The sequence below is a fragment of the Zea mays genome, chromosome 2, assembly GCF_902167145.1.
Source record: "Zea mays cultivar B73 chromosome 2, Zm-B73-REFERENCE-NAM-5.0, whole genome shotgun sequence".
NCBI lineage: Eukaryota > Viridiplantae > Streptophyta > Magnoliopsida > Poales > Poaceae > Zea > Zea mays.
The window spans coordinates 70178923-70467280 of record NC_050097.1 but is presented as its reverse complement, the minus strand read 5'-3'; the positions used below and the strand labels follow the sequence as shown (position 1 = coordinate 70467280).

General features: G+C 46.1%; 3 protein-coding genes across 3 annotated transcripts; 2 read left to right on the top strand and 1 right to left on the bottom strand.

Moving 5' to 3' along the window:
• Nucleotides 1-14715: 14715 nt before the first annotated feature.
• On the bottom strand, nucleotides 14716-17566 carry LOC103648713 (long chain base biosynthesis protein 2a). The gene is given in 11 exon segments (XM_020548891.3): nucleotides 14716-15176; nucleotides 15179-15215; nucleotides 15304-15407; nucleotides 15601-15771; nucleotides 15934-16060; nucleotides 16151-16312; nucleotides 16467-16630; nucleotides 16718-16811; nucleotides 16935-17059; nucleotides 17145-17290; nucleotides 17499-17566. Coding segments are annotated over 11 exon segments (1251 nt in total). The 3' UTR covers nucleotides 14716-15123.
• A 131245-nt stretch (nucleotides 17567-148811) lies between these two features.
• LOC109944202 (uncharacterized) lies at nucleotides 148812-240492 on the top strand. The gene is made up of 3 exons (XM_020548890.1): nucleotides 148812-148926; nucleotides 239877-240183; nucleotides 240285-240492. Exons 1-3 carry the CDS (start codon nucleotides 148812-148814, stop codon nucleotides 240490-240492), a joined length of 630 nt encoding a protein of 209 aa, XP_020404479.1.
• Nucleotides 240493-261411: 20919 nt separating this feature from the next.
• Nucleotides 261412-263581, top strand: LOC100285772 (uncharacterized). Its single transcript, NM_001158662.1, is given in 4 exon segments — nucleotides 261412-261645; nucleotides 261940-262100; nucleotides 262191-262258; nucleotides 262336-263581. Coding segments are annotated over 4 exon segments (1356 nt in total). The 5' UTR covers nucleotides 261412-261571; the 3' UTR covers nucleotides 263389-263581.
• The last annotated feature ends 24777 nt before the right edge of the window (nucleotides 263582-288358 follow it).

The following is a 288358-nucleotide window of genomic DNA, read 5'->3' as shown; positions in this document are numbered from 1 at the left end:
AATGAAAGGCAAACATAGGCACACCACAATGGTATGGTGTAACTAACTTGTGAAACAAGTTGCCTTGGTTACATCATAATTATATCAAGTTATCAAGAAATTCCTGTGTAATATTTGTACATAACACACAAATTATATTTTGGATATGTGTACATTATTTAGTGAAACACTTCCTTTATTTTATATCATTCTACTGAACAAATTGTGCCTTATAAATTGTTTAGTGAAATATTTCATTTATTATTGTCTTTTAATCCCATACATAAATTTTCAATTGGTCAGTCAGCGAATCGAAACGTCAAATGGAATGTGTTTCTTTGGATTCTTGCTCCTCCATAGGTTCTGTGTGTCAACGCCGATACTCAACCAGACACTAAACTCATTCGTCTAACGTCGACCACGCGCACCTGCCCCCGAGCCATCGATTGTGCCACTCCTCTCCAGCGACCACATTAGTCATCGCACATCGGGATTAGGTAACCACCTGAATGTTAAATTAATTTGACTCAAGTTTTTAGTTCAAACTTTGTTCTTTTTAATTAACTTAAGCCGTTGGAACAAATCTACAGTCAGAATCATGTGGAAGCTCCCTGAACGGTTTAATAATGCTTTTGTTTTTATACAACAATATTACATACATATCTTGGAAAATTCCTGAAGCGTCTCCAATCCTCTAGGACTCAAATGTGATACAATTACTAGTCCCAGGAGGCTAGTAAACACATTTTTACATCAGATAGTTCCAGATCTGCTTAAACGAGACAAACCTATAAAGGTGGCGAACAACTTTAAGAGTTGGTCCATAACTCGGGACATATCATCAGAGTGGGGCTGAAGCAGCCCGATATACGCAGCGAAGCAAATCAGCGGTCCAACAGCCATAGGCAAGGTTGGGAACAGTCGTAACTCTTACCCGATCTCCTTTTCTGAAAAACAACAAATAAGCAAGGGTGAGTACAAACGTACTCAGCAGCCCACCTTCACCCGCGGAATGGGGAAATCAGATATAATGCATGGAATATGTGGAGCTCAGGATATTTTGCAGAAATAACAATATTTATGCAGGGTTGTTTTGTAAAACATTTTGTATTTTTTAAAGCGCATCCTCTCCCAAAGAAGCAGAAAGTTTTTCAATATTAGAATAAAATCCCCTGGACTAAACCATCCAGGTATCTCAGCAGTTTTCCACTGGTTTTCATTTTCAAAAACAGCTACTGGACTTCCCGTCCACCATAGCTCACGGCTCAACTACCAGACCTTTTAAAAACCACTTTTCTCAAAATCATCTCTTTTTTTAAAACAAAACACTAATTGCCATACCACACCAGACTCGTCCATAGCAGTGAACACAGACTATTCGAATAGGTTTTCAAACTCTGCGCAGAGGTGTACACTTTACCCACTAGTCCGGCTCTGCGATCTCATAGCTAGTGAGACCCGAAACCGAATCTCTTTCTTTCCTCACACGTTCTTACCTTAGCGGTTATACCGAAAGGAGTCAGGCCACCGCCATGTCCAAACCCGACAAAACATTCCCTCTCCTTATCCTCTCGGTGCTCCCCAGCCTTCATAACCCTGGGGTTTGGACCGTACGAGTTCAGATTGAGTGACTGCCCATACAGTCTTGAGTGGTTGTACTTATCATGAGTACAGGTAGTGAAGGATGACAAACCGGTCATTATGTGAGGGGACAATCCTTCTACTCACACCTAAACCAGCTGAGCCATCACCTTAGGCCCTCCCCTAAACCAGGGAGTCCCTGATCATCCCTACTCAAAGGTGATGAGGGTGAAAACCCTTCATCATACACATTTTGAAAAGCATTTTCTTTTGAAAACTTACACCTTTTCTCAAATCATTTGTAACAAATATATCAAGGATTGATTGCGGCAAGTGGCTGGGTGGCCATAATAACTTGTCTCAAAATCATATCATGCATAAAATAACAGGCTGAGGGCTGTGGTTGTAAAACATAGGTAATTTATGCATCAAAGGGATCCAGTGAGCTTGACGTGCTTATCCGGTGAAGGGGGAAGGGGAGCTCGCGGAACTGGCTTCTGGCTCCACTGCCTAGCGTAGACTTGCAGATCTGGCCTCCATGATACGACATAAACGCTCTGATAACTATGCAACATGAATAAGCAAACATACAAACTAGCAAGTATATCAACAGATATTTAGTATAGTGGTCAGAATAGCGATATATGGATGGGTAGAGTCTTGAGCAGAATCTGTGTCATGTGGTGTTGAGATATTACTGCTGGCAGAGCAGAGGTGCTTACCAGGAGGGTGGACTGGAGGCGAAGCGACACTATGCGTGTAGCCGCCAGAGCGGAGTAACTGAGTGGGTGGGGTGTTTGCCTTGGCTGAGGGTGTGGAGTGTGTGTGGAGAGGGAGAGGGTAGCTGGGTGTATTTATAGCTGGGTGTATGTGGTGTAGCACAGTGAAGTTCACTGTTGGTGAGAATAGTGACGAATGAATCGTCTGACTTAGTATGAACAGGAGAGTTATAGGCAGAATATGGGACAAGAGTATTTTGGGAGTTTTCTGGAATATGAACCATGCTTAAGGGATGACATGGTTGGATAGGGAATAGTTTGATAAGAATTTAGAAACAAGAATTATTGGAATCTGAGTTTGGAAGCCTGGTTCAAAGGAATCTCAAAGTTAAGCGTGCTCAACTTGGAGAAACCTAGGATGGGTGACCAGATGGGAAGTTCCCTACTGGAAGGAAAATCACAGTCACTGGAGTTCGTATGACTAGAATATGGGTCTTGCTGGTCTTAGGTGGACTGGACAACATGATGGATGAGTAGTTGAAATTTGGGGTGATCGGATGATCGATGAATAGTAACGATGAATAGTGACGACGAAAAAGCTACCATAGATATCATCGATGAATAGTAACGTTGGTGAATAGTGTCGGTAAATAGTAATGGTGAATAGTGATGGTGAATAGTCGTATGAACGAACGATGGACGATGAATAGTGATGATGAACGATGAATAGGAACTATGAACGAACGAACGAACGAACGATCGAATGATCATACGAACGAATGATCGGAATTTCGGCAGCATAACGGCAGGACAAAGATTATGTGGAAGAACAATGAATAGGGTCTATGAACGAACAATGAATGATGAATAGGAACTATGAACTAACGATGAACGATGAATAGGAACTATGAATGAATGATGAACGATCGAATGATCGAATGAACGATCGGAATTTCGGCAGCATAACGGCAGGACAAAGTTTATCTGGAAGAACGATGAATAAGGACTATGAACGAACGATGAACGATGAATAGGAACTATGAACGAATGATGAACGATCGAATGATCGAACGAACGAATGATCGGAATTTCGGCAGCATAACGACAGGAAAAAGGTTATTTGGACGAACGAACGGACGAACGAACCATGAACGATCGGACGAACGATCGGACGAACGAACGAACAAACTAAGAATAGGGGGACGAACGATCGAAGAACGACCAAACAATCCTTGTGCTAGTGTGTGCTTGTGTGGGAGGTGGAGTGGGTGTGTGGGGGGGAGTGGAGAGAGTTGCCATGAAATGGCTTGGGGTGGGATGAGAGGAGGCCATTGCCCCTCTATTTATAGCCATGGTGGGGGGATTAGGGGGAGGGATGAGAGGATTAGTGGGAGGATGAGAGGATTAGTGGGAGATTAGCATGGATTTGTCTTATATGAGTGTAATTAGCTTGTAGAGCTCAACGTATGACACCGGAGGCATACGTATACGTGTGAGCATGAGGAAAGTAATGAAGAAAATATTTGTGGGGACTTGAAAAATGATTCTGAAGGTATTTCTCAGGAGGAAAATACTTGGAGATATATCGGTGGAATATTTGGGCAGTACTTCTGGAAAGAATTTGAGGGGGATCACTAGAGAAATATTTGGGCAGTATTTTTGGAAAGAATTTGAGGGGGATCTATGGAGAAATATTTGTAGGATATTTTGAGGATTTTGGAGATAATATAGACCACTATATTTTATTTGTTGATATCAACTTGCAAACAAACATTTTGAAACGAAATTTAAAATTCATTTTGAATTTAGAGCAAGTTTGAGAAAATTTCAGGATTTGAATTTTTGGGATGCTACAAATCTACCCCACTTAAAAGGAATCTTGTCCTCGAGATTTGGCTTAGAAGGGTTATGGGTATAGCTTTACTTCAGCTACATATCTTCACTTTGCAGACTCTTCGAGGAGATGGAGCTTCAACAAAATCTGGCCTTTCAGGAGCATCCGGTTGCTGATTACAAACGCTGATTCTGGCTACTCAAAGATCATCTTCAGTCTTCTAGGTTTCGCTTGGCAGCTAGCTTATTGAGGAAGCATTGATGCCAACACGCAAACCTTTCTCTTGCAAACTCCCACATGGATTCCTTCCTTGATTAGTCTTCTAGTGCTTCATCAACGGAACTTGGGTGACCACTTCTCATCCAGAAACTTATAAGCTTCGATGATCTGGTCCTCCACAAGCTTGCTACATGCCTTCTTCTTTTTCTTCATAGCAGGAACCTTACTGGAATACTACCCCACTTAAAAAGAATGAGGGTAGAACTCTTGAATCTTGGGGTTTTGAACTCCTTGAAGTACCTCACAACAAGGGCGTTACAACACCTTCTTCTGCTGTTGCTGCTTGAACAGGTTGCAGAGAGATGACTGACACAGGGTTGATTCTGTGAGAACCTTCTTCTTATCTCCTCTTCACTATCTTCTTTTCTCTTCTCACTTTTCACTTTTCAGTGTCCCTTTCTTTCTCTTTGCTCTTCCCACTGGAGGATTCTATCAAAGAGTATTACCATCATACAGAGGAGGAAACCAAAGACTATGAACCATGTGCAACAGTCTTCAACTCAAGAATCACCAAGCATTGTGATCTTAGGGGCGAGGGGGTGAAAAAATGGAGTTGCTTGCGATTTGGCAGAGGGGATTTTATCAGTGTGTGCTTTGCTTTGAGAGAGATGGGAGTCGAGAGAGCTGGTGGGGGGGGGGGTTTATAGGCGAGCGAGGGTATTCGGGTGCGGAGCGGCGGTGATGGAGCAGGTGACACGAGGCAGCGGGTGTGATGGAGGGGAAGGGGGGATGGTGTTGGTGGCAGTAATGGCGACGGTGGGTGTGCTGCAAAGGGGGTGTGGGGCGGTGGTTGGAGGTGGGGCACGCGTGCGGGGGCACGGGTGAGTGGTGGGGTCAATGACCCTGATGTTTGTGGTCTCTAGTTCCAAGAATCTTTGCCTCTCTATATGGTAATGACTTCTTCTGTCCTCTTTTCCTGTTTACTTTGACTCAAGGGCAGTGCTTTGATTCTCACGGTCGGTTCTTTTGACTGAGCGGCTGGACTGGTTTCTTCTGTAGCTTGTTCCAGGCTTCAAGGGTAAGCTTCCCGATATCTTCTTGGGTAAGGTGCTTTTCTCTTGAGATGGGTTAAGATGAGAATGGAAGCATAAGGTGAGAATTAGCTCTAATTTGTGATCTATGTTTTTAGAGGAAACCTTTCTTAAAAAGGAAGAAAACACACAAGCTCAGCAATGATAAGCACAAACAAATCAAATGTTTCGAATAAGGGAAGAATAGAGTTTTTCCAAAGCACGTACTACTCAGATTAGGGGGCTAAGCATAACTACTATTGCTCGGCTCCTAAATTGAGAACTATGCTAACCAGGACTTATGAGCACTAACGTTAAAGCATCACATATGCACTCAAAAGGGGAGAAATCATCAAGCGAAATTCATCTTGAAATGCCCTAGGGGCCACACAATTAGAGTTTTGCAAAACACGAGTCTACACGATTACCTTTCATACATGCAGGGCTCTAGCTAAAGTGAAGAAAAACTTCACTACCCAATGCATGCAGAGGACTAGGCATAACTAACTTCAGACCAGGCAGCTTCTCTTTTGGCGAGGCTGGCGCACAACTTCAATCCGAGACATCTCCTAGATGGGTTAAGAGGGAGCTGATGTTGATGACTTCTTCTGGCGGTGATTGAGATGGCAAGACGGGGTCGAACTCTTCTTCAAGCGCGACTGGCTCTTGTAGCTCCTTAGAGGGCGGTGGTGCTGGAGGGGTGCTTGCGGCTTCTTCTTTGATCTCACGGGACGGTGCTGGAATCTTCTTCATAGTGAGGAGCTCAAACAACTTTGGCGGGGGATCTTGGGAGGACTCGGAGTGCTCTTGCTTATCCGTAGCCTGAGGGAAGACTGGGATTCCTTCTAAGACTATGGCTCCTTCTGGGAGTTCCCAAGCCTTCTTCTCTCCTCTGATAGAGACTGGGTGACCTTCAAGAATCTGGGGATCTTCAGCTCTCACAGATTGAACTAGGTTGGATGAAGCGGCCTCTTGGATCCGCAGGGCTCTACGTTGGTTATGGGTTACCAAGTAGGCCTCCATCAGCTTCTGGACATGCTCATCCTTGGCTTGCTTCAGGGCTTCAACAATAATGACTTCACGACTTTCCAAGGCAGCTACACGGGCTTTAGCTGAGGTGAGATCCACATGGAGCTTACGGTTGTGCTTCTCTGCATCTTCTGCTCGGGCAATCATCTGACGGTGGTGCCGAGCCAAGAAATCATAATGTGTATCCAGGGTGAGCAGGTATGCAGTGAGGTACACGACTGTGGGGTCGTCCTCAAGCAACTGCTGTCCTTCCAATGCACGCATCCTGGTCATCCAAACGAGACGGTTTCTCTGAATGGGCGGAAAGAATAAAAGCAGGGTGTCGGCCACTTCTTCTTCATAGATTTGACACAGGGCCCTCAATGCCTTGCGAGCGACGACTTGGCAGGTGTCTTTGAATCTGTGCCCAGCAGCAGTGACACTCCATTCCACATGGTGCGGACTGGATCCAATGTATACAATCACGACACACTTCTCTGTGCCATGCTCGACGAATTCACGACCATCATACTCTGGCTGGCTTCTGATTCCGAGGCGAACTGTGCATGCTCTCAGCAACTTGGGGAAACCATCTTCATTCTGGCAAAAACCGGTTTTGCAGCGAACCTCCATCTGACTTCTGAGAGAAGGAAAGGGGGAAAGCATTTTTGAAATGAAGGGATGAGAGCAAGAATTTTTTTAAGAAAATAGTTTTGACTCAAAAACTTTTGGATCAGGAAAAGGGTTACGTCCTGCGGCCAACCTAACAACTCTGATACCACCTGAAGCGTCCCCAATCCTCTGGGACTCAAATGTGATACAATTACTAGTCCCAGGAGGCTAGTAAACACATTTTTACATTAGATAGTTCCAGATCTGCTTAAATGAGACAAACCTATAAAGGTGGCGAACAACTTTAAGAGTTGGTCCACAACTCGGGACATATCATCAGAGTGGGGCTGAAGCAGCCCGATATACGCAGCGAAGCAAATCAGCGGTCCAACAGCCATAGGCAAGGTTGGGAACAGTCGTAACTCTTACCCGATCTCCTTTTCTGAAAAACAACAAATAAGCAAGGGTGAGTACAAACGTACTCAACAGCCCACCTTCACCCGCGGAATGGGGAAATCAGATATAATGCATGGAATATGTGGAGCTCAGGATATTTTGCAGAAACAACAATATTTTATGCACGGTTGTTTTGTAAAACATTTTGTATTTTTCAAAGCGCATCCTCTCCCAAAGGAGCAGGAAGTTTTTCAATATTAGAATAAAATCCCCTGGACTAAACCATCCAAGTATCTCAGCAGTTTCCCACTGGTTTTCATTTTCAAAAATAGCTACTGGACTTCCCGTCCACCATAGCTCACGACTCAACCGCCGGACCTTTTAAAAACCACTTTTCTCAAAATCATCTCTTTTTTTGAAAACAAAACACTAATTGCCATACCACACCAGACTCGTCCATACCAGTGGACACAGACTATTCGAATAGGTTTTCAAACTCTGCACAGAGGTGTACACTTTACCCACTAGTCCGGCTCTGCGATCTCATAGCTAGTGAGACACGAAATCGAATCTCTTTCTTTCCTCGCACGTCCTTACCTTAACGGTTATATCAGGAGTCAGGCCACTGCCATGTCCAAACCGGACAAAACATTCCCCCTCCTTATCCTCCCGGTGCTCCTCAGCCTTCATAACCCTGGGGTTTGGACCGTACGAGTTCAGATTGAGTGACTGCCCATACAGTCTCGAGTGGTTGTACTTATCATGAGTACATGTAGTGAAGGATGACAAACTGGTCCTTATGTGAGGGGACAATCCTTCTGCTCACACCTAAACCAGCTGAGCCATCACCTTAGGCCCTCCCCTAAACCAGGGAGTCCCTGATCATCCCTACTCAAAGGTGATGAGGGTGAAAACCCTTCATCATACACATTTTGAAAAGCATTTTCTTTTGAAAACTCACACCTTTTCTCAAATCATTTGTAACAAATATATCAAGGATTGATTGCGGCAAGTGGCTGGGTGGCCACAATAACTTGTCTCAAAATCATATCATGCATAAAATAACAGGCTGAGGGTTGTGGTTGTAAAACATAGGTAATTTATGCATCAAAGGGATCCAGTGAGCTTGTCGTGCTTATCCGGCGAAGGGGAAAGGGGAGCTCGTGGAACTGGCTTCTAGCTCCATTGCCTAGCGTAGACTTGCAGATCTGGCCTCCACGAGACGACACAAACGCTCCGATAACTATGCAACATGAATAAGCAAACATACAAACCAGCAAGTATATCAACAAATATTTAGTATAGTGGTCAGAATAGCAATATATGGATGGGTAGAGTCTTGAGCAGAATCTGTGTCATGTGGTGTTGAGATATTACTGGTGGCGGAGCGGAGGTGCTTACGAGGAGGGTGGACTGGAGGCGAAGCGATACTATGCGTGTAGCCGCCAGAGCGGAGTAACTGAGTGGGTGGGGTGTTTGCCTTGGCTGAGGGTGTGGAGTGTGTGTGGAGAGGGAGAGGGTAGCTGGGTGTATTTATAGCCGGATGTATGTGGTGTAGCACAGTGAAGTTCACTGTTGGTGAGAATAGTGACGAATGAATCGTCTGACTTAGTATGAACAGGAGAGTTATAGGCAGAATATGTGACAAGAGTATTTTGGGAGTTTTCTGGAATATGAACCATGCTTAAGGGATGACATGGTTGGATAGGGAATAGTTTGATAAGAATTTAGAAACAAGAATTATTAGAATCTGAGTTTGGAAGCCTGGTTCAAAGGAATCTCAAAGTTAAGCATGCTCAACTTGGAGAAACCTGGGATGGGTGACCAGATGGGAAGTTCCCTACTGGAAGGAAAATCACAGTCACCGGAGTTCGTATGACTGGAATATGGGTCTGGCTGGTCTTAGGTGGGCTGGACAATATGATGGATGAGTAGTTGAAATTTGGGGTGACCGGATGATGGATGAATAGTAACGATGAATAGTAATGATGAATAGTAACGATGAAAAAGTTACCATAGGTATCATCGATGAATAATAATGTTTGTGAATAGTGTCGGTGAATAGTGATGGTGAATAGTTGTATGAACGAACGATGGACGATGAATAGTGATGATGAACGAATGATGAATAGGAACTATGAACGAATGGACGAACGATCGAATGATCGGACGAACGAACGATCGAAATTTCGGTAGCATAACGGCAGGACAAAGATTATGTGGAAGAACGATGAATAGGGACTATGAACGAACGATGAATAGGAACTATGAACGAACGATGAATGATGAATAGGAACTATGAACGAACGATGAACGGTCGAATGATCGAACGAACGAACGATCGGAATTTCGACAGCATAACGATAGGACAAAGATTATCTGGTAGAATGATGAATAGGGACTTTGAACGAACGATGAATGATGAATAGGAACTATAAAAGAACGATGAATGATCGAATGATCGAACGAACGAACGATCGGAATTTCGGCAGCATAACGACAGGAAAAAGATTATTTGGACGAACGAACGATCGGACGAACGAACCATGAACGATCGAACGAACGGTCGGACGAACGAATGAACAAACTAAGAACAGGGGGACGAACGATCGAAGAACGACCGAACAATCCTTGTGCTAGTGTGTGCTTGTGTGGGAGGTGAAGTGGGCGTGTGGGGGGGAGTGGAGAGAGTTGTCATGAAATGGCTTGGGGTGGGATGAGAGGAGGCCCTTGCCCCTCTATTTATAGCCATGGTGGGGGGATTAGGGGGAGGGATGAGAGGATTAGTGGGAGGATGAGAGGATTAGTGGGGAGATTAGCATGGATTAGTGTAGAGCTCAACGTATGACACCGGAGGCATACGTATACGTGTGAGCATGAGGAAAGTTATGAAGAAAATATTTGTGGGGAATTGAAAATGATTCTGAAGGTATTTCTCAGGAGGAAAATACTTGGAGATATATCAGTGGAATATTTGGGCAGTACTTCTGGAAAGAATTTGAGGGGGATTAGTGGAGAAATATCTGGGCAGTATTTCTGGAAAGAATTTGAGGGGGATCACTGGAGAAATATTTGTAGGATATTTTGAGGAGGATTTTGGAGATAATATATACCACTATATTTTATTTGTTGATATCAACTTGCAAACAAACATTTTGAAACGAAATTTAAAATTCATTTTGAATTTAGAGCAAGTTTGAGAACATTTCAGGATTTGAATTTTTGGGATGCTACAATTCCTATATGAAGTATGTTTCTTTTCTTATGTGCAGTGAACTAATGTAGATGCAAAAGAAAATCTGTGTTGATCTCTATAATCAGAGTTTTTGTTGTGGAGTAGATGATTTGTGGAGAGCTACTGACATTCCTGTACTATAAATGGTTAAAATCATGTAGTTGGGCAGAAACGTTGACTCAAGATTAATTAAGGGGCTATATTGAGCAAATGGAAAAGAGAGTCAAAGATCATCTAGTAATAGTGGAATCCATATTATAATCTGAAAATTATTTTTTTCTTTGGACCTGTTACAATTGTCATTTTCAATGTAGGAAGGAAAGGAACAACTTACAGACAATGTGAGTACATGGCTAGATGTGTTCCGTTATGTCAAGCACGATGTTGTCCAAGAATCTCTGGTCGTCCCAACTGGTTCATCGATGAACACAAAGAGGTTGAAGATGCCCGATATACCTAGTAGTCCAACATGAAATCATGAATTGGTCAAATTTGCTAGGTTGCTCTAAGAAGACAACAAAATGGCATTTGATATTTGTAATGGTCTAATGAATATGGACAAGTGTACTAAAAACTTTTAGATCATGGTTTCACAGGCAAAATACTTCATGTTGCAATCAAAATATCGAAGGAAGATTGGGGAGTTCGTTAGATATTCAGGGCAATAGATAGTCATGAAGTTGTAACCTTTATTTGCAATTCCATTGACAATTATAGCTAGATGATGTTGTGTGGGTGTTGAATGGTGTGAACAATGTAGTGAATGTGAACTTTGAGTTTTGAACTATTAAGTGATTGTGTAACACCCCTGGTGTTACAAGAACTAAAATCTTGGCATGTCATCATATGCATAAGCATCATCTTGCTTGATACAACTAGAGTGCGTTTACTAGGTCTAAAATTTCAAAACAAATGTAGAGTGTTATGTTGTTGTGAGCCATAGAAGTTTGAGGACTAGTGGGAGATCAAGTGAAAGCAAACCACACTTAAGCTAAAAATGCTTTAGCCATGAGATCTATGTATCAAAGTTGGATCTTAGAGCAAAGAATAACTTTACTTTTAAAAGTGAGGGATCAAAGGTTGAGTGATTGTTGGAGAAAAACAATCCCAATGGAAACCCTAAATTAGCCCAAAAGAGGAATTTAAAATATAGTGAGAATTTAATAGAAGTCTATATACCAAAGTTGTATGGCTTGGAAAAGTAAACAACTTTCATGTGTAGAGACTTCCAAGTTGTATAGGAAAAATTGGAGTAATTTGGAAAAATTCAGTTTTGAACTCAGGGTTGGATTGCTGAAAATAATGTAAGATAGCCAACTTTGGGCTATTGTAACTTCTGATCTAAAGGTATTTCTATGGTGGTCACTGTAGCAAACTTGTAGAGCTACACTTGGGCTACAAGTTTACTTAAGCAGGTTGTTCCTAATTTAAAATTTTGTTTTGCTTTTTAAGGGATTTTACGATTCTTAATTTGCTGGGTGATTTTCTTTGTCGAGACATCCGAAAAGCCTGAAAAAACACTTGGCAAAGAGTCCTTTGCCCATAAAATGTTTGTCGAGTATTCTTTATCGAGTGTAACACTCGGCAAAGGCTTCGCCGAGCGTAAAAAGACCTTTACCGAGTGTTTGGACACTCAACAAAGAGCTGAAATCCAGTAGTGCATATAGCGCCTGGCCTTAATCCACCCCATAATATCTATAACTAGTACAATAACCATGAATTGCAATGGTACAAAAATTATTCTATAAAATATTAGAAAACCAGCGCTTTATAGTTGTATATCTTCCGCCCCAGTCGACCCTACCGACCCCTTCTCCATGTTCGTGCACGCATGGTGAAGGCTTTCTTCTGCCGTCTCCATCGCCACATAGCGCCTGAGCAGTCACCATCGGGCGCGCGTGTCTAGGCTGCCCACTGAATGCAGTGGCCAGGGTGCGCCACACTGCTATGGGTCAAGCCAAGTCATTCCTAGAACACTCCCAAGATCGAAGGTGCTCCACTGTGGCCACTTATGCCGAAGAGAGCCCTCACTGATCGTGAATCGGTCGGCCACCGACGTCCTCTGCTCAGGGCCGGTCCTGGTATTTTTGGGGCCCTGAGCGAAAGCTAATATAGAGACCCCCCCTTTTCTCTTTATGTGTGTATATGTATAATATGTACTTGTATATAGAAACTTATGAACACATAATTGTAGATCTCAAATAGTTTTTCAATAATTTAGTTTTGAAAAGCTTTTTTCTAACAAATGGAACAGTCACATACACAATAAATAAGATTTGATATGCAATAGAGACATTTGGATAACAATTCACCTCTTTGACATGCTCGAAAATTCCTATATTAGACAATACTCCATCCGAAAATCTCTTATCTTGGACTTTTAATCACTTGGTGCCAAGGTAAGATAAGAGTTTAGGACAAAAAAATCTAACTTTTGAACTCTATATAGAATAATCAATGATCAATCATTAATCTGTGAGATTTGAAAATATACACATATATAATACAAAGACTAGTACATTATTCAGTATGGGTATGTGCATTTAACAAACATGGACTCAGTGCACTATCGTGTCGTATTAGCAGTCTGCAACGATTTGTTTCCTCTTAAGACTCAGGCAGGCTCATCGATTCGTTTTTTAGATTTCTAACAAGTTGTAGCTAACGAACAGTTAACAAACAGACTACTAAATAGTGACTAAACTAAAACTAATTACTAAAAAATCATAGCATATAATATACTCAGTATATACTTCGGGGCCCTATAGCTTGAGGGGCCACGGCGGCCGCACACCCTGCCCCCCAGGACTGGCCCTACCTCTGCTTGATTTGGATGCGAGGGCCTTTGATCTAAATAGAACGATTTGGAAGGAGCCCAGCCGCACCATATCAACGGGAATTAAAAGGGAAATAAGGACGAATGGACGAAGTTAGAGACGAGGTCCGACTAGTGGGCAAAGAACTCGACGGCCATGAATGACTTTGGTTAGGCCTGGAGGCAAGCAATGAAGCTGGACATGTCGAGGTCCATAGTCACGTTCTCATTCGTCGCCTAGGCGCCCCCGACATCGAGTGAGCGAAGCATGTTGGCCCCGCACCGGCGAGAGTGAGGAGGAGCCGCACCGTCGTCGTGGCGGCCATGGATCACAGTGAGGCCAAATGTCTCGGTTGCGCCGGTAGGATTCTGTGATTTGTTTCGGACGCCTGCCTGCCTGCCTCTGCTTGATTTGGGTGCGGGGGCCTTCGATCTAAATAGAAGCTTTTTAGGGTCTATAGGTAGGTGCCCGTGCGATGCCACGGAACATAAATCTCGATTTATATATCAGCTATGCTTCCTGTGGAGCAAGGAAGCGAACACAAGCCAGCCTTTTGTATTAGTGCATTCTGTTCAGTTCTTACTTGATCATCCCGTGTTCTCGTGTGTGCCATGGCCGAGTGACAAGCTCAACACTGGTATTGTTGTCTTGTCTCAAATGAAGTTCGATTCCACAAGTTAACCGAAAATCTTCATGGGTGATAGCTGTGTCAGATTCTTTTGCGCATAGGGCAAGTAATGCAAGTGATAGCTGTGTTCGTTTACCCCTATTTTCTTGGGCATCACTTGTCTCAAATGAAGTCCATTGGAGGTTCGCAATTTATGTTTCGTGGCATCGCACGAGCACCTACCTAGTTTAAAATAGAGGATGATATAGAGCAGCTGCTGGAGACAACCTTATACTACTTGCATTCAACTGTTACAATCACAGTAGATGGACGGTGAGCGCTATCATATTAACTAATCATATTTTTGACAGGATCATATATGACTCTTACTGTCTTACTTCTACCCATAAACATTGTCAGTGGTCGCATATAACATTCACTGAATAAAAAATAATTCTTATCTTCATATAAAGTGTAGAGAGACATCTACTAATCCCATGTCAAAAGGTAAAAAAAATACATTAAAGCAAGAGACCAATAGTCGTCAGTGACTAATCATATTTTTGACAGGATCATATATGACTTTTACTGTCTTACTTCTACCCATAAACATTATCAGTGGTCGCATATAACATTCACTGAATAAAAAATAATTCTTATCTTCATATAAAGTGTAGAGAGACATCTACTAATCCCATGTCAAAAGGTAAAAAAATACATGAAAGCAAGAGACCAATAGTCGTCAGTGATCTGCAAGGGAAACTCAGTAATGTTCTACTCGAAGTTTATATTGCCTCTAATTGTATTACATATTGGGAATGGATTAACAACAGAACAACTGAATTTCAACCAGTTATACACAATTGGAAGAATAGTTGTACAATCAACAAACAGTAGTCCACTTAATATGATGGATCCTGGACTCTTGTGTATTGACAAGATCCAAATGAAATGACTCAATATGTGCTTCTTTCCATAATGATTTGTTGACAACTCCAGGGGATTCTAACAACTTCAATCACTCATGGGGCAACTAAGGGTTGATTCCTACTCCAACTTATCATGACCAGCTCCAGCAATCTTTGGTGGTTCTGCATGGAATATTTGATGCCCACAAGGTCGCCAACTCTGCTGATAACCTGAGAGTGGGTTGCACAGACAAGAAACACATCAGCTCGGCTTTATTTATGACTCCTAGAATAAAAATGAAGTATTTATAACACTCACATCAAGGGCTTTATTCAGGTCCTCCCTAGTATGTGAAGCAGAAATGCATATGCGTGCCCTAGCAAGAAGAGGTGTCACAGGAAACACAACAGTAACAACAGCAACTTGAACGATAAGTATCTTATAAGTACCATGACAGATAGGAAGAACGAAACCAGTGGGTGCAAATAATGATGGATATGGACTACATGCAGATTGCTATTAGCACCACAATTCTCAAACAAAGTATTTTTTTAAAAGTATACCAAAAGCATAGTGCTATTTGGATCTTCAGAATATTCTGACAAACTCTACTACTAACCTTTTGTCTAAGGCACTCCCTAGAGAATGCAGGAATCTTAGCTGGATTGTAGAGCATTATGGGCATGACAGGAGAGTCATTGTCACCAAGAACCTCAAAACCCATCTTCTTGAGCTCTGACCTGAAGAAATTACTATTCTCGCGGATGCGAGCAAGTTTTTGGGCACCTTCAGTACATCACAAGGAAAAAAGAATTATTTAATCGAACATCCGCGAGCAAGTTTTTGGGCACCTTCAGTACATCACAAGGAAAAAAGAATTATTTAATCGAACATTAACACAGCTGCAAATGAAAAGGGCAAAAAGTGTTAAAGAAACTGGTTTAGTACCTCTATTGGAGCCATCCTCCCCAAGGATAACTTTAATAGCAGAAATAACATGTTGGACTCCTGGTGGCGACATGGAAGTAGCATACAGATGGGGCGGACAACTATGTTTAAGGTGCTGAATTATCTCCTAAAAGTTATAGTGAAAAGAATCAGCAAATCTTCAATGCAATCTTACCAAGTGCTATAGTGTAATACAGTCACTTTCAGTAGTATGCACATTTGACGCGACAATATATCCACCACATGATCCAAAAGACTTGGTAAAAGTACCCATCATTATATCTACATCAGCTCGGTCAACCCCAAGGAGCTCACAAACACCGCGGCTAGACTGCCCAACAGCACCAATGCTATGGGCCTCATCCAGATATGTGTAGGCCTGTTTGACAGAACATGGAGTAAATGAATATGACTGTTATGGGTGGCCTGAGGGCCAGCCCTCTTTTTTGCACTCAGTTAAGGTTATCAATGGACTGAGAAGCAAAAAAGAATAATTTATGTGCCAAACTTAATTACAATAAAATTCTCAAGACCTTGTATTTCTTGGAGACAACTATAATCTCAGGGAGTTTACACAGCTCCCCTTCCATGCTATAGATACCCTCAACAATGACAATAATATTCTTCCATGGTCTGTGTGTCCATGGTTGACCACCAGCTATCTGCTCTCTCAGGACCTCTTCCAAATGAGCAGGGGCTGTAAGATTACATTTGCCATGGTAAGTCATTATGAACAGGAGAGATCAAATGCTGATCTGTATTATTGAAATTCACAACAACTTACAGTTATGTTGGAAAACCCTAACAGTTGCACCGGATCCTCTTACGCGATTGACAATTAAGTTATGATTCAGAGAGTCACTAATTATCAGTCCGCCCTCGAATGTTGCAAAAAGGTAAAATAAACAATCATTACCTCAATTTATATATAATAATGATTACTTCAGTTTAGCCACAATTTTAGTTAAATGTATACATAACATATAAGCAGTTGATCAAACCTTTCCAATTAGGCATGGAATGATGGCAGAGTTTGTAACATAACACATGCCAAATAGGATAGCAGCAGGCTTTCCAACAAAACGCGCAGGCAACTCCTCCAGCTCATTGTGAAGCTTGGTCGTACCTAATACGAGATGAAAGGGATCAATTTAGTAGTTTTTGTTCTTAAAAAGTTGTAAACATATAAGCATGTTGATAATGTATCCTACCGCCATCGACACGAACACTGCAGGTACTTGCTGAGTATTTCTTGAGAGACTCAATAACACGTGTTGTGCAGTACTCATCTGCTGCAGCAAAGCCAAGGTAGTTGTAGGAGCCTAGGTTGAGGCATCTGGTGTTATTCGAGGTACGCCTGCAACAATGAATCAATAATGTGTGTTAGCAACAGCTGAAACTTGCTTCATTCCATTACTTGCCATATTTTTTATGTCTGAATGATCATTCATGTACAAATTACACCTTGGAAAGTGAACGAAAGACATATACATATTTAGTCTATTGTCATATTGGCTAAGCTGAATTTATTTCCCATGAATTAGAACAATAGAATAAATACTTACTGTAGTGTCTTGTTATTGTCCTTTGAGGTCCGCTCAACAACATCAAACGTAGTAGATATCGCCAGCATTTTTTAAACCAAATGCGAAGGTAAACAACAATAATGTAGTGAAAACAGTTAGATTCAGAACTTAATGTAGTGAAAACAGTTAGATTCAGATCATCTAAAATCTCTATCTAGCCAATCTACAACAGTGTAACCCCATTTTATCTATGCATTTTATAGACACCGGTTTCTTCAGTTTGTGAGACAAGCAGTGGGGCTTCCATTGCAGTGGCTCTCGGAGTGGTGACCTATAGCCTCAGAATGGATGTGACCACCAAGGAGAGGACGGTGAAGTAGGAGGGGATCAGGCCCATCTCGTACCTGCTCACGGTGTCCCCTCGTCTCACTGCATCTCATTCATGTCTGCAGTGGAAGAAGGATGTGTTGCGCCCGCCCGATCAGTTGCAGCCTTCCCAATAGAAAAAACACAAAATTTCGAACATTTTTGTCGATCTCGAATCACTTACCTTCGTACAATTCCAAGACAAATAGGACAATTCCGCAAGAGATCTTGTCCAGAAAGCTAAGGAAGCCATAGACAAAGGCCCAACTGTCATGACCTGCTCATGCAATGTGAGATTGTGAGCACACGAAACTGGCAGGATTGGACATGTAGTGTGGCGTGCTAGCTAGGCACCTGCATTTTATACCATGACAAGCACGTTGGCGGCGCCGATGACTATGGCGAGATGGTACATCCGATCATGCATCTAGCTCGGGAGGACGAAGACGACGATGCCGAAGATGACCCAGAGCGTCGCGTAGACTGTGAGGTGGGACTTTGAGGCCTGGTTGTTCTACTTGATCTCCTGCATCACAGGCAGGCAGTTCCATATATGGGTGAGTGAAGGAAAGACTATGCAGTATGCCTTTGTAAATTGTTGGGTTTTGGACCTGCATGACAACGGAGAATTTTAACTATTTATGACTCGAAACAAATGGCTTCGATAAAATGACGCAGATAATATTGGCTTTGTTGAAGCCACTTGTGTCGAGTCCTAAATAATCAAAATTCTCTAGGACAACGGACACGAAGAAGCTGCAACAGAATATGATGGCTGGTATCTACAGACAGAGATCAAAGGGGTGAAGAAAATGGAGAGCAGTAGTAATTCTCATATTTGTCATCGGTGCCTCACTCAAAAAAATCTATATATAATAGAGAATAATTCAAGCATCAAGAGAATGGAAGAACTCATTGTTGTTTTCAAGTATGTATTCATTCTCAGACTGTGACATAGAAAGCGATAAGTGTTTGGAAAGGGAAAAACAAGCAAATGTAAGTTCTCAGACCGTGGCATAGAAAGCGATGAGCGACTGGAAAGGGGAAAATGAGCAAATGTAAGAGATCACATACCAGAGGTGACAAAATGGCAGATCTAATTCTGGTTCCTTGCACCCATGGACCAGTAAAAAAGGTCCCCTTCCAAAAAAACTCATGGGGCACAGGATAATGTGTTAACATGGTTTATTTCAACAATTGTTGGAAGAAAGTCTGTTGTGCACATGAGAAGGTAAAGCTATGCAGGCTAGTAGCGGCCCATGGGTATCAAAAATCACAAATGAGATGATATCATAGGTCAAATATCCAATGATGATAAGCACCCACGATTTCTTGCAAACAATAAAATATTTGTCTAGAGAGTATTAAAAGCCATTACAAGCATCATGGGTATAAAAAATCACAAATGAGATGATACCACAGGTGAAATATCCAATGATGGTAAGCACCCATGATTTCCTGCAAACAATTAAATATTTGTCTCAAAAAATGTCTTCAATGTGTTCCCAATATGAAAACTGCCAGGAGAAGCTGTAAACTTAGGAAGACAAAGAAATGTGTTGTAGTTATTCCCTGAATAAGAAGCTAGAGAGCAGACACAATGATGCCAACAACAACATTGGTCATCTGGTTCAACGTGTTTACTGCAGTTTTTGTATCATTAAGTGTAAGGGCAAGAGCTTTGTGCTGTCTAAATGCATTCACATACAGAAAATTCATATGGCCTTACAGTGAAATACAGTGATAAGATCATTACCACCCAGTTCTTGAGAGATCTCTTGCTCACCCTGTTGTGCTCCTGTGCTCCTTCAAAAAGATTCATTGCTTTAACAACCTCTTCTTGCCTCATGAACCTTATCAAGTTTGACACCTATATGTACAGCACTAAAAAAGGAGTTTTGAATTATGCATAAGTGTTTTCACACATATTGGACGCTGAACATCAAACAAAACAATAGGTGAAATCAAATTAATTTAAATAGAATATTTTACTAATATAAATAGTAAGAAGCAATGAATTTTAGTGTCAAAGCACGTATGTATATTCTTTTTAAAAGAACAATTATTTAAAAGAAAACTACTAATGTATATTATGTGGAGATGAACCAAACATTTCTGAATATGCACAAGTGAATGCAAGCAATTCTTGATGAAGCCAAGGCACATATCAACATCACCATGCAACAGTTGTACATTCTTACTTGAGGTATGGCAGAGCCTTATCTTCATCAAGGAAGGATTTATTGTAAAAACAATTCATAATGAAATGAAATAAAAGGATAAAAACTTATGATCAATATTTTCTTCCATTAGGATATTTGGGCGAAACACATTCAAAACTCAGTCAAAGTCACCAAAATCAATGACACCCCTTTTACAGACATCAAAAAGGTCAAATATCTTAGGCCAGTATCATGTAAATTTGACTGATGGAAATAGTTCTTAAAGCACAATATAATAGTGATGAAATTCAAATGAGTATAGTTGTTAGCAGATGTATACTCGATTAGTGAAAAGATTTCTTTCCTCTGATTCTTAAATAATGCTAACTGGAATGAATATGCACAAGTGAATGCAAGCAATTCTTGATGAAGCCAAGGCACATATCAACATCACCATGCAACAGTTTTACATTCTTACTTGAGGTATGGCAGAGCCATTATCTTCATCAAGGAAGGATTAGGGAGGATGCGATGGGAGGGGGTGTTACCCGTAGGTGCCCTCGTCGATCTGCTTTCTCAAAGCAGTAGACACTGTGGTGGTCCCATGTTGGGCCTCGTCGAGGCTTAGCTGGACAGGTGCTCCCACCACCACGTGCGCCGGAACCAGGGGAGGGCAGACGAGAACCCTCCTTCCAGATCGGCTTAGGTCGGGTTGGGCTCTCGAGTCTATACTGTCGAGGAGCCTGGTGTGGTGCGCTACGCCGCGATGACGGGTTTGGTTCGTGTAGGTCGCAGCGGTTGCCGGGTGGTGGGCTATGACGGAGTCGACGCCGCAGCGGTCTTTGGCTAAGCCGCCGTCGGCCTTGGTGGCGACGATGCCGTGCAAGAAGAGGAGCAGCGGGTGAAGAACAGAGTGGGGTTTGGCACATTACCATGGGGTGTGGAAGGAATGGACGGAGGGTGCAGAGACCGAAGAGGGAGCAGTTGTTGCGTGCCTGCGTCGCGTGAAGGGGACATAGAAGAGACGCGCGCTGACATAGGAGGCCCACCTATCGGTCAGAGAAGGCAGAACGAGGGAGTGGCAGAACGAGGGGAGGCAGAACAAGGGGAGGCAGACTACCCTTACCTTCTTAATAAGTAGTAGAGAAGATAGCCTACTCGCCTTCAGAAATATATACCAACTACAATGTTCTGAAAGTATACACTAACCTGAGTATCTAACTATTAGATAATTCGTATAAACAAATAACACAATTCATTCATGTCCCCAGAGATTGAACTCCAGCTGTAGTAAGCTTTAAATATCTACTTTTAAGTAGGTGAACAGATAGCTTGAACTACATGAGTAGTCTTGTTGATGGTTACAACTACATGAAAGTGTGCTTGACAAAGTGAAAATTTCAGACATGATATCACATGCCGACAAGTGAGGTTTAAATTTAGATTAATTAGGATACATATTTGTCAGCTTTTTAATTTTTTGGTTAATAAATAGAAAGGAAGATATAGCAAGAAAATAAACTATAAGCTCTGAAGGTCAAAAAGATCAACATTTAGCCATGAATCTGCTCCATGGTGGATTAAAAGAAAATAGTTCCTTTATAGCAGACTTGTTTTCCAAAGGATGAAACTAAATAGAAGACTTTTAAGAAATAGTTCCTGCAAAAGAGAGCAAATGTTTGTATGCCTGCCAAATTGCAGGGGAAAATTAATCATCGTAAATTATAGCAGAACACCCCAAATGTCTGTTTCAGAAGATTCATAATTCTTACCTTGTCTTAGTGACATCAACATGAACATTAGAGCTCCCATAACTAATGTGAAAGTAAGCAAGAAGGACTACAAAAGAAAAAATGTACAAGTTAGTCTACAATGTGATAGCTCAACGCGTAAAATGCAACTTCAAGCTATATCTAATTGTACCCATCGCATAACTCTACAGAAGTCCTGCTTTGCCTGGCACTGCTAGACATGGGGGGGAAGAAGTATGCACTGCAGCAGTAGGTGCAAAGGTGGAGCACATGGTAGCCACCGGCAGCGCCCACGGTCGGAGGGCCTCGGTGTGGGAGCAGCGTGGGTAGTGGGCTTCCGTTCAGATGCAACATGGCTCAGGCTCATCAGTAGAGGTTGTAGGCACCGATGTCATACTCATCCGCTAGCCCCATCCATAGCACCTAACCCACTCTACAATCTCACCTGAAATCGAATCAAAGCCTGCAACTGACATCGTTTGTGGGGACGGAGGGAAAGAGACGTGGAGACTAACCACAACGGACGGCGGGACCGAGAGGAGGGTGATGGCGGGCGTTGGAGAGAGAGTAAGGGAGAGGGAGCGAACCATGGCAAGTAGAACTCGACGAGGGTGTCATGGTGTAACACCCCGGAGTCCACAAACACCCCGGAATGCTACTGAACTACACATCTGACATCCATATATAAAATTTCGGCAGCATCTCCTTTGAAAGATTGCATAAACGAGGGGCAACAGTGTATAAACATATATCATGACAAAAAACATACTAAGCATTATTAATATGCTAGAAAAGGAAAGTTAAACATAACAACATGAACTGAATTAACCAGTGCACACGACTAGAAAAAAAACAAACATCATTTGACATCGAGTTTCTAATTAAATCATGGCTGCAACTGGGCAGCGTTATTATAATAGTGAAGGTGGACGTGCTGCTACTTCCCTCATTCCCAACATGAATCAAATACCTGCATTGAGTAATGCAAGAGTGAGATGATACATCTCAGCAAGCAAATTATTTTGACGAGATATTTAAACCACAAATTGAATTAAACAACATTTTAAAGGAATCCCAATTGAGATCAGAAATACTTGTAGATATAGAACTCAATAGTCCCAATATAACCAATACCATCTCATTTCCTCGAACAACCACAATAGGTTGTATAACCCTTCCCTGCGTCAACAATACCTGCAGATATCACTTCAATGTATGCATAGGAATGCAATGTGTAGGTCATCTGCCTTCATACCTCTGAGAGTATAAAACCACATCATCTGCTAATATCACTTCAATGAATGCATATAAATGCAATGCATATGTCCTCTGCCTTCATAACTCTAAGGGTATGAAGCCGCATCGTACCCCTCCTCGGGCAACGTACGATGCTAAGTTGTACCGGTACGGTCGGACCATAGGTCACGACCAAACTTCAGATGCAAATGAATAATGTAATGCATATGGCATGCTGCATTTATCAATATACTTCACTTCCTTCAGATACAAAACAAACCTCAAATAATACTTCATCTGCCTTCAGATACAATACAAACCTCAAATAATACTTTATCTGCCTTCAGGGGTGTAAATTAATCTCATGGGTCATACTCGAACCATAATCATCATCAATATATGATTGAGCATCAGTATAATACAAGCAAGTAAAGCATCACCATAGAGTTCAATTATGAAAGAATTCCATAATTCTGAATATTAGAGCGTAGGCGATAAAAAAACAACAAGTCAAAACGGTAGCAACCACTGCTACATTCACTTGCCTTCATCGAAGAAGAAAGATGTACTAGGCATGATCCGGAGTGTAGCCACCTGCTAGCGGGCATAAAAATTAGTACAAATATTTCACAAAAATTTGCTAACAATCAACAGATTGCTCATACACTTGAAACCAAATCCCGGTGGAAAGACTCCCACCCTGAACCACATGCCAAACAGCAGCAGCGCTGTTTGTTAATTTTGTATCTTTAAAATTATAACAGTGGTGATACTAAACAAATACTCTATGAGTGTCTACACAAAATATTCTATAACTTCGGTATTCAATGGATAATTAAATTCTGCCATCTATAAGTTCTAAAACATCTGATAAGATAAATGTCTGAATCTGTTTCAAACAGCAGCATAGTTAACTTCAAAATTCAATATCTACCAAACTACTCAACCAAAAATTATGAAATTCTGCTGGCAGTAAGAACTTTTATCCCTCTACAAATGTCTCCATAGTTGGAACAGCCAATTTGGCTATTTACTATATGAAACCCACCAGTGAACAGACCCGCTCATTTTTGTCAGGCAAACAGAAACAGCCACAGTAAAACAAACATAACTGGACTTTCATAATTCATATGAATGCGCTCTTTAACAATCTGGAAAGCTTATGAAATTGTCTACAACTTCTTTTACAATCCTAAAGTTTAATTCTGTTGATAAAATTGCCTAAATCTTAAGAGAACAGATTCTGTACAGAATTATGAGACTGAAAAACTGCTATAATCAAACTGCAATAACTTTCTGATCTGATATCCGATTGAGGTGTTCTTCGCGGCCACGGAAAGATCTACAAATTATCTACGACTCATAGATAGACTTATTATTTTTTTGAGGCCACTAAGACCACGGAAAACTGGAATGAACAGAAACTATTGAATCTGCCATTCTGCAGAAACTAATTTCGAGATTAAAATCTAATCTCCCATCCAATCTAACCAAAAAAACTAAATGCAGGGCCTAAAACTCATCCAAAACAAGGGAAAACATTCATCAAGTGGATAAAAGAGAGAGAGGAAAGGAAATCCAACCAATTCTTGGAGAGGAACGACGATTATGGGCGACGGTATGCCCTCATCTCCCCTCTCTTCTCTTCTTTTTTTCTTCCTCTCTTCTCTTGGGGCAAGGCACAAAAGGGTGACGGCTGCTAGGGGTGGGAGGACGTGGCTTCTAGGGTTAGGGAGGTATAAATAGAAGAAAACTTCCACAATCCTAATATCCAATGGCTCAGATCAACCGGCACTCAAAAAGACTCATCCGGACTCCAAACAAGGCAAACTAGTGATTGATCGGAATCATCTTGATGAGATCAATACATCTACGGCCTCCGATCATCCATAGGACATACCATATTTGGATTATAAAAATGGTTTATTTTTTAGGGTGTTACATTATACCCCCCCTTAAAAAGAATTCGTCCTCGAATTCGACCACTCCAAGCAAAACATCCAAGGTACCCCAAATAGCACCACCATTCAAAACATGAGTCCATTATTGGTATTAATCAACACAAGAACTTCTACCTCAGACTAATGGTCTAAGGAAGCTACACAACCTGACAACAAGCATGAAACAACCTGCAATGAAGCTCAAAGCAAGTCATAGATGCGATCAACACTATGATTTCACAACATCGAATTTGGATGCAACCATACATCAGCATCAATGTCTTAAAACGACACTCTTTTATGAAGGGGTAATATGCACTAAGCACAACCCTTACCAACTTCAACAATTCATTTTAATTCAATGGTAAAACATCCACACGAGATGAACGTATATGAAGATCAAACACCTCACTTCACAGCACCACAAAACAAGTAGTTCTATTGAAACAAAACTCCTAATCTTCCTAAACCCCGTTCTTGCCATCATGAAAAGATAATCATGTAATCTAACATTCTTTGCACCCCACAAAAGGGAGAAAGTCTACAGAACTAATGGAGCAATAAAGCTAACAAGAAGCCCATAACATTCTGCGCGACACATTTCATCGAAGAAATGCCAAAAACTCCACAAAGAGCATTGATAGCACAACAACAACACAATACTTGCTTAACCTATGTCGCTATACTTCATCCAACAACTCAACTAAGAAAAATAACCAAACTAGTAAGGTTAACCTACAAATAATATAAGTCTTCATCTACTGTAGTTCAGAAACTTACATTTCATTCTATCATATGATGCACTCAAAGTACCAGATATATGAGGTCAATAATAACCCCATAATCCTTCACACATTTGACAAACATCTCAAGTTGTTGTAAAAACCACATCATTTAGGAATAGGTGACTAACCACACACAACCAACTCTAGGCTAGGCAATGACTTGATTCAAACCAATATATAGGTGGTCCAACAATGGCTCCACCAGCATGCATCGGGGAGAGAACCATCTGATCCTCAACGTATTAATACATAATCAATGGATCAAGAAAAACAGAGATTTATTCTACAACTAGCATGACTAACATGCAACCACTTTAAACTACCTCTAGGCTTTGTGGCTACTAAAACACACAATAGAAGAGAGACATGTAAGCCATTCTGGCTATGTAAAGACTTCCCCAAAATTCATATAAAAGTATCAATATTCATTTCTTTCAGAACTGGTTTCTCGACATAAACAATCATTCTTTGCAAAAATAGTTGGAACTATCCACCAACCACTCAACAACTTAAATTCAAATTGATGGTTACCTTGTAACCCAAAACACGCAATTCACACTCCTCTTAGGAACATCCACAATCAAGCATATATAACAATATTATTGCAATAAAACTCAACCACGAAAAACATGATGAAAACAACATAGGCATACTTGTATATCACAAGCATAATAACAACTTCGATCTTACCACAGACCAGCGATATCAATCACATTAATAAAACAATATAAAGATTTAGAGATAAAACATATTAGGCATTAAGTCATAAACAACTTACCACATCACCGTAAAGGAATAGGGAGGGGTGAAATTATTGTCATCTGCACTTCAAAGACACTAATATATATCAAAGATATTTGAACCCATACCCTTCCTATATGTGCAAGTGTATCAAATTTATCTTCAAATTGCCAAGAATCTAAAGCCTATGCTTTGATACCAACTGTAACACCCCGGAGTCCACAAACACCCCGGAATGCTACTGAACTACACATCTGACATCCATATATAAAATTTCGGCAGCATCTCCTTTGAAAGATTGCATAAACGAGGGGCAACAGTGTATAAACATATATCATGACAAAAAACATACTAAGCATTATTAATATGCTAGAAAAGGAAAGTTAAACATAACAACATGAACTGAATTAACCAGTGCACACGACTAGAAAAAAACAAACATCATTTGACATCGAGTTTCTAATTAAATCATGGCTGCAACTGGGCAGCGTTATTATAATAGTGAAGGTGGACGTGCTGCTACTTCCCTCATTCCCAACATGAATCAAATACCTGCATTGAGTAATGCAAGAGTGAGATGATACATCTCAGCAAGCAAATTATTTTGACGAGATATTTAAACCACAAATTGAATTAAACAACATTTTAAAGGAATCCCAATTGAGATCAGAAATACTTGTAGATATAGAACTCAATAGTCCCAATATAACCAATACCATCTCATTTCCTCGAACAACCACAATAGGTTGTATAACCCTTCCCTGCGTCAACAATACCTGCAGATATCACTTCAATGTATGCATAGGAATGCAATGTGTAGGTCATCTGCCTTCATACCTCTGAGAGTATAAAACCACATCATCTGCTAATATCACTTCAATGAATGCATATAAATGCAATGCATATGTCCTCTGCCTTCATAACTCTAAGGGTATGAAGCCGCATCGTACCCCTCCTCGGGCAACGTACGATGCTAAGTTGTACCGGTACGGTCGGACCATAGGTCACGACCAAACTTCAGATGCAAATGAATAATGTAATGCATATGGCATGCTGCATTTATCAATATACTTCACTTCCTTCAGATACAAAACAAACCTCAAATAATACTTTATCTGCCTTCAGGGGTGTAAATTAATCTCATGGGTCATACTCGAACCATAATCATCATCAATATATGATTGAGCATCAGTATAATACAAGCAAGTAAAGCATCACCATAGAGTTCAATTATGAAAGAATTCCATAATTCTGAATATTAGAGCGTAGGCGATAAAAAAACAACAAGTCAAAACGGTAGCAACCACTGCTACATTCACTTGCCTTCATCGAAGAAGAAAGATGTACTAGGCATGATCCGGAGTGTAGCCACCTGCTAGCGGGCATAAAAATTAGTACAAATATTTCACAAAAATTTGCTAACAATCAACAGATTGCTCATACACTTGAAACCAAATCCCGGTGGAAAGACTCCCACCCTGAACCACATGCCAAACAGCAGCAGCGCTGTTTGTTAATTTTGTATCTTTAAAATTATAACAGTGGTGATACTAAACAAATACTCTATGAGTGTCTACACAAAATATTCTATAACTTCGGTATTCAATGGATAATTAAATTCTGTCATCTATAAGTTCTAAAACATCTGATAAGATAAATGTCTGAATCTGTTTCAAACAGCAGCATAGTTAACTTCAAAATTCAATATCTACCAAACTACTCAACCAAAAATTATGAAATTCTGCTGGCAGTAAGAACTTTTATCCCTCTACAAATGTCTCCATAGTTGGAACAGCCAATTTGGCTATTTACTATATGAAACCCACCAGTGAACAGACCCGCTCATTTTTGTCAGGCAAACAGAAACAGCCACAGTAAAACAAACATAACTGGACTTTCATAATTCATATGAATGCGCTCTTTAACAATCTGGAAAGCTTATGAAATTGTCTACAACTTCTTTTACAATCCTAAAGTTTAATTCTGTTGATAAAATTGCCTAAATCTTAAGAGAACAGATTCTGTACAGAATTATGAGACTGAAAAACTGCTATAATCAAACTGCAATAACTTTCTGATCTGATATCCGATTGAGGTGTTCGTCGCGGCCACGGAAAGATCTACAAATTATCTACGACTCATAGATAGACTTATTATTTTTTTGAGGCCACTAAGACCACGGAAAACTGGAATGAACAGAAACTATTGAATCTGCCATTCTGCAGAAACTAATTTCGAGATTAAAATCTAATCTCCCATCCAATCTAACCAAAAAAACTAAATGCAGGGCCTAAAACTCATCCAAAACAAGGGAAAACATTCATCAAGTGGATAAAAGAGAGAGAGGAAAGGAAATCCAACCAATTCTTGGAGAGGAACGACGATTATGGGCGACGGTATGCCCTCATCTCCCCTCTCTTCTCTTCTTTTTTTCTTCCTCTCTTCTCTTGGGGCAAGGCACAAAAGGGTGACGGCTGCTAGGGGTGGGAGGACGTGGCTTCTAGGGTTAGGGAGGTATAAATAGAAGAAAACTTCCACAATCCTAATATCCAATGGCTCAGATCAACCGGCACTCAAAAAGACTCATCCGGACTCCAAACAAGGCAAACTAGTGATTGATCGGAATCATCTTGATGAGATCAATACATCTACGGCCTCCAATCATCCATAGGACATACCATATTTGGATTATAAAAATGGTTTATTTTTTAGGGTGTTACACATGGTCCTGGCTGACCTCCTTCTGAAAATCGACTTTTGTCAAGGACATCACCTCGTCTTTGGTGGTTGGCAAGACGACCGCTGCTAAGGCGGAGAGGAGTAGGAAGCTGAGGGTTTTGTGGGAGATCTGAGGGGACACCATGATGCGACCCACAGGTGTCAAGGCAAGCTCCGCGTTAGCTGGGATCTCAGAGCGAAAGAAAACTATGGAGATTCATGAACCAGAAACATGAAACGGTGGGAGTTAGGCAAAGACCTGGGGAGGAGGGCTCCAACTCTTGTAGGGGCCTCGATGCCGATGGGGGGTTGGAAGGTCGGCCCTCACGGAGGTCGTGGGTGTTCCGGCGCTGGAGTCGGTCCATCGCGTTCGCCGCACCATCGTTTGGGCCGGCGTACGTGTGCAGCGGCCACACGCGAGCGGTGGTGGTGGAGGCCCCCATTCCACTTCCTTGAAGGGGAGGCCGCGCGGTTGCCGCATCGCGCTGGTGGATCTAGGGTGAACACGGATCTGGGAGACGGGGTCTGGGTGGTTTCCGACGTCGATGGCGAGGGAGGTGCTGAGGAAACGAGGTGAACGGGGCCACGGGGGGCGGAGCTGATGGAGCGGTTGAGGCCGTGGTCGTGGGGGAGGAGGTCGAGGTCGTGGGCAGCGCGCCGTCGCTGGAGTGGAGGCTCCTATTGCAATGCCTAGGCAACATCAGGGCGCCGTAGGCTGGGCTGTAGCGGCAGGCGCCGTAGGATGGGCTACAGAATGGGCCGCACCCACCGCTCGGACACAGGCACTGGTATGGTGTTATTTCATTATAGTACCGTACCGGCCACCGAGAGCGTCGAAATGTGACTTATAAGTGTTGGTGTGTGTTGTTCGTTGCTCAGATGTGTTGGTGTGTGTTGTTTGTTGCTCAGACGTTAGACTCAGAATGAGTCAGAGGCCACAGCAAAACGATTTTTTGGCGCGGGGGACTGTACGTCGGGGCAGAACGAGTCAGAGGCAGAACAGGTCAAAGGCAGAATAGGTCAATGGCAGACTACTATTGCTTACTTAATAAGTAGTAGAGATATGAATAGTGCGGAATAGTGTATGGCTTGGACTGTAGGTTGACGCACAACGGTGGTGAAAAGTGGTGCTTTATAATAATACACATACAGATTATTATCTTATCAGGAATAATTTTTTTTATCGATGGGTGCAACAAGAATCTGCTCATCGATATGACAAAAAACGGAACATAATTGTTTCTTACAATTGCCGATAAAAAACTCTTTTTCACATCTTATTAAGATAATAGAACAACAATAGTTCTGAGTCTAATTACTGAAAGAGAAATGTGCCCTTAGACCATTTCTATAGTGTTTTGGTGATTAGATGCACAACACATTATGTTTGAACTAACATGATGTTGAGCAAAAGTGTTTGAGGTAAAATGAGCTCGTAAGAGGACTTAGTGCAAAACTATATGGATCAAGCAAAAAGGTATGCTCTGGACACTGAGTCAATTGATTTGTGTGCTAATCATGTTTGTCTAAGTGCCAGGGACTTAGTAGAGTCAAGTCCAAAAGAAGCAAAAGAAAACAAAGGAAGAAACAAGAAAAAGATGCTGGACTGCGTAGCACCGGACGGTCCGGTGCCACCCACCAGACAGTCCGGTGCACGATCCGGCCAAACTCGCTGCTCTTAGGTTTTTCAGCCTACGTCGGCTAAAAATGACCGGACAGTCTGTGCGAGGTGCCAGACAGTACAGTGTACCAGCCGCGCAACGGCTAGCTGCCACGTCGGCCTTGGGCCAATGGTCACATGGCGCACCGGACTATCCAGTGCCCCACGCCGGACGGTCTGGTGCCCCATAGAAGAGGAAACCAACCAATCAGGTGATTCTTTGTCGTGTCCAGTGCGCGTACAGTTCATTGTCCGGTGCGCCAGCGGACAGTCCGGTGCGCCAGCGGACAGAAGGAAACAATGGCCTTCCAAATGGAGCTCCAACGCCTCCTAGCTACCTTAGAGCTATAAAAGGGACCCCTAGGCGCATGAAGCAGCACACTAAGCCTCCATCGAACATCCTAAGGCGCCTAGACTCTGCAATCACACATTTGGTTCATTGCATTTGAGATTTGAGCACTTCTTTGAGCTGTGACTCCACTGCGTTGTGTTGTGTGCTCAGTTCTTGACGTGTGTGCGTGTTATTGCTGCGATTCTAGTTCATGTGTGTGTTTCTATTTCCTCCCTTACTCTTGTGGTTTACTTGTGATCAACTTGTAAGGGTGAGAGGCTCTAACTTGTGGAGATTCCTCACCGTCGGAGGGTAAATCCTCCGGCCGGGTGGCGGAATGCACCCGCCCTAATCCTAAGATGAGGAGGGGGCCTAAGCGTTTGCCTGTTAGGTGAATTTCGGATGAACACAAGAGGACTCGAGGGATTATAGTGGTTCAGGCTGCTGGAGCATAATACCCTACCTCCACTGTGTGTAAGTTTTATTGAGTGTGTGATTGAGCGTGTCCCTTGTAACACTATGTGCCTTCCCTTTTATAGTTTAAGGGAGGCACATACAAGGATGCTGAGCCCCGACATGTGGGCCTAGGAGCATAATGGAAGAAATACATTATGTGAATAATTAATGCTGACAGCACACTGAGATCTTTACTGGACGCTGTATTGCTCCCTCTTTCTTAGTAACGCGTGAGTAATCAGCGGGAGTCATGATGACTGCAGTCCATGCAACATTGATAGGCAGTTACCCTTTTCTTAGTAACGCGCGAGTAATGGTGAGTCATTGCCCTTGCTATGGTAACGTATGAGTAACGGTACAGCCCACACAACGTGGACTGGGCGCGCTGTCTGTCACTAGAATAGACAGACACACGTCTTATCCGTAATAAATGCCAAGACGCGCGTAGCCCAGAGGCTTTATGTTAGGCTCCGCCCGTTAGCTTACGCCGCGCGCAGTAGGCCACGTGGCAGCATTGGGTCTCCGTCTGGGCGGGGAGCAGGAGTGTATGTGATAAGGTCCGGATCCCACTAGATCAGGTCTGGACACGTGTTGGCTCCGGACCCCCGCCTGGGTCCTGATTAAGGCTCGGGTATGTTCTGTCCTGGAACCCTGGGACCCCACTACGGGCGGCCCGGACCTCATACGGGGGGGGGGTCCAGATCCCATTCTAGGGGTCCGGTTTGCTGTCACACCCGGATTTTAGGGTCCAAAACCCAGGCACGAACATAATCACTAGGTGTGCTGGGACCAAGTCTCACACATATGATAAATCATGGCACAAGATCGAATGTCACATCTTTACTACATAACAGGAGTTCTGTACAAAATAAATAAATAATTACATTATAAGGAGACAACGGTCCAGCAACCCAAAGTTGACTGGGAGACGACGACCTAGACCACTCACGAACAGCATCCTCCATGCGCCTCATCCTGCGGTACCTGTTCTTGACCTGTGGGGGGGTGTGAGACAGAAAGAGTGAGCTCACATACGTTCATCGCTCAACAAGTTGTGGGGAATAATGTGCATGAACTCGCCAAAGGTGGGAGCTCACGTGAAGTGTAAGGCTTACCAAAGAGGATGGTTGGAGCTGAGCATTGCTTTTAAAGTTGGTCAAAATTTTATTAGCAATTACTAAGTATAGGTAAATACCAGCCCAATTAAGTAGTAGATCAAAAGTAACAACCTCACCTGCGATGCAATGCATATGACAAATTGAGTTTAGGTTCCATAATTTAATCATGTGAGTGTCCGAGCCGCTCATGACCGTGAGCACAGCTAGTATACCAGTTTTACACTCTGCAGAGGTTGCGCATCTTTACCCACAAGTCGTGTTACCCATTTGCCACAGAGTTGATCAGACTCCATACACCTCTACCAAGGAAGCGAGGCAGGGTACCACTACGAGGCCTTTACAAAGTTCCACTAGCTTCAGACTACCCGCTACAGTTTATAGGAAGCTCCAGTGCAGGGTTCTTGCCTGACCGCCATCGCAGCAAAATCAACCAATGACCTCCCTACACTGACCACTCCCCTACTGCCCTTGCCCCTTTCGGGTAAGGTAGTCCTCCACTAGCTTTCCTAATTAATCAGCCAAGGGCGTCCATAGACCCTTGTGGTAGCACTGTTTTCCCGGGTGGTTCTCCATGTTCCCATTAACATAATGATCTTATCATGAACATAAAATAATGAACAGATAATAGAAAGTGTAATCATGAGTCATAAATATCTTTATACCCAAATCCACATAAAGCAATAGCATGTACTACCCAAAAATTTAGTAGTAAAACCAGTGGTGAAACAAGGTATAAAGATAGTCAAATCTAGGGTAACCTATTGGGTCCCAGCAAAATTAACCTATGCAGATCATTATGATTAATAAGAACATGAATGGGTAAAAGAAGTGATCAAGGGCACAACTTGCCTTCAACGAGCTCCTGCTCAGCAGTCTCAACCAGCTGAACCCTAGAATCCTCTGTAGCTTGCTCGTCTACTCGCATCAACACAATACATACATAGTATAGCAAATATTAACATTACACCAAGCATGTAAATAAAATACACAGTAATATTCTAGACATTAAAATGAGATCATCGGAACTGGAATCATTAAATTTGGAGTTATGGATTTTCCAAGGTTTTATGTATTTAATACAGGATTAAGTACTTGATAAATTTTAATGTGTTTTTCATGCCAAAACAGTGGCACAAATGGATAGACAATAATATTATGAAAATTTAGGAACTGGAATGCATCAATTTGGATTAAAAATGACTTAGATATGAATTTTCCAAATTCCTAGAATTTATTTTGTACTAAAAACCCATTTCCATATTTATTTCTCGGTTTTTATTATCCTCAGGACTGGGCCTCAAATTCCAGAAAGGTCAGGGGGTCTAGCGCAAGATTTCCACAGACACAGACTACTATACATTAAACTGCGGGTTGATTCCTTTTTTTCCTGAGGACTCATTTGTAGTTTTACAGGGCCGAAGGGGTATCTAGGGTTTCTGACCGTTGGATCTGAGTTCAACGCTTAGGATTAGATCTAGCCTTTAATGAATCGGTACGTGATCTGGTTCGTTGGATCTGTAATCAAGGGCTGCGATCAATTATGCGCATGACCCGATCTCGCCCACACGTCGACCATCCAACGGTCGAGATTCTATTTTACGAAATGATACCCTTCGGTCTAATCTACGCCGTCCCCGATAGAATCAACGGCCAGCGGCCCTTCACCTCCAAGCTGCCACCAGACGCGGCGGTGCTCCAGCGTATGCGGTGGCGCCATGGTCGCAGTCCGCAATCCGGTGCCCAGGGACCCCCAAACCTTGCTCCGCTCTACTCTACACGTGGAGGAGGTGAAATAGAACTCGTTGGACGACTTCTTACCGGCATACGAGAGTTGATGTGCTCCATCCACGACGCACCCGGATCTGCGGATGGAGGAAACACCGAAGAGCGATTCGCCCATCCCCAGGTCGACCCCGAGCAGCGGAGTCCCGGAGATTCCCCATGCGAACTCCCCGCCGAGGCCCAGGGGGTAGCAATTGCGCGCCTGGCGGCGGCGGCACAGCGCGAATGGTGGCACTGTCACCACCCGGTTCTCTCCCTCCGTCAATTGCGACAAGAAATTTGGGCTATACAATGGTTGAGTCGCGAGGAGTGCGGCGGTATAGCCTTTTAAAGCCAGCGCAGCGCGCCACCCAGCTCACGGAAACCGTTACGCCAACAGAATTCACCGGATTCCGCGGCGGCGCCCAGTTCGTTAGCTGTGAGCTTTGCGTGGAAGACGGACCCGTCCGTGCGGACCCACCGGTCAATAGCACACGCGCCCGCTGGAGGCACTGATCCAGTGGGCCCCAGCAGTCAGACGGACATCACGATTGCGAGTGGGCGAAGCCATCCGGGGTGCCTGTGGTGCCGGTCCCGCAGTTCAGTGAAACAGAGCGCGAGCGAGAGAGTGACCGAGCGCGCGGTCCATGCGCGAGGGTGTCTGAGGAGGCGGGCCCACGCGTCAGCGCCGTGCGCGCGTCTGGGCCACGTGGAGGCAATTCCAGGCTGGGCCGAATCATTAGGGTTGGGCCCAAGCGCAGCTGGTAGGTCTTTTTTTTTATTTTCATTTCATGTTTCCTTTTATTCTTAATTCTTTTGATTCTAAATTTTGTACTCAACTTAAGTGCAAATTTGAATTCATATTAGCTATGCAATTGGTTATGCCGTCTTGTGGTGAGGTTATTTTAATTATAATATTATTTTATATTAGATATTATTTCCTTCTTTCCTCAAATCCTCTTCTCATTATCATTTTATTTAATTCATATTATTATTGCTTTTAATGCACAAACAAAAATCCAATATGATGCAATGGATTATTTGTGTCTTATTAAGGATCTACTCTTTTTTTACATGAGTGGTCACATGTAATGATAACTAGAGGCACACATACATATATAAAGGAAACAATTTCTCCTTTTATTCTTCCTTACAAAGTGGGTATTACAAATCCTACCCCCTTAAAAATAATCTCGTCCTCGAGATTTGTAAGAAAAATAAAGGATTATACCAAGATTGGTTTGTAAATTGAGGTTGTAGTTTCTAATTGATTAAAAAATTAAGAGTCTCTCTCTTTTTTTTAAATACAATTTAGCAAGTACTTAGAAATGCATGGGTATCTTCTAGTTTAGACACACAGTTAGGTAAGAAGAGAGATGGTCAAAGTGAGGTTAGCTGATGGTAAGAAGAACTTGGTAAGGGAAGACTCCATCGAAGGTGGTAAATCTTGAATCATCTCGAGATCTGATTTGACTCCTATTCTTCCATGTCGAGGTTGATCTCCTCCTTCTTGCTCTTTGGTGTCTCCATCCGGGTTTGGGACAAGAGGCTAAGATAGATCTGTTATGTAAGTCAAGTTGTTGGGTATGGCCTTATCTTTTGTACCAGCATTAAGTAACTTACTCTAGATTAGATCATAATAGATTAGATAAAAGCTACATTAGATTGGATATGACTAGATTAGACTAGTTAAAATCTAAATAATTTTTTTGGATTAGCTTATGGTTGTTATTCTAGAGTGGGATAAATATGCTGATTAGGGCAAGATGGATCCATAAGGATAAGGTAGAATCTTTTGAGGTTAGTTAGATCTATTAGGATAAGATAAATCTTTTCAAGATAAGATGAGAATCTATTTTTTTAGGATAAGATGGATCTATGAGTGTAGGATAGACTTTTTCAAGATAAGATGGATTTTGCTAGGCTAGATTCTTTGATGAGGGATAACCTAGTTCATTTAGATATTTTTATAACCGTTTTTTTCTATATGTATATGCAGATGTGATTGTGGACATTACTCCACAACTAATCACACTCAATCAAAGATCCAAATCAAACAAGTATCATAAGAACAAACATTCAAGCATACAAATACCTATAAAAATAGTTTTATTTTTGTTCCTAAGAGTAGGTCTCCTATTCCTAAAGTCACTTTAGGCACAGGATTTCAAAGTGTGAAATCCACATTTGTCTTTAGAATGAAAAGGTAAGAATAATCAGAGTAAAGCGGAAATAGATGAGAAAAGATCAAGATAAGTGTAGAAAAGAATCAGAGTAGCAAAGGTAAGTAAGTATTGGTTGTCCAGTTCTATCTAGGTTTCGTCCTACAGTCAACATTCCTCTGATACCACTTCTGTCATACCCAGATTTTAGGGTCCAAAACCCGGGCGCGAACATAATCACCAGGTGTGCTGGGACCAAGTCTCACACATATGATGAATCATGGCACATGATCGAATGTCACATCTTTACTACATAACAGGAGTTCTGTACAATATAAATAAATAATTACATTATAAGGAGACAACGGTCCAGCAACCCAAAGTTGACTGGGAGACGACGACCTAGACCACTCACGAACAGCATCCTCCATGCGCCTCATCCCGCGGTACCTGTTCTTGACCTGTGGGGGGGGGGGGGGTGTGAGACAGCAAGAGTGAGCTCACATACGTTCATCGCTCAATAAGTTGTGGGGAATAATGTGCATGAACTCGCCAAAGGTGGGAGCTCACGTGAAGTGTAAGGCTTACCAAAGAGGATGGTTGGAGCTGAGCATTGCTTTTAAAGTTGGTCAAAATTTTATTAGCAATTACTAAGTATAGGTAAATACCAGCCCAATTAAGTAGTAGATCAAAAGTAACAACCTCACCTGCGATGCAATGCATATGACAAATTGAGTTTAGGTTCCATAATTTAATCATGTGAGTGTCCGAGCCGCTCATGACCGTGAGCACGGCTAGTATACCAGTTTTACACTCTGCAGAGGTTGTGCATCTTTACCCACAAGTCGTGTTACCCATTTGCCACAGAGTTGATCAGACTCCATACACCTCTACCAAGGAAGCGAGGCAGGGTACCACTACGAGGCCTTTACAAAGTTCCACTAGCTTCAAACTACCCGCTACAGTTTATAGGAAGCTCCAGAGCAGGGTTCTTGCCTGACCGCCATCGCAGCAAAATCAACCAAGGACCTCCCTACACTGACCACTCCCCTACTGCCCTTGCCCCTTTCGGGTAAGGTAGTCCTCCACTAGCTTTCCTAATTAATCAGCCAAGGGCGTCCATAGACCCTTGTGGTAGCACTGTTTTCCCGGGTGGTTCTCCATGTTCCCATTAACATAATGATCTTATCATGAACATAAAATAATGAACAGATAATAGAAAGTGTAATCATGAGTCATAAATATCTTTATACCCAAATCCACATAAAGCAATAGCATGTACTACCCAAAAATTTAGTAGTAAAACCAGTGGTGAAACAAGGTATAAAGATAGTCAAATCTAGGGTAACCTATTGGGTCCCAGCAAAATTAACCTATGCAGATCATTATGATTAATAAGAACATGAATGGGTAAAAGAAGTGATCAAGGGCACAACTTGCCTTCAACGAGCTCCTGCTCAGCAGTCTCAACCAGCTGAACCCTAGAATCCTCTGTAGCTTGCTCGTCTACTCGCATCAACACAATACATACATAGTATAGCAAAAATTAACATTACACCAAGCATGTAAATAAAATACACAGTAATATTCTAGACATTAAAATGAGATCATCGGAACTGGAATCATTAAATTTGGAGTTATGGATTTTCCAAGGTTTTACGTATTTAATACAGGATTAAGTACTAAATAAATTTTAATGTGTTTTTCATGCCAAAACAGTGGCACAAATGGATAGACAATAATATTATGAAAATTTAGGAACTGGAATGCATCAATTTGGATTAAAAATGACTTAGATATGAATTTTCCAAATTCCTAGAATTTATTTTGTACTAAAAACCCATTTCCATATTTATTTCTTGGTTTTTATTATCCTCAGGACTGGGCCTCAAATTCCAGAAAGGTCAGGGGGTCTAGCGCAAGATTTCCACAGACACAGACTACTATACATTAGACTGCGGGTTGATTCCTTTTTTTCCTGAGGACTCATTTGTAGTTTTACAGGGCCGAAGGGGTATCTAGGGTTTCTGACCGTTGGATCTGAGCTCAACGCTTAGGATTAGATCTAGCCTTTAATGAATCGGTACGTGATCTGGTTCGTCGGATCTGTAATCAAGGGCTACGATCAATTATGCGCACGACCCGATCTCGCCCACACGTCGACCATCCAACGACCGAGATTCTATTTTACGAAATGATACCCTTCGGTCTAATCTACGCCGTCCCCGATCGAATCAACGGCCAGCGGCCCTTCACCTCCAAGCTGCCACCAGACGCGGCGGTGCTCCAGCGTATGCGGTGGTGCCATGGTCGCAGTCCGCAATCCGGTGCCCAGGGACCCCAAACCTTGCTCCGCTCTACTCTACATGTGGAGGAGGTGAAATAGAACTCGTTGGACGACTTCTTACCGGCATACGAGAGTTGATGTGCTCCATCCACGACGCACCCGGATCTGTGGATGGAGGAAACACCGAAGAGCGATTCGCCCATCCCCAGGTCGACCTCGAGCAGTGGAGTCCCGGAGATTCCCCATGCGAACTCCCCGCCGAGGCCCAGGGGGTAGCAATTGCGCGCCTGGCGGCGGCGGCACAGCGCGAATGGTGGCACTGTCACCACCCGGTTCTCTCTCTCCGTCAATGGCGACAAGAAATTTGGGCTATCCAATGGTTGAGTCGCGAGGAGTGCGGCGGTATAGCCTTTAAAAGCCAGCGCAGCGCGCCACCCAGCTCACGGAAACCGTTACGCCAACAGAATTCACCGGATTCCGCGGCGGCGCCCAGTTCGTTAGCTGTGAGCTTTGCGTGGAAGACAGACCCATCCGTGCGGACCCACCGGTCAATAGCACACGCGCCCGCTGGAGGCACTGATCCAGTGGGCCCCAGCAGTTAGACGGACATCACGATTGCGAGTGGGCGAAGCCATCCGGGGTGCCTGTGGTGCCGGTCCCGCAGTTCAGTGAAACAGAGCGCGAGCGAGAGAGTGACCAAGCGTGCGGTCCATGCGCGAGGACGTCTGAGGAGGCGGGCCCACGCGTCAGCGCCGTGCGCACGTCTGGGCCACGTGGAGGCAATTCCAGGCTGGGCCGAATCATTAGGGTTGGGCCCAAGCGCAGCTGGTAGGTCTTTTTTTTATTTTCATTTCATGTTTCCTTTTATTCTTAATTCTTTTGATTCTAAATTTTGTACTCAACTTAAGTGCAAATTTGAATTCATATTAGCTATGCAATTGGGTTATGCCATCTTGTGGTGAGGTTATTTTAATTATAATATTATTTTATATTAGATATTATTTCCTTCTTTCTTCAAATCCTCTTCTCATTATCATTTTATTTAATTCATATTATTATTGCTTTTAATGCACAAACAAAAATCCAATATGATGCAATGGATTATTTGTGTCTTATTAAGGATCTACTCTTTTTTTACATGAGTGGTCACATGTAATGATAACTAGAGGCACACATACATATATAAAGGAAACAATTTCTCCTTTTATTCTTCCTTACAAAGTGGGTATTACATTTGCACACGTGGAGGTCTTGGGCCAAACTTGGAGGCCTGGACCGAATATACAGGGGTCCGGCACTCTCCCATGGGGGTCCGGACTCACTGTTGATGTCTTGGAGTATATCACTTTCTCTGGACACGTGGCGGCCCCGGACACGCCCATGTGGTGGGTTCAGGCGCTGTTGCAACTCGCCCATGTGGTGGGGTCAGGCGCTGTTGCTGGCCCAGAGTAGTCGCTCGAGGCTGGGGCGAGTCATGGCCTCGTCCCACATACAACTCTTTTACCACGCGACTAAAGATAGCCGCGTGGGTACTACGTCTTTATACAATAGTAAGGGGTACCCTAGTTTTAGGGTACCGACAGTGGCCCCTGGGCCCACCTCAGGGGAGGATGCGAGCCTGCAGGTGGGGCCAAAGTTTGTACTTTGCCTCAACATGACCTGATCGGTGATTGGCACGCTGTTTTAGCGCGTCTGCTGACGCGCCCGCTAACAATCTACCTTCAGTCACGTTAACTACCATATCTGTTCCCGCGGCTGACTGACCCACGGCCCCCACGCCTGGTGGTTACGTCGGGCCACGCGTGGGGCGCCTTGTTGCCGCTGCCTTGGTTTAAAAAATAACCTTTTGTCTTCTGTAGCAGCCCCAAGGCGGCGTGCTATCGCGTGCGGCGGTTCGCTCTTTCCGCACCCGAAATCTGGCACACAAACCGTATGACTTGTGGACCCGGGCCCCCGTGTCATAGACTGGGTTGCCTTGATCCTTGGCGCCCGTCGAACGGGATTTCCTGCAGTGATTCAGGGGCGCACGAAAGGGTTTCCCTGAATAAGGATTCAGGTTTCCTTGAAAAAGGATTCACCCCGCGTGCAGCAGTTACCTTTTCGCATTTTCTCCCAATCGGCTACGCCCCTTTGCCTTCATGCTTCTCTGCTCCATGCCCACGCAGCCGCACCCGCCATGGCTTCGCTTGGTCATCCTGACCGCTTTCAGTCTGAGGAAGCGCTTAACCTGGTGTGTGGCCTGCTTGGGTGGAGCGTGCCAGGGCTCGCTGGAAGAATCTGTGCCGGCGCTGCCCCCCTTAGCGATCTCGCTGCCGAGGAGTTCATGTTGTTCACCTCCTACATCTCTTGCGGGTTGGCGTTGCCGATTTCGCCCTTCTTTCTGCTGCTGCTGGAGGAATTCGGGCTTCAGCTTCAACACCTCACGCCCCACTCCGTCCTCTAGGCAGCCATCTTCGTCCACCTCTGCGAGATGTTCGTAGGTGTGGCCCCCTACACTTCCCTCTTCCGCTACTTCGTGCTGGTCAAGTCCGGGAAGACTAGGGACCACATCGGTGCCTACTACTTCCAAACGAGGCCAGATCCGACCGTCGTCTACATCCCCACCTTTGGCGTTGCGAGGTGGGAAAACCGGCGCAACGACTGGGTGATTGCCAGCACCGAGGCCAACGACCGCCTCATCCTACCAAGCGTTGGGCCTGCGCTCGACCGCAAGCAATGGAGGACCAAGGCATCCCTCTCGCTAGAGTTCCTGCCCATACTGGACAGGATCAAGGTCTTGGCTACGAGCGGTCTGACATCAATGCACATGGTCGGCGATCTCCGGAAGCGCTGGATCACGCCGCTGCAGAGGAGGTCGTGCCTGTCTTGTTGGTTCACCGGCCCAAACGACATCGGTAGGATCCAGTGCGGGCCGGGTACCGATCTATCCTAGGACGAGCTGGAACTCCTGGTGGGAGGGATTACTAGGGAGACTTTTGTCCCTGAATCCCTGATACTCCCCCAGGACATCCCGGTGCTCTGCGACGACCCAGGCCTGAGGACAGCGATCTTAGCCACATTGCCGACCCTCGACGATAGCGGCGTGGCGGTTCGCCAGACTGGCAGCCGTGACCCCCACCGCGGGATCCGAATCTCCGATGCACCAGCTGGAGGTCCCCAGCCCACCGGTGTGGCTCGCAGCGCCAATCCTGCCGTGGCCCCAGCCCCTTGGACAAGGGCAAAGGGGCTGCAAGCGGTGCCCCCGCCCCAGGTAGCTCCGGGGGGTCGGAGGAGGAGAGGCGACGCAAGCTGCGTCGCCTGATGGGTCACTCGTTTCGGAGCCCCCCAGAAGCGCTAGAGGACTGCAGGTGGGGCCGAGGAGGCCAGCTCCCAGGCCCACGCCGCGTAGAGGCACGTCAGTCCTCCGGTCCCGCCGCCACCACCACCATCTCGGGGTGATCACCCCTAGGGGCACCAGCAGTAGCAATAGCAACAACAGCAGCAACCGCAACAGCAGCAGCAGGAGCGGCGACTGCCTCGCTTCCATGGTCACTGGAAGGACTAGGGCCCCAAGTAAGTGTAGTCCCCTTTTCTTTGAGACTAATCATCATGCCGACAAGTCTTAACCCATCATCTATTTTCCAGGGCTTCTTCCTCCACTGTTCCCAAGGCCATGCCTCCTCCGCTAGATACCAGGCCCACCGACGGGTCTAGCTCTTAGCAGCAGGAATCTGCTGAGGGTGGTGCCGGCAGTCCGCCCCCGGCTGCTGCCAAGACAGCGCCAGCGGCTTCCCATGCCCCAGTCGTGGATCCGGCAGTAGAGGCGCCAGCGTCGGGCGGCGTCGCAACGGCGGAGGAGGTCCTAGCTGGGGGATCCGCGCCCACTCCTGACACTGGGGGTGACGCAGGAGGTGCGTCCAGCTCCAACCCCCCGCCTGCTCTGGAGGAGATGGAGGTGGTGTTCGGGCGGCGACTCCGGTCGGGTGCCGAGCAAGAAGCGACACCATTCCCCTCCCTCGCATGTTGTCCCGTGCCCACCAGGTCCTTAGTGACACTAAGGCAGCAATCTTGCAGGAGTGGGAGGCGCTTGAGCCCGAGCACTAGTGCCTTAGCAACTAGCGCACCCAACTGGAGGAGTGCACCAAGACGGTGTCCCGACAGTTCGCCTCTGAGCGGTCCCAACTCGAGCGGGACCGCAAGGAGTACAAGAGAGACCTCTAGAAGGTGTGTGCCAGGGAGCTGGAGGCGGCCCAGAGGGAAAAGAAGGTGACCAGGAGGGAGGAGACCGTGACCCAGCAGGAGGCCCTCACGACAGAGTACTAGGACAAGTTGAGCGCCCTCGACTAGACTCCGGAAGCCCAGCGGTCCCAGCAGGTCAAGGCTGTGGAGAGGCTGCAAAAGTGGCAGCAAGAGCTCGAGGGCAAGCCCAGCGACGCCGCCCTCGCCGAGGAGAACCTTAAGGCGAAGGAGCAGTCCTTGGACAGGCGGGAGACGGACCTCGCCAGGCGAGAGACAGATCTCGCCTTCACGGAAGAAATGCTCACCCGACGCGGCGAGTTGCTGGCCGAGCATGAGCTCGAAGCCGAGGAGAAGGAGAGGAGGCTGGAGGAGCAGATCCGCCAGTTCAATGCAGCGCAGGCGGCGCCGGGTCCCCAGGCGATGGAGGCCACCAGAAAGGCCCTTGAAGATCTCCAGGCAGAGCACCGCGTCGGGGTCCAGCACATTGCCGAGTGGGCCGGCGAGGCAAGCACGACACTGGTGCCACTAGGGATGAGCCCCATCCCAGTGTCGGAGCTGCCAGCGTCAATCTCCGATGCCCTCCTAGTGCTGGACTCTGCCGCCGATCGTCTCCGGCGCCTGGACCAGATCCTCGGGGCCCACCTGGAGGTAGAGGGCGGCAAGCTCTGTCGGGCGGTGGTTGAATACGTCCTGATGTGCTTCCAGAGTCGCGACCTAGCCATATCCCTGGCGCTGGTGATCGATGGTCCGGTAGCCGCCACAGAAGATGCCGCCCGGGAGGGCATACAAGATGTCGTGGAGATGGTGGTCGCGCGCTTCCAGCGTGATCCTGTCGATGCCGAGTAGCTGAATCTGCAAAGACAAGGTGAGGTTTCCGCTGGGAGGCGGCTGTAATAACTTTTGGTCTTGTAACATATTTTAAGAACCGTTAATCAAGTAAAACTAGAACTTATCTTGTATGTTATTTGTCCTTGCTGTGTGTAGCATCATCAACTTCCCCCTAGTACTTGCCCCCCCTGGGAGGTAGGCTTGACGTGTCGAGGCTGGATACCAGTATACCAAAGAAAAAAACTCTGGTCCGGCCCCTAGGGAGGTAGTCTCTACAGTTTGAGACTACCTACCTCTGGACTGGGAACTGGACATGCACACAACTTCTGCTTTGAAGTTTTAGGAGCACACCCGTAGGACCCACCATCTGGTATCTTTCATCCTTTGATTCACGCAACAGGACCTGCAGGATTTAGCCTGGGAAGCCAAGCCGTATGTCCGGACCCACAGGATCACAGTTCCAAATACTAGGACACCCGTTGCAGAGCGGTGGAGCGTGCAGGCTTAGGGTACGGAACCATGCTAAGCAGCTACACGGCTCTGGACCACTCCAGGAGACGAGCGTCCATTCTCTAGAACTGGACCCCAGGTTGTCGGACCCCCTGCAGCAGTAGATGGGTCCTGAACTGCAGGCCTGGCTACTCAATTTGGATGTCATCGTACCAGCAAGGGTGGGAAACTGTATGGGTGGTTTAGATAAAAAATAATGCTCGTAAACTGAAGTAGAATAGAACCATCACAAAAGCACATCTGGGGGATAATTGTTTTCCTTATAACTTGATATACATGGGTGTAGACCACCAGACCGGGCTTACGAGGGAGGGCCTCACCGGATTGACATACACTTATGCGCAACCTAGTTACAAAGGAAGAAAACTCAACCCCCCAGTTTTGCTTCTATGGATAGAACTTACGGAGATGCTCTATATTCTAGGGATTGGGAAGAGGTACTCCTTCTGTTGTGACAAGGCGGACACACTCAGGTCGGCATATTTCCGTCACCTTGAAGGGTCCTTCCCAACTGGGGGAGAGTTTGTGGAGCCCTTCTCGGTTCAGTACTCGCCTTAGGACTAGGTCCTCGACCCTGAGCTCCCTACTATGCATAAACTGCTGGTGGTAGCGCCTGAGCGCTTGGTTGTACCATGCATTTCAGATCGCCGCTCGCCATCTATGTTCATCGATTAAGTCCACGTCCTCACGCCGTAGCTGCTCCTGCATAGATTCATCAAAAGACTGGACTCGTGGCGAGCCCATAATGATTTCCGGGGGAAGACAGGCTTCAGCCCCGTAGACCAGGAAGAACGGGGTCTCCCCGGTAGTTCGGCTGGGTGTAGTCCGGTTCCCCCATAGTACACACGGCATCTCGTTGACCCAATTTGCACCATGCTTTTTTAAGCAGTCATAGGTGTGTGTCTTGAGTCCCCTAAGGATTTCTGCGTTTGCCCTCACAGCTTGGCCGTTGCTCTTGGGATGAGCCACAGACGCAAAGGAGAGCTGGGTGTCGATGCCCTCGTAATACTCTTAGAAGAGCCGACTTTTGAACTGGGTCCCGTTGTCCGTAATGATATGGCTTGGGACCCCAAATCTACAGACAATCGACTTGAGGAAGGCAACAACAACACCTTGGGTGATACTGACCACAGGGGTAGCCTCTGGCCACTTTGTGAATTTGTCGATAGCGACGAAGAGGAAATGGTACCCGCCGACAGCCTTGGGGAATGGCCCCAGGATATCCACCCCCCATACGGCGAATGGCCAGGAGGGTGGAATCATTTGCAGAGCCTGAGCTGGTGTGTGTATCTAATTTGCATGGAACTGACATGCTTTGCAGGACTTTACCAACTCAGCTCCATCCTGGAGAGCAGTTGGCTAGTAGAAGCTGTGCCGGAAGGCCTTACCAACCAGTGTGCGGGATGATGAATGACTTTTGCACTCTCCTCCATGGATCTCTGTGAGTAGCTCACGGCCTTCCTCCTGGATGATGCACCGCATGAGAATGTCGTTGGCGCCACGACGGTATAGATCCCCTTCTACCACCGTGTATCGTTTAGCCAACCGCACTATGCGTTCTACAGACACATGATCTTCAGGAAGGATATTTTCTTTCACGTAGTCCCGGATCTCAAAGATCCATGCATCGGGACCACTCTGAGCTACTGGCTGTGGCGCTAAGAGGTTGGCAGGACCCTCTGTAGCACACACAATCCTTAGTGGGTTCTACAGGCGGAACGCCACCGGGACCGCTAGCTTCGAGGTGCTAGTCTCGCCCCCTTCGCCCGGTTCGGCAGGCTGGGCGGTAGGCCTCAGCAGCCATCTTTCGAAGACGCCCTCGGGCATGGGTGCCCAAGTTGACGCCCTCGTGGAGAGTTCATCTGCTGCTGAGTTGTTAGCCCGAGGAACATGTTGCAGTTCTAGGGCAATGAAATCCTTTTCTAGCTTCCTTACGTGGAGGAGGTAAGCTGCGAGCCTAGGCTCGTTGCAGCTACATTCTCCCTAGGAATAGGGCCACAGTCAAGCCGAAAATCAGTGCTTCATACTCTACCATGTTGTTGGTGGCCTTGAACTCAAGGTGCACCATGTACTTCACTTGATCTCCGCTTGGGTCGATGAGGACCACTCCAGCACCGCCACCCTGTTGGCGGGTGGATCCGTCGAAGAAGAGCGTCCAGTGGGGCTCGGTGAAGACCGGAGCCCTAGGCTCCGCAGGTATGGGGTCCGAATCGGGTTCCGGACCCCCAGGAGCGCTCGGGGAAGGGGTCCATTCCACGATGAAGTCAGCCAGGACCTGGCTCTTGATAGCGTGGCGAGGCTGGAAGTCTAGTTGGAACTCAGCAAGCTCCGCTGCTCACTTGGCGATGTTGCCCATGGCGTTAGAGTTGTGGAGAATGGCCTTTAACGGGAAGGAGGTCACCACCACAACTCTGTGTGCCTGAAAATAGTGGTGCAACTTCCTGGACGCAACAAGTATAGCATAGATAAGCTTGTGCGTCTCAAGGTACCTGGCCTTTGCCTCATGGAGGACTTAGCTGACGTAGTAGACTGGCTTCTAGATGGTTCAGACCCCTGCGGTTGGTCCCGAGTCCGCAAACTCTTGTCCTTCCGTCAACATCATGGTGGTCGGACCACCACCTTCTCCTAGGGGGACTTTTTTACCCCCTGGGGATGTTGTTTCGTCCTTTCGGCGACCAGCACCATGCTTACCACCTCTGTAGCCACTGCAATGTATAAGTACAACGGCTTCCCTGGCTCTAGAGCTACCAATATTGGTAGGGACACAAGGTGATGTTTCAACTCTTGAAAGGCTCATTCTGCCTCTTCGGTCCAAGAGAATGGGCCGGACTTCCGCAATAGCTTGAAGAAGGGTAGCACCCTCTCAGCCAATCTTGAGATGAAGCGGCTAAGGGCGGCCAGTGACCCTGTAAGCTTCTGGACGTCCTTGATGCGGGCCGGAGGCCTCATTGTCTCAATTGCTTTGATCTTCTCTGGGTTTGCTTCAATGCCCTGGTGCGAAACCAGGAATCCCAGCAACTTCCCTGCGGAGACACCAAAGACACACTTTTCTAGGTTCAGCTTCGTGCGTGTTGCCCGCAGCTTGTCAAAGACCAGGGTTAAGTCTTCCACTAGGGTCGACCCTCTCTTAGTCTTGACCATGATGTCATCAACGTATACCTCTACCATGTCCCTAATCAGGTCACCAAAAATCTTACTCATCGCCCGTACAAATGTTGGCAAGGCATTTTTCAGATCATAAGGCATTACAACATAACAGTAAAGCCCATCCACTGTTACAAAAGCGGTATGCTTCCTATCTTGCCTAGACATCTGGATCTGATGGAAACCAGAGTAAGCATCTAGGAAGGACAGGAGGTCGCACCCAGAGGTAGAATCCACGATTTGATCTATTCGTGGAAGTGGATGTGGGTCTTTGGGACATGCCTTATTGAGGTTGGTGTAGTCGATGCACATCCGAAGCTTCCCGTTAGCCTTGGGAACGATGACTAGATTGGCCAGCCATACTGGGTGATGGACCTCTTCGATGAAGCCAGCGCGCAGCAGCTTCCGGACCTCCTCACGGATGAAATCTTGTCGCTCAATGGACTGTCTCCGAGGCTTCTGACTCACCTGTTTGGCGTCAGGGTGGATCTTTAGATGGTGCTCGATCACCTCCCTGGGGATCCCAGGCATCTGCGACGGTTCCCATGCGAATACATCGTCATTTGCCTAGAGGAAGGCGACGAGCGCGATTTCCTATTTCTTCTACAGATTGCCCGCGATGTGAGTGGTCTAGGATGAATCCCCGCTGAGCCGAATGGTCTTGACGGGGACGCCGTCTGCTCCAAATGGTTGCACCTTAGGCACCTTGGCAGGCGTCTTGGTACAGGAAGTCGAGGGGTCCCTCCCTCCGTCATCCGGGCGAGCGGCTTCTGCCGCCAGGGCATGCAACTTCTCGACAGCTGCAAGCGCAGCGGGGAGGTCACCCCACACGGTGAGGACCCCAGCAGAGGACAACATCTTGAGGACCAAGTACCCGTAATGGGCAATGGCCATGAACCGGTACAGGGCCGGCCTGCCAATGATGGCATTGAAAGGGAGGTTAACCTCCGCAACGTTGAACTGAACGTTCTCAGTGCGGAAGTTTTCCTTAGTCCCGAATGTAACCGGGAGTGTGATGCTCCCAAGGGGATACACTGGTTGAGGGCCCACTCTGGAGAACGGGCGAGAGGGTCCCAGTCGGGATCCTGGGATCTACAGCTGCTTGAACGCAGCATGGCTGATGACGTTGAGCCCAGCCCCACCATCAGGACATGATGCAGCTTCATGTTGGCGATTATAGGGGCGGTGATGAGTGGTAGTACACCAGCCCCTGCCATGTTTTTGCGGCAGTCGGATGCCCCGAAGGAGATAGTGGTGCTCTGCCACTACTGATGTGGGGCTACCTTCGGGACCCCTGGGGTCGCCGAAAGGACCTCGTGGCGCAGGGACTTCACGTTCCTACGGGAGGTGAGCTCCCAGCTTCTGCCATACATTACGTACAACTTCTTGCGGCGGTCATTGTCATCGCCGGAGTCAGAGTCTCTAGTGAGGATATCCTTGAGGACTTGCTCGGGGGCCTAATACCCGAGGTCCCGTTCTCCCACAGCTGCGTCATCTTCGTCGACCTTCTCCTTGCCAGGTCGGTGCCGAGGCGGCGAGCCATCCTTGGAGGCCTGCTCGCGTCGCTCGCTGATGCGCTTCGCGAGCTTCAGGATCTCTCGGCATTCCGAGGCGCTATGGCGACTGTTGGGGTGGACAGGGCATGACCCACTATCACTTCCCTATTGCCGTGGGCGCTTGCCGCGCTCGTCCCAGCCCCCAGCCGCAGCTGCGGCGACCGGAGCACCAGACTGCGACTTATCATAAACGTGGTTCTTCTTCTTCTTCTTGCCACCACCCTGGGTGGCGACACCTGAGCCGCCCGTCTAGGTAACTCCGGTCTGCGGTGCCGAGTGCCATGCACGGCCCTCGGCAGCTCTGGCACATTTGTCGGCCAGAGTAAAGAGTGTAGTGACGGTTTCCACGTCATGCGTCGCCAATTTCTCCAACATCTTCTTATCACGCACCCCCTGTTGGAAAGCAGTGATAATGGAGGCATCGGAGATGCAAGGTATAGTCCCCCGTACCTTGGTGAAACAGAAGATGAAAGCCCGAAGAGTCTCCCCGGGTTCCAGCCTCACTGCATCGAGATAAGCCTCCACGCCATGCTGCTGATAAGCACTAGCGAAGTTCGCTGTGAACCGTGCACATAGCTCTTCCCAGGAGTAGACCGACCCCGGGGTGAGGTTCATGAGCCAGGTCTGGGCCGGCCCGGTCAAGGCTACATGGAAGTAGCTTGCCATTACAACAGTGTTTCAACCAGCTGCCGTAATGGCGGTGACGTAGACCTGCAAGAATTCCGACGGGTTCGATGTACCATCGTACTTCTCAGGCAGATGTGGTCGGAACTAGGATGGCCAAGTCACCGCTCGGAGATGATCCGCTAGTGCGGCATGTGGCGAAACCGCCCGAATTATTCCAACTTAAGTGCCTAGGTCCCGCCTTAGAGGCTAGACCACACTTAAATGGGAATAACACGTCAGTCCCTTGGATCTAGTCCGACGAGGCCACTAACAGGATCAAGTACCACGTACTCACTCGATGGTGAGGCACAGAGTAAATATAATAAAGCATAAAACCATACATTAAGGAGTATTAAATTCATTACATCATCATCGGAGTTTAGCAAAAGTAGTCATCATTGTTCGGAATGCAGCGGAATAAAACTAACGATAAATAAACAGAGAGATGGAGAAGCCTGTCTCATCACTCCTCATGCTCCTCCTCTGCCGAGGTAGGGTCCCACTCGACTGTCCAACCCGGTGGCAAGATGGACGGCCAAGTCACTCCAGCAACCATGTCCTCCAGAGATCCTGTAAAATTATGCCACAAGCAAGGCTGAGTATACTAATACTCAGCTAGACTTACCCGGTGTGAGGAGTCTACTCCTCTACCTCTAGACATGCAGTTGTTTGGCTGAGGGGTTTGGTTGCCAAAAGCACTAGCTGAGTCTATAAGTCAAGTTTTAGCTTTTTCAAGTTTTAGTGTCTCTCTTATGACTAAATGTATACCTATCTAATCATACATGGTATCAAACATTTAGCAATCAACAACTTTTGCCAAATCATCACATTTCCACTTGTTACTCAATGTAGTACAATGGATCAAGCAGTCTCATTAGCTGTGAGAAGCAGACGATTCGAATCGAGTTTTTATCCTTGCAAGGTAAACCTAAACACACGACGTGGCGAGGCACTCCATCCCCACACACATCAACCGTCCCCATCGATTCACTGGCAACAGATTAGGGCTCACCGCCTTGGCGTACAATGCCTCACTGACCCCGACTGCCGTCGTGCAGTGACCGCATTGTACCCACCATAACCGGAATGGGAGACCACGTCTCAGGTCGCGTGAGGAGTAAAGTCTACGGGCATGTTCACTCGGGTACTAGGCTTACCGATTTACCATATTTCTCGACATGTGCTTAGTACATTCAAACGCTTGACACAAGTATCCGCACGTTAATCCTTATTCCAATTTCATCTTGTAGACCATGCATCCCCATGGATCCGTGTCCACAAACCAACATCAGTATGATATGAAAGTGGATACAACCAATTTCCTGACCTCGCGTGAGTGCTAGAAAAATCACTCGACTTCTACCAAGATCCCTAATTAGCAAAGCAGCTACTCGACCTAGCATACTAGTATCCATCTCAAAGGAAATCCTGAGGTAATGCAACTAGGGTTTTAGGCAACTCCTACACTTAAGTGCAGAATACAAGCCTACAATCATTAAGTGCAGTAAAATAATATATATAGAACTGGTAAACCGGGGCTTGCCTTCCAAAGCTGGGGCAGGCAGATCCTCCGGGGCAGGCTCTGGTGCTAGGTCCGGGGCTACCTCTTGAGCAACTCCTTGCTCCGGCACGAGGATGCATTCTCCGTCAGCGAGGTTGCAATCTATCGAATGCAATGAGTAAGAAACATGCATGCTATGATTATGCAGGATTTAGAAATCATTATGCTAAGTGAAGAAAACTAAGTTAGTGAATAACTTAGGGTTTCCTGGTTATAAGAGGCTCTTAGTGGTTTATGCTTACCAATTTAGTTTTGAGATTTTGCCTAAGCATAATGGATTAAGACTTGGATTGCCTCTTAAATGTTTTAGTAGGAACTCAAGGGGTTTTGCTGGTTTGGTTAGGGTAACATTAGTCTCCACTATTAATTCCCCTTTTCGTTTTTCTATTTATGATTTTAGGGTGGGTTTGAACTACAATAGTGATTTAAAAGTTTTCCAAAAATTCTGTAAAAATTACAGTGGTTTACTATTGGTCACTGTAGTCTGTCCTATAAGTTTGGGGTCCAGAACAATTAAAATAATCCCTGGACAAAAATAACAAAAGTTGGGGCAAAGGGGTCACTTTGCACAACAACTCTTATATAGGGGTGGGTTCTGCACTAAGAGTCATTTTTGCTGGTATCTATAGGTAATAACATGCTTTTTTACCAAAAATCACAGAAGGCTACTTAGTGGTTATTTTTAGTTATGCTTTTCTAAAGTTTAATGCTAAAAAGACACTTACATTTAACTTGTTAGTTGAAAAATGTCAAACAACAGAACTCATAATTTTTCTATGTTTATAATAACAAAACATTAGTTATCCCAAGGTTTGGGGTGTTTTCTCCTCAGGATTATTTTTCTAGGGTTTTTCTAATTTTTCCTTGTTTTCTTAAATAAAAGGTATCTCATTCCTTTTGTACTAAACAAGGGTCTAACAAAATTTTCTAGTGAACTATACTGAATAAGAGAGCTAACAAAAATGTGGGTGCTCCCTGGTTCTTATTTTAAACTACCTTTTATAATTTCTTTAGCTTTAAGCTGAAAATGATTTAAAGGGCAAACCCTACCTTAATTGGGTGCACAGAGGGGTTTATTATTTTTAAACAGGTTAGGGAGTGATTAAGTATTTCTCTGAATTTTCTTAACCCCAGTCTAATAGTGTAGCTATTTTTCCCTATTTCATTTAGTTTTTGACCAGTTAATCATTTAAATCAAAACTTTGAAATTTTCTACAACACTTAGGAGTTTTATATTTTTCCTAAGTAGTTTACATTATTTAGGATCTGGCAAAATTGGTTTGACTCGATTTGGGTGAACAAAACTGAAGTTATGAATTTTTCAAATTATGTTTGTATTTAAATCAGAAATATTAAAAAGGTTTTCTGGAAATCCACTTTGCACCGAGGTCCCTGGGTTCTTTCTAAAACAATCCCCTTAGTTATACCTCTGCGCAACTATTCCCCTGAGTCACTGACAGTTCAAAAATCCCCCTGGCCTTTCCCTCTTCTCTCCCGAGGTCCCTCCCCCTATGTAAACAGTATCCGCGAAAGTAAATAGGGCGGCGCGGCTTACCGGCGGTGAGGGAGGTCCGGCGAAGGGCGGGTGTAACACCCGGTTTTAAGGAACAAAGCCGGGTGCATCTCATACATGCGCCAAGAAGACAACATATATAATAACAGAGTGTATAGAGATAAATGTCATAAAACATCAGAGTATTTATTACATAGCGGAAGACTTATTACAAAATAAAAGTGTAAACATAAAACGAACTAAGGATCGTCGGCGCCAATGTCGACTGGGAAACGCCACCTAGATCAGATCGAACTCCTCAGTGTTAGGCGGCTCCTCCTGAACCACCTGATCATCTCCTGTGGGGGGGGGGGGTGTGAGACAGCAAGGGTGAGCTCACACATGATCATCGCTCAACAAGTTGTGGGGAATAATGTGACACGAACTCACCAAAGGTGGGAGCTCATGTGAAGTGTAAGGCTGATCAATGATAGGGGTTAAAGCTGAGCATTGCTTTTAAGTAGTTGGTCAAAATTTTATTAGCAGTTACTAAGTGTAAGTAAATACCAAACCATAAGTAAAGTAATAGAACAAAATTAATAATAAACCCATGCAATGCAAATGACAAAATTGAATTTAAGTTCCATAATTTAAACATCAGAGAGTCCTGAGCTGCTCATGACCGTGAGCTCGGCTAGTATACCAGTTTTACACTCTGCAGAGGTTGTACCCTTTACCCACAAGTCATGTTACCCATCTGCCAAGGGGTCATGAATCCCATACACCTCTACCTAGGAAGCGCGGCAGGGCAACACTACGAGGCCTTTACAAAGTTCCACTAGCTTCCAAAAACCCGCTACAGTTTATGGGAAGATCCAGTACAGGGTTCCTGGCTGACCGCCATCGCAGCAAAATCAACCAGGGACCTCCCCGCACTGACCTCTCCCCTACTGCCCTTGCCCCTTTCGGGTAAGGTAGTCTTCCACTAGCTTTCCTAGTTAATCAGCCAAGGGCGTCCCATTAAACCCTTGTGGTGGCACGTGGTTCTCAAGTTAAGCTCTATGTTCCAATTAACATTAATGATAACAACATGAACATAAACAGAATAACAACAAGAATTGGAACATAGAGGTAATAAATGATTATCCCAAAACCATGTAAAGCAATAGCAAACTACCCAAGTGATTCAGGGGTAAACAAGGTAATGAGATAAGCAAATCTAGGGTGACCTATTGGGTCCCATCAAAATTAACCTATGCATGGATAAGTGATATTAAAGAACATTGTTGGGTAAAAAGTGGTCAAGGGCACAACTTGCCTTCAATGAGCTCCTGCTCAGCTATCTCAACCTGCTGCTCACCAGGATCCTCAACAACGGGCTCTTCTACTCGCCACAATACAAACAAGCACAGGATACAGGGAAAATTAACATTACACCAAGCATGTAAACAAAATACACAGAGATAATCTACATAATAACATAAAATTTTAGGAACAGGAATCATAATTTTTGGAGTTATATAATTTAAGTTATGCATTTTCAAAGATTTTATGTGCTTTAAATAGGATTAAGTGATAAATAAATTTCTTACTGTTTTTATGACAAAACAGAGACTCTAGATGATAGATATTAATATTACAAAATTTTAGGAACTGGAATGGAGTGATTTGGAGTTCATATGGATTTTCTACAAATTAAACAAGTTCTAGTAATTATTTTTGCATTAAAAATCTACTTTCCAATTCAATTATTCAATTTCAGACTGTATTGGACTGGGCCAAAAATCCCAGAAAGCGCAGGGACTTCTACATAAAGCTGTCTATGACTCAGAGCGCCTGCTGCAGGACTGCGGGTTCTATTTACGTAAAGGGTGAGGGTTCTTATGCAAAACCGTAGTCGCGAAGGGGTACCGCGAAGTCCTGGCCGCCCGATCCGCAACGGACGCGCCAGATTAGATCTAGGCGCGCAACTCCCCCACGCTCACCCCCGACCGCACGATCTGATCTGACGGTCACGTTTTAATGTATCGAATCAGTACCCTGGTTTCTAATCTCGCCCATCCATCAGAGATCCAACGGCCATGGATCATCTTCCTTACTGCGCTCCACATAACCCCATCCACTATCCGAACAGCGGCGCACCCAGGGCGGCGGTGCTGAGCCGCGCAGTGGAGCACGCCGACGAATAAGTGATCCGGGGCCCAAGCTCACCATTTCCAAATCCGACTGCTCCAACGCGATGCGGAATTAATGGCGTGTACGCTAGACGAGTTCTTACCGGGAGTCATTGCTTCGTTGCAGCTGGCCACGTACAAGGCGAAGTCACGGCGCAGGGAAGACGACGGCGAGAAATTCCTTGAAGTCCAGGATATAATCCAGCGAGGTTAGGGCACGCGCATCATCCCCAGGCCCGAGGAAGTCGCTGGCACGGTACCGAAGACTTGGATGACGACGGTGCTGAGCATCCACGCGGCGGCGCAGATTTGCTTTGCTCCGACGAGCACCCATACTCACGGGCGATTCTCCCCAGCCTTCCGCCTTGGTCCGTAAGCCGACGTGCCCGCATCCCTTGGCGGGGTATCGCTCTCACTCTCGGTCTCTCTTTGACGATAGCTTGGTGGGGGCGCATGGCTTCGTTCGAGGTGGCCGACGGGTCTCGTGTGGATGGGAGGGGGAGAGGTCTATGCAGCAGGGCGTGCGTCCGTGGCGACCTTCACGGGTCGTTGGCGAAGATGCCGGTCCGCAGCTGAGGAGCTGGTCACGAACGCCCGCGCGCTTTCCGGAGGAACTCAGGAACGGTTGCGGCGTCGCACATCCTAGAAGAGGAACAGGGACACACGGTGACTGGCACACTGGTCCCTACATGTCAGTCTGTCGGTGTCTATGCGCGCAGGCGGTATCTGACTGGCGGGTTCCACCAGACAGTGCCAAGGCGCGCGGCATCTCAATGGGCCGGGGTGGGCCGACGTGTGCGATAGGAGTTGGGCTGGCGTGAGGTAGCTGGCCCACCCGAGGTATTTCCCCCCTTTTTTTTCTTTTACTCCTATTTGAATTTTCCCTTTTCATTTGAATCTCCAAATTTGAATTTGCATATGAGTTTCACCCTTGAGTCAGGTGTCACATTAAAATAATAGTATATAAATAATATTTTATTTATTTATTTTGTATTATTTTTACTCACATAAAATTTTCTTTCTTTCCTTTTCTAGGGTTTCTTTTAGATTGTCAAATTCTAATTTGGACTTTATTCCAATTCTTGTAACCTCATTTTTATTTTGTCATAAAATACACACGAAATAAAATCCAGCATGATGCACAATTTAATAGTATATCTTTTTATTAATTATTTGTTTTTGAATATGGTGTTCACATGTGATGATGCCTAAAGGTCAAACTCACATAAGGAGAAATTGTTTCTCTATTTATATTATTTCTAACAAATTTCAAATTGGGTATTACAAATCCTACCCCCCTTAAAAAGAATCTCGTCCTCGAGATTTAGGAAGGACTAGGGAAAAGATGGGAAAATCTATGCGAAGCTCTTCTTCTCTCTCCTAAGTAGCTTCATCTTCTCCATGATAGCTCCATTGTACTTTGCTCATCTTTTATCACCTTACTTCTGGTAACACGAGTCAAAGTGTCCAAAATCTTGATCGGGTACTCCGTGTAGGTCAAATCACCTTGAACACTGAGCTCTTCCATGGGTAACTGTTCCTCAGGGACACGGAGACACTTCTTGAGTTGAGATACGTGGAACACATTATGCACATCCGATAGACTAGCAGGTAACTCAAGTTGGTATGCCATCTCTCCAACTCTCCTAAAGATCAAGAATGGTCCAATGTAGCGAGGGGACAATTTGCCCTTGACTTTAAATCTCCTCATTCCACGAAGGGGTGACACCTTGAGGTACACATAATCTCCTTCAAATTCCAATGGCCTCCTTCTATTATCAGCATAGCTCTTCTGCCTGGTTTGAGCCACTCTCAAATTCTCTCGAATTATACGAACTTGTTCTTCTGCTTCTTGAATCAATTCAGGCCCAAAGAACTGTCTCTCTCCAGTCTGATCTCAATATAAAGGAGTCCTGCACTTCCTCCCATATAAAGCTTCAAAAGGTGACATCTTCAGACTGGCCTGATAGCTATTATTATATGAGAACTCCGCATATGGTAGACTTTTATCCCAACTTCCTCCATGTTGAAGGGCACATGCTCTCAACATATCCTCCAATACTTGATTAGTCCTTTCAGTCTGTCCATCAGTCTGAGGGTGATAAGCTGTACTGAAATTCAACTTCGTACTCATATTCTCATGAAAGCTTCTCCAAAATCTTGAGGTAAACTGTGAACCTCGATCAGACACGATCTTCTTTGGTACTCCATGTAAACACACAATCCGAGCCATATATAACTCTGCTAGCTGTGAACCTTTATAAGTAGTCTTGACAGGAATAAAGTGAGCCACTTTAGTCAATCTATCCACAATCACCCATATAGCATCATATCCTTTCTGGGTGCGAGGCAATCCAGTAATAAAATCCATACCAATCTCTTCCCACTTCCACTCGGGTATCTTCAGTGGATGTAATAATCCAGCTGGCCTCTGGTGTTCAGCCTTAACTCTTTGACATACATCGCACATAGCCACATGTGCAGCCACATCTCTTTTCAATCCATACCACCAATACTTCCGCTTTAGATCCTGATACATCTTGGTACTACCTGGATGAATAGAATAATCCGAGTCATGGGCCTCCTTTAAAATAGTCTCTCGCAGGCTTTTAACATCAGGAACACACATCCTGTCCTTGAACCATACGGTGCCCTGTTCATCTTCCGTGAATTCCGGAACTCGACCTTCAGTAATCAGATCCTTAATCTCTTGTATCTTAGCATCACCAATTTGTCCTTTGCGGATCTCTTGTTCCAGAGTAGGTTCCACCTCAATAGTAACTCCCTCAGTATGAGCAACTATCCCCAGGTTAAGTCTTCTGAAGTCCTCAACAATCTCATCGGGTAGCTGGGCAACAACAGCTGAATGAACATGCTCCTTGCGACTCAAGGCATCTGCAACCAAATTTGCCTTGCCCGGGTGATAGTGAATCTCCAAATCATAATCCTTAATAAGCTCCAACCAACGGCGTTGCCTAAGATTGAGATCCTTCTGAGTGAATATACTTCAGACTATTATGATCCGTGTACACTTGACACTTGGTCCCCATGATATAATGTCTCCAAATCTTAAGCGCATGCACAACGGCTGCCAATTCCAAGTCATGAGTGGGGTAATTCACTTCATGTTTCCGTAACTGACGAGAAGCATAAGCGATCACATGTCCTTCTTGCATGAGCACACATCCTAAGCCTTGGCCACATGCATCACAATATATGTCAAATCCCTTCTGTAGATCCGGCATAACCAACACTGGTAGTGACGTCAATCTCTACTTTAATTGATCAAAGATCTCTTGGCACTTCTCGTCCCACTTAAACTCTCTTTCCTTCTCCAGAGGCGAGATCATAGGCTTAGCGATCTTAGAGAATCCTTCAATAAATCTCCGATAATATCCTGCAAGTTCCAAGAAACTCCGGATCTCAGTAACTATAGTGGGTATGCTCCACACCACTATCTCCTTGACCTTAGCAGGATCCACTGATATCCCTCCATTAGAAATGATATGTCCAAGAAATGGCACCTCGCCAATCCAAAACTCGCATTTACTGTACTTGGCGTAGAGTTGATTGTCTCGTAGCTTCTGTAGCACCAATCTCAGGTGTTCCTCATGGTCACTTTCACTCTTAGAATAGATAAGAATATCGTCGATAAATACTACGACGAATCTGTCCAAATACTCCATAAACACCTTATTCATCAAATTCATAAAATAAGTTGGTGCATTAGTTAATCCAAACGACATAACAGTGAACTCATATAATCCATATCGGGTCGAAAAAATCCGTCTTGGGAATATCCGATGGCCTAATCTTCATTTGGTGATAACCTGATCGGAGATCAATCTTCGAGTATACCCTTGCACCTCTCATCTGATTAAATAAATCCTTAATGCGGGGTAATGGACACTTGTCCTTCACAATGACATTGTTAAGGGTCCTATAATCCACGCACATCCCTTGCGATCCATCTTTCTTCTGTACAAATAGAACTGGTGCTCCACAAGGTGAAGAACTCGGACGAATGTACCCATCCTCTTGTAATTCCGTTAATTGCTTCTTAAGTTCCTTTTAGTTCTTCTACGGACATCTTATATGGCCGTTTGAAAGTAGGGGCAGTCCAGGTAAGGGATCAATGACAAACTCAACTTCCCTATATGGTGGCATCCGTGGTAACTCTTGTGGGAAAACATCCGGAAAATCCTTAACCACACGGATGTTGCCACCCACAAACTTCCCATCGACTAAGAATGCCGCTAGTTTGGTGGCAGTAGTTACTGCAATTCCAACTTCAAATTTTTCTCCTTTGGAACTAGTGAGTTCTATGGTTCCCTTAGCACAGTGTATATACTGTCTTTTCCTTTCTTAATCATGACATACCAAGGATCAAATCTATACTGCTCTCTTCTAACAGTATAGGGGTAGCCCATCTGGGTTAGAATTACAGGGTAAGAAAGGAAGAATTGTAGACAAGGTAGTGATTACGAAGCATGTTACTTTGGGGGATTTATTAGCTAAGTGTGTCACCTACTAAAGCTAATTCATTACCTTATGTTGGTACATGCTAAGATGCCCGTCTATACTATTTCAATCAATCAAAGAAGCAAATCAGGCATTGATCATCAGCACAATCAACCAACATTTTTAAATGGAGAAAATAGTTTTAATTTTGTCTTAGGTTCCCTATCTCTTAAGAAGATCATAGTGGCAGGATTCCAGGGTGTGAAATCCATCTTGTCTTAGAGTAGAAAAGATAAGATTAATCAGAGTAGAGTAGTAGAAGGTGAGACAGAATCAAGATAAGTATAGAATGAATCAGAGTAAGGTAAGTATAGAATGAATTAGAATAAGATAAGTGGGTAAGGGTTGTCCATTTCTATCTAGGTTTCGTCCTACAGTCAACATTTGCTCTGATACCACTTCTGTAACACCCGGTTTTAAGGAACAAAGCCGGGTGCATCTCATACATGCGCCAAGAAGACAACATATATAATAACAGAGTGTATAGAGATAAATGTCATAAAACATCAGAGTATTTATTACATAGCGGAAGACTTATTACAAAATAAAAGTGTAAACATAAAACGAACTAAGGATCGTCGGCGCCAATGTCGACTGGGAAACGCCACCTAGATCAGATCGAACTCCTCAGTGTTAGGCGGCTCCTCCTGAACCACCTGATCATCTCCTGTGGGGGGGGGGGGTGTGAGACAGCAAGGGTGAGCTCACACATGATCATCGCTCAACAAGTTGTGGGGAATAATGTGACACGAACTCACCAAAGGTGGGAGCTCATGTGAAGTGTAAGGCTGATCAATGATAGGGGTTAAAGCTGAGCATTGCTTTTAAGTAGTTGGTCAAAATTTTATTAGCAGTTACTAAGTGTAAGTAAATACCAAACCATAAGTAAAGTAATAGAACAAAATTAATAATAAACCCATGCAATGCAAATGACAAAATTGAATTTAAGTTCCATAATTTAAACATCAGAGAGTCCTGAGCTGCTCATGACCGTGAGCTCGGCTAGTATACCAGTTTTACACTCTGCAGAGGTTGTACCCTTTACCCACAAGTCATGTTACCCATCTGCCAAGGGGTCATGAATCCCATACACCTCTACCTAGGAAGCGCGGCAGGGCAACACTACGAGGCCTTTACAAAGTTCCACTAGCTTCCAAAAACCCGCTACAGTTTATGGGAAGATCCAGTACAGGGTTCCTGGCTGACCGCCATCGCAGCAAAATCAACCAGGGACCTCCCCGCACTGACCTCTCCCCTATTGCCCTTGCCCCTTTCGGGTAAGGTAGTCTTCCACTAGCTTTCCTAGTTAATCAGCCAAGGGCGTCCCATTAAACCCTTGTGGTGGCACGTGGTTCTCAAGTTAAGCTCTATGTTCCAATTAACATTAATGATAACAACATGAACATAAACAGAATAACAACAAGAATTGGAACATAGAGGTAATAAATGATTATCCCAAAACCATGTAAAGCAATAGCAAACTACCCAAGTGATTCAGGGGTAAACAAGGTAATGAGATAAGCAAATCTAGGGTGACCTATTGGGTCCCATCAAAATTAACCTATGCATGGATAAGTGATATTAAAGAACATTGTTGGGTAAAAAGTGGTCAAGGGCACAACTTGCCTTCAATGAGCTCCTGCTCAGCTATCTCAACCTGCTGCTCACCAGGATCCTCAACAACGGGCTCTTCTACTCGCCACAATACAAACAAGCACAGGATACAGGGAAAATTAACATTACACCAAGCATGTAAACAAAATACACAGAGATAATCTACATAATAACATAAAATTTTAGGAACAGGAATCATAATTTTTGGAGTTATATAATTTAAGTTATGCATTTTCAAAGATTTTATGTGCTTTAAATAGGATTAAGTGATAAATAAATTTCTTACTGTTTTTATGACAAAACAGAGACTCTAGATGATAGATATTAATATTACAAAATTTTAGGAACTGGAATGGAGTGATTTGGAGTTCATATGGATTTTCTACAAATTAAACAAGTTCTAGTAATTATTTTTGCATTAAAAATCTACTTTCCAATTCAATTATTCAATTTCAGACTGTATTGGACTGGGCCAAAAATCCCAGAAAGCGCAGGGACTTCTACATAAAGCTGTCTATGACTCAGAGCGCCTGCTGCAGGACTGCGGGTTCTATTTACGTAAAGGATGAGGGTTCTTATGCAAAACCGTAGTCGCGAAGGGGTACCGCGAAGTCCTGGCCGCCCGATCCGCAACGGACGCGCCAGATTAGATCTAGGCGCGCAACTCCCCCACGCTCACCCCCGACCGCACGATCTGATCTGACGGTCACGTTTTAATGTATCGAATCAGTACCCTGGTTTCTAATCTCGCCCATCCATCAGAGATCCAACGGCCATGGATCATCTTCCTTACTGCGCTCCACATAACCCCATCCACTATCCGAACAGCGGCGCACCCAGGGCGGCGGTGCTGAGCCGCGCAGTGGAGCACGCCGACGAATAAGTGATCCGGGGCCCAAGCTCACCATTTCCAAATCCGACTGCTCCAACGCGATGCGGAATTAATGGCGTGTACGCTAGACGAGTTCTTACCGGGAGTCATTGCTTCGTTGCAGCTGGCCACGTACAAGGCGAAGTCACGGCGCAGGGAAGACGACGGCGAGAAATTCCTTGAAGTCCAGGATATAATCCAGCGAGGTTAGGGCACGCGCATCATCCCCAGGCCCGAGGAAGTCGCTGGCACGGTACCGAAGACTTGGATGACGACGGTGCTGAGCATCCACGCGGCGGCGCAGATTTGCTTTGCTCCGACGAGCACCCATACTCACGGGCGATTCTCCCCAGCCTTCCGCCTTGGTCCGTAAGCCGACGTGCCCGCATCCCTTGGCGGGGTATCGCTCTCACTCTCGGTCTCTCTTTGACGATAGCTTGGTGGGGGCGCATGGCTTCGTTCGAGGTGGCCGACGGGTCTCGTGTGGATGGGAGGGGGAGAGGTCTATGCAGCAGGGCGTGCGTCCGTGGCGACCTTCACGGGTCGTTGGCGAAGATGCCGGTCCGCAGCTGAGGAGCTGGTCACGAACGCCCGCGCGCTTTCCGGAGGAACTCAGGAACGGTTGCGGCGTCGCACATCCTAGAAGAGGAACAGGGACACACGGTGACTGGCACACTGGTCCCTACATGTCAGTCTGTCGGTGTCTATGCGCGCAGGCGGTATCTGACTGGCGGGTTCCACCAGACAGTGCCAAGGCGCGCGGCATCTCAATGGGCCGGGGTGGGCCGACGTGTGCGATAGGAGTTGGGCTGGCGTGAGGTAGCTGGCCCACCCGAGGTATTTCCCCCCTTTTTTTTCTTTTACTCCTATTTGAATTTTCCCTTTTCATTTGAATCTCCAAATTTGAATTTGCATATGAGTTTCACCCTTGAGTCAGGTGTCACATTAAAATAATAGTATATAAATAATATTTTATTTATTTATTTTGTATTATTTTTACTCACATAAAATTTTCTTTCTTTCCTTTTCTAGGGTTTCTTTTAGATTGTCAAATTCTAATTTGGACTTTATTCCAATTCTTGTAACCTCATTTTTATTTTGTCATAAAATACACACGAAATAAAATCCAGCATGATGCACAATTTAATAGTATATCTTTTTATTAATTATTTGTTTTTGAATATGGTGTTCACATGTGATGATGCCTAAAGGTCAAACTCACATAAGGAGAAATTGTTTCTCTATTTATATTATTTCTAACAAATTTCAAATTGGGTATTACAGCGGGGTTGGCTCCGGGAGGTTCTGGCGGTCACAGCGAGGTACGGCTCGACGGCGGTGGTGGCCGGAATCGGCCGGTCCACGTGCGCAGGCGGGTGAACTCGTCGGCGGCGAGTGCTCCGGCCTAACCACGGCGATTTAGTTCAATTAAACGGCACGAGGAGCTTCACAGGGTGTTGATGAGTCGATACGTGCAAGGAATTGAAGAACAACTCACCGTGGAGCCCGGTCTACGTTCACCGGCGGTCGGGTGAAGTCCGGCGACCATGGACTGGCTTCTCCAGCGAGGCAAAGTTTGATTCCTTGCTCGGGGAGCTTCACCGAGGCACGCAGTGTCTACTCCTAGGGTCGGACGGGGTTGGGAGAGGCTATGTTGACCGGTCTACGGTGGTGGGTGTTCGGGTGGCCGCGGGCACGCCGTGCGCGGGGCAATGCCGGTGATCTAGTGCTCCGGTGAGGTCGAGTGCGCGTGGGGGAGTACGGTCGAAGTCCCTGGTGGCTTTATAGGCGCGGGCGCGAGCAACGGCGCTGGCTTGGCTTGGCGCGACGCGGGGCACGCGGGGGCGGGCGTCGGGCATGCTCTGGCGAGCTTAGAGCGTGTCGAACATGTGGCTCTTTGCTTCTGCCCTTCTTCTACCCCTTGCTGAGCAGCCAAACACGCGAATCTTGCCCTAAGACCTTTGAGAGATCTCTTCCCTGCACCTAGGGCTACCTAGTTCATGTGAGTTCCAAGGGGAGATGTGGTCGGGTTAGGGAAATACAAGGGTGGGAAGTCGGCTCCATCAGAGCTGTCCACACCGAGACAAAACTTGTGCCAAGTCGTGTCAAACTACTTAGTGTTGGGTTCAAACTTTTCCAGGGTGTTCTATAGGTATTTTGGCGCCACTTTGTCAATTGGGCCAAATGGTTTTGAAGTTTGAAAGAGGGTGAACAAGTTTGATCTTTGGAAAAGGGTTAGGTTGGACTTAGAAGAATTCTGATTTTTCTCTTATGCTTAACCCTTTGATGAACCTTTTGGGGTTTTTTTGAAACCTTTTTGGGGTCACTTTCTTACTATCATTTGTAGGGTATTAAGTGTACTACATCTTTTATAATTGGCCCAAGTCATGATCATGTGGTTTTCATAGCCTTATGGTCATACTTACCTCTAGTGCTCCAATTGTCCAAAGGGGTTTGCATTAGGGTTTGGGCAATTCTCCCCATTATATGTGCATGATGGGCCAAGGCATGACTTCTAAGATGGGTTGCACTTACTTAGGATCTTGAGTTCCAAATTTGGTGTACTTTCCCAACTTAAGTCACATGTGATGATGGGCTTACTTGTGTAGCCTTGAGTGAAAACCCTAAGTAACACCTGGGGTGTTACAGTCCTCCCCCTTAAAGGAGTCTCGTCCTGAGATTTTAGGTAGAGTTCTTTGGAGGGGGTGCCATGCAGGTGTGCTGCTGTGTTGCTCCTTCCTTTATCCAAGTTTCTCTAGTTAACTGCTCTTCGAATGTCATTCTCTTTGCAACTTCAGAAGGAAGCCCTTTTTGCTCATTTCTACAGCTTACAATACCTTTAACATCTAAGTTTTTCTTATATTTGAATTCAAAGGGCAGGTGGGGGGTGGGGTTTTGGGATTACATACCGACTCCTTTGGGTAGAAAGTCGGGGAAGCGAGAACGTAGAAAATCCTCAGTCTCCCATGTAGCTTCTTCTACGGAATGGTGACTCCACTGAACCTTATACATTCTGATCGACCTTGCCCGCATTGATCTCTCCTTTTGATCCAATACCTTGACGGGGTGCTCTTGATAGGATAAGTCTGGTTCTATCTCCAATTCTGGTTTAGGTAGTATTTCAGTGGGTAAGCGGACACATTTCCGTAGCTGAGATACATGGAACACATCATGAACTGCTGACATGTGGGGTGACAACTTCAATTGATATGCTATGGGTCCACAATTTGCTTTGATCTCATAGGGCCCAATGTAGCGAGGAGCTAACTTGCCCTTGATTCCAAATCTCTGAACACCTTTGGTGGGTGACACCTTAAGATAAACATGATCTCCCACTTCAAATTGTAGAGGCTTCCTCCTCTTGTCATGATAGCTCTTTTGCCTGGCCTGAGCAGCTTCTAGGTTCCTCTTAATAACTCTGACCCTTTCCTCTGCTTCAATTACCAAGTCTGGTCCAAATATTTCCCTCTCTCCTGCTTGAGACCAATTTAGCGGTGTCCTACACCTTCTTCCATACAAGGCCTCGAAAGGTGCCATCTTCAAACTGGATTGGTAGCTGTTATTATAAGAAAATTCTGCCAAGGAAAGGCACTTGTCCCAGTTTTTACCATAGTGTAGCACACATGCCCGCAACATGTCTTCGAGGATTTGGTTCACTCTTTCTGTCTGACCATCTGTCTGCGGATGGTATGCTGAACTTCTTATTGCACGGGTCCCAAGTGATTCTTGGAGCTGCTCCCAAAAGCGTGCCACAAAACAGTGCTCCCCTGTAAGACACAATGGTCTTCGGAATTCCATGCAAACGCACTATTTGATCAATGTAGATTTCTGCATACTTCTCTGTCTTATGGGTGGTATGCACTGGCAAGAAATGTGCTGTTTTGGTCAACCTATCCACAATGACCCAAATAGAATCATGGTGCTGGGAGGTATTGGGCAATCCCACGATAAAATCCATGCAAATATCCTCCCATTTCCAAGATGGTATGGGGAGGGCTGTAAAGTGCCTGCTACCTTCAAATGACTGGCCTTGACTCTCTGGCAGGTGTCGCATTTGGATATATACTTAGCAATTTCCCTCTTCATTCTGGTCCACCAGTACAAAGATCTGAGGTCATGATACATCTTGTTACTGTCGGGGTGCATGGAGAATTTTGAAAGGTGAGCTTCATCCAATATTTTCTTTCTGAGCTCAGGGTTCTTGGGAACAACCAATCGGTCTCCAAACCATAGGATTCATTTGCTGTCCTGACGGAAGCATTTATATTTGTCCATCTTTTGTTTGATCATTTCCTTGATAACTTGAACACCCTTGTCACCAATTTGTGCCATGACTATTTGCTCTTGTAATGTGGAATCCACTGAAATATAACTTAAAGCACTGGAGGAAACGACTTCTATTTTCAGCTTGCACAACTCATCACATAGGGTGGTGATCCTTGCATCCATATTCATACAATTGCACTGGGCTTTCCTGCTTAAAGCATCTGCCACAACATTGGCTTTGCCAGGATGGTAATGCACCTCCAAATCATAGTCCTTGATTAGCTCTAACCATCTTCTTTGCCTCATATTAAGATCATCCTGGGTGAAGATATATTTGAGACTCTTATGATCAGTGTAAATATTACAATGAGCTCCCTCTGGAATGTCAACCATGGTGGTGAAGTTTAGCCTGCCTTGTCTCACTTGCACCTTCTGCCTCTTGCCTTGGTTCTGGTTGGCATTCTGTCCCTGCTGGTTTCTGGGGCAATTCTTGGCATAATGTCCGGTGTTGCCACAAGTGAAACACCTGTTATTATTGGCCTGACGGTACTGCTGCTGCAGCTGATTGTTCCTCTGAACTGGAAACTGAATGCGGTTGGGTGCCTGCTGCTGCTGCTGCTGTGGACGGATCACCCAACGTCCTTGGTGCTGCTGAGGTCCCCTAATTTGAGTGTCAGACACGATCCTGAAACGCTATGGCTGAGCTGATGGTCCTGCCACAGGGGTCTTTCTCTTCTTCTCTGCCTGACGAGCTGTGATACAGTCCTCCTAAGAAATGGCCATGTTGACTAACTCGTTATAGCTGTTGGCCCTGACTGTGTTGAGACGGTCGCGGAGCTTAGTGCTGAGCCCCCTCCTGAACTTGCCCCTCTTCTTCTCGTCGGTGTCTGCATGATATCCGGCATACTGGCACAGGTCATTGAAGGCCTGAGCATACTGTAACACTATCCGGTTCCCCTGAGTGAGTGCCAGAAACTCATTGAGCTTACGGTCCATGATGCCTGCTGGTATATGATGCCCCCTGAAAGCTGCCTTGAACTCTCTCCATTCCACCTCATGGTCAACTGGCTGCATCGCAAGAAAGTGGTCCCACCATGTCCATGCGGGTCCGCGAAGCTGCTGGGTGGCGAACCTGACCTTAGTCACCTCTGAACAAACTCCATTGAGTAGTGGGAATTTGGATTCCACTACCTTCAGCCATACATCAGCATCAAGTGGGTCCTCTGCCCTGGTGAACAACGGTGGCTGGGTACTGAGGAACTCCTGATAAGTGGCTGCTGCGGGGTGACGCTGATGATCAACACCACCATAATGTTGAGGTGGCGGCTGACGCTGAGCCAACTGTCGCAAGATCTCGTTCTGCTGAGCCATCAGCTCTTGCAGAGTAGGAGGCAGTGGTGGAGGAATGCGCTCATTCTGTCCACGACGCACTCTTCCTGCCATCTGAAAAATCATGGATATTCTCAATATCATTTTCCTGAGGTTCAATGTTCAATCGTGGTGAAAGAGCCAAAGGGGGTAAAACCAATACATATTCTTGCATAATTATAAAAGATTCTACATAGCATAAACTTTTCTTCTTAAATTAAAGCTGACATCATTCATCATCCATACTTCCAAAAGAGTTTGCCACGATTACATCAGTAACTCAAAAGACTCAACTCTATCTAGCCTAGTACCCTAAGGGTGCAAAAGCTAAGCTAGCCTCGAGGAGTTCTACCGTCACAGACTTCTAACTCTATCTCTGCGACCTAGTGGGCAAACGAGGCAACGCTCGACTCGAGGGAAGGTGGTCTCCTTGACCCAGCAGTGTCCAAGCTGGAGGCAGGCTCCTCTCCTCCCTCGATGTCAACATCCTCGTTGGCCTCCATGTCCTGGATCTCCTAGTGGTGCATATCCAGGTGCTGGTTAGCCTCCACGAGTTGCTGCTGAGTGTTGATAAGCTGATCCTCGAGAACCTCAATGGTGTTCTCCCTGGTTCCCACTAGCTCCTCAAGCTCTTGGATCTCATTTGACAATTGTTCCACTTGTAAGTCTTTTTCCACCATCTCAGTGGACAAGTCTACCACAAGTTCCTCCCTGTTATCCAAGGTGATCTTGGTAGCCTCCAACAATGCCATTAGGTGAGACATTGCCTTTCCTCGCATCACTTGCAGACGATACAGGGCATTCATGCACCGCACCGTCAAGTGAGTAGTCTGACCTGGGTAGATAGCCCATATATCCTTGGCATGCTCCACTCGGTCCTTCCACATTGGGCCATCCTCCTTCTCCGCAGGGAACATACCAATGGGGTGGGTGGATAGCTCCAAGGGGTGGAAACCACAGAAGGTGGTCAGTCCGTGAAGAGCAATCGCCTCGATAGTATCCTCAGCCCTATATCCAAAAGACTCAGAGTCTAGCGAACGCCAGCCTGGCTGCAGGGGATGAGGCTCTAGGGTCATCCTCACCCTACAGCGGGGCACTCGGTGCTTCTCGAACAGCTGCACCGCGTACTGGGGAGGCGTCGTGTAACCAGCTCCCTGGAGTACCTCCCACAAAATACGGGGGAAACCCTCTCGTGCAAGCCCGTCCGTGTGGGACTGTGCATTCCCTTCGTCTGAGGATCCATGAGAAGTCATCTGTGTACGGTTAAGCGTAAGTAAAAAAAGAAGAATTATAAAATAAAAAGGGATCACAACTCAGCCTCTCTATAACTACGACAATGGCACTGGGTGTACTTATCCTGTCATTATTGTGTATTAAAGTTCTTACCCAATTATTAAGTAGTTTAAATAAGGATGCATGCATGCTCGTCCTAAACGACCTCATTTCAATTTAGAGGGATCAGGGAAGAACTCCCATCCCTTATAGTAGCCTGTAGGGCTTACTCAATTAGCCACCTAGCTACCCCTCTATCATCCTAAGGCTTCACGTCCTAGGTCTATCCTGATCGTCCTACGATCTATCCAAAATTTGTTTCTATCAAGTTTTATTTTGAAAAAGGATGGTATTTATAGTTTATTGATTCCTCTGTGGTGGTACGAGCTCCGATACCAGCTGTGGCGGAACCGCCCGAATTATTCCAACTTAAGTGCCTAAGTCCCGCCTTAGAGGCTAGACCACACTTAAATGGGAATAACACGTCAGTCCCTCGGATCTAATCCGACGAGGCCACTAACAGGATCAAGTACCACGTACTCACTCGATGGTGAGGCATAGATCAAATACAATAAAGCATAAAACCATACATTAAGGAGTATTAAATTTATTACATCATCATCGGAGTTTAGCAAAAGTAGTCATCATTGTTCGGAATGCAGCGGAATAAAACTAACGATAAATAAATAGAGAGATGGGGAAGCCTGTCCCATCACTCGTCATGCTCCTCCTCTGCCGAGGTAGGGTCCCACTCGACTGTCCAACCCGGTGGCAAGATGGACGGCCAAGTCACTGCAGCAACCATGTCCTCCAGAGAACCTGTAAAATTATGCCATAAGCAAGGCTGAGTATACTAATACTCAGCTAGACTTACCCGGTGTGAGGAGTCTACTCCTCTACCTCTAGACATGCAGCTGTTTGGCTGAGGGGTTTGGTTGCCAAAAGCACTAGCTGAGTCTATAAGTCAAGTTTTAGCTTTTTCAAGTTTTAGCGTGACTCTCTTAAGACTAAATGTATACCTATCTAATCATACAAGGTATCAAACATTTAGCAATCAACAACTTTTGCCAAATCATCACATTTCCACTTGTTACTCAATGCAGTACAATGGATCAAGCACTCTCATTAGCTACGAGAAGCAGACGATTCGAATCGAGTTTTTATCCTTACAAGGTAAACCTAAACACACGACGTGGTGAGGCACTCCGTCCCCACACACATCAACCGTCCCCATCGATTCCCTGAAAACATATCAGCGCTCACCGCCTTGGCGTACAATGCCTCACTGACCCCGACTGCCGTCGTGCAGTGACCACACTTGTACCCACCATAACCGGAATGGGAGACCACGTCTCAGGTCGCGTGAGGAGTAAAGTCTGCGGGCAGGTTCACTCAGGTACTAGGCTTACCGATTTACCATATTTCTCGGCATATGCTTAGTACATTCAAACGCTTGACACAGGTATCCGCACGTTAATCCTTATTCCAATTTCATCTCGTAGACCACGCATCCCCATGGATCCATGTCCACAAACCAACATCAGTATGATATGAAAGTGGACACAACCAATTTCCTGACCTCGCGCGAGTGCTAGAAAAATCACTCGACTTCTACCGAGATCCCTAATTAGCAAAGCAGCTACTCGACCGCATACTAGTATCCATCTCAAAGGAAATCCTGAGGTAATGCAACTAGTGTTTCAGGCAACTCCTACACTTAAGTGCACAATACAAGCCTACAATCATTAAGTGCAGTAAAATAATATATATAGAACTGGTTATGCATAAACCGGGGCTTGCCTTCCAAAGCTGGGGCAGGCAGATCCTCCGGGGCAGGCTCTGGTGCTGGGTTCGGGGCTACCTCCTGAGCAACTCCTTGCTCCGGCACGAGGATATATTCTCCGTCAGCGAGGTTGCAATCTATCGAATGCAATGAGTAAGAAACATGCATGCTATGATTATGCAGGATTTAGAAATCATTATGCTAAGTGAAGAAAACTAAGTTAGTGAATAACTTAGGGTTTCCTGGTTATAAGAGGCTCTTAGTGGTTTATGCTTACCAATTTAGGTTTGAGATTTTGCCTAAGCATAATGGATTAAGACTTGGATTGCCTCTTAAATGTTTTAGTAGGCACTCAAGGGGTTTTGCTGGTTTGGTTAGGGTAACATTAGTCTTCACTGTTAATTCAACCTTTTCTTTTTTCTATTTATGATTTTAGGGTGGGTTTGAACTACAATAGTGATTTAAAAGTTTTCCAAAAATTCTGTAAAAATTCCAGTGGTTTACTATTGGTCACTATAGTCTGTCCTATAAGTTTGGGGTCCAGAACAATTAAAATAATCCCTGGACAAAAATAACAAAAGTTGGGGCAAGGGGTCACTTTGCACTACAACTCTTATCTAGGGGTGGGTTCTGCACTAAGAGTCATTTTTGCTGGTATCTATAGGTAATAATATGCTTCTGTACCAAAAATCACAGAAGGCTACTTAGTGGTTATTTAGTTATGCTTTTCTAAAGTTTAATGCTAAAAAGACACTTACAACTAACTTGTTAGTTGAAAAATGTCAAACAACAGAACTCATAATTTTTCTATGTTTATAATAACAAAACATTAGCTAGCCCAAGGTTTGGGGTGTTTTCTCCTCACGATTATTTTTCTAGGGTTTTTCTAAGTTTTTCCTTGTTTTCTTAAATAAAAGGTATCTCATTCCTTTTGTACTAAACAAGGGTCTAACAAAATTTTCTAGTGAACTATACTGAATAAAAGAGCTAACAAAAATGTGGGTGCTCCCTGGTTCTTATTTTAAACTACCTTTTATAATTTCTTTAACTTTAAGCTGAAAATGATTTAAAAGACAAACCCTTCCTTAATTGGGTGCACAGTGGGGTTTATTATTTTTAAACAGGTTAGGAAGTGATTAAGTATTTCTCTGAATTTTCTTAACCCCAGTCTAATAGTGTAGCTATTTTTCCCTATTTTATTTAGTTTTTGACCCGTTAATCATTTAAATTAAAACTTTGAAATTTTCTGCAACACTTAGGGGTTTTATATTTTTCCTAAGTAGTTTACATTATTTAGGATCTCGCAAAAAATGTTTGACTCGATTTAGGTGAACAAAACTGAAGTTATGAATTTTTAAAATTCTGTTTGTATTTAAATCAGAAATATTAAAAAGGTTTTCTGGAAATCCACTTTGCACCGAGGTCCCTGGGTTCTTTCTAAAACAATCCCCTCAGTTATACCCCTGCGCAACTATTCCCCTGAGTCACTGACAGTTCAAAAATCCCCCTGGCCTTTCCCTCTTTTCTCCCGAGGTCCCTCCCCCTATGTAAAAGTATCCGTGAAAGTAAATACGGCAGCGCGGCTTACCGGCGGCGAGGGAGGTTCGGCGAAGGGCGGGGTTTGCTCCGAGAGGTTCTGGCGGTCACAGCGAGGTACGGCTCGACGGCGGTGGTGGCCGGAATCGGCCGGTCCATGTGCGCAGGCGGGTGAACTCGTCGGCGGCGAGTGCTCCGGCCTAACCACGGTGATTTAGTTCAATTAAACGGCACGAGGAGCTTCACAGGGTGTTGATGAGTCGACCCGTGCAAGGAATTGAAGAACAACTCACCGTGGAGCCCGGTCTACGTTCACCGGCGGTCGGGTGAAGTCCGGCGACCGTGGACTTGCTTCTCCGGCGAGGCAAAGTTCGATTCCTTGCTCGGGGAGCTTCACCGAGGCACGCAGGGTCTACTCCATGGGTCGGACGGGGTTGGGAGAGGCTCTGCTGACCGGTCTACGGTCGCGGGTGTTCGGGTGGCTGCGGGCACGCCGTGCGCGGGGCAATGCCGGTGATCTGGTGCTCCGGTGAGGTCGAGCGCGCGTGGGGGAGTACGGTCGAAGTCCCTAGTGGCTTTATAGGCGCGGGCGCGAGCAACGACGCTGGCTTGGTTTGGCGTGACGCGGGGCATGTGGGGGCGGGCGTCGGGCATGCTCTGGCGAGCTCAGAGCGCGTCGAACACGTGGCTCTTTGCTTCTGCCCTTCTTCTACCCCTTGCTGAGCAGCCAAACGTGCGAATCTTGCCCTAAGACCTTTGAGAGATCTCTTCCCTGCACCAAGGGCTACCTAGTTCATGTGAGTTCCAAGGGAAGATGTGGTCGGGTTAGGGAGATACGGGGGTGGGAATTCGGCTCTGTCAAAGCTGTCCACACTGAGACAAAACTTGTGCCAAGTCATGTCAAACTACTTAGGGTTGGGTTCAAACTTTTCCAGGGTGTTCTATAGGTATTTTGGCGCCACTTTGTCAATTGGGCCAAATGGTTTTGAAGTTTGAAAGAGGGTGAACAAGTTTGATCTTTGGAAAAGGGTTGGGTTGGACTTAGAAGAATTCTTATTTTTCTCTTATGCTCAACCCTTTGATGAACCTTTTGGGGTTTTTCTGAAAACTTTTTGGGGTCACTTTCTTACTATCATTTGTAGGGTATTAAGTGTACTACATCTTTTATAATTGGCCCAAGTCATGATCATGTGGTTTTCATAGCCTTATGGTCATACTTACCTCTAGTGCTCCAATTGTCCAAAGGGGTTTGCATTAGGGTTTGGGCAATTCTCCCCATTATATGTGCATGATGGGCCAAGGCATGACTTCTAAGATGGGTTGCACTTAATTAGGATCTTGAGTTCCAAATCTGGTGTACTTTCCCAACTTAAGTCACATGTGATGATGGGCTTACTTGTGTAGCCTTGAGTGAAAACCCTAAGTAACACCTGGGGTGTTACACGGCACAGCCCACGCTGATCAATGGGACACCCGCCTGGATTTGGGCGTCCCTTGCAATGAAGTCTTGGTCGAGGTTGCGACCCTCAAAGTTTTGTCGGCGCTCATGCGCCCTCTCTAGAGAGATTCAAGCATCCTCGCCCGCACGCCTACGGTTGAGTTTTGCTCGTAGGTCGTCAGTCTGTGCACCCCTCACTGAGGGTGAACGCACAGATGCCGACGCCTTGCGTTGACACCGGAATGATCGAGGCCTAGACCTGGCCGAGCCAGGATGGGCCATACCGCGGAGACAGTCGACATCTTCGCGCCACTGCCTCATGGCCCTCGGCGAGGCCATGGAACTTGTTGGGTTACGCAGCAACTCCCTAGCTGCAGACAACGCCCCACCATGAGCAGCCCTCGACAGAGCCCTGGATGTCTGTGCGGGCGTGTGTTGCTGCGCAGCGTGCATAGCAGCAGCACCAGACGCAGGGCGGTAAGAGCCTCGTGGCATGGAAGATGCTGCCCCTTCCTCCATCAGGAAGTCCTCGAGAGACAAGTCACGGTGCTCGACGATCTGAACCATCGTGTCGAGCAAGAAAACAAGCGGAAAACCTAAAGCCAAAGCCCCCTACGTGGCGCACCAAATGTCGGAGGGCAAATCCTCCGGCCGGGTGGCAGAATGCACCCGCCCTGATCCTAAGATGAGGAGGGGGCCTTAGCGTTTGCCTGTTTGGTGAATTTTGGATGAACACAAGAGGACTCGAGGGATTATAGTGGTTCAGGCCGCTGGAGCGTAATACCCTACCTCCACTGTGTGTAAGTTGTATTGAGTGTGTGATTGAGCATGTCCCTTGTAACGTTGTGTGCCTTCCCTTTTATAGTTTAAGGGAGGCACATACAAGGATGCTGAGCCCCGACATGTGGGCCTAGGAGCATAATGGAAGAAATACATTATGTGAATAATTAATGCTGACAGCACACCGAGATCTTTACTGGACGCTGTGTTGCTCCCTCTGTCTTAGTAACACATGAGTAATCAGCGGGAGTCATGACGACTGCAGTCCATGCAACATTGATAGGCAGTTACCCTTTTCTTGGTAACGCGCGAGTAATGGTGAGTCATTGCCCTCGCTATGGTAACGTATGAGTTATGGCACGGCCCACGCAACGTGGACTGGGCGCGCCGCCTATCATTGCAATGGACAGACACACGTCTTATCCGTAATAAATGCCAAGACGCACGTAGCCTAGAGGCTTTATGTCAGGCTTCGCCCGTTGGCTTACGCCGCACGCAGTAGGCCACGTGGCAGCATCGGGTCTCCGCCTGGGCGGGGAGCAGGAGTGTATGTGATAAGGTCCGGATCCCACCAGATCAGGTCTGGACACGTGTCGGCTCTGGACCCCCGCCTGGGTCCTGATTAAGGCCCGGGTATGTTCTGTCCTGGAACCCTGGGACCCCACTACGGGCGGCCCGGACCTCATTCGGGGGGTCCGGATCCCATTCTAGGGGTCCGATTCGCACACGTGGAGGTCCTGGGCCAAACTTGGAGGCCTGGACCGTATATACAGGGGTCCGACACTCTCCCATGGGGGTCCGGACTCACTGTTGATGTCTTGGAGTATATCACTTTCTCTGGACACGTGGTGGCCTCGGACCCGCCCATGTGGTGGGGTCAGCGCTGTTGCAACCCGCCCATGTGGTGGGGTCAGGCGCTGTTGCTAGCCCAGAGTAGTCGCCCGAGGCTGGGGCGAGTCATGGCCTGGTCCCACATACAGCTCTTTTACCACGCGACTAAAGATAGCCGCGTGGGTACTGCGTCTTTATACAGGAGTAAGGGGTACCCTAGTTTCAGGGTACCGACACTCACAAAGGGAACACTTGATAAAAGGAAGAAAGTCATGGTACTCAAGTTTGATTGTTGGATCACTTGAGAGAGATTGAGTGCAATCCTTGACCGAAGGAGGTCACTACAACGTGTTGTAGGCATTGGCTGAACCACGAGATAAAATCACCGTGTCCGCATCATTCTTTGTGATTGTTTTTTCCATAGAGTTCTCATATATTCACTTGCGCTATTGTTCCTAAGTTCAATACATATTCTAAAGGAACAATCAAGTGAAGAGTTCTGTCCTCTCTATTCATATCATCTTGGTTTTGATCTCACTAACAATTATTATAAACCAAGTTTGTGTCATCTAGACTTGATTTTTATAAGATCACCTATTCACCCCCTCTAGGTGCTCTCAATTGGTATCAGAGCCGTACTCTTCATTCAGGGACTAATCGCCCGGAGAGATAGATCCTAAAGGCAAGGGGATGGTGATCAACGACAAGGAGGAGACTCTCTATATTGATGAGCCAAAAGGTGACAAGCCCACCGACTCAAGCTCAAACAACAAGAGAAAGGATGGAAAGAATAAGAGGCGCATCAACAAGATCATCTACTACGACAGCGACACCTTCTCTTCTTCACCAAGGGATGACGACGACGAAGACTCTTCATCGAAAAAGAAAACGGTTAATCAGAACTACTCTTTTGATTATTCTCGCTTCCCTTATAATTCGAATGCTCATTTATTATATATTCCACTCGGTAAACCCTCTCACTTTGATGGAGAAGACTATTCTTTTTGGAGCCATAAAATGCATAGTCATTTATTTTTCTCTCCATCTTAGTATTTGGGAAATTATGGAAAATAGAACGCAATTTGACAGTAGTGACAATCCTGTATTAATAAATGAACAAATTCATAAAAATACCCAAGCTACTACTGTTTTGCTAGCGTCTATATGCAGGGATGAGTATAACAAAGTGAGCAGCTTGGACAATGCCAAACAAATTTGGGACACCCTCAAGATCTCTCATGAGGGAAACCATGTCACTATGATTACCAAAATGAAATTGGTGGAAAGTGAGCTTGGGATATTCGCCATGAAAAGGGGAGAGGAGCCAACCAAAACATACAACAGGCTCAAGACCCTGGTGAAAATGATCCAGAGTTACGGGAGCACAAGATGGACGGATCATGACGTCGTTCGACTCATGCTAAGGTCATTTACTGTTATTGATCCTCATCTTGTAAATCTTATCTGTGAGAATCCCAGGTACACCAAGATGACGCCTGAGGAAATTCTCGAAAAATTTGTAAGCTGGCACATGATGGTAAAGGAAGCAAGGTATGTGGATGATATTGGAAATGGACCGCTTCCACTCTATGAACTGTAGCCCGTTGCCCTCAAGGCAACAAGCAGCAAAGGGGCGCTACTTAACAAGGTGGCACAAGTAGAGGCTGTCAGGCTCAACAAAGAGAAAATGGCGCTTGTAATCCAGCGCTTCAAGGCCGCTTTGAAAGGACACAAGGAGTATATCCCAACAAGAACAAATCAAAGGGAAAGCGGTCCTGCTTCAAATGTGGTAATTTCGATCATTTTATTGCATAATGTCGTGATAATGAAAATGACCAGGGACAAGAAAAGAAATGTAAGGAGAAAAAGAAGAACTACAGGAAGGCGAAGGGCGAGGCGCACATTGACAAGGAATGGGACTCCGACTGTTCTTCATCCGACTCCGACGATGAAGGACTAGCAACCTCTGCCTTCGACAAGTCCTCCCTCTTCCCCAACGAACATCACACGTGCCTCATGGCTAAGGAGAAGAAGGTACGTACACGAGATACCCCCAAGTATACTTCTTCTAGTGATGAGGAATCTGATGATGATGTAGACTATAGTGATCTCTTTAAGGGTTTAGATAGATCTAAAGTAGATAAGATCAATGAACTAATTGATGCCCTTAATGAGAAAGATAGGTTGTTAGAAAAACAAGAAGATATTCTTTATGAGGAACATGATAAATTTATTAATGTTCAAAAATCTCTTGCTCTTGAAACTAAGAAAAATGAATTACTGTCTTCTGAGCTATCTTCTTGTCATGATTCTATATCTAGTCTTAAGAATTTAAATGCTGATTTAAATGCTAAGCTAGAAAAAGTAAATGTTGCTAGTTCAACTATGGAGCATGTTTCTATTTGCAATAGATGTAAATATGTCGATATTTATGCTTGCAATACCTATGCTACCATTGTTCTTAAGGTGAATTGTGAGGTTGCACATCTTAATGGTCAACTTAAAATTTGCAAGAATGGTTATGAAAAGTTAAAAATTGCCAAGGATGCCTACACCATTGGTAGAGACCCCTCTATTAAGGATGGACTTGGCTTCCAAAAGGGAACCAAGAACTTAACCAGCCAAAGGGTCTCCAATGTCATCAAGGAGAAAGGGAAGGCTCCTATGGCTAGTAGCTCTCATTCTTCACATGACAAAAAGAACCATGCCTATATTTATGCTCATGTTAAGAATCATGTTGTTTTACCCGTACATCATGATGATGTTTTTGATTCTCATGCCATGTTTGCATCATCTAGCTCTTCATATGCTCATGGTAGGAATAGACATAGACGCCATGTTCATCATGTTGCTTCTCATGCGCCTATGAATGCATCAAATGGACCAACCATGCTTTATCAAACATATGATGCTTCATTTGTTCTTATGCGCAAAAATGATAAAGTAGTTGCTAGAAATTTGGGGCCTAAGTGCAAGAGAGACAAAATTTGCATCTGGGTTCTAAAGTCTTATGTGACTAACCTTGTAGGACCCAACAAGAGTTGGGTACCTAAAACCCAAGCTTAAATCATCTTGCAGGTTTATGCATCCAGGGGCACAAGCTGGATTATTGATAGCGGATGCACAAACCACACGACAGGGGAGAAGAAAATGTTCACCTCCTATGTCAAGAACAAGGATTCCCAAGACACGATCATCTTTGGAGATGGGAATCATGGCAAGGTCAATGGTTTGGGTAAAATAGCCATCACTACCGAGCATTCAATTTCTCATGTGTTCTTAGTAGAATCGCTCGGTTACAATTTACTTTCTGTAATTCAATTATGTCATATGGGATATAATTGCTTATTTACAAATATTGATGTATCTGTCTTTAGAAGAAGTGATTGTTCATTAGCTTTTAAAGGTGTATTAGATGACAAGTTTTACTTAGTTGATTTCGCTAAAGAGAATGCCAATCTAGATGCATGTTTAATCGCTAAGACTAATATGGGTTGGCTCTGGCACCACCGTCTAGCATATGTTGGGATGAAGAATCTTCATAAGCTTCTAAAGGGAGAACATGTGTTAGGACTAACCGATGTCTGTTTTGAGAAAGACAGACCTTGTGCAGCGTGCTAGGCAGGAAAGCAGGTGAGAACTACTCATCAAAGCAAGAACGTGATGACGACATCAAGACCACTGGAACTCCTCCATATGGATCTCTTCGGGCCCGTTGCTTATCTTAACATCGGGGGAAGTAAGTATGGTCTTGTAATTGTTGATGATTTTTTCCCGCTTCACTTTGGTATTATTTTTGCAAGATAAATTAGAAACCCAAAGTACTTTAAAGCGCTTCCTAAAGAGACCTCAAAATGAGTTTGAGCTCAAGGTGAAGAAGATAAGAAGCGACAATGGATCTGAGTTCAAGAATCTTCAAGTGGAAGAATATATTGAGGAGGAAGGCATCAAGCATGAGTTGTCCGCTCCCTATACACCACAACAAAATGGTGTAGTAGAGAGGAAAAACAGGACGCTAATCGACATGGCGAGGACAATGTTTGGAGAGTATAAGACGCCTGAGCGATTTTGGTCGGACGCTGTAAATACAACTTGCCATGCCATAAACCAGCTCTATCTTCATCGCCTCCTCAAGAAGACATCCTACGAACTCCTAACCGGTAACAAACCCAATGTTTCTTACTTTCGTGTATTTGGGAGCAAAAGCTACATCTTGGTAAAGAAAGGTAGACATTCGAAATTTGCTCCCAAAGCTGTAGAAGGGTTTTTTACTAGGTTATGATTCAAATACAAAGGCATATAGGGTCTTCAACAAATCATCGGGTTTTGTTGAAGTCTCTAGTGATGTTGTATTTGATGAGACTAATGACGCTCCAAGAGAGCAAGTTGATCTTGATGATGTACATGAAGATGAGGTTCCAATGGCTACAATGCTAACTATGGCAATAAGTGATGTGCAACTGCAGGAACAACAAGATCAAGATCAACCATCTTCCTCAACACTGGTTCATCCCCCAACTTAAGATGAGGAACAAGTACCTCAAGATGAAAGCATGAATCAAAGGGGAGCATATGAAGAAAATGATAAAGAGGAAGAAGCACCACAAGCACCTCCAACTCAAGTCCAGGCAACCATTCAAAGAAACCATCCGGTGTAGGGATGTAATATGGTTCGGAAAATATTCGTCCGAATCCGGATTCGAAGATGGTGAACGCTGGTTCGGATGAAATTTTTGGATATCCGGACATTTTTTCGGATAACGGATACGAATACAGATATTCTGTTCGGATATCAAATTCGAATACAATATGTCTGATATCCGTCGGATATCGAATATCCGGATATTTTCTCGGATAAATCTTCTCGGATATCCAGATATCTTATTCAGATAGCTGTGTGCATTTTGTTGATTTTTAAGAAAAAAATTAATAATACACAAATAGCCTTAGAAATTCATGAAATTTTATGGTGGCATAACATATGTCCAAATATAATCCTTTAAAATATTTGGACCATAAAATTCAAAATATGCTAGTGTTTCTTTTATTTCACTTTCACTTATTGTGTGAATTACACATGAAATCACTCCAAGTATCCAAGTTTCAACATAATCAATACTTCGCTTTATCCTTTTTCATGTGGAGATTTGAGGTTATATTTTTATAGAATGTTATTAGTCTTGGTAACTTATTTGCATCTTGATGATTTTATGCAAAATAAATTAATAATGTGCACAAAGCCTAAACATTCATGATTTTTTTTTAAAAACGCGACATATGTACACATATAATGCCAAAAAAATGTTTGGACTCAAGGAGTGGATACATGATTACAACCATGATATGTGTGGAATGATGTCTTACACGGTATCCGACAAAAAATTTGTTACTGATAATATCCGTGTCCGACTAGTTCCGTATTCGACACACAACTATCTGTATTTGTATCCGAGAACATTCGTATTCGTATCCGAAGTTATCCGTATTCGAATTCGGATCCGAATAAAAATATAAAAACAAATATGGTTTCAGTGATATCCGTCCGTATCCGATCCGATTACATCCCTAATCCGGTGGATCAAATTCTTGGTGACAGCAACAAGGGAGTAACTACTCGCTTACGTTTAGCTAACTTTTGTGAGCATTACTCATTTGTTTCTTCTATTGAGCCTTTCAGGGTAGAAGAAGCCTTGCAAGTTCTGGACTAGGTGTTGGCCATGCAGGAAGAGCTCAATAACTTCAAGAGAAATGAAGTATGGAGCCTGGTGCCATGTCCAAAGCAAACATTGTGGGAATCAAGTGGGTGTTCCGCAACAAGCAAGATGAGCACGGGGTGGTGACAAGAAACAAGGCTTGACTTGTGCCAAACAGTTATACCCAAGTCGCAGGTTTGGACTTTGAGTAGACTTTTGCTCCTGTAGCTAGGCATGAATCAATACGCATATTATTGGCCTATGCTGCTCACCACTCGTTTAAATTGTTTCAAGTGGACGTGAAGAGGGCCTTCCTCAATGGACCAATCAAGGAGGAAGTATACGTGGAACAACCCCCTGGCTTCAAGGATGACATGTATCTCGACCATGTCTACAGGCTTTCTAAGGCGCTCTATGGACTTAAGCAAGCCCCAAGAGCATGGTATGAATGCCTTAGAGATTTTCTTATTTCTAATGCCTTCAAGGTTGGGAAAGCTGATCGTACTCTATTTACTAAGACATGTAATGGTGATTTGTTTGTATGCCAAATATATGTCGATGACATAATATTTGGTTCTACTAATCAAAAGTCTTGTGAGGAGTTTAGCAGGGTGATGATGAAGAAATTCGAGATGTCTATGATGGGCGAGTTGAACTACTTCCTTGGATTCCAAGTAAAGCAACTCAAGAAAGGAACCTTCATCTCCTAAAAAAGTACACTCAAGACTTACTCAACAGGTTTGGGATGAAGGATGCAAAGCCCGCTAAGACGCCGATGGAAACAGATAGACACTTGGACCTTAACAAAGGAGGTAAGTCCGTTGATCAAAAGGCATACCAGTCTATGATAGGTTCTTTACTTTATCTTTGTTCTAGTAGACCGGATATTATTCTTAGCATATGCATGTGTGCTAGGTTTCAATCGGATCCCAAGGAATGTCATCTTGTGGCCATGAAGCGAATTCTTAGATATTTAGTTTCTATGCCTTGCTTCGAGATCTAGTATCTAGAGGGGTCTACCTTTGACTTAATCGAATATTCAGATTCCGACTATGCCGGGTGCAAGGCTGATAGGAAGAGCACATCAGGGACTTGTTAGTTTCGAGCAGATCCCTAGTGTCTTGGAGCTCTAAGAAACAAACATCCGTTGCCCTATCCACTGTTGAGGCCGAGTATGTTGCCGCAGGACTGTGTTGCGTGCAACTACTTTGGATGAGGCAAACCCTCCGGGACTTTGGCTACAATCTGAGCAAACTCCCACTCCTATGTGACAATGAGAGTGCAATCCGCTTGGCGGATAATCCTGTTGAACATAGTTGCACTAAGCACATAGACATTCAGTATCACTTTCTGAGAGACCACCAGCAAAGGGGAGATATCGATATTTATCATATTAGCACCGATAACCAACTAGCCGATATCTTCACCAATCCTTTAGATGAGAAAAGGTTTTGCAGGTTGCGTAGTGAGCTAAATGTCTTAGATTCCCGAAACTTGGATTTATCTATAGCATACATGTGTTTTATGCCTTTGATCATGTTACTTTAAGCATTAATGTCTTTATTTGCTTATTTTTGGTGCTCAAGTTGTACAAGTCATCCCCGGACCTCACAAGTCCCTATGCACATGATGCACATGTTTAGGGGGAGGATGTAGTACAACTTGATCCTGTGAGACTAATGTGTTCGCTTGAGTACTTTTGATAGTGTCAAAGATGGATTGAAAGGGAACATGTGGACTTGGACAAAGAATAGGCTTCCAATGCATTCCGATATCAATGTATCTTATTCCAAGTCCTTCTCTGTGTTTTCTCATTGCCTTTGGTTTTTACTCGAGATTTTTTGTGAGGCCATGAGGTTAGAGGGGCCTAATAGTTCTTCTGTTTTGGTGCTTAATGCCAAAGGGGGAGAAATTAAGGCCAAAGCAACTCGATCAGCCAACCACTTGTGAATTTCAAAATTTTAGTGTTTGATTCTTGATGTTTGATCAAAACCCTCTTATTGGAAAATAAATTCTCTTGTGGGGGAGAAATTCGATTATGGGAAAAGGGGGAGTTTTTGGTAGTTGATCAAAACTATTCTTGAAAGATCTTTGGATTTGCCAAAACAAATTTGTTTGGCATAAAGAAAGGAAAATCAATTTGTTTTGCGAAAATAAACCAAGTGGTGGCAAAAGTGATCCAAATATGCCAAATCCTATAATGATTTTATTTGTCTTCAATTTGCTCTTCTTAGATCTTTTGGATATGTTAGTTCTTTTTAAGTTGCTTTTTGATATATTGGCATAAATAATCAAAAAGGGGGATTAGATGCACAACACATTATGTTTGAACTAACATTATGTTTGAACTAACATGATGTTGAGCAAAAGTGTTTGAGGTAAAATGTGCCCTTGGGCCATTTCTATAGTGTTTTGGTGATTAGATGCACAACACATTATGTTTGAACTAACATGATGTTGAGCAAAAGTGTTTGAGGTAAAATGAGCTCGGAAGAGGACTTAGTGCAAAACTATATGGATCAAGCTAAAAGTTATGCTCCGGACACTGAATCAATTGATTTGTGTGCTAATCATGTTTGTCTAAGTGTTAGAGACTTAGTAGAGTCAAATCCAAAAGAAGCAAAAGAAAACAAAGGAAGAAATAGGGAAAACCTACTGGACTGCGTAGCACCGGACGATCTGGGGCCACCCACCGGATAGTCTGGTGTGCATCGGACAGTCCGGTGCACGGTCCGGCCAAACTTGCTGCTCTTGGGTTTTCAGCCTACGTCGGCTAAAAATCACCGGACAGTCCGCGCAAGGCGCCAGACAGTCTGTTGTACCAGCCGCGCAACGGCTAGCTACCACTTCGGCCTCGGGCCAACGGTCACATGGCGCACCGGACAGTCCGGTGCCCCACACTGGATGGTCCAGTGCCCACAGAAGAGGAAACCAACCAATTAGGTGATTCTTTGTCGCGTCTAGTGGGTGTACTGTTCACTGTCCGGTGTGCACCGTACAGTCCGGTGCGCCAGCGGATTGAAGGCAACAATGGCTTTCCAAATGGAGCTCCAACGACTCCTAGCTCCCTTGGAGCTACAAAAGGGACCCGTAGGCGCATGGGGCAGCACACCAAGCCTCCATTGAACATCCTAAGACACCTAGACTCTGCAATCACACATTTGGTTCATTGCATTTGAGATTTGAGCACTTCTTTGAGCTGGGTGCTCAGATCTTGATATGTGTGTGTGTTGTTGCTGCGATTCTAGTTCGTGTGTGCGTTTCTATTGCCTCCCTTACTCTTGTGGTTTACTTGTGATCAACTTGTAAGGGTGAGAGGCTCCAACTTGTGGAGATTCCTCACATAGGGAACACTTGATAAAAGGAAGAAAACTGTGGTACTCAAGTTTGATCATTGGATCACTTGAGAGGGATTGAGTGCAATCCTTGACCGAAGGAGGTCACCACAACGTGGAGTAGGCATCGACCGAACCATGGGATAAAATCACCATGTCACTTGCGTATCTTTCTTTGTGATTGTTTTCTTCCATAGAGTTCTCATATATTCACTTGCACTATTGTTCCTAAGTTCAATACATATTCTAAAGGAACAATCAAGTGAAGAGTTCTCTCCTCTCTATTCATATCATCTTGGTTTTGATCTCACTAATAGTTATTATAAACCAAGTTTGTGTCGTCTAGACTTGATTTTTACAGGATCACATATTCACCCCCTCTAGGTGCTCTCAATTACAAACCAGGATAAAAACTAAGAGCATGTTTAGAAGCAAAGTATTTTTGGAGTTTTGAGAGAAAACCATGGTATTAGAAATTAAAATACTATAGTCATTTCTTGCTAAGAGATCTTTGGTCACCTTGTAAAAAACTTTTTTGAGTACCATGATTTAGTGGTTACTATGATATTTTTGGCGTATTTGAAACTCCACTCTAACCCAACATTTTTCTCTATGACTAACTTTAGCATATGTACACTACTATACTATATGGTTTGAAATATATTATCTCAAAACAAGTATTGCTTGGAGTGATGTAAATAATACTATATGATTGTGCCATGACATTTAAAACCATAGTATTGAAATATTTTGCTTCCAAACAAATCATAAGTGATAGATGCATACATGCCTCGAGTTGGAGAATACGGCTATGCAACTCTTCGTGTCTTTTGGATGATTTTTTAGCTAATTGAATTATGGTTTTATGATGAGAGCATGTTTTATTATATAAGCTTATTATAATTTTGGTGTCGTTTAGTTCACTAAAGGTAACGTAAATCGTAACGGTAATGATTCACATTTGATTACCAGCACGGTAACAAGATTGAATATGATGGTATCAATTTCTAGTGTGGTATCTAAATAAGGTTGGATTTAAACAAATATAATTTGACGTTATTAGTTACCATTCACGTTCACTACCGGAATTTGGCTCTTTGCCGAGTGCCATATTCTTTGCCGAGTGTTTTTTTTCGGGCACTCGGCAAAGAAGCTCTTTGCCGAGTGCCACGCAAAAAACCCTCAGTAAAATAAAACACTCAGCAAAGAAGCTCTTTGCCTAGTGTCTTTTTTTGACACTCGGCAAAGGGCTCTTTGCCGAGTGTCACAAATACAACACTCGGCAAAGAGCTCTTTGTCGAGTGTTTTTTCTCCAACACTAGGCAAAGACAATTTAAAAATCACATTTTAAAGTAGTAAATTAATTCAAATGAAAAAGTTTTCAACTATAAATTTGTATAACTCATCATGATGTACAATTTATATATTGAACATTTCTTCATATGACAAAATAAAAATAAATTTGTTCATAAAACCTATATCTCTCTCGTAGTTTATGAAACTACGAGAGAGACGTATAGAATTTGTGCATATTGTTAGATCCATCATGTGAGATAAACAAATGACCAAACAACCAAAATAAACTTTGTAGATCTTGAGAAGTTATAGAAGTTTATAGTTGACAACTTTTTTATTTAAAGTCATATTGTCAACGAAAACTACGTCTAAATTAAAAAATTTTAAATTTTGAATTTTGAAAACGACTTCGAAAGAAAAAACCGCCAACATGAAAGTTGTGGTATTGAAGAGTTATGAAACTTTGTAGTTGACAATGTTTTGGTTTGAAATCATCTTGTTATGCAAAACTATGCTTGAATTTTGAAATTTGAATTTTTCAAACTGTCTCGGATGGAAAAACCACCAAAATAAAAGTTCTAGGTCTTGAAATGTAATGAAACTTTGTAGTTGACAATTTTTTGATTTGAAATCATCTTATCATTAAAAAATTCATGTGAAGTTTTTAAATTTAAAATCCAAATTTTGTAAACGGTCTCGGATATAGAAATTATTAAAATAAAACGTGTAGATCTCAAAATGTTATGCAACTTTATAGTTGGTCACATTTTCAAATGAACTCATTTAGTGCCTTAAATAATCAAATTACTCTCGATTTGTTATAGTACATGGGGAATGAAAACGTAATATATACATAATTGGTGTAGTAGTGTAGTGGTATGTGAGGGTATACCCGAGAGAGAGGTTACGAGTTCGAATCTCACAATTTACAAAATATATAAGTTTAATTCAAAATAATAGTGAAAAATGATATGGCAACGGGTAAGGTAATAGATATGGTTGGATGGAGAGTTGTTCCTAGAATTTACTGTTTTTTTTAATTTTTTCGATTCTTAATTTGCCGAGTGTTTTTCTTTGCCGAGTGTCCGAAAAAAAGTACTCGGCAAAAAACTCTTTGCCGATGAAATATTTGCCGAGTGTTTTTTGTCGAGTGTTACACTCGGCAAAGGCTTTGTCGAGTGTAAAATAGTCTTTGCCGAGTGTCTTAGACACTCCGCAAAGAACACGATTTCGGTAGTGGTTAAACAACAACTTTGTTATGTAGTGTTTGTATTATGATGTTTAATCTCTCTTTCAAGAGGATGAAGCCAGGTTTATTTCTACATGCTTTTAAAAAATACCGGTAAGATAAGGTAGCAAATTAAATTTCGTGGAGCTGCCGCCGCCCTTGTTGCCGGAGAAGAGCGTCAGAGTCGTCGGCTCGTGCGATGGATGAATGGAGCTGGCTGTCACCCGTGACGAAGCAAAAGAATCAAGGAGTGCTGAGTCTCGTTGCAGCAGCTATATATGTAACCGGCCCTTTGCTTTCAGTGCTGTAACTAGTCAAAACAAGGGACCCACGAGACTAAGGGGGTGTTTGGTTGCCCCTGCTAAAGTTTAGCCCGGGTCACATCAAACGTTTGACTTTTAAATAAGAGTATGAAATATAGACCCAACCAACTGGACTAGATTCGTCTCGTCTTTTAATCTTCGGCTGAAAAATTAGTTTTATAATCCGACTACATTTAATACCCGGAACGGAGGTTCAAACATTCGATGTGACAGGGGCTAAATTTTAGTTTGGGGTAACCAAACACCCCCTAACAAATCTCTTCTTAATCTCTGTCCTGCTGACCTGCTCGTCGTACGTACGTAATAAGTGGATCTCTGCTGATATATGACAATGATACTGTCACTGTGGATGAAACCGCCCAAAAAAGTCAATTAGCGCGTGCGCGCAGGGGAAGATATTTGTGAAAGCTAGCGGTGCGTATGGATGGGCGTCCAGGGAAGACGGAAGCAGAAGTATGAAAGGGTCTACCACCAGATCGACTAGGCTTGGGATATAGCTAGCTAGGTCGTCACCGAGCATCATGGCTTGGGATACCTATTGAAGAATGCCTGACGCTGCATAGTTTTCACCGCTGTTTTTTTATATATTATTTCAGGACGCCTTGATCCCTTAAGGACTATTTTAGGAGCATAAAAACTAGAGAGTATTAGAGGGACAAAATCTCTTATTCAAAATTGAATAAGAATAACATTTTAGTATTTCTAACCTTCTCCGGTTTTATGGCTTCAAAAGTAGCCCTTATTATCAACGGAATTGGAATTTATTTAATAGAGAAAGTTATTTGGCTTGGAATTTAACATTCCACCACTATCAAAGGTTAGATATAAGCATATCCAAAATTCATACAACATGGGGTGGAAACTATTTTATGTATCATTAGTCTATATTTCTATTCTGCTACTTATAGCACGATCTTCGACTCGCTCTCTGTTAGACCTGCAGACATGTGTACAGGTGGGCCCAAACACTCGGAAGCTAACAGGGCTCAAGTGCTCAACAAAACGGTTGGTAGGGAATTGTAGCGTCTTATTATGCGTGTCACATCCATGTATAGAACGGGGGTATTTATCGGTAACAAGAGGGGTAGGTGGACCTAATAAATACCATTATGCCCCCTGTTACCTGCTACATTCCAGGAACTTACACCACAACAGGGTCATTACAGCACGACAAATTCCACTAACTCAACCATACCCAAATATCTACCCCTCTAGGGGCTTATAGGTGGGTCCGAGCTATAACTTAGTGAAGTCTGGGTCCCATAGAGGACGCCTGGGCCATTGCCCAAATATTGAGCCCTTCGCCTTATGGTGCCCGCCGAGGGTGCCTTCATTTGCCGAGGGAGTGTTGGGCCTTCGCCCGTCGTCGTTGGCAACGACGAGCACCCTCTTGCAGCAGGGCCCTTCGTGTGGTCATCTTTGGCAGGTGGGGTCGAGGGCCCCGCCGTCGACACCAGATGAGGTCTCCTGCTGTTGCAAGCCCTGTGCCAAAACATGGTAGATTATAGTAGGGTAAGTTTGATCGAGGTCGGGTTCGTCCTTCGCCCCAACACCAGCCTCCCCAAGGAATCGGTTCAACTAGGTGAATTGGTCCCAAAGTCTGCTTCCGATAAATGGTCAAACACTGCCCTCTATCACAAGTTGAAGTGACCCTCAGGGGTGTTTTATTTTTTATTTTTTTTTGTAAAGTAACCATTGGGATGTGACCATTAGGAAATGCCTAGGGTGAGGTGACGGTTTACTATGCGACTATTTGGTTTTTCGATGCAGTTTTTGCCGGGCATATAAGTCGTGCGGGGCCTGCAGGGTTATTCTTTTATCGCACATGCTCAGAAACTCATCTGCTCCGCTACCGACACCACCGCTCGTGCACTTCGTTTGCGATTTCGCCGCCATCCCGTGCATCGCAGTCGATCTGGCCCATGTAAAACAGACCGCGCAAAGCCTTAGACAGTACGTAATGTTGTACTCCTCTTCATCATCGTCCAGTGTTTCTACATCGGTGAACTCGTCATCGTTGGAGAAGACGATTAGCGAGTCGCTGCCATTCGGCGAGTTGTTGCTCGGGCATACCGTCGAATTCTGGATGTCTCAGACTTTCTTGGGTCGCGTGCAAAAGATGCAACGATTGGGATATTTTGGATATGGCGTTGGGCATGCTCCGGGGCTGAAGGGGTCCCAGAGCAAGAGGCGAGATGGTGGACTTAGAAGAATTTTTTAGCACTGGTCTTCGACTGCCCATTCACCGCTTCGTGGTCGAAGTCCTACAGCGCTTTCGGGTCTAGCTACAACAGCTCACGCTGAATGCTATGGCGGCATTGACAAAGTTTATTTGGGTAGAAGTTACCTACGAAGGCCAACCATCAGTGTAGATTTTTGCAAAGAATTACTACCTCCATTGGCAAAAGAAGGTTGCTGATGGCAAGATTTTGCAGTTTGGCCTGTGCACCTTTACGCCGAGGACGGGGAAGACTTCGACCGAAGTCGTGGAGCATCTGTCGTGTGTCAAGAACAATGGGGGGACTGGTGGAACTTTTGGTTCTATGTTCATATGGAGGATGGCGAAGGGGTCCGAGGCTTCCTTAGAGTATTTTGTGCTCGCATTGTTATGTAGCCTTCCCCAGATTCAAGGTGAAGAAGGGGATGGTGATGAAGTCGCTCTTTGCCACGCGTCTAAGCTGATTAGCGGGCAGGATTTGATTGAGGAGTTTCTTGCTTGCAGAGTAAGGCCTTTGGGGCATGGATGGGGAGTGGGGGAAGTAAGGTCGCGGCTAGTGTCGTCCCTAAAAAACCAACTGGTTTTGAGTCTCGCCTTCACTGTTGAGCTACGGGGATGAGATGCCATAGCCTTTGTTAGGGAGATGGAGGCAGTGGCGGTAAAGATCGTTGGCAAGTACTCGACGAAAATGGAATTACAAAAGAGATATGATATTCGAGGCTCCAATGTGCTGCTGAATCATGTCTTTTAGTTGAATGGTTTCCCTTATGCCCGCTATCCGGAAGAGGCCTCTAAGGACGTTGATGACATAGTCGAGGGCAATAAAAACGCTTGGGTAAGTGTGCCGCATTTGGTTAGGGGTCCTCGAAGGGGAAGGACGCGGCTCCATCGCTGAAGAAGAAAAAAAAGAAGGGTAGACATGGTTTGGCTAGCAATAATGTTGGGGGAGCGGTTTGGCACAAGAGGAGAAGGCATCAACCAGTTTTACCGAAAATCTGGCCAAGACGTGCGCAGAGCCCGAGTAATTGTGACTTTGTTTGTTCTTCGAGACGCCTCCGCATGGATGTTAAAAATGTCTAGGGGTGAGTGGCATAAGGATGACCCCATTCCTAGGGCTTCTGGCGAGGACTACTATACGACTTATCTGGCCTAGTACTTTAGATTGTTTCCTTACAGATGAAATATTGGCGTTGTTGTATCAACTCTGATGGATAAGGATCGAAAGGAGTCCTCAAAGAAGAGGAAGACCTCGAGGGCTCCATTGCATCTGATGGATCCTCGTCGGGAGACAAAAGCTCTTCGGGCGACGGCTGCTGGTGGGTCAGGGCCTAGGGCCATGGCCGCCAAGGCTGCCACTGCTGCTAAGGTGATGCCACCTCCAGCTGCACCTGCTATCCTAATTGCGACAGTGTCATCCCTGGCTAAGGCTGCCTAGGCCAACACGCCGAAAGGGGTGGATGATGCTAGCTCGAGCGGGGGTTAGTTTCGAGTTATCGATGGATGACTACCTAATCGAAGGGATTCTAGAATTTGATTCTCAAGCACATCGAAATGCTAGAGGTATTTTGATCTTTTTCTTATTTTTACTTTTTTATAAGAGTTTTGTTGGAGGTGCGGGGTCAAGATAGCTGCTGGCGACCCAGGATCCGTGGGGAGAGTGGAGGTGAAGTAGCCAATGTGGTTGTTTCTAATGTGGTTGCAATTAGCACTGCCAAGTAATTGTCGAGGGCCACTGAAGCCACGAAGTCTGATGTTGATCAGCTTCTCTATTGGTAGCCTGTCTGAGCGGGCGCATGCATCCACGTATGCAGCAGCTTTTTACTTTGCGGTTGTTTGGTTGTCCGCACATGCATCTACTGCATCTACATATCCAAGTACATCTGTTTGGTTGGTGGGTAGGTGTGCTAATTTGGCCTGAAAGATGCAGCAGAACGCTACGAGCCAGGCCCGCGGGAAACATGATTAGTTTCCGTCTCTGGGCGGCCAGGCTCAAGCGAAGCTGGCCCGAGCGGCCAGGCTGCTTCGAGAAAGCAACCAATCACGCCGTATGTGAGTTCACCGATCAGGGCTTGTTGATCGTTTTTATGCTTATAGGTTGGGGCCTTCGCTGGTCAGGTGGCATTAGGCGCCATTGTTAACTCCACGACCTCGTAGCTGCGGACTGAAAAGGTAGACTAGAGGCTAAGGTGGAGTGTTTTCTGGTTAAGATCATGAAGAGGCAGTGTGACATGTCGGCCGCTGAGGCAAAGAGTCGGTGCCTTGCACACAAGGCCTCCTAGATTGAAGGGGGAAATTCGAACCTTAGGGGTTGATTTGGTGACAAGGGAATCACGGGGGGATTGGAGCCTCCAATCCCCCCGTGATCCCTAGTCACCAAATCAGCCCTAGCTGCCAACTCGGCGCCTTGAGGACAGAGGCGCAGGCTGCTCAAAACGTGCATCAAGGTTGGAGTCTGAGTTGGCGATGCTGAAGGCCAATCATGAGAAGGTGGAAACTGAGACCCAGGTTGGCATAGGATGGGCTCATGCTTTGTTCTACGAAGCCTATCGGAACCTAGGGGCTGAGCCGGCGCCCTACAAGATGAGCTGACAAACCTTCCCACAATCATTACTAGGTTGATGGATTATGCCTCCCTCATTACCTGCGAGGGTGCCGTCAACGTCATGTATCACGAGGGCGGCAATCGCTTCATTGCTTTCGAGTGTAGGTTGCGTAGCAACTCGAACTTCAAGTGCAAAGTCTTCTAGGTCGAGGACCTGACCCTGAAGCTGTCTACCGGTGCCCTTTTTGATCAAATGTGGGGTCCACAAAGTCTCTCTGTTGTCAGGAGAGGGTTAGGCGGGCCATGGAGCAGGTAGTTTGGCAGTGTATTTGTTGTGTTTGGTGGTGTGTTTATTTATCAGGGTCCTAATGTGTTGGTTTTTTGTCAAACGTTGAGGGATGATTTGGTGGATATGGATCACGAGTGGATCCATGGGAGAGGAATCCCCTTGCAATTTAAAAATGAATAGCAAGGGGATTCTCCCCCTCATGGATCCCCTCGTGATCCCTATCCACCAAATCAGCCCTGAAGGGTGAGGAGGTCAAGGACTTCGAAGACTCTATTGCTACGCTGCAGAAGGGGAAGTTGAGGTGGGCGTGGAAGGACAGTCTTTGCAGGCTGCTGCTGTTAGGCAGAACGCTGTGGAGACTTCGTGCCGCGATGTTTGTCTTTTTAGGGACTTTTGCGTGGTGGGGACTAGACACTGACATTTGCTTGGTGCATGAGCAGGTTCCCATGACTAGGCCTACGCAGGAGAATTTTTGTTTCTCGGATAAGGGAAATGCCATTTTAGACGCTGTTGTTTGTGTTACGCCGTTGGATTGCCAAAGTCCATCTTTTGTCGTTGAGGTTTTTTTCTATTCACAGTTGTCGGATAACGAAGAGGATTTAGAATTCTTCGCTGAACTAGACGACAAATCCTCCGAGGAGGACTCGGAGTTTTTTTGTCGCATTAGATATTGCGGTTGTGGCCGAGGCTGAGAATGGCGAAGGGACGTCGAGGGCTACTTCATTGGTTAGGGGTATGCGAAGACGAACTCATGTCGGCGTTTTAAAGTGAGGGGGACGTCGTCGGAGGCTGAGACATGTTTCAAACACCTTTTGCACTTAAAAACATTATGCAACAACATGAATGCAACAATCAAAGCACCTCTAGGATTTTACTTTACTAATCATAACACACACACACATATATATAATAAATCTCTACTATTTAGAAAAAAGAAAAGAAAAGTAAGGAAAAGAGTAACACTTGAGTTTTGAGTATAGAGCAAAGAAATTTTTATACTCCAAAATTCATGGTGTTATAGTCCACATAGTCTTTTTCACTAGGGATGGCCTTGATGGAGACGAAGGTTTCTTTTAACTTTTCACAGCACTAGGTGACGACGGAGAAGCATTCCTCTTTAGAGCTTCATAGCCCATCAATAAATTTCTAGAATCTAGTTTTGTCGTCGTTGGTAATCTCCCTTTTTGGTTTTTCTACTTCAAAATTTTCAATTTTGTCCTCAAACTTTCCCTTGAGGTTAGTTCTTTGGCTTTATGCGCCTCAGAGCATTGTTTCTATCTTTTTCCTCAATGGCCTTTTGAAATTCTGTTCAACTTTCAATAAGATCTTTAGCCAAAGTGTTAAATATGATTTCCTTCTCTTCAACTTTGTGTCGAAGGTCGATAACTTCGGAGCGCAAATTGTTTATCGCAACATGAGCGTTGTCCTTCTTCGCCTTCAAAGCTTTGCTTAATATAAGGCCATGAGTAGCGCAACAAAGTAACTAAAAACTTTGCTATAATCTAGGTGTGTTCTCTTTTTAACTGAAGTAAAAAAATGGAATTCTTACCTTCAAGCTATTGTAAGCCTAGTAGTCTACAAGGTCCCTCTTCGACATTGCATACAACCCATGTTCAAGATTTGGATAACCAATATTATCCATCATGAAGCAACATACATCAATTTCTTTATTGTCTGGGCAGTAGTACAAATAATCATCTTCTTCGTCGCCACCATAGCTAATTGACTTGACGAATTCTCAACCCTTTAGCATAGGCTTGAACTTCGATAATCTACTTAGCCGTCAACTTTTTCTAGCAGCATGTCGGATATTGTATTTAGGAGGCTCAGTTGGCTGCACTTCGGTGGGCATGGGCATCTCCTCTTTGGAGAGGTCTTTCTCTATCACAATGGGCTCTTCAGCCTTTTTGCCCTCTTTTCCCTCAGATTTTTCTGGGCAGTACTCTCTTTTATAATATCAACCATAGCTAGTACATCCTTAGCGTCTGTGGTCCTGTCCTTTTTTGGAGAACTTGGTGTAGGCTTCACTTTAGAGGACACTTCGATGGTTGTAGAGCCAGAGAGAGCCTTTATGACAGAGGCCATTCTTTTGCCTTTGCTCGGTGTTTTCTCAACAACCTTTTTTGGTTTTGACGCGGGCTACATGCTAGCAAGAGGAAATTTATCCCCGATGGATAGCTCGATTACTTCTTCCTCATTCTTCTCCTCTATTCCCTATCATAAAAGTAACATGTATAAGTACCTTATAAAATAAACCCATGTGCCTTAGGAAATAAACCCATGGAACAAGTGTTATTACCTTTGTCACTTCAAAGGAACCGACCTTTGGTTCGTTAGTCAGTGACAGCTTGGCAACAACCTCTTCAATAGAAGTAATCTTCAAAGCCAACATTGATTCAATAACAGCCTCTCCTTCAAAGTTTACTTTGCGACGCTTCGTTGTAACTTTTACCCTTTTTTGCTTCAGGGCGTCTGCTAGCAGTTTTGAAACACCCTTTCTCTTCTTTGCTCCGCCTTGCGCCGGGCGAGGGTAGTCGGGGTAGACAAAGCCTGTAGCTTCGAACACCTAATTCAGCCTTCTTTTCCCTCGAGCCTCGAAGGCTGTTGTTAGAGCTTCGTCTTCTTTCTTTATGAAGTTACCTAGAAGTTCATTGCACTTTGCTTAAATCCCATATAATCAATCATCATCTGACTCTTGGAACTGGTTTCTAAATTTGTAAGTATATTTTAACCTTGTGAGACCGCCTTTCTTAGCCTCTACCTTTGTTGGGCTACCTTCCTTCGGCTTTGGCATTTCCCACTCAGCCCAAAGTGGCTAGACATTGAAGGTCATGTGCTCTTGGACAAGATCTCTTGTGCTAATGTAGCTGCAAATAGTGTTGAAGGCCACTAGAGCAGCTTGAGCTTCGTCGTTTATGACGCGCGATGGCCTCTTTATGTAGAATTTAGGTTTCACAGGTCTCTGAATGATCCTTTTGATATCTTCCCTCTTCTCCAAGTCATTCTTCACATAACACCATTTTTCGTCCAAGCGTTTGGCCACTTGCTTCGGTATGCTAGTACTGGATAGCGGGCCTATTTCTGGTATTGAAAGTTATAGCAACCAAAGTTGTTGTGCAGTTGCTCCTTCATGGCTGTCATCGTCTATTAATGGAGCTCATGGATATGGCACAAGCATTCTGCGTTTAGCTCCACACCTTAGCTTCTCACCACCTAGATGAAGATCTCAAGTATTACTAAGGCATTAGGGGTCAACTTATGAAGGTAGATGTTGAATTTCTTCAGTACTTCCACGACCATCTTTTGGAGTGGGAATTGAAGACTAGCCTTCAAAAAGCTTCAGAACACTATCACCTCATTTTTCTTAGGCGGAAGGGTAGTATCTTCTCCACCAAGCCTAACAATGGAAGTATCACTAATGTAATTGGCATTCTTCAAAACCTCAATGTGGCCTTTCAGCATGGTTGATTTGTCGAAGCATACGTTCCATGGTTTCGATGGTCGGTCTTCGCCATGTTCCTCTTCAAACTCGAATTCTTTCCTACCATCAGATTATTCGGATAATTCAGCCAAAATGTCTTCGGTAATTTTCTCAACTCTTGCTTTCTCGATAGCATCATAATACACAAGCGTGAGATCGTCACCTTTTCCCTCTCTGGAAATTTGTAAGACTACGGAGGTGGTAGGGCACAAAGTTTTGTGAGAAAAGAAAATAAGCTAAGGAAAGCTTCGCAGACAGAAAATGGCAGCAGTAGGATGTCAAAAGCAATGAATGTTGTGCCTAGCTGTCGCGGCCTTGAGTCATTTTATATTAAAAAAGATGCGGGAATCAAGAATTCATATGCAACCTATCGCTGCAAGTGGACCCTCTGTGTCAGGCGCTTACAAAAACATATTTCCCAAAATTCGTTTTCACTAACGAGCTCATTTGGGGGATGGTGTGTAGCCAACTCATCTATGAAGACGAAGCTAGAAGCTTCAGTTCAATAGTGTGAACATGTGATCAAAGAGTCAACGAGAACACATGATAAATTCTTCAAGACTTGATCAGCACAGGTATAAAGGAAAAGTCAATAGTGCCCTTAATTGACTTTATAGTTTATATGTATAGGATTGAAGGACACAATTGTAATTTTTACGATGTTGTACCCCGCTACTATAAGTAGAGGAACAATGTCATGTATATGGACATACTTTTGGAATGGAGGAAAGTTGAATTGCTTCACCTATGAACCTGTATTGTTTTCTTACCTTCGCATTGTCATGTATATGGACATACTTTTTGATTTCCTTCGGGAGTCAAGAACAAGTGACCAACGATAAGATAAACAAAATATAAAATACAGGGCCCCATTGCTTAGGGACATCGACAATCGATATTGAGTTAGACCTAGTTTAATAAAGCTAATTGCCATAGGTTAGCAAATCTAGATTATGTAGTGCATAAAATATAAATGCCCTCTTTTGTATGTGTTTATAGAAATAAATCTATGCTAATCTTACTTTCAATGTATAATAGGAACATCCAAGATCCAAAGCAGGCCAAACACACGTAATTGAACGTGTAAAAATTAGATGAGACTGAAGTCTAAAAGTGATGATTCAAGCTCCCGAAATATTTTGATCTAATCCAGTAAAATAGTTGATTACAACATTGGATCATCCACTTCTTCTCTATTAGGCTAAATAAAACAGATGTTAAGAAAACTGATATTAAAGAAATCTATTAGATCATACATTTTTCTATTCAACGTAATAAAAACAATTGTACGAGTTATAACTGAGCAAACAATCATATTTTTACATGTATTGCAGCAGAACACCGTAATATAATTGACATACATAGCTACACTGGTACAACATAAAATAAATTTTTGAGATATAACTGATAGACAAATAACAAACCACAAAATACATCTATCTAGATCTAAAATATGTTGATAATTAGGAATGTCTATCATAAAATAAGGCATGATAAATAGAGATTGTTGAACCAATAAGAGTCCATGGTTGCCCTGATTTGATAGGGATCAAATCAAGCAGCATGACGCTTACTTGGAGTAAACCATAAGAACAGGCATGGCGATGCGTCGAAATTGATGGAAGAGTATATAGTCTTTTATGGCACTTCTCTTCTTCATTAACAATATAAGGGTACAAATTTATAGTACCGATACTTCTCCATACATTTTGTCCCACTAATACTCTTCTTCATTAACAATATAAGGGTACAAATTTATAGTACCGATACTTCTCCATACATTTTGTCCCACTAATACGTCCCATCCAGTATTTGACACAAACAAGCACTACAAAAATTCGGCTCTTTGTCGAGTGTCAAATGATTTGCCAAGTGTTTTTTGACACTCGGCAAAAAAACTCTTTGCCGAGTGCCAAGCAAAAAACTGTCACACCCGGATTTAAAGGACAAAGCCGGGTGCATCTCATACATGCACCAAAGAAGACAATATATATAATAATAGAGTGTATAGAGATAAATGTCGCAATAATCAGAGTATTTATTACATAGCGGAAGTCTTACAAAAAAGATAAATATAACAGGATCTAAAATCCATTCTTGGTGCCAGAAAGTCAACTGGGAGACACCACCTAGATCGAATCGAACTCCTCGATGTGTGGCTCCACTTGAACCACTTGTTCTTCTCCTGTGGGGGTGTGAGATAGCAAGGGTGAGCTCACACATGTTCATTGCTCAACAGGTTATGGGGAATAATGTGCATGAACTCATCAAATGTGGGAGTTCATGTGATGTGTAAAACTGATCAACGGTAGGGGTTAAAGCTGAGCATTGCTTTTAATAAGTTGATCAAATTTTATTAGCAATTACTTAGTGTAAGTAAATATCAAACCATAATAAATAATAGAACAAAATTAATAAATAATCTCATGCAATGCATATGACAAATTGAATTTAAGTTCCATAAATTAATCATGTGAGGGTCCGAGCTGTTCATAACCGTGAGCACGACTAGTATACCAGTTTTACACTCTGTAGAGGTTGCGCATCTTTACCCACAAGTCATGTTACCCATCTGCCAAGGGGTCATGAATCCCAGACACCTCTACCAAGGAAGTGAGGCAGGGTAACACTACGAGGCCTTTACAAAGTTCCACTAGCTTCAGAAAACCCGCTACAGTTTATAGGAAGCTCCAATGTAGGGATCCCTCGCGTGACCACCATCACAGCAAAATTAATCCAAGGACCTCCCTACATTGACCACAACCCTACTGCCCTTGCCCCTTTCGGGTAAGGTAGTCATCCACTAGCTTTCCTAGTTAATTAGTCAAGGGCATCCCATACTACCCTTGTGGTAGCACTGTTTTCCCGGGTGATCGCTCCATGTTCCCATTAACATAATGATCTTATCATGAACATAAATAACATAACAGAATATTAGGAACATGAATATAATGAAATATTAACCCGAAACCACATAATGCAATAGCATAACTACCCAAATGAATAAGGGGTAAACAAGGTAAACATGATAAATAGACTAGGGTGACCTATTGGGTCCCATCAAAATTAAAACTATGCATTGAATAGTGATAATAAAGAATATTATTGGGTAACAAAAGTGGATCAAGGGCACAACTTGCCTGGCACTTGAGATTCCAGTTACCAGGATGATTCTTCAGATCCTCGTGACCTCACTGCTAGTCGTAGCAATACAAACAAACATGGTATAGACAAAATTAACATCACACCAAACATAAGAACATACTGCATAATAATGATTTACGCGTCGTAACGAGATCGTGGGTTCGAGAACCACTAAGATTGGTGTTACGGCTAAGAAGTTATGATTTTATAGATGATTTATGTGATTAAAATGTTAAACTATATTATAAATTGGTTAATATAAATCATATAAGAGGTTATTCTATAAATAATTATCTCAACTTTAATCTAAGTTATACATTGTCCATAGATCATATTTTAGTAAATTATAATGATAAGCAAATTAACAAGACTAACCAACATAAGTTAAATAAAGACCTAATTATAAAAGAATGAGACATGGTATAATAAATGTTGTTATTGCATAGTAAATATTTATACGAGACTAACGCAACTTGAATGGATCCAATCGGAGTTATATATTTTAGGTTATGAATTTCCAGAGATCCTATGTGTTTTGTACAAGATTAAATAGGATATAAATTTTATTGTGGCATTCATGTCAAAACACTATGTGATAAACAATAATATTATAGAATTATAGAAATTGGAATGAACTAATTTGGACATCGTATGAATTTTCTATGATTTATACAAGTTTCTACCATTATTTTTGTATTAAAAATGAATTTATAATGAATTTCTCTGATTTTATTTGCTGTATGGACTGTGCGCAATAAAACAAAGGAACTCGGGTTCGGTCTGTAAAAATCCAGGGCCTTGCCGTAATGGTCTTTACACTAGTTAGGACTGCGGGTTCATTATAATAAAGCTGAGGGGCTTAAATGCGAATTGGGCTCGGCGAAGGGGTATATCTGGGCCTTAGGATCAAAATCAAAAGTCCCAGATTAGATCAGAACCGGGACACATCGACAGCCATCCGATCATAATCCATCGGTCCATATTATTCATTGGATTGCATGCCCCGAGATCCGGACATCCACAGATCTATGGTCCACACACATCAAGCGAAGGGATACACCCTGGATTTAATCCTACCCGCCCATCTTACGCTCAATGGCCCGCAATTCATCACCATAACCCTTAACCAAAACCGTTGATCTCCGGATCGACGTCCTGACGCCGTCCCTACAAGCGCACCCGCGCCCAGGAACACGAGCACGGCGCCGCCCCTCGCCGGAGAGGAAAAAATCGATTTCCCCCCGGCGACCGATTCACGACAAGCGCTGATGCAAAACAATGCGGAGGTGATCGTGAGTTAGATGGTGGGCTTACCTCCATGGATTAGGGCGCTTTGAGTCCTATCCACGGCACACGGTGACACGACCGCGGAGGCCAATTCCGGTGAGAAATTCCTGAAGCACCGGTTGACACTTTCTCGAGGCGAGCATGAATTCACCACCGCCATGGTCCGATGATGCTGGCGGTCCAACACCCGAGGGTTGAGAGGTTGCCTAGCGTGACTTCCGCGGCGGCGCTTCCACTCTCTCTCTCTCTCTCGGTCTTCTCTCTCCCGCCAGTCGGCCATGGTGACCTGCGCACCACACGGCGCTGAAGCAGTAGTGAGGCCGGACGAAGGGCACTGCGTACTGGCCATGGCACGAGCTCCCATCATCACACATACAGGCAATGGTGCCCGCGGTTCCATCTTATCTCCCTGCTCTCTCTTTATTTCTTCTCTGCGCACCGTTCTTTGGGGAGGAGCGGCTCCGATTTTTATACCCCGAGGAGCACTCTATTGGAATCGAGGCCCAGCCGGAAGAACTCTTGATGAATCGCGCCATCTTGTTGTGATTCCGCGCGGCACGGGGTCTATTACGCAGGAAGGGGGAAGGAGCTGACCGCCAGGTCCCACATGCAAGCGATTCAGGAAAATAGAGGGAGAGAGGAATTGACTGATGGGCCCCTCGCTTCCACTGTGCGCATCGGACGAGATACTGGCGAACGGGGTAGCCATGTCAGCGACCGTGACTTTCCCCCATAGGTCGTGCGGCAGCAAAGGAAGTGGGCCGCGGGGAAGGTTTTCAGCCCAAGCGGTCGTGTAGAGGGGGAAGATGAGTGGGCCGTGACCACGAATTTGGCCCATCAATAGCTTTTGTCTTTTCTTTTTCTTTTAAATTTCAGTTTTGTCTCTCTTTCCAAATTTGGTATTTTAAATTCAAATTTGCTAGTGAGTTACACAAATTAAGTGCAAAAATAAGGTACTAGCACGAAGAATTATAATTATTTACATATATTTTTCTTTGTAAAGTATTTTTTCCATTTTTCTTTCATTCTCCTTTTTATTATTTCTCTTCCCATTTTCAAATTCTAATCTTTTTTTAAACTTAAACTTATCTCATAAATTTGAATACAAATGCAAAAATATAAGAACTCAGCATGGAATGCATATTTTGTATTTATTTATTTGTTAGGTGACCACTTTAATTTCCCATAATGGAGTATGACAAAGAAAAGAACATCAATGATCTCCGAGGGTTCCATACTCCTAAAACCCCACAACATAGTATTTATTCATTTATATCATCATTATTATTTTTATTATCTTTTATACAAATTTTGGGCTTTACAAAAACCCTCGGTAAAAAAAACACTCGGTAAAAAAACTATTTGCAAGGTGTTTTATTTTTTACACTCGGCAAAGAGTTTTTTTGCCGGGTATTTTTTGATACTCAACAAACAAACTCTTTGTCGAGTGTTTTAACTTTGACACTCGGCTTGCCGAGTGTTTTTTTACACTCGACAAAGAGTTTCTTTGCCGAGTGTTTTATTTTGGACACTAGATAGACAATTTAAAAATCATATTTTAAGCAGTAAATTAATTCAAATGAAAAAGTTTTCAACTACAAATTTATATAAGTCATCAAGATGTACAATTTATATTTTGATCATTTCTTCATATGACAAAATAAAAGTAAATTTGTTCATAAAACCTATATCTCTCTCGTAGAATATGAAACTACAAGAGAGATGTACAAGATTTTTAAATAATGTTAGAACCATCATGTGAGATGAACAAATGACCAAACAACCAAAATAAACTTTTTAGATCTTAAGAAGTTATAGAATTTTGTAGTTGGCAACTTTTTCATTTGAAGTCATCTTTGTCAACAAAAACTACGTTTGAATTTAAAAATTAAAATTTGAATTTTGAAAACGACTTCGAATGAAAAAACCACCAACGTAAAAGTTGTAGGTCTTGAAAAGTTGCAAAACTTTGTAGTTGATAATGTTTTTGTTTGAAATCATCTTGTCATACAAAACTATGTTTGAATTTTAAAATTTGAATTTTTTAAACTACCTCGGATGAAAAAAACCACCAAAATAAAAGTTGTAGGTCTTGAAATGTAATGAAACTTTGTAATTGACAATTTTTTTGATTTGAAATCATCTTATCATTGAAAAAAATCGTGTGAAGTTTTCAAATTTGAAATTCAAATTTTGTAAACTGTCTTGGATGTAGAAACTATCAAAATAGAACTTGTAGATCTTGAAAAGTTATGCAACTTTATAGTTGGTCATATTTTCAAATGAATACATTTAGTAACTCAAATAATTAAATTACTCTCGGTTTGTTATAGTACATGAGAATTGAAAACGTAATATAGACACGATTGACGTTGTAATGTAGTGGTAGAGAAGGGCATGTGAGAGAGAGAGAGGTTGGGGAGTTCAAATCTCACTATTCACAAAACATGTAAATTAATTCAAAATAATAGTGAAAATGATAGGACAATGTCTATGGTAATATAAGTAGTGGTTGGAGAGTTGTTCCGATAATTTAAAAAATGTTTTGCTATTTTCTTGGGGGTTTTTTTGCCATTCTTAATTTGCCGACTGATTTTTTTTGCCGATTGATTTTTGACACTCGGCAATGTCTTTGCCGAGCGTCTGAAAAAATACTCAGCAAAGAAACCTTTGCCGATAAAATGTTTGTCGAGTATTTTTTGCCGAGTGTAAAATGGTCTTTCCCGAGTGTCTCAACGAGTCCGGTAGTGAAGGTGTTAATATATTTTTATTTAAATTTGGTTAAAGACAGTTAAAATAACTTTAAACAAATTACAATAAATAAGTTGTAATTTAGAATAGAGAGTATTTTTTTATAAAAAGGGTAACGCTAGGTAAAAAAACAAACATCATTGCAATGGAGAAGAACATCTCAAATCCGTTTGGTTCAACTTTTTTTTGTTAGGAGCTTTTAATCTGGCTATGGAAAGAATCTGGTTATTGGAAAGAATTTAAGTATCGTGAAGATTATGTGCGGAGAAAGATAAAAAAGTCTATAGGGTTTAGAATATAGAAAGTGACGGTTTTTTATTATCACACGACTCACCGATTCTATATTCACGTTGATTTTGAACGGTTTTGACTAAAGTGATTCTCATATAAACGGGCTAAAAACTAGACGTTTCCCAATTTACAACAACTTCAGAAGTCAAAAAACATAAATATATAGATACATGGTCCTCGAAAGGCCAAAAAGTATAGGTAGGACCGTAGGAGACTCTTGGGGCGTTCCCAACCACAGGAGACAAGTGCCGGCGTACCAGCAGTACACTACGCTAGCTATATAGGATTATATTCGGTGACGTGGCACCACTTGCTAGCTAAACCCAGCTCCTTTCTTATCCTATCTCTTGCCCGGCCCCTAATAACGGATAATGAAAGGGCGATGGAGAAGATGCCATGATCTACAGATACGTTCGATCCGGATATAGATATATCTTCGTCTACCCAAAATATCAGATAACGACTATTATTTGCAATAGAAAATACTATTATGCCAATGCTTAACTTTTTGTGTGTCACCTTTGATTTTGCAGCCCACTTTACGTACACAAGTGATAACAAAAAACAAAAACACCTGATTGTTGCTTCTAGACAAGATCTGTTTTGGTTGTCGGCAATAAGTTGCTATATCGTCTAAGGTTAGGTGTTTTTCATATTTGTGGCTTACCATATTTTATGCTAAAATTAGAATGTTTAGTTTATCACACACATTATGTAACACTACCAAAACCATCAACTAAAAATAATGCATTTAGTTTATTAATGGTAAAAATGGTAATTAATTTTTCTTTCAAGTGTTGGATTTTTATTTGCATTTAGATTAATTTTGTTTGCTCATATTTGATTTTTTTGGATGTTTAGTAGAATTTCTTTTATACTGAAAATCCAATTAATCAATATAGAAATATTGGTCCAAAAATAAATATTTTAGTTATAAGTAATTTTGGAATAATTATTATGATTCTTAGAATTATTTAAAAATATATTTATTTATATTTTTAAATAGAAAAGAAAAGAAAAAAAAGGAAAACCCGGAAACCCTAACCGAAACCGGCCCAATAGACCCAAGCGGCCCAAGCTGCGCCCCCATCCCCCTCCTCCCTCTCACCACCAGGTGGGGCCCACCCGGGCCTCCCTCTTCTCCTCTCCTCTCCCTCCCTCCTTCTCCTAGCCGCCGTCGCCAGGCGCCCGCGCGCCCGTGCCCGACCCCGCCCGACCTCGTCCGCGCCGTGCCCGTTCGGATCCCGCACCGGAAACCGCCGCGACTCTCTCTCCCTCCCCCATGTTCTCTCTCCCTAATGGCGCCATTGATGGCCGGTCGTTCTCCCCCCCGGGCGACTCTCCTTCTCCTCCCCTCTCTCTATAAAAGGTCGAGCCCCTTTCCTCCCTCCCTCCCCGAGCTCTCTCTCTCTCTCACACACGCTCTCCTCACTCCCGAGCTCGCCGTCGACCGTGCCCCGCGCCGCCGTTCGTCGTCGCCGGAGCTCCACCCGCGCCCCGCCGTTCGAGCTCGCCGTCCGTGCCCGTCCCCGGCCACTCGACCAAGCCCCCAAGGCGCGCCCCTGCCCGGCCGAGCCCCTCCCCCGTCGATCTCCATTCCCGCATGTGAGCTCTAGCTCAAGGTAGAAGAAGCACATTTTGCATTTTAGTCCCTGCGTGTAAATTAAATTAATTCCGAGATTTTCAGTTTAGAAATTATCGAAAAGAGACCCCAATGTATACGTGTAATCGTAAACAAACCCTGCAATAATATTTTGTACAGGCGTACTATTTTATATTTAAAAAATGAATAATGTCACTATTCACTAACTTGGTGATTTTCATACTAGAAACGTTTACGATTAACTTCGCTTTAACACATGGAATGGTATTTGTTAGTATTGGTATAAGTATAATTTTATTGATATAAGAAAGTAGAAGAAATAATAGGCCACATATTTTCGACCATATGAAAATATAGATTTTACTAGGCATGATAAATGTATTCATATGTATAGCACTTAATTACTTAGAATTAGTAAATATCTATTTATGTCAAAATAACTATGATTATGGTATTAAAGTCCAAAATTAGTAATCTACATCAATTCTTAGAATATTAATGTTAGGTAATTTAGAAATAAACATTTTTAACTATACGCATAATTTCTATTTAGAAAGAAAAGGATAAAAACCAAAGGACTATTATTAGTAATAAAGAGAATAATTAATAATTATTTCCATAAAGTTTGTTAAGACATTTTATCTACATTATACTACATAAACTAGCGTCACAGTCACCTACTCATATTTTCACCAATGATAACTCAAAATAGAAGATATAATGGATTAATAAATATTTATGCTTTAGACACATCTATGAGTATAATTGTGTGATGTATGAATGTGTATGTAATGGTGAATGATTACCCATGTAATGGTGTATGTTTATTTATTTGGCGTACGTATTCTTTTGTATGTACGATACACAAATCAATGCTAGAAGTTGACTGTGAGGTAGACGAACCAAACTCGTTCGAGGACGACTCACAGGACACTTTCGTGCAAGGCAAGTGGATTCTCCCTCTGCATATTCTATTTGTACCCAAATAATGCATATAATAATGTTTACTTTTTGGATATATTGCATAATTTGATGGGATTTGCCTAAATAAGGATTTCCTAGAGTTACCAACCCTATTCCTTGAATTACCCTGGGATAAATGCTTTGCTTAGCAATTTTTGCTATTGCTCAACTTGATGAATATGATGTCACTCTTTCAATGATACTATGTTCCAGAAATGAAGTTTTATTATGTTGTTAACCCGATGGTTAAACAAGAACATTTTGTGTTAAATGGAACATGGAGTGACCACCCAGGATAACCGTGCAACCACGAGTGCTATAATGGCTCTGGCTTTGGTAATTAGCTCTATAGACTTAGTGCTTAGCAACCCTACCTGAAAGATGGCAAGAGGGGGCAGCAGTGGTTTGGTGGCAGTTCTTGTTAACATGGGGTGGTAGTCTTGGCTAAGTTACCTCACCCAGAGGGCCATCAATACTGATGTGGAAACCTTAGCGGGTGGCTTTGTACTAAGGATATTTTGTGAAAGCCTCATAATGGGTCCCTAGCCATTCACCTTGGCAGTGTTTACGGGTCCGATCAACCCAAGCTAGATGGGATATATGGCTTGTGGGTAAAGTTGTACCACCTCTGTAGAGTGTAAAACTGATATGTCAGCAGTGCTCGCGGTTAAGAGCAACCTGAACCCTCACATGATAATTGAACTTAAAGATGGAAAATAAATCGAGATCTGATGATCTACCAATGGTTTGCTTAAGTGATTTCACTTAAGTGCTTTTGATATAATCTTATACCTTTGATTAATTGGGATAATTGGGATACACCCTTATTAGTAAGACAAGTGTTGCTAATAAAATATTGACCAACTAAAATGCTTACCGCTTATCCATAGCCTACCTTGTCAACTTGCATTAATTTCCCCCCACTTGCTGAGCCCCGACCATAAGTGAGCTCACCCTTGCTAATATTTTGATGAGAGGGTAATGCAGAAGACTTCGCAAATGATGTTGATGAGTTTTGAGTCTAACGATGCGCCAGTCACCTTCCTGTGGAAGAGTGTCCATGTTATTTCCGTCGTACTTTGATTATGATACTTGTTAAGATACTATGATCCAGATGATGTAATAAAGTTACTCTACTCCCTTTTACGCCTTTATTGTATTGTCTTTTGATATATTACACTTGTGACGTCAACATATGTTTGGAAAATGGATCCTGATCCACATATGCTATGCATTCGGTTTTTACCCCAGAACCGGGTGTGACACATTACCATATTTTCTTCTCACGATTTTTTAACTATAGCCTAAAGTTTGTTGCTACGGGGAGTCGAACTCAAGATCTATGGAGTGATACTCAAACTTCCTAACTAACTCGAATAGAAGCCCTTTCACATAAAAACTTAGGCTTCGTTTGTAACCTCTAAAACTAATAGTTAGATACTAAATATTAGTTGTTAGGTTTCAAACACACTCAACTAATACCGTATAGCTAATTGTTAGCTACCTCACAGTTAACAATTAGTTCATTAATTGACTCAACATAGCTAATAATTTATTATATAGTTTGGGTACTGTAGTATTAAAGTAGTTTAGAGGAATTGAAGAGTGTATAAATCTTCAATAGATCAAAAACTCACACAATACATCTTAATCCACTTCAATCCCTCTCATTACTAGATTACCTAAACTAGGCCTTAGCTGAATAACTAATAGCTCTAGGGATTTTAAACATGGTCTTATAATAGTAATGTTATATACAGTTTAAATCATATTGTGCTAAATGAGATTCTAAAAAAAGATTGAACTAAGTCGGACCCAAATATAAATTGTGTTGACCTCCTTTCAAAAAAAAAAATTCAAACAAATGATTATATGTCCTTGAACCATGGAATGGAACATGAGTAAGGCACTGTTCGTTTGTATCGGATTACATCCGGAATCGTTCCGTCTAAACAAAGTTTATATAAATTAGAGAAGCAATCCGGTTAGAAATCGTTCCGACCCACCAATCCGATGGAAACGAACAAGCCCTAAGGGTGTGTTTGGTTTGACTTTTGGCTTTAGCTTTTGCCCCATAAAAGCCAAAAGCCAACCAAAGGACCGGATCGAGGAAGCAGCTTTTTCTAAAAGCCGACTTTCTTGCAGTGCAAATCTGAAAGCACCCCTGGACCTGCTTTTAGTGGCTTTTTCGGATGGAACTGTGAAAACATATATCGAAGAACTTTTAACGACTTTTAGTGGTTTCCACTAAACGGTTTTTAGCTTTTTAATAGCTCACAGCCTACAGCAGCTTTATCCACAGCTCACAGCCCACAACAACTTTTTTCACAGCCACAACCCAACCAAACAGACCCTAAGTCCAGCCACACGCCGCTCTCCGGCCCTGACGGCAATAGCTACCGCTCCTGGTTGGCGTGCTCGCCCGCCAGTCGCCCTCTTGTCCTGTCGGCGCCCTCTCGCTCTCACGACCAAGGCGCGTCCCGGAACCGAGTGTAGACACACTCCGGCTGATTGGTTAAGTGTGTCCGTGGCTGCAGGCTGGCCTGAGCCTGACTGGTTAGATATCGGTGTTTTGGCGGTACGAGCGGATGCAGTCAATTGGCCTTTAAATGGCTTGTTTTGCATGGGCTCGTACAATCCGCGCCTTCCACGTGCGGGCAACCAAACACATGCTTAATCAAAGTCAATGCACGTAGAGATCCAGAATAAAGCGATACGCGTAACCAATTAGATAGATTATGTCCAACAGCACCCTGTAAAGAGTTCGGTGCGCTAGATTTAGTGTTTCTTGAACTGCTGCATCTGTTCAACAAGGCACGGTAAAAGGTTTCCTACAAGATAGAGCGTCCTTCTTGTCCGCTACATATGACGCACCGGCTTCCGTTCGCTGTCACCTCCGACCGTTCGCTCCCGTCGTGGCTCGGAAACTTCTCATTTTGCGCCCACTGCAGCACCTCATATCTATGGTGTACGACTCTGACGAGGACGATGTTGCACGGAGAAGGCAAGGCTAGACGATCTTCACTGTCGCGCTGTTGGCTGGTACGTTCTAACAGGTGTCTGCTCCCGTGGCCACCACCAGTGCTGGGCCATCGGACGGAGCCGCCGTCGACGATGCAACCCTGCTACACTACCGCTCCCTCCAACTCTCCTTCTTTGTCACCGTGGACATGCTTCACGCTCCCTCACGATTGTGCCTAGCCATCTACGTCACGATCCCTCACCTCACGGCCACAACATGCCCTGTCGCGCTCTAAGTGCATGATGAAATGTCCGTTTAGAACGAACACGAAGAATGTTGCTGGTATGGAGTTCGTTGTACCAATGGAAGAGGAGAGACAAGTAAAGAATGTGCATGCGAAGTCTAAATTTGTGTTCTCATAATTAACTTGTAAGGCCACTAATCTCGATTTTTAAATAATTATTTTGTTCATTTAATTCCAATACGCACATGATTTTCAAATGAAATACAATGCAACTTTGAGGGGAAATAAAGTATTTTAATAATTCTGTTAGCACGGTAGAAATAGAGGACTAGATTTGGAGGACACTGCTGGAGATGGGAAAGATATAGATGATGGAATCTTTTAGAGTGTGCTATAAATGACAGAGAATGTTTTTTTAGGGAGAAAATTTAGGGGATATTGCTGGAGACATCGTAAGGTGGATCTACGACTTGGAACAGTGGCGAACGTAGGATGGAAATTCATGGGGGCTAAAAAACCTTATGATTTAAGTTTCATGGAAATTCATATCCATACATGATACAAATTTACGCAATAGGCGTGTTGTTCGATCATATTGGTATTGTTCTGATCATCGGTTGTTGAACCCTTTAAAAGCAGTTGAAAAAATCTCTGAATTTATCTAAACAAATATGGGCAATAATCATCAACTACTTATCTAATCTTCAATTCACGATCCAAAGTGAATATTCCAATCTAATCTAAATATTTAATGTCATACTCAATCTGCAATCTAATAAAAACAATAGTACCAAATCGAAGTCGTGTGTACCTTGTCAATTATCGATCTCCTCAAAGGGCTGCAACATCAGGAAGGGAATAGGGTTAGGCAGTGTCGCTGGCTGAGAGCCAGGACTCGCTAATTCATCAAGCTCACTAGCTGCCCAGGACAAGTCACGTTGGGACCAGGTGGGCTGACATCGTGACAATGACGAGTGAGGCACGGATGCCGAAAAGGGGGGCGAGGGTGGGTGGCGTGGCGCATTGAGAAGGGGACGGTGTAGGGAACGGATGTCAGACCGGGCTAGTTCGGACGTCGTCGAATGCAATGGGACCAGACAAATAGATGTGAGGACTAGACAGAGGAGGACTCCCAGGGAGAACTAGATCGATCTGACGAGCAGACTTAAGACGAGACTGTTTTGGCCCACCCAAAAAATTATTTTTTTCTATACTTAATATTAGCTATAAGAGGCTTTTAAAAATTGAGGGGGGCATCGCCTACTTTGCCCCCTGTGCATCTGCCCCTCACTACGAGCTAGGACTGAGTAATCAAGTTACTTGGAAATTTTGGGTTGAGTAATCTAGGTAATTATAAATTCGGGTTCTGAAAATGTTACCCAAAATAGCCCTAAAGAAATAATTATCCAGAATTTCGAGTTCGGGAACCGGGTATTATTGATTTTTCTGAACTTACAAAACAAGTAACACATATAGATAATAAGTTTTGAATTCAAAAACATAGGCACATAATAGGCTAGTTTAATCAAGTTCACACAAACCCATATAGCACCAAACACACAATCACATGGTAGCTAAAAGTCCAATACAAACACACAGGCACATAGTTGACAACTTGACACATAGCATGAAGGCAAACACACAGACACTAAGGCACATAGACATAGTAGCGAAAAGTTCAATACAAACACACAGGCACAACTGCATATAGCAACAAACACACAGACCCAGCCACACACCCACACCACTTTCTATCCACGCGTAGCTAAAACCAGTTGGCAGTTGCCCAGTGCCACCCCACTTTCTGTCCTCGAGCTGTTCAGCTATGTAACGCCCCGAATTTTGCAGTTGAATTTTTTTTCTTTTCTTTACTCGCCAAAATTCGGGCGTTACCTTTCTTTTTCTTTTTCCCTCGCTAAACCTTGACCTTTTCCAAAGTTCTAGCGGGATTCGGTTTGGAATTCCCGTATGTATAAAAACCCTAAATACTTTATGTTGTTTGATGCACCATGCCGAACCTTGCATTTCTTTTGATTGCTTTGAAAGTGCAAATGCATTCATGTAGAAAGATCGGATTTCGAAAATGTTTTCTTTCTCTTTTCTTTCTCTTTTCTCTCTCTCTTTCTCTCTCCTTTTTTTTTTCTCTCTCTCCCGCGCCGTGGGCCGACCCCGGCCGGCCCAGCCGCCCCCTGGCGCCCCCCTCTTGGGCCTAGTAGGCCCAGCCGCCCCCCCCTCTTTCCCTTATCCCCTAACCCTCTCCCTCTCCCCCCTCATTTTCTCCCTCCCCACCCAAGCCGCCGCCCCCTACCCGCCCCCTGCCCTAGCCGCCGCCCCTGCCTAGGCCGCCGCCCCTCCCCGTCGCCGTTCGGCCGCCCCGCTCGGCCGCCCCGTCCCCGTCGCCGGTGAGCTTCCCCCTCCCCCTCTCCTCCCTCCCCCATCCCCTCCCCCCTTTCCCCATGGCCGGTTCGGCCGCCTCCCTGCCCGCCGGTTCGGCCGCCTCCCTGCCCGCCGGTTCGGCCGCCTCCCTGCCCGCCGGTTCGGCCGCCCCGCCCCCCGGCTCGGCCGCCCCCTGCGCCGCCCCCCTGCCCCGCCGGTTCGGCCGCCCCGCCCCCCGGCTCGGCCGCCCCTTGCGCCGCCCCCCGCCCCCCGGTTCGGCCGCCCCTGCGCCCAGCGGCTCGGCCGCCCCGCCCCCTGCTCGGCCGCCCCCCTGCGCCGCCCGCGCCCGCGCCCCGCCTAGGGCCGGTTCAACCGCCCTAGGGCCGGTTCAACCGCCCCCCCCCCTCTGTTTTTTTTATTTTTTTTTTATTTTATTTTATTTACTTTCTGTGATCATAATTACTGTATTTTAAGTAGGCTAATCACTGTTCATGCTATGGGAAAATAGGAAGTTTAATTTAAAATTCCGTTATGTTGTTGACGCACGTAGTTAATTGTTTACCCTGTGCAATGTTGATCAACTAAAAGTGATTAGGTTTCCATTAGTGTATATGTAGCAGAATTCTTTTGTTAAAAACCAATTGTGTCATTAGTGCATAAGATTTAACCCCCCCCCCTGCGAGACCTTTCCCGTTTCTTTCTAACCATAACAAATGCGTTATCGAATGTCATACTTGGTGCATATTCACTTTATTTGTTATCTTGTATGGTGTACTGTTCTTTTGTATTAAATATGTGGATGGATGTATGTATGTTTGCGCTCGCATAGAGAACGATCCGGTCGAAGAGCCCGAGGAATTCGCAGGAGAAGCCCCTGAGCAGCAGTCGGTTGGTGGAGGCAAGTGTCCTTTGACCTATCTATGTCCTATTCATTCTTTAATTCACCTCCCGCATTACACATTTATACCTAAGGATTGACTAGCTTTTGTTATCCATGTCCTTGTTTACCTATTTGGGTCGGATTATTACTACTTAGTCTGATGCTATTGCTCAACTCTAATCAATGAACATGATGTGATTATCTATGATACGCTGTTTTCCCGTTCTTCTTTATGATATACTTGTGGTTTTCAAGGGGACTCGAGCGGTTTCTCGAGTGCCTCTCCGTAAGGACCTGTTCTATGGATGACCGCCCGGGAAAACAGTGCAACCATGAGGGTGGAATGGGGTGCCCTTAGCTGAATAATTAGAGGATCCGGGGTGTAGTTCACTTAGCCGTCGTGCCGTCAATGGGGCTCGGTGTATGCGGCTCGCTCTGCCAAGTTTGGGTTCGCCCCTTGGGGAGGAGTGCGGTGCATTTAGGAAACCTAACGGGTGGCTACAGCCCCGGGGAATCTTTGTAAAGGCTTCGTAGTGATGCCCTGCTGGATCACCTTGGTAGTGATCAATGGAGAGTCATGATCTCCGGGCAGAATGGGAATCACGGCTTGTGGGTAAAGTGCACAACCTCTGCAGAGTGTTATGAAACTGATATATCAGCCGTGCTCGCGGTTATGAGCGGCCAAGGGAGCTCCAGAGATTAGTGATACTTGATCAGAGATATTTTGGTACAGGTGGTTATGAGATTGATGGTTCTGGTTATGGTTATGGTGCTGGTAAGTGGTATTCTTTCCGTTTGGAAAGGATACATTGGGTTAATAACTTGGGTTAATGCTAAAACTTGGCTTTCTACTAGTAAGTAATAACCTGACCAACTAAAAGCAACTGCTTGACTTATCCCCACATAAAGCTAGTCCACTACAGCCAAACAGGATACTTGCTGAGTATGTTGATGTGTACTCACCCTTGCTCTACACACCAAACCCCCCCCCCCAGGTTGTCAGCATTGCAACCACTGCTCAGGCGAAGATGAAGCTGTGGAAGGAGACTTCCAGGAGTTCCAAGATTACGACGAGTTCTAGGTGTGGGTTAGCGGCAACCCCCAGTCGGCTGCCTGTGAAGGCCGCGTTATCTACGTTTCTTTTCCGCACTTTGATTTATTGTAAGAACTATATGGACGTCTCAGACGTATGATGTAATCGATTATTTCCCCTTATTAATACTATTTTGAGCACTGTGTGATGATGTCCATATTATGTAACTGCTGTGTACGTGAATAACTGATCCTGGCACGTACATGGTTCGCATTCGGTTTGCCTTTTTAAAACCGGGTGTGACATAAGTGGTATCAAAGCCGTGCTGACTGTAGGACCGCTAACCTAGAGTAGAATGGTCGTTCTAAGGACTATAGACCTCTGTCTCTTCCTTGACTTTGATATCTCTTCAAAAGTTGGTCCTACCGACCAAACCTATGTTCTACTATATACTATACCTTGCTGAAAATCATGTTTTATTCCAATCCTTCATTTACTTATGATTCATTAATTGCTGGTCATATTAATTCTGTTCTCACCCTTTTGCTTGCGATGTCTTTTGTAGATGGCTCGACTTAGACACACTGCACGAAAGTCAGTCATCCCCTTCTTACCCTCCCGTCTTGCTGAGCGTCCGCTTCGCCGTCCCGTGGCCGGACAGTCCAGCCACTTGGAGAGACTACACCACCGCCTGCGTGAGGAGCAGGAACGTCGACGACAGGAGCAGCGGAGCTCTTCCCTCTCGCTCCACCAGGAGATAGAGTCTGTGAGGAGCTGCTCCCCTGTGCTTTCTCTGGAGCCGCCCCCTGCACCACCACTGGGCGCCCCAGCTTCTGGAGTAGCTGCTGGAGGAGACCCAGACAACGGAGGAGGCGACGACAGCTCGAGCTACGACACCGACTTCTCTGCTAATCCTGAGCCGGAAGGATGGGTTGCTCGACCCATCACTCGCGACGCTGCTCGCGGGTGTCACTTCCATGATGCGCTCGACACCCTGCTACGTCGGGCATTTGACCGGCATACTTGGTCCGTCGAGTATCGCTGTGTGGTCTACCAGCATAGTCGCGGGGTCTACCCGGACCGCTGGGAGGCGACTTGCTTGGTGCGCTGCCCGGAGGACAGTCTCCAGGGTGCAGAGGCCTGTTCAGAGCACTATTCTATCTCTGAGCGGGACTCAGCTGAGGCAGCCATGCAAGATGCTGCACGGCGTGCGCTTTCGCACTACTGCTCGGTTTTCGGTGGGGCAGCTGACGGTCTTGACCTGAAGTATTACCCCCGCCGTTCATCTGGCAGCACAGGAGGCGTGATTGTCTCACCTGTCGGTGAGGGCAATCCTAGGTTGAGCAGCACAGTCAACCTAGCCGCCGTGCTAAACACGGAGCTGGACCATGCATTAGACGAGCTGAGTAGGGCTCGTGCTGAGATCGCCCTGCTGCGGGCTGAGCGCGCGGAACGTCGTTTTTTGGATGGTGGTTCCCCCGCTCCCGTTGGGACTCAGCACCCGTACCGCTCACCTCAGCGTGGACACCAGTCTTATGGCAATCCCGCCTGCAAGACCAAGATCAACCTAGAACCATAGATCGTTAGAGTTGGATCTTGTAATTAATACGAAATATATACATGGAAGCTTCAGTCTTAGCGTTAGCCTCGATCTTAGTTAGTTTTAGTTAGACAGGGTAGTTTGCTATATCCTGTGCATCTATGTTTGTCATGATGAACTATGTTTGGTTTGGATCTTTGTAATGATTGTCACCAGAGTGTGGGTATCCCCTGCATTTTGGTTTACATACTATGTCAATAAAGTTAGTTATATAGTTGGGAAACCCATTATTCTCCTTTCCTCTTTATCTGAGAAGCTGTGTGGTCTGTGTTGGAGATCAGTGAAGATGCTCATCTGTTCAGTGCTGTTGGAGAATTCTATACTCTTTTCTCATGCTGCAAGCTTTGCCAGATCAGTTCTGATGTGTGGTTGCGTTCTGCAGATGTCAGAGAACAGGCGTAGAGGAGGAAGGCGTGCTCAGCAGGAGCGAGCCGCTCCGCAGGATGAGGTGCCCCAGCAGCAGCACCTGCCGCCCCCGCCCCCGATGTCCATCGAGCAGATGTTTCTGATGCAGACTCAGGCAGTTCAAGCCATCGGTCAGACTCTGGCCGCCATTCAGCAGCAGCAGCAGCAGCAACAGCAGCAGGCTCCACCCCAGCCTCAGATGCCTCAGATGCCTAGAGATAAGCGTGCTGAATTCATGAGAGGTCATCCACCAACGTTCGCTCATTCTTCTGACCCCATGGATGCTGAAGATTGGCTGCGCACTGTGGAGCGGGAGTTGCATACCGCTCAGTGCGATGACAGGGAGAAAGTTCTGTATGGTCCCCGTCTGTTGAGAGGAGCAGCCCAGTCATGGTGGGAGTCTTACCTCGCCACCCATGCCAACCCCGACACCATCACCTGGGAAGAATTCAGGGGTAGCTTTCGTCAGTACCATGTGCCTGCAGGTCTGATGACAGTGAAGAAGGAGGAGTTCCTGGCCCTTAAGCAAGGGCCATTGTCTGTCAGTGAGTACCGGGACAAGTTTCTGCAATTGTCTCGCTATGCTCCTGAAGATGTCAACACCGACGCCAAGCGACAGTACCGTTTCCTGAGAGGCTTGGTTGACCCTCTGCAGTATCAGCTGATGAATCACACCTTCCCGACATTCCAGCACCTGATTGACAGAGCAATCATGACAGAAAGGAAGCGCAAGGAGATGGAAGATCGTAAGCGCAAGATCAGTGGACCGCAGTCTGGAAGCAGCAGTCGCCCTCGCTTTTCAGGCAATCAACCTCAGCAGTTCAGGCAGAACCAGCGTCCACCTCAGCAGCATCAGCAGCGTCAGCAGTATCAGCAGTTTCAAAGGCAGTACCCTCAGAATCAGTACCAGAACCGTCAGAGCAATCAGTCAGGAGGTCAGTTTCAGAGGCAGAATCAGCAAACACCTCGTCTTCCTGCCCCAGCAAATCAGCAGAACAGTCAGGCAGCACCAGCTCAGGTTGGAAACAGGGCATGTTTCCACTGTGGAGAGCAAGGCCATTGGGTGATGCAATGTCCGAAGAAGGCAGCCCAGCAGCAGTCAGGCCCCAATGCCCCAGCAAAGCAGAATGTGCCTCAGCCTGGAGCAGGCAATCGCTCTCAGCAGCGCTATAATCATGGAAGATTGAATCACTTGGAAGCTGAAGCAGTTCAGGAGACCCCCGGCATGACAGTAGGTATGTTCCCAGTCGATTCCCATATTGCAGAAGTGTTATTTGATACTGGAGCAACACATTCTTTCATTACTGCATCATGGGTAGAAGCACATAATCTTCCAACTACTACCATGTTAACCCCCATTCAAATTGACTCAGCCGGTGGTAGAATTCGAGCCGATAGCATTTGTTTGAATATAAGTGTGAAAATAAGGGGGATAGCATTTCCCGCCAACCTTATAGTAATGGGTACTCAGGGAATAGATGTCATCCTAGGGATGAATTGGCTAGATAAGTATCAGGCAGTTATCAGTTGTGATAAAAGGACAATCAAGTTAGTGTCCCCACTAGGAGAGGAAGTGGTGACCGAGTTAGTCCCGCCTGAGCCAAAGAAAGGAAGTTGTTATCAGATGACTGTCGATAGCAGTGAAGCAGACCCGATTGAGAGTATCAAGGTTGTGTCCGAATTCCCAGATGTGTTTCCAAAGGAATTACCGGGTATGCCACCAGAGCGGAAAGTTGAATTTGCTATAGAGCTTCTTCCTGGAACCGCCCCTATCTTCAAGAGAGCTTACAGAATATCTGGACCAGAGTTGGTTGAGCTTAAGAAGCAGATTGATGAGCTGTCAGAGAAAGGTTACATCCGGCCAAGCACCTCGCCTTGGGCCGCCCCTGTCTTGTTTGTGGAGAAGAAAGATGGTACTAAGAGGATGTGTATCGACTATCGAGCTTTGAATGAGGTCACGATCAAGAACAAGTATCCTTTGCCCAGAATAGAAGATCTGTTCGACCAGTTGAGAGGAGCCAGTGTGTTCTCCAAGATCGATCTGAGGTCAGGTTATCATCAGCTCAGGATCCGACCTTCGGACATTCCGAAGACGGCATTCATTACCAAGTATGGTTTATATGAGTTCACAGTGATGTCTTTTGGTTTGACCAATGCGCCAGCATTCTTTATGAACTTGATGAACAGTGTATTCATGGATTATCTTGATAAGTTCGTGGTGGTATTCATTGATGACATTCTGGTTTATTCTTAAAGTGAAGAAGAGCATGCAGATCATTTGAGGATGGTGTTGCAGAGATTGCGAGAGCACCAGTTGTATGCAAAGTTGAGCAAGTGTGAGTTCTGGATCAGTGAAGTCCTGTTCTTGGGTCACATAATCAACAAAGAAGGATTGGCTGTGGATCCGAAGAAAGTGGCAGACATTCTAAACTGGAAAGCGCCAACGGATGCTCGAGGAATCAAGAGCTTCATTGGAATGGCCGGATATTATCGGCGATTCATTGAAGGGTTTTCGAAGATTGCGAAGCCAATGACAGCGTTGCTAGGCAACAAGGTTGAGTTCAAGTGGACCCAGAAATGCCAAGAGGCCTTTGAAGCGCTGAAAGAGAAGTTGACTACAGCGCCTGTCCTAGTCTTGCCTGATGTGCACAAGCCCTTCTCGGTGTATTGTGATGCTTGTTACACAGGTTTGGGATGTGTGTTGATGCAAGAGGGAAGAGTTGTGGCTTACTCGTCCCGACAGCTGAAGGTTCATGAGAAGAACTACCCCATCCATGATCTAGAGTTGGCAGCAGTGGTTCACGCACTGAAGACATGGAGGCACTATCTGTATGGACAGAAATGCGATGTTTACACAGACCACAAGAGTCTGAAGTACATATTCACTCAATCAGAATTGAACATGAGGCAACGAAGATGGTTAGAATTGATCAAAGACTATGAGTTGGAGATTCATTACCATCCAGGCAAAGCAAACGTAGTGGCAGATGCTTTGAGCAGAAAGAGTCAAGTCAATCTGATGGTCGCTCGTCCGATGCCTTATGAGTTGGCCAAGGAGTTTGACAGGTTGAGTCTCGGATTTCTGAACAATTCGCGAGGAGTCACAGTTGAGTTGGAACCTACCTTGGAGCGCGAAATCAAAGAAGCGCAGAAGAATGATGAGAAGATCAGTGAGATTCGGCGATTGATTCTAGATGGCAAAGGCAAAGACTTTCGAGAAGATGCAGAAGGCGTGATATGGTTCAAAGACCGCTTGTGTGTTCCCAATGTCCAGTCTATTCGGGAGTTGATTCTTAAGGAAGCTCATGAGACAGCCTATTCGATTCACCCTGGCAGTGAGAAGATGTATCAGGATCTGAAGAAGAAATTCTGGTGGTACGGAATGAAAAGAGAAATCGCAGAGCATGTGGCTATGTGCGATAGTTGTCGAAGAATTAAGGCAGAACACCAGAGACCAGCTGGATTGTTGCAACCGTTGCAGATCCCTCAGTGGAAATGGGATGAAATTGGTATGGATTTCATAGTCGGATTGCCTCGCACTCGAGCCGGCTACGATTCCATTTGGGTAGTAGTGGACCGCTTGACCAAGTCAGCCCACTTCATACCTGTCAAGACCAACTACAACAGTGCAGTATTGGCAGAATTGTATATGTCTCGGATCGTTTGTCTTCATGGTGTGCCAAAGAAGATAGTGTCAGACAGAGGAACGCAGTTCACCTCTCATTTCTGGCAGCAGTTGCATGAAGCCTTGGGCACGCATCTGAATTTCAGTTCAGCTTATCACCCGCAGACAGATGGTCAGACTGAAAGAACCAATCAAATTCTTGAAGATATGTTGAGAGCCTGTGCGTTGCAAGATCAGTCCGGATGGGACAAGCGATTGCCTTATGCAGAGTTTTCCTATAACAACAGTTATCAGGCCAGTTTGAAGATGTCACCGTTTCAAGCGCTGTATGGAAGGAGTTGCAGAACTCCGTTGCAATGGGATCAGCCTGGAGAAAAGCAAGTGTTTGGGCCAGACATTTTGCTCGAAGCCGAAGAGAACGTCAAGATGGTTCGAGAGAATCTGAAGATAGCGCAATCAAGGCAGCGAAGCTATGCAGACACAAGAAGAAGAGAGCTGAGTTTCGAAGTCGGAGACTTTGTTTATCTGAAAGTGTCACCGATCAGAGGAGTCAGAAGATTCGGAGTCAAAGGCAAGCTGGCACCCCGCTACATTGGTCCGTATCAGGTTCTTGCAAGACGAGGAGAAGTGGCTTATCAGCTCAGTTTGCCAGAGAATTTGTCTGCTGTGCATGATGTCTTTCATGTGTCTCAGTTGAAGAAGTGCTTGCGTATGCCAGAAGAGCAGTTGCCAGTGGAAGGTCTTGAAGTCCAGGAGGACTTGACCTACGTTGAGAAGCCAGCTCAGATCCTTGAGATTGCAGATAGAGTCACCCGAAGGAAGACCGTCAGAATGTGCAAAGTCAGATGGAGTCACCACTCTGAGGAAGAAGCAACCTGGGAGCGTGAAGATGATCTGATGGCCAAGTACCCGGAGCTCTTTGCTAGCCAGCCCTGAATCTCGAGGGCGAGATTCTTTTAAGGGGGATAGGTTTGTAACGCCCCGAATTTTGCAGTTGAATTTTTTTTCTTTTCTTTACTCGCCAAAATTCGGGCGTTACCTTTCTTTTTCTTTTTCCCTCGCTAAACCTTGACCTTTTCCAAAGTTCTAGCGGGATTCGGTTTGGAATTCCCGTATGTATAAAAACCCTAAATACTTTATGTTGTTTGATGCACCATGCCGAACCTTGCATTTCTTTTGATTGCTTTGAAAGTGCAAATGCATTCATGTAGAAAGATCGGATTTCGAAAATGTTTTCTTTCTCTTTTCTTTCTCTTTTCTCTCTCTCTTTCTCTCTCCTTTTTTTTTTTCTCTCTCTCCCGCGCCGTGGGCCGACCCCGGCCGGCCCAGCCGCCCCCTGGCGCCCCCCTCTTGGGCCTAGTAGGCCCAGCCGCCCCCCCCTCTTTCCCTTATCCCCTAACCCTCTCCCTCTCCCCCCTCATTTTCTCCCTCCCCACCCAAGCCGCCGCCCCCTACCCGCCCCCTGCCCTAGCCGCCGCCCCTGCCTAGGCCGCCGCCCCTCCCCGTCGCCGTTCGGCCGCCCCGCTCGGCCGCCCCGTCCCCGTCGCCGGTGAGCTTCCCCCTCCCCCTCTCCTCCCTCCCCCATCCCCTCCCCCCTTTCCCCATGGCCGGTTCGGCCGCCTCCCTGCCCGCCGGTTCGGCCGCCTCCCTGCCCGCCGGTTCGGCCGCCTCCCTGCCCGCCGGTTCGGCCGCCCCGCCCCCCGGCTCGGCCGCCCCCTGCGCCGCCCCCCTGCCCCGCCGGTTCGGCCGCCCCGCCCCCCGGCTCGGCCGCCCCTTGCGCCGCCCCCCGCCCCCCGGTTCGGCCGCCCCTGCGCCCAGCGGCTCGGCCGCCCCGCCCCCTGCTCGGCCGCCCCCCTGCGCCGCCCGCGCCCGCGCCCCGCCTAGGGCCGGTTCAACCGCCCTAGGGCCGGTTCAACCGCCCCCCCCCTCTGTTTTTTTTTTTTTTTATTTTATTTTATTTTATTTACTTTCTGTGATCATAATTACTGTATTTTAAGTAGGCTAATCACTGTTCATGCTATGGGAAAATAGGAAGTTTAATTTAAAATTCCGTTATGTTGTTGACGCACGTAGTTAATTGTTTACCCTGTGCAATGTTGATCAACTAAAAGTGATTAGGTTTCCATTAGTGTATATGTAGCAGAATTCTTTTGTTAAAAACCAATTGTGTCATTAGTGCATAAGATTTAACCCCCCCCCCCTGCGAGACCTTTCCCGTTTCTTTCTAACCATAACAAATGCGTTATCGAATGTCATACTTGGTGCATATTCACTTTATTTGTTATCTTGTATGGTGTACTGTTCTTTTGTATTAAATATGTGGATGGATGTATGTATGTTTGCGCTCGCATAGAGAACGATCCGGTCGAAGAGCCCGAGGAATTCGCAGGAGAAGCCCCTGAGCAGCAGTCGGTTGGTGGAGGCAAGTGTCCTTTGACCTATCTATGTCCTATTCATTCTTTAATTCACCTCCCGCATTACACATTTATACCTAAGGATTGACTAGCTTTTGTTATCCATGTCCTTGTTTACCTATTTGGGTCGGATTATTACTACTTAGTCTGATGCTATTGCTCAACTCTAATCAATGAACATGATGTGATTATCTATGATACGCTGTTTTCCCGTTCTTCTTTATGATATACTTGTGGTTTTCAAGGGGACTCGAGCGGTTTCTCGAGTGCCTCTCCGTAAGGACCTGTTCTATGGATGACCGCCCGGGAAAACAGTGCAACCATGAGGGTGGAATGGGGTGCCCTTAGCTGAATAATTAGAGGATCCGGGGTGTAGTTCACTTAGCCGTCGTGCCGTCAATGGGGCTCGGTGTATGCGGCTCGCTCTGCCAAGTTTGGGTTCGCCCCTTGGGGAGGAGTGCGGTGCATTTAGGAAACCTAACGGGTGGCTACAGCCCCGGGGAATCTTTGTAAAGGCTTCGTAGTGATGCCCTGCTGGATCACCTTGGTAGTGATCAATGGAGAGTCATGATCTCCGGGCAGAATGGGAATCACGGCTTGTGGGTAAAGTGCACAACCTCTGCAGAGTGTTATGAAACTGATATATCAGCCGTGCTCGCGGTTATGAGCGGCCAAGGGAGCTCCAGAGATTAGTGATACTTGATCAGAGATATTTTGGTACAGGTGGTTATGAGATTGATGGTTCTGGTTATGGTTATGGTGCTGGTAAGTGGTATTCTTTCCGTTTGGAAAGGATACATTGGGTTAATAACTTGGGTTAATGCTAAAACTTGGCTTTCTACTAGTAAGTAATAACCTGACCAACTAAAAGCAACTGCTTGACTTATCCCCACATAAAGCTAGTCCACTACAGCCAAACAGGATACTTGCTGAGTATGTTGATGTGTACTCACCCTTGCTCTACACACCAAACCCCCCCCCAGGTTGTCAGCATTGCAACCACTGCTCAGGCGAAGATGAAGCTGTGGAAGGAGACTTCCAGGAGTTCCAAGATTACGACGAGTTCTAGGTGTGGGTTAGCGGCAACCCCCAGTCGGCTGCCTGTGAAGGCCGCGTTATCTACGTTTCTTTTCCGCACTTTGATTTATTGTAAGAACTATATGGACGTCTCAGACGTATGATGTAATCGATTATTTCCCCTTATTAATACTATTTTGAGCACTGTGTGATGATGTCCATATTATGTAACTGCTGTGTACGTGAATAACTGATCCTGGCACGTACATGGTTCGCATTCGGTTTGCCTTTTTAAAACCGGGTGTGACAAGCTACAACCTACAACCGTATAAGTAAGCAGCCATGAGTTGTACAGTAGTCAACACAACAATGCAGGTACAAGCAGCATCCGTTACAAGCATCAATGTCTACAAAGAAAATCAACAAAATAAGGCATGAGTTGTACAACGTGACAAAACTTTGTATACACCTTAGTTTTGATTAACATGACAAAAGTAGGGTCATCTAGAGCTAACATGCTCTATTTCATTCATGGATCTAGAGCTTAATAACAAACTTTACAACTGCATTTTGTTTGTGTCCTATTTATGTAAGATGTGGCAATATATCTAAATATGATTTGGTGATACTGTGTCCAATTTATATAATTGTCGTTACATATATAACCATGGTCAACACACATACATACCTTAAGATGTAGATGTTCTAGGTTTAGAGGGACATTGTTGCTAGTTGGTGTTTCTTGAGACTTGGTTGTGGCAGCATCCTTCTGTTTTCCTTTGCCTCCACCGCCAAAATTCAACAAGTAACTCTTAAATAAATGGAATGGAAGCATGCAACTAGCAGTTGGAAATGATGCCACAACAAATATATAAAAGAAATGACAGAATATTGTACCTTTTTCTACAATGGCTAACTCCTCCATATTTTCTTGGATATTAATGGGAGTAGATATGCTCAACCAATCTTGTGTACATACCAAAACCTCCAACATGAATGGAGTAAGGGAGGTACGGAAGTCATCTAAGATACATCCAGAGTTGTGCTGAAAATGGACTCTCAAGCTATCGTTGAGATTGGTATTGCAAGGACATCATGTGCCATGTGAGTTGTCACACCCCGTTTTGGAAGGTAAACCGAATGCGAACCATGTACGTACCAGGATTAGAAATTTACGTACACAACGATTACATAATTGGACATCATCATACATTGCTTAAAATAATAGCGGAAATAAGTACTTTATTACATCACAATGTCCAAAACATCCACAAAGTCATTAACTTAAGTCATAATCAAAGTGCTGAACGAAACACAATACGATAAGGCATTCACAAGCAGCTGACTGGGGGTTTGCCACTAATCTATTCTAGAACTCGCCGAAGTCCTAAAACTCCTGAAAGTCCTCCATGTTGCCTTCATCTTCTCCTGAGCACTGGTTGCAATGGGGACAACCTAGGGTTTGGTGTTTTTAATCAAGGGTGAGTACACATCAACGTACTCAGCAAATGTCCCGTTTGGCTAAAGTGAACTAGTTGTATGTGGGGTTAAGCTTAAAGCAGTTTCTTTTAGTTTGTTAGGTATTTATTACTAGTAGAAAGCCAAGTTTTAGCAATAATCCAAAGTTATTAACCCAAATAGTACTCCCTCCAAGTGGAAATACCAAATACCATAAATATAATCATCATCATTAAGCATCATAATAAAGGTATCCAGAGTATTTCTAATCAAAGGAGTTCCCAAGGCTGCTCATAACCGTGAGCACGACTGATATACCAATTTCTAACGCTCTGCAGAGGTTCCACATTTACCCACGAGTCGTGATCCCTTCCCAGCCTGGGTTGTACAAACCCGATCTTCACTACCGAGGTGAATGGCCAGAGATTCACTATGTAGCCTTTACAAAGATTCCCCTAGTGTGTAGTCACTCGTTAGGTTTCACCAGTCGTACAAACACAATATTCCTCCCTAAGGCGGGTGACAAATGGAACCAAATCGAATGAACCTTGGCACCCAGCCTTAGCAGAGTAAGCACTATGCCCCGGCCCCCATTGATGGCACAACGACGAGGCAAACTACACCCCCCAAGTTCCTCCAATTAATCAACTAAGGGGCCCCATTCCACCCTCATGGTTGTACTGTTTTCCCGGGTGGTCATCCAGCGAACAGGTCCTTACGGAGAGGTACTCGAAAAACTGCCCGAGTCCCCTAAAGTATCACATGTTCATCACCATAATCGAGATATCATCAATGTATCATAAATGTTCTCATCATGTTCATTGATTAAAGTAAAACAGTAGCATGATACTAATCATAATAACCAATTCCCAAAGGGTAACCAAGGACAGGAAAATAGAACACTAGTCAATCCTTAGGTTGATCAAGGTATGCAGGATGATGAATTATAAAGTAAATAAGACATAATGGGTTAGAGGACACTTGCCTTCACCAGGTTGCTGCTCAGGTAAGTCTCCTGCAACACACTCAGGAACCATGGACTGCTCGTTGTCTACGCAAAGCAATCATTCATTCAACACACTTGGGGAATGACAAAAGAACAGTACACCAAACATATGCAACAGAGTGAACACATGTTCAATAAATGGGGTAAAGACACACATGTGCAATCTAGGTATTAGGGTAGAGCACTATGTCTAGTGGTCTATTGTTCTCTAACTAAGTCTATCTTAGTAAATTATTTACCTAAACAAACTTATTCCAGGGATGGGGTCATACATTAAAGGGGATAGTCTACAAAGTTAAGCACTTGAATATTCATTAGAATCTTATCTTTTATTTTACCTTTAATAAATATTCTATAACCTTACACTAACCTAGAGACTAACCACAAAATTGAGACATGGAACCAGTAGATGAATATAATTTAAACAGATAGAGAGTAACATTATGAACATCCTGCAATTTGAACCACCCAATTTGAAGTTCATATGACAAAGATATGAAATTTAGAAGTTTTGGAATTCAAAACCCTAAATTAAACCCATTTCTCTAATTAAATACAAACCCGGGGTTCTCTGTGCAAGGAACTAGGGGCACGACTGTAAGATCTAAGGACGGTGGGTTTTATTTCCAGGAAACCAAGGGGGTTTTAAGCAAACTGCCCGCGACGAAGGGGTATCTGGGCTTCTCGGCCGCCCAATCAGAAACGGACGACTGAGATTAGAAGCGGGGAGCACGAGAGTGGACGTGAGAACTGACCGGTGGGTCCCATGGATCAGCGGCCCAGGGCGAACCCTGTGCGAAGCGAGCGCGGGCGTGCTCTGATGGACGGGGCCCATGGGTCAGCGGTCCAGAGAGGGAGTGGGAGAGACTAGGCGCGGGGAGGCTGCCAGGCAGGGCCCACAGGTCGGGATCGACGTCAACCTCGACCGGCGTACGACGAGAGCGCCATGGCCGGAGTCGATGGCTTCGCGTGGGCAGAGAAGGACATGGGGCAATGGCGATTGTCTGGAGAGCCCCGGCACGACGTCGCGGTGGTGTTGCCGGTGATCACCGACGGCTACTCAACGGAGCATAGAGGACGGGGGAGAGAGAAAGAGAAGTCCGGTGGGGAAATTCACCTTAGGTGAAGCGCGGACAGCAGCGAAGCTCCGTTCGGCGGTGGCAGGTGGCGGCCACGAATGACGGATGGGCCTTGCCGGGGGGAATTTGGGCGTAGACGGCTCGGCGATGGGGGAGCTTCGGTGAGCTTGGAAAACGAGCGCGTGCAGCTCGGGTCGGGGTGCTAAGATGAGGAGAGTGAGGCGGGGAGGGAAGTGGGCACGGACAACAGCTTCAATAGGGGTGGGGGCGGTTTCGCGCAGGGGCACGATGTGGGCATGACCACCTCGACGTGTGTGCGCGCGATTCACACGAGCGAGCGGTTGAAGGGGGGAGGTGACTGCCAGGTGGGGCCAGGGGCTCAGCGGGTCAGCGCAATGGGCAGGGAATGGAGCGCCAACAGGTGGGGCCCAGGGGCAGTGAGCAAGGTCGAGCGTGTGGGGGCGAGCAGGTTGGCGCCGACAAGCCGGTCCCACTGGTCAGAGAAAGAGGGGGCGGGGCACACGAAGCTGGGTTGGCTGGGCCGAAAAGTCTAGGGAAGGGGGGTTTGGGCTTCTTTAGGTTTTCCTTTTTATTCTGAATTTCTAATCCCCTTTTTTATTTTCTCTATTGAATTCAAATCCAACCAAACCACAATTTTGAATATTTTAAGAATGTGCATCAACCAAAAACAAAGTTTAAACTCAGCGTGAACCAACAATTCAGGTCTCCCCTAGGTTTTAATCTACTAAAGTAATAATACCTTCTCCCAAATAAATATACAAAACAATATTAAAAGAAGAGAAAAGGATTCTATAGAGAGGAGAAAAGAGGTAACATCTGAATTTGGTAGATATTAGAGAAGAAATTTTATATCCCCAGATTCAGAGTGTTACATGAGCCTAAGCTGGCAACCTATTCGCATTTCCCTTCCACCAAGTGAGAATATCAAGCTTCTTTTCTGTATCTTTGCATTCTTTGGACATATATTTATCAAGCTATGACTTGGTTGTTGTGTTAGAAATATATTCTTCGGACAATATTAGCCTCTTGGAAATCCATGAAGTGGGTAGTCAGCCAGCGCACTGGTGGCGCACCGGACAATGAACAGTAACTTGTCTGGTGTGCACCGGACTGTCCGGTGGGACACCAGACAGTCTGCGTAGAGGGGCCCACAACCAGGCGCCCTCGGGCTATAGCACCGGACTGTTCGGTGTGCACCGGATAGTCTGACAACGGCCGAATCCAACAGTCGACTGCTACAGACCCCAACAGTCGGCTGACATGGCCAGGACACCGGACAGTGAACACTGCATGTCCGGTGTGCACCAGACTGTCCGGTGCGCCCATCAATAGAAACAACAGCTTTCTGTCCAATGGCTATAATTGAGGGGGAAGGCTATAAATACACCCTCAACCAGCCATTTGGAGGTGTGGGAGCCCAGACAACATACCAAGGCATATTGTAGACATTTTCAACTGCTCAAACTCCCAAGTGCATAATAAAATCACTCGGTGATTAGAGTAGGTGCTTTGCGAAGTGCTTAGGTTAGTTAGACCACATTAGTGCTTGCTCTAAGTGAATCCTAGTTAGTTGAATGAGTTTAGAAAAACGACACAACCCCTCGGCTCTTGTTTGAGGCGTTTTAATTGTACCGAGTGGGGCGAGAGTCTTGCGAGACCGTGACAACCGCGTTTGTGTCACGACCACCACTGTATACCGGAGGGAATGAGGCCCACGATGTTTTGGCCAGAAGCTCGATAGTGGAGATGGCGGGGATCGTCCGAGAGGAATCAGAAGCGGAGCACCACTTGCATGTGGAGAAGGCCCGCGGCTCTCTATGAAATTACTCGACCGAGGTGCTTGGCCCTCGCGTGGGCTTCCCTTTGCATAGGGGCACCAATGAGGATTAGTCGGGACCTTGCGTGGTTCCAGATACCTTGGTAAAAATACCGGCGTCATCCATGAGAGTTTGCATCTCTACCTTGCTCTTTACCTTCCGCATTTACATTAAGTATTTAAATTTCAATCTTGTCCTTTTGTTTAGATTATTTAGATTGAAACTTAGCCTTTGCGGTAGAGATAGCAACACTTAGACAAAACCTAGTTTGCACATTCTAGATTATTCATTTGCATAGCTTTTGCTCTAGGGTTTTATTTGTGGCCTAGTTTAGAGAGAATTTTTAGAAGTCCTAATTCACCCCCCTTTAGGCGTCACTGTTTCCTACAGGACACCTATTCAAATTTCTAAGGAGAATCAAAGCAGGACAACATAATTAAAATGATTGGGTCTTCTTTCCAATAATTCACTCTCAGAAGAGAGAATAATTATAGGAAGAAGGTTTAGACATAGGTAAGTAAATGGCACATTGTTAAGAGAACATAAGGTTGTAACATAACGCATGTTCACTGTTGGGGCCTACATTGCCGAAGGTCCTCTGATTAGTTGTGTCACATGATTGCCTTCAGGGTACAATGAAAAGCTATGTGGATGGTCACTTTTTGACGAAGAAACAACCAGTTGCCAAATACATAACTTTGATCATGATCAAATGTGTTTCAGGAACAATTCTTCTTACAAACAAAGCTGAGCTTAGACCAAGAAGCTGTAATAAAAAACTCTTTGTCTATGCGTAAGTGGCAGAAACGACAAACAAAGGCGGTGGCTTCGTGCACGAGTCAGAAAGGAAGTCAATGAACGATGGAGGTTGAAGCCCACAAAGACGAAGGTGGGAAATATACGATATTATCCTTATATCATTTTGTAAACAACGTATGAGAGCTCTAATGGGCATTATTGTAACTCTATATAAAGTCAGTTCGTCTCCCCTATAAATAGATGAACAGTGCCCTGCATAAAGCACCTTTTCCTAGATCTACAGGTTCAAAGTGCTTAGCCTTCAAAGAACCATCATGCATCAGAAGCCGAAGGCATGCTTGTAAATATATCCAAAGATAAGTTCTCTTGTGTCATTTCATATGTCTCTACATTATATTCGCTTATGAGATATGAGCCTGTTAGGAAAACCTTCGTCCTTCATACTGATACTTCGAAGGAATAACGTCCTCTAAACGAAGGTTTCCCAACGCGGCTTGATTAAGATCAAGTATATGATATTTTCATATCTCATTGTATGTTTAAACCTTCATTCTTATATAATACACTGAGGATGTATTATGTTGAGGATGAAGGTTTTCACATCTCAACTTTGTCTTGCCTTGTTTTTGATGCCATGGAACAATTGAAAACGAGTTACCAACATTCACTTCGTTTGTTGCTTCTCCTTCATATGGACAATTACAAGTATACCTTCGGGGTGACTTGAGGGGATTCAAAGGTACTTTTATTACAAAGATTCGAATACAGAGTTGTTCGAGCTTACACAAATATGCTCATTATCCAAAGTGGAGTGTCCCTTATGCATGGGCACTATGCCCCTATTTGTAGGGCGACACAACTTACAACTTTATATAAAATTATAATTATGACATTAACCCCTATACATGTAAACTATAAAGTCTACTAAGGCGATCATCATCTTTTTTTCTAGGAGATGTGTTGATCATACTTCTAGAACCTTACTTCGTCCGCCTAGTCAAGTGCTTTGTGCCCTACTCAAGCCGTGGTGCCAAAGCTCTTAGCTTCCTCTCATATTCGTGGATGTTACCAGAATGAAGGTGATCATATTGGTCCTGAAATAAACTCAAAGATGATTAGTGTTTTGGTGTTTAGAGAACCTTTGGAAAGGGTAGTGATAAACCCAACCCAGATGGCGTTAGCTGAGGCCCAACAAATTAGGATGCCTAGACTCCAACAGTTCATTAAGCACACCCAACTCAGGGAAAGGACAATTGCCCCATAAGACTAGTCCAATAAGGGGAGGGTGGCTCTCCCTTTTTAGGTGTCTTTGTCCTCCCAAATTAAAGGATGTGGGATAATTCAGAGGCTCACACGGTTGGCGTCCGACTATTATTGGGCCAATTGTGTCTTTGACAACAGATAATAGTGGAAGATGCCCTCATCATTGCCACCTTCTTAAAATGAGCAGACACCAGATGATGAGATGAAAATGATGGGATATGTTTTGTAGATCGGATCTGTTTTGGAGATTAAATTTGTGGGATGGCAGCAGATTGCAAGAAGCAAAAACTGAACCAAAACAAATCTATACTAGCAACAAAACTCAACCTAGGACACAAACTTAGAACTATGAATTCCGAAACTAAATTGTGCAAAGGCTAAGGCGATTGTGGTAGGTCGGGATAACACCGATCATTTTTTGGGGCTTTTGTGGACCATGGGACAAAATATAATGAATTTAAAGGTTAGATTATTCCTCGTGGGAAACCTAAATCTAGATATCACTTGATAGAGGGCAAGGCCCGATCTTCCGTGAGGTAGGATAACTTGATTGGGTGGAGATCTCGACGTTGATGATCCAAGCCTCCGAGCGAACAGATCCTCACAATCACTATACAATTGTTCAGTTGGTTATCATCCGTGACACACAAGTGACATCGCCACGAAGGCTTATCCCTGCAAGCGTAACCAAGAACACAAGCAAGAATAGGAAGAACACAATCAAATGCATTGATCACGAGGTGGGGTCTCACAAATCGATGAACGACAACACTATTCGATAACATAATGAATCTAAGAAAAACTCAACCCTAATAGTGGTCATGACTGTTGATAAAATAGGTTTTAGTGGCGTGCAAGACTCCTAGATGCACCCCGAATGGGCTCCAACACGATACATGGGAAAACAACCCAAAAGATGGTGTCGCAGCACCGAAGCAGAATCTAGATGCTAACTTGTTTTGACGATTCCTGTTGACTCCGAATGATTATTTAAGCTAGGACCAATTGGGTTAGAAAGCTTATCTCCTTAGCATTGCATCCATATAAAGCTCAACCTAAATGGAGTTCGGATGCATCCTGGGCGTCCATTTTAGTGCAAACTGGTCCTAGACTCCGGTGGAGACGAAGTTGAGTCGGACTTTGGTTCCTCTTGTTGTCAACGTCTTAGCTTCTCCTCTTTGACACCTTGTCCCTTCCCATGTATTTGATGGTCCTCTACATGGTTCCTAATCATCAAAACATGCATAGCACCAAGTGTAAGCTCTAAAACATAGTTGACTAGGTTAGAACAAACTATGAGAATTAACTATCGTTCATGTGCTTGTGTTATCGATCCATGCATTGTATATATAGGAGTGATGTCCTCGTCAGGCAGACCCCCAAAAAATACTCTCAACCAAACTTATGCATAAGTATTTATGGCAGGCAAGCCTAACTTTAGACACCCTAAGAATGTTTAAGCTTGTTCTATGGCACTTCAATACAATATAGTTTGAAGTACAGTTTATTTGGATATCTTCTATATAACATAATATTTTACTATTATATTAGTAGTTGCGTTTTCATGTCAAATACAAAATTTTATCCAATGTTTTAACTAAATGTATGTTGAACACACAATGAAGTGTCATGCATGGATTGGGCAAGTACCTAAGTATTATATTGTATTAGAATACAAACACATGAGAGTTTGTTTAGCCAAATAAATGGCAAACATACATGGTGGTCCAATGTAATGAGAAAAAATGGATATAAATGGATGATTATATAATGTAATTTTAATTAAGGTTTATGATAACAATATAAAAGTTAAGAAAGTTTCTATGAGTATTCTACATTAGAAATTATAGTTCATTTTGATTTGGCCCTCAGCCAAACTCTCTAACTTTAACAGAAACTATATAAAAATCACAAATATCTATACCATCAAATGGGTGTTATCAGATTCTTCAAGGAATATGTTTCTATGGTCCATTTATTTGGACCACGAGACATTACTCTATATTTTATCTAGTGACTAGTCAAAGTTAACTTCATAAGTTTGACTTATTACAAAACAAAAGTGAACTACAAAATAGATGAAGTATTAGAATATGAACACATGCTAGATGGTTTCAACTAGATACATATCAAACACATGGACTTGTGCAATGCAAGGTGCAACGATATAAATACATGAAAATTTCTATGAGTATTGCACATATTATATTAGAATATGAACACATGAGAGATGGTTTCAACTAAATTTATATCAAATACACATTGATGTGCCATACAAGGCTATGGGCAAATGTGAATTAGGATAGAAAGTTATATAAAATTAACGGTACAAAAGTCTAACATAATCGATGAAAATAAAAGTATCAGCTCATCAGTATTGTACTATAGTATAGTGATACATAATTTATATTATGGGTAGACCCTAAAATTGTATACAAGTAAAATATGACCACTATATATCTTAATTAGAAACGGGTATGCCTATATAGGGACACGAATGCACAACAACCTCTAGTAATTGGACTTACACAGGCAGCTAGAAACATACGCGCCTTTATAAATATATTTTTAGAAGTAGCTCGAAACTAGATGTAACACCTTGAATTTGGGGTATAAAATTTCTTCTCTAATACCTACCAAATTCAGGTGTTACTCCTTTTCTCACCTCTATAGTTTTTCCTTTCCCTTCCCTTTAATAGAATTTTGGGTTACTTATGTGAGAGATGCATCATACTAAACTTAAACTTTGTTTTTGGTTGATGCACATGTTTGAAATATTTGAATTTGAATTGTGGTTGGATTTGAATTTCATAGAGAAAATAAAAAGAAAAGAAATTAGAAATTCAAAAGAAAAAGAAAAAGGAAAAGGAAAAACCATTTCAGCCTAGCCTAGGCCAGTCGGCCCAGCTCCGCGTGCCCGCTCCCACATCCTCCCTCTGACAGGCGGACCGTGCCTGTCAGCACCAGCCAGCGCTCGCGTGTCCCGCTCCCTCTCCCTCTGCCCGGTGGGACCGACATGTCGGCGCCGTTTCCCCTCGCGCGCGCGCCTCGCTCTCTCTCTGCACATCGGGCCGGGCCAGTCAGCGCCGAACCGTTTCCTCGCGCGCACGCTCGTGCCTCTCCGTCGTGGGCCTCCCCTGTCAGCTCCGCCTTTCCCGTGAACCGCCACTGACCAGCGTGCATGCACGCCGACAACCGTAGCCACGTCGCCTGCCCACGCACCCCAGCTCTCTTTTGAGCCCCGCCCGCACCCGCTCTCTCTCCCCCGCCTCATTTCGCCCACGCTCGCCCTCTCTCGCGCTCAGCTGTCGCCGCCAGAGCTCACCGGAAGAAAGCGCCCACCGGGCTGGTGAGAGCACCTAGAGGGGGGGGTGAATAGGTGATCCAGTAAAATTCAACACTAAATAGCCACAAGCTTGGTTATAAAGATGTTAGTGCAATCGAACCAAGTGGCTATAGAGCGAGCTCTTGCAAATCACAATAATCACAGAGAAAGACAACACAAGAGACACAGTGGTTTATCCCGTGGTTCGGCCAAGTATAACACTTGCCTACCTCCACGTTGTGGCATCCCAATGGACGAGGGTTGCACTCAACCCCTTTCAAGTGATCCAAAGATCAACTTGAATACCACGACTTTTCTTCCTTATATCTTTTCCCGTTTGCGAGGAATCTCCACAAGTTGGAGCCTCTCGCCCTTACAAGATTGATCACAAAGAAAGCACAAGAGTAAGGTTGGGAAGCAACACACACAAATCCGCAGCACACGCACGCACACAAGCCAAGACTTGAGCTCAAAATGAAACACAGAGAGTTCACAACTAGAACGGAGCTCAAATCACTAACACGATCGATCAAGTACGCGGAGACGGAGTGTGGGAGTATTAGATTGCTTAGTGAATGCTTGGGTAGCTCCTCCATGCGCCTAGGGGTCTCTTTTATAGCCCAAAGCAGCTAGGAGCCGTTGGAGGCCAACAAGGAAGGCAATTCTTGCCTTCTGTCAGGTGGCGTACCGGACAGTCCGGTGCACCACCGGACAGCCACTGTTCATGTCCGGTGCGTGATCTCCTTCCTATTCTGGCGCAGCCGTCCGTTGCAACTCCGGGCTGGTTGGTGCACACCGGACAGTCCGGTGCCCTCTGCCGACCGTTGGCACGGGCCACGAGTCGCCCGCGGATTGCGCGGTCGACCGTTGCGCTGGCGGCCGTTGGCTCACCGCACAGTCCGGTGCACCACCGGACAGTCCAGTGAATTATAGCTGTACGCCGCCAAATTTTCCCGAGAGCGGCCTGTTCACCGGAGTTCAGCATGGCGCACCAGACACTGTCCGGTGTGCCAGACTGAGCTGAGTCTTGGCTGTAGCAAGCGAAGTCTTTTGCATCTCTTTTCTTTTCTTCTTTTCTCTGTTTCTAGCACTTAGACAAATATATTAGTACACAAAAACCAATGTACTAAGTCTAGAAACATACCTTTGCTTTGATTTTCACTTCTCTCTTTAATGAGCACATGAGAGCTTATTTAAATGTGTTGGGCACTTAATCACCAAAACATAATAGAAATTGCCCAAGGGCACATTTTCCTTTCAATCTCCCCCTTTTTGGTGATTTATGCCAACACATCAAAAAGCAATGCAAAACATGCAACATCGATTCAAATTGAAGACCAAATTGTTTTTGGCTCTAATTTGGCATATTTGGATCATTCTTTGCCACCACTTGGTTTATTTTTGCAAATCAAAATCATTTTCCTATCTCTAAGTCAAACACACATGTTTAGGCACAAAGAGAGATATTCCAATTGAAAAATTGATCGAGTGCCAAAAACTCCCCTTTTTTCCATAATCATATATTCTCCTCACAAGAGACCAAATTTTGCAATAAGAGTATTTTGGACAAATCAAAAATTCTAACTCTACTATTTTCAAAATTCTCAAGTGGTAGCTGATCCATTTGCTTTGGCCTTAATTTCTCCCGCTTTGGCATTAAGCACCAAAACGGGATCATTATTGGCCCTTTAACCCCATTGCCTCACCAAAATCGTCAATTAAGAGAAAAAGACAATAAGATCATAAGAATGAACTTGGAGGTGAGTACACTAATACCGGAGTGCAGTGGAAGTCTTTGCATGGTCCAAGTTCACCTTTCCCTTTCAATTCACCTTTGAGACTACATAAAGTAAACTCAAACACAAATGTTAGTCTCAAAGGGTCAAGTTGTAGCACTTCTCCCCCTAAATATGTGCATCACTCACACATGGACTTGTGAGGTCCGGGGATCCCTTGCACAACTTGAGCACCATAAATAAACAACAAATCTCATAAATGCATAAAGTAACATGATCAAAGGCATAAGGCACATGTATGCTCTAAATCAATCCAAGTTACGCGAATCTAAGACATTGAGCTCACTACATAGCCTGCAAAAGGTTTTCTCATCTAAAGGCTTGGTAAAGATATCGGCTAGCTGGTTCTCGGTGCTAACATGATACACTTCGGTATCTCCTCAAAAAGTGATGTCGGATGTCTATGTGCTTAGTGCGGCTGTGTTAAACAGGATTCTCTGCCATGCGGATTGCACTCTCATTGTTACATAGGAGTGGGACTTTGCTCAGATTGTAGCCAAAGTCCTGGAGGGTTTGTCTCATCCAAAGTAGTTGCGCGCAACACTATCCTGCGGCAACATACTCGACCTCAGCGGTGGATAGGGCAACGGAGGTTTGTTTTTTAGAACTCCAAGACACTAGGGACCTTCCTAGGAATTGACACGACCCTGATGTACTCTTCCTATCAACCTTGCATCCAGCATAATCGGAGTCTGAGTATCCAATCAAGTCAAAGGTAGACCCCTTTGGATACCAGATCCCGAAGCAAGGCGTAGCAACTAAATATCTAAGAATTCGCTTAACGGCTACAAGGTGACACTCCCTTGGATCGGATTGAAATCTAGCACACATGCATACACTAAGCATAATATCCGGTCTACTAGCACATAAATAAAGCAATGATCCTATCATAGACCAGTATGCTTTTTGATCAACGGACTTACCTCTTTTGTTGAGGTCGACATGTCCGTCGGTTCCCATTGGTGTCTTCGCGGGCTTGGCGTCCTTCATCCCAAACCTCTTGAGAAGATCTTGTGTGTACTTAGTTTGGGAGAGGAAGGTGCCATCCTTGAGTTGCTTCACTTGGAACCCAAGGAAGTACGTCAACTCGCCCATCATCGACATCTCAAATTTCTGTGTCATCACCCTGCTAAACTCCTCACAAGACTTTTGATTAGTAGAACCAAATATTATGTCATCGACATAAATTTGGCACACAAAAAGTTCACCGTCACAAGTCTTAGTGAAAAGAGTGGGATCGGCTTTCCCAACCTTGAAAGCATTAGCAATTAAGAAATCTCTAAGGCATTCATACCATGCTCTTGGGGCTTGCTTAAGTCCATAGAGCGCCTTAGAGAGCTTAAAAATGTGGTCGGGATACCTATCGTCCTCAAAGCCAGGGGTTGTTCCACGTACACCTCCTCCTTGATTGGCCCGTTGAGGAAAGCGCTCTTCACATCCATTTGAAACAACCTGAAAGAATGGTGAGTGGCATAGGCTAACAAAATGCGAATGGACTCTCGCCTAGCCACAGGAGCAAAAGTCTCCTCAAAATCCAAACCTGCGACTTGGGCATAACCTTTTGCCACAAGTCTAGCCTTGTTTCTTGTCACCACCCCGTGCTCGTCTTGCTTGTTGCGGAACACCCACTTGGTTCCCACAACGTTTTGCTTTGGATGTGGCACCAAGCTCCAAACTTCATTTCGCTTGAAGTTGTTGAGCTCTTCCTGCATGGCCAACACCCATTCCAGATCTTGCAAGGCCTCTTCTACCCTGAAAGGCTCAATAGAAGAGACAAACGAGTAATGCTCACAAAAGTTAGCTAATCTTGAGCGAGTAGTTACTCTCTTGCTTATGTCACCCAAAATCTGGTCAACGGGGTGATTCCGTTGGATCGTCGCTCGGACTTGAGTTGGAGGGGCCCGTGGGGCTTCTTCCTCCATAGCTGGTTCTTCTTGTGCTCCCCCTTGATCACACGCCTCTTCTTGATGAACCTGTTCATCATCTTGAGTTGGGGGATGCACCATCGTTGAGGAAGAAGGTTGATCTTGCTCTTGTTGTTCCTGTGGTCGCACATCTCCAATCGCTATGGTGCGTATTGCGGCCGTCAGAACATCATCTTCATCTATATCATCAAGATCAACTTGCTCTCTTGGAGAGCCATTAGTCTCATCAAATACAACGTCGCTAGAGACTTCAACTAAACCCGATGATTTGTTGAAGACTCTATACGCCCTTGTATTTGAGTCATACCCTAGTAAAAACCCTTCTACAGCCTTGGGAGCAAATTTAGAATTTCTACCTTCCTTCACTAGAATGTAACATTTGCTCCCAAATACACGAAAGTATGAGACATTGGGTTTGTTACCGGTAAGAAGTTCATACGAGGTCTTCTTGAGGAGGCGATGAAGGTAGAGCCGGTTTATGGCGTGGAAAGCTGTGTTCACAGCTTCCGACCAAAACCTCTCAAGCGTCTTGAACTCTCCAAGCATCGTCCTCGCCATGTCGATAAGCGTCCTGTTCTTCCTCTCTTCCACACCATTTTGTTGTGGTGTGTAGGGAGCGGAGAACTCGTGCTTGATGCCTTCCTCCTCAAGATACTCCTCCACTTGCAGATTCTTGAACTCGGACCCGTTGTCGCTTCTTATCTTTTTCACCTTGAGCTCAAACTCGTTTTGAGCCCTCTTTAGAAAGCACTTTAGGGTCCCTTGGGTTTTTGATTTATCCTGCAAAAAAGAACACCCAAGTGAAGCGGGAAAAATCATCAACAATAACAAAACCATACTTACTTCCCCCGATGCTAAGGTTGGCAACAGGTCCGAAAAGGTCCATATGTAGTAGCTCCAGTGGTCTTGATGTAGTCATCACATTGTTGTTGTGATGAGTGCTTCCCACCTGTTTCCCTGCTTGACAAGCTGCACAAGGTCTATCTTTTTCGAAGCATACATTGGTTAGTCCTAACACATGCTCTCCCTTCAGAAGTTTGTGAAGGTTCTTTATCCCAACATGTGCTAGACGGTGATGCCACAGCCATCCCATACTAGTCTTAGCGATTAAGCTTGCATATAGATCGGCCTCCTCTTTCGAAAAATCAACTAAGTAGAGTTTGCCATCTAGTACACCCTTAATGCTAATGAACCATCACTCCTTCTAAAGACAGATACATAAACATTTGTAAACTAACAATTGTAGCCCATGTGGCACAATTGACTTACAGACAGGAGATTATAGCCTAGCGACTCTACTAAAAATACATTGGAAATAGAGTGCTTGCTTGTGATGGCTATTTTTCCCAAACCTTTAACCTTGCCTTGGTTCCCATCTCCAAAAATAATCGTATCTTGGGAGTCTTTGTTCTTGACGTAGGAGGTGAACATCTTCTTCTCCCCCGTTATGTGGTTTGTGCATCCGTTGTCGATAATCCAGCTTGAACCCCCGGATGCATAAACCTGCAAGGAAATTTATACTTGGGTTTTAGGTACCCAACTCTTGTTGGGTCCTACAAGGTTAGTTACAATAGCCTTTGGGACCCAAATGCAAGTCTTGTCTCCTTTGCATTTGGATCCCAATTTTCTAGCAACCACTTTTTCATTTTTACATGAAAGTACAAACGTAGTGTTGCAAGCATGAAAGACAGTGGTAGGTTTATTACACATTTTCTTAGGAGCATGAGACACAAAATTTCTCCTAGGCCTACCATTAAAATTTGAACATGAAGCAAACATAGCATATGAATCACAAGCATCGTAATCATATCTCCTATTAGGACTACCAATTTTTCTATTATACATGAAAGCATGATTCTTTTGAATGCTACTAGCCATAGGGGCCTTCCCTTTCTCCTTGTTGGGAATGGGAGCCCTTTGGCTTGTTAAGTTCTTGGCTTCCTTTCGAAAGCCAAGTCCATCCTTAATAGAGGGGTGTCTACCAATTGTGTAGGCATCCCTAGCAAATTTTAGCTTATTAAAATCAACCTTGCAAGTCTTAAGTTGAGCATTAAGACTTGCCACCTCATCATTTAATTTAGCAATGGACACAAGATGTTCATCACAAGCATTGATATCAAAATCCTTGCATCTATTGCAAATTACAACATGTTCTACACATGAACTTGATTTATTTGCTACCTCTAGCTTAGCATTTAAATCATCATTCAAGGTCTTTAAGCTAGAGATAGATTCATTGCAAGTAGATAACTCAGAAGATAATAATTCATTCCTTTTAATCTCTAAGGCAAGAGACTTTTGAACACTAACAAATTTGTCATGTTCCTCATACAAAATGTCCTCTTGCCTCTCTAGCAGTCTATCTTTTTCATTTAAAGCATCAATCAATTCATTAATCTTTTCTACTTTAGCTCTATCTAATCCTTTGAATAAGCTAGTGTAGTCTACTTCATCATCACTAGAATCCTCATCACTAGAAGTAGAGTACTTGGGGGAATCTCGAACACTCACCTTCTTTTCCTTGGCCATGAGGCAGGTGTGGCGTTCGTTGGGGAAGAGCGAAGATTTGTTGAAGGCCGAGGTTGCCAGTCCTTCATCATCGGAGTCGGATGAAGAGCAGTCTGAGTCCCATTCTTTGCCAAGATGCGCCTCGCCTTTAGCCTTTCTATAGCTTTTCTTTTTCTCCTTCTTCCCATGTCTTTCTTCCCCCTGGTCATTTTCATTATCGGGACATTGAGCAATAAAATGACCTATCTTACCGCATTTGAAGCAAGAGCGCTTTCCCCTTGTCTTATTCTTGTAGGGGTATTCCTTGCGTCCTTTTAATGCGGTCTTGAAGCGCTTGATGATAAGCGCCATCTCATCTTCGTTGAGGCCAGCGGCCTCTACTTGTGCCACCTTGCTTGGTAGCGTCTCCCTGCTGCTTGTTGCCTTGAGTGCAATTGGCTGCGGCTCGTAGATGGGCATGGGGCCGTTTAATGCATCATCAACATACCTTGCCTCCTTGACCATCATTGGCCCGCTTACAAATTTTCCGAGTATCTCCTCGGGCGTCGTCTTTGTGTACCTCAGATTTTCACGGATGAGGTTCACAAGATGAGGGTCAATAACAGTAAAAGACCTAAGCATAAGTCGGACGACGTCGTGGTCCGTCCATCTCGTGCTCCCATAGCTCCTAATCTTGTTGACCATGGTCTTGAGCCTGTTGTACGTCTGTGTTGGCTCCTCTCCCCTGATCATAGCGAACCTTCCTAGCTCGCCTTCCACCAACTCCATTTTAGTGATCATGGTGGCGTCGTTTCCCTCATGGGATATTTTGAGGGTGTCCCAGATTTGCTTGGCGTTGTCCAAGCCGCTCACCTTGTTGTACTCATCCCTGCACAAAGATGCTAGCAAAACAGTGATAGCTTGTGCATTTTTATGAATTTGCTCGTTGATAAACACAGGGTTATCCGTACTATCAAATTGCATTCCATTTTCAACTATCTCCCAAATACTAGGATGGAGAGAGAATAGATGACTACGCATTTTGTGACTCCAAAAAGAGTAGTCCTCTCCATCAAAGTGTGGAGGTTTACCAAGAGGAATTGATAGCAGATGAGCATTGGAGTTAAAAGGAATGCGAGAATAATCAAATGAATAATTTGAATTAACCGGTTTCTTTTTCTTGTCGTCGTCGTCTCTTGGTGAAGAATAAGATTCATCGCTGTCGTAGTAGACGATCTTCTTGATGCGCCTCTTCTTCTTCCCATCCTTCTTCTTGTGACTCGAGCCAGAGTCAGTGGGCTTGTCGTCTCTAGGATCGTTGAGGAAGGACTCCTTTTCCTTGTCGTTGACCACCATCCCCTTTCCCTTAGGATCCATCTCTTCGGGTGATTAGTCCCTTACGTGAAGAGAACGGCTTTGATACCAATTGAGAGCACCTAGAGGGGGGGGTGAATAGGTGATCCTGTAAATTCAACACTAGATAGCCACAAGCTTGGTTATAAAGATGTTAGTGCAATCGAACCAAGTGGCTATAGAGCGAGCTCTTGCAAATCACAATAATCACAGAGAAAGACAACACAAGAGACACAATGGTTTATCCCGTGGTTTGGCCAAGTATAACACTTGCCTACCTCCACGTTGTGGCGTCCCAATGGATGAGGGTTGCACTCAACCCCTTTTAAGTGATCCAAAGATCAACTTGAATACCACGACTTTTCTTCCTTATATCTTTTCCTGTTTGCGAAGAATCTCCACAAGTTGGAGCCTCTCGCCCTTACAAGATTGATCACAAAGAAAGCACAAGAGTAAGGTTGGGAAGCAACACACACAAGTCCGCAGCACACGCATGCACACAAGCCAAGACTTGAGCTCAAAATGAAACACAGAGAGTTCACAACTAGAACAGAGCTCAAATCACTAACACGATCGATCAAGTGCGCGGAGACTGAGTGTGGGAGTATTAGATTGCTTAGTGAATGCTTGGGTAGCTCCTCCATGCGCCTAGGGGTCTCTTTTATAGCCCCAAGGCAGCTAGGAGCCGTTGGAGGCCAACAAGGAAGGCAATTCTTGCCTTCTGTCGGGTGGCGCACTGGACAGCCCGGTGCACCATCGGACAGCCACTGTTCATGTCCGGTGTGTGATCTCCTTCCTATTCTGACACAGCCGACTGTTGCAACTCCGGGCTAGTTGGCGCACCGGACACTGTCCGGTGCACACCAGACAGTCCGGTGCCCCATGCCGACCGTTGGCGCGGGCCACGCGTCGCCCGCGGATTGCGCGGCCGACCGTTGCGCTAGCGGCCGTTGGCTCACCGGACAGTCCGGTGCACCACCGGACAGTCCGGTAAATTATAGCTGTACGCCGCCAAATTTTCTCGAGAGCGGTCTGTTCACCGGAGTTCAGCCTGGCGCACCAGACACTATCCGGTGCACCACCGGACAGTCCGGTGTGCCAGACTGAGCTGAGTCTTGGTTGTACCAAGCCAAGTCTTTTGCATCTCTTTTCTTTTCTTCTTTTCTCTGTTTCTAGCACATAGACAAATATATTAGTACACAAAAACCAATGTACTAAGTCTAGAAACATACCTTTGCTTTGATTATCACTTCTCTCTTTATTTAGCACATGAGAGCTTATTTAAATGTGTTGGGCACTTAATCAACAAAACATAATAGAAATTGCCCAAGGTCACATTTCCCTTTCAGCCGGCCGTCCAGAGCGCCAGCCGCCGTGCCAAGCCTCCCCGAGCACCGTCCCGAGGTGAGAAACTCGCTCCTGTGCTTCGATTACCTTAATTCTGCCCTGCCTTAGCTATTCCATCTTCGTCGAAGCTCTACCGTGACTGTTCACCGTGGCCACGCGATGGCCGGTTGATTCAGCCCTACCCCGGGCCCCTGATTTGGCCCGTAGCATTCCACCTCCCTCACAGGAGCTAGCCCTGGCCTTAGCGCGACCGATTTCAACTCCTTGTGGCTGGGATTACTTGCAGGAGTTACCCCGACCTGCCTAGAGTGCTCCCTTCGCCGTTCCCTCATCCCCAGTCTAGTTTTTGCGGCTGGAGCCCCGCTAGTGAGTTCACCGGGCCCTCCTTGCCAGTCCTAGCCAACCCCGGTGACCCCAGACCCCCGGAGGCCATGTCTGCCCTATCTCCAGCAACCCCACCGCCGTGGACAGGAACAGCGCTGGTCACCATGCTGTTAACCCCTGGGCGCCTCATCTTAACCGTTCAGCCCCAATCCAGCGATCTAGATCTCTGGATACCGCTTCGCGTGAGCGCGCCCTGCCCCTGGGCCCAACCTATCGGTTGCCTGCGCCCCCTGGCGTGAGCCCAGCCGGTCAGCCCGCCTCCCTCAGTCACTGACCGCCCTGGCCCAGCGCTCGCCCGCGCTCTTGCTCAGATCTAATCACATCCGTTGATCTATGATCGTACGACCGAGGGCGCTAGATACCCGTTCGCTTCGTTATTTTGTTAAGAAACCCCCCGGTTTCCTAGAAATAGAACCCATGGTCATGTTTCTTGCGCTCAGGCCCCTGGTTTCTTGCAAAGAAGCTCCTGATCGGATGGAAGAACAGAAGAAACAATGGACTTCAGAAATTTCAGCAAGGGTACAAACTGAGATTGAAGCCAATCGCTATGGATCATACCGGCGACACTTCCTCTAATTATATCTGCAGATCAAAAACACAGTTGACGGTTACAAAATCGTTGTGGATCCCTCTATTCAACTGGTGTCTACATAGAGAGAAAACTAGGAGCTCTAAAATGTGTAGTCTAAACAAATGGCAGCCAAGAGACACTGAACTAACCACCCCTTCCCTATATTTATAGAGAGTTATTTCTATTTCCTAATCTACCTCTATTTGTATAGAGTCTATCTACTCCACAAGGGGCAAAATTTACCAACTCCTAGGTTTTCGATCCGACAGCCATGCACTCCACACGAAGTTGCTATGCCTTGATGCACCCTTCGCTCCACACGACCCAGAACTGCACCATGTGCTGCCACCGGTTCTCTCCAGAACTGCCATCGCCGAGTTTTGAGGCCCAAACTTAGCAAAACCTACCATCCCTAGTGTAGGGTGGCTTTGAGGCTCAACCACTAGATCACCATGAGTATTGCACCGCATGCTCGTCCCCACGTCTTGGACACATGTCCTACCAGTCCTCGACCTCGCTGGCAACACGACTCGCTATGCCACGTCCTCATGCGAGTGCATGTGTAACAACCCGTCCAATCCCTGGACCAGTGGTACTTACTTCTGGCAGCTCTCTAGGATCATATATCGTCCCCATAGACCAACACGAGTCTTTTGTGTGCACTTTGTCCTCACTCATGTACACCCGAGAAAACTTCCCGGTCGGTCACCCATCCCAAATTGCTCCAAGCCAAGCACACTTAATTTGGAGGTTTTCTCAAGATAGGCTTCCGAAAAAGAAAATGTACCTTGTTGGTATGGATACTCTATTAATTCTATTAAGCCTTGGGCCAGGATATCACCATCCTAGGGGCTAGATATCACAATCCACCCCCTTAGAATACTGACGTCCACGTTGGTCAACCCCAATCTAGGAACCTCCCCTCTTAGCCACGTCTGTGTGTCTAGTGTCGTCATATGCCATGCCATGGGACCACTTCGGGCTCACATGTGCCATGCGCCATATACCCGAACCCCTAACCCACACACGCCCGTGAAATCGCGAAGATTGGCTCTGATACCACTTGTAACACCCTGTCCAATCTCTAGACCAGCGGCACTTACTCCTACAACTCGCTAGGATTATATATGGTCCCCACAGACCAACACGGGTCTTTTGTGCAAACTTTGTCCTCACTCATGCACACTCGAGAAAACTTCCCGGTCGGTCACCCATCCCAAATTGCTCCAAGCCAAGCACGCTTATCTTGGAGGTTCCTTCGAGCTAGGCTTCCGAAAAAGAAGATGCACCTTGTTGGTATGGGTATTATATTAATTCTATTAAGCCTTGGGCCAGGATATCACCATCCTAGGGATGACGGTCCGAGATTGGACGGGGTGTTACAAGTGGTATCAAAGCCGACCCTCGCGGTTTCACGGGCGTGTGTGGGTTAGGGGTTTGGGTATATGGCGCATGGCACATGTGGGCCCATAGTGATCACATGGCATGGCATATGACGACACTAGACACACAGACGTGGCTAAGAGGGGAGGTTCCTAGATTGGGGTTAACCGACAAGGACTTCAGTCTTCTAAGGGGGTGGATTGTGATATCCTGGCCCCTGGGATGGTGATATCCTGGCCCAAGGCTTAATAGAATTAATAGAGTATCCATACCAACAAGGTGTATCTTCTTTCTCAGAAGCCTAGCTCGAAAGAACCTCCAAGTTAAGCATGCTTGGCTTGGAGCAATTTGGGATGGGTGATCGACCGGGAAGTTTTCTCGGGTACGTATGAGTGAGGACAAAGTGTGCACAAAAGACCCATGTTGGTTTATGGGGACAATATATGATCCTAGCGAGTTGCCAGGAGTAAGTACCATCGGTCCGAGATTGGACGGGGTGTTACAACATGTCCCAGGCATCAGCTACCATGGCTTGTCACCTGGCTGCTCCGGTCCATTAGCCAAATCCCAGCAATCATCCCTCACTGCTTCTGGTCTACCAGCACGAGCCCACATGACCTTCACCTCAGCTATCGACCATCATCCATGTGCTCCACACCTACACACCACAAGCCGACTAACATGGTTGCACATACATAATCTCACACTCTAGCCACTCCACTTACTACCCTAGAGTGCAACCCATTAACAATCACTCATCATCAACTCGAACCACAAGGAACAAGCCAACCCTGTTTTCGCATCGAGGAACCAATGCAATATTTTTAGAGTCTCCAACTGAAACTGCTAGATTTGTCTTTGGTGTATAACTACTGGGTTCATGAAGCTGATATTGTAAATTCCTTCTTTATAGCATCGTTGGATCTCCATCCTTCAGGATACATAGTAGGTGCAAGAGAACTATAATGTCCTTTGAATATATATGAATTACAGAACCTAGGTGTTGATAAGAGAAAGGTTGAGCGCATCATACTAGTATATCATAAATATATCCTCCAAATAGAGCCACATCACCTCAACGTTGTTGAACTAGTGGTCTAGTACATACACACCAATGGGTTCCCTACCATTGGCCAATTCCTTCATATACCAGTGGTGGAATCTACGCAATTGGGTTGTAAGTTCTCAACCTCTTCTGGTCGGACTAAAGGCTGACCATGCTTGTACTTCCATGCATACTGATATGATTACACATTTTCATTTGTAGATTTCTTTAATTGTTTTCCAAACATGCACTCATAGTAAGAGGTAGGTTGCTTCTTTACCGGCTTGCTCATCTTTGTAAAGAAAGATTTTTCTAAATGGTCTATTGGTGGATCCGTCTCTGGAACTTTCTTCTTGAAATGTTCCTTTGCCTCTTCATTAACTTTAGCTCGTATCTCCTTGCCCGTCATTTTGCAGGGTATTTTTTGGGTGCGGACTTATGTAAAGAGTCACTATGTGTGCTATTGCTCCTTTTAGAGTTGGGTTTAGATGGTTAAGGAGGTGAAGGAGGTGCAGGAGGTGAAGGAGGTGAAGGGTTCCTTCGAGGAGGTGAAGGGCTTCTTCGAGGAGGTGCAAGAGGTGACAAGCTCCTTCAAGTATGTGCTGGAGGTGAAGGGACTCTTCTAGTATGTGCAAGAGGGGAAGAGCTCCTAGTAGGTGCAGGAACTGAAGGGATCCTTTGAGTTGGTGGAGGGCCATCGACTATTTTAATGTATTTTTAGCCAAAGAACATATATATGTAGGGCATGTAAAAGCATGCTTTCATCGTCACCCTTTTGATGTCCAGCTCCAGACCATCGTATTCATCACATATCTGATCAACATATACCATAGAGCAATCGACTGAAATGTTGGCCATGTGGTATGTTCGCCTTAAGAGTGGTGGACGGGAAATACAATAAGCAACCTTAGTTGTCAGGTTTCTTATGCCTATATGTAGCTCACAAGCCATTGGATGGGCAACATCATCCATAGGGAACCATTGTCCTTCAGGGTTTTGTGCGGACACGCAGCTGCTACGTCGATTTAGGGGTTGAACCTATCTGCAGTAGGAAGGATCAACCCTTGTTGCGTTAGCTACTTTAGTTCCATTGCCATTTGACGTAGAATCTCATCTAGGATAGATGCTTTAGTCTTGGCTAATTCTTCCTCTAGGCTTCTAACTCTATCCACAACCTTTTCTTTTTGTCTCTGGCGACTCCTATAGGTATCGATGCTATCTGCAAACCCAAACTTCCATGGCTTACTCTTCTATCCTCTTGGATGACTAGGATGCTCTGGTTTGTTTAGTGCAATAGTAAGCTCATCATTCTCTCTATGAGGGATAAATTCCACTTTAGATGCCTTATCCACAACATATTTTAGCTTTTTGTAACTCTTTTGATGTTGTCTGTGTACGCTAAGGTGCCATCGTAACATATATGACCCCCATGTGCGTTGAACCAACGCTTCACACGCTCTACCCAAACATGATTTTCACGAATGACACCCTTAAGCAGTATTTCGTTCACATTTTTCCCACATCACCTCAAAATGTTTGTAAACTCTAGGTCCAAGTTTGTAGAAATACTTGTTGGCATTGGATTTATTTATTACTTCCTTAGTCTGACCCTCTTGGGATGCCTTATATGCAAGGAACGGTTCCCAATGACCTCTGTACTTTGGAAACTTATTAAAATATAGTCCATGTCCAGTCTTCTTAATGGTTTTGTATATGTTTTTTTCTTGTTGGTTTGAAATAAAATAGCCATTTTCTTCATGGCCTATTGTTTGACTAACTGCTCATGTTTGTTGTTGATTATGAACTATGCTTTCATTTCTGAACATTTCCTTTTGAGCTTTACTCACCACATTCACATCATCGGCTCTACTTGATTTCCACCTATGATTTCTAATAGGCACATGTTACCTAATCAGAAATCCACAATAATGTGTCATCTTAGTTGAAGTTTTTTCTGGATCCCTTGGTTCCCCGTCTGGCGCAATTTTGTTTACTATCATTTGGCTTTTGAAGTTCTTGGTTGATGTAGGACCTCGAGGCTTATGAACCTTGCCTGATCCTTATTCGAATGGCTAATAAAAATGAAACATAGAAAAATAAGTAACAAATAATGTAGAAAATATATTTTATTAGAAGTTGACGAAGCATAGTTATTTCATTTACATTAGTAGCATCAATGGATGTGTTTGTAGGATCTCCTTCTAAGTTTAAGTATGAATCTGGGTCTTCGACTGAATCCAGTTGAGCAACATTCAACACTTCGTTGATGATCTCTTCCATCATCTTCATTGCCTCTTCTCGGGGATCCATCTTATATAGAATAAATAGAACATCCAAGGACTATCTGTTGGGGCTTTACTTTTAGGATTAGATAGCTCAAACAACAATATAATTTTATTGGGTGGTGTTTATCAGCAAGGAACCCATCTTTGGTAATGTTATCTAGCAAAAAAGTGAGCTAGCATGTTGCAACACTCTTAAACTAAATTAGGCAAAGACAAGGGATATGTGGTTCTAGGTCATGAAAAATTATGGCTCTATGCCTATAGGACTATTTGGAAACAATGAAACTAACTAAAGGTAAGATGTGAACCTGGAGGTATCACATAAATATCTAATTAGCACTTTTCATATTGTCCTTTCCATACTATTTGTATAAGTCCAAGGCTAACCAAGAAACAAATGACATACTTGCATGGACACTATGTCAAAATATGATTATCCTTACAAGTACCAACCAAATTTTCCATGTGTGCAATTTTATATTTACCTTTACATTTTTAAAAGATATCCAATGGATGTAGTGTGGATGTGGGTATTACTGTGTGATCAAACTAAGCTTCTCCATCAAATTGGAGCTTATAATGTTGTTGTAACTATTGTAGCCAATTATGACACAATAATGTTCCTCTATCACAATAAACATAGATTGAACAATTTGGTACCCAATTCACAGATATCATTTGGTACATAATAAACACTATAATTGTTGATCCACATCCTAACATTTGGTACCCAATTCACATATACCATTGTAGCTTACCAAGTACTAGCCAACAATGAAAAATAGAACACAAAACCCCTATAATAGCACTAAACTACAAAACATGCAGGCAGCCACCATGAAGCCCTAAGGATCAACCTAGGTGGTAGATAAGATTGTTGTGGTGATCGAGTGCACCGATCAGTGAATGGTTGCGGTGGAGAAGATCGAGACCGAGCGCACTGGTGACCGGTCGGTAGCGGAGACGAAGACATCGGCGCAATTAGTGACGGTGGCAGTGGAGAGAATGTGTGTAGGACAATCAGGGATGGTGGTAGCAATGGTGGAGAAGATCGAGGCCGAGCGCACTGGTGAACAGTCAGCAATGGAGACGAAGACAATAGTGCGGTCGGTGATGGCGGAGTTCTAGAGAATGTGCACAGTACGATGGGGATGGCAGTAGTGGCAGTGGAGAAGATTGAGGCCGAGCTCACTGGTAACCAGGTGGCAGCAGAAACAAAAACGCCACCGTGGTCGGTGATGGTGGCGGTGGAGAGAATACGTGCTGGACGATCAAGGATGGCGACGACGGAGGAGCACTAGTGAGAACAGAGCGAATAACAGAGGGGGAGCGGTTCATATTTATGATCTCATTCCCATCTAGGTAGCTTTTGTACCAGTTGTTTTAAATAATCGGTACTAAATCTCCCTTTTGCGTTCACTCCTAGGAAGCTTTTGTACCGGTTGTTTTCAACAACTGATACTAAAGCTACCTTTTCCGTTCCCGCCTAGGCACCTTTTGTACCGGTTGTTTTAAATAACCGGTACTAAAACTTATTATTCAAAAACCGCTAAAATACCTAAGGCGGGAATCGTGAAATCAAAAAATGTGTGTGCGTCGGGGTTCGAAACCTAGCCACAAGGAATAGAGTGTTGGGTTATTCACCAAGGTTGCTAGTGAATGCTTGTGTTTTCTTGAATGTATTATTTTTATATATGTCTGTGTATAATTAGTTTGTATATATCAAAAAAATAAGTGTATATATATATACACACATATGTGTGTGTTTGTGTGTAGCTAGATTCAGATGTACCAAATTAAATTAGCATACATAAAACATGTATGTCTTACATAAAACTTAACGCTTCTTAGAATTACAATTCATTTTTACAATTCTCCCTTTGTTGTGAACAGAACGCAAATAGGGAGCATCTTCATTAGCTAACAAGGTACTTGTGTCAACATGTACTGAAAAAGGAGCTGCATCTTGAAGTTGGTCGTAGTCTTCTTCATCGTTGATGTCCTGAACTCCCATGATCTTCGATTTTCCAGGATGAACTATGTGTCAGTTAGGCACTGTATCGGATGGAACATCATACATTTTTAGCTTCCACTTGGTTTTGTTGACATGCATATCCATCACAAAGAAAACTTGTATGATATCCTTAGCAAGGAAGACAGGGTCTGTTGGGAACTTGCTCTCAAATGCTATGAGTTAAGAACAAGGCAACACAAAATATTAAATGTTAATGTCCTTCGTCCTTTGAAGCATTATTTCCCTTAGGATATAACAATCTTAGGACGAAGGTCATGAAGGATGTACCTTCATCATCACGATATACGTTAATGAAAGATAGAGCATATGAAACATGAAAGGTAACATGAATGATCATATAACATAATTCACATGCCTTCATTATATAATCTCGAATAGATAAAGATAATATTTAATTACATTTGTACCTTCGGCTTGACAGAAGGCAAAAAATCCAAACGTGGTGTTCGAGCGAATACCAGATAGCGTGAACAGTACAGGGGTACAGTTCATCTATTTATAGGCACAGGACGCAGCCTGTGAGAAATTACACTCATGTCCTTTACAAACGATTACAATCACAATACAAGTTATCATGGGCCGATTGGTCATTTCATCTTTAAGTCGGTGCATCTGGAAGTACGCTACGAAGCTCTCTGAATGATAGCTTCGGCTTTGTATCAATCTTCCGAAGGTGTTTCTTCTTATGGGACCTTCGGCAACAAAGCAGACCCCCAACAGTAGCCCCTTCACGGTGCCAAATCGTTTTCGTAACGAGCTTGGCCCGTGAAAATTTTTCTCAGGCTTCGGAATGCCGAAGGTCCGAAAAACACCTTCCCTAAGCTCGTTGTCGAGAAACGATTTAAATATTCCGAGTGAAAGGTGGTCCCACCATACAACGGGTACGCGCGATCTAGTGATTCACCTTCTTGGGCACTATGGTCCACTGTTCAGTGGGTGCGGGCGATTGTTCAGCGGGTGCGAGCAGCTTGACGATTCACTTTCCCACCTGCAACACTATATAAACAGACGGGTAGGTGTGAAGTTACCACAACATTTACTGCTATTGCACTGTTGTGCTGCCAAAAAAATTGACCACAACCGAAGCTTATTCACCGTACTCTCAATCGAAGCATCGTTTTGTTTTAGCTTCGTCACAAGAGGGAGCTTCGGCAAAGACAAACAATATTCATCTTCGCTAAAACGCAAGAAACTCAGCATCAAATGGCCACGGTGCGCTCGACAGCTAGGATAACCCGTGACGGAGAGGAGAGAAGCTACTGAGACTGCCCCAATCTCCGAAGTTATGAGGCGGTCGGGACTGGTTGTGACAGAAGGCGCTTCTGACAAAGGTGCACCTGCTATTGAAGCCAAGCAGGCAGATATTGAACAGGGCGATACTGGTGAAGAAGAGATTGATTATAACACCGCTATGCCATCCAAGCCCAGCCATTTGGATTTTGGGAAGTCGACTGTGTCCGAAGCTGATATGCCCATGATGACGAAGCTAGGCTACTTCGGGGAAGCCGAGAAGAAGTTGATTCACTTTGGCGGGGAAGAGACCATCCCGAAACCAAAAAATGATGAAGTGGTAGTTTTTAAGAGCTTCTTCAAAGCAGGGTTGAGATTTCCTCTGCACGGTATGATTGCAGATGTTTTGGAAAATTTTGAGATTTATCTTCATCAGCTGACTCCTAACGCTATCGTTAGGTTCAGCGTCTTTATCTGGGCTCTTCGAAACCAAGGAGTGGAGTTGCTCGCCGAAGCCTTCTGCCGTGTACACGAACTTCACTATCAGACGAAGGCTAGAGAAGATGGAGTACACAAGAACTTTGGCTGCTATAATTTTTCTTACCGCAAAGACATGAAGACACCGGTGGTCAGCTACCGCACCAAGTGGCCAACCAGTTGGAAAACTGAATGGTTTTATGTTAAGATTGATGAAAAAAAGGAGAAGCTAGTTCAGAGCCCGCTGAAGCTAACCTTCGGGTTGACTAGGCCTCAGTGCAACATGACGCCGGGGGCATCATGCCCAGATGCTGTGGGCGAATTTAGAGTTGTGTCTGAACATATTGGTACTAGGGATTTAGTTCAGGAGTACTTAGCTAACAGGGTATTCCCACCCAACGTTAAAGGAATGGGGTATGCCGAAGCTCAAAGGAGAGAAGAAAAAGAATGAACTTGTTCGGCTGCCCTATCATTTTAAGTTCAAGAAAAACTTCAAAGAACCCTGCCAAGAATGGTTGGATACAATTGAGGTTATGTGCAATGAGATCTTGGGCAATTATACGAAAAAAGAAGATCAATTGATGACTGCAGCCTTCGGCTCCCGACCAAAGCGAAGGTTGAATCGGGTAATGGATGCCCTGAATTTTGAATATCCTGACTATGAGCGATTGAACAAGGGCGCCGAAGGGCAAAAAAGAAAAAGAATTATTAGCATTCTGGGCAGACAAGCTGCTAGAATGGTGAAAGAAGATGAAGAAATTCTGAAGAGGAGAAAATCGAGCCCTGAGCCGAAGGTAGTTGCTCCAAAGAAAAGGAAAGTTGTGGCAGCGAAGCAGAAAACGACTGATATAGAGGAAGAGACTCCTTCAACACCTTCTGCTGCCGACGTGGAAGAAATCTTAAAGGTAATGACTGAATCCTTGCCTATCAAGCTAAGTCCACTGGAGCCACATCTGACGAAGCTTTTACAGAAGAAGAAGGAGCCCTCGACAGCGAAGAAGTCTGCTGGGCCGAAAAACGGAGGATTATTACTGTGACTGAAGCTATTGAAGAAACACCACCGCCGGTCTCGGTGTCAAAGACACCAGCTGTCGAGAGCGCTACAGCTATCGAAGCTGCACCTACCGAAGCTGCAACTGCCGAAGCTACAACGGCCGAAGATACAAATCTAGAGAGCACATTTTCTGATATTGATAAAATGCTTCTGGTTATGGTCGCGGAAGAAGCTGCTACAGCCGAAGAAGAGACCCTGGCCACAGTGCCTGGAAAAGAGAAGGAGGCGGTCGAAGATACTTCAGAAGGAGAAAATTTCAACTTTCAAAACTTAATTGGACAAGAATTGTCAAAGGCTAAAAAAGAAGAGCTGAGGGACTATGCCATATCTTGCGGGTACCAGCCAGGGGCGCTGCTCTTCGGCGATATTGACGATGAAAGCTTAGGTTGCCTCCGAGACCGAACTAGAGCGAAGGTTATCAGTACTCTATCGAAGAGTATTGGTTTCCCGAAGCTTGAGGCCGATATCAGCCGCTACTGATGACAACATATCATCGGTAGTTTATTCTATTCTAATTTCAAGGTAAGACTTTTCTTCGGCTTTTCATTGTTTTAACAACGAAGGTGTTTTCTGATGAAGGTTGCCTATGCACAGAGTATGCTATTAAGTAAGGCTTTGAGGATGCAACAGGACCTTGAAGATAAAAAACATGAGGTTATAATTGAAGGTTTAGAGAACAAAATAAAAGATCATGCAGCTGCTCTTGAAAAGAAAGATTTCGAACTTCAAACAATAGAGGGTTTACCGGCAGAAGCTGAAGCCAAAATTGCAAGATTGAATAGTGAACTCCTCTCAAAGTCAGAAAACTTCGAACAAGAAAAGCAGAAATTTGATACGAAGTTTGAGGCTGAAGTCGAAAAAAGTTCGAATTTGCAGAAATCATTGAAAGAGCTTCAAGATAGATGTCTAGAGTTCGGCAACCGATGCGTGCATCGGCTAAAGCAAGTCTTCAACTCGGTTGGAGCCAGTTCTGATAAATTTGATCCTTTGGTTGAAGACCTGCCAGGGACCTTCGAACATATTGAAGGCGAAGTTGATGCTCTTGACGAAGTTATAGCTGGACACAACGATTTCTGTGCCCTGCTAGCTTCTCGGGGCAGAGTTGTTGCCTTCATGAAGTATGGTTGCATGCATGGGAAGATTGTTAATAGACCAAACTTCAGCTTACCACCAGCAGATTTAATTGATATCCCCAGCCTGGCTCGAAGCATAGGAAACAGATTTATAATGCAAATCTAGACGAAGGGTGGGCGAAGCTTAGCTGGTGACGAAGCTCGAAGTCATCTTAAGCCGGTAATAAAGTCATACCTGATACTTACCTTCTCCTTGAAACTTGAGTTTACCATATAATGCTTTGATATGTGCAGGATGACAAAGCCGAGGAGCATTGAGACGAAGCTTAGTAGACGATGATGAAGTCGAAAACCTAGCTGTGAAAAAACTCTAGAAAAACTCTTGTATTATCCTTTGTAAAGAATATTGTAATTTGTAAATCATATACTGTTCTATAAATTTGTCCATACCTTGCAATATATTTTTACCTTTCTGTCAATGTATGAACTGCTTTGATGTGGACGAAACTTGTAGTTTTTGAGCCGAAGGCGAAAAACACCTTCCCTTATTTTCGTACACAACGAAGCATAAATCTGCTTTCGAAGCTGTATTCTTATAGCCGAAGCAACTGTCTGTGTCTGTATGATATGATGATGATCCTATGTATGTCTAAATGAATGTTTATGAATGCAATGTATGATGTAATGTATCGTGCCAATTGTTAGAAATATGCCCTAGAGATAATCATAGAGATGAGCATATTTCTTTGTATCCATGATATATATATTGCTTAATTGAATATCCATGGAAGGCACCTTGTATTGATTAGCAATTATGTGAATTGTTTGTGAGATTCTTTACTTATATGGTTATTCTAAATGATGTCCCTAGTCAGAGTCGATGACTAGCACATGTATTAGTTGATGACTACATTTCACAAGTCATGAACATGGAGATGTTAAACTAATAATGTGGGCGCATGTATGACATGAGGCTGGACCGACCCAACGTGAGATATTGTAATATAGTTCTCTTCTTGCAACATGAATACTGTATCCTTAGACCTGAGATTGTCGCATGTTCTCAAGATGTGAATTGACTTACTTAGGGACTATCAAACGCTATCCCGTAACTGGGTAGTTATAAAGGTAGTTTTGGGTTTGTCAGGAAGCATGCTATGAGGCATGGTCAGTCAAGATGGAATTTGTCCCTCTCTTTGTGAGAGAGATATCTCTGGGCCCCTCGAGTGATTGGATCAAGAAATGCATGGCCGTGCTAGGGTTAAGAGTTAACCATTGAAAGGATCCCAATCACAGTATCGAGAAAGAGAGGTCAGCTTAGAGCCAGACCAAATATCGTGAGACAAAGGGAACAACATGTACGTAATGTCGCAATGGTTCGTCTGATATGATCTTTACGTACACATAGGAGTTGACATGTCTTGCTAGAGGCCGCTGTCAATTATTGGGCCAAGTAAGAGTACTCGGGCTATGTCTATTTGTACGTGAACCTATAGGGTCACACACTTAAGGGGAAGGAAGCCTAATTCGGATTAGATCCGAAATTAGACTGGGCTTTAGGGTTAATGATGGGCCTCGGCGTCAGAAGCCCACCATAATGCCTATATAATGAGGGGCGGGGGCGCGGTTAAGGATAACCTAATTCGCCTCCAGCGAACTAACAGCCGCCGCCCACCTCTCGCCCTCGCCAAGCCGCCGTCGCGAACCTAGCAGTTCGGTACGCGGCGCTTCCTCCCTGTACGTGTGGATACCTCGGAGGTGCTACATCTGGAGCACTTGGGCGAACCGTGCGAGGACGTGAAGGACGCCGGCGACTGCACGGCACTGCTCGACGCGTTCGTCTACATCGAGACGTCTTCCGCTGCTCTGCGCGTCTAGTGGTAATTCCATGACCTATAACCGCAGTAGTTCTTGGTATTATGGGGATGAAAATTTTTGTTTTGCGCTAGCGTAGCCTCCCCGTAATCCAACAGTGGCATCAGAGGCAGGTTCTGCGTAGTTTTAGGTCTGGATCTAGGTTCATGAGATGGATCTACTTGATGCACGGTTTGATTAGATCAATTGGTTATAAAGGGTTGAAGTCGATTACATCGGATATGACTGGAGAGATCAGTTCGTCCTTCTCTGTTATGTGCGCGACTTGCCCCTACCGGCTGGAATCACCATCGGGGCTAACTGTGTACACAACTAGCAGATTGATGTAACAGATCAACGTCATGAGTGTAATCTTCTTTGGGTCGAAAGTCTCGGATTTGGGTTGATTTGATCAACCGCATGAGATTTCCAGTGGAATTTCCATACATACGATGCATGGAATCCTGTGAGGTTTTCAGGGCGCCGTGGCTATCTGCTGTAGTGGCGAACGTATAGAAACGTGTTTGTCTAACCTGTTTTTGCAGGACATGTGATCGGTATGGCTATTATGTGTATGTGATGCATGTTAATAAATTATTCATGACCTGCGTGTCGTGACCAGGGCAATACGGCTGGAGCCACATGTATTGTCCAAATTTAATGTAATGACCTGCGTGTCAACATGTGATGATCCAAAGCGTATATGTAATTTGTTTACCAGCATACGTTAGATAGGTCTTGAAGGACTCATCACCTGGAGGATGGCATACCTATATCATGGAGATGGAGATCATCGTGATGGACAGATTATTGGAGATGGGGATCACCATGTGACAGCAAGCCATACCGAATCACAACTGTTATGTGAATGCCATTCTTATTGTTCTACTTGTTTATATTGCATATAATTCCTTGCGTGCGATGTTATAAGTAGGACGATCCCTCATAAATGTTTAAGCTTTAATGCCTCTCCAAACCTTGCACTATCATAAGTCTTGTACAATTGGTGGTGGGTCTATGAAATTAGGGTGCCACCAGTTTTCCTTGACTAGATAGGTTTGTATCGGATACGAACTGCAGAAAGGGTTGGTTAACTTAAACAAAGTCAGCTTAATGGTTAAGGACTTTGAGGCATAAAGGTTGGGAGCCGAGACATAGAGATGTCACCCAACAACAGGAGTCATATATATGATATGATTAGCAAGGAGTTGCTTACCGATCTACCTTGTCTTCTAGCGGTGATGCTAAAGCTCACTAGTAGACTTGTTAGTTGTGGGTTCTGAATCACTAAGTATCAATCGAGGGATATTGATTTTAGTGGGAGTAGACTATTAAATGTTTAATATGATTTACTCTGTCATGGATATTTTTGTCTTAGTATTTTGCATTATTTTGTTGTAGATGGCACCTAGCACACCAACATTTACTTTGCGATCAATTCTTGAAAAGGATAAGTTAAATGGAACAAACTATACGGATTGGATCCGTAACCTGAGAATTGTTCTCAGGGCTGAAAAAAAGGAAGACGTTCTAGACACCCCACTGCCAGAGGATCCTGGTGAAAATGCAACTGCTGCAGCTAAAACCGCTTACAAGAAAGCAATGGATGCTAATCTTGAAGTGAGTTGCCTAATGCTTGCTTGCATGGAGCCTGAGCTCCAGATGCAGTTTGAGACAAACCATGAGGTGTACGATATGATCGTGGCGCTCAAGGATATGTTCCAGACTCAGGCTAGGACTGAAAGGTTCAATGTGTCCAAAGCCTTTCTGGAATGCAAGCTAGCAGAAGGCGCAGCAGTTGGGCCACACATAATCAAAATGGTTGGTTACAGTCAGAGATTGGAGAAGCTAGGCTTCCCAATAAGCCAAGAGTTGGCCACTGACTTCATTTTGGCATCTCTTCCGCCCAGCTATGGAAACTTCATCACGAACTACCATATGCATGGGGCGGAGAGGGGCCTCAATGAACTATGTGGCATGCTGAAAACAGCAGAGGGGGACATAAAGAAAAGCGCTGGCAGCAGCGGCCATGTGATGGCGGTCCAAAACAAACCCAACTTTAAGAAGAAGGGTAAGTCTCAAAAGAAGAAGGGCAAGGCAAAGGATACAGTATCCAAGCCAAATCAAAAGCCCAAGGCTGGACCAGCTGCAGATGCAGAGTGCTTTTATTGCAAAGAACTTGGTCACTGGAAAAGGAATTGCAAGCAGTACTTGGCCTCTATTAAGGATCGCGGCGGTAAGGGTACAGCCGCAGCAGGTACACTTGCTATTCACATTACAGAAATTTTTCTTGCTGATTCTTATATTAATTCTTGGGTATTTGATACCGGATCGGTTGCCCATATTTGCAATTCGATGCAGGGAATGATAAGAAGTAGAAGCGTGAAAAGAGGAGAAGTTGATTTCCGGGTAGGCAATAATGCAAGAGTTGCTGCGTTGACCGTCGGGACGATGCAACTCCACCTCCCATCAGGATTTATTTTGGAGTTAAATAATTGTTATCTAGTTCCTAGTATGAGTCGAAACATTATGTCTCCTTCATGTTTGATGAAGGATGGTTATTCATTTGCGAGTGAAAACAATGGTTGTGTGATCTCTAAGAATGGCATGTTTGTGGCTTTTGCATCCATTATGAATGGGTTATTCATTTTAAATCTTGATGATGCACCTATCTGTAATATTAGTGCTAAAAGGCCTCGGCCTAATGATTTAAGTCCTACCTACATGTGGCACTGTCGTTTGGGTCATATAAGTGAGAATCGCATGAAGAAGCTTCATTCTGATGGGCTTTTAACTTCGTTTGATTTTGAATCATACGAGACATGTGAAGCTTGCTTACTTGGTAAGATGACCAAGGCGCCCTTCACTGGTTTACCGGAGAGGACGTTAGATTTATTGGAACTCATACATACTGATGTGCGCGGACCAATGAGTACGACAGCTAGGGGAGGATTCCAATACTTCATAACCTTCACTGATGATTTTAGTAGATATGGGTATGTCTACTTAATGAAACACAAGTCTGAATCCTTAGAAAAGTTCAAAGAGTTTCAGAATGAAGTAGAAAATCAGCGTGGCAAGAAAATTAAAGCACTGCGATCAGATCGTGGTGGTGAATATTTGAGTCATGAGTTTAGCAATCATCTAAAGAGTTGTGGAATTGTTCCACAGCTTACGCCGCCTGGAACGCCTCAGAGGAATGGCGTGTCTGAGCGACGTAATCGGACTTTATTGGATATGGTTCGATCAATGATGAGCCAGTCGGACCTACCTTTGTCGTTTTGGGGATACGCTCTAGAAACAGCAGCTTTCACACTAAATAGGGTACCGTCTAAGTCCGTAGTTAAGACACCATATGAGATGTGGACTGGGAAGACTCCCAGCTTGTCTTTTCTGAAGATTTGGGGTTGTGAGGTTTACGTCAAGCGACTACAGTCGGATAAACTCACTCCAAAATCGGACAAGTGCATGTTCGTGGGATATCCAAAGGAAACTTTAGGGTATTACTTTTACCACCGGTCAGAGGGCAAAGTGTTTGTCGCCCGGAACGGTGTGTTCTTAGAGAAAGAGTTTCTCAAAAGAGAGAAAAGTAAACAAAAGGTGTATCTTGAAGAAGTTCAGGATGAGCCAGTGGGACAAGATTCAACAAGTGATGCTAATGTAGCAGAACAAGTTGAGACGTCTATGGCAAGAGAATCACCACCACAACCACGAAGATCAGCAAGGCTTCGCGAGGCACGAGGAGAAGTGCTATTGTTGGGCAATGGGGAAGTGTTGTTGTTAGACAACGACGAACCTGCAACATATTCAGAAGCGATGATGGACCCAGATTCCGAGAAATGGCATGTCGCCATGAGATCCGAGATAGATTCCATGGGAGAAAATCAAGTTTGGAACTTGGTTGACCCGCCTGATGGTGTTAGACCTATAGAATGCAAATGGATCTATAAGAAGAAGAAAGACATGGATGGAAATGTTCACATCTATAAGGCTCGACTTGTTGCAAAGGGTTTTCGACAAGTTCAAGGAGTTGACTATGACGAGACATTCTCGCCAGTAGCGATGCTTAAATCTATTCGGATCATTCTAGCTATTGCCGCATATTTCGATTATGAGATTTGGCAGATGGATGTCAAAACAGCTTTCCTTAATGGAAACCTAGATGAGGACGTGTATATGATACAGCCCGAGGGTTTTGTCGATCCAATCAATGCTGGAAAGATATGCAAACTTCAGAAATCCATTTATGGGTTGAAGCAAGCATCTCGGAGTTGGAACATTCGTTTTGATGAAGTGATCAAAGGGCTTGGTTTTCATCAGAATGAAGAAGAAGCTTGTGTTTACAAGAAGGAAAGTGGGAGCGCTGTTGTATTTCTGATCTTGTATGTGGATGACATATTATTGATTGGGAATGACATTCCTATGCTGGAGTCCGTCAAGGCTTCACTGAAAAAGAGTTTTTCTATGAAGGACTTAGGGGAAGCAGCATATATTTTGGGCATAAGGATCTATAGAGATAGGTCAAAGAGGCTTATAGGATTAAGTCAAGATACGTACATTGACAAGGTTTTGAAACGGTTCAACATGGAACAGTCCAAGAAAGGTTTCATACCTATGTCACATGGTAAACACCTTAGCCAGATGCAATGTCCTGCTGAGCGAGAGCGCATGAGTAAGGTACCATACGCCTCAGCGATTGGATCAATCATGTATGCCATGATAAGTACACGCCCAGATGTTTCATACGCTATAAGTGCTACGAGTAGATACCAGGCTGATCCAGGTGAGGATCACTGGACAGCGGTAAAAGGCATTCTTAAGTACTTAAGAAGGACTAAAGATATGTTCCTGGTATATGGGGGTAAGGAGGAGCTCGTTGTAACTGGTTACACCGATGCTAGCTTCCAAACTGACCCAGACGAGTTAAAATCGCAATCAGGTTTTGTGTTCACAATAAATGGTGGTGCTGTTAGTTGGAAGAGTTCCAAACAGGAGACTGTGACTGATTCTACAACAGAAGCCGAGTACATTGCAGCTTCTGAATCTGCGAAGGAAGGTGTTTGGATAAGAAAGTTCCTCATCGAGCTTGGTGTGTTTCCTAATGCATCTAGCCCATTGAACCTCTACTGTGACAACAATGGGGCTATTGCGCAAGCTAAGGAGCCAAGGAACCACCAGAAAAACAAACACGTACTGCGGAAGTTTCACCTCATACGGGAATTCATTAGGCGGGGTGAGATAAAGATATGCAAAATACATACGGATTTGAATGTTGCTGATCCTTTGACAAAACCTCTTCCACAACCTAAGCATGAGGCACACGTGAGATCTATGGGTATTAGATATCTTCTAGATTAACTCTAGTGCAAGTGGGAGACTGTTAGAAATATGCCCTAGAGATAATCATAGAGATGAGCATATTTCTTTGTATCCATGATATATATATTGCTTAATTGAATATCCATGGAAGGCACCTTGTATTGATTAGCAATTATGTGAATTGTTTGTGAGATTCTTTACTTATATGGTTATTCTAAATGATGTCCCTAGTCAGAGTCGATGACTAGCACATGTATTAGTTGATGACTACATTTCACAAGTCATGAACATGGAGATGTTAAACTAATAATGTGGGCGCATGTATGACATGAGGCTGGACCGACCCAACGTGAGATATTGTAATATAGTTCTCTTCTTGCAACATGAATACTGTATCCTTAGACCTGAGATTGTCGCATGTTCTCAAGATGTGAATTGACTTACTTAGGGACTATCAAACGCTATCCCGTAACTGGGTAGTTATAAAGGTAGTTTTGGGTTTGTCAGGAAGCATGCTATGAGGCATGGTCAGTCAAGATGGAATTTGTCCCTCTCTTTGTGAGAGAGATATCTCTGGGCCCCTCGAGTGATTGGATCAAGAAATGCATGGCCGTGCTAGGGTTAAGAGTTAACCATTGAAAGGATCCCAATCACAGTATCGAGAAAGAGAGGTCAGCTTAGAGCCAGACCAAATATCGTGAGACAAAGGGAACAGCATGTACGTAATGTCGCAATGGTTCGTCTGATATGATCTTTACGTACACATAGGAGTTGACATGTCTTGCTAGAGGCCGCTGTCAATTATTGGGCCAAGTAAGAGTACTCGGGCTATGTCTATTTGTACGTGAACCTATAGGGTCACACACTTAAGGGGAAGGAAGCCTAATTCGGATTAGATCCGAAATTAGACTGGGCTTTAGGGTTAATGATGGGCCTCGGCGTCAGAAGCCCACCATAATGCCTATATAATGAGGGGCGGGGGCGCGGTTAAGGATAACCTAATTCGCCTCCAGCGAACTAACAGCCGCCGCCCACCTCTCGCCCTCGCCAAGCCGCCGTCGCGAACCTAGCAGTTCGGTACACGGCGCTTCCTCCCTGTACGTGTGGATACCTCGGAGGTGCTACATCTGGAGCACTTGGGCGAACCGTGCGAGGACGTGAAGGACGCCGGCGACTGCACGGCACTGCTCGACGCGTTCGTCTACATCGAGACGTCTTCCGCTGCTCTGCGCGTCTAGTGGTAATTCCATGACCTATAACCGCAGTAGTTCTTGGTATTATGGGGATGAAAATTTTTGTTTTGCGCTAGCGTAGCCTCCCCGTAATCCAACACCAATGAATGCCCAAACACACACATACGAAGCTTCATCCACAACCTTCATTCCCTTAGGAATGACTGAAGTCTCTTTGCCATTTATTTTTCGGCTGCACCACTTATTTTTCGGTGTAAGTTCTGTATCCCCTTAGGAACGTCTTTTGAACTTCTTTGCCTTCTATTTCGGCAGTATTCGTGTTGACTTTTCGCGCTTCGCCTTATATTTCAGTGGTATTTGACTTTGCATTCCCTTAGGAACGACTTTTGAGCAGAAAACTTACACTGCGCTCCCTTAGGAACGACTTTTTGTAGCTTCGTCGTGCTCTGCATCCCCTTAGGGACGACTTTCGAGCTTCTCCCTATTTTTTCCTTTTTCCTGCACTCGATGGTGCACGCTCAGATTTTACATTTACATATTTTGGGGGATTTTGCTCTTGTAGAGCTGAATAAGAAAGGAAAAATTACAAACTATGGCCCCATTAAAAACCTTTCTCCCCCTTTGGAAAGGAAAAGGGTGCCATGAAAAATGAAAAAGATTACATCAATTTATACATAATACCGTTGAAAGCTCATCTGCATTCCAAGATCTAGGAATGTCATTGTCATCCATATCCTTTAATCTGTAAGAACCGGGCCTTGACGAAGATACCACCAGAAAAGGTCCTTCCACCATCAGCTGTAGTTTTCCCACTGTGTCCGGATTAGCCACTCTCTGAAGCACCAAAGGCCCTGGCTTGATATTTTTCAGCCGGACTTTTCTGTCACGCCATTTTATTGTTTCAGCTTGATATTTATTGATATTTTCCACAGCCTGAAGTCTGGTCCCTTCTATAGTGTCTTTTGCCACGTGATAATCAGCTTCGTCTTCTGTCAAAGCTATTGTTCTTATGACCCTGTTTTAGCTTCTTCTGGGGTTATAGCTTCGTCACCAAATAATAACTTGAATGGCGTAAAACCTGTTGATCTTGATACGGTTGTATTGTGGCTCCACACCACTTTAATCATCTCTTCTGGCCACTTTCCTCTAGACTGATTAAAGATTAGCTTCATTATTCCTGTCATTATAATACCATTTGCTCTTTCGACAAGTCCATTTGACTCTGGATGTCTAACTGACGCAAAATGAATCTTCGTGCCGATTTGATCACAGAATTCCTTAAAAGCTTCGGCATAAAACTGTGTTCCATTGTCCACAGTTATAGCCTTCGGTACGCCGAAGCGACAAACAATGTTTTGACAGAAGAATTTCTGGACTGTGACCGAAGTTATTGTGGCCAAAGGCTTCGCTTCAATCCACTTGGAAAAATATTCTACAGCCACCACAACATATTTTAAATGGCCTTGTGCTGGTGGAAGTGGACCTAACAAATCCAAGCCCCATCTTTGCAATGGCCAGGTTGGCTGTATTAATTGGGTTAACGACGAAGGTTGTTTCTGGTCTCTTGCACATTTTTGACAATTTTCGCACTTTTGAACCAGGTCTGTTGCATCTGAAGCTGCCTTCGGCCAATAAAATCCTTGTCTGGAGACCTTCCCCAGCAAAGGTCTAGACCCAATGTCAGATCCACATAAACCTGCATGTATTTCCTTCATCAGCTCTATACCTTCAGTTCTGGATAAACACTTGAGAAGTGGAGAGCAAACTCCATGTTTGTATAACTCCCCTTCTATTATCACATATGGTCTTGTTCTTGCCTCCATTCTCTTATTATAAGCTTCGTCATCTGAAAGACAATTACCTTGGAGGAAAGATATAATCTCAGTCCTCCAATCTTCACTATGGACAGGGGATATTGTAAGTACTGCTCTTTCGAGGAGTTCAACCGAAGGTGCTCTAATTGTCTCAAAAAATACTTCCAAAGGTAGAGGAAGCCCCTGTGCCGTTGACTTGGCTAGCAGATCAGCATGCTCATTTTCCCCTCTTGGAATATTCTTAACAGAAAATCCTTCGAAAGAAGCTTCAAGCCTTCGAACTGTGTCTAGATATTTCTCAAGCTTCGGATCTCTTGCCTTGCAACTCTTGTCAATATGACCAGAAATAACTTGAGAGTCTGTTTTAAGGACTGCCCTTCTTATTCCCATTGCCTTTAACTTTCGAAGCCCCAAAAGTAGAGCTTTGTATTTAGCAATATTATTTGTACAACTGAAATCAAGCCTTGCCGCATAGCATGTTCTGACTTTGGAAGGTGCAACTAGGATAGCAGCCGCACCTGCACTGAAGGTTCCCCAGGAACCGTCGCAGAACACTGTCCAAGCTTCGGCATCTTTATTTGCTTCTTCTTCCTGAGCCCCTGGCGTCCAGTCAGCGATGAAGTCTGCTAACGCCTGGGACTGAATTGAGGATCTATGCACGTAGTCAATACTGAATTCATTAAGCTCCACAACCCACTTTCCAATCCTTCCAGTAGTTTCTCTGTTCCTCATAATGTCCTTCAGAGGCTATGATGAAGGAACAATTATGTGGTATTCTTGAAAATAATGTCGAAGCTTCCTGGAGGCCATTAAGACAACATACAACACCTTCTCCAATTCTGTATAGTTTTTCTTTGATAAACTTAGAACTTCAGAGACAAAGTATACTGGGGCTTGGTTTTTAATTTGTCCTTCAAGCTTCTCCTGTACAAGCGCCACACTCACTGCAGAATGCGAAGCTGCCACATACAATAGTAATGGAGCCCCTGGCGCAGGTGGAGTTAATGTTGTTAGATCAATCAGATATTGCTTCAGCTCTTCGAAGGCTTTCTATTGAGCTGGGCCCCATTGAAAAACTTCGGCTGACTTTAGTATTTCAAAGAATGTCAAGTTTCTTTCTGCTGATCTGGATATAAATCTATTCAATGAAGCCAGTCTTCCTACAAACCGTTGGGCCCCCTTCTTTGTGCTTGGCGGCTCCATTCGAAGGATAGCTTCGATCTTGCTTGGGTTAGCTTCAATCCCCTTCGTTGAAACTAGACAGCCAAGGAACTTACCCTTCTTCACTCCAAAGACACATTTTTCAGGATTTAATTTCAGGTCAGCTTGCCTGAAATTAGCGAATGTTTCTTGCAGATCAGTGATATGATTTTCTTGCTTCGTGCTTTTTACTATGATATCATCAACATAAGTTAGCACATTTCTGCCTATCTGAGAATGAAGGACCTTGGCTGTCATTCTACTAAAGCTTCCTCCAGCATTCTTGAGCCCCTCAGGCATCCGAAGATAACAATAGGTGCCACTGGGAGTTATGAAGCTGGTCTTCGGCTCATCCTACTTCTTCATCCATATTTGATGATATCCTGAGTAGCAATCCAGCAGACTCATAAGTTCTGAAGAAGCTGCTGCATCTACAAGAGAGTCTATCCTTGGTAATGGAAATTTGTCCTTCAGACAGGCCTTGTTAAGATCCGTGAAATCAATACACATTCTCCATTTGCCATTGGCCTTCTTGACCATAAAAGTGTTGGCTAGCCACTCTGGATATTTTACCTCTCTGATAACACCAGCACTGAGAAGTCTTTTTACTTCATTCTGAGCACCTTCGGCTTTATCATCAGACATTTTCCGAAGCCTTTGCTTTCTTGGCCTGAAGGATGGGTCGACATTGAGTGAATGTTCAATGACGTCTCTATTGACACCACAGAGATCATTGGCCGACCAAGCAAAAACATCTTTGTTGTTGAATAAAAACCTTATCAAAGTTTTCTTCTGCTCTTTAGATAGCTGAGATCCCAGCAGTACCTTCTGCTCTGCTATGTCTTCACGTAATAGCATAGGTTTTGGCTGATCAGCCGAAGTAGCCTTCTCTCTTCTGTAATTGTACTGTTCACAAGCTTCGGCTCCATCTATATTGTGGATTGCTTTTGAGTCTGTCCAGTTTCCTTTGGCTTTTCTAGCAGCTTCCTGACTCCCATGAACAGCAATGGGCCCTTGTTCCGAAGGTATCTTCATGCATAGATATGCTGGATGAAGTATTGCTTCGAAAGCATTGAGTGTCCCACGACCAATGATTGCATTGTAGGGATATTCCATATCAACGATGTCAAACACAACCTGTTCAGTCCTTGTGTTGTGGACGAAGACGAAGGTCACTGACATCGTGATTTTGCTGAGTGCTGCAATTTGCCTTCCTCCGAAGCCACAAAGAGGGTGTGTAGCATCATGAATCTTGTCTTCTGGCTCTTGCATCTGTCTGAAGGCCTTAGAAAATATGATATCCGTTGCACTGCCTGTATCAACCAGAACATTGTGGACCAGAAATCCCTTGATGACACAAGATATGACCATAGCATCATTATGAGGGTAATCCTTGAGCTGAAGGTCCTCCTGGGAGAAGGTGATTGGGATGTGAGACCATTTGGACTTGATGAAGGGTCCCTGCACCCCAACATGTTGTACCCTTCTCTGAGCCTCCTTCTTCTGCTTCTTGTTGGTCGGTTCTGAGCATGAACCGCCTGTTATCGGGAGCACCAGCTTCGTAGCCGAAGCAACTTCAGCTTGATTGTTGAACGAAGCCATCAGCTCAACAGTGGAAGTGAGTTCACCGGAGGTGGGCGCCAATGTTGGGAACTTGCTCTCAAATGCTATGAGTTAAGAACAACGCAACACAAAATATTAAATGTTAATGTCCTTCGTCCTTCGAAGCATTATTTCCCTTAGGATATAACGATCTTCGGACGAAGGTCATGAAGGACGTACCTTCATCATCACGATATACGTTAATGAAAGATAGAGCATATGAAACATGAAAGGTAACATGAATGATCATATAACATAATTCACATGCCTTCATTATATAATCTCAAATAGATAAAGATAATATTTAATTACATTTGTACCTTCGGCTTGACAGAAGGCAAAAAATCCAAACGTGGTGTTCGAGCGAATACCAGATAGCGTGAACAGTATATGGGTACTGTTCATATATTTATAGGCACAGGACGCAGCCTGTGAGAAATTACATTCATGCCCTTTACAAACGATTACAATCACAATACAAGTTATCATGGGTCGATTGGTCATTTCATCTTTAAGTCGGTGCATCTGGAAGTACGCTACGAAGCTCTCTGATTGATAGCTTCGGCTTTGTATCAATCTTTCGAAGGTGTTTCTTCTTATGGGACCTTCGGCGACGAAGCAGACCTCCAACAGGGTCATCTCGATATCCAGTCATATTATAGTCAATGATTGTTATTTTGTACTCTACGTCAAGCATTACTCCTCTTCCATTTAGCTTCACCCATTGACAATGAAATAAGGAGATCTTCAAATAAGGTCCATACTCGAGTTCCCAGATATCCTCGATGTAACCATAGCATGAGTTCTTATTTCCATCAGTATCTATGCCATATATCTAGACACCACTATTCTGGTTAGTGCTCTTGTTGTCTTGTGATCTTGTGTAAAATGTGTACCCATTTAATGCGTATCCTTGGAATGTCAAGATCGAGGAGGATGGAGCCCTAGCCAACCATGCCAATTCCTTATCTATACATGCGTTGACTATTAGATGTAGTTGCAACCAGAAAGAAAAGGTATCCACATAATCACGTGCAATCCAAGGGTTGGACTTCCTCGAGTTTGGATGACGTATCAAGTTCTTGTGCTCCTCAATACATGGAGCCACCAAAGAAGATTGTTGTAATTTTGTATAATGTGCTTTATCAAATGAAACAACCTCATTAGTTTGAATTATTTTTCTTTCAAGAGTTTCTTTTCTCGATAATCTTCCCTCGTGATATTATAACGAAACACCAATAGGCCTAAGTTCATCGATATAGTCTACATAGAACTCAATCACATATTCGATTTTGTAACCCTTAGCAATGCATCCTTCGGGGCTAGAACGATCGTGCACATACTTCTTAAGAACTCCCATGTACCTCTCGAACGAGAACATATTATGCAGGAAGATAGGTCCTAGAATACCAATCTCTTTTACAATGAACCATAAGATTTGTCATAATATCAAAGAATGATGGAGGAAAAATTAGTTCACAACTAACAAGGCATTGTGTAACATCATTCAATAGGTTATCTAGGCTACTTGGATCAATTATCTTCTATGACACCGCCTTCAAAAAAGTGCATGGCTTTGTGATTGTTTTTCTAACATTACTCAAAAGAACACCCCTCAACACAATCGGAAGCAGTTGTGTCGTCAGCACATGGCAATCATGAGACTTTATATGCCCAAATTTCTTGTCTTCCATATTTATCAACCTTTTTACAATAGAGGAGTAGCCAGTTGGGACTTTAATATTGTTCAAGCATTCAAACATGATGTCCTTTTCTTTCTTGCTGATTCTATTGCTAGCAGGACTAAGATAATGTTGTCCTTCCTTGTCTTCCGAGTGAAGACCCTTTCGCTGATTCATAACTTTTAAGTCCTTCTGTGATTCGATTGTATCTTTGTCCTTCCCATATATGCCTAAGAAACCAAGTATGTTAGTGCAAAGATTATTTGGAAGATGCATTACGTCAATTGAGTGGAGAACATCTAGAACTGTCCAATAAGGTAGCTACAAAAATACTGACTTCTTCGTCCATATTGGTGCCCTTCCATCTTCACTCAAAGCAGGTTGGCAACCAGATCCCTTTCCAAACAATATGTTTAAGTGTTGTACCATCCATAACACAAAAATGTCACTGTGGTGAATTGGCTTGGCACGATGGTCTGCTTGCCAATTCCAATGCGTACCTTTATCTTATTAATGGGTGTTTGGCCCCCAGATATCGATGATGACCCATGTAAACAACTTTTCTATAATGACATAGATACGAGTTATCAGTATCATCTAAGCAATGGGTGCAGGCCCTAAATCCCTTGTTGGATTGTCCTGACATATTTGAAAGTGTAGGTCAGTCATTGATGGTTACGAATAATAGGGCACGTAGGTCAAAAGCCTCCTTCTTGTGCTCGTCCCACATGCGTACACCTTCAGACCACAACTGCAATAGCTCATTCACTAATGGTTTTAGGTGTACATTGATGTTGCTACCAAGTTGCTTTGGCCCTTGAATAAGAGCTGGCATCATAATGAACTTTCACATTGAACATAGCCAGGGAGGTAGATTAAACATATCTAAATTAACAGGCTAAGTGCTATGATCACTGCTCTGCTCACTGAAAGGGTTCATGCCACCGGTGCTTAAACCAAACCTTACATTTGTTGCATCATGTGCAAACTCTAGGAATGTTCTATCAACTTTACACCATTACGAACCATCAGCTCGATGTCTCAAAATAGCTTTCACCTTACACTCTTCCTTGTGCCACTTCATCATTTTATTATGCTCTTTGTTATGAAATAAACGCTTCAATCATGGATATATAGGAAAGTACCAATGATTTTAGCTAGTATTCTTTTCCTATGGGGTTTGCCCTCAGCATCAAGAGTTTTGGCGCACCTTATCATATATCTTGATGCTTTGCAAATAGGGCAAACTTCTAATTTCTCGTTCACCTCACCACGATATATACAGTCATTAGAACATGCATGTATCTTCTATACTTCTAAACTGATAGGGCAAACAACCTCTTTGGCTTCATATGTTGATGCTAGCAATTTGTTCCCCTCTAGAAGAAACTTATTTATTAGACTTAATATCTCATTAAAAGTGTTGGCAATGATACCGTTTGTTGCCTTCCATTGCAGCAAATCCAAGGTGGTACGTGACTTTTTGTTGCCCTGTTTACAATCCGGGTATAACAAAGTATTGTGGTCCTCTAACATGTGCTCTAGTTTTTTTAACCTTTTCATTGTTACAGTCTTTCTCTTCATCATGCAACATTTGTGACATAGCATTATTATCCTTAGTATCTACAGCCTCACCCATTATAGCATCTACAATAGATATGTACTGACATAGTTAAAAAATGTGCCATCATACTCTTCTTCTTCGACCTTTGGAACCCCTATTTCCATGCCTGGTCCAACTAATATAGTTAGGCATGAAACCCCTCTATAGCAAGTGCAGATGAATTGGTGTCGTTGACGAGTATTCTCTCTCGATCTTACAGTGTCTACATGGACAACACATGAATCATCTAAGTTTGTGTCTCTCGGTTGTAATCGGAAAATATTGAACGCCTTCAATATATCCTTTAGAGTGTTGATTCATTGTGTACATCCATTGGCAGTCCATCTGCATTATTTATATAAAACATTATCGATCTAATCTTTGTAATAAACATATGATATTAATATCCATAAACTTGATGACATGTAAATAAATACATAACTATTTGAACTAAACTATACGATAGGATGAATGTGCTAACCTTTTTCAATTATTTGGTAAAATATTCATCAAATTCTTTGTAAAAATGGACAGAACTTCCCCTTTTTGAGTATTATTACCTTCATACATAATACAGAACATATGAGATGTTTAATTCACACAAACCAAAAGGTATTACACATAGACCATCAATGATCAAACTTATGTAGCCAACTCAAATCTTAGTTGCTACTAACTTCTATTATACTCATACATATTACAACACAAATTAGAGAATGAACTTGCTAATTTCCCCCTAAATTATACAAATCAACCGCAAATATCAAGTAATCTAAGCTTAGAACTAATAATTTCAATTGTACTATATGACATAATGTACTTGCTAACCTTTTTCAGTGCTTAAATGAGTAAAACCTTCAACAATTTCTTCAAAACAAATCGGACAACACCTCCCCTCTTTTCAACTTGTGGCATCAGCTTGAGGAATAGAAAGCTCTGTGTTCTTGGCGCTAGCTTGATCGAGGAAGTAGATGGTTTATAAAGTGGGAAGATTAATGTCGGTTGGAGGCTAGAACAGGTACTAATGTTAAAGCTTTAATACCATTTGGTTACTTAAACCAATACTAAAGATATTAGTACTAGTTGGTTTCTTAAACTGGTACTAAAGCCTTAACATTAGTACTTGTTATAGCCTCCAACCGGTACTAAAGCTTCTGGCAGGTAAAACCGGTACTGAACCTTCCTTCCATTAATTTTTTACCGATTCTTGGCTACAACCAGCCTCCAGGGGCTTTATTCTTTGTATAACTATACAATGTTCATAACATGCATCATAAAATAATGATCATAACATACATACAATATAAAACCAACATAGTCATCACATCATAGTTCACAACCTAGAGCTCACAATCACTCAATAGTTCATAACTCAGAGTTCACATTCACTACATTATTATTCACATCATTAAACACCCTCACAACATCATCTAGCTATATTCTTAAATGACATTAAAAATATAGGTTACAGATTCATGTTTATCTAATACCATGAAAACCTAACGAGCTTTCGAATCTTCTTTTAGTATATTGATTACAATGTGAAGGTATTTGCTTGTGAAACCACACTCCAAAAGTTTTTAGTACACTTGTTCATATTCATTGGACCCTTGCAAATATCATATGTTGCGTTGGGCTCTTCTTCTAGCAACCTATCAAATTTTTGACCAGCACTGCTTGATTTCCGAATGGAACTACTAGGTTCATGGGACATCATCAACCTATTTTTGGGGATGACTTCATTTGGGTTGACTTTAGTTGGGATGACTTCAGTTTGGATGACTGGAGAGTCTAGGACAATGTCAGCATCGACATAATGGAACACATCTTGCAATGTATAGATATTGTCTGTAAGTGGTTCATTTCCTTCCTACATTACAAAATGACAATTGTAAAAGGTCCAAACATGAAAATAAGTTTCAGATTACAATACAAATTACACTATTAACTTATGATCTTTGACTCCCTTTTCCATTCTCTCAGTATGACCTCTTAATTCAGCTCGTGTGAAGGCGTAATATATTATTTTGTAACCATTTTAGTACACCAACATTAGTAGACGACTCGCCTCCTCCACAAAATACCTCTGACTATTGAGACCAATACAGAGTTTCCTTTTGAGCTCCATCAGTTCACTACACATATGATAAAGAAACATACTTCATATAAGAATTTTCCATAATATATATGTAATATTGATGTATAAAAAACAAAAGCATTATTAAACCTTGGAGGGGAGCTTCCACATGATTTCGACTGCAGATTTGACCAAACGACTTAAGTCAATTAAAAAGAACAACATTTGAACTAAATAATCGAGTCAAATTAATGTAACAATGGTGTGGTTACCTGCACGACGACTAACACAATCATTGGAGAGGAGTGACACAATCGATGGCTTAGGGACATGTGCGCATGGCTGATGCCAGACGATTGAGTTTGGTGCTTAGGTATGGATCGGTGTTGTGACACACAACCTGTGGCTAAGCAAGAACCCGAAGAAACACATTCCATTTTGATGTTTCAGTTCCACTGACTGATCCATTGAAAATATATGTATGGAATTAAAAGATAATGATAAATGAGATATTTCGCTAAGCAATTTGTAAGGCTCAATGTGTACGGTAGGATGATCTAAAATGAAGGAAGCATTTCACTGAATAATGTGTATGGCATATATCCAAAATATAATGTATGTGCTATTGACAAATATTACACAAGAATACTAGATACAAACTTGAATAATAATCTAGATCACCAAAATCACCGGTCAACATGGGCTTCACCCTATAAATTACTTAGTGAAGCCTTTACCCTATCAAAATCACTAGCCAACATGGGTTTTACCCTATCAAAATCACTGGCTAACATGGCCACCTTTAGAAACACCATCATATACATATAGGTTGTTAACTAATTAACAAGTGGAGTGTCTAATTAACCTTACCACATGCATAAATACAACATGGCCAGCTTTAGAAACCCTAGCACATACATACAGACTGTTAACTAATCTAAATCGCTCAAGGTTGTATGGTGCCAACATTCGCCATACTTCCTACAACTAATTAACAAGTGGAGTTGCTAAGTAACCTTGCAATAATCCAAAATCGTTAGCAACCTTACCAGCAATCCTAGGCGAAGGAGTTGCGGCGGCGTCTATGGACAGGTGAAGAAGAGGTTCTCTGGAGTTGGCGACGTGGAGAGAACTAGTAGGATATATATATATATATATATATATATACTCATTAGCAACCTTACTCCAGTAGTGCTGGTTCGTGTCTTCAACCGGTACTAAAATGAAAGTACTATATTAGTACTAGTTATTGTCATCAATTGGTACTAAAGTCCACTGTACAAACTCCAAAATTCATAACCTGTATTGATGCCTATATTAATATTGGTGTTGGGGACTTGTTCTCAAATGCTATGAATTAAGAACAAGGCAACATAAAATGTTAAATATCAATGCCCTTCGTCCGCCCAAGCATTATCTCCACAAGGATTTAATGAACTTCGGACGAAGGTTACGAGCATAATATTACGAAGGTTTCACCTTCGTAATTAAAATTATAAAGATAATACAAAGTAAAGTAAAACATGAAACATTAAAGATAAATACATTGAAAATAAATGACATCATTCACATATCTTATTATATGAATTTAAGATATTTGAATACAACGTTTAGATACATTTATACCTTTGCCTTGTCAAACAATAATTCCCGAGTGATGCGTTAGCAATTACCGGAATGCGTGAACAGTAAAGGAATATTGTTCACTATTTATAGGCACAGGACACAGCCTGTGAGGAATTACAATCATGCCCTTCATAAAAGTTTACAACAATGACTCAGACCCTTATGGACTAAAAGGTCATTCTATCTTTAAGTCGGTTCGACCCTTCATCTTCGGATATGCTGTAATACCGAAGCTTTATGAATGGTGCCTTCGGCGTCACATACGAGCAGCCTCAGCCGAAGCTGTTTCTTTCTGCAGGACCTTCGGCGACGAAGCATGGTCCCAACAGTAGCCCCTTCGTGGTGCTAGATCGTTTTTCATAACGAGCTTGATCCGTGAAAAAAGTCTCTTAGGCTTCAGGAAGCCGAAGGTCCGAAAAACACCTTCCCTGAGCTCGTTTATAGAGAAACGATACAGTTTTCGAGCGCGTAGCGGTCCCACCATGTAGGTTCACTATTTTGGTTTTTGCGGCCCACCATGCAGTGGGTGCGAGCAACTGTTTGCCTGTTGTAAAAATCCTGACGATTCACCTTCTTACCTGCAGCACTATATAAACAGACAGGTAGGTGTGAAGTTACCACAGCATTCATTGCTATTGCACTGTTTTGCTGCCAAAAATTTTAACCATAGCCGAAGCTTGACTTTCGCAATCAAATGAAGCTCCAATTTGGTACCTGCTTCGTCAGAAGAAGAGCTTCGAAGGAAAGGTTATTAATTTTCAAGAAATTTTCAAGAAATTCAAAATCAAATGGCAAGAGTGTGTTCTACTGCTAGAGTTGAGCGCGAAGGAGACGAAGCCGAAGCTGTGGAAACTGTTCCTATCTCGGAAGCAATGAAGCGATCTAGATTGGTGACATCGGAAGACAACCCTGCTGCTGAAGCAGAACAAGCAGATATTGAAGAGACTGATTCTGAAGGTGATCACAGTATCGCAGTACCGAGCAAGCCTAGCCACCTGGACTTCGGAAAGTCAACCATCTCCAAGGCTGATTTTCCGAAGATGGTAAAGTCGGGCTACTTTAGCGAAGATGAGAAAAAGCTGATTTGCTTCGGTGGAGAAGAAACTACCCCGAAGCCACAGAAAGATGAAATAGTGATTTTCAAGAGTTTCCTCAAAGCTGGTTTGAGATTTCCTTTGAATAGGATGATTGCCGATGTGCTAAAGAAGTTTGGGATCTATCTTCATCAACCAATTCCTAATGCTATTGTTAGGCTTAGTGTTTATATTTGGGCTCTCCGAAGCCAGGGGGTGGAGCCATTTGCCGAAGGTTTCTGCCAGGTACACGAGCTACATTACCAAACTAAGGCCAGAAAGGATGGGTTACATAAAAATTTTGGTTGTTACAATTTTGCCTATCGGAAGAGTACAAAATTTCCTGTGATCAGCTACCGAAGCAAGTGGTCGGCAGGCTGGAAATCGGAATGGTTCTACGTCAAAGTTGACGATGACAAGGAGAAGCTGGTACAGGGTCCGCTTGAACTGATCTTCGGAGAGACCAGACCCCGATGCAGTATGACACCAGAAGGTCCAACCCAAACTGCGTTAGCTGAATTCAGGATTATTGCAGAGCACATTGGCACTAGAGATTTAGTGCAGGAATTTCTAGCTTTCAAAATATTTCCAACTATGAAAGAATGGGCTATACCGAAGCTTGAAAGAGAGAAGAAAGAGGGGGAGCTTGTCCGACTACCCTACCACTATAAGTTCAAGAAATATTTTAAGGCACCCTGCCAAGAATGGCTCGAAACGATCGAAATAATGAGTACTGAAATTCTTGGAAATTACTCTAAAAAAGAGGATCAGTTGATGACAGCAGCCTTCGGCACCCGGCCGAAGCGAAGGCTAAACAGAGTGCTTGATGCTATAGGCTTTGAATATCCTGATTATGGGCGATTGGGCGGAGATGCCGGAGGCCCGAAGAAAAAAGAATTGTCAGCGCCGTTGACGAAGAAAGCACCAAATTGGCCAAAAAGAAAAAGGAAATTTCTGAAAAGCGGAGCCCTGAGCCGAAGGTAGCTGCTTCAAGAAAAAGAAAAACTGCATCTCCAGAATCAAAAACATTGGTCCGAGAGGAGGAAACTCCTGCGACACCTTCTGCTGCCGAAGTAGAAGAGATTCTGAAGGTAATGACTGAACCCTTGCCTGTCAAGCTAAGTCCGCTGGCGCCGGAACTGACAAAGTTTTTTCAGAAGGACAAAGAAGCTTCGACAGCAGAAAGTCCTGCAAAGCCGAAAAAACGAAGAATTATCCAAGTCGCAGATGTGATTCTTCAGACACCGCCACCGGTGACGGTGTCAAAACTTGTCTTTGCCGAGACTGCTGAAGCCGAAGGCGCCGCAGCCGAAGCTACCGGAGTGGAAACCACTGAAGCTGAAACCGGCGAAGCCGAAGCTACCGGGGCCGAAGCCGGGACCACCGAAGATTCGAACCTGGAAACCACACTTGAGGTTATTGACAATATACTTCTGAAAATGGCTGAAGAAGAAGCTGCTGTGGCTGCGGTGAACACAACAACTGAAAAGGGGAAAGAGCAGATTGATGAAGTTTCGGAGGAAGGAGATTTTAACTTTCAAGATTTGCTTGGACAAGAGTTCACAGACGCCGAAAAAGAAGAGTTGAAAAAATATGCCATATCTTGCGGATATAAATCAGGGGCTATGCTATTTGGTGGGGTCAACGAAGGGAAGTTAAGATGCCTTCGGAATCGCACCGAGGCCAAAATTGTTAGAACCCTTTCCAAAAGCGTTGGCCTACCGAAGATAGAAGCAGACCTCTGCAGGTACCAGCGACATCATGTCGCCGGCAGCTTGCTCTATGTGAATTTTAAGGTAAAAATATTATTATTATTTTATTATTTTTTATGTCTCTTTCTGACGAAGGTTGTTTTGGCAGAGTATATTATTAAGTAAAGTGCTAAAAATGTAACAAGATCTGAAGAGGAGAAGAACAAAGCTATCATCAAAGATTTAGAAGAAAAAGTTGAAAATTACGAAGCTGTTCTAAAGAAGGACTTCGCCATTCAAGATCTTGAAATTATGGCTAAAGAACACGAAGGTGCTTTAGAGAAGAAAGACTTTATTATTCAGTCTATGGAAGGCTCCTTGGCTGAGGTCCAAGCCGAAAATGACAGTTTAAAGAATGAACTTCTCAAAAAGTCAGAAAAATATGAGCAAGAAAAGGAGAAGCTTGAAGCAAGTCTCAAGACTGAGGTCGAGAAAAATTCAAATTTGCAAAAATCATTGAAGGATCTCCAAGAGAAATGCCTAAATTTCGGCAGCCGATGCGTGCAGCGGTTGAAGGACGTATTTCACTCTATCGGAGCCAGTTCTGAAAAATTTTCACCTTCAGCCGAAAACCTGCCCAGCACCTTGGAACATATTGAAGGCGAGGTTGATGCTCTTGACGAAGTTATTGGTGGGCATGCCGATTTCTGCGCCCTGGTAGCCTCTCGAGGCACAGCTGCCGCTTTTCTGAAGGCTGGCTTTTCGCACGGAAAAATTGTGAATAGACCAAACTTCAGCTTGTCAGCAGCAGACTTGATTGATATCCCGAGCCTAGCCCGAAGCATCGGAAATAGATTTATGACCCAGATTTGGGTAAATGGCGGGCGAAGGATGGCCGGTGACGAAGCTCGAAGTCACCTTAAGCCGGTAAGAAACTTATATTTGTTACTTTTACCTTCTCCTTGAAATTTGCACCTTTCTTATTCTGCTCTTTAATATGTGCAGGATGACGAATCTGAAGTATGATGGCCTGAAGCTTGATAGTTGCTATAATAGACTTTCCTACAAAAATTATGAAGGGATCTTTGTAATATAATTATGGAAAAAACTTATGTAAATTTGTACATACCTTGTAATATATTTTGTCTCCTTTATCCGTGTACAATCTGCTTTGCTGTGGACGAAACTTCTCTTTTTGAGCCGAAGGCGAAAAACACCTTCCCTTCTTTTCGTACACAATGAAGCATGAAAAATTTTCTCTTTCTTCGAAATTTTTCCTCATTGCCGAAGCATCTGTCTTTTTTGTGTGGTATGATGATGATTCTATATATGTCTAAATGAATGTTTATGAATGCAAATGACATAATGTAATGTATCGTGCAAATGAATATCGAAACACATATTCAAAAACCATAATCATAGCCCTTCATCCCCTTGGGAATGATTCAAATCTTTTGGCCGTTTACTTTTCGGCTTCACCGTTTACTTTTTGGTGTATCAGCGTTGACTTTTCGCTGTAAGCCTCCCTTAGGAGCTTCTTCGCCTTTTACTTTCAGCGGAATCAGCGTTTATTTTTCGCTGTAAGCCTCCCTTAGGAGCTTCTTCGCCTTTTACTTTCGGCGGAATCAGCGTTTATTTTTCGCTGTAAGCTCTGCATTCCCTTAGGAACGACTTTTGAGCTTCTCCCTGTTTTCTTTTCTTTTTCCTTTGCATTTACATTTACATTTTTGGGGGATATCACTCCTATAGAATTAAAATAAGGAAAATTACATGTTGTGGCCCCATTAAAAACCTTTCTCCCCCTTTGGAAAGGAAAAGGGTGCCACAAAAAAGAATAGAAAAAGAAAATTACATCAAGCTAAACATAATATCGCCGAAGCTCATCCGCATTCCATGATCTAAGAATGTCGTTGTCGTCCATATCCTTCAATCTGTACGAACCGGGTCTTGACGAAGATGCTACCAAAAAAGGTCCTTCCCACTTCAGCTGTAATTTGCCTACTGTTTCAGGGTTGGCTATTCTTCGAAGCACCAAGTGTCCTGGCTCAATGTTCTTCAGCCTAACCTTTCTGTCACGCCATTTTATTGTTTCAGCTTGATATTTGTTGATGTTTTCCACAGCTTGATATTTGTTGATGTTTTCCACAGCTTGAAGCCTGATCCCTTCTATAGCATTTTTTTCCACAGAGTGATCAACTGCATCTTCGCCTTCTGTCGAAGCTACTGTTCTTATTGATCCTGCTTTGGCTTCTTCCGGGGTTATTGCTTCGTCACCAAACAATAGTTTGAATGGCGTAAAACCTGTTGATCTTGACACTGTTGTGTTATGGCTCCACACCACTTTGATTAATTCTTCTGGCCACTTTCCCCTGGGCTGATTGAAGATTACCTTCATTATCCCTGTCATTATGATCCCATTAGCTCTTTCAACAAGTCCGTTTGACTCCGGATGTCGAACTGATGCAAAATGGATCTTCGTGCCAATTTGATCGCAAAACTCTCTGAAAGCTTCAGAATCAAACTGTGTCCCATTATCCACAGTAATGGCCTTCGGCACTCCGAAGCGACAAACAATATTTTGCCAGAAAAACTTTTGAATAGTAACCGAAGTTATTGTGGCTAAAGGCTTTGCCTCAATCCACTTAGAAAAATATTCCACTGCCACTACAACATATCTTAAGTTCCCCTGTGCTGGTGGTAATGGACCTAGCAAATCAAGGCCCCACCTTTGCAACGGCCAAGTGGGTTGTATTAATTGAGTTAAAGACCAAAGTTGTTTTTATCTCTTGCACATTTCTGACAACCTTCGCACTTTTGAACTAAATCCGCTGCATCCAAAGCTGCCTTTGGCCAATAAAATCCTTGACGAAAAACTTTTCCGAGCAAAGGCCTAGATCCGATGTGGGATCCACACAGGCCTGCGTGTATTTCCTTCATCAATTCTATGCCTTCGGCTCTGGATAAACACTTGAGTAACGGGGAACATACCCCCCGCTTGTATAATTCCCCTTCTATTATGACATATGGTCGAGCTCTTGCTTCTATCCTCCTGTTATAAGCTTCGTCATCTGAAAGAAAATTGCCTTGAAGGAAAGAGATGATCTCAGTTCTCCAATCTTCACTATAAACAGGGGATATGTTGAGGACTGCTCTTTCAAGAAGCTCGACCAAAGGTGCTTTTATTGTTTCGAAAAATACTTCCGAAGGTAAGGGCAGCCCCTGTGCTGCTAACTTGGCTAATAGATCAGCATATTCATTTTCTCCACGAGGAATATTTTTAACAGAGAATCCTTCGAAGGAAGCCTCAATCCTTCGGACTGTATCTAAATATTTTTCAAGCTTCGAATCTCTTGCTTTGTAGCTTTTGTCAATATGACCAGAAATAACATGGGAATCAGTTTTAAGAATGGCCCTTCTGATTCCCATTGCCTTTAACTTCCGAAGACCCAAGAGCAGAGCTTCGTACTCAGCAATATTGTTTGTGCAACTGAAATCAAGTCTTGTCGCATAACAAGTTTTAACTTTGGAAGGTGAAACCAACACAGCAGCTGCTCCTGCTCCGAAGGTTCCCCAAGACCCATCGCAAAACACTGTCCATACTTCGGTATCTTTATTCGTTTCTTCCTCTTGAGCCCCTGGCGTCCAGTCAGCAATGAAGTCTGCCAACGCTTGGGATTGAATCGAAGACCTATGCACATATTCAATACAAAATTCATTGAGCTCTGCAACCCATTTTCCAATCCTTCCAGTAGCTTCTCGATTTTTCATGATGTCCTTCAATGGTTGTGAAGAAGGAACAATTATATTGTAAGCTTGAAAATAATGCCGAAGCTTCCTGGAGGCCATCAAAACAGCATACAGTACCTTCTCCAATTCCGTATAATTTTTCTTTGATAGACTAAGAACTTCTGATACGAAGTATATTGGGGCTTGCTTTTTGACTTGGCCTTCAAGCTTCTCCTGGACGAGTGCTGCACTTACCGCTGAGTGCGAAGCTGCCACATATAATAACAGAGAAGCCCCTGGCATTGGTGGAGTTAGTGTTGTTAGGTCTGTCAAATATTGCTTCAGCTCTTCGAAGGCTTTCTGCTGAACTGGTCCCCATTGAAAAACTTCAGCTGATTTCAGTACTTCGAAAAATGGTAAGTTTCTCTCTGGTGATCTAGATATAAATCTGTTGAGAGATGCCAGTCTTCCTGTCAATCTTTGAGCCCCCTTCTTTGTACTTGGTGGCTCCATTCGAAGGATAGCTTCGATTTTGTTTGGATTAGCTTCAATCCCTTTTGTTGAGACTACAGCCAAGAAATTTCCCTTTCTTCACTCCGAAGACACATTTTTCTGGGTTCAACTTTAAACCAGCCTGTCTAAAATTAGCGAAGGTCTCCTGCAGATCAGCAATGTGATTATCTTGCTTCGTGCTTTTTACAATGATATCATCAACATAAGTTAGCACATTTCTGCCTATCTGGGAATGAAGAACCTTCGCTGTCATTCTGCTGAAGCTTCCTCCAGCATTCTTAAGCCCCTCAGGCATCCGAAGGTAACAATATGTTCCACTAGGGGTTATGAAGCTGGTTTTCGGTTCATCCTCTTTCTTCATCCAAATTTGGTGATAGCCTGAATAACAATCCAGCAGACTCATAAGCTCTGATGAAGTTGCTGCATCAACTAGGGAATCTATCCTTGGCAATGGAAACTCGTCCTTCGGACAGGCCTTATTGAGATCAGTAAAATCGATACACATTCTCCATTTACCATTGGCCTTCTTTACCATAACAGTGTTAGCCAACCATACTGGGTATTTTACCTCTCTGATAACTCCGGCACTGAGGAGTCTTTTCACTTCATTCCGAGCACCTTCGGCCTTGTCATCAGACATCTTCCGAAGCCTCTGCTTTCTGGGTCTGAAGGATGGATCAACATTGAGCGAGTGCTCAATAACATCCCTGTTAACTCCGCAACGATCATTAGCTGACCAAGCAAAAACATCTTTATTGTTGAACAAAAACCTTATCAAGGTTTTCTCTTGTTCTTCGGATAGTTGAGATCCGAATAGCACCTTCTGCTCTGCTATGTCCTCACATAAGAGCATGGGCTTCGGCTGATCAGCAAAAGCAGCTTTTTCCCTTCTGAACTTGTATTGCTCACAAGCTTCAGCTCCATCTATATTATGGATTGCTTTTGAGTCTGTCCAATTTCCTTCGGCCCTTCTGGCAGCTTCCTGACTTCCATGAATAGCAATGGGCCCTTGGTCCGAAGGTATCTTCGTGCAAAGATAAGCTGGATGAAGAATTGCTTCGAAGGCATTGAGAGTACCACGACCAATGATTGCATTGTAAGGGTATTCCATGTCAACAATATCAAACACAACTTGTTCAGTCCTTGTGTTGTTGATAAATCCGAAGGTTACTGGCATTGTGATTTTGTCGAGTGCTACAATCTGCCTTCCTCCGAAGCCACAAAGGGGATGTGTGGCATCATAAATTTTGTCTTCGGGCTCTTGCATCTGTCTGAAGGCCTTAGCAAATATGATATCAGTTGGCGCTGCCTGTATCAACCAAAACATTATGGACCAGAAATCCTTTGATCACACAAGAGATAACCATATCATCGTTGTGTGGGTAATCCTTGAGTTGAAGATCCTCTTGGGAGAAGGTAATTGGAATGTGAGACCATCTTGACTTGATGAAGGGTCCCTGCACCCCGACATGCTGTACCCTTCTCTGTGCCTCCTTCTTCTGCTTCTTGTTGGCTGGCTCTGAGCATGAACCGCCTGTTAACGGGAGTATCAGCTTCGGAGTCGAAGCAGCTCCAGCTTGATTGTTGAACGAAGCCATCAGCTCAAAAAAGTGAAAGTGAGTTCACCGGAGGTGGGCGCCAATGTTGGGGACTTGTTCTCAAATGCTATGAATTAAGAACAAGGCAACATAAAATGTTAAATATCAATGCCCTTCGTCCGCCGAAGCATTATCTTCACAAGGATTTAATGAACTTCGGACGAAGGTTAGTAATTAAAATTATAAAGATAATACAAAGTAAAGTAAAACATGAAACATTAAAGATAAATACATTGAAAATAAATGACATCATTCACATATCTTATTATATGAATTTAAGATATTTGAATACAACGTTTAGATACATTTATACCTTTGCCTTGACAAACAATAATTCCCGAGTGATGCGTTAGCAATTACCGGAATGCGTGAACAGTAAAGGAATATTGTTCACTATTTATAGGCACAGGACACAGCCACCTAACTAAAAACATACACATATTTTTGTGTTTTATTAAAATAAAGTATGACATATAAAAATCATAGCGATTTATGGGCACCGGACTAGTATCCCTATACGCACCCCTAGTTATTTGAGAGGAGAAAAACAGTCTTACCTATAAAACTGTTTTTGAAAACTAATTCAATTTTTTTTAAAATGATATTTGACAACAACAACAAAAAAACTGCTCATAACAGCTCATGAATCTGGTGATGAAGTTATCCCCTTGATGTGTAGCTTTCGGAGCACTACAAGTTGAGCTTTTATGATTGCGTAAAATAATGGGGGCGCTTTAATTTCTTCGCTTAAGCTTCCGCGCATGATGGGTGACGTACTCGTGACCTCATCGCCTGCACCACGGGAACAAATAATAACAGGCCGCCAGTGTATGCGCCTTAGCCTTAGAGGGTCGTCAGCATTGTTGCGTTTATACAAGTTAAAATAGCACTAATCATATGCATGTTGCCGGTCCTTCGACCTACAAAGTGCACACGGGTCCTTTTCAGGCAGCTCAACTACTGTCGGGCGTGCCAGCTGTGTCGATAACCCCTTAAGACCCTAGCCTAAAACAACATGCCAGCCACGTCAGATACGACCGTGAAACAATAATTGGTTTTAATAGCAATTTGACCACATGTCCCTCATCTATAGATGGCCATGCAGCCCCGGCACGAAGCATTTTGATATAGCCCTGCTATAGTGGGTCAGTATGCAGTGTCTAGGCCTCTTACGATTAACTTATTGGTTGAAAACTAAAATTTGTCATTTTCGGTGGATATGGACCGAGATACGAAAACCGGTTCGGTTTTTAGTGTATTCTGATCTCAAATTTAAAAATATAAAAAGCCAAATTTTAATCAACGAAACGGTTTTCCGAAGTTACAAAACAAAAATCTCTATTACTTCTTAAGGCTACAATAGTAGTATGTCATTCCGTGTTCTGCCACTATTCCCTGTTCTGCTTATTCCATGTTCCGCCACAATTCTCTGTTCTGCAATTCTCATTCCTTGTTTTGTCTTTCCGATTCCCTCCTCCCCGCGCACAGTCCATTCTCATGTTCTTCCACCATTCTTGTCGGGGACCATAATTAGGGGTACCCTCAAGACGCCTAATTCTCAGCTGGTAACCCCCATCAGCATAAAGCTGCAAAGGCCTGATGGGTACGATTAAGTCAGGGATCAGTCCATACGAGCGACTCGATCACGCCTCGCCCGAGCCTAGCCTCGGACAAGGGCAGCCGACCCCGAGGGATTTCCGTCTCACCCGAGGCCCCCCTCCAACGGCGGACACATCTCCGGCTCGCCCGAGGCCTTGCCTTCGCTAAGAAGCAACCCTGACTAAATCGCCGCGCCGACCGACCGAGTCGCAGGAGCATTTAACGCAAAGGTGGCCTGAAACCTTTATCCTAACGCGCGCCCCCCGGCAGAGCCGAAGTGACCGCTGTCACATCGCCGCTCCACTGACCGGTCTGACAGAAGGACAGCGCCGCCTGCGCCACTCCGACTGCAGTGCCACTTGACAGAGTGAGACTGACAGGCAGTCAGGCCCTGCCAAAGGCACCATAGGAAGCTCCGCTCCGCCCGACCCAGGGCTCGGACTCGGGCTAAGCCCCGGAAGACGGCGAACTCCGCTCCGCCCGACCCAGGGCTCGGACTCGGGCTAAGCCCCGGAAGACGGCGAACTCCGCTCCGCCCGACCCAGGGCTCGGACTCGGGCTAAGCCCCAGAAGACAGCGAACTCCGCTCTGCCCGACCTAGGGCTCAGACTCGGGCTAAGCCCCGGAAGACGGCGAACTCCGCTCCGCCCGACCCAGGGCTCGGACTCGGGCTAAGTCCCGGAAGACGGCGAACTCCGCTCCGCCCTATCCAGGGCTCGGACTCGGGCTAAGTCCCGGAAGACGGCGAACTCCGCTCCGCCCGACCCAGGGCTCGGACTCGGGCTAAGCCCCGGAAGACGGCGAACTCCGCTCCACCCGACCCAGGGCTCGGACTCGGGCTCAGCCCCAGAAGACGACGAACTCCGCTTCGCCCGACCCCAGGGCTCGGACTCCGCCCTGGCCTCTGCCGAACGACCTCCGCCTCGCCCGACCAAGGGGCTCGAACTCGGCCTCGGCCATGGAAGACAGACTCGACCTCGGCCTCGGAGGAGCCTCCACGTCGCCCGACCTAGGGCACAGGCCAGCCACGTCAACAGGAAGCGCCATCATCACCCTACCCCGAGCCGACTCGAGCCGCAGAGAACAAGACCGATGTCCCATCTGGCTAGCTCCGCCAGATAGGCAATGATGGCGCCCCACAAGCCCTGTGACGACGGCGACTCCCAGCTCTCTTACGGAAGCAGGAGGACGTCAGCAAGGACTCAACCGCTCCGACAGCTATCCCTCCGCCAGGCTCCGCCACTCCTCCGACAGCCACGGCACCACACCAGCTGGGTGCCAAGATCTCTCCGGCTGCCACATTGGCATATACTTAGGGCGCTAGCTCTCCCCCGCTAGACACGTAGCACTCTGCTACACCCCCATTGTACACCTGGATCCTCTCCTTACGCCTATAAAAGGAAGGACCAGGGCCTTCTTAGAGAAGGTTGGCCGCGCGGGGACGAGGACGAGACAGGCGCTCTCTTGGGGCCGCTCACTTCCCTCACCCGCGTGGACGCTTGTAACCCCCTACTGCAAGCGCACCCGACCTGGGCGCGGGACGAACACGAAGGCCGCGGGATTTCCACCTCTCTCACGCCCGTCTCCGGCCACCTCGCTTCCCCCCTTCGCGCTCGCCCACGCGCTTGACCCATCTGGGCTGGGGCACGCGGCACATTCACTCGTCGGCTTAGGGACCCCCCGGTCTCGAAACGCCGACAGTTGGCGCGCCAGGTAGGGGCCTGCTGCATGTTGACGAACAGCTTCCCGTCAAGCTCCAGATGGGCAGTCTCCAGCAACCTCTCCGGCCCGGGACGGTGCTCCGTTTCGGGAGTCTTGAGTTCATGTCCTTCGACGGCAGCTACGACATGATACTCCTTCCACCGCCGCGCGACAACGACAATGGCGACCGACAACCCGCCCGCCGGCGGCGGAATCGACGACATCTTATCCGCGTGGTGGAAGAACAACATTCGAGCTCGCCCCGTCCTCTCCCCCGCCAACGGAGGAGGAGGCGGGGCAACCAAGGCCAAGCGGGAGGCCGCGCTTCGTCGGCTGTCGAGCGAATCGACGTCCCCAGCGCCCCAACGGGGGGCGCGTCGGGCGTCGACCTCTCGTTTGAGACGAAGGCGAGCGCCGTCCCCCCGCGACACGCCAATCCCGAGCAAGTGGACGACGCCAGCGCGCTCGCGGAGAGCTTGCAGGACGTCGCCCTCGTACCTGAGACGACGGTGCAATCAGTCCCCGACGTGACTATGTCACTGCTCGTCGACCAAAAGGTACCGACCGATTCCCATCCTACGTCATTTCGACTCAGCCTCAACCCGCCTAGCGACCTTGCTTTGGCGGGCGCTCTCGTTGAGGCGAGTGCAACCCCTCTGGGGTTTCGTATATGGTCGCCTTGGGACCGATTGACGGACGTCTCGACCTACGGGCCCTCTGGGTCCGAGGAAGATGACGATCCCAGCATCTGTTGGGATTTCTCTGGATTTGGCAACCCCAGTGCCATGCGGGACTTTATGACCGCATGTGACTACTGCCTCTCCGACTGTTCCGACGGTAGCCGCAGCCTCGACGACGAGGACTGCGGCCCAAGCCGCGAATGTTTCCACGTTGAGCTAGGGGATCCCTCCGAAGGCAACCATCTCGGCATGCCAGAGGACGGTGATCTCCCTAGGCCGGTGCCTCGCGCTGACATCCCGCGGGAGCTAGCTGTGGTCCCCGTTCCGGCGGGGGGTCACGACCCACAGCTCGAGCAAGTCCGCGGGGCGCAGGCCAGGCTCGACGAGGGAGCAGGAGCGCTTGAGCCGATCCGCCGGGACGTCGGGCAGGTATGGGCGGGCCAACCCCCGGCCGGAGAAATACGTCACCTACCCCAGGGTTTCCAGCACCGCGTCGCCAACGACGTCAGGGTCAGGCCGCCGCCCGCATCCAGTGGGGTCGGTCAGAACCTGGCAGCCGCAGCGATGCTCCTCCGCGCGATGTCGGAGCCATCAACCACCGAGGGTCAGCGAATCCAGGGAGAGCTCAAGAATCTCCTAGAAGGCGCTGCGATCCGACGGGCCGAGAGCTCTGCCTCCCGAAGGCAGGGATACCCCTCGGAACCTCATGCCGCGACTTCCCGATTCATGCGGGAAGCCTCGGTCTACACCGGGCGCACGCGCAACACCGCGCCTGCGGCCCCGGGCCACCTCGGCAACGAGCACCATCGTCGCGACCGTCGGGCCCACCTCGACGAAAGGGTGCACCGAGGCTACCACCCCAGGCGTGGGGGACGCTACGACAGCGGGGAGGATCGGAGTCCCTCGCCCGAACCACCCGGTCCGCAGGCCTTCAGTCGGGCCATCCGACGGGCGCCGTTCCCGACCCGGTTCCGACCCCCGACTACTATCGCAAAGTACTCGGGGGAAACGAGACCGGAACTGTGGCTCGCGGATTACCGCCTGGCCTGCCAACTGGGTGGAACGGACGACGACAACCTCATCATCCGCAACCTCCCCCTGTTCCTCTCCGACACTGCTCGCGCCTGGTTGGAGCACCTGCCTCCGGGGCAGATCTCCAACTGGGATGACTTGGTCCAAGCCTTCGCCGGCAATTTCCAGGGCACGTACGTGCGCCCCGGGAATTCCTAGGACCTCCGAAGCTGCCGACAGCAGCCGGGAGAGTCTCTCCGGGACTACATCCGGCGATTCTCGAAGCAGCGCACCGAGCTGCCCAACATCACCGACTCGGATGTCATCGGCGCGTTCCTTGCCGGCACCACCTGCCGTGACCTAGTGAGTAAGTTGGGTCGCAAGACCCCCACCAGGGCGAGCGAGCTGATGGACATCGCCACCAAGTTCGCCTCTGGCCAGGAGGCGGTCGAGGCTATCTTCCGAAAGGACAAGCAGCCCCAGGGCCGCCCATCGGAAGATGCTCCCGAGGCGTCTACTCCGCGCGGCGCCAAGAAGAAAGGCAAGAAGAAGTCGCAAGCGAAACGCGACGCCGCCGACGCGGACCTTGTCGCCGCCGCCGAGTACAAGAACCCTCGGAAGCCCCCCGGAGGTGCCAACCTCTTCGACAAGATGCTCAAGGAGTCGTTCCCCTATCATCAGGGGCCCGTCAAGCACACCCTCGAGGAGTGCGTCATGCTTCGGCGCCACTTCCACAGGGCCGGGCCACCCGCAGAGGGTGGCAGGGCCCGCGACGACGACAAGAAGGAAGATCACCAAGCAGGAGAGTTCCCCGAGGTCCGTGACTACTTCATGATCTACGGTGGGCATGTGGCGAATGCCTCGGCTCGGCATCGCAAGCAAGAGCGCCGGGAGGTCTGCTCGGTGAAGGTGGCGGCGCTAGTCTACCTAGACTGGTCCGACAAGCCCATCACCTTCGACCAAGCTGACCACCTCGACCACGTGCCGAGCCCGGGGAAATACCCGCTCGTCGTCGACCCCATCGTCGGCGACGTCAGGCTCACCAAGGTCCTGATGGACGGGGGCAGCTGCCTCAACATCATCTACGCCGAGACCCTCAGGCTCCTGCGCGTCGATCTGTCATCCGTCCGAGCAGGCGCTGCGCCCTTCCACGGGATCATTCCCGGGAAGCGCGTCCAGCCCCTCGGATGACTCGACCTTCCTGTCTGCTTCGGAACACCCTCCAACTTCCGAAGGGAGACTTTGACGTTCGAGGTGGTCGGGTTCCGAGGAACCTACCACGCGGTACTGGGGAGGCCATGCTACGCGAAGTTCATGGCCATCCCCAACTACACCTACCTGAAGCTCAAGATGCCGGGCCCCAACGGGGTCATCACCGTCGGCCCCACGTACAAACACGCGTTCGAATGCGACGTGGAGCGCGTGGAGTACGCCGAGGCCCTCGCCGAGTCCGAGGCCCTCATCGCCGACCTGGAAAGCCTCTCTAAAGAGGTGCCAGACGTGAAGCGCCATGCCGGCAACTTCGAGCCAGCGGAGACGGTTAAGGTCGTCCCCCTCGACCCCGGTGGCGACACCTCCAAGCAGATCCGGATCGGTTCCGGGCTCGACCCCAAATAGGAAGCAGTGCTCGTCGACTTTCTCCGCGCAAACGCCGACGTCTTTGCGTGGAGTCCCTCGGACATGCCCGGCATACCGAGGGATGTCGCCGAGCACTCGCTGGATATTCGGGCCGGAGCCCGACCTGTCAGGCAGCCTCTGCGCCGATTCGACGAGGAGAAGAACAGAGTGATAGGCGAGGAGATCCACAAGCTAATGGCAGCAGGGTTCATCAAAGAGGTATTCCATCCCGAATGGCTTGCCAACCCTGTGCTTGTGAGAAAGAAAGGGGGGAAATGGCGGATGTGTGTAGACTACACTGGTCTCAACAAAGCATGTCCAAAGGTTCCCTACCCTCTGCCTCGCATCGATCAAATCGTGGATTCCACTGCTGGGTGCGAAACCCTGTCCTTCCTCGATGCCTACTCAAGGTATCACCAAATCAGGATGAAAGAGTCCGACCAGCTCGCGACTTCTTTCATCACGCCCTTCGGCATGTACTGCTATGTCACCATGCCGTTCGGTTTGAGGAATGCGGGCGCGACGTACCAGCGGTGCATGACCCATGTGTTCGGCGAACACATCGGTCGCACAGTCGAGGCCTACATCGATGACATCGTAGTCAATACAAGGAAGGCTTCTGACCTCCTCTCCGACCTTGAAGTGACATTCCGATGTCTCAAAGCAAAAGGCGTCAAGCTCAATCCCGAGAAGTGTGTCTTCGGGGTGCCCCGGGGCATGCTCTTGGGGTTCATCGTCTCCGAGCGGGGCATCGAAGCCAACCCGGAGAAGATCGCAGCTATCACCAGCATGGGGCCCATCAAGGACTTAAAAGGCGTACAGAGGGTCATGGGATGTCTCGCGGCCCTGAGCCGCTTCATCTCACGCCTCGACGAAAGAGGTCTGCCTCTGTACCGCCTCTTGAGGAAGGCCGAGTGTTTCGCTTGGACCCCTGAGGCCGAGGAAGCTCTCGGGAACCTGAAGGCGCTCCTCACAAAGGCGCCTATCTTGGTGCCCCCGGCTGATGGAGAAGCCCTCTTGGTCTACGTCGCCGCGACCACTCAGGTGGTTAGCGCCGCGATTGTGGTCGAGAGGCAAGAAGAGGGGCATGCATTGCCCGTTCAGAGGCCAGTCTACTTCGTCAGCGAGGTACTCTCCGAGACCAAGATTCGCTACCCACAAGTCCAGAAGCTGCTGTATGCAGTGATCCTGACGAGGCGGAAGCTGCGACACTACTTCGAGTCTCATCCGGTAACTGTGGTGTCATCCTTCCCCCTGGGGGAGATCATCCAGTGCCGAGAGGCCTCGGGCAGGATTGCAAAGTGGGCGGTGGAAATCATGGGCGAGACAATCTCGTTCGCCCCTCGGAAGGCCATCAAGTCCCAGGTATTGGCGGACTTCGTAGCCGAATGGGTCGACACCCAGCTGCCGACGGCTCCGATCCAACCGGAGCTCTGGACCATGTTTTTCGACGGGTCGCTGATGAAGACGGGAGCCGACGCGGGCCTACTCTTAATCTCGCCCCTCGGGAAACACCTACGCTACGTGCTACGCCTCCATTTCCCGGCGTCCAACAATGTGGCTGAGTACGAGGCTCTGGTCAACGGGTTGCGGATCGCCATCGAGCTAGGGGTCAGACGCCTCGACGCCCGCGGTGACTCGCAGCTCGTCATCGACCAAGTCATGAAGAACTCCCACTGCCGCGACTCGAAGATGGAGGCCTACTGCGATGAGGTTCGGCGCCTGGAAGACAAGTTCTACGGGCTCGAGCTTAACCACATCGCTCGGCACTACAACGAGACTGCGGACGAGCTGGCAAAAATAGCCTCGGGGCGAACAACGGTTCCCCCGGACGTCTTCTCCCGGGATCTGCATCAACCCTCCGTCAAGATCGACGACACGCCCGAGCCCGAGGCACCCTCGGTCCAGCCCGAGGTACCCTTGGCTCAGCCCAAGGCACCCTCAGCTCGGCCCGAGGCGCCCTCGGTTCAGCCCGAGGTACCCTCGGCCCCCGAGGGCGAGGCACTGCACGTCGAGGAGGAGCAGAGCAGGGCCACGCCTGATCGAAATTGGCAGACCCCGTATTTGCAATATCTCTGCCAAGGAGAGCTACCCCTCGACCAAGCCGAGGCTCAGCGGGTAGCGCGACGCGCCAAGTCATTCGTCTTGCTGGGCGATGAGAAGGAGCTCTACCACCGCAGCCCCTCGGGCATCCTCCAGCGATGCATCTCCATCGCCGAAGGTCAGGAACTCCTGCAAGAGATACACTCGGGGGCTTGCGGCCATCACGCAGCGCCTCGAGCCCTAGTCGGGAATGCTTTCCGGCAAGGCTTCTACTGGCCAACGGCGGTGGCTGACGCCACTAGAATTGTCCGCACCTGCGAAGGGTGCCAATTCTATGCGAAGCAGACCCACCTGCCCGCTCAGGCTCTGCAGACGATACCCATCACCTGGCCCTTTGCTGTGTGGGGTCTGGACCTCGTCGGTCCCTTGCAGAAGGCGCCCGGGGGCTACACACACCTACTGGTCGCCATCGACAAATTCTCCAAGTGGGTCGAGGTCCGACCTCTGAACAGCATCAGGTCCGAGCAGGCGGTGGCGTTCTTCACCAACATCATCCATCGCTTCGGGGTCCCGAACTCCATCATCACCGACAACGGTACCCAGTTCACCGGCAGAAAATTCTTGGATTTTTGCGAGGATCACCACATCCGGGTGGACTGGGCCGCCGTGGCTCATCCCATGTCGAATGGGCAAGTAGAGCATGCCAACGGCATGATTCTACAAGGGCTCAAGCCTCGGATTTACAACGACCTCAACAAGTTCGGCAAGCGATGGATGAAGGAACTCCCCTCGGTGGTCTGGAGCCTGAGGACAACACCGAGCCGAGCCACGGGTTTCACGCCGTTCTTCCTGGTCTACGGGGCTGAGGCCGTCTTGCCCACTGACCTGGAATACGGCTCCCCGAGGACGAGGGCCTACAACGTTCAAAGCAACCAAGCTACTCGAGAAGACTCGCTGGACCAGCTGGAAGAGGCTCGGGACAAGGCCTTACTACACTCGGCGTGGTACCAGCAGTCCCTGCGACGCTACCACGCCCGAGGGGTCCGGCCCCGAGACCTCCAGGTGGGCGACCTGGTGCTTCGGCTGTGGCAAGATGCCCGAGGGAGGCACAAGCTCACACCCCCCTGGGAGGGGCTATTCGTCATCGCCAAAGTTCTGAAGCCCGGAACGTACAAGCTGGCCAACAGTCAAGGCGAGGTCTACGGCAACGCTTGGAACATCCAACAGCTACGTCGCTTCTACCCTTAAGATGTTTTCAAGTTGTTCATATACCTCACACCCACGCAAAGTTTAGTCATCAAGGAAGGGTCGGCCTCGCCTCGGCAAAGCCCGACCCTCCCTCGGGGGCTAAAAGGGGGGGAACCCCCTCTGCGTCGAAATTTTCCTCGAAAAAAGATCTCTTCTGCCAGAATATCTTTCATGCTTTTTGATTACTTCGAAAAGTGGATCCTGAAAACGACGGAGTACACGTAAGCAGCCAAGGCTGACCGAGCCGAGGGACTCCTACGCCTCCGGGATACGGATACCTCACTCATCACCTTCTGCGATAAGTAACTCGCGTTCGGATAAAGTGATTCCGCGGATCGAACAAGTCTTTACGTTCGGAAGCTCTTCTGCCGAAGCGATCCTTCGAGCCTTCTCGACTGAGTCGGTGATAGGGCCTCATGGACGGGTGAAAGTACGCGTAAGCGGCAAGGCCGACCGAGCTGAGGGACTCCCACGCCTCCGGGATACGGATACCTCACTCATCACCTTCCGCGAGAAGCAACTCTCGCTCGCACAAACATCCCTGTTACCAACAAAAAAGTCCAGATACTCGAAATAAGAGGAAAAGAGACGCAGCTTTACAACACGGCGAGGGTGTGTGTTCTGGCCTCGGCGGCCGCAGAAGGCACACGCTACAAGACAATCTGATCCTGCAGGCTCGGGTCTTCACGCTGGAAGGGGGCTGTAGCACCCTCGGCATCGACGACACCTTCAACGAGGTCCAACCCAGCCTCGGACGGTGACGCGGCCCAGGGACTTCTCCGGGAATCCGGCCCGAGCAGGCGGCTCGGCCGGTTACCCCTGGGGCCTCGGCCAACCATCGTCCAAGGGCGCCAGCCCGATCCGAGGCCTCGGCTGGTCAACTCCGGCGTCGGTCCCGCTAACGGACAACCCGGCTAGGCTCCGGCCAACCAGGTTTTCATTTTCGAGCCAACTCCGCCTCTGTTCGTGCTGATATCGCTACCCCTGGCCTCGGCTCGTCGAAGAGCGGCCAAGGGGTCCCTTTAACTAAGCTAGAGGAGCCTCAGACAGCAAGGCCGATCGAGCCGAGGGACTCCTACGCCTCTGGGATACGGATACCTCACTCGTCACCTTGACACGGGGCGACTCATGCTTGGTGAAGCGGTTCAGATAATCAACAGGCGAGTCTTAGTGCTCGAAAATGAGGAAAAAACACGGCTCCGTGCCAAAATTACATACATGTTCAGGCCTCGACAGCCACGATGAACAAAAACACTGGCATTCAAAGTGCCATTACAAACGGAACTCCGGTTCCCCCTCCGCAGGTACGAACAACCCCACTCCATGGGGGAAGGCCTGCGGAGCAACAGAAGACTGACGAGCGGCTCGCCGCCGCCCGCTCTGACTACGACGACAACAACCCCCGCTCCGGATGGTCGAGCTGCAGCAGCGCAGGCCTCAGGGTGGGCGCTGCTGCAATCTTGCCCTCGCCCACACTGACGCTCGAGGGGCGAGGACAAGTACGAAGAACCGGAGGCCCGAAGCGTGGATGGTGGCGGTGATCCCGTCGGTGACGGGGACTTCTCGAGCCGCCTCCGCCTCGGCACTGATGGCCGGGGCCACCAGCCCCCCGGCAGATCCCCACTCAAATCCTCCCGGACGAGTGGGGCACTGGCCTCTGCGTGAGGGCGCCATCCCGGTGCAAAGGCAGGACCACCCCAGAACACGAACGCCGCCCTAGCAGCGCGCGGCATCGTGGGTGGTCCTCCCGTGCACACGGCGCGGCAGCCGCCCTCCGGCAGGAGGGGCCGCCGGGAGCCGAGCCGACGACTCCGACACGCTAGAGGTGACGACGCCTGCCGTCGACCAGCCCCACGTTGTCGAAGTCCAGGCCGCCCGCAGGGCCAGTGAGTGCCCTCTCCCTCGAACGCCGCGGGAGAGGGTGACCCACGAACCCGCGCGGGAGGTAGAGCACCGGCTCAGCCCGGACCCACCCCAGCGAGGATGATGAACATCCTTGAAGCTGAGGGTGGGACCAAGATCGCAGCCCGGCTTGCTTCTCCCCACCCAGGAAATGGTGGTCACCATCTTGGGTGACCGCCGGCGGGGGGGGTGCAGCCGGGCTGGCTGATGAAAATCCTTGAAGCCGAACGATGGTTGAAGGGTACCAACTCCCACGGAGTTGTGTTCCCCCAACGATGAGGCGAAAAGACGGCGGGTACCCCCCATCCGGGGCTTGGAAGGTGGAAAGACGCGATGCACAAGGGAGGAAGAAGACATGGTCGTCTTCCGAAAGGGGTCGCCCTCCTTTTAAAGGCAACTCTCCCTACGTGCGCCCCCAAACGTCACGGGCTGAGTCTTCTCCAACACGCTCCAAGGCCCTCCCCTGCGGCGCGGGGGCTAGGTCCCGCATGTCACGCAAACCGGCTCAGAGCAGAAGAAGCCAAACCGCCGCGCGTGGTGCACACAACCGCCCAGCGGTTACAAGCGACCCCCCACTTTTGCCCAGACCAACGGGCGGAAGGGGCGGGCAGCCATGCAGGCGGCATGCAACCGCGCCAGGTGGACGCGCTTCTCCGACTCCCAACACGCCGGCATGGAGGCCCAGGCCCACGCATCACGCAACCGGCGCGCCGGATGCTGCATGCAAGCAACTGCACCGCCACTTGCGCCACCACCGCGCCTCTTCGGTTGCGAAACCAATACCGCGACTCGAGGCGGCCCAGCGCACGACCCAGCAGTGCCAGCCTGGCGCGACGGTCAATGCAGCCGAAAGTGGGCAGGCGGGCGGGAGCAGCGGTCACGTCGTCGGCCAAGTTCACGTCCCATCCGGAGGCAGCAAGAGAACCCCCTCTCACGGTGTGAAGACAGGGCGCCCGTGATCCGTTCCTCGAACGGCTCGCGCACGCGCAACGGCCGCCCCGCCAACCACTCGCCCCGTCGCATTAACTCCGCAGCGGGACAGGCGGCGCTTCTGGCGGGAGAAGCGGGCGACGCTTCGCCTTCGCCGTAATAACCGCGCCAAAAAAGGTACGCCACGTCGTTCGATTTCGTATCCTTTTCCTTTTTTCCTCTTTCTCTATCTCTTGCAACAGGGACCGGGAAAGGGGGATACCCCGAAAAGGATCCTTCCCTGCGAAGGAACCGGGCTCCGAGCCCCCCCATACTGATCAGAGGTTCGAAGGCTGGCCCCCCAAAGGGTTCAACAGCCGCCTCAGATCGTGTGGGCCCTACACCCACTACTGGTCAGAGGTTCGAAGGCCGGCCCCCCGAAGGGTTCCACGGCCGCCTCAGGCTACTCGGGCTCCGCGCCCATTACTGATCAGGGGTTCGAAGGCTGGCCCCCGAAGGGTTCACAGTCGCCTCAGACGCCGAGCGAGGGATGACCAGGGGTACGTTCGATACATAACCAAGGCTCGGGCTGCGCTCCCGAGGTACCCTAGGACATTTCCGAGACCAGCGGGAGCGATCTTGTAACGGAATCCCATCGGAGGGAGGCATCGAGCCCTCGGACCCCGTCGCTAGGGGACCGGGTCCGGCAGATCACCCGCAGGTACTTTTGGGCGTGCCTCTGGGCCCCTAGCCGACCCCCAACGAACGGGGCACGGACGTCCACTCGGATTACCCGCTTGCAGCTCACCGGAGACACCATGTTCGGTGCCCATCGAGGGTAACATGGCGCTCTCCCCCCCTCCTCCTTGCGGAAAGGCGACGTAGGGGCGTATGTAAAAAAGCCGAGTCTGTCCCTGATCGCCCTCTCGCCCTGTGCGGAGGCTCGGGGGCTGCTCTCGCAAACCCGGCTCCGGCCGAACCGTTGACACCGTCAACATACCAGCCCGAGAACTTGGGCCCCGACCGTGCACCCGGGCTACGACCAGTTGGCATGAGGGAACAACCAGACCAGCCGAAGCATTACGCAAGGCATTAAGACCTCAAAGGAGTGAAACCACTCCTCCGAGGCCTCGGGGGCTACACCCGGCGGGTGCGCTCGCGCGCACCCACCGGAACAAAATGCAACCGAGAAAGGCTGGTCCCCTTGCAAAAAAGTGCGACGAAAGCCTCCAAGCGAGTGCTAACACTCCCTTCGAGGCTCGGGGGCTACTGTCGGGGACCATAATTAGGGGTACCCTCAAGACGCCTAATTCTCAGCTGGTAACCCCCATCAGCATAAAGCTGCAGAGGCCTGATGGGTACGATTAAGTCAGGGATCAGTCCATACGAGCGACTCGATCACGCCTCGCCCGAGCCTAGCCTCGGACAAGGGCAGCCGACCCCGAGGGATTTCCGTCTCACCCGAGGCCCCCCTCCAACGGCGGACACATCTCCGGCTCGCCCGAGGCCTTGCCTTCGCTAAGAAGCAACCCTGACTAAATCGCCGCACCGACCGACCGAGTCGCAGGAGCATTTAACGCAAAGGTGGCCTGACACATTTATCCTGACGCGCGCCCCCCGGCAGAGCCGAAGTGACCGCCGTCACTTCGCCGCTCCACTAACCGGTCTGACAGAAGGACAGCGCCGCCTGCGCCACTCCGACTGCAGTGCCACTTGACAGAGTGAGACTGACAGGCAGTCAGGCCCTGCCAAAGGCACCATAGGAAGCTCCGCTCCGCCCGACCCAGGGCTCGGACTCGGGCTAAGCCCCGGAAGATGGCGAACTCCGCTCCGCTCGACCCAGGGCTCGGACTCGGGCTAAGCCCCGGAAGACGGCGAACTCCGCTCCGCCCGACCCAGGGCTCGGACTCGGGCTAAGCCTCGGAAGACGGCGAACTCCGCTCCGCCCGACCCAGGGCTCGGACTCGGGCTAAGCCCCGGAAGACGGCGAACTCCGCTCCGCCCGACCCAGGGCTCGGACTTGGGCTAAGTCCCGGAAGACGGCGAACTCCGCTCCGCCCTATCCAGGGCTCGGACTCGGGCTAAGTCCCGGAAGACGGTGAACTCCTCTCCGCCCGACCCAGGGCTCGGACTCGGGCTAAGCCCCGGAAGACGGCGAACTCCGCTCCGCCCGACCCAGGGCTCGGACTCGGGCTCAGCCCCAGAAGACGACGAACTCCGCTTCGCCCGACCCCAGGGCTCGGACTCCGCCCTCGCCTCTGCCAAACGACCTCCGCCTCGCCCGACCCAGGGGCTCGGACTCGGCCTCGGCCATGGAAGACAGACTCGACCTCGGCCTCGGAGGAGCCTCCACGTCGCCCGACCTAGGGCACAGGCCAGCCACATCAACAGGAAGCGCCATCATCACCCTACCCCGAGCCGACTCGAGCCGCAGAGAACAAGACCGGTGTCCCATCTGGCTAGCTCCGCCAGATAGGCAATGATGGCGCCCCGCAAGCCCTGTGACGACGGCGACTCCCAGCTCTCTTACAGAAGCAGGAGGACGTTAGCAAGGACTCAACCGCTCCGACAGCTGTCCCTCCGCCAGGCTCCGCCGCTCCTCCGACAGCCACGACACCACACTAGCTGGGTGCCAAGATCTCTCCGGCTGCCACATTGGCATGTACTTAGGGCGCTAGCTCTCCCCCGCTAGACAAGTAGCACTCTGCTACACCCCCATTGTACACCTGGATCCTCTCCTTACGCCTATAAAAGGAAGGACCAGGGCCTTCTTAGAGAAGGTTGGCCGCGCGGGGACGAGGACGAGACAGGCGCTCTCTTGGGGCCGCTCGCTTCCCTCACCCGCGTGGACGCTTGTAACCCCCTACTGCAAGCGCACCCGACCTAGGCACGGGACGAACACGAAGGCCGCGGGATTTCCACCTCTCTCACGCCCGTCTCCGGCCACCTCGCTTCCCCCCTTCGCGCTCGCCCACGCGCTCGACCCATCTGGGCTGGGGCACGCGGCACATTCACTCGTCGGCTTAGGGACCCCCCGGTCTCGAAATGCCGACAATTCTATATCTATCATTCTCATTCTCCCTCCCCGCAAAACCCATTTCCATTCCCCGTACAGCCGACATCTAGCTAAAATTAAATTAAAAAAATACATATACCTTTCCAATTCTCTCCTCCCCGTGCACAGTCCATTCACATGTTCTTCCACCATTCTATATCTATCATTCTCATTCCCCCTCCCCGCAAAGCCCATTCACATTCCCCGTACAGCCGACGTCTAGCTAAAATTAAAATAAAAAACACACTCTCAAGCAAATGTTAGCAATAGCTACCGCTACACCACATGTGTGTTTATGTCTACATCTATAACAGAAAACACATCTACTATATCTCTCCTCAAGCCCACCTGCTACCCTTGCACAATGCGTAGTAGTATATAAGTATCACCGAGATTCTTGAATTATATTTTTGGATGGAGGGAATAGTATTTAAAGAAGAGCCTTGCATGCAATTTCTTTTGTTTGAATAATGTTTTCAACTTAAATTCCTTTTTTTGCATGCGTGACATTTATTCTTCGTAATATTTTTTCCATGGATCTGACTTGTGAGTCATTTTTATAAACCAATGCCAAACATGAATCCATGTTTCTTACTTGAAAACCCTGAACAAACACCATTAGCAGGAGGCACTCGCGTTGGGGTCGCTCATCGATGAAAAGAAGAAACATGGCGACTGCCAGTTCGACCTCTAGAAACAGTCCTACGTGGCCACATGTGCCGCTATGTACGACAAGCTCCGGCCCAGCCGCCGTTTGGACGTAGTGCAGAGCGGCTGCTCCGCTCTGTCCATCGTCAAGCAGGGGGACCGCATGGTCGTCGCCAACGTCGGCGACTTTCGGGTTGTTCTGGGCACAGCATTCGACGACGACGCCATCACGTCGTCCAGCTCATCGTCCACCTGAAGCCCAACCTGCCGCGTAAGTCGCTACTGATCGACCATGAAATTCTTGTGTGCTGGGACGATGGTCGTTGCTGACGTTGTGTGAGTGTCCTCGAACACGATGTATGTAGAAGAGTAGCACATCCGGTGGTGCAACGACAAGGGGTACTACCTTGCTGATGAGCCCGAGGTACACCTCGTTTTACAGCCTAGCCAAGAGTCATCAGTACTCGGTATGTCGCGCGCGTTCGACGACTACTATATCGAGGACTGTGGCGTCATTTTGGCGCCAGAGGTGACGAAGAGGAGGACCGACAACAATGACCAGTTTGTCATCCTTGCCACCGTTGGGGTAGCTTTTGTGCCGGTTTGCCTTTAATTCTCTTCGCAAACACACACTTGCCTTTTTGTTTAAGCAAAAGCGTATGGTTGTATGTGTCTGATGACTAACGATGTACGAGGGAATTTCTTTCGGCATGTGTGGAACGTGCTCTCCAATGATGAGACCATGCAAGTCGTGACATATATCTAAGTCTGCATGATACTGATAGTTGCAATGTAGTGGTGAAACAGATAGATTAAAATAACAAAATTTATGTATGACCAGAATCACAAATTGATTATGAAACATTTTCTCATAATGGTATAACACACATTTTGTATATAAGTTATCGTAGTATACTGGTATTATATATTCTCGTTGCAACGCACGAGCATTCAGCTAGTGTAATCAATAAGGCCTCTTCTTAGACATGGCAGTCGGTATTGTCTAACCGAGTAAAATGATACGACCTATATAACTAAATTTCTAGCCCTAATTTCTTTGATCCTCCTTTGCACCACAGCAATTGAAGCTACCGCTTCACTCACCATGCTTGGTCGTGCAACACTCACCCCCTTAATTTCTTGAACTATGCTCGAGAACCAGCGCTCGCTATCGTTCCCATCCCTCTCAAACCAGCATGGCAGCCCTCTAGATCATAGACCATCCCTCACATCCTCATTGAATGCCATCGTGAACTCCCTCTTTGTAACACCTCAGCCACTCCTAGACCGATGGTAGTTAAACAAGGCAGCCTTCTAGATCATATATAGACCGTCATCACAGACCAACACGAGTCTTTTCTAGGCACTACCTATCCCAAAATTTCTTTGATGCCAAGCACGCTTAAGCTAGAGGTTCTTTCGAGACAGGTTTTCAAAAAATAAGGTGCATATTGTTAATCTGAGTATTCTATCAATTCTATTAACCCTTGGGTCAGGGTATCACAATCCACCTAGGCCAGGATATCACACTCCTCCACTTCATTATCCCATCAGCCATGCACATCATGCATCGAGTGCAGGGGCAGACCCAAGTGCAGGTAAGCCTAGGCTATTACCTAGGCTCCTCTATTAGTGCTAACGAACTTATAAACGTGCACCAAGCAGTAAAATATAGTTAAATATGGGTAAAAACTAGGCAAAGTTATATGATTATAGTATTAGTACTATTTTGCCGAAGCTCTCGAAGGTTTCTAGGTTCACCAATCTAGTGCCTCTTGTGGCCTCCTCCCTCCACACCATCAACCCGCTGGCTATGCAAATCTAGATCGACATCCTCCCTAAATGCCTTCAAGTGTGTAGGAGCAGAGCGCGATGGCGTGTGACCTAGAAGCCTGAGCCTTAGCAAACGAGTAGGAGCAGAGCGTGGTGAGTCCTCCCCTCCTATCTGGATGAATGTGTGGAGGTCGTGCTTAGTTGCAGCCACGTAGAGGTACCGCGATGGGAGGCACCTACAAAGGCTCCCTCTTTGACTCTATCACAGTTCTATGGCATGGCCTCCTTCAATGATCGACGTTAGTGCGGCAGACGCCCTCTCGTGGACGTCAGGACAGCCCAATACGCTAGATTGTCCATGCTTCTTGGGCTTGGCAAAAAATGGTTGTCACACCTGGTTTTAGGGGCAAAATCAAATGCATAGCATATGTGTACGAGGATCTATTTCCACACATATGTTTACGTCACAAGCGTAAAATATCAATAGACAATGCTTGAAACATAAATAAGAGTAGAGTACTTATTGCAACTCAAACAACACAATTGTCTTAACATTATTCCATCACAGCACAACAGTTCTCATGGGTGATGTCCCATAGGAAGATGACCGGTGTTGCTAGATCTAGAATTCGTCAACGTCTTCCTCAAAGCCTTCTTCTTCACATCCTTTTTGATCAAAATTTAGCAAGGGTGAGCACACTTACAGTGGGAGCTCAGCAAGAGGGGGAGAGATGCAAAGCTTAACAAGGATGGGCTGAGAGGTTATGTGGTCAACATTTTAGTTTGTCAAAGTTTTATTACCAACACCTATTTACTTTGGGTGAGCAATTCCCAAAACACAACTAATAAGTATCATTAATCATCATCTCGAAACCACTTAAGTGAACCATTGGAATCCAAAAGGGAACCATGATTTAATCACCATCTTCAAGTTCAATTATCATGTGACGGTCTAGGCCACTCATAATCATGAGCACGACTGATATATCAGTTTATACACTCTGCAGAGGTGGTACAACTTTACCCACAAGTCGTGTATCCCTTCTAGCCTAGGTTCACACGTCTCGTATTCACTTCCAAGTGAATGGCTAGGGATCCTCTATGAGGCTTTCACAAAACATACTTAGTACAAAGCAACCCTTAAGGATTCCAAGTGGGTGTGGAGGCCCTCTGGGAGAGGTAGCCTAGCCAAGACTACGTCCCCATGTTAACGTGAGCTATCACCATCGAACGCTTCCTCATTTGCCATATTTTAGGTAACGTTACTAAGCGCTAAGCATATTAGGTTAGTTGCCAAAGCCAGAGCCATATGGCACTCGTGGTTGCACTGTTTTCCTGGGTGGTCACTTCATGTTCCAATTAACACACATGTTTTTGTTAATTATCCAATTAACAATGACAATAGCACAAGCTTAATCTTTGGAACACTAATAACATAAAAGGGAGTGACATCATTAATCCAAATTAAAGTAATAGCAACTAATATGCGAAGCATAAAACCCAAGTTTAATCAAGGTATGAGTTGGTAATGACTGGTAAATGTTAAATAGGTAATCTCATCAAGTTATGCATATCATAAAATGGTAAACTTAGTTATCATGATGATTTGGGGTCAAATAGAAATGCAGGAAGGAAGTCTAGTTGCCTTCTTCACAGAAATCCTGAGGTTCCTCTTCGAACTGATCCTGATTTTCTATCATGGAAGTATGTTCTAATAGCACACATGCAAAATAAAAGAAACATACAACACCTAATAAACATACACCAATCATTAAACAAGGGAAGGCACATATAAATAAACTCATGGGAGAAGGACACTTAGTCTATTATTTGATCCTAGATTTGTTTTGGAAACAAAGCCTCTCTTTTTTATTTAAAAAACTTTAGCTGCGAAAATGTATTTCTAGTTATTATTATGAATCTAGAGATATCCAAATTTTAGAGGTTGTGAAATGTCACACCCGGTTTTGGAAGGTAAACCGAATGCGAACTATGTACGTGCCAGGAACATAAACTCATGTACACAACGATTACATAATTGGACATCATCACACATTTCTCTAAGTAAATAGCGGAAAGGTACTTTATTACATCAAGATGTACAAGACATCCACAGAGTCTATAACATAGTCATTTAACATTATCAAAGTGCGGAATACGAAACGTAGAAGATAAGGCCTTCACAGGCAGCTGACTGAGGGTTTGCCACTAAGATAACTAGAACTCGTCGTAGTCCTGGAACTCCGCAAAGCCCTCCATGTTGCCAGCATCTCCTCCTGAGCACTGAATACAATGCGGACAACCTAGGGTGCAGGTGGTTTTTAAAGCAAGGGTGAGTACACATCAACGTACTCAGAAAATGTCCCGTTTGGCTAAAGTGGACTAGTTGTATGTGGAGTTAAGGTTAAGCAATCGCTTTTAGTTTGGCATCGGGTGATAATATATCTCCAACTCATAGTCTTTGATTAACTCCAGCCATCTTCGCTGCCTCATGTTCAACTCTGACTGAGTGAATATGTACTTGAGACTCTTGTGGTCCATGTAGATATCACACTTCTTCCCATACATATAGTGCCTCCAAGTCTTCAGTGCATGAACTGTTGTTGCTAACTCCAAATCATGAGTGGGATAATTCTTCTCATGGATCTTCAAATGTCGGGACTACTTTCCCCTCTTGCATTAACACGCATCCCAGTCCGGTGTATGAAGCATCACAATATACTGAGAATGACTTGTGGACATCTGGCAGAATCAATATCGGTGCTGTTGTCAACTTCCTCTTCAGTGTATCAAAGGACTCTTGGCATGTTGGGGTCCACTTGAACTCAACCTTCTTTGCTAGTAAGGTTGTCATTAGCCTGTCAATCTTGGAGAAACCTTCAATGAAACGCCGATAGTAGCCGGCCATTCCAATGAAACTCTTGATTCCTTGGACATCATTCAGTGCTTTCCAGTCCAGAATCGTTGCTACCTTGTTTGGATCCACAGCTAGTCCATCTCGGTTTATAATATGACCCAAGAATAGAACTTCGCTAATCCAGAACTTGCACTTGCTAAGCTTGGCATACAGCTGACAATATCGTAGCCTTTGTAGCACTTTCCTCAAGTGCTCTTCATGCTCTTGCTCACTTTGGGAGTATATAAGGATATCATCAATGAACACCACTACGAACTTGTTGAGGTAGTCCATGAACACACTGTTCATCAAGTACATGAAATAAGCTAGCGCATTCGTTAGACCGAATGACATGACAGTGAACTCATATAGTCCATACTTGGTGATGAACGCTGTCATCGGTATATTCGAGGATCGTATCCTGAACTGATGGTAACTTGACCTCAGGTCTATCTTCGAGAACACACTATCTCCTCTCAACTGATCGAATAGATCTTCAATTCTTGGCAGAGGGTACTTGTTCTTAACAGTGACTTCATTCAAAGATCTGTAATCAATGCACATCCTCTTTGTACCATCCTTCTTCTCCACAAATAACACTAGGGCTGCCTAAGGCGAGGTACTTGGTCTGATGTAGCCTTTCTCTAACAATTCATTAATCTGCTTCTTGAGTTCCACCAATTCTGGTCCGGACACTTGATAGGCTCCTTTGTAAATAGGGGCGGTGCCAGGTATAAGCTCTATGGCAAATTCAACTTTTTTCGGGTGGCATGCCTGGTAGCTCCTCAGGAAACACATTTGGGAATTCCGACACTATGTTGATAGCTTTTGATGGCTCGATTTCCTCAATATGGGCGATGACTTGGTGACAGCTTCCTTTCCTTGGTCCAGACAAGACCAACTCCACTAACACTTCCTCTCCTGATAAGGACACTAACTTCACCGTCCTCTTGTCACAGCTAAGTCTTGTTTGATATTTGGTTAGCCAATTCATCCCTAGGATGACATCTATAGTCGCATCCTGGTTACCCATAACTATTATATCGGCGGGGAACTCTATCCCCCCTATTTGAACTCTTGCATTGGGGCAAAATCTATCTATTTGGGTTCTCCCACCAATTGAACTAACCTTCATAGGTGGATACATGGGTGCTACTAGTATATTGTGTGATTCTACCCATGATACAGTCACAAAAGAATGTGTTGCTCCAGTATCAAATAACACATTTGCAGAATGGTTCTCGACTGAGAACATACATAGTGCCACTCCTGGGGTCTCCTGGACTGTGTCGACCTCCAGGTGGTTCACCTTTCCCTACTGGGCATGAGGCTGCCCACGGTTATTGCTTCCTTGTTGCAATGCATTGTGCCTGGCAGGGGCATTGGGAGCTAGCTGCTGCTGAGCTGCCTTCTTTGGGCAATGCTTCACCCAGTGGTCTTGTTCCCCACAATGGAAGCATGCATGGCCTCCTCCTTGCACTGGAGTTGCTAGGTTGTTCTGGTTGGTTGTTGGGGCAGGAAGGCGAGGTGCCTGGTTGTCCTGGCGCTGGTACAGATTTCCTCCTTATGGGTTGTTCTGACGGTACTACTTCTGCTGCTGAGGGAACTGCCTCTGATACGGCTACTGGTGCTGGCGCTGAGGCTGGTGCTGGTGACCTTGCTTGAACTGCTGAAGTGGGTTGCTTGAGTAGCGGGGACGGCTGCTACTCCCGACATGAGATCCACCAATCTTGTGTTTCCTGTTATCCATCTCTCGGTGCTTCCTTTCAATCATTATTGCTCTGTCGATCAAGTGATGGAAAGTAGGGAAAGTGTGGTTCATCAGCTGGTAGTGAAGGGGATCAACCAAACCTCTCAGAAAGCGCTACTGTGTAACACCCTGAATTTGGGGGTAGAATTTTTTCTTCTTTTCTCTCACCAAATTCAGGCGTTACCCTTTCCTTTTCCCTTTTCCCCTCGCTAAACCTTGATCTTTTCCAAAGTTATAGCGGGTTTTGGCTTTAGACCTCGTGTAAAGCAAAACCTTAAAATACTTTATTTTGGGTGATGCACCATGCCGAACCATGCATACTTTTTTGATTGTTTAAAAATCTGAAAGCATTCATCTAGAGGAAATTAGATTTTAGAAAAAAGAAAACCTTTTTCTTCTCCTCTCCCCCCTCCTTCCCCATTTTCGGCCCAGCCGCCCCCCCTTCCCTTCCGCCGTGGGCCGCCTAGCGGCCCAGCCGCGCGCCCCCTCCCCCTTTGGGCCCAGCCGGCCCAACCATCCCCCCCTCCCCTTTTCTTTTTCCAAAAATCCCCTCCCCGCGGGCCCCGCTCGTCATCCCCTCTCTCTCTCCCTCACCCTAACCCTAGCCGCCGCCGCCTCTCCCCTGCCCTAGCGCCGCCGCCGCCGCCTCCCCGGCGCCGCCGCCGCGCCGTCCTCCCCTCCGGTGAGGTTTCTCCCTCCCCCCTCCCTCCTCTCCCCCCTCCCTCCTCCTTCCCTCCCGTCGGCGTGTCCCGCCCCCGCACCATGGGCGCGCCCGCCTCGGCCACCCGGCCTCGGCCCCGGCTCCGGCCGCCCCGGCCTCGCCCGCGCTCGGCCGCCCGCTCGGCCGCCCTCCCCGCGCCGCTCTCCGGCGAGCTCGGCTCGGCCGCCCGGCCTCGGCCGCCTCGCCCCGCCCGGCCCTCCGGCGAGCTCGCGCCGACCCCGCCCCGACCCCGGCCTCGGCCGCCCCGACCCCGACCTCGGCCGCCCCGCCCCCGTCGCGCTCGGCCCCGGCCTCGGCCGTCCCGCGCCCGCCCTCCCCGCGCCGCTCTCCGGCGAGCTCAGCTCGGTCGCCCGGCCTCGGCCGCCTCGCCCCGCTCGGCCCCGCCCCCGGCCGCCCTCGGCCACCCCGTCCCGCGCCCCCTCGACCCTGCCCCATGCCCGGCGAGCTCGGCCGCCCCCCGGCGAGCTCGGCCACCCCCCGGCGAGCTCGGCCGCCCCGTGCCCCGGTTCGACCGCCCGCACCATGCCCGGCGAGCTCGGCCGCCCCCGTGCCCCGGTTCGACCGCCCGCCCCCGCGCCCGGCCTCGCCCGGCCGCGTCCTCGCTCGCCCGTGCTCGCTTGCCCCGGCGTGGTTGCCCGCTCGCCCCGCCGTGCCTTGCTCACGTCGTGTCGGTCCCTGCGTGGCCTCGAGCTTGGCCCAGCGTGCCTATGGCGCGCGGCTTTGAGCCCGGCTAACGTACGGTCCCGACGTGCGTACGGCTAGTCCGTGGCGTGTGCGTGCGGCCTCGCGCGCGTGCCCGCGTAGTGCGCGTGCCTTGGCACGACTCGTCGTGCCTTCGTCTACCCCCGGACACCCCGTCTACCCCCCGTGTCCTATGCGCGCTAATCACGTGTTTATATTAATAAGATAGGAGTCTCAATTTGGAAATTGGTTACGTTAGTTAATTTGTATAGCTAATCATCTATCTCATTCAATGTTAATCTACTAAAAGTGGCCATGTTTACATTAGTGCATGTAGCTAATTCTTTTGTTAGAATCAATTGGAACTAGAGCACGTAACGTTTAGTTATTCGTTTACCCGTAGTGCGCCTCGAGCATAAGCTTTAACTCTCGCGAGACCTTTCCCCATTTCTTTCTAACCAAGGTAAATTCATTATCGTATGTGATATTCTATGCATATTTACTTTATTTGTTCTCTTGTATGGTGTACTGTTTGTTTCCTAATTTGAATGGATGGATGTATGTGTGCTTGCAATCGCATAGAGAACGATCCGGTTGAAGAGCCCGAGGAACTCGCAGGAGAAGCCCCTGAGCAGCAGTCGGTTGGTGGAGGCAAGTGTCCCTTGACCTATCTCTGTCCTATTCATTCTTTAATTCACCTCCCGCATTATACACTTATGCCTAAGGATTGACTAGCTTTGTTATCCATGTCCTTGTTTACCTATTTGGGTTGGATTATTATGGTTTAGCTTTATGCTATTGCTTAACTCTAATCAATGAACATGATGAGATTATCTATGATACGCTGTTTTCCCTTCTCTTATTCTGATGTTGTACTTGTGGCCTTTAAGGGGGCTCGAGCGGTTTCTCGAGTGCCTCTCCGTAAGGACCTGTTCTATGGATGACCGCCCGGGAAAACAGTGCAACCATGAGGGTGGAATGGGATGCCCCTAGCTGAATAATTAGAGGATCCGGGGTGTAGTTCGCTTCGCCGTCGTGCCGTCAATGGGGCTCGGTGTATGCGGCTCGCTCTGCCAAGGTTGATTTGTCCCTTGGGGAGGAGTGCGGTACATTTAGGAAACCTAACGGGCGGCTACAGCCCCGGAGAATCTTTGTAAAGGCTATGTAGTGATGCCCTGCTGGGTCACCTTGGTAGTAATCAATGGAGAGTCATGATCTCTGGGCAGAATGGGAATCACGGCTTGTGGGTAAAGTGCACAACCTCTGCAGAGTGTTTGAAAACTGATATATCAGCCGTGCTCGCGGTTATGAGCGGCCAAGGGAGCTCCAGTGATTAGTGGTACTTGATCAGAGATACTTTGGTTTACAGGTGGCAATGAGACTGATGGTTCTGGTTATGAACATGGTGCTGGTAAGTGGTATTCTTTCCGTTTGGAAAGGGTACATCGGGCTAATAACTTGGGTTAATGCTAAAACCTGGCTTTCTATTAGTAAATAATAATCTGACCAACTAAAAGCAACTGCTTGACTTATCCCCACATAATGCTAGTCCACTACAGCCAAACAGGATACTTGCTGAGTATGTTGATGTGTACTCACCCTTGCTCTCCACACCAAACCCCCACATCCCCAGGTTGTCAGCATTGCAACCACTGCTCAGGAGAAGATGAAGCTGTGGAAGGAGACTTCCAGGAGTTCCAAGACTACGACGAGTTCTAGGCGTGGGTTAGCGGCAACCCCCAGTCGGCTGCCTGTGAAGGCCGCGTTTATCTACGTTTCTTTTCCGCACTTTGATTTATTGTAAGGACTATATGGACGTCTCAGACGTATGATGTAATCGACTATTATTTCCCTTCTAATACTATTTGAGCACTGTGTGATGATGTCCATGTTATGTAACTGCTGTGTACGTGAATTGCTGATCCTGGCACGTACATGGTTCGCATTCGGTTTGCCTTCTAAAACCGGGTGTGACATACTGCCTCTTAGCATCTGTATTGACATCTTCTGGTGCATAGCGTGACAACTGCAGAAACTTGTCTTTATACTCACTGACAGACAGCGAGCCTTGCTTCAACGCTAGAAATTCCTCCTTCCTTACTATCATCAGTCCTTCAGGCACATGGTAACGACGGAAGTTGTCCTTGAACTCCTCCCAGGTGATAGCTTCAGGGTCCGCATGGGTGGCAAGGTAGGACTCCCACCAGGACTGTGCTGCTCCCCTTAGCTGATGGGGACAATACAGAAATTTCTCACGATCATTGCACTAAGCAATGTGCAACTCACGCTCCACGGTACACAGCTAATCCTCGGCGTCCATGGGGTCAGCAGAATGGGCAAAGACTAGGGGATGGCCCCTCATGAACTCCATCCGCTTGTCTCTGGGCACCTGTGGCATCTGAACATGCACCTAAGGTTGACGTGGGGGTTGTTGCTGCTGCACCTGCTGCATTGCGGCTAAAGTCTAACCAATGGCTTGGACTGCTTGGGTTTGCATCAGGAACACCTGCTCAATAGTCATCGAGGGTAACGGTGGCAACTGCTGCTGAGCTGCCTCCTCCTCGGGTGCCTGCTGCTCTTGTTGAGCACACCTTCCACCTCTGCGCCTGTTCTCAGACATCTATAGAAAACACACACATATCTGATCTGACTCTACAGTCTTTCAGCATAAGAAAAGATATATGGAAATCTTCATAGCACTGAACCATTGATCATCTTCACTGACTCTCAACACAACCAACACAGCTTCTCAGATAAAGAGGAAAGTAGGAATAAATAGGTTGCCCAACTAAACAACTGACTTTATTAATAACTACACCAAGTTGCAGAAGATGCCCACACCTTGATGACAATCATTACAAAGATCCAACTTCATTACAAGTTCATCACGACAAGCATAAAAACATATGATAAGCAAACTAACTCTAACTAAGACTGACTAAGACTAAGACACTAAATTAAGCATTATTACAGACTCCGACTCTGTCGATCTATGGCTCCAAATCTATCTGGGTCATGCAGTCAGGGGTGTCGTAATCAAAGAGAACAAGGTGGCGAGCGGTAAGGGTGATGAATCCCGACAGGAGCAGGAGAACCACCATCCTAATAGTGGCACGCTACGCGCTCAGCACGCAATTCCGCAACCTCCGCCCAAACCTTGCCCAACTCGTGAAGGGCATGGTCTAGCTCAGTGTTGAGCATGACGACCAGGTTGACCATGCTGTTCAGCTTGGGATCGCCCTCACCAACAGGCGAGACAATCACACCTCCAGCACTGCCAGTCGAACGACGAGGGTAGTAATTCAGGTCAAGGCCGTCACCTAGCCGCTAAACAATGAGCAGTACTACGAAAGTGCATGTCGTGCAACATCTTGCATGGCTGCCTCGACAGTATCCCTCTCAGTGATAGAATAATGCTCTGAGAAGGCCTCTGCACCTCGGAGATCATCGTTCGGATGGCGCACCAAGCAAGTAGCCTCCCACTGGTCTGGGTATAACCCGCGACGATGCTGATAGACTACACAATGGTACTTAATAGACCAAATGTGTCGGTCGAAGCCCGACACAGCAAGTTATCGAGAGCGTCATGGAAGTGACACCCGCAAGCAGTGTCGAGAGTGATGGGTCTAGCGATCCATCCCTCCGGCTCCTGCTCCTCCGAGAGCTCCGTGTTGTGGCTCGAACTGCCACCGGCGTCATCGTCGTTGTCTCCGTCAGGTCTCCTCCAGCAGCCGGGATGCCCTGTGGTGGTGCAGGGGGGCATCTCTGGCTGAGGTGCAGGGGAAGGCTGCCTCCTAGACTCCACCTCCTACTAAGGCGAGGGGGAAGAATCCTGCTGCTCCTGTTCCTGGCATCGGCGCTCCTGCTCCTCGTGCAGGCAACGATGCAGTCTCTCCAGATGGCTAGACTGACCAGTCACCGTGCAGCGGAGAGGGCGCTCTACCAGCCGAGAGGGAAAAAGGGGATCACTGACTTACGTGGAGTGCATCTAATATGGGGAATCTACAAAAGACATCATAAGCATAAGAGTGAGAGTAGAACTATGTGACCAACAAGTAAACAGAAAGCGAAGTGAGATAAAAAAATTATAAGATGAGAATATAGATAGTAATATAACATAGAATTGGTTAAGGTAACCAACTTTTGAAAAGTTCAAGGTAAGGGTAGAGGTCTATAGTCCTTAGGGTGACCATTCTAGTCTAGGTTAGCGGTCCTACAGTCAGCAAGGCTTTGATACCACTTATGTCACACCCGATTTTGGAAGGCAAACCGCATGCGAACTATGTACGTGCCAGGATCAGAAACTCACGTACAGAGCGATTACACAATTAGACATCATCACACATTGCTCAAAGTAAATAGCGGAAAGGTACTTTATTACATCAAGATGTCCAAGACATCCATAGAGTCTATAACATAGTCATTTAACATTATCAAAGTGTGGAATACGAAACGTAGAAGATAAGACCTTCACAGGCAGCTGACTGGGGATTTGCCACTAAGATAACTAGAACTCGTCGTAGTCCTGGAACTCCTCAAAGTCCTCCATGTTGCCAGCATCTCCTCCTGAGCACTGAATACAATGGGGACAACCTGGGGTGGGGATGGTTTTTAAAGCAAGGGTGAGTACACATCAACGTACTCAGCAAATGTCCCGTTTGGCTAAAGTGGACTAGCTGTATGTGGAGTTAAGGTTAAGCAGTTGCTTTTAGTTGGCCAAATTTTAGTAATAAACCCAGTTATTACCCAAATGTACTCCCTCTAAGAGGAAATGCTAGAGATCATAATTATGACCATCATCATTAAACAACATCATAAAAGTATCCAAAGTTCTTCTAATCAAAGAGGATCCCAAGGCCGCTCTTAACCGTGAGCTCGGCTGATATACCAGTTTCTAACACTCTACAGATGTTGCACACTTTACCCATGAGTCGTGAATCACATTCTGCCTGGAGATCATGACTCCCTATTGATCACTACCAAGGTGACCTGGCAGGGTCTCACTACGTAGCCTTTACAAAGAATCCCCTGGTGCATTGCTGCTCGTTAGGTTTCGCCAGTCGTACAAACGAAGTACACCTCCCCAAGGTGGGTGACTAACAAAACCAAATCGAATGAACCTCTGCAACCCCCCTTGGCAGAGCGAGCACTACGCCCCGGCCCCCATTGACAGCCCTCCGGCAAAGCCAACTACACCCCTTGGTTCATCTAATTATTTAGCTTAGGGCGTCCCATTCCACCTCATGGTTGCACTGTTATCCTGGGTGGTCACTCAACGAACAGGTCCTTACAGAGAGGTACTCAGGAAAATGGCCCGAGTCCCCTAAAATATCACAAGATCATCATCAGGATAACATCATCGCATCATAAATATTCACATCATGTTCATTGATTAAGTTAAAGAAATAACATAACGCTAACAATGATAACCCAAAAGGTAAACAAGGATAAGGTAAATACAGAAGTCAATCATTAGTTTTCCATAAAGTAATGCGAGACGGTGAATTATAAAGTAAGTAGGACATAATAGGTAAGAGGATACTTGCCTTCACCAGGTTGTTGCTCAGGAAGATCTTCGGCAACACACTCAAGAACCACGGGCGGCTCATCGTCTAAATAAAGCGATCATACATCAATACATTTGGAAAATGACAAATGAACAACACACCTGTTGGAGACTTGTTCTCAAATGCTATGAGTTAAGAACAAGGAAACACAAAGTATTAAATGTTAATGTCCTTCGTCCTTCGAAGCATTATTTCCCTTAGGATATAACGATCTTCAGACGAAGGTCATGAAGGACGTACCTTCATCATCACGACATATGTTAATGAAAGACAAAGCATATGAAACATGGAAGATAATATGAATAATCATATAACATCATTCACATATCTTCATTATATAAACTTGGATAAATCTAAAGACAATATTTAATTACATTTGTACCTTCGGCTTGACAAAAGGCGAAAATTCGAGCGTTGTGCACGAGTGAATACAAAATAGCGTGAATAGTACAGGGGTACTTTTCATCTATTTATAGGAACAGGACGCAGCCTGTGTGAAATTACATTCATGCCCTTTACAAATGATTATAACCATAATACAAGCTATCATGGTCCGATTGGTCATTTTATCTTTAAGTCGGTGCATCTGGAAATATACTCCGAAGCTCTCTGATTGATAGCTTCGGCTTTGTGTCAATCTTCCGAAGGTGTTTGTTCTTATGGGACCTTCGGCGACGAAGCAGACCCCCAACAGTAGCCCCTTCATGGTGCCAGATCATTTTTCGTAACAAGCTCGACCCGTGAAAAAATTCTCTTAGACTTCGGAATGCCGAAGGTCCGAAAAACACCTTCCCTTAGCTCGTTGTCGAGAAACGATTTAAATATTCTGAGTGAAAGGTGGTCCCACCATACAACGGGTATGCGCGATCTGATGATTCACCTTCTTAGGCACTATGGTCCACCGTTCAGTGAGTGCGGGTGACTGTTCAGCGGGTGCTAGTGACTTGACGATTCACCTTCCCACCTGCAGCACTATATAAATAGACGGGTAGGTGTGAAGTTACCACAACATTTACTGCTATTGCACTGTTGTGCTACCGAAAAATTTGACCACAACCAAAGCTTGTTCACCGTATTCTCAATCAAAGGATCGCTTTGCTCTAGCTTCGTGACAAGAGGGAGCTTCGGCAAATATAAAAAATAATCAACTTCGTCAAAACGCAAAAAAATCAGCATCAAATGGCCAGGGTACTCTCAACAGCTAGGGTTACACGCGACGGAGAGGAAATCGAAGCTACTGAAACTGCTCCAATCTCCAAAGTTATGAGGCGGTCGGGACTGTTGGGGACTTGTTCTCAAGTGCTAAGAGTTAAGAACAAGGCAACATAGAAAATGTTAATCGTCAACGCCCTTCGTCCTCCGAAGCATTATTTCCCTCGGGATATAACGACTTACGGACGAAGGTTATGAAGGGCATACCTTCATAACTTTATCAAACAATGACGAAGGATGAAATATAAAAAATGTAAAAGAAAATATGAACCATCCTTTTTTATTGTTGAGCATAAATAAAAATATTATTGAACTATAAGTGTACCTTCAATCGGAAGGAGATGACAGTACAAGCGTGGCGTGAAAAGCGAATGCCAAGTCAGCGTGAACAGTACAGGGATACTGTTCACCTATTTATAGACACGGGACACAGCCCTTACAAAATTACATTCATGCCCTTTACATTTGATAATAACTTTATAGTAGTCTATCGAGGTCTGAATAGCCATTCCATCTTAAAGTCGGTTCCACTCTTTGCTGTTACGCCGAAGCTTTCCTGCTCAACACCTTCGGCTCTGTATCAAGCTTCGTATTGTTCCGGTCTGCTACAATGCCGACTTTAGTCTGAGGGTACCTGTTCACACATTGTACTACAGAAATACTGTTAAATCCTGTTTTTGAGGACCTTCGGACGCCGAAGGTCCCCAACAGTAGCCCCTCGCAATATTAATTTGTTTGAAATAATAAATTTAGATTGCGATATGGACGAAGGCTTTACGCCGAAGGTCCGAAAAAACACCTTCCCTTTGCTAGAATAGCAACATTCAATGACAAGTGGGGTCTTTCAATTTTCAACATACCGAGCGTATAAATACGGCCATACCGCAAACTCATTTTGCACGCTTTCTGGCCAACCACTCCCGCTCACTCAATTTTTAGCTCTTGTGCACTGTGATTTGCTAAGCTTTTAGCTTTGAAGCTTCGGCTTTGAAAACAGTTTTTTAGTGTTTTCGAAGATGTCTGAAGCTGCTAAGAAGGCTGCTGCTGAGATGAAGCTGAGTCTTGATGAAGAGAAGAACTTAGGATTTCTTATAGCGATGTCGAAGACCAACACGGAAAAAATCACCAAGGAGATTTTGGAAGGGCTGTCTGAAGATACTGGTGACAGTGAAAGTTATGATGTGGACAGCGGTGGCGAAGACTCCGAAGATCGCCCCTGGCGACCAAGCCATTCAGTTTATGGTAAATCAACTATCAAAGAGAATCATCTTGTTAACATGAGAGGAAGGTATTTCCGGGATTTGTCCGTTGTGAGAGCCGACGAAGGGGAGAAAACTTGCCCACACCCTGAAGAGAATGAAGTCGTAGTGTTCCGAAGCTTTCTGAAGGCTGGGCTGCGATTGCCCTTGAGCAGCTTCGTCGTGGAGGTGCTGAAGATTTTTGAAGTCTATCTTCACCAACTTACCCCCGAGGCAATCATAAGGCTGAACATTTTCGTGTGGGCCGTGCGAAGCCAAGGTCTGAAGCCTGATGCAAAAAGTTTTTGCAACATGCACGAATTATCATACGAGACAATACCTTGGGGTAAAGAATAGTATCACAATAACTTTGGCTGCTACAGTTTTGTTTCTCGGTCTGGGTCAAGCTGCCCCGTGCCAACTTTTCAGAAGAGGTGGCCTAGTGGCTGGATGACAGAATGGTTTTATGTAAAAAATGATCTGAAAGCACGGGAAGACATCAAAGGTATAATCATGCGTCCTATTTGGCAAAGCTTCGGCCTTCGGAGGCCGAAGGTTGAAATGAATGAAGCCGCCGAAGAGTGCCAGAGAGCCTTCGGCGTTGTCTGCTCTTTTATAGGGACAAGGGACTTAGTACAAGAGCATATCGCCTTCAGGGTGTGGCCTCTTGCGGAGAAATGGGAAATGCCACAAGAAACCATTAAAGAGGCCGACGAAGGTGGACTTGTCAGATTTAAGTATACTTTTAAATTTGGAGATAAATTTATTGAGCCAGATGATGAGTGGTTGAAAAGCATTGACAATTTAAGTGATGAGCTGCTCGGGACCTACTCGAAGGCCGAAGATAATGCAATGTCAGCAGCCTTCGGAGGCCGAAAAAAGAAGAGACTGAATCGGGTATTTGATGCCATCGGGTTTGTTTACCCTGACTATTGCTATCCCATTCGAAGGTAGAAGAGAAAAAACACAACTTCTGCAAAAGAAGAAGCTGCAACTGCTCCTAGCGAGCCAGAACCGAAAAGGAAAAAGATAAAGGTTCTTACGCATCGGCCGCGTTATATTGAACCAGCTTCGGTGCCCGAGTTTACCGGAAAAACTTCTTCGGCCACCGAAGCTGAAAAACCAACCGAGCCAGCCTTGTTGCCAGAGATTGCCGAAACGGCCGAAGTGCCACCAAAGATAGAATCAGAACAATCAAACATTTTGTTGTCAGAATCAAAAAAGAAAGCCGAAGCGCCGTCCACAGAAAAAATTGAAGAGGTAAAAGAAGCAACTGAGGGCTCCAAAACATCAGAAGTTTTGAGTCCTACAGCAATCATTGGAACAGCAAAAAATGAAAAAGTGCCAGCCGCAACTCCGAAGAGAAAGAGAATGGTTAATGTGCTAGATGTACTGGAAACGATCAAATCTTCGAGCACACCTTCGAAGAAGGCTGCTGTTACTCCTGAAACAACAGCTAAAATTTCTGGTTCTACAGCTCCAGAGCAAGAAATTGAAGCCGAAGCTGGGCCCTCAGAGCCCGCAAAAACCTTGGAAAGTGAGGCAGAAAAAATAACAAAGCCAACTTTTGTTGAAGAAACTGGTGTTGTTACCCCCGAAGCATCCCCCAAAATTCGTGATTATATTTTTCGTCATGCTTCGGGGAAAAAATTATCAGAAAAAGAAGAACAAGAGGCCCAGCATTATGCCCAAAAGTTGAAATATCCAAAGGGGGCGTTGATATTTAATGGCAGCGGAGAAGAAGATTTCTTGTATTGTCTCCCCGATAACAAGGAAATTTCTGTCTGTCGGGAGATGAGCAGAAGCTTCGGATTCCCAACCTTAGAAGACGGACTTTCGGTGCTGTCAAAGAACGATCTGGCTGACAGCCTAGCTTACAACAGTTTAAAGGTGCGACAAAATGGAATTCTCGTATTTTTTGTTGAGTTCTAAATTTTTCGTTTGTTTAAAACTATTGACACAGACATATTCCTGTTTGCAGGGCCTGATACTCAGCAATGCCCTCAGGGCACAAAAAGATGCTGAGGACGAAGGATGTACCATAGCCCTGAGCAACCTTCGTTCCGAAGTAATTGAACTGAGGAACGAAGGTCTTGAAAAAGACAAAATATTATACTCATTGATAGATAAAATAAAGGAGGACGAAGCTGCTTTTAGAAGTCAAGCTGAAGCTCAGAAACGCGAAATTGAAGACCTTCGGAAACAACTGGCCAGAGCCAAAGAAGAACGTATACTTGAAGAAACAAAGCGTGAACTCAGCGATCAATGGGCAGATCACCTAGAAGTGACTGTTGAAGAGCTTCGTTCATCCAAAAAGAGATGCTACAATAAATCTATAGATTGTGTTAAAAAACTAAAGGCTAGCTTCGCCAAGGTCGGCGCATTCTCAAGTGAAGAAAACTTTTCGAGAGGCAATCCCGAAGGTGTCATTGAATGGATTGACCACGAAGCTGAAGCCTTCGAAGAAATTTTAAATAGCCGAGGAGATATATGTGCCTTCTCTGGCGCCAGAGGGATTGCCACCATTTTAGAGAAGAAGGGCTGTGAACATGTAAAAATTTTAGCACAGTCCGAAGCTGCTTTGTCCTTTGAAGATATAAAAGATCCTTCGGCCGAAGCTAGCATAATTGGTGGAAAGTTTTTTACCGATATCTGGGATAATGGTGGCCGAGAAATGGCCGGAGAAATTGTTCGAAGAAGTGAAAAGGGCATTCACGATGCTAGAGAAGTAGCTGAGGCTGCTGTTAAGAGCGCAGAAGCCGAAAGTCAATTAGGTACTAAATAATAGTTTTTATCGTGTTGTAATCTTTAGGCTTTTAAAATCTGTTTGTGATTTGTAATAGCAATGTAGCCGTGTCCTGCTTCAGATCCGACTAAAGCGCCTTCGGACCCTCAGCCGAAGGGGGACGACGAAATTAAAAAGATGGCCGAAGATATTATGGACGAAGTCGTCAATCGGCTCCTGAATGAGGCTGCAGAAGTTGTTTTGAGAGAGGAGTAAACATTTTTGTGAAAAACTTCTGAAATGTAATATGGTGTAACATTTTGTAACCCCGAATGTAATATATCTATTTTTGTTACTCAATTCTTTACGATGCATGAAACTTTACACACGTACCGTTTTTGAGTCTTTGGCGAAAAAACACCTTCCCTTCTTTTCATGCTTCGTGAAGAAGAATTACCATTTATCACAACAATATCCGAAGTATCCTGAAAGAGTATTGAAGCTTCGTAGAAATATGCTTCAAGGCTATATTTCAGAAATCAATATTGTTGCTCCTTGTGACTTGGCATGATTTGCCCCTTTTTCAAAGCGTTTTCCCGAAGATTGATATCATATTTCTTTCTTATGCCACATGCAGTATGATGTATGATGCTTATGTTATGCAAAGATGATGTGATGATGTTATGCTATGTAAGGTGATATTCCGAAGGTACACGCATATCTGCGCGATGAAACACACTCTTTTTGCGAATCAGCGTTAACTTTTTGCTATAAGCCTCCCTTAGGAGCTTCTTCGCCTTTTACTTCAGCGGAATCAGCGTTGACTTTTCGCTGTAAGCTCTGCATTCCCTTAGGAACGTCTTTGGAGCTTCTTCGCCTTTTACTTAGGCGGTATCAGCGTTGACTTTTCGCTGTAAGCTCTGCATTCCCTTAGGAACGTCTTTGGAGCTTCTTCGCCTTTTACTTAGGCGGTATCAGCGTTGACTTTTCGCTGTATGCTCTGCATTCCTTTTGGAACGACTTTGGAGCAGAAAACTTACACTGCGCTCCCTTCGGAACGACTTTTTGCGACTTCATCAAACTTACTCTGCGTTCCTTAGAACGACTTTTTGTCGCTTCGAAGAATTTTCGATAGTCCGAAGGTCCTTTTTATTATCACAAGCCTGTGAAAACATATTTTTCTTGTAGGAATTAACGAAACTAATTACATGAAACCTAATCAATGTCCTTTATTACAGAAAATAAAACTGAATGAAAAAGATTGCTATTAAGGTAGGATATTTGTCAATAGATGTGCTTTGATTCTGGCACAGTGCTGTTGACCGTGCGAGCTTCGGACTGTTCTCTGAAGTCCCTTTGATGCGGAGCATATTGGCTCCCTTCTGGCTGCTGGCCTTGCTGCAACGGAGGTGGAGGCGGAGGCTGTTGCCAGGAAGCTTGAGGCTGACTCGCCGAAGCAACAGAGACTGCAGGATGGTTGCCCACATATTCTGGGATGTAGGGCGAATGATACGAAGCTGTATGCATGACCTGCTTCGGCTGAGCTTGTTGTGCTGCTGCTTCAGCTATTTCCTTTTGCTTCTGAATAGTGACATGGCACATCCTGGTAGTATGGCCTTTGTTTTCACCGTAGAATAAGCAAAAGATTCTTCTCGGTTGATCGCTAAATCTTCCTCCGAAGCCCCTAGCACCTCTGCCTCTTGGAGCTGGAGGTCGGAAAGAACTTTGTTGTTGCCCTGAAGCCTGTGAGGAGTATTGTGGCCTTTGTTGCTGACTCCCTTTATCATCATTCTGAGTGGAATTGTGAATTGACCTGACATGCCTCGGGTAAAACCTTCCTCCGAAGCCCCTGGTCATTTCAGAAAACCTGAAAGCCTCCTCCCTTCTTTGACGAAAATCATTGTCAGCTCGAATGTATTCGTCCATCTTCTGGAGCAGCTTTTCCAGCGTTTGTGGTGGCTTCCTGGCAAAATACTGTGCTGACGGCCCTGGCCGAAGCCCCTTGATCATAGCCTCAATGACAATCTCATTGGGCACTGTTGGCGCCTGTGCCCTCAATCGTAGAAACCTTCGGACATATGCCTGAAGGTACTCTTCATGGTCCTGAGTGCATTGGAAGAGAGCCTGAGCAGTGACCGGCTTCGTCTGAAACCCTTGAAAACTAGTTAACAGCAAGTCCTTCAGCTTCTGCCATGAGGTGATCGTTCCTGGTCGAAGGGAGGAGTACCAGGTTTGAGCAACACTTCTGACAGCCATAACAAAAGATTTAGCCATGACTGAAGCATTGCCACCATACGAAGACACTGTTGCTTCGTAGCTCATCAAAAACTGTTTCGGGTCTGAGTGGCCATCAAACACGGGGAGCTGAGGTGGCTTGTAGGACGGGGGCCAAGGTGTAGCCTGCAGCTCAGCGGACAGGGGAGAAGCATCATCAAAAACAAAATTCCCATGATGGAAATTGTCATACCAGTCATCTTTGTTGGGAAAACCCTCCTGATGAAGATCTTGATGCTGAGGCCTTCGTTGTTGCTCATCCTGAGCAAGATGGCGAACTTCTTCAGAGGCTTCGTCTATCTGCCTCTGCAGTTCAACTAGCCTGGCCATCTTCTCCTTCTTGCGTTGAACCTGTTGCTGAAGGATTTCCAGATTTTGAATCTCCTGATCTAGATCATCCTCCGGAGGTGTTGGACTGGTAGCCTTCCTCTTCTGGCTTCGTGCCTCTCTAAGAGAAAGGACGTCTTGATTGTGGTCCAACGGCTACAGCGTGGCAGCCCCTGGTGCTGAAGTCTTCTTCGGCGGCATGACGAAGGTGATGCTTGCCGAAGGTGTTGAAAAAGCTCAAAAAATGGAAGTGAGTTCACTGGAGGTGGGCGCCAATGTTGGGGACTTGTTCTCAAGTGCTAAGAGTTAAGAACAAGGCAACATAGAAAATGTTAATCGTCAACGCCCTTCGTCCTCCGAAGCATTATTTCCCTCGGGATATAACGACTTACGGACGAAGGTTATGAAGGGCATACCTTCATAACTTTATCAAACAATGACGAAGGATGAAATATAAAAAATGTAAAAGAAAATATGAACCATCCTTTTTTATTGTTGAGCATAAATAAAAATATTATTGAACTATAAGTGTACCTTCAATCGGAAGGAGATGACAGTACAAGCGTGGCGTGAAAAGCGAATGCCAAGTCAGCGTGAACAGTACAGGGATACTGTTCACCTATTTATAGACACGAGACACAGCCCTTACAAAATTACATTCATGCCCTTTACATTTGATAATAACTTTATAGTAGTCTATCGAGGTCTGAATAGCCATTCCATCTTAAAGTCGGTTCCACTCTTTGCTGTTACGCCGAAGCTTTCCTGCTCAACACCTTCGGCTCTGTATCAAGCTTCGTATTGTTCCGGTCTGCTACAATGCCGACTTTAGTCTGAGGGTACCTGTTCACACATTGTACTACAGAAATACTGTTAAATCCTGTTTTTGAGGACCTTCGGACGCCGAAGGTCCCCAACAGGGACTGATTGTGATGAAAGGCACTTCTGACGAAGGTGCACCTGCTACTGAAGCCGAGCAGGCAGATATTGAAGAGGGCGATACTGGTGAAGAAGAGATTGATTATAACACCGCTATGCCATCCAAGCCCAGCCATTTGGATTTTGGGAAGTCGACTGTCTCCGAAGCTGATATGCCCATGATGACGAAGCTAGGCTACTTTGGGGAAGTCGAGAAGAAGTTGATTCATTTTGGCGGGGAAGAGACCATCCCAAAACCAGAAAATGATGAAGTGGTAGTCTTTAAGAGCTTCTTCAAAGCAGGGTTGAGGTTTCCTCTACACGGGATGATTGCAGATGTTTTGGAAAATTTTGAGATTTTTCTTCATCAGCTGACTCCTAACGCTATCATTAGGCTTAGCGTTTTTATCTGGGATCTCCAAAGCAAAGGAGTGGAGCCACTTGTCGAAGCTTTCTGCCGGGTGCATGAACTTCACTATCAGACGAAGGCTAGAGAAGATGGATTGCACGAGAATTTTGGCTGTTATAATTTTGCATACCATAAAGACATGAAGACACCGGTGGTCAGCTACCGTACCAAGTGGCCAACCGGTTGGAAGACTGAATGGTTCTATGTTAAGATTGATGAGAAAAAGGAGAAACTAGTTCACAGCCAGCTGGAGCTAACCTTCGAGTTGACTAGGCCTCAGTGCAACATAACGCGGGGGAACCATGCCCAGATGCTGTGGGCGAATTTAGAGTTGTATTTGAACATATTGGTACTAGGGATTTAGTTCAGGAATACCTAGCCAACAGGGTATTCCCAATGCTAAAGAAGTGGGGTATGCCGAAGCTTAAAGGTGAGAAGAAGAAGAATGAACTCGTTCGGCTGCCCTATCATTTTAAATTCAAGAAACACTTCAAAGAACCCTACCAAGAATGGTTGGACACAATTGAAGTTATGTGCAACGAAATCCTAGGCAATTACACGAAAAACGAAGATCAACTGATGACAGCAGCCTTCGGCACCCGGTCGAAACGAAGGTTAAACCGAGTAATGGACGCTTTGAATTTTGAATATCCAGACTACGAAAGGTTAAACAAAGGTGCCGAAGGGCCAAAATTCAAAAGGGCTGTCAGTATTATACAAAGACAAGCTGCCAGGATGATAAAAGAAGATGAAAATTTGGCAAAAAAGAAAAAATCCAGTCCTGAGCCGAAGGTGGCTGTGCTGAAGAAAAGAAAGGCTCCAGCTCCGAAGTCGAAAACTGATTTAGAAGAAGAAGTTCCTTCAACACCTTCTGCTGCCGACGTGGAAGAAATTCTAAAGGTAATGACTGAATCTTTGCCTATCAAGCTAAGTCCACTGGGGCCACATCTGACGAAGATTTTATAGAAGAAGGAGCCCTCGACAGCGAAGAAACCTGCTGGGCCAAAAAACATAAGAGTATTACTTTGATTGAAGCCATTGAAGAAACACCACCGCCAGCTTCGGCGTCAAAAACACCAGCTGTCGAGAGCGCTACTGCTGCCGAAGTTGCACCCACCGAAGCTGGAACTGCCGAAGCTTCAACGGCCGAAGATACAAATCTAGAGAGCACATTTTCTGATATTTGACAAAATGCTTCTGAATATGGCCGCGGAAGAAGCTGCTACAGCCGCCGAAGAGACCCTGGCCACATTGCCTGGGAAAGAAAAGGAGAAAGCCGAAGATACTTCGGAGGAAAAGGACTTCGATTTCCAAAACATAATTGGTCAGGAGTTATCTGAAGCTGAAAAGGAAGAATTGAAAGAGTATGATATATCCTACGGTTACAAACCAGGAGCGCTGCTCTTCGGCGGCATTGACGATGAAAGCTTAGGTTGCCTCCGAGACCGAACTGGAGCAAAGGTTATCAGTACTTTGTCAAAGAGTATTGGTTTCTCAAAGCTTGAGGCCGATATCAGCCGCTACCGACGACACATATCGTCGATAGTTTGTTCTATTCTAAGTTCAAGGTAAAAACTTTTCTTTGGCTTTTCATTGTTTTAACGATGAAGGAGTTTTCTGATGAAGGTTGTTTTTGCAAAAAGTATGCTATTAAGTAAGGCTTTGAAGATGCAACAGGACCTTGAAGACAAAAACATGAGGTTATAATTGAAGGTTTAGAGAGCAAAATAAAAGATCATGCAGCTGCTCTTGAAAAGAAAGACTTTAAACTTCAAACAATGGAGGGTTTATTGGCAGAAGCTGAAGCCAAAATTGCAAAATTGAATAGTGAACTCCTCTCAAAGTCAGAAAGCTTCGAGCAAGAGAAAAAAGATTTCAAAACAAAACTCGAAGCCGAAGCTAAAAAGAGTTCAAATATACAGAAATCACTCAAGGATCTGCAAGAAAACTGCTTAGGCTTCGGCACCCGTTGCATCCAACGGTTGAAGCCAGTCTTTAACTCAGTTGGAGCCAGCTCCAAAAAATTTAAACCTTCGGTTGAAGATCTGCCGGGCACATTTAATCATATCAAAGGTGAGGTTGATGCTCTCGACGAAATTATAGCTGGGCATGGTGACTTTTGTGCCTTGCTAGCTTCTCGAGGTACAGCTGTCGCTTTCATGAAGTCTGGCTACACACATGGAAATATTGTAAACAGACCAAACTTCAGCCTGTCACCAGCAGACTTGGATGATATCCCCGGCCTGGCCCGAAGCATCGGAAACAGATTCATTACTCAAATCTGGGCAACGGGCAGAACTTGGCTGGTGACGAAGCTCACAGTCACCTTAAACCGGTAATAAACTCATACCTTGTGCTTACCTTTTCCTTGAAGCTTGAATTTACCTTATAATGCTTTAATATATATAGGATGACGAAGCCGAGGAGCATTGAGCCAAAGCTTAGCAGACGATCCGAAGCTTAATAGATGGTGATAAAGCCGAAAGCCTAGCTGTGAAAAAACTCTAGGAAAACTCTTGTATTATCCTTTGTAAAGAACATTGTAATTTGAAAATCAGATTTTGTAAATTTGTCCATACCTTGTAATATATTTTTACCTTTCCGTCAATGTATGAAGTGCTTTGATGTGGATGAAACTTGTATTTTTTGAGCCGAAGGCGAAAAACACCTTCCCTTCTTTTCGTACACAACGAAGCATAAATCTGCTTCCGAAGCTGTATTCTTATAGCCGAAGCAATTGTCTGTGTCTGTATGATATGATGATGATGATCTTATGTATGTCTAGATGAATGTTTATGAATGCAATGTATGATGTAATGTGATGTGCAAATGAATGTCCAAACACACACATACGAAGCCATAACCATAACCTTCATCCTCTTAGGAATGACTGAAGTCTCTTTGCCGTTTATTTTTCGACTGCACCGCTTATTTTTCGGTGTAAGTTCTGCATCCCCTTAGGAACGTCTTTTGAACTTCTTCGCCTTCTATTTCGGCGGTATTCGCATTGACTTTTCGCGCTTTGCCTTATATTTCGGCGGTATTTGGCTCTGCATTCCCTTAGGAACGACTTTTGAGCAGAAAACATACACTGCGCTCCCTTAGGAACGGCTTTTTGTAGCTTTGTCATGCTCTGCATCCTCTTAGGGACGACTTTCGAGCTTCTCCCTGTTTTTTTTCTTTTTCTCTGCACTCGATGGTGCATGCTCAGATTTTACATTTACATATTTTGGGGGATTTTGCTCTCGTAGAGCTGAATAAGAAAGGAAAAATTACAAACTATGGCCCCATTAAAAACCTTTCTCCCCTTTTGGAAAGGAAAAGGGTGCCATAGGAAAAATGAAAAAGATTACATCAATTTATACATAATACCGTCGAAGCTCATCCGCATTCCAAGATCTAGGAATGTCGTTGCTGTCCATGTCCTTTAATCTGTAAGAACCGGGTCTTGACGAAGATACTACCATAAAGGGTCCTTCCCACTTCATCTGAAGCTTGCCTACTGTGTCAGGGTTGGCTACTCTCCGAAGCACCAAATGTCCAGGCTTAATGTCTTTCAATCGAACCTTTCTATCGCGCCATTTTATTGTTTCGGCTTGGTATTTATTGATATTTTCCACAGCTTGAAGTCTGGTCCCCTCTATAGTATCTTTTGCTACGTGATAATCAGCTTCGTCTTCTGTCGAAGCTGTTGTTCTTATTGATCCTGCTTTAGCTTCTTCTGGGGTTATAGCTTCATCACCAAATAATAATTTGAATGGTGTAAAACCTGTTGATCTTGATATAGTTGTATTGTGGCTCCACACCACTTTAATCAACTCATCTGGCCACTTTCCTCAAGGCTGATTAAAGATTAGCTTCATTATTCCCATCATTATAATGCCATTTGCTCTTTTGACTAACCCATTCGACTCCGGGTGCCTTACTGATGCAAAATTAATCTTCGTGCCAATTTGGTCATAGAAATCCTTGAACGTTTCAGCATCAAATTGTGTTCCATTGTCTACAGTTGTAGCCTTCGGCACGTCGAAGCGACAAACAATATTTTATCAGAAAAATTTCTAGACTGTAGCCAAAGTTATTGTCACCAAAGGTTTCACTTCGATCCACTTAGAAAAATGTTCTACCGCCACCATGACATATCTCAAGTTGCCCTGCGCTGGTGGAAGTGGACCTAGTAAATCCAGGCCCCATCTTTGCAATGGCCACGTTGGTTGTATGAACTGAGTCAATGACGAAGGTTGCTTCTGATCTCTTGCACATTTTTGATAATTTTTGCACTTTTGAACCAAATCTGCTGCATCCGAAGCTGCCTTAGGCCAATAGAATCCTTGTCGAAAAACCTTTCCCATAAGAGGTATGGACCCAATATGGGATCCACACAATCCTGCATGTATCTCCTTCATCAGTTCTATACCTTCGGTTCTGGACAAGCACTTGAGAAGTGGGGAACAAACTCCATATTTATATAACTCCCCTTCTATTATGATATATGGTCTTGTTCTTGCTTCCATTCTTTTGTTATAAACCTCATCATCCGAGAGACAGTTACCTTGGAGGAAAGATATAATCTCAGTCCTCCAATCTTCACTATGGACAGGAGATATAGTGAGCACTGCTCTTTCAAGAAGTTCCACCGAAGGTGCTCTTATTGTCCCAAAAAATACTTTCGAAGGTAGAGGCAGCCCTTGTGCCGCTGACTTGGCTAGCAGATCATCATGCTCATTTTCTCCTCGTGGAATATTCTTAACAGAAAATCCTTCGAAAGAAGCTTCAAGCCTTCGAACTGTGTCCAGGTATTTCTCAAGCTTCAGATCTCTTGCCTTGCAACCTTTATCAACATGACCAGAAATAACTTGAGAGTCGGTTTTAAGGACTGCCCTTCTTATTCCCATTGCCTTTAACTTCCGAAGCCCCAAAAGTAAAGCTTCATATTCAGCAATATTATTTGTACAGCTGAAATCAAGCCTTATTGCATAGCATGTTCTGACTTTGGAAGGTGCAACTAAGACAGCAGCCGCACCTGCTCCGAAGGTTCCCCAGGAACCGTCGTAGAACACTGTCCAAGCTTTGGCATCTTTATTTGCTTCTTCTTACTGAGCCCCTGGCGTCTAGTCAGCGATGAAGTCTGCTAACGCCTGGGACTGAATTGAGGATCTATGTACATAATCAATGCTAAATTCGTTGAGTTCCGCAGCCCACTTCCCAATCCTTCCAGTAGCTTCTCTGTTTCTCATAATATCCTTTAGAGGCTGTGATGAAGGAACAATTATATGGAATGCTTGAAAATAATGCCGAAGCTTCCTGGAGGCCATTAAGACAGCATACAACACCTTCTCCAATTCTGTATAGTTTTTCTTTGATAAACTTAGAACTTCGGAGACAAAGTACACTGGGGCTTGCTTTTTAATTTGTCCTTCCAGTTTCTCCTGCATAAGCGCCGCACTCACTGCAGAGTGCGAAGCTGCCACATACAATAGTAACGGAGCCCCTAGCGCGGGTGGAGTTAATGTTGTTAGATCAATCAAGTATTGCTTCAACTCTTCGAAAGCTTTCTGTTGAGCTGGGCCCCATTGAAAGACTTCGGTTGACTTTAATATTTCAAAGAATGGCAAGTTTCTTTCTGCTAATCTAGATATAAATCTATTCAATGAAGCCCGTCTTCCTACCAACCGTTGGGCCCCCTTCTTTGTGCTTGGCGATTCCATTGGAAGGATAGCTTCGATCTTGCTTGGGTTAGCTTCAATCCCCTTCATTGAAACTAGACAACCAAGGAACTTAATTTCAGGATTTAATTTCAGGCCAGCTTGCCTAAAATTAGCAAATGTTTCTTGCAGATCAGTGATATGATTTTCTTGCTTCGTGCTTTTTACTATGATACCATCAACGTATGTTAGCACATTTCTGCCTATCTGGGAATGAAGGACCTTGGTTGTCATTCTGCTGAAACTTCCTCCGGCATTCTTGAGCCCCTCAGGCATCCGAAGATAACAATAGGTGCCACTGGGAGTTATGAAGCTAGTCTTCAACTCATCCTCCTTCATCCATATTTGATGATATCTTGAGTAACAATCCAGCAGACTCATAAGTTCTGAAGAAGCTGCTGTATCTACAAGAGAGTCTATCCTTGGTAATGGAAACTCGTCCTTCAGACAGGCCTTGTTGAGATCCGTGAAATCAATACACATTCTCCATTTGCCATTGGCCTTCTTTACCATAACAGTATTGGCTAGCCACTCTGGATATTTTACCTCTCTGATAACACCAGCACTGAGAAGTCTTTTTACTTCATTTCGAGCACCTTCATCTTTATCATCAGACATTTTCTGAAGCCTTTGCTTTCTTGGCCTGAAGGACGGGTCAACATTGAGTGAATGTTCAATGACGTCTCTATTGACACCACAAAGATCATTGGCCGACCAAGCAAAAACATCTTTGTTGTTAAATATAAACCTTATCAAAGTTCTCCTACTCTTCGGATAGCTGGGATCCGAGCAGTACTTTCTGCTCTGCTATGTCTTCACATAGAAGCATAGGTTTCGGCTGATCAGCCGAAGCAGCCTTCTCTCTTCTATACTTGTACTATTCACAAGCTTCGATTCCATCTATATTGTGGATTGCTTTTGAGTCTGTCCAGTTTCCTTCAGCTTTTCTAGCAGCTTCCTGACTACCATGAACAGTAATGGGCCCTTGTTCCGAAGGTATCTTCATGCATAGATATGCTGGATGAAGTATTGCTTCAAAAGCATTGAGTGTCCCACGACCAATGATTTCATTGTAGGGATATTCCATATCAACGATATCAAACACAACATGTTCAGTCCTTGTGTTGTGGACGAAGCCGAAGGTCACTGACATCGTGATTTTGCCGAGTGCTGCAATTTGTCTTCCTCCGAAGCCACAAAGAGGGTGTGTAGCATCATGAATCTTGTCCTCTGGCTCTTGCATCAGTCTGAAGGCCTTAGCAAATATGATATCCGCTGCACTGCCTGTATCAACCAGAACATTGTGGACCAGAAATCCCTTGATGACACAAGATATGACCATAGCATCATTATGAGGGTAATCCTTGAGCTGAAGGTCCTCCTAGGAGAAGGTGATTGGGATGTGGGACCATTTTGACTTGATGAAGGGTCCCTGCACCCCAACATGTTGCACCTTTCTCTGAGCTTCCTTCTTCTGCTTCTTGTTGGTCGGTTCTAAGCATGAACCGCCTGTTATCGGGAGCACCAGCTTCATAGCCGAAGCAGCTTCAGCTTGATTGTTGAACGAAGCCATCAGCTCAACAGTGGAAGTGAGTTCACCGGAGGTGGGCGCCAATGTTGGAGACTTGTTCTCAAATGCTATGAGTTAAGAACAAGGCAACACAAAGTATTAAATGTTAATGTCCTTCGTCCTTCGAAGCATTATTTCCCTTAGGATATAACGATCTTCGGACGAAGGTCATGAAGGACGTACCTTCATCATCACGGCATACGTTAATGAAAGACAAAGCATATGAAACATGGAAGATAATATGAATAATCATATAACATCATTCACATATCTTCATTATATAAACTTGGATAAATCTAAAGACAATATTTAATTACATTTGTACCTTCGGCTTGACAAAAGGCGAAAATCCGAGCGTTGTGCACGAGTGAATACAAAATAGCGTGAACAATACATGGGTACTATTCATCTATTTATAGGCATAGGACGTAGCCTATGAGAAATTACATTCATGCCCTTTACAAATAATTATAACCATAATACAAGCTATCATGGTCCGATTGGTCATTTTATTTTTAAGTCGGTGCATCTGGAAATATACTCTGAAGCTCTCTGATTGATAGCTTTGGCTTTGTGTCAATCTTCCGAAGGTGTTTCTTCTTATGGGACCTTCGGCGATGAAGCAGACCCCCAACAACACCTATCGTGCACAAACAATGGAACACATCTCAAAAGGAAAAGTATAAACTCAAAAGGGAGTTTAGGTTATAAGGTGAACTAATCACATTTAGTAGTTTGTTATTCTCTAAGTGTTGTCTATCTCCATTATTACATAAGACTGTACTCCTTTTAATGAGACATAAAAGTTAAAGGAGGGATAAATCCTTATACTATCACACAAGGTTAAATATCCATTTATTACTAGGGTTTCCTTTTCATTTATCTTATTAAACAAATAAATTATCACAAAAATTGATCTATAGCCTAGGCATAAAATTAGAATACACAGACAGTGAATGATCATAATTTATTTGGATAGAGAATAATCATATGAACATTTTACAATTTGAATCACTAAATTTGGAGTTCATATGCAAAACATATGAAACAAACAAGTTTGGAAGCTTAAAATCCAAAATTAGGCCTAAATCTGTGATTAAACAAAAGTCCAGGGATCTGTTTTCAAGAAACCAGGGATGTGCGCGTAAAACTAAAGGACGACAGGTTGATTCCTACCAAAACGAGGGCTTCTTTATCAAAACCGCCGCGCGAAGGGGTACGAGATCCCCTCAACCGTCAGATCCACGATCAACGGCCCGAGATTAGATCGGTGGGCGAGCGCGCGGGCGTGGGTGAGCGAGCATGGTTGGAAAGTGGGCTGGGCGTGTCAGCGACCTGAGGAAAGAGGCAGGCTAACCAGTCGGGCCCAGCGTTAGGGGGCGCAGGCACTGACCGGTGGGGCCCATGGGTAGAGCACGCGGGCGCGAACCCTTGTCCGCAGATCTAAACCGATGGATCAGGGACGGTCGATTGCGATGGGGCGCACGGGGCTTTACTGCTCGGTGACCGGTGTTGCTCGCTCTACAAAGCCGTGGTCACCGGATGCGAGGTAGACACGGTCGCCGGGGGGACTAGGGTCACCGGTGAGGGCTGGAACGGGTGAAGAAGGTTCAGCGAACTCACTGGCAGGGTCCCAGCTGCAAGAACGGGACCGGACACGGGAGCAAGACGAAGGGGAGGTGCTTCGGTCGAGTCGGGCAACTCCACCGAGGAATTCCGGCCGGGGAGAGGGGGTCTATGGCGCGCTAAGGCCTGGACTAGATACGACTAGGTAAGGGGAACACTATGGAACAAAGCTGGGGCACAGGGCCGGGATAATTCAGTCAGTCACCGCGTGGGCGCGGCAAACCGACGCGGCTGAACCCCGATGAAGCTGAATTGGCCAAGACAAAGCAGAATTGGGGGAAACCAAGCCTAGGAACAGATGACTCACCTCGGGATGGAGCTCGGGGTGTCTTGGCGCGGATTCTGGCGAGCTGGATGGTCGGCAGCGTGGCCGTGGAACTCCGACGAAGCCGAGCAGCGAGAGTAGAGCACGAGAGAGGGTGAGCTTGCGCGAAATGAGTCAAGGAAGGGAGTGCGGGTGCGGACGGTGCTCAAAGGAAGCTGGGGTGCATGGGAAAGCGACGTGGCCCGGGATCTCGGCGTACGTGCGCACTGGTCCACGACGGTTCGCGGGGAAGGCAGAGCTGACAGGGCGGCCCCACGGCGCAGCAAGGGGGAGTGAGCGTGCGGGGGAACGGTTCATCGCGCTGATGAGATCGGCCCGCGAGGCAGAGACAGAAAGGAGGCACGCGGGCGAGGACAACTAGCACCGACACACCGGCCCCACTAGGCAGAGGGAGGGAGAAAGGGAGAGAGAGCACGAGGGGAAAGAAACTGCAACCGACAGGTGGAGCCCACCTGTCAGGCAGCGCGGGCGCGCGCGCGCGGCGCCGTTGGGCTAGATTGGGCAGGTTTGGGCTGAAATGGGTTTTCTCTTTTTCCAGGGATTTTCTATTTTCTTTTCCTTTTATTTTCTCTAGGGTTTTCAATTCAAATTCAAACTAAATCAAACATGTGCATCAATTTAAAGAGTATTTTGGGCTCAGCATGATGCAACAATTTATGCCTCACATACATTTTGACAAAAATAAATAATAAATCCGTCAATAATTAAGCTAAATCTACTCAAAATAAAGAGAGAGAGACTAGAGAGAGGCAAAGGGTAACACCTGAATTTGGTAGATATTTAGAAAGAAATTTTATACCCCAAATTCAGGGTGTTATCTGAAACTACTATAAAAATCATCTTAAAATGTTTAGCACAATTCTAGAAAGCTAACAAAACAAGAACCAATTTATTTGGGTTTGAAATGATCATTTTATGGCCAAAGTACTAAGGTAAGGTTAAATTATAAAGAAAAACAGACTCCAGGGACCTAACTATAAAAATCAGGGACTTATTGGTAATGGTCTTAATAGGTGGAAGGACCTAATCGCGAAATCAGATAAACCCAGGGGTCCTTTTAAAAGAAATGCATGGCAGCTCTACTGAAAGGGTATCGGCCACTAGTGGTCGTTCGATCGAGATCCAAGGGCTAGGATTAAAAAAGAGTGGGTCGGCTCGGATAAAGGGGTATGGATCACTAGCGACCATTTGATTCTGGATCGAGAGTCGGGATTAGATTAGGTGAGTCGGCTTCGGCCTAAATGAACTAACCACGCGATCAGAGGTCAATGGCTAGGGGCATTTCAGCTCAGCTTCGCGAGCCGCGAGCTACACGGATAGAAGAAAGAGATGGGGGGTCTTCGTCTACCACAGGTTGGCGACGGCTGAGAACTCTAGCGAGCTTAGGAGTGAGGTACGGCGGTGTAGAGGTGAAAGGGAAATAGGGTTAACCTTTTCCCACAATTGATTTTGGTGGTTGAATGCCCAACACAAATATATGGACTAACTAGTTTGCTCTAGAATACATGATCTACAGGTGCATAAAGGTTCAACAGAAACCAATAAATATTCAAGTTAGGGATCAAATACAAAAAAGAAAAAGAAACAAGAGTGTGATGAGGAACAGCGCACCGGACTGTCCGATGTGCCACCGGACAGTGTCCGGTGTGCCAGGACCGTACAGCTCAAACCAGCCACTCTCGGGTTTTTCCAGGCGCCCTCCGCTATAATTCACCAGACTGTCTGGTGTGGCACCGGACTATCCTGTGCACCAATGGAGCAATGGCTAACTCGTGCAACGTTCAACTGCAAAAGCCGCTGACTCAGATGAACAGTGAAGAACAGTGCGCGCAGAGTCACAGGCGCACCGGACAGTGAACAGGACCTATACGGTGCGGCACCGGACTGTCCGGTGCCACAAGGGGACAAGCTCTCCAACGATCGACGGAGTCAGAACCCTAACGGTTGGGTGACGTGGCGGCGCACCGGACTGTCCGGTGCGCCCATCGGCAGCAGCCTTCCCCAACGGCCATTTGGTGGTTGAGGGCTATAAATACCCCCAACACCACAACACCAAGCATCCAAGCATTCTGAACATTGCATTCAATACAAGAGCAATAGACTTCACTCTAAGACATAAATCAAAGCGATCGATCCACTCAAAGTCCCCAAATCAACTCTAGTGCATTAGGACTTTTGAGAGGATCTCTTGTGTTTCTTTGTTGCTCTTGTTTGCTTGGGTTGGCCTTCTTTTTTCAATTCTTACTCTCAAGTGCTTTGTAAGCAAGGCAAGAGACACCAATTGTGCGGTGGTCCTTGTGGGGTCTAAGTGACCCGTGAGATTAAGGAAGAAGGCTCACTCGGTCTAAGTGACCGTTTGAGAGAGGGAAAGGGTTGAAAGAGATCCGGTCTTTGTGACCACCTCAACGGGGACTAGATTCTTTAGAACCGAACCTCGGTAAAACAAATCACCATGTTCATCTGCTTTATTTTTTAGTTGATTTGTTTTCCCCCTCTCTACCGGACTCGGATTTGTTTCTAACGCTAACCCCAGCTTGTAGTGTGTGTTTAAAGTTTTAAATTTTAGATTACGCCTATTCACTCCCCTCTAGGAGACTTTCAAGAGGTGAGTCCGAGCGAAGAACGAGAGAGCAAGGTTAACGAGAGTATTTGAGTCGTCTCGGAGCAGAACTCTATCACTAGAACTCTGTCGGGCTTGTTGTGTTGTCTCGGGGCAAAAGTGAGATAGAGGGAGCTTGGGTAGGCAACAGTGGGCTCCTAGGACTCCGATAGTGGCCTTGGTGTGGTCGGAGGGGCACCGGGGGCGCTTGACCATAGACGGTGGCGGAGTGGCGTCGACGGTGAGCATGGCCAGCGGGTAAGAGATCACGGGAGAGGGTGCTAGTGCGTGCAAACGATAGCCGAGGCTCGGGCGATACTTATAGAAGAGAAAGGGAGAAGAATTGAGCTCTAAATCGTCGCGCATCCGAAGAATTGAGGATCCAGCCATCCTTCCATAAACGGTGCCCATGAATGGAAAAAAATTCGGGTCAGGGGGAGAACCGAGGCGTGGGCGTCACGGCGCGGTGTTGAGCGGAGCTCACGTGGCCGGCCGGGGAAGAAGCGAGGGCAATCGACAGTCGGGCCCCAAGCGGCAAAGAGATAGGGGGTGGGACCTACGTGTCAGTTCCAAGGGACAGGGTGAACAGGGCGCGCACACAACTGATGGACTGGCTGGGCCAATTTGAACAATGGGTCGTCCGAGGGAAAAGGTTTTCCTTTTTATTTTTTTTATTTTTTTCAAATCCTTTTCTTTTTCTAAATTCTTTTCTTGGAGAGATGAACACATTGTTTGAAATTCTAGAAAACATTTTAAAATACTTGAGAGATAATACTCACCCAAAATAAAATAATAAGTTTAAAGTAAATAAAGTTTAGTTCTTTTTCCAAGAAAGAATAATGAGATCCTCATATTAATGGGATATGGAAACAAATCCTTCCAAAACTTAACAAACAAAATCATATTCCAAGGGTGAATGTCCTAACAAAGAGCTCAACTTTATATGCAAACGAATATTTGCCACATTTTCCTAAGGTCCCGTTTGTTTCGTTGGAATTGAATTCAATTCTAATAATCTTAATTTTGACACAAACTAATTAAGTTAATGTATTTGTATATTATCCTAAATCATATGAAAGTGATAGTTATACACTATACTTATGCTATAGAGAAGCAAGTAGAAGAGTGTGCTATAACTTGTACATTAGAAAAGTGGCATGTAAATCTATATAATCAATTTCCATTTCTCACCCCATGAATTTGAAATAGACTTGTATATAAACTTTGGAAAGTTTTAGAATGTCACATTCTAAAAAAATTAGCCCACTCCATTAGTTAGATTTTAATTCCTTAAAATAAAGGGGAACAAACAGGGCTTAAGGGTTTTATGTGAAAACAAATAGTTCTAAGGAAAAGATTTGAGGTGCTAAAATGGCCTAGCAAGCCACACCGAGGTCATCGGTCAGACACGATGTCTGGTTCAACACGGCTCGAGCGGTATGGCGTGTCTTGTTCGACTCAGGCTGTCTTCAACAGTTTCCATAAATTTTGCACACTATATCTCACGTTTGCATCGTGTCGCCAAGGTTTCATCCCCTACTTTTTCTTCTACTACAGCGATTCCCTCTTAGTTCTCCCCCTATACCCCACTATGAAAGTTGCCTAGAGGGGGGTGAATAGGCAAGTGGAAACTTTTTCAACAAAAACTAGAAACAAACTGGGTAAAACCGGTTCAACCGGTTTGCACGAGCTCAACTAAAGAATGAGATATAAACTGAATTGATCTCAAAATTCACCCGGTTAACTTTGGAAATGTGATGTTCTAGTTGATCCACAGGGTTCAAAGTAGTAGATTTGAGAAGGGCACTTCTCAAAATCCACACACCAAAAAGATATAAACAAATCTTCCACACAATGGTGAGAGAACGAAGAACACAAACAAACACAATAAGCAAGAACATAAGGGACACAAGATTTATCCCGAGGTTCGGTCACACCACCAAGGTGCCCTACTTCCTCGTTGAGGCGCCCACAAAGAGCCGGGTCTCTTTCAACCCTAATTCTCCCTTTGCCGACCACAAAGGTCAAGCCCACACACTAATCTTTGCTCAAACGAGCGGGTAATACAAACTTTATTGTGGTCTTCCACAAGATTTGGAGACTCACAAGAGACACCTAGTCATCTAGGAGCTAGAAGCTCCAAGAGTAATGAATCCACAAAGAACTCAATGTAGTATCAAAGCTCGAATCAAGAAGAACAAGAAGGATTTGGAGATGAATCACAAAAATCGCAGCTCTTCAATCTCACTCAAAGATTTCTCTCCAAAGATTTGAAATGGGAGAGGCAAGAGGTGTGTGAGAGGGAGTGGGAGGTGTTTCTCAGGTTAGAAATGGAGGTCCAGTCGTGCTCATATCTAGAGGAGAGAGAGGTAGGAGTGAGTATATATAGGTGGGGCTCCAAAACTAGCCGTTTTTTACTTTTCTGCACAAAAACTGGTTGAACCGGTCCCAAAACCGGTTGAACCGGTTTTCAAAAAGTTGCGCACAGCTTTTTGGCTCACATAGCAGACTAGCAGAAAAAAGTGAACAGTGCAAAAAACCGGTTGAACCGGTTTCTACCAGACTAAAAACCGGTTGAGTGTCCGGCTGAGCTGGTCCAAAAACCGGTTGACAGGTTTTTGAATATCAGCTGAACCAGTATTTGAATACCAGCTGAACCAGTATTTTCCAGAGAGCAATTTTGGCCAAGATAGACTTAAAAGTTGTACTACATACTTTCACTAAGGATTAACTAGGGTAAATAGAAGTTTTGGATCAAGGATTTTGAGCTTTAGTACCAACACCAACCTTCTTTTTGGATCCCCCTTTATAGTACGACGATTCCTATACTCAAGTTAAATAAAATATAATTAAGTAAACTCCTTGAGTAATTGGTGTCTCATGTGTGATTTCTCCATGGCATTGTTTCATAAGATCACAAACATCCTTGTCTCACCTTTTGAAGCAAACCTTGTGACTTGTACCATTTCACCATATATGAGTTCAAATCATGGCTTCAAGTCACTTTACTGATGCATCAACATATTATAACTCTTCATAGCTGATTAGTTCATCGACTTAGTGCAAGTACTCTCTTCACCTTAGCCATGGTACCTCGGTCCACAAGCCGCCGCTTGGCCTTCACATTTGCTTAGTTCCTCGAAGCCCTTTCCTGGCTATCTTCACCCTATCAAGCCATTCTTGAGTCACATCATATTGAGCATCCATTGAGAGAATCATTTCTTCAATATTATGAACCTTGCTTGAATGTCATCTAGATATAAATGCTAAGATCAATCAAGCTCTAGTTTGATTCTCATAGAAGCATATATGGACTAATAGTAATATGGTCAAGCCAATTCATGATTCCTCATATCTCATTCACTCTGGCTTGACCAATCCTCTTAATCACTTCAACCTCTATTCTGATCATATTTATGCATAGTGATTTCTCAGGTCTTGTCCATATATTCAAACCAATATAGAGACCATTTTATATCCATTTGCATTGTCTCACTGGTTATTTAACCTTGTGTTGAACATTTGTTCACTGATCATTATACACTATTCAAGTATGTTCATCATACTGAATTTTCTGTTCAACACTTAGCAAACTTGTTAGACCTTTAAATGTGTTGTTATCCAAATCACCAAAACTCACAAAAGGGATGAATGCACTTTCACACTATAACCATAAATATCATTTCTCATATCTACCCATCGTCCATTATCAATTTTTTTCTCAACTAATAATTACTGACGAGCACGAGAAACGAGAATCAAAAGCGTATAGAGTGTCTCCTGGATCCAACATCGCCGCACCTGCCTCTAGCACTATTCACCCTTTAGGGGCTACCGCTGCAGTGCATAGAGGTGCATCGTTGCCCCTAAAGGGGAGGCTACAGTGCTAGGGGGCACCGTTTCTGCGGATAGATATACTCCGAGTTACCATGACTCAGATATGTTCTGTGGGGCGCTAAAGACCCTTACTAGGCCGGAGGCGTAGCCTTAAGGAGACATCAGTCGAGCGTAACTAGAAGCGGACGAGGAAGGCATTTGCATGGGCTTGAAGACCCTTAATGGGCCTCATTCCACGCATGTAGAGGACATGTGAATTCCCTGAAGACTCACTGACCTCCGTGCAAGTGGGCAATCATTCTCATAGATGAGTGTGGACTGAGAACGTTTACCGTGTCGTGTGTGTAACTCCTTTTTTATTGGGCATAAGGCAGATGGAACCCCTACGAAAATAGGAGACAAATATTAGTAGCGTAGTCATCCTCTACCTCGAGAACCCTATGTAAGTGCAATACACCTCCACAAATTCACAGTATGTAGGATATTATGCGCACGAGTGGTCTGAACCTGTACAATTCTCTACATTTTATCGTACCCTACATGAACCATCACGCTACGATTAACATCGACGTCCTTTTAAAAGCATTACGTGGAGTACCACACGTAGGATGTGGTCCATACCCAACGCCCACACTATTGCACCTAGTCTCGTATCTACAACTTGTGGTATGGCGTGTCTTGTCCGGCTCGATGTCTACGGGGCGTGGCAGACTGTATGTCCTAGGCCATCCATCTAGACACTAATCTTAGACCAAAGCCAGCAGCAAAAAATTGGTGGGTGAATTAGCACACCAGGTGCTACAGTAATTTCACTTGGTATTTATTTTTTAGCAACCTCTCTATTTTTCAAATAGTGATAGCTGACGGTCACCTCTATAAATATGTTTGGCTTGTTTGGTTTGCTACCCACTTGCCACGGTTTGCGATGCCTAAAGTTAGACATGCTTGACTGAGTTAGAGCATTCCTAATAGTTATGTAAATACCTCTCTAAATATAAATTCAGCGTGCAGACGTCTTTGACGCTACCACTACTAGACAACCTCTTGTGTCGAGGCACCGTCAGAGCACCTCCTGTGATGTTTTCACACCTTCGTTGCGACCGTCTGGTCTTTCAACGACAAGTTCGGCCTCTCAAGGCATCAGAAATGTTGTTAATACTGATTTATGCCACTAGCTCAATTAAAATAACAAACATGCTCATTTATTTTTTGTTGACGTGGAAAACTTTAAAAATTAGCAACCAATAAATAGAGAACTGTTTGAGGACATACATTTTTCTACTCCTTAAAGTGTTTTAGCAACTTCTTTTAGCGACTTCTTAAATCTATAGTTTAGGGTGCTAAATTTAGATAACTACTGGATTTGCTCTTACACATGTGTTTGGTTTGTAGCTTCTACTGCTACATAGGTCCCACTCGTCGATGAACTATAAAAGTGTGGAAAATTTCTCTTGTACATGCCAAGCTGCAAAGCAGAATTTGAGCACCAACCTTAGAAAATTCTGATAAAAATTTGTGGCAATTGTTGGCACCTTAAACATGCAAACAAACACTTATCTAAAATGAGCCATCGCTAGAAATACAACTATTTTCTGCGTGAAGCATGCATTTTTCGAGTTGTGAACTTGTGCTACTGTTGTAGCTATTCGGACTCATGTTCACTTTGGATTAAAGCCAGTTGTTCCAACTGTTGCAACTACAACCTATAAAGATAAAACATTGTAGAAGCGGTAGAAGTCGGTACGTATTAAAGGCAACTCTTCTCTAATTAAAAAATTGCTACTTTTTTAACCGTATAATTTATGATTTGTGGACAACAATTTATAGAAATGACTATCTATAATTTTCAATTTATGTAAAACATCTAAAACCCTCCATTGTAGAAATAAATGCAAAATCGAGGTTTCCATTGCAGAGGCATACATACTAGAGGAGGTGTCAAACTTCACAACAACTTACTATGGTGACAAACTGCCGAGCGTGCATAATCCACCCCCTCGTTACAATGATGACGGCAATGAATCGAACCTCAGCATTTTTTGAGGGCAACTCAGAAGCGCAAGTGGTTCGACCACCAAGAAACTAAGACATGAAGAGTGGCGCCATATCATGCTATATGTATTGACCAATCTTGAAGAGGTGACGTCATACATGAAGCAATTTCTTCATGAATTATGGCGTCGATCAAGGGACTCAACTCCACAAGAATATGATACCCTTCTTAGAAAGCATGCGGGAAATGGATTGCCCGCTTTCATTTCCTGGTTCAAACGTAAGGTATGTAACATTTGAAGTTGCTCTTACGTGTGAATAATATAACAATCTAGCGTGTTTGAACTTGCAGGGCCAAAGATGAGTGCCGAGTTGAGACAAGTAGCCGATGGCTTTGCCTATAGGGTCAGGAAATTTTCTAGGTATGACGTCAGTGGATACTGTTTTTGCATAACAAGCTACGAGCAAAGTCGGCCCAATCGAAAAACCACATGTTCTAGAGTCTTTACGCCTGGTCTTGAGAAGGTCGAGTATTATGGAAGAATTGAAGAAATATATGAACTCAATTTTCATGGTTCGAAACCTCTTACTCCAGTGATATTTAAATCTCATTGGTTTGACCCTAAAGTGACGAGACGGACACATTCTAATCTTACTCCAGTGATATTCAAATGTTGGTACCTTACCAGGAGACGATGTCTATATCATGGCCCAATAGGCCACACAAGTGTATTATCTCCCATATGGGTGCCAAATGAAAGAACATTTTAAGGGTTGGGATGTTGTGTACAAGGTATCACCGCACCGAAAATTACCTATTCCAAACGATGAAGATTATAACTTAGACCCGGACACATATGATGGAGAGCTCTTCCAAGAAGATGCGCTAGAAGGGCGATTTCAGATAGACTTAACTGAAGCTATCGGAATGGGAGTAGATATTGAAAATGGTTGTTGATGAGAAGGATGATGAGGTGCAAAATGAGAATGACTTAGAAATACTTGAAGGCTATGACATTAATAGCGAACTTGCGCCTTCAAATGGTGTTAACTATGAAATGGTTGATAGTGTTGATGAGACTTATGATCCGGCTAACCCGGACACTTATGAAGATTATTTTTAATCAATATAATGCTATATTTTATTTATTTCGAATATGTTTCTAAATACATATTTTTTATCTGAACTTATTTGCTTACACTTAATTGTAGGTTGTTGGACAAAGATGGTGGGCGGTGGGAGAAGGACGAGGAGGGGGAGGGGGAGCACCCGTAGGATGGAGGAGGAGGCGCAGCAGGACGACGTCGTACAACAGGAGGTGGAGCAGCAGGTCGCTATCCATGTGGCGCAGCTAAACGTCGATGTAGCGCAGCGGGATGACGATGATGACGCTCAATGGGACGTCTCAGGTTCTGGTGCCTCAGGTTCGAGGAACGTCTGCTTACAAGGTCCTACGATTCTCCCTCAGCGACCCATACTTAGTGACATGCGCCCGCTGAATCGAACCGATGGGGAGAAGTATGCAACTTTAGTTGTTGTCGCTGCTTTTTCATATTATATATTTAAATTCATAATAGAATCTAATACTTTTTCTTTATCATTTGGATAGGTCTTGCAAGGTTGTGGAGAATGCAGGGGGGTCACGACTGCCGCTCCAACGACATCCTCGGCCATCTGTGTAGGGAACACTTCCCTAGACATGTTGAGTACGCTGGAGTGACAAGCCCAGCCCACACCTTCGACCACTACACCGTCACCTCCGATGGAGTAGACCAGGATGGCAGGGAATTCAACAACAAGGTGGATCAGATGAAGCAAGAGATATAGGTAAATCTTCGTTGCACTATATTGTTTAATACATCGCATTTGTTGCACATTCTTGAAATAATATATGGATACATCATCTTTGTATGTAGGATTTCTTCAGATGCAAGGTTGGAACGAGGCCAGGGCAGATGTGGTGGCTACCATGAGCTGTAAGAAGCTCATCGTGGACATGCACTATGAGGCACGCATCCAGGCCATCATCACTTACCACGGCTTCGTCCTTGGGGAGAAGGTGAGCAAGAAGGATGCGCGAACCATGTCTTTGACTCGGGACCAGTACTTACAGGTAAATACAGAACTTTAATATTTGTATTAAATATGTTAATTTTATGTTCTGATAAGCCGTGTACTTATTTTTTGTAGATGATTCCTTATTGGTGTGCCACACATCCTCAGTGCTGGGAGCATATGATGTAGAGGTGGTGCTCGCCAGAGTGGGACGTGGCGCACAACGCTAGCCGGGAACGGCGTCTGATGATGCAAGGTCCCTCCCACCACCAAGGCAGCCACATCCTCCGCAAATACGTAGAAGCATGGGTACACACTCTTTTTTATTTAGGTATATAACTTTCGATTAAGCATGATTTCTAACCATCTTGTTGGTTTTCTCATAGTCGGCGTCACATGGTGGCCAGCCTTGCTTTACCTTCTCGGCATATGCTATGGCCCACAAGGGCAAAGCGACGTCCAACGTCACTATAACCCGGAGGATGGGCCCAAGGCGTACAACAACCTCACCACCTATAGCCGCCTCAGTGAGTACACCGCCATGGCCAAGGAGGTCCATGGGCCAGATTATGATCTGAGAACCGAGGACATCGACGAAGATGTCCTCATGAGGGTCGAAGGAGGCAAGAGGCATGGGCGGTATTGGATTGCCGATAGGGCAATCAACTCATCCTCCACTCCCACTCTGTCTCAGGTGCGAGCAAGGAGCACGAGTGGGAGCCCAGCCGTCACACCTGGTTTTGGAAGGCAAACCGAATGCGAACTATGTACAAGCTAGAACTAGAAACTCACGTACACAATGATTACATAGTTGGACATCATCACACATTGCTCAAAATAAATAGTGGAAATAGTACTTTATTACATCAAGATGTCCAAGACATCCATAGAGTCATTAACTTGACATAGTCATTAACATAATCAAAATGTGGAATACGAAACGTAGCAGATAAGTCCTTCACATGCAGCTGACTGGGGAGTTTGCCACTAAACACGACTAGAACTCATCGTAGTCCTAAAACTCTTCAAAGTCCTCCATGTTGTCTTCATCTCCTCCTGAGCACTGATTGCAATGGGAACAACCTGGAGTTGGGGGTTTTAAAGCAAGGGTGAGTACACATCAACGTACTCGACAAATGTCCTGTTTGGCTAAAGTGGACTAGCTGTATGTGGGGTTAAGGTAAAAGCAGTTGCTTTTAGTTGGTCAGGTATTTATTACTAGTAGTAAGCCAAGTTTTAGTAATAAACCCAGTTATTACCCAAAAGTACTCCCTCCAAGAGGAGATACCAGAAACCACAGATATGATTATCACCAGTTACCATTATCATAAAAGTATGCAAAATTAATCAGATCAAAGAGGATCCCAAGGCTGCTCTTAACCGTGAGCACGACTAATATACCAGTTTCTAACACTTTGCAGAGGTTGCACACTTTACCCACGAGTCGTAATCCCTTCCCAGTCTGGGTTTGCAAGACCCAATATTCACTACCGAGGTGAATGGCCAGGGATACACTACATAGCCTTTACAAAGATTCCCCTGGTGTGCAGTTGCTCGTTAGGTTTCGCCGGTCGTACAAACACAGTACCCCTCCCTAAGATGGGTGACTAACAAAACCAAATCAAATGAACCTCAACACCCACCCTTAGCAGAGCAAGCACTGTGCCCCGACCCCCATTGACGGCCCTCCGGCACAGCCAACTACACCCTCAAGTTCATCTAATTAATCAGCTAAGGCATCCCATTCCACCCTCATGGTTGTACTGTTATCCCGGGTGGTCTCTCAACGAATAGGTCCTTACAAAGAGGTACTCATGAAACAGCCTGAGTCCCCTAAAGTATCACAGTTCATCATCATAGTCAAGATATCATCATCGTATCATAAATATTCTCATCATGTTCATTGATTAAATTAAAGCAATAGCATGAAGCCAACCATAATAACCCAAAAGGGTAATCAAGGACAAGGTAAATACAAACTAGTCAATCCTTAGGTTTCAATTAAATAATGCGGGACAGTGAGTTATAAAGTAAGTAGGACATAATGAGTCAGAGGACACTTGCCTTCACCAGGTTGTTGCTCAGGGAAGTCTCCGGCAACACACTCAGGAACGACGGACTACTCGTTGTCTATGCAAAGCAATCATGCATTCAACACATTGGGAAATGACAAATAAACAGTACACCAAACATGTACAATCAAGTGAACACAAATTGAAACAAAGAGTATAAACACAAGAGTGAACTCTAGGTTTTAGGGTGGGCAATTACACTAAGAGGTTTGTGGTTCCCTAAGTACTGCCTATCTCGGGGATCACCTAACTTAATTTCATTTATCTTAATGAATTACTAAAATTATACCAGGGATGGGTTGATACATTACATGAGATTACTTTCACAAAGTTGACCATCTAACTATTCATTAGGGTTTACTTTTTATTTTTCCTATTATTAAATAACCCATCACTTTAAATCAACCTATAGTCTAGACATAAAATTAATACATGCAGATAGTGAAATATAATAATTCAAACAGATGGAGAGTAATCTTATGAACATTTTGAGATTTGAATCAGCCAATTTGGAATTCATATGCAAAAGATATGAAATAAACAAGTTTTGGAAATCAAAATACCAAATTAGGCCTATTTCTATGATAAAATAAAAGGTCAGGGGCTTCTCTGCAAAATTCTAGGGGTCTGCGCGCAAAACAAAGGGACGGTGGGTTGATATCCAGAAAGCCAAGGGGGGTTTAACAAGTTTTCCAGATGAACGGATACCGGGTGATCTCGACTGCCCGATCGCAGATCAACGGCTGGGATTAGATTCGAGCGCGCGGACGAGCGCTGACAGGAGGGCCATGGAGGTCCATGAATGGGGAGGGACGATGGGCTGACCAGTCGGGCCCAGCGCCAGGGGGCGCAGGCAACTGATGGGTGGGGCCTGTTGTTCACTTGTTCTCAACTGTTTCATATCAAGAACAAGGCAACACATTTGTTATATGTTAAAGAACCTTCATCCTTCGAAACATTATTCCCTCTCGGGTATATAATGAATCTTAGACAAAGGTTATGAATAACAAATTCTTATCATTCATAAATATAAAAATTTACTTACAGGATGTGAAATCAAGCCACACATTTATTTCATAATGAAGATATAAATATTATCAAAGATGATATTATATTGATACCTTCGGCTTGCTCAAAGGTAATGACGCGAGAGCAATTACAATCTAGCGCAAACAGTATGGGAGTACTGTTCATCTATTTATAGGCAATCGTTTAACTTTGTGCGTTATTACATTCATGCCCTCAACAATTACATATAGGGTTTACAAATGTCATAGGAACAGCATTGTCATTTGTATTCAATAACTTGAACAACACCTTCTCCCTACATCGTCTTCCTGCTTTGCCATGACGAAGCTTGCTTCGTCGTGCTTCTCTTGAGTTATGTCGAAGCTTTCTTGGTAACGAAGTTCCTGTAATACTTAATAATATGCTGAAAACAAATAGTTACCGTGTTTTTGAGGACTTCGGAAGACGAAGGCCCCCAACAGTAGCCCCTCGCAGTATTAGTTTGTTTCTTTGTAACAAATTCAGACTGTGAAATGAATGAAGGCCTTTAGCCAAAGGTCTGAAAAAACACCTTCCCTTCGCTAGAATAGCGAAACCTCCTGTATTGTGGGACCCATCGTGCAGTGGTTCTTTGCATATATATATGAGGGTCTGCGCTAAAAATATTTTCCGTGCTATCAAGCTTACATTGGGTTTGTCGTTTTGGCTTTCTATTTCTGTAACTGCAATTGCTTTGGAGCTTCGACTTTTTGTTTCATTCGACTCTAAGATGGTCAAAGAGAAGAAAAGTGTGGATCCTGCACTCGCTAGTTTCTATGAAGCCATGGAGAGGACCAATGTTGAGGAAATTACTGATGAGATGTTAGCTAGGCTGTTTGAAGGTTCTAGTGACAGCGAGAATTTTGATGTGGAAAATGACAACGATGACGTCGAAGACAGGCCGTGGAGGCCAAGTCACGTTGTATTTGGAAAATCTACTATGAAGAGAGGATAGATTGAAGCAATGAAAGGTAAATATTTTTGTGACACAACTATAGTGAGGGTCGGGGGAGAGAATACTGTTCCTCTTCCTGAAGCATATGAAGTGGTTGTTTTTAAGAGTTTTATGAAGGTTGGCTTTCGATTTCCTCTGTATAAAATTCTTGTTGAAGTACTTAAAAGATTCGAGATATATCTTCATCAACTCACCCCCGAAGCCTTGATCAAAATCAGGGTTTTCATCTGGGCAATGAGGAGCCTAGAGTTGGAACCGGACGCCGATTGTTTCTGTAATATACATGAATTGTCTTACCAGACGAAGGCAATGGGGAACGAACAATATCACAACAATTTTGGTTGCCATTCTTTCCTGTACCGCTCTGATGCAAGACACCCTGTTCCCACGTTTCACAACAAATGGCTAGGATCTTGGATGAAGCAATGGTTCTATTTTAAGAATGATTTGGTTGAGAGGGAAGATGTAAAAGATATAATTCAGCGTCCAATACGATCTTGCTTCAGCATCCGAAGGCCTTCGATCATGAATAGTGATAGGGCTCAAGCTTGCTTGGTGGCCTTCAACACTTTGTGCAGTTATATTAGCACCAGGGACTTGATTCAAGAACACATAGCTTCCAAAGTATGGCCCCTTGTTAACGAATGGGAAATGTCGAAGGAGATCACTAATAGCTCAAGAGAAGGTGGCCTTGTTTATTTGAAATATACATACCGCTACAGGAGTCAGTTTGGGGAGCCAGATGACGAACGGATCGAGGCTATTGAGGCGACCGCTGATGATCTGTTGGGGGCATATACGAAGGCTGAAGACGAAGCCAAGAATATTGCCTTCAGTGCCCTCGGAAAGAAAAGGCTAAATAGAGTGTTTGACGTTATTGGTTTTGTGTACCCTGATTACTGCTTTCCAGCTCGGAAACAAGGGATGAAGAGGAGGATTGCATCTACTTCCCCTTCTACTGCGCCGAAACCCAAAAGAATGAAGATTGTAACTCATCGGCCAAAGTCTTATTTTTTAGAGAGGGCTGCTGCACTGCCTGCTGTAGAAGGTTCAAAGATGGAAGCTGTTAAATCAGTCAAAGCTACTCTCCCAGCTCTAGAGGGAAAACCCGCTGCGGCAGCTAAAGCTACCATCGTTGAACTAGAGAAGTCAAAATCAGAGAGTTTGAAAAGTGACCAGCTGCCGAAGCTGCAGATTTCTCTAGTACTACCAGAGTTGACAAGGACAGTAACTATTCCAGCGGCGACTCCTAGAAAAGGGAGGAGAATGGCCAGCGTTCTAGACGTTGTTCTGAAACCTTCGAAGGTGGCTACTCCTACTGGGGTTTCAGAAGACGAAGTTGAAGAACTGGGAGAGGTTGTCGCTGCAAGCGCTACTCCTACTTGCGCTAAGGCCGGTTCTTCAAAGACTGGGCCAATATAGCAAGTAAAGGAAAGTTTGCCAGAGAAGTTAACACTATCGATACCCGAAGCGGCGTCGACCGAAGATCTTGATTTTATTATCCGTCACTCTTTGGGAAAACAGCTGAGACAGAGGCAAATTGTCAAGGGCCAACATTATGCCAAGGAACTGAAGTGTCCTTGAGAAACTTTGGTGTATGAAGGAGATGAAGAAAACAACTTTCTATACTGTCTTCCTGACAGCAAGGAGATCGATGTCTGCCAAGAGATGATGGACAAGATGGGTTATCCGAAGCTTGAGCTTGGGCTATCCTTAATGCCGAAGGATCATTTGGCAGACAGCTTAACATACAATAGTCTGAAGGTTTGTGTTTACTATCCCTCTCCATGTTTTGGTAACCATTTCTAGTATATTTTTTGCTCAATTTAACATACATTTCTCTTATTATGAGGGCCTTATTTTAAGCAAAGCTCTAAAAGCCCAAAAGGATTGCGAAGATGAGAGCACAAAGATAGCCTTCAGGAATTTATGCTCAGAAATTATAACTCTTCGGAATGAAGCTCTAGAAAAATATAAAATTCTTCTTTCTTTGGTCGAAAGATTACAAACAAGTGAAGCTAATTCAGCCAAACTTTTTGAAGTGGACGAAAGTATTCTAAAATTTTAGAAAGAGAAAGAAGCAGATGCAAAACGCATAGCTGATATAGAATATGCTTTATCCATTCAAGTGGAATTACACAGATCTGAAGTAGCAGGACTGAAGAAGAAGCTTGATGAAGTTACTAAAAACTTCAACGTGGAGCAAGCAAAACGTGGGATATCCGATACCGAACCGTTGAGGGTTCAAAAGAATGTTGGGGAACTTCGTTAGGCGAAGGAGGAGTGCTATAACGTTGCTATGAAATGCTCAAACAAGTTGAAAAATGCTTTTGTTAGTGTTGGTGCATTCTCAGCTGAGCAGAATTTCATTTGTGGTGGCCCCGAGGGTGTAATCAAGTGGATTGAGGGCAAAGTCGAAGCATTTGACGAAGTCCTAACTGGCAGGGGAGACTTTTGTGCATGCGTAGGGACTCAGGGGGACTATATCATTACTAGAAAAAACTGGCTGTGAACATGCCAAGGCTGTAATTCAGCCAGACTTTTCAGTTTCAGCGACTGACATCAAGGAGCCGTCAGCCAAAGCTATCACCCTCAGTGGAAAATTTTATTCTGAAGTGTGGATGAATGGTGGTCAAGAGATGGCAGACGAAGCCATCAGACAAAATGAAGAAGAGTCTCATATTATCTTAGAAGAGGCAAGAAAAACTGAAGAGGACGCTGAGCGTGAAAGATGTATAGGTACGTTTGTCATTTTTTTAACTTCGTAAATATGTTAGCTTCGTATCTGACAGAAGTTTGTAATCTGGTGTAGCTAAGTTGTCTCCTCCTCCGGAGCTATATAATCCTAACGCCGATCCAGCCCTGAAAGGCACTCTTGATGAAAGCAGAATAACAAATGCAGCAATTGACGAAGCTGTGGATAGACTTCTAAATGAAGCTACTGAGAGAGTGCTGAAAGAGGATGATTAGGCTATGTATAAAAACACTTGTAGAATTTTTGCATGTTGGTTTCTTATGTAAAAAACAATTGCCAACTATATATCTTATAAAGTAAATAGGACATAATGGGTCAGAGGACACTTGCCTTCACCAGGTTGCTGCTCAGGGAAGTCTCCTGCAACACACTAGGGAACCTCGAACTGCGCGTTGTCTACGCAAAGCAATCATTCATTCAACACATTTGGGAAATGATAAAGGAACAGTACACCAAACATGTGCAACCAAGTGAACACAAGTTCAATAGAAGAGTACAAACTCTAGAGTGAAATCTAGGTTCTAGGGTAGACTAATACACCTAGAGGTTTGTGGTTCTCTAAGTAATGCCTATCTCAGTAGATTACATTACCTAACTACATCTACCTTAATGAATTATTTATCTAATTAAAGTTATTTCAGGGATGGGATCATATATTACATGAGATTAATTTCACAAAATTAACCACTTAACTATTCATTAGTGTTTCCTTTTTATTTTCCGTTTAATAAGTAAACCATCACTTTAAATGCACCTATAGCCTAGACATAAAATTAATACATGCAGACAGTTAAGATTATAATTTAAATAGATAGAGAATATTTTTTTGAACATTTTGCAATTTGAACCACCCAATTTGGAGTTTATATGCAAAAGATATGAAATAGACAAGTTTTGGAAATCAAAATACTAAATTAGACCTATTTCTGCGATAAAAATAAAGTCCAATGGCTTCTCTGCAAGAAACCAGGGGTTTGAGCGCAAGAAACGGGACTGCGGGTTCTATTTCTAGGAAACCGGGGGGCTCTTTAATAAAATGACCACGTGAAGGGGTACGGGGTGTCCTCAGCCATCCGATGACAGATCGACGATCAAGATCAGCCTCGAGCGCGAGCACGTGCTGACAAGCGGGCCAGGGGACGTTAGTGACGCTTGGGCGGGGCAGGCTGACCAGCCGGGCCCAACTGCAGGGGCGTGAACGAGGGCACTGACTCGAGTGGCTAGATCCCAATCGGACGGTTAGGATTAGATCTAGTTATTTAAAATAGGGTCATCTGATCTCAATCTCAGATGGACGCCTGAGATCCAACAACAAACTCGGCCTGGGTTCCTGGGTTGCCAGTGGCGGCGCCGCCCGACTCCTTGGCGGAGCTTCGCCGAAGGCGAGGGCGCGGGCACGCGGGGGCCCTGGGGCGCTGGGAAGGGAACAGGTGGGTTCGGGGTGACGAGGTGAACACAACTGCGGGCACGATACCGGCGCAGGAGCGCCAGAGGGTGGCGGTCCGTGGCGGAATGGCTCAGCTACGGCGCAGCCTTGCTCCGGTGAGCAATTGCGCACGCACAAGGGCAGGAAATGAGAAATCATGGGCATAGGGAGGTTGATTACCTTGAGAGAGGGCTCTGGGACGCTTGAACGGCAGCGGGGACACGGTGAAGCCTCGGGTCGATGGTGGCAGGGCTTCGACCGCACGGTGGAGGTCCGGTGAGCACGAGAAGATAGAGATAGAGGGGGAGGAGATGAACCGAGGGGTGTCCCGAGTTGCTGGCGTTGAGGCGGAGCTCACCGGAGCAACGAACATGGCGGGGACTCGACGGCGGCCGCAGAACGGGCCTGAGACCACGGCGGACGGCAGTGGAGCTCCTCAGGTGCATGCGTGGTGCGAGGCGGGTGCTGGGGTGTTGTGAGTGCGCGAGTGAAGGAGGAGGGAGAGAGTGGGGTGTGGGTAGCTAGAAAAGGCCGGGGTGGGGGCGGGCGCGGTCTCGGCGTGCATCGTGGGCGCGGAGTCCACGACGACGCGCGGGTCGTGCGTGCGGGCGGTTCGGGAGGGACGGGTCCAACAGGCGGGGCCCACGGACCAGCAAGAGCGGGTGCGCAAACGGGTGGTTAGCACTAACGGATGGGTCCCACTGCACAGAGAGGGAACGGGACGCGCGCGAGGGGGATTGGCGCCGATAGGTCGGCCCCACCGGGCAGAGGGAGAGGGGGAGCGGGGATACGCGGACGTGAGTCAGCACCGACCCCCCTCGCGCGAGGGCGAGGCTGGCTGGGCTGGACTGGGCCGACTTGGGCTGAAATAGGTTTTCCTTGTTCTTCTGAATTTTTAATTCATTTTCTTTTTATTTTCTCTATGGATTTTAAATCAAATCAAACCACAATTCACATTGAAATATTTCAAACATGTGCATCAACGAAAAACAAAGTCTAAGCTCAGCATGATGCAAACATTCATATCTCCCCTAAGTTTTAATATTCCAAAAAAATCATATATCTCCCACATATTTAACCCAAAATCCTATTAAAGAGAATAGAAAAGAAAATATATAGAGGTGAGAAAAAAGTAACACTTGAATTTGCTAGGTATTAGAGAATAAATTTTATACCCCAAATTCAGGGTGTTACAGTCACTTGGCGCTGTGACGACGACTTTTCTTTGTCGAGTACCAGTTAGCTCTCGGCAAAGACTTTGGTGAGTGCCCGACAAAAAATACTCGGCAAAGAAGCCGTTGCCGATGTATAGTTCACCAAGTCCTCTTTGCCGAGAGTAACACTGGACAAAGAGTTGTCGAGTGTTTCCCGGCAAAGCAGTTGTGTCCGGTAGTGAATATTTGATCGGCATAAATGCTACAACAACAAATTGTTAGGACACAAGATACTAGTTTTTATCATACATCTTGTTCGCTTGGCTTTAATTCGTACCGGTTTCTACTGTTTCTACAATGCTTTTGCAAAAGAAAGAAACTCAATCTCGGTGAATTGCAAATAATGCCTTCAGTATATTTCCCATGCATCGCAATCTCCTAGACAGGAAATGGTCACAGCGGACCGTTCACGTGTGCGGCAATGGTTAGTCGGCGGCCCTGTCGCCGATCCATATAGCTGATGATGTGTGTCTCGCCTAGAAGAAATGGCGCCTTGATTTGGTAACAAAAGCTATGGCTGATAGCGACGTAGTACGATAGTATCTGTATAGCTGATGATGTTCGTCCCCGCGCTGGCAGTTAATTAGTGGCTACACCCACGTAATCTGATTAATCTTATTAAGACTCAATTATTTGCTGGCAATCACGAAAGGCAGTGACAAAGACATACGTACCGCTCGCCCTATAATGATTTCAAGGCAAAAACTTTTATTGTCATAGGATAGGATTAGTTTTTTTTCTTTTGTAAATATTAAATAATAAGACTAAGATCTAACCACAAACATTAATTGGTTTTAAGAACCATTGTCATCAATCTAACTGTCCCCTCAAGCATGTTTCCAAAACGCTGTCAGGCATAAATAGGGGTGACAATAAGCTCTAAAGTTTAGACTTTCAATTGGTATTAGAGCTCATCACTTTATTTAGGGCCCGTTTGGCACAGCTCCAGCTCCTGATTCTAAGCGAGGATCTGGAGGAGCCGTGCCAAACGGGTATTTTTTTAAACTGATTCTCGTGTGGAGCCGAAAGATCGGGAGTCGTTTTTGTGAAAAAAGGTGGGATCTAAAAAAACCTGCTCCACCCTCCCTTAAAACAGCTCCTCAACCAACCAAATATGGACCTCCCCTTAAAGTTTGATCGAAATTACCCGCAATTGCCATTGGACAAAAACATAACGAGCCAATTTATGGATTAAACATTTGAGACCATTTTATGCACTATTATGATGGGAATATTTTATATGTTATTGTTTCATATTTTTTTCCCGTATATGCATCCTACTTATTGGTTTGTAATAAAGTTGAACTGCAAAGAGTAAAACAGACAATCGCCACAGACCACCAACTCTCAGAAGACAAGAATCAGTTTACTTGCCAAACGGTCTTAAAAATGATTCTGATTTTCTAGGAGAATCAGGAGGATCAGCTCCTCACGAGGATCAGGATCTAGAGCTAAAGAAGCAGGAGCTGGAGCTTTGCCAAACGGGCCCTTAGAGTATCACCCCGAAGTGATGTCGGAGAAAGGACCCCACAAGAGTGAGAGGGTGTCCTCAGGAGAGAAGCACAAGGAGAAGGACAAGGAATTTGTTAGCTCGGATTTCAAGTCCTACAAGAGTAAGTACGACAAGAAGGAGAAGATAAAGAAGGTTGTCTACTATAAGACTGACACATCAACATTGACATCGAGCTCGAGTAGTGACGAATCCACCTCCAAGAAGCCCCACCACCAAAAGACGATTACAACTAATTATTACCTTTCAATTATTATTGTGTTCCTCGCAATACTACTACTCCCTTACTATAGTTTTACTTAGAAAACCAACTCCTGGGTTTTTCATCTGACAGCCACACGTTCTTCATGAAGTTGCATCACTTTAAGCACCCTTCTCGATTACAACATGTGCCCCTTCGATTCCTACCGGAACCGCACTGCAGAGTTTTCAGGTCCAAACTTGGCAAAACCAGCCCTTCGGGTGCGCTGGTTGTTTTGAGGCTCAACCACTGAAACCATTGTGAGTAGCGTACTTCATACGCATACCCCAGGTCCTAGACATGTGTCCTGCTAGTCCTCGACCACAACGGCGCCATGATCCGCTCTACCACGTCCTCACCTAGTGTGTACCAAGTGTCAGTTACCACGGCTAGTCACCTAGCTTCTCTAATCCCTCGATCAAGGCCTAGCGCTCATCCTTTGCTGCTCTCAATCCATCGGAACGAACTCGCATGTCTTCACCTGCACCATCGACCACCATCCCTATACTGCACACCTACACACCACAAGCTGAGAGACATGGTTGCACATACACATAGGCCTGGGCAATCAGTTAACCGTTTTTTCGGTTCGGTTTTTCAGTTTTTTTATAAATTCGGTTTCTGGAAAACGGTAACCGAAACCTTCTGCGGAAAATCAAAAACCGAACCTTCAGTTAACCGAATTTTTCGGTTCGGTTTTCTGTTTAACCGAAAAAACCGAATACGAATAAAACTGCTCTAACTGCACAATATAATGAAATACAAATATCATGATCTGTTCATTTAAGAGCACAGTACAACAAAATACAAATGTTGTAACAATGCAATACAAATGTTCTCAGAGCAGATTCGTTCGGTTTAGAGCAAAACACAGCACATGAGCACAATACAAATGTTTGACACCACAATAGAGTAGTCAGCACAAATACACGTCTAACTGAGTCATCCATTTCTTTTAATCCATCAGAAACAATCAAGTTAAGTATATGTGCAGCACACCTCATGTGAAGAAACTTGCCCATAGCAATGCTAGTTTTTTGATTATTCATTTGTCTTTGAACATAATCAACACCAGAATCATTAGAGCTAGCGTTATCAACTGTAATTGTCATGATTTTAGTAATCCCCCATTCAACCAAACACCTCATAATGTTTTTCCAATATCATCACCTTTATGACCCTTCACTAAGAAAAAACTAATAACCTTCTTGTGCAATTTCCAATCAGAATCTATAAAATGTGCTATTACAGCCATATAACTATCTTGTTGTTGAGAAGTCCAAGCATCAGTTGTATGACAAACTCTTTCACATTGTTGCTTAAAAAAGGTTTTGAGCTTTGCTTTCTCTTCAAAGTATGTAAACACAGTGTCTCTAGTGAGGGTTCTTCTAGATGGCACATTCCAACGTGGGCAAGCAATTGACATGAACTTTCTAAAGCCTGCCTTTTCAGCACATGCAAATGGTTGCTCATCTTCAATGACCATTTCAAAAAATGCTTTTCTAATTGCTTCAGGATCAAACTTATAGATTGCAACGTTTTCACCATGAGATAATTGTAAATTGCTTTGATTTGGGTCTCTATTTTTATGAGGATTGCACATGCAAATATTAAAATGAGCACGTAGGGCAGATGTACCATTCAAATTTGGGTCACACTTGATCTCACGACTGCAATACTTGCATTTCCCTTTCTTTAAGTGTCCATCAACACAAATCTTGACAAAGTGAGACCATACTTCTGATCTAGGTGCAATCTCCTTCCTTCTCTTCGTGTTATCTTCTTTCTTTTCCTCAGAAGTGTTGACGGCGGTCGATGCTGATTCCTTGGTGGCATTTAGGACCTATATTATAGTGGCCACACAGACACAAAAACATTTGAAGCAAAAATCACTAAAAAGAAGAGAACACAGAGACAAAATCAAACCATACTTCATTAGAGGACTGCTTCGTTGGTGTTGACATAGGACTGCTGTGTGCGAATGGCGAGCCTGGTGGTGAACTGGCGAGTGGCCGACTGCACTAGCCGAACTGGCGAGTGGCGAGCCGGCTGTAGGCTGCAGGCTGCTGGGAAAGCGGTGCCGCCGTGCTGGGCTGCCGGCTGGTGCCTGGTGGACGTGGACGCTGGACGGTGGGTCGGTGGCTAACCAGCTGCGGGCTGCGGCTGGTCACTAGTGGGTGGTGGCACACAGTGCCACGGTGGCCAGCTGGCCGCCAGGCGCCTAGGCGGACAGGCGGTGGCGCGGCGCTTGGGTTGGGCGGCTTGCCTAGCTAGGGTTCGACACTTTGGCAGTGGGCAACTGGGCACTAGGCGAGTAGGCGTCTAGGCGATGGGCGATGGCGTGACCGCGTCCGCGTGAATGCGTGATGGCCTGATGGGCCGGCCGATGGGGGATGGGAATATGGGATGGCCCATGTGCTTCCGGTTTTGGTTTAAACCAAAATAAAAAACCGAACACCGAAATTAGTTCGGTTTCTGCAGATTGGTATCGGAAAAATAATCTAATTTGTTCGGTTCTAGTTTTTTCGGTTTTGGTTCCGGTTTTTTCGGTTTCGATGTTCGGTTTTCGGTTCTTATGCCCAGGCCTACATACACACAACTTGTACTTTGGTTAATCTAAGACTCACACCAAAGCACTACCCATGTTGACGATCACTCATCATCAACCCAAACCATAAGGGACAAATCAACATTGTGTTCGCACCATCGTGTGATATCCTGGCTCCTGGGATGGTGATATCTTGGCCTAAGGCTTAATAAAATTAATAGAGTACTTATATCAACAAGGTGCATCTTCTTTGTTTGGAAGCCTATCTCGAAAGAACCTCCAGGTTAAGCGTGCTTGGCTTGGAGCAATTTGGGATGGGTGACCGACTGGGAAGTTTTCTTGGGTGTGCATGACAGCATGAGTGAGGACAAAGTGCGCACAAAAGACTCATGTTGATTTGTGGGGACGATATATGATCCTACAGGGCTGGCAGAAGTAAGTACCGCTGGTACAGGGATTGGATGGGGTGTTACAAGTGGTATCAAAACCAACCCTTGCGGTTTCACGGGCGTGTGGGTTACGGGTTCGTGTATATGGCACATGGCACATGTGGGCCCGAAGTGGTCACATGGCATGGCATATGACGACACTAGACACACAGACATGGCTAAGAAGGGAGGTTTCTGGATTGGGGTTGACCAACGAGGATGTCGGTCTTCTAAGGGGGGTGGATTGTGATATCCTGACCCCTAGGATGGTGATATCCTGACCCCTAGGATGGTGAAATCCTGGCTCAAGGCTTAATAGAATTAATAGAGTACTCATATCAACAAGGTGCATCTTCTTTTTGAAAGCCTATCTCGAAAGAACCTCTAGGTTAAGCGTGCTTGGCTTGGAGCAATTTGGGATGGGTGACCGACCGGGAAGTTTCTTGGGTGTGCATGAGTGAGGACAAATTGCGCACAAAAGACTTGTGTTGGTCAATGGGGACGATATATGATCCTAGAGAGCTATCAGGAGTAAGTACCGCTGGTCCATGGACGAGGTGTTACACATCGTCACCTCTCGGTTGTGCTAGCCATTGCCTTGACGTGACAAGCCCGCCTCTCGGAAGGCATTGGTCACTTCGGGTTTGGTCCTGATGTGCTCGCGATGGTTTTAGTTGTGTTCGTCCAAGGCGCGACGGGGTAGAGGCTATTGTGAGCACGGTAATCATATCGAGGTTTCTTCTAGGTTATTAGTACTCGCATTGTGGGCTTCGAGGGTGTCAGTCATAGGCAGTCCTATACAGGGTTGTGGCTAGCCCCACTATACAGGGTGTCGAAGCTGGAGCTAGAATCTGATAGAAGTATATCATAGACCGAATCCTTGACGCGATCAGCCATCCCCACAAGACTCAAAGTTGTGGAGACCATGGAAGGGACACAATGGGAGTGCCATCATTGAGGGTGCCCTGGGGTTCGCCCCCCCTTTGGTGGGCTACGACAAGTTGATGAAGAAAAAGGAAAAGGCCCATGAATCTCCATAGGGCGGGTTAAGCCCCATGTGGATCGCAAACTGACAGCTCAACTCCTCGGGAACAGAGGGATGCAGCAAACCCCGCCATAGGTTGTACTCCTATGGAGGACCAAGTCGGAGGTCTGTGAGCTCCTCGATAATCGCAATGAGGCCATCCATTGGGAATAGTTGGGGGCCGGAGCCCTGACCAGTTCTCCCTCAGCGGTAATGACGAAATTGAGGCTCCCAAAGTGTATGGTCGCTCTGGAGACCCATGTGGTGTTGTGGTTGGCCATCAGGTACCTAATGTCGACGAAAATGTGCAAAGGCCCCTATTTGGCATGCCAATTGTCGGTGTTTTAAACAAGCACCAATGAGTAAATTTGTGTATGCACATTTTGGGCCTGGATAGTGTGCACAATGGACACAAGGGTTATACTGGTTTGGGCTGAATGACCCTACTCTAGTCTTCTGTGGCTTGCGCTACCGGCACCTGATTCTCGTAGTAGGGGATTACAAGCGGGCGAGAGAGCGAGAGTTCACAAGTCTCTCTGTGGTTGTGTGTTTCTATCACACTGCATGTGTTGTCTTGCTTTGTGAGGCTGACCCCTCTTTTTATAATAGAAGGAGGGTTCCCTTACAATGGCGTCTCCTAGAAGGGATTGTAAAAAGGTAAAAAAACATTCATATCCTTCGTTAACTTTTGTCGTGTGGCAGTTCCTTTCCTCACGTTGTTCCTTAATCTTGTCCCAAAGATCTTGTGAAGATGGCATGATCCATATTAGCGGCACGCACCCAGGGTGGTCATCATTACGAGGTTTTTTCCATATCTTCCCTTTACGTCGACCTTCCTACTTCGTAGCTCATGGGCCTATTTCCCACGTGGGGGTCACAGAGCTCCTCGGTAGGCTTCAGCCTGGTCATGAGTGAAATGGGGACATGTTCTGACCGTGTCGTACCCTATCGATCGACGTGATAATGGGGTGCACATCAAACTGGCGGTGCAGTCGACCTGAGTTCATCGAATCCACTCAAGTGGATCTTAACTAGCTCACCTGACCCCCCCTGTTGGTTTTTCGCCTTGTCCGACACCCATAGTTTGACCCCTGAAGTACCCTGTGGGCGGGATGGAGGCTAGTGGCCTAGGAATGGTTTTCCTAGAACATCTCTCCTTGCTAACTTGTGGGCCCAAGGACCCGGGGTTTTGTACCCCGACATCATGTATACTTCACAGAGCTTGTCAGACAATACACTCAAGCTGCAATTTATGGCTATCACATTATCCTTATCGAACTCAGTGTATTTTTTAATAGTTATAGGACCTTCACAAGGTTTGACAATCTAAGACTTGTCCATGGTAGTGAGCCAAAAATTAGGTTTCGTGGACCATTTTTTAAAGTTGGATCCACTAAACTTCTTAGGTTTATCACATCATCAAAGCTATTACCCATCTTAAGATGCCTATTGGGTTTTTAGGTTGTTAGAAGATTGTACACCTTTAAGATTAAATTAATTTCTAAAGCAATCACTACACGAATAATGCATAAACCACACATAGCAAATAAAGCATATCCACATAGAAAATTAAATACCATTTCAACTTTTTTGAGAGTCGAAACATCTCAAACCTAACCAGATTTTATATAATAAAACAATAACATTTATGATACCAAATAAATATCATTAGATTTTTATAATTGCTTTTTATAATAATACATATTCGATGTCATAAGTCTTTTACTTTTTATAATTTCGATCAAATTTGAGATGCTTTGACACACTAAAAAAAGTTGCGGTACCTTATGATTATTGGAGGTAGGAAGTATATTACAATTTATTATTATTTAGAACGATTACTGTATATCCAGCATGGAACTTGGCTCCCATCCTGCGGAGGTATCATATATATTATGTACGGTGAGAGGCTCTTGCTGTCAAGGAAAATATATATAGTTTGCAAGGATATACAAATTAAGCAAACCACTTGCAAAACTAACTGATTGTAGACTTGTTGGAGGAGTCCATAATGACAGTATTTGTCCTTGTACACTGGGAAAATTAGTACATATGAATCGTACGTGTTTTGTTCATTAACGGGCTAATAATGGCCCACTTGCCTGTGGTTGCCCTCCGCCTCAAGCTTCAGCCTCTTTAGGCTTTGTTTAGAGCAGCTCTAGCTCTAGAAAATTTGATGGATTTAACACAATAGATCATTATATGCTCTAGAAAAACGTAGAGCTAAAGTTGTAAGCCTTTCAAAAACATTTAGATAAGTTATTTTGTTTATTATTTAGATTAAAAATATTTTTAAAACTAATTAAACTGATATTATAAACTACAACTCCACACTGGAGCTGGAACAAGTAGCCATCCCAAACACCTCTCAGTTTAGAGTCAACAAAGGAGATTATCCTTCATAAATGATGGCCACTTGCAAGACTTTTCCTTGACCAAGTGCCGAGAGAGGAGCAGAATAATGCTGACCAGAGATGGACTGCATGAAACCATATTTGCGTAACTAGTCGGATGGAGACTTACAGTGTACTAAAATGGATAATATGCACGAGATATACCGTTTTTCCCCACTATGTTTGTGTAATTAGTGACCTGATGGAGTTTTATGGGAGAGATATATGGCAGTCACAATTCATATCACGATTCGAGGAACCCAAGTAATAACAAAACATCATATATATCAAAAAAAAAAATCCCCCATTTGAACTAGTAACGCTTATCAACAAATCTAGAAGGATATCTCTTGTAACAACGACCGTATTCATGTCCCTTGCAGAATTTCGGATCCAAATTCAGTCTCGCAGTGTTTTATTTGTACGTGGACATATTCAGATACGGACGAGAGATTCGCAGTGACCAAAAACTTGGGGGAATGAATCGACCAAATCGAGCCCCCCAAACCAACCGTGCATGCATGTGATGTGAAGGACACAGATTGCCGCCAAACCTCGGTCCTCCCGAGAACTCCACGAGATTCCAATGGACGACGACCGGCTTTGGCCTTTGCCGTCAACCTCCGCGCCCGGCCTGCTTTCAACACACACTCACTCTCTCTCTCTCTCTCTTCGTACACAAGGAAAGCCAAAGGCTTTCATTCGTGGTTGCAATCCACATATATATATATATATATTTTTCCAAAGCGAAAATGTGTCCGCGTTTCCGCTAGTCAAAAAAGGCAGGCAAGTTTGCTCGGCACCAATGCCAGCGTGCATACGTGTGGAAGGTGGCCGTCCAGGTCCGGCTAACATACAATCTTTGCTTCACCGAGAAGAAGCAGAGGAAGGACGAGGGATTGGAATGGCTTTTGGGTTGGGTTTTTTTTCCTTCTTCCAAAAAAAAAGATATACCGCGGATCACAACTAGTAGTGGCCTTGCTTTCTTTGAAATTAAGAAATATATATCACGCACCTCTATATGGTAGGCCTACATAGTCTGGGGGCAGGCAGATCTCTCTAGTCGATCTATCAATAAAACATGTGGCGTATATATATATGGTCATACTGGCCGTCTATAGCTATATTACTTGGATGATTTAGTTTTGTTAGGAAAGGAAAGGGTTAGTCAGAATACATGGTTCAGAGATCGCCAAAATCACGGACACGGAGCTTGCTTGGGTACGGTGACTACCGCGGGCTTCTTGCAGAGGAGAAATAAAGGGCAAGGATCCACACGCCCTCAAATACCATCGATCGACTTGATTAATTTACTACTCATGGTTGAAATGGTAGCTAGCAAAACATATATAAAAGCGACGAATAGTAGCTTACCTTTTGGGGTTGGCGTGTCACCAGCACCGATCACCGCCTAACCACAAAATATGTATGTATATTCTCGAAATTGCCGTGGAGGTATTTTCTGAAGCAGACGTACGCTCGTCACGCAGATCATCTGATCTTGTAAAAGCCAATGTACATCATGGCAGTTACTGTCACTGGCTCACTCCCATGTAAAATAAACAAAGTCCTGTATAAGGGTATAGTTTTACAAACTAAGGTTATCTCCCGCCATTATTACCCCTCCTAAATCCACTCTATTTGTACTTTCTATTTATATTTAAATCTCTCCCCTCAACTAATCCCCCTATTCTACTCATTTCCAATCATCCCCCTATTCTACTCTTCAATCCTTTAACTGATATATTTTGTCTTTTATACATCACTATTTAGAGTTTTAAAAAATACTATCATATACTAAAAAAATTAATTATGCCATTAAATAGACTAATTAGTGGAAGCCCCTTGCTCACCGGGCCCCCCGATCCGGATCCATTGGAGAACGCCAGGGCATTCGACATTTCGACCTCGAGCAAACAGGGGGAGCGGTCCGGGAGACAGCCGGAGGTGGTCTAAGGCCGGCAGCACTATCGACTGTGCTATTGACCATAGTCGGTTCTTATCTATCGTAGCATTCTAGTGCAATCTTTACCGTCACTCTACAGGCATCTCAGTGTCACTTAAACTTTTTCTCTTGTAGACTTCTATTTGAAATGAAACACACGTTTAATTAGAAATAAAAATCTATCTAGCACATACCTTCCAAATGACGCGAACCAATTTGAAGTTGCCACATTGGGAGTTGTCCACTATAAACAAATTGTATATTGTTTAACTATATCTCTTAACCATTATATCTATTAAAAAACTGATTTGGCATGTATGTTCCTGATTTTTTACAAATAAATAAAATTGTTAATTTCATTTTTAAAAATATTAAAAATATTTTTATTTCATTTAATATAACACTTAATTATTTTAATCCTATTTTAGTTTTAATTTATTGTGTATGTTTATTAATATAACAAACTTCGATAAGCAACAAAAGTAGAGTCAAATATGCTTTTAAATTTGTACTATAGACCATATTTGGCACAACTTATTTTTAGTTTTTTTAAAAATTTAAGCAGAAGCTCTGTCAAACAGGCAGCTTCTGCAACAGCTTATCAGTTCAGCTAACAAGCAGAAACTACTTTTCATTAGCTTCTTAGATAAGCTGCTTTTTAACAAACATTAGCTATGCCAAACATGACATAATTGCTTTTTTCAAAGTAGCTATGAACAACTAAACTTCTTTGATTTAGCTTCTATTTTACTAAAGTAGAAACAGGTTTTAAAATCATATCAAACACCCTGCAGGATTGAAGGGGATTAGAGAGAAAATTAGTTAATTTTTACCTCAATCTCCTTCAACCTTGAAGGGGATCTAATGTTTTCAAAGTAGCCCTTAGTAAGGTTGTAGCGGGTTAAAATATCATGGGCTCTTGATTTGATCCTGAAAAAGTACCACCTCCAAATAGTTTCTCGACTAAAAAAACTCGTAATTCAGCAAATGAAGCACGAGGAGCAACAGCAAGAATACAAAAAACATATACCGGAATCAATTATTATTATCCAATTAAACGGCGGGGCAGCATCGCGACTAAATCTAACCCTCCATTATATATACAAATATCCAAGCTATTCCGGCAGAGAGGAGCGCATCGCATCAGCGTCACCAATACCACGCGAGCCGTCCCCCCCTCCTTGTCCATCCCCGGCCGGCACGACGAACCGCCTGAGGAGGGAGCAATAGCTCGGGGCTCTCGCTCTTGGCTGCGTGTCTGAAGCTGTTGATGCGAGTGAAGGCTCGGTTTCCATGGCTCTCATGGCGGCGGGGATGGACGACCACGACGAGTACGCCAAGCTCGTCAGGAGGATGAACCCGCCCAGGTGATTCCTCCATCATCTTCTTCGGTTCTTTGCCCTCAATTCCTCAGGTGTCATCTTCATAGGGTTCTTTATTACTCATTCGTACTACATAGATAGCTGTTGTCATCTCCTTTTCAACCTTTGGTTGAGCGATTCTTGTCCGAGTATCTTCAGTTTCTTGTTTTACCGAATCCATTCCGATTTGTGCAATTGGTTTGCTTCTTGGTATGCTTAAGCCAAGAACAGAGTAGCATGGTCCTCTGTTTTGGTTGGATGTCTCGCTGCTCCGATTGATTACTGACAAGAAAATCGCAGGGTTGTGATCGACAACGAGGCCTCCGACGACGCCACCGTGATTAAGGTAGACAGCGTCAACAGCCACGGCACGCTGCTCGCCGTCGTCCAGGTCATCGCCGACCTCAACCTCGTCATCCGGAAGGCATACTTCTCCTCCGATGGAAACTGGTTCATGGATGGTCAGTTAGTACCCAAATCCTTCTTCGCCTTGTTATTTTTGCTACTCCATAGATGTCTGAATCTTTCTTTTTTTCATCTTTGTCCTTCAGCGTTCAATGTCACCGACCGTGACGGCAACAAGGTTCTGGACGCCTCAACCATCTCCTACATCCAGAAGGTAATCGACGGGTTCCAGAATGTTCTGGGTTCCTGAATGATTTGATTCTGACCCAGTTACCGTACTGTTCCTCGCAGACGCTGGAGGTGGACGACTGGTACTACCCGGGGGCGCACAACACGGTGGGCATCGTGCCGTCGGGGGACTACACCTCCATCGAGCTCACGGGCACGGACCGCCCGGGCCTGCTCTCCGAGGTGTGCGCGGTGCTCGCGGCCATGGGCTACGCGGTCCAGAGCGCGGAGCTGTGGACGCACAACACGCGCGTGGCCGCCGTTGTGCACGTCACGGACGCCGAGACTGGCGGCGCCATCGAGGACTCCGCCCGCATCGCCGACATCAGCGCGCGCTTGGGCAACCTGCTGCGCGAGCACAGCGACGTGCGCGCTGGCGGCGGCGCGGGCAGCCTGGCACTCCACAAGGAGCGGCGGCTGCACCAGATGATGTTCGACGATCGGGGAGTGGAAGGCCACGCCGCGGCCGCGCCGCCCGACGGCTCGCTGCGGACGGAGGTGTCCGTGACGCATGCCGAGCGCGGGTACACCGCCGTTGTGGTCCGGTGCCGGGACCGGCCCAAGCTGCTGTTCGACACCGTGTGCACCATCACGGACATGGAGTACGTGGTGCACCACGGCACCGTGAGCGCGGAGCCCGGCGGCGGCGCGTACCAGGAGTACTACATCCGCCACGTCGACGGCCACGCCATCCGGTGCGAGGACGAGCAGCAGCGCCTCGTGCGGTGCCTGGCTGCCGCCATCGAGCGACGCACCGCCGACGGACTTGAGCTGGAGGTGCGGACGGGAGACCGCGCGGGCCTGCTCTCGGACATCACCCGCATCTTCCGGGAGAACGGGCTCACCATTCGCCGCGCCGAGATCTCGTCCTCCGACGGCGAGGCCGTGGACACGTTCTACCTATCCGACCCGCAAGGCCTCCCCGTGGAGACCAAGACCATCGAGGCCATCCGTGCACAAATCGGCGAGGCCACGCTGAGGGTGAGGAACAACCCGTTCGGTACCGGGGACGACGCCGACATGGCCGGCGCTGGCACAACGGCGTTCATCTTCGGGAACCTGTTTAAGTTCTACAGGCCGTTCCAGAGCTTCAGCCTCATCAAACTCTACTCGTGATGCGCACTTGGGTAGCAATTTTTTCACATGTTTTAGATAGTTTTTACTGTGGTTAGCTGTTCTGCTCTGGAGATTTTCCAATAGTGTGTAAATATGGCTATGGATGATGATGGCGATATATACGGATACAGTCCAGTGTAAGTATAAGTATATAGTTAGGCAAGGTTATGTAGCTGCATTGCATGGTTAGGAAGAATGATAGTTTTATTGTAGCTCTATAGCTTCCAACAAGTTAGTGTATAACAGCATCTCTTTGAGACTCTTTATTTTTGGCTCTCTACTCTTTATTTTGGCTTTCTATTTATCTCTTTATTTATATTTTCATAAAGATTACATATCACTCAGGGGCGGGCCTCATTCAATTCAATGGTATTCAATTGAATATCCATTATGTTGACAAAAAAACAATATATATATATAGTATATATACATAGGAAATAAGAAATGAATCAAATAAGTGAAGGAATTTCTGTTAACTTAGACCAAAATATCTCCAGCTCTCCTTGCTACTTCCCATACCCACCTAGCCTAATACATTGTTGTGTGATTGTGTCCTATGAGATCCAATGGAGTGATATAGCCCATCTTAGTATCTTACGGCAAAAAATCTCCAAACCCTATTGTCGTACCAGGGAAGAGCTGTCAGGTCGTGGTGGGACATTAGCGACAGTGCGAGGCATTAGCGATTGGAAAGAGCCAAATATGATAAGTATCTAGCCAACAATAATTCGATTTAAATTTTTTGAAATAGTTGTATGAAATTTGATTTTAGTAGGCTAGTTATTGAATTGGTTATGACTATATTGTGTGTGCTTAATTATAGATTATATATAATTAACTATATATAGTCTAATAAACAAGCTTTAGGTCTACTAATTTTTTTTCCGAATACCCGACTTCTAAATCCTGGGCCCGCCACTGCTTCAACAGATTATCTATCTAGTTTGGTTAGTCACTTGGCTAGCCAGATTTAGCTAGTGAGAGAGTCAATTTAAAGAGTCGGATAGTGTCGGCGTTTCGACCCCGGGGGGTCCCTGGACCGACGAGTAAATTGTCGCTGCGTGTCCCAGCCCAGATGGGTCGGCGCGAGACGGAACATAAGGGGGAAAACAGTAAGGGGAAACCACGGCCTCGTGTTGTCCTGCGGCTAGGGCGGATGCGCTTGCAGTAGGGGGTTACAAGCGTTCGCGCGCGAGAGAGAGAGAGGGCGAGAGCCTTGTGCGCCAGCCCGTTCTCCCGCGCGACCACCTTCTCGTACGAGAGCCCTGGACCTTCCTTTTATAGATGTAAGGAGAGGGCCCAGGTGTACAATGGGCAGTGTAGCAACGTGCTAACGTGTCTAGCGAAGGGGAGCCAGAGCCCTATGTACATGCCGTCGTGGCTGTCGGAGAGGTTTTGGCGCCCTGTTCATGTGATGTCGTGGTCGTCGGAGGAGCGCTTGAGCCCTGTGGAAGTACAGCTGTCGAGGCTGTTGGATCCTTGCTGACGTCTCCTTGCTTCCGTAAGGGGCTGAGAGCCGCCGTCGTCATGGAGCACGCGGGGTGCCATCATTACTTGTTTTACCGGGGCGAGCCAGATGGGACGCCGGTCTTGTTCCCCGTAGCCTGAGCTAGCTAGGGGTAGGGTAATGATGCCCCCCCTGTGACGTGGTCGGTCCGAGCCCGAGGTCGGGCGAGGCGGAGGCTCCTCCGAGGTCGAAGCTGAGTCCGGGCCTAGGGGTCGGGCGAGGCGGAGACCGTCGTCCGAGGTCGAGGTAGAGTCTGAGCCCCGGGGGTCGGGCGAGGCGGAGACCGTAGTCCGAGGTCGAGGTAGAGTCCGAGCCCTGGGGGTCGGGCGAGGCGGAGACCGTCGTCCGAGGTCGAGGTAGAGTCCGAGCCCCGGGGGTCGGGCGAGGCGGAGACCGTCGTCCGAGGTCGAGGTAGAGTTCGAGCCCCGGGGGTCGGGCGAGGTGGAGACCGTCTTCCGGAGTCGAAGCTGAGTCCGAGCTCAGGGTCGGGCGAGGCGGAGTCTGTCTTCCGAGGTCGAGGCTGAGTCCGAGCCCTGGGGTCGGGCGAGGCAGAGCATTCTATGGCGCCCGAGACCGGTCTTGGCGGCTGTCAGCCTCACCTTGACGGGTGGCACAGCAGTCGGAGCAGCACAGGCGGCGCTGTTTTCCTGTCAGGTCGGCCAGTGGAGCGGCGAAGTGACTGCGGTCACTTCGACTCTGTCGACTGAAGAGCGCGCGTCAGGATAAGGTGTCAGGCGATCCTTGCATTGAATGCTCCTGCGATATGGTCGGTTGGCGTAGCGATCCGGCCAAGGTTGCTTTTCCGCGAAGCCTGCCCGAGCTAGGCCTCGGGCGAGTCGAAGGTGCGTCCGTTGCTTGAGGAGACCCTCGGGCGAGGCGTGAATCTGCCTTGGTCTACTGTTCCTGCCCGAGGCTAGGCTCGGGCGAGACGAGATCGTGTCCCTTGAGTGGATGGAGCCTTGACCTGAATCGCGCCCATCAGGCCTTTGCAACTTTGTGCTGATGGGGTTACCAGCTAAGATTAGGAGTCTTGGGGGTACCCCGAATTATGGTCCCCGACAGTAGCCCCCGAGCCTCGAAGGGAGTGTTAGTACTCGCTTGGAGGCTTTTGTCGCACTTTTTTGCAAGGGGACCGGCCTTTCTCGGTTGCATTTCGTTCCAGTTGGTGCGCGCGAGCGCACCCGCCGGGTGTAGCCCCCGAGGCCTCGGAGGAGTGGTTTGACTTTTCGAGGTCTTAGCGCGTTTCGTGATGCTTCGACCGGTCTGGTTGTTCCCTCATGTGAACTGGCCGAAGCCCGGGTGCATAGTCAGGTTCCAAGTTCTCGGGCTGGTATGTTGACGCTGTCAACGGTTTGGCCGGAGCCGGGTTTGCGAGAGCAGCCCCCGAGCCTCCACACAGAGCGAGAGAACGGTCAAGGACTGACTCAGCTTTTTTCATACGCCCCTACGTCGCTTTCCGCAAGGAGGAGGGGGGGAAAGCGCCATGTTGCCTTCGGAGGGCGCCGAACATGGTGTCTCCAGTGAGTTGCTAACGGGTGATCCGAGTGGACGCCCGTGCCCCGTTCGATAAGGGTCGGCTAGTGGCCCAGAGGCGCGCTCCAAAAGTACCTGCAGGTGATTTGCCGGACCCGGTCCCGTTTGATAGGGTCCGAGGGCTCGATGCCTCCCTCTGATGGGATTCCGTTACAGAATCGCTCCTACGGGTCTCGGAAATGTCCTAGGGTACCTCGGGAGCGTAGCACGAGCCTCGGCCATGTATCGGACGTACCCAGAGTCATCCCTCGCTCTGCGTGCTCTGAGGCGGCTGTCGAACCCTTCGGGGGCCAGCCTACGAACCCCTGATCAGTAGTGGGCGCGGAGCCCGAGTGGCCTGAGGCGGCTGTTGAACCCTTCTGAGGGGCCAGCCTTCGAACCTCTGACCAGTAGTGGGCGTGGAGCCTGAGTGCTCTGAGGCGGCTGTCGAACCCTTCCGAGGGGCCAGCCTTCGAACCTCTGATCAGTAGGAGGGCTCGGGGCCCGTTTCCTTCGCGAAGAAGGATCCTTTCGGAGTATCCCCTTTCCCGGTCCCTGTAGCAAGAGAGAAAGGGGAAGGGAAAAAGGGATATGAAATCGAATGACGTGGCGTACCTTTTTTGACGCGGTCATCATGGCGGGGGTGAAGCGTCGCCTGCTTCGCCTGCCAAAGGTGCCGCCTGTCCTACCGCAGAGTTAATGCGACGGGACGAGTCATTCGCGGGGCAGCCGTTGTGTGTGTGCGAGCCGTTCGAGGAACGGGCGTTTCGCCTTTGAGTTTTGAATTTCGCGGCGGGTTCGGGCGAAGTGTTGAACGGGTCTTGCCTAGGCCTTGTCCGCTGCACCGCCACCTCCTTCGCTTGGTGATGGCTGATCGGGTGACCGTCGTCTCGCTGCGCGACCCGTGGCCTTTCTCTACCGTCACGGTGGATGATTTGGAGTACCTTGTTCCCGATGGCTTGCTTCGTCCCCTCTCTGGTGACCCACAGCCGGAGTGGATGGCCCCTCCGAGCGGAGCCGCCCCATCCCCGCTGTTGGGGTATGTGCTGAGTTTCGTCTCTTTCCACGAGCGGGGGTTCGGAGTGCCAGCGAGTCGTTTTATGCGGGCGATTCTGCATTTCTACGGGGTGGAGCTGCATAATCTCAGCCCCAACTCCATCGCGCAAGCAGCCATCTTCGCGGCAGTTTGTGAAGGGTTTTTGGGGATTGACACCCACTGGGATCTGTGGACCCATCTCTTCTCCGCGGAGCCTTTTGCCTTGGCGACGGGGGAGAGGAGAGTTCACATGGTGGTGCGGGCCGGTGGCTGCATCCTTCAGTTGAGGCAGGCGCGTGCGTAGCAGTACATCCCTGCCATCCTTGCCTCTTCGAACAAGGGGTGGCAGCGCCGGTGGTTTTACCTTCGGAACGACGAGGGGAGGCTCCCATCGTTTTCTCAAGAGTGGTGACCACCGCCGACACCAACTGGCGCTATGGGGCCCCGCGCGAAAGACAGAAGAATCTCCAGCCCCTTCTGGAGGCCTTGCAGGAGCTGCGAGATGGAGGGCTCACCGCCGCGGGGGTGGTTGCTACCATCCATCGCCGGAGGGTGCTCCCCTTGATGGAGCGGTGACTGTCGCTTTCGGAGATGATGCCGGGGGTCGACCTGGAGGGTTCGCAGATGTCCTCGGTCCCCCTCCCCGCCGATGACCTCCATAGGCGGGTAGCCGCCACGGTAGGAAAGCTGGACGCTGGTGCTCTTACCCAGCCCTCGATGCGCCTCGAGCGCGGGTGCATATCCCTGGTGAGTGTCCGCTCCTTCTTCCTTCTTGTGTCAGATTGCCCTTGGTTCTCACAGCCGAGACTTTTCGTTCGTCTCCAGGAGGTGGGGTTTCACAAGCCTTCCCTGCCACCGGTCCCGGAGGATGTGGTGGATCGAGCCGCGCGGAGGGTTGTTGCGGAGAAGAGGAAGGAGAAGAAGGACGCAGAAAAGGCTCGGGACCGCGAGCGAATGCGGGCTCGGGACGCCTTGGAGAGGCGTCGTCGGAAGCAGGAGAGGGACGGGCTCCCGAGGGAGCCGTCGTCGGAGACGCCTGATGACGATGATGATGACGATGATGACGAAGACGACGACATGGCGGCCCGTCTTGGCCTCAGCCCGGATCTGAGGCTGGGCCAGGGGTCATCGAGCCAGCCCCCGAGTGGGCTGGCGCCGTCGGTATCCGGGGCCGGGACATCAGGGTCCCGGTCCGAAGAACAGGGGCAGGCCGAGGGGGTACTTGACCCCTTGGCCGAGGTAGTTGAGGTGACCCCGGGGAGTTAGGCCGACCCGCCTGTTCCCCAAGAGCCGTTGCTTGTGCCGACTGCACAAGAGGCTGATCCTCGGGTCGTCGTGTCTGCGTCTAGGCGGACCGTCCCTCTGGCGCCTCGGGCGCCCGAGGCAGGGACGGTGCCGAAGTCGGCAGTGGGGCGAACCTTGGTGGTACCTGCGGGGACTGAGGCTCGAGGGGCCTCCCCGCAGGCACGATTGGTCGTGGCTCGGAGTGGGTAAGTATCTGAGAATACCTTTGTCCCGGTTCCTTCTTCGTATGTCCTGATCCTGCCTTTCCTTTTCCTCCCAGCAAATGGAGGCATGGCTCGACCGGTCTGGCTCCCCGGAAGGTCCTCAAGACGGCGTCGGCTTCTGCAGCCAGTGTCGCACCGGGCCTCGCCGGCCGGCTAGCCTCCACACAAGGTGCCTCCAAGCAGGGGGCACAGGTGGCACAAGTTGTCGTGGGGTGAGCTCCCGAGGCCGACCCCTCCGTCGAGGCAGCCGCCGTGCCGATGGAGACTGCTGGAGTGGCCGCGGCCTCGAGCCCACCAGACGCGTTGCCGGCGCTGGCATCGGCTTCTGCCAAGGCTGTTGTCGTTCTGGCCGTGGAGCCGCCCGTCGCCGCCGATGTTGGGATGGCCGAGGCGCCGCCACTCGAGGTCGGCGATCGGAAACCAGCCCCCTTGGCCGAGGAGGTATCCGATGCGCCGGCTGCAGGAGGCGCCGACGCCTTGGAGGAGGGAGGCGCAGAACCATGGCCCATCCTGGGGAGCGGCGACCTCGTCCTCGCGCGGAGAGGTCCCAATGAGCGGCGTGGGGAGAGGCTCCGGTTCTGGACCCGTGGTGCTTCGGAACCCCTCCTCGTTCTTGACGATGAGCGAGAGAAGCAGACTTGGGGCGAGCTTCGCGAGTGCGCCGAGGCGATGGTGGGGTCGCTTCGGTCGACCCTGGAGGCCCTTTCCAGGGACGTTCACAGGATCCTCCAGGTGAGGATTTCAGGCATACCTTTCATGTGATCAAGGCATTCTTTGTAACGCCCCGCTTCCCTTCCTCAGGATCTGACGGATCTGAGCATCGCCAAGTCGTCGTTCATCCGCCGCGAGGCCGACGTTTGGGGTTCGCTGTGGTTCCTGAGGACCACGCTTGCCGAGACCACCGAGCGCCTCTCCCAATGGAGCGCTGAGGCGGCAGACCTTTGGTTGCTCTTTGACGAGCTGGGGGCAGAGGCAGCGGCGCGCATAGAGGCGCAGCGGCGACAGTTGGAGCTTGGTCAGGTCATCGGCGAGCGGGACCAATCTCGGGGCCGGGCCGCTGAGGCTGAGAGCCGGGCTGAGGCCCTTGGAGGCCAGCTAGCCGAGGCGTCTGCCCGGGCCGGAGCCCTCGCGGTGGACCTGGCCATGGCCGTCGGGTCTGCTCAGTCCGCCCAAGCCGCAGCCTCGGAGCAGCGTGCCCGGGCCGAAGGTATGTCTTGGCTGTTTCGAGATTTTGATTCAGCTTCATTCTTCAACTTGCGTTTGAAGACTTCTGCTTTGGCTGTTTGCAGGGCTCGAGTCTGCCCTCAACGAGTCCGCCAAGGCACTTGCCCAGGCGGCCGAGCAGAGGGAGACCAACCACGTGGCCATGTCCGAGGCTATCTCGGCCTTCTGCCAGGTCTTCGGTCTCGACGATGTCCCCTCGGGGAGCTCCCCTCAGAGTCGCCTGCAGGCCTTGGGTGACCACGCGCGCGGCAGACTCCGGGAGGCGCTGCATCACGGCGTTAGGTGGCCCTTCGCCGTGCTCGCTTCCCACTACGATGTGGATCTAGAGCGGGTCAGCGAGGGGTACTGCCTTCCCGACGAAGATGAAGCTACCCTGGCCGAAGTTCAGAGGATCAACGCGGTCGCCGCGAGCCCAAGCGCGGTGCTGGCGTCCACCTTCGAGGCGGAGATCCTTCCGCTTGCGCCACCGTCCGAGGGCGGGGCGGATCTCACCGAGGGTGGAAACAAAGCCGAGGGTGCAGCTCCTTCCTCGGGCAATGCCTGATTCTGCCATGGCAGTTTATTTTGAATATGTATGTGTCTTTTGAGGCCGCCGAGGCCTGAACACTTTGTCGTCGTGATATAAAGTTGCGTCTCTTTTCCTCCTGTTTCGCGTATCCGAACTCATTCGTCAGTAGCAAGATTGCTTACCCAAGTAAGAGTTATTTTTCGCGGTAGGTGACGAGTGAGGTATCCATATCCCGGAGGCGTAGGAATCCCTCAGCTCGGTCGGCCTTGCCACTTACATGCACTCTTATTCGTTTCTCGGGGTTCTGTTACTGATATAGTCGAGAAACACGAAAGTTGTTTTGGTGGAAGACTTTTTTCGAGGGAAATTTTGACACAGAGGGGGTTCGCCCCTTCTAGCCCCCGAGGGAGGGTCGGGCTTTGCCGAGGCAAGGCTGACCCTTCCTTGATGGTTAGACTTTATTTGTGTATGTAAACGAGGTATATGAACGACTTGAAAACATCTTAAGGGTAGAAGCGACGTAGCTGTCGGATGTTCCAAGCGTTGTTGTAGACCTCGCCTTGACTGTTGGCCAGCTTGTATGTTCCGGGCTTCAAAATCTTGGTGATGATGAACGGCCCTTCCTAGGGAGGCATGAGCTTGTGATGCCCTCGGGCGTCTTGTCGTAGCCGAAGCACCAAGTCGCCCACCTGGAGGTCTCAGGACTGAACCCCTCGGGCGTGGTAGCGTCGCAGAGACTGCTGATACCGCACCGAGTGTAGTAAGGCTACGTCCCGAGCCTCTTCCAGCTGGTCCAGTGAGTCTTCTCGATTGGTCCGGTTGCTTCGGTCATCGTACGCCTTCATCCTCGGGGATCTGTATTCTAAGTCTGTGGGCAAGATAGCCTTGGCCCCATAGACTAGAAAAAACGACGTGAAGCTCGTGGCTCGGCTTGGCGTCGTTCTCAGACTCCAGACCACCGAGGGGAGTTCCTTCATCCATCGCCTGTCGAACTTGTTGAGGTCGTTGTAGATCCGTGGCTTGAGTCCTTGCAGAATCATGCCGTTGGCACGCTCTACCTGCCCATTCGTCATGAGGTGAGCTACGGCGGCCCAGTCCACCCGGATGTGGTGATCCTCGCAGAAGTCCAGGAACTTTCTGCCGGTGAACTGGGTGCCATTGTCGGTGATGATGGAGTTCGGGACCCCAAATCGATGGATGATGTTGGTGAAGAACGCCACCGCCTGTTCGGACCTGATGCTGTTTAGGGGTCTGACCTCGATCCACTTGGAGAATTTGTCGACGGCGACCAGCAGGTGCGTGTAGCCCCTAGGTGCCTTCTGCAAGGGACCGACGAGGTCCAGACCCCACACAGCGAACGGCCAGGTGATGGGTATTGTTTGCAGAGCCTGAGCGGGCAGGCGGGTCTGCTTTGCGTAGAATTGACACCCTTGGCAGGTGCGTACAATCCTAGTGGCGTCGGCCACCGCGGTTGGCCAGTAGAAACCCTGTCGGAAGGCGTTTCCAACAAGGGCTCGAGGCGCTGCGTGATGACCGCAAGCCCCCGAGTGTATTTCTTGCAGTAGTTCCTGACCTTCGGCGATGGATATGCATCGCTGGAGGATGCCTGAAGGGCTGCGGTGGTAGAGCTCCTTTCCGTCACCTAGCAAGACGAACGACTTGGCGCGCCACACCAGTCGCCGAGCTTCGGCTCTGTCGAGGGGTAGCTCTCCTCGGTGGAGATATTTCAGGTACAGGGTCTGCCAGTTTCGATTAGGCGGGACACCATTCCGCTCTTCCTCGACGCGCAGTGCCTCACCCTCGGGGGTCGAGGGTGCCTCGGGCTGAGCCGAGACCTTCTCGGGCTCGGGCATGTCATCGGTCTTGACTGAGGGTCGATGTAGGTCTCGGGAGAAGACGTCCGGAGGAACCGTTGTCCGCCCCGAGGCTATCTTAGCCAGCTCATCCACAGTCTCGTTGTATCGTCGAGCGATGTGGTTGAGCTCAAGCCCGTAGAACTTGTCCTCCAGGCGCCGAACCTCATCGCAGTAGGCTTCCATCTTCGGGTCGCGGCAGTGGGAGTTCTTCATGACTTGGTCGATGACAAGCTACGAGTCGCCACGAGCGTCGAGGCGCCGGACCCCTAGCTTGATGGCGATGCGCAACCCGTTAACCAGAGCCTCGTACTCGACCACGTTGTTGGACGCCAGGAAATGGAGGCGCAGCACATAGCGAAGGTGCTTCCTGAGCGGTGAGATGAAGAGCAGGTCCGCGCCCGCTCCTGTTTTCATCAGCGACCCGTCGAAAAACATGGTCCAGAGTTCCGGTTGGATCGGAGCTGCTGGAAGCTAGGTGTCGACCCATTCAGCCACAAAGTCTGCCAGGACTTGGGACTCGATGGCCTTCCGAGGGGCGAACGAGATTGTCTCGCCCATGATCTCCATTGCCCACTTCGCAATCCTACCCGAGGCCTCTCGGCACTAGATGATCTCTCCAAGGGGAAGGATGACACCACAGTCACCGGATGAGACTCGAAGTAGTGTCGCAACTTTCACCGCGTCAGAATTACCGTGTACAGTAGCTTCTGGATTTGCGGGTAGCGGACTTTGGTCTTGGACAGTACTTCACTGATGAAGTAGACCGGCCTCTGGACGGGCAATGCGTGCCCCTCTTCTCGTCTCTCGACCACGATCGCGGCGCTGACCACCTGAGTGGTAGCGGCGACGTAGATCAAGAGGGCTTCTCCGGCAGCGAGGGGCACCAAGATGGGCGCGCTTGTGAGGAGTGCCTTTAGGTTCCCGAGGGCTTCCTCGGCCCCGAGGGTCCAAGTGAAGCGCTCGGTCTTCCCTAAGAGGCGGTACAGAGGTAGGCCTCTTTCGCCGAGGCGCGAGATGAAGCGGCTCAGAGCCGCAAGGCATCCCATGACCCTCTGTACCCCTTTCAAGTCCTTGATGGGGCCCATGTTGGTGATGGCCACGATTTTCTTCGGGTTGGCCTCGATACCCCACTCGGAGACGATGAACCCCAAGAGCATGCCTCGGGGGACTCCGAAGACGCACTTCTCGGGATTGAGTTTTACGCCTTTTGCCTTAAGACACTTGAATGTCGTTTCGAGGTCGGAGAGGAGGTCGGAGGCTTTCCTCGTCTTGACTATGATGTCATCGACGTAAGCCTCGACCGTTCGATCAATGTGCTCTCCGAACACGTGGTTCATGCACCTTTGGTATGTCGCACCCTCATTCCTCAAACCGAATGACATAGTAACGTAGCAGTACATGCCAAAGGGTGTGATGAAAGAAGTCGCGAGCTGGTCGGACTCTTTCATCTTGATTTGGTGATACCCTGAGTAGGCATCGAGGAACGACAGGGTTTCACACCCAGCAGTGGAATCCACGATTTGATCGATGCGAGGCAGAGGGTAGGGAACTTTCAGACATGCTTTGTTTAGACCAGTATAGTCTACACACATCCGCCATTTCCCTCCTTTCTTTCTCACAAGCACAGGGTTGGCAAGCCATTTGGGATGGAATACCTCTTTGATGAACCCTGCAGCCATCAGCTTGTGGATCTCCTCGCCTATGGCTCTGCGCTTTTCTTCGTCGAATCGGCGCAGAGGCCGCTTCACGGGTCGGGCTCCAGCTCGGATATCCAGCGAGTGCTCGACGACATCCCTCGGTATGCCAGGCATGTCAGAGGGACTCCACGCAAAAACCTTGGCGATCGCGCGGAGAAAGTCGACGAGCACTGCTTCCTATTTGGGGTCGAGCTCGGAGCCGATCCGGACTTGCTTGGAGGTGTCGTTGCTGGGGTCGAGAGGGACGGACTTAACCGCCTCTGCTGGCTCGAAGTTGCCGGCGTGGCGCTTCGCATCTGGCGCCTACTTGGAAAGGCTCTCCAGGTCGGCGATGAGGGCCTCAGATTCGGCGAGGGCCTCGGCGTACTCCACGCACTCCACGTCGCATTCGTACGCGTGTCGGTACGTGGAGCCGACGGTGATGACCCCGTTGGGGCCCGACATCTTGAGCTTGAGGTAGGTGTAGTTTGGGACGACCATGAACTTGGCGTAGCATGGTCTTCCCAGTACTGTGTGGTAGGTTCCTCGGAACCCGACCACCTCGAACGTGAGGGTTTCCTTTCGAAAGTTGGAGGGAGTCTCGAAGCAGACGGGCAAATCGAGTTGTCCGAGGGGTTGGACGCGTTTCCCAGGGATGATCCCGTGAAAGGGCGCCGCGCCGGCCCGGATCGAGGACAGATCGATCTGCAGGAGCCCGAGGGTCTCGACGTAGATGATGTTGAGGCTGCTGCCTCCGTCTATGAGGACCTTGGTAAGCCTGATGTTGCCAATGACGGGATCGACAACGAGCGGGTACTTTCCCGGGCTTGGCACGCGGTCGGGGTGGTCACCCTGGTCGAAGGTGATGGGCTTGTCGGACCAGTCTAGGTAGACTGGCGCCGCCACCTTCACCGAGCAGACCTCCCGGCGCTCTTGCTTGCGGTGCCGAGTCGAGGCGTTCGCCACTTGCCCACCGTAGATCATGAAGCAATCGCGGACCTCGGGGAACTCCTCTGCCTTGTGGCCCTCCTTCTTGTCGTTGTCGTGGGCTCTGCCACCTTCTTCCGGTGGCCCAGCCTTGTGGAAGTAGCGCCGAAGCATGACGCACTCCTCAAGGGTGTGCTTGACGCGACCCTGATGATAGGGGCACGACTCCTTGAGCATCTTGTCGAACAGGTTGGCGCCTCCGGGAGGCTTCCGAGGGTTCCTGTGCTCGGTGGCAGCGACAAGGTCTGCATCGGCGGCGTCGCGTTTCGTTTGCGACTTCTTCTTGCCCTTCTTCTTGGTGCCGCACTGAGCGGACGCCTCGGGGACGTCTTCCAGCTGGCGCCCCTGAGGCTGCTTGTCCTTCCGGAAGATGGCCTCGACTGCCTCCTGACCAGAGGCGAACTTGGTGGCGATGTCCATCAGCTCGCTCGCCCTGGTAGGAGTCTTGCGACCCAGCTTGCTCACCAGGTCGCGGCAAGTGGTGCCGGCGAGGAACGCGCCGATGACATCCGAGTCGGTGATGTTGGGCAGCTCGGTGCGCTGCTGAAAGGGAATTAGGCTTACACCTAGTTCCTATATAATTTTGGTGGTTGAATTGCCCAACACAAATCCTTGGACTAACTAGTTTGCCCAAGTGTATAGATTATACAGGTGTAAAAGGTTCACACTCAGCCAATAAAAAGACCAAGTTTTGGATTCAATAAAGGAGCAAAGGGGCAACCGAGGGCACCCCTGGTTTAGCGCACCGGACTGTCCGGTGTGCCACCGGACAGTGAACAGTACCTGTCCGGTGCACCAGGGGACTCAGACTCCAACCCTTCGCCCTCGGGAATTCGCGGAGGCCGGCGCGCTATAATTCACCGGACTGTCCGGTGTGCACCGGACATGTCCGGTGAGCCAACGAACCACGGCCTCCGGAACTCGTCATCCTCGGGTTTTCACGACAGCCGCTCCGCTATAATTCACCGGACTGTCCGGTGTGCACCGGACTGTCCGGTGTGCCAGCGGAGCAACGGCTCCCTGCGGCGCCAACGGCTCTCTGCGCAGCATTAAATGCGCGCGCAGCGCGCACAGTCGGCAGGCGCGCCCATACCGGTGCACCGGACATCAAACAGTGCATGTCCGGTGTGCACCGGACACCCAGGCGGGCCCACAAGTCAGAAGCTCCAACGGCTAGAATCCAACGGCAGTGGTGACGTGGCAGGGGCACCGGACTGTCCGGTGTGCACCGGACTGTCCGGTGCGCCATCGAACAGAAGCCTCCAGCCAACGGTCAAGTTTGGTGGTTGGGGCTATAAATACCCCAACCACCCCCCATTCATAGCCATCCAAGTTTTCCAACTTCTAACCACTTACAAGAGCTAGGCATTCAATTCTAGACACATTCAAAGAGATCAAATCCTCTCCAATTCCACACAAAACCCTAGTGACTAGAGAGAGTGATTTGCCGTGTTCTTTTGAGCTCTTGCGCTTGGATCGCATTCTTTCTTTCTCTTTTGCTCTTGTGATCAACACTCAATTGTAACCGAGGCAAGAGGCACCGATTGTGTGGTGGCCCTTGCGGGGAAGTTTTGTTCCCGGTTGATTGAGAAGAAGGAAAGCTCACTCGGTCCGTGGGATCGTTTGAGAGAGGGAAGGGTTGAAAGAGACCCGGCCTTTGTGGCCTCCTCAACGGGGAGTAGGTTTGCGAGAACCGAACCTCGGTAAAACAAATCCGCGTGTCACTCTCCTTATTTGCTTGCGATTTGTTTTGCACCCTCTCTCGCGGACTCATTTGTATTTCTAACGCTAACCCGACTCGTAGTTGTGATTATTTTTGTAAATTTCAGTTTCGCCCTATTCACCCCCCCTCTAGGCGACTATCAATTGGTATCAGAGGCCGGTGCTTCATTAGAGCCTAACCGCTCGAAGTGATGTCGGGAGATCACACCAAGAGGGAGATGGAGACCGGCGACGACAAGCCCACTACAAGCCAAGGGAGCACTTCATCGGAAGAGTCCCGCACCAAGAGAAGAGAGAAGAAGAAGAAATCCTCCAAGCGGAAGGAGAAAAGATCTTCCTCTTCTCACCATAAGGAGAAGAAGGAAAAATCTTCTCACAAGCCGCATCGGAGTGGGGACAAGCACAAAAGGATGAGGAAGGTGGTCTTCTACGAGACCGACACTTCATCGACCTCCACCTCCGGCTCCGACGCGGCGTCCGTCACTTCTAAACGTCAAGAGCGTAAGAAGTATAGTAAGATCCCCCTACGCTACCCTCGCGTTCCTAAACATACACCTTTACTTTCCGTCCCATTAGGCAAACCACCAACTTTTAATGGTGAAGATTATGCTATGTGGAGTAATTTGATGCGATTTCATCTAACCTCTCTCCACAAAAGATTATGGGATGTTGTTGAGTATGGTGTACAGGTACCATCCGTAGGGGATGAGGACTACGACACGGACGAAGTGGCCCAAATCGAGCACTTCAACTCTCAAGCCACAACCATTCTCCTTGCCTCTTTAAGCAAGGAGGAATACAACAAAGTACAAGGGTTGAAGAACGCCAAGGAGATTTGGGACCTACTCAAGACGGCGCATGAGGGTGATGAACTCACCAAGATCACCAAGCGGGAAACGATCGAGGGGGAGCTCGGTCGCTTCCGTCTTCGCCAAGGGGAGGAGCCACAAGACATGTACAACCGGCTCAAGACCTTGGTGAACCAAGTGCGCAACCTCGGGAGCACAAAATGGGATGACCACGAAGTGGTTAAGGTTATTCTGAGAGCCCTTATTTTCCTTAACCCTACTCAAGTACAATTAATTCGTGGCAATCCCAGATATACACAAATGACCCCCGAGGAAGTCATCGGGAATTTTGTTAGTTTTGAATGCATGATTAAGGGCTCCAAGAAGATCAACGAGCTTGATGAGCCTTCCACATCCGAGGCGCAACCCGTGGCCTTCAAGGCAACGGAGGAGGAGTCTACACCAAGTAGACAACCAATTGACGCCTCCAAGCTCGACAACGAGGAGATGGCCCTAATCATCAAAAGCTTCCGGCAAATCCTCAAGCAACGGAAGGGGAAGGACTACAAATCCCGTTCCAAGAAGGTTTGCTACAAATGTGGTAAGCCCGGTCACTTTATTGCTAAATGTCCATTATCAAGTGACAGTGACAGGGACAACGACAAGAAGGGCAAGAGGAAGGAGAAGAAGAAGTACTACAAGAAGAAGGGCGGCGATGCCCATGTTTGTCGGGAGTGGGACTCCGACGAAAGCTCAAGCGACTCCTCCGACGACGAGGACGCCGCCAACATCGCCGTCACCAAAGGCCTCCTCTTCCCCAACGTCGGCCACAAGTGCCTCATGGCCAAGGACGGCAAAAAGAAGGTAAAATCAAAGTCCTCCACTAAATATGAAACATCTAGTGATGAGGATGATAAAAATGAGGAGGATAACTTGCGTATTCTTTTTGCCAACCTTAACATGGAACAAAAGGAAAAATTAAATGAGCTAATTAGTGCTATCCATGAAAAGGATGATCTCTTGGACTCCCAAGAGGACTTCCTAATCAAGGAAAACAAGAAACATGTTAAGATTAAAAATGCTTATGCTCTAGAAAGAGAAAAATGTGAAAAATTATCTAGTGAGCTAAGCACTTGCCATGAGATCTTAGACAACCTTAGAAATGAAAATGCTAATTTGTTGGCTAAGGTTGATTCTCATGTTTGCATTGATCCTAGAAATGATGATGTTGATTTGCTTGCTAGGATTGATGAATTGAATGCTTCCATCGCTAGCCTTAGAAATGAGAATGAGAAATTAATTGCTAAGGCTAAGGATTTTGATGTTTGCAATACTACTATTTCTGACCTTAGAACTAAGAATGATTTGTTGCATGCTAAGGTTATTGAATTAAAGTCTTGCAAACCCTCTACATCTACTATTGAGCATGTGTCCATTTGCACTAGATGTAGAGATATTAATGTTGATGCTATCCATGATCACCTTGCCTTAATTAAAAAACAAAATGATCACATAGCACAACTTAATGCTAAAATTAGAGAGCATGACTTAGAAAATGAAAAATTTAAATTGGCTAGAAGCATGCTCTATCATGGGAGACGCCCGGGCATTAAGGACGGCATTGGCTTTCAAAGGGGAGACAATGTCAAAATTAATGCCCCTCCTAAGAACTTGTCTAACTTTGTTAAGGGCAAGGCTCCCATGCCTCAGGATAACGAAGGTTACATTTTGTACCCTGCCGGGTATCCTGAGAATAAGATTAAGAAAATTCATTCTAGGAAGTCTCACTCTGGCCCTAATTATGCTTTTATGTATAAGGGTGAGACATCTAGATCTAGGCAACCAACCCATGCCAAGTTGCCTAGAAAGAAAACTATTAATGCATCAAATGATCATGCCATTTCATTTAAAACTTTTGATGCATCTTATGTGTTGACTAGCAAATCTGGCAAGGTAGTTGCCAAAATTGTTGGGGGCAAACACACGGGCTCCAAGACGTGTGTTTGGGTACCCAAAGTTCTTGTATCTAATGCTAAAGGACCCAAAACCGTTTGGGTACCTAAAGTCAAGAACTAAATTTGTTTTGTAGGTTTATGCATCCGGGGGCTCAAGTTGGATACTCGACAGCGGGTGCACAAACCACATGACCGGGGAGAAAAGGATGTTCTCCTCATATGAGAAAAACAAAGATCCCCAACGAGCTATCACATTCGGGGATGGAAATCAAGGGTTGGTCAAAGGTTTGGGTAAAATTGCTATTTCACCTGACCATTCCATTTCCAATGTTTTTCTTGTTGATTCATTAGATTACAACTTGCTTTCTGTTTCCCAATTATGTCAAATGGGCTACAACTGTCTTTTTACTGATATAGGTGTCACTGTCTTTAGAAGAAGTGATGATTCAATAGCATTTAAGGGTGTGTTAGAGGGTCAGCTATACTTAGTAGATTTTGATAGAGCTGAGCTCGACACATGTTTAATTGCTAAGACTAACATGGGTTGGCTCTGGCACCGCCGACTAGCCCATGTTGGGATGAAGAATCTTCATAAGCTTCTAAAGGGAGAGCACATTTTAGGACTAACCAATGTTCATTTTGAGAAAGACAGGATTTGTAGCGCATGCCAAGCCGGGAAGCAAGTTGGCACTCATCATCCACACAAGAACATAATGACGACTGACAGGCCACTGGAGCTCCTACACATGGATCTATTCGGCCCGATCGCTTACATAAGCATCGGCGGGAGTAAGTACTGTCTAGTTATTGTGGATGATTATTCTCGCTTCACTTGGGTATTCTTTTTACAGGAAAAATCTCAAACCCAAGAGGCCTTAAAGGGATTCTTGAGACGAGTTCAAAATGAGTTTGGCTTAAGGATCAAGAAAATAAGAAGCGACAATGGGACGGAGTTCAAGAACTCTCAAATTGAAAGCTTCCTTGAGGAGGAGGGCATCAAGCATGAGTTCTCTTCTCCCTACACGCCACAACAAAACGGTGTAGTGGAGAGGAAGAATCGAACTCTATTGGACATGGCAAGAACCATGCTTGATGAGTACAAGACACCGGACCGGTTTTGGGCCGAAGCGGTCAATACCGCCTGCTACGCCATCAACCGGTTATATCTTCACCGAATCCTCAAGAAGACATCATATGAACTCCTAACCGGTAAAAAGCCCAACATTTCATATTTTAGAGTTTTTGGTAGCAAATGCTTCATTCTTATTAAAAGAGGTAGAAAATCTAAATTTGCTCCTAAAACTGTAGAAGGCTTTTTACTTGGCTATGACTCAAACACAAGGGCATATAGGGTCTTTAACAAGTCCACTGGACTAGTTGAAGTCTCTTGTGACGTTGTGTTTGATGAAACTAACGGCTCTCAAGTAGAGCAAGTTGATCTTGATGAGATAGGTGAAGAACAGGCTCCATGCATCGCACTAAGGAACATGTCCATCGGGGATGTGTGTCCTAAGGAATCCGAAGAGCCTCCAAGTACACAAGATCAACCATCCTCCTCCATGCAAGCATCTCCACCAACTCAAAATGAGGATGAGGCTCAAAATGATGAAGAGCAAAATCAAGAAGACGAGCCACCTCAAGATGATAGCAATGATCAAGGGGGAGATACAAATGATCAAGAAAAGGAGGATGAGGAAGAACCAAGACCGCCACACCCAAGAGTCCACCAAGCAATCCAACGAGATCACCCCGTCGACACCATCCTCGGCGACATTCATAAGGGGGTAACTACACGATCTCGGGTTGCTCATTTTTGTGAACATTACTCTTTTGTTTCCTCTATTGAGCCACACAGGGTAGAGGAAGCTCTCCAAGATTCGGATTGGGTGGTGGCGATGCAAGAGGAGCTCAACAATTTCACGAGGAACGAGGTATGGCATTTAGTTCCACGTCCTAACCAAAATGTTGTAGGAACCAAATGGGTCTTCCGCAACAAGCAAGATGAGCATGGTGTGGTGACAAGGAACAAAGCTCGACTCGTGGCCAAAGGGTATTCACAAGTCGAAGGTTTGGATTTTGGTGAAACCTATGCACCCGTAGCTAGGCTTGAGTCAATTCGAATATTATTAGCCTATGCTACTTACCATGGCTTTAAGCTCTATCAAATGGACGTGAAAAGTGCTTTCCTCAACGGACCAATCAAGGAAGAGGTCTATGTTGAGCAACCTCCCGGCTTTGAAGACAGTGAGTATCCTAATCATGTCTATAGGCTCTCTAAGGCGCTTTATGGGCTCAAGCAAGCCCCCAGAGCATGGTATGAATGCCTTAGAGATTTCCTTATTGCTAATGGCTTCAAAGTCGGCAAGGCCGATCCTACACTCTTTACTAAAACTCTTGAAAATGACTTGTTTGTATGCCAAATTTATGTTGATGATATTATATTTGGGTCTACTAACGAGTCTACATGTGAAGAGTTTAGTAGGATCATGACACAGAAATTCGAGATGTCGATGATGGGGGAGTTGAAATATTTTCTAGGATTCCAAGTCAAGCAACTCCAAGAGGGCACCTTCATTAGCCAAACGAAGTACACTCAAGACATTCTTGCTAAGTTTGGGATGAAGGATGCCAAGCCCATCAAGACACCCATGGGAACAAATGGGCATCTCGACCTCGACACGGGAGGTAAGTCCGTGGATCAAAAGGTATACCGGTCGATGATTGGTTCATTGCTTTATTTATGTGCATCTCGACCGGACATTATGCTTTCCGTTTGCATGTGTGCAAGATTTCAAGCCGACCCTAAGGAATCACACCTTACGGCCGTAAAACGAATCTTGAGATATTTGGCTTATACTCCTAAGTTTGGGCTTTGGTACCCTCGGGGATCCACATTTGATTTAATTGGTTATTCGGATGCCGATTGGGCGGGGTGCAAAATTAATAGGAAGAGCACATCAGGGACTTGCCAGTTCTTGGGAAGATCCTTGGTGTCTTGGGCTTCAAAGAAGCAAAATTCGGTCGCTCTTTCCACCGCCGAAGCCGAGTACATTGCCGCAGGACATTGTTGCGCGCAATTGCTTTGGATGAGGCAAACCCTGCGGGACTACGGTTACAAATTAACCAAAGTCCCTTTGCTATGTGATAATGAGAGTGCAATCAAAATGGCCGACAATCCCGTCGAGCATAGCCGCACTAAGCACATAGCCATTCGGTATCATTTTCTTAGGGATCACCAACAAAAGGGGGATATCGAGATTTCTTACATTAATACTAAAGACCAATTAGCCGATATCTTTACCAAGCCACTTGATGAACAATCTTTTACCAGACTTAGGCATGAGCTCAATATTCTTGATTCTAGAAATTTCTTTTGCTAAGCTTGCACTCATAGCTCTTTTGAATACCTTTGATCATATCTCCTTTATATGCTATGACTAATGTGTTTTCAAGTCGATTTCAAACCAAGTCATAGGTATATTGAAAGGAAATTGGAGTCTTCGGCGAAGACAAAGGCTTCCACTCCGTAACTCATGCTTCGCCATCACTCCGAGCAACTCTCTATTCTTTGGGGGAGAAATGAGCATCAAGGAAAAGAACTTCATCCTTGGGGGAGAGAGTAAAAGCTCAAATACAAAAGGACTTCGTCTTTGGTATAATCTTAACTCATTTATTTATTACCAAAGGGGAAGATTGCACTTCAAGGGCTCTAATGATTCCGTTTTTGGCGATTCATGCCAAAAAGGGGGAGAAATGAGCCCAAAGCAAAAGGACCGCACCACCACCACCAAATTCAAAAACTTAGTGCTTTCCAAAAGTCTTTATCATTTGGTATCCTATTGTGTTCAAAAGGGGGAGAAAGTAGTATTTCAAAAATGGTATATCAAAACCCTCTTGAACACTAAGAGGTGGATCTCTTTTAGGGGGAGTTTTGTTTAGTCAAAGGAAAAGCATTTGAAACAGGGGGAGGAAATTTCAAATCTTGAAAATGCTTTTGCAAACTCTTATTTATTTACCTTTGACTATTTGCAAAAGATCTATGAAAAGGATTTACAAAAGGTTTTGCAAAAACAAAACAAGTGGTGCAAACATGGTCCAAAATGTTATATAAGAAAGAAACATTCCTTGCATATCTTGTAAGTAGTCTTATTGGCTCAATTCCAAGCAACCTTTACACTTACATTATGCAAACTAGTTCAATTATGCACTTCTATATTTGCTTTGGTTTGTGTTGGCATCAATCACCAAAAAGGGGGAGATTGAAAGGGAATTAGGCTTACACCTAGTTCCTATATAATTTTGGTGGTTGAATTGCCCAACACAAATCCTTGGACTAACTAGTTTGCCCAAGTGTATAGATTATACAGGTGTAAAAGGTTCACACTCAGCCAATAAAAAGACCAAGTTTTGGATTCAATAAAGGAGCAAAGGGGCAACCGAGGGCACCCCTGGTTTAGCGCACCGGACTGTCCGGTGTGCCACCGGACAGTGAACAGTACCTGTCCGGTGCACCAGGGGACTCAGACTCCAACCCTTCGCCCTCGGGAATTCGCGGAGGCCGGCGCGCTATAATTCACCGGACTGTCCGGTGTGCACCGGACATGTCCGGTGAGCCAACGAACCACGGCCTCCGGAACTCGTCATCCTCGGGTTTTCACGACAGCCGCTCCGCTATAATTCACCGGACTGTCCGGTGTGCACCGGACTGTCCGGTGTGCCAGCGGAGCAACGGCTCCCTGCGGCGCCAACGGCTCTCTGCGCAGCATTAAATGCGCGCGCAGCGCGCACAGTCGGCAGGCGCGCCCATACCGGTGCACCGGACATCAAACAGTGCATGTCCGGTGTGCACCGGACACCCAGGCGGGCCCACAAGTCAGAAGCTCCAACGGCTAGAATCCAACGGCAGTGGTGACGTGGCAGGGGCACCGGACTGTCCGGTGTGCACCGGACTGTCCGGTGCGCCATCGAACAGAAGCCTCCAGCCAACGGTCAAGTTTGGTGGTTGGGGCTATAAATACCCCAACCACCCCCCATTCATAGCCATCCAAGTTTTCCAACTTCTAACCACTTACAAGAGCTAGGCATTCAATTCTAGACACATTCAAAGAGATCAAATCCTCTCCAATTCCACACAAAACCCTAGTGACTAGAGAGAGTGATTTGCCGTGTTCTTTTGAGCTCTTGCGCTTGGATCGCATTCTTTCTTTCTCTTTTGCTCTTGTGATCAACACTCAATTGTAACCGAGGCAAGAGGCACCGATTGTGTGGTGGCCCTTGCGGGGAAGTTTTGTTCCCGGTTGATTGAGAAGAAGGAAAGCTCACTCGGTCCGTGGGATCGTTTGAGAGAGGGAAGGGTTGAAAGAGACCCGGCCTTTGTGGCCTCCTCAACGGGGAGTAGGTTTGCGAGAACCGAACCTCGGTAAAACAAATCCGCGTGTCACTCTCCTTATTTGCTTGCGATTTGTTTTGCGCCCTCTCTCGCGGACTCGTTTGTATTTCTAACGCTAACCCGGCTCGTAGTTGTGATTATTTTTGTAAATTTCAGTTTCGCCCTATTCACCCCCCCTCTAGGCGACTATCAGCTGCTTCGAAAATCATCGGATGTAGTCCCACAGGGACTCTCCCGGCTGCTGGCGGCAGCTTCGGAGATCCTAGGAGTTCCCAGGGCGCACATACGTGCCCTGGAAGTTGCCGGCGAAGGCTTTGACCAGGTCGTCCCAGTTGGAGATCTGCGCAGGAGGCAGATGCTCCAGCCAGGCTCGGGCGGCGTCAGAGAGGAATAGTGGGAGGTTGCGGATGATGAGGTTGTCATCGTCCGTCCCACCCAGCTGGCAGGCCAGCCGGTAGTCCGCGAGCCACAGTTCCGGCTTTGACTCCCCCGAGTACTTGGTGATGGTAGTCGGGGTTCGAAACCGGGTCGGGAACGGTGCCCGTCGTATGGCCCGGCTGAAAGCTTGCGGACCGGGTGGTTCGGGCGAGGGGCTCCGATCCTCCCTGCTGTCGTAGCGTCCCCCACGCCTGGGGTGGTAGCCTCGGCGCACCTTCTCATCGAGGTGGACTCGACGGTCGCGGCGGTGGTACTCGTTGCCGAGGCGACCCGGGGCCGCAGGCGCTGTGTTTCGCATGCGCCCGGTGTGGACTGAGGCTTCCTGCATGAATCGGGAAGTCGTGGCGCGATGCTCCAGGGGGTACCCCTGCCTTCGGGAGGCAGAGCTCTCGGCTCGTCGGACCGCGGCATCTTCCAGGAGATTCTTGAGCTCTCCCTGGATACGCCGCCCTCGGTGGTGGATGGTTCCGGCATCGCTCGGAGTAGTATTGCTGCCGCAGCCAGGTTCTGGCCGACCCCACTGGAAGCCGGTGGCAGCCTTGCCCTGGTATTGTCGGCGATGCGGTGCTAGACGTCCTGGGCCAGATGACGTGCTTCTCCGGCCGGTGTTCGGCCTGCCCACTCCTGCCCGATATTTTGCCAAAGCTGCACAAGTTGTCCTGCTTCCTCGTTGAGCCTAGCCTGTACCTCGCGGATTTGCTCGAGCTGTCCGTCCTGACCCACCGCAGGGACTGGGACCACAGCTAGCTCCCGAAGGATGTCAACGCGAGGTGCAGGCCTAGGGGGATCGTCGTCCTCCGGCATACCAAGGTGGTTGCCTTCGTCGAGACCCCCTAGATCGACGTGGAAACATTCGCGACTTGGACCACAGTCCTCGTCGCCGAGGCTGTGGCTGCTATCGGAGCAATCGGAGAGGCAGTAGTCACATGCGGTCATGAAGTCCCGCATGGCACTGGGGTTATCGAGCCCGGAGAAATCCCAACCAGAGTCGGGCTCGTCATCTTCCACGGAACCCGGGGGCCCGTAGGTCAAGACGGCCGTCAGTCGGTCCTAGGTTGAATAAAAAGCGTCCACCGAAGCGGGGTCACTTGGCGGGTCGCAGCTGAATCTAAAAGGCATGGAATGGGAAACGAACGGTACCTCTTGATCGACGGGTGGTGACGAAGTCGCGTCGGGGACGGACTGCACCGTTGTCTCAGGTACGAGGCCAACGCCCAGCAAGTCCTTCGCGAGCGTGCTGGCGTCGTCCGTCTGCTTGGGGTTGGCGTGTTGCGGGGAAACGACGCTCGTCTTCGTCTCAAACGCGAGGTCAACGCCCGACGTGTCCCCCGTTGGGGCACCGACACCGTCGACTCGCTCGACAGCCGACGAGGTGCCGCCTCCTGCTTAGCCATGCCTGCCCCGCCTCCTCCTTCGTCGGCGGGGAAGGGGACGGGACAGACCCGGATGTTGCTCTTCCGTCACGCGGGGAAGACGTCGTCGATTCCGCCGCCGGCGGGCGGGCTGACGGCCACCATTGTCGTTGTCGCGTGGCGGAGGAAGGAGTATCATGTCGTAGCTGCCGTCGAGGGACATGAACTCAAGACTCCCGAAATGGAGCACCGTCCCGGGTTGGAGAGGTTGTTGGAGACTACCCATCTGGAGCTTGACGGGAGGCCGTTCGTCAACACGCAGCAGGCCCCTACTTGGCGCGCCAACTGTCTGCGTTTTGACCCCGGGGGGTCCCTGGACCGACGAGTAAATTGTCGCTGCGTGTCCCAGCCCAGATGGGTCGGCGCGAGACGGAACACAAGGGGAAAACAGTAAGGGGAAACCACGGCCTCGTGTTGTCCTACGCCTACGTCGGATGCGCTTGCAGTAAGGGGTTACAAGCGTTCGCGCGGGAGAGAGAGAGAGAGAGAGGGCGAGAGCCTTGTGCGCCAGCCCGTTCTCCCGCGCGGCCACCTTCTCGTACGAGAGCCCTGGACCTTCCTTTTATAGATGTAAGGAGAGGGCCCAGGTGTATAATGGGGAGTGTAGCAACGTGCTAACGTGTCTAGCGAACGGGAGCCAGAGCCCTATGTACATGCCGTCGTGGCTGTCGGAGAGGTTTTGGCGCCCTGTTCATGTGATGTCGTGGCCGTCGGAGGAGCGCTTGAGCCCTGTGGAAGTACAGCTGTCGGGGCTGTTGGATCCTTGCTGACGTCTCCTTGCTTTCGTAAGGGGCTGAGAGCCGTCGTCGTCATGGAGCACGCAGGGTGCCATCATTACTTGTTTTACCGGGGCGAGCCAGATGGGACGCCGGTCTTGTTCCTCGTAGCCTGAGCTAGCTAGGGGTAGGGTAATGATGGCCCCCCCCTGTGACGTGGTCGGTACGAGCCCGAGGTCGGGCGAGGCGGAAGCTCCTCCGAGGTCGAAGCTGAGTCCGGCCCGGGGGTCGGGCGAGGCGGAGACCGTCGTCCGAGGTCGAGGTAGAGTCCGAGCCCCGGGGGTCGGGCGAGGCGGAGACCGTAGTCCGAGGTCGAGGTAGAGTCTGAGCCCTGGGGGTCGGGCGAGGCGGAGACCGTCATCCGAGGTCGAGGTAGAGTCCGAGCCTTGGGGGTCAGGCGAGGCGGAGACCGTCGTCCGAGGTCGAGGTAGAGTCCGAGCCCCGGGGGTCGGGCGAGGCGGAGACCGTCTTCCGGAGTCGAAGCTGAGTCCGAGCTCAGGGGTCGGGCGAGGCGGAGTCCGTCTTCCGAGGTCGAGGCTGAGTCCGAGCCCTGGGGTCGGGCGAGGCAGAGCTTCCTATGGCGCCCGAGACCGGTCTTGGCGGCTGTCAGCCTCACCCTGACGGGTGGCACAGCAGTCGGAGCATCACATGCGGCGCTATTTTCCTGTCAGGTCGG

What these genes read in the sequence shown, in the direction of transcription:
- LOC109944202 (XM_020548890.1), top strand. Translation starts at nt 148,812, where the DNA reads ATGGGGATGGCAGTAGTGGCAGTGGAGAAGATTGAGGCCGAGCTCACT. An exon ending in GGTGGCGGTGGAGAGAATAC is followed by an intron (nt 148,927 to 239,876) that starts GTGCTGGACGAT and finishes ACTTAATTGTAG; the next exon opens with GTTGTTGGACAAAGATGGTG. An exon ending in AATCGAACCGATGGGGAGAA is followed by an intron (nt 240,184 to 240,284) that starts GTATGCAACTTT and finishes AGGTCTTGCAAG; the next exon opens with GTTGTGGAGAATGCAGGGGG.